We start from the raw sequence: 284,617 nt of genomic DNA, 5'->3' as shown, positions 1-284,617 counted from the left end.
TATGCACTTATCCCTAAATTTGGACACTTCTATGCTTTGCTTTTCTGCTTTGAGTGATTCCTTCTTTACCTTTTCTAGAAGCACATTGGTTTGCTCATCAGATTCCTTCAATTTTTCTTCCTCAGTTGTGAGACTTTCCCTCATTTTCTGAACATCCATGGCTGCCTCGTTTAGTTTCTTCAATCCTATATCTACACTTTCTTTCAAACTTTGAATTTCTTCGTACTTTTTCACGTACATTTGTTTGTACAAATCGATGAAGGATAAATACGACTTGGGAGTCACGTACGTATTTCTCCTCATTCTTTCCTTGTACGTTTCACACGTGTCTGATACCTTCTTATGGACAATAGCAAATAGGTTGAAAAAGTCGTCCCTCAGCTTCTCCTCAATGTCGATGTGGAAATTGTTGAGGTACGCTGTGGACACGTTTACAAGGGCTTCTAAAGGCCACTTCAAAAACCAGTTTATGGTGACACAGTTGTATATGCACGGAAATTGCTGGTACCGTAAAGCAAACTCCTTATGGATAGGAGAGAAGCACAAAAAGATGTGAAGGTTGTTTCTAAAATTGTCTAACAAATAATCAAAAATGACACTAGACGATACGTTAAAATCGTTTATTACTTTTTCGTCTTTTTTTTTCCTAGTTTCTTTCTCATTGCTCATGTAATCGCTGTCATTGTCGACGCTGCTCCTGGACGAAGCGTCACTTCTGAATTGTGAATCTTTCGACTCGTTTTCCATCTCCATGTCATCCATATTGTAGTCATTCTTTTTATTTTTCTTCTTTCCCCCGGCACCTCTCATTTTTGATGACTGGTTCAGTTTGTTCATTTCCTTCAAGTAGGACTCCTTCATTTCAGCGCAAATGGCCTCCTTCTCATCCTTAATGAACAATCCATATACCAGCCCAGTGGAGAGAATCGAATTCACATGCTCCAGTATGAAGTCGTTCTTCTCTATATCACTATCGCTTAACAGAAAGGTTGTCTTCTTGTTCATTTGCCCTGCAGATATGTACAAACTTTTTAAATCCTCAAAAAATAAATTCTTCGTATACGTCTTGGTTATATTTAACTGAAATAGCACTTGTTCGCTAATGAAAACACTAAGCTTGGTTAGTGACCTTTTGCCAGACCCCCCGACGCCTACCAGCATGCTGGACCCCTGCGGCGTTTCCATAACTCGGTTAATGATAAGCAAATGTTTCAGCGAATCATCAAAGAATACCAAATCTAGCTTTTTCACATTGTTCATATTGTACTCCTTCATATATTCGTAGGCAATATATCTTAGCCTTTCAAAATCTGCAACAATTTTGTAATCCTTCTTCATCCAAGAGAAGGAAAAGTTGTTCAGATTTTCTTCTTCATCGTTTTCCGCCCTTACTATTTCTACGTTCGGGTTATTCCTTGTAGATGCGGATGGACTTCCCCTTTGTATCTTATTCGTATCTGCCATGTTTAAGTTGTTACTCTGTCCATCTTTTATATTTTCCTTATTTAAGTACCTACTTGGACTGTTGCTTACTCCCCCTTTGGCAGCACCTCCAAGTGGACTTTCCCCTTTGCCCTTTTTCGTCTGGTCCACAGTTTCTATAAGATCATTCTCAATCATGTATTCAGTTTGCTCCTTTTCCGAAACGTAGAAGTAGCTAAAGTATATGCTCTTCTCCGCTATGTCTTTGTAAGATGGGTAGTACAGCTTAAACACTTGCTTCAGTTGATCTAGAGAGAAATCTTTATCTTCCATTCGGGAGAGCTTATCAATTAGGACCCTCTCACACTCATGCTTCCACAGGGATAGGAAATTGTGCAAGTTGTTATCTACCGTTTCAAAAGGGCACAACAACATGGAGTAAAATATTTTGGCCAAATCTCTCGTTGTATATAAGTAATGAAAACGAGAGGGAACTGGCAGAAGATGCTTTTTCAATCTGCTAAACAAGTTAATGGTACACAGAATTATCTTGTCTATATTGTCTACAATGTCGTCTGAGAAATTTTTCTTCTTATTAAATTTAGTCCTCAACACAGTGCCATAAATTGTGTTTATCGAATTTAAATTGTAAGGAGGTATATTCACGTTGAACCATTTCGACTTTAGCCTCTTTGGGATGTCGTTGTTTCCACATCCTGGGTGGTTAATACACCCTATGTATTCTAGGTCAATTATTTTTTTAAAGTTTCCCCTTTTGTCTTTATCTAAAAAGTAGAATCCTTGAAATTCTATCAGCTGTCTCAGCAGCTCCAAGGTACTTTGATCTCCCCATTCGTTAATCTTAGGCATAGACATATCGTCTATGAAGATAATGGATTTTGTATTTCCTATCGGACCATACGTCTTTCCACTTTTCCTTTCCAGTTCTGATTCGATGAACAGTTGGAATTTCTCCGGAGTCGTGACGCTTGAAAAATTGAACCTCTTAGTATTCTTGTCCTGCTTAGATGTATACAACAATGCTATGGACGTCTTCGCAGAACCGGTAGAACCCAACAGTAAGGTACTTTTGTACGTATGGAAATTGTGGCACTTAATAGGAATACTAGAAATTAATTTTATTATATGCTCCACTTTGTTAGTCTCCATGGTTGGGATTAATATGGACGAAATGGAGTTCATATTCTTTGGCATTCTAAACGGGGCTACGTTCCACTTGGTCAACTTCCTCAGCTTCATGTCAAAGTAGTAGTCATAAATGAGGCATGTTTCTTTTTCGAATTCGTCCTCTGCATCATCTTTGTCGTTTCCTGGAGGGATTTTCTCTCCTCCTCCCATTTTGGAATCCGCGTTTTTACTGCCCTGATTCGAATTGTCTCCTTCCCTCAGAAGAGCTTTAACAAATGGCACGTTTTTTACTAAAAAGTTGTGTACCTTAAGTCTGTCCCTATGCTCCAGCAAACCACACAATCCCCACAATATTGCGTAGAGCATTATTTGTTCGCACTCTTCTGCTTTGACTTGTTCGTATTTGGTTGCAGATGTTATGCTGAAATTGTTCAGGGTGTCCATCTTGTCATCTTCCTCTAACTCCTCTTCCTCCTTCACATCAGCCGTATCCGCTGTTGCCACGGGTGGACCACTTTTGCTGGACTCGTCCCCATTTCCGCCGTCTTCCCCCCTTTTCTTTTCCTTCCCAGGCAGGTCCTGCTTAGCACTTGCACCATTTATGGGTTGCCCCTTGGAGTTCTCTCTTGGCACGCTTCCTCCCCTTGGGTCGCCAACTTTTGTGCCAATTTTACTCCTATCGCTAGTAATAGGTAGCGTTTCTTTTCCTTTCACCGCTTCTGCTTCCTTCCCCTTTTTTCCTTTCACAGCACTACTGTCAGTCTTCTCATGGAGGGTAGTTGTCCCATCCGGTACCTCCACGTGGTCCTTCCTCACAACCTTATCACTATGGTGCAGCAACTTCTTCTCACTGTTGTCACAAAAAAATATCTTGTGCAAATCTTCCTCATTGTACATAAAGTTATTAATGGCATTCACATACTGAATCAGTTGCGTGTTCAACAAATTGATGGTCTGCGAAATTAAAATCGAGTCGGTGACTTCCATCACGAATTTGCAGTTCTCCTTGACGAAATTTAAAATTTGAATTCTATCCAAATAGAAAATAAACAGTTTGTTAAAAATGGGGAATAGTGTACCCCCATATGTGTGCACATCCTTCAATTTTTGCAGCCAGCTGTAAATGAACGGCTTATAACCCAAATCGCTGTCAGAAATGTAGACAATACCAGCCCTACTAACCGTAGCGGGAGAAGCATTATTCAGGTTTTCCACTTCGAAGGCTATCTTCGTATTATCTGTCATAGGAATTCTGTCATTATTAGCTAACGTTAATATTTTATTGTCGTCTAGAACTGTATTTAAGTTTTCGATCCAAATAGCGTCCACGGGTCCATCACACACAATCCAAGTATTGTACTTCAAATTGTTGTTATTATATTTTTCCCATATATTTGCGAAAATACCAGGAGTCCATTCTTCACTCAAATTATCCTTCACTCCATACATATGCTCTGACGTTATAGCCTTCGGATTTAGTGTAATAATTTTTGTCACATTTCCTATATTACTTAGTGCAGAAGTGAGGATGTTTAATATTTCTGTCTTCCCTGTGAGGGTGTTTCCTACTAACATGAACCCGTGACGAACTAGCGAAGTTTCATAAAGCTGTAATATTTTCAGAATCCACTTACTCTTTGCGCAGAGTTTCTTCTTATTAATAATTTGGTGCACATTTTCCTCAATCAATTGGTAGCTCTTCTTTGTGATGTTGTGGAACTTTGGAAAAACGTCATTCAGTAGGGACAAGAATAACAACACGTCATCGTAAATTAGCTTCGACAGATTCATGTCCCGCAACGTTCTCATTAGAAGCATTTCTTCATCGTTTTCATTCGCCCCCGCAGCTCTTTTCGTATCTCCAGCGGTACGCAGGACAGATAAAATATTCCTCAACCCAAAGTCGTAGTGCTTCTGCTTAGAGAGCTGCTCTTCGCACAAACTGTAAAGCGACTTAAATTTGTTGCTCAAATTGTCTATATCTAAGTAACCAACAGATGCCAATTTCACCTTTATGATAATTTGCCTATCTGGCACCATCATCGAAATGAACCGAAAAAATATTTTTAAATTCTCTGGCAGGAGTTGTCTTCCTGCATATCCTGGATTCATTGTAATAAAATAAGCGGAGGATGGATTCAAATTAATCGATTTAGAATCACCTGGAAAGAGAAACGATTTTAGGGACTGCTTCTTCGCCGTTACTATGGACTCGATCTGCATGGCCACCACGGACAAAACGTCCAAGTTAATTCTGTTAAATTCGTCGAAGCATCCCCATAGCCCACTTCTACACAGCCCTTTAAATATCTTTGCCATATCTTTATACTTATGTTGATTAGAGCAGTTCGTCACAATGACGTAGATCCCTAATGTTCTTCCTAAATCTTTGACCGTTTCTGTTTTTCCTGTTCCCGCAGGTCCTGCTGGAGCACCACCATAGCATAGTCCTAGTGCCTGCGCGCAGGTTAAATAACACCTATCCGTTAGTGGAGTTATACACAGCCTTTCCTTAATACCTAGATATTCGTAAGAGTATACAAAATCGACGTCAGAAATGCTAATCAGAATGACATTCTTCTCCACTTTGTAATAAATCCTCGTCTGTTTTAGCCAGTCAAAATCGGTGCATGTTTTGATCTTATACTCCTTTATCTTAGCTGATATTTCGTTGAACAAATCCCTCTGGTGGACATGTATAGTAACCAGAGTTTCATATTTTGTTCTGTTCAGTTTGGTGCCCAAATCGGAAAGACATATGTTCACCAACTCAGACATGATATAATTGATTTTTTTGTTGGTCACTTTTAATATATTTTTCTCCGAATGGTATTTGTGGATACATTTTTCTATATCATTTGTCCACATGACTTGCAAACATATGAGAGCAACCTGTGCAATGTTCTTATCACAGAATTCTTTTAAATTCATTGTCTTGAATAGCTGTGCCGAGCTGGCTACCCCTAATTTGCACTCCTTTTTCACCGCCTTCTGCATCTCCTTCTCGAGCAATATCAGCCAATTTTCTATATTTCCGTCTATCGTCACATGGTTGACTAACTGCACCGTTTCGATATCATCCTTCTCCTTATTATTTATACAAATGATTCTTTTCTTGTTCTGTATGGTCTTTATGGTGAGGTAATTTATAGCATCGAAGAGTTTTATTAACTCGGATTGAATTATGTTAATGTCCGATCCTTGAGAAAGTATTTTCAGTAACACCAAATTGGACACGAAGTAAAAACGGGGAAACTTGCTCCTCTTCCCCTCCAAGTACGATTCTAGAGACTTCTGACAGCTCTCCAACCCCTTCTGCATATTCGGCAATAATTCCTTTAGCATACTACTTTGGCAGCATTCTATAACAATGGAGGATTCATTAGCAATATTGATTATGTTAATCCAGTCTTTGTCAATTTGGTGGAACCTCTTAGACTCGATTGGCATTTGTCTTGCTATGTCCCCACTGGTAAAGACGCTCTCCATTGAACACCACAGCATCTGCACTTTGATCCAACGCTCCACAATATCACTACAGTCAGATAATTTATTCAACAGCAATAGCAGCTTACTCTTAAATGGCTTGCTATACTTTGTAGAATTGATATTGTTTAGTAAAATTTGACTTTCTTCTAAGCTCTCTTGTATTTCTGTTACTTTGCTTCCCACCAGGATACATGCATAGTCCCTGTTTTTCCACTTACTAAACTGGAAGCATGTTTCGTTCCATATTTTATACTGTTCGTTTATCTTTTCCTCAATGCTCGCCTCCTTCTCTGCGCTGTCGCATATGTCCAGAATGTCGTCCTTCTTTTGCAGCAAGTTGTAATTTATTATATCTTTGATGAAAAAGTCCATGTTGTCTAGGTCCAGCTTATTTAAGTTGTCTATGTATTCCTCTTCATCCACGCAGGCGCTTTCGATGAGCATGCCTCCATCGAGGGTTTTCTCCTTCGGGGGGGATTGATCAGCACGTTCATCAACTTGTGCAGTTCCCTCATCGGCATTCGGCACAACTGCAGTAGAAGCCGTATCCACCGCCGCAGAAGACGCCTCCCCCTTCTCCTCACAGGTGGTTTTCTTCCCCTTTTTCTCCTTCGTGGTGCTCTCCTTCTTCTTCTCCTTCAGCACACCGACAATCTCCACCCAGTGGCGCTTCAAAATGGTCTTCTTCTCCAGCTCGTCCACAATGGGCGTGATTTCTTTAAAGTAAAAAATTTCCTTCACCAAGTTCTTGTAAATCACGATCATTTTCAAATTCTTGGGGAGCTGAGAGCACTTCTTCTCGAAAGACAGAATGTCATTTTTCAATTCCTTCATTTTTACAATTCCCTCGTTCCACTTTAAATTTTTCCACTCGTTCAGCTTCTCCTTCAGTTGCACATACAAATCGTACAATGAATAAAAATTATTTATCTCCGTTGTGCTTAGGAAAAGGTCATCATGCTCTTGGTGCTTTAGACCGAATATGGACTCTCCCTTATAGTAGCTATTGTATTTTTTCTTCAGCATGGAGATTTCTTCCTTGTATCGCTTTAGCAGTTCGAATGCGTTCAGCGGATTTATGTGTTCACTTTTGAAATTCATTTTTAGGAAATTCTCTCTAAACATTTTTATGTCTTCCTTAAAGTTACAAATGTTATTCATTAACTCATTTTTCATGATGCTTTTTTTTTCTTGTATTTCTTCTTCTACATTTCTTGTCAAAGATATGAGTTCGTTAAATTTGTTCAAAATGACATTTTTTTTCTCCACCTCAGATTTGTACAAGGAAATAAATTTCCTTTTCATCCCATTTAGTTTGTTAAACGTTTGTAGGAGATTCCTATTATACGACTCATCCATTTCGTACATATCGCTAGAGGATTTCCTCTTATCAAGATTGCTAATAAATTTTTGCTGATAATTTTCTTCCTCATCATAATGACCAGAATTCCTCATAGATTCTACATGCTTTTTCAGAAAATTGTTCATGTAAAATTCCAGCACGTCTACCATTTGGTTTATGGGATTCAGCGCAATATCTATGGTGGACTCGAAGACGTGTATTTTCTTTATAACGTTTATCACGTAGTATAGCGAATCTACATCCACAATGTTCTTCTTCAGCTTTGTCTTATATTCACTCATTTTTTTTATGAGCAGATCGCTCTTCCTCTTGACCGGTTGTATGACTTTATTTGCACACTGTAGAGCTTCATTTTCTATTATATTTATCAAGTACATTTTGAAGCTCTCCAAGTTGAACTTGAACACGTTACGTGAGTAGAAGCTGTCTATATTGTTTATTTCCTTTTTTATGTTTATGAATTTTTTTATCTTCTCCTCCTCTTGGTATATTTTTAATTCGTCTTCCTCTTCTTCTTCTCCTTCCGTGTCGGATCCGCTGGTGAGGCTCTCCTCTTTCATGTCATTCTCATTGTTGATTTGTTCTTCACCCTTTTCGTTCGCATTTGTAAGGTCCGTTTCGTTTTTTCCTTCATTTGCACTGAAATGGAGCACATTGCTCTGCTCCTCTAACGCCACCTGGACGTTGGTGTGATTTCCTCCACCTGGCACAAGGCCAGGATGTTTGTCCTCATTGTGTGTATCCTTTGCGGCCTCCCTCAGTTTTTCCGACTCGAAATCGCGAATTATATATTTGTACTTGTCAAATTTGCTGATGAACTCGTCCACGATGCCCTGGAACACGCCCAGCTTTTCATTCAGCTTGACCAGCTCCTTTTCTATATTTTTGTCTTCCCTGATTTTCTCGTAAAAATCGAAATCGTGCTTCAAGTTGCGAACGCAGTTTTCAGTTTCCATGTTCAGCTCCTCCGTGACATGTTTGGAGGACTCCCTTACGTTCTTCTTATTAAAGTAGGAATAGTCCAGCAGCTCCTCAAATATGCTCTTCTGTCTGGACTCAGTTACATCTTCTTTGTTGCCTCTCTTTGTGGAGGACTTTTCCATCACCCCCGTGTGCTCCTCCTTCCCCGTGGAGGCACCGCATTTTTTACTTCCCCCCCGATCATTAAGGAAAAACTGCTTCACTAAATCATCCCCACTTATCCAGTTGTCTATATAAATTAAATTGTTAATGGAAACGTTTATGATTTTTTTGATATTCTCCTTTATGGTGCTAATGGAAGGGTTAATCACAATGTCATTTTCGTGAACGAGGAGCAAAATCTCAATTTCATTCTTCCGAAGTTGGTTGTTTTGTGTGTTTTCCCCTTCCAAATTAGACCATGTATTAATGAGGCTCCTAATATTCTTTAGGTAAATTTTTTTCAGCACCGACAAAAATATATCATAGTAAAATTTCCTCGTGTTTAGAATTTCCTCCTTCGTAATTTCGGTCTTCAGCTTATTTTCATAAACATACTGTATGTTTGTGAGCAGGTCGAAAATGGCGATTTGTATTTTCTTCGAGATGGAATTACAGAGGATAATTTTGTTGTGGAATTTTTTCTTATGCTTGTTGATAGCGAGTTTTTCATTTTTATGCTTCAGAATTCGGTAGATCACCTTCGTGTTATAGCTAATATGGTCGTCAATAATATCGTACAAGGAGTTAATTGCCTCTTCAAATTGCGTTAACTCTTTGTGCAAATTTGTTATAGAATCTTCCAGGGCATAATTACTCCATGTGTATTTGACCAGAAAGGGGAGAAGCAATTGGTCGATGTAAATAAAAAACCGCTTTAATGTAAACTCGATGTCTTTTTTTTTATTATTTTTCATTTTTTTTATCAATATAAGTATGTTATGGAGCTTGTAGTAAAAGCTATATATTTTCGCTTCCTGCGAAATCATATTTTTTACTTCCTCCGGGATTTGGAATTTGAAAGACAGAAATATTTTAGCCTCCCTAATTATTCTCTTTATTCTGTTGTCAAAGTTTACTATCACGTTCTTCGTCTTCGGGTGCTTCACAAACACGGTAACGTTTAAACTGTTCACACTTTTTATAAAGCATAGCCAATGTTTAAATAGCTTATTCTTATACTCTTCAATAAACTTGGAGATTTTCAAGTATAATTTTAGTACCTCCTTCCCGTTGGCATTTCTAAACAAGACGTTCTTTATTTTTTTCCTTTCTCTTTCGTTTATCCGCGTGGTGGGTTCTACGCTAGTTGAGAACTCCTTTTTTTCTTCTTCCTCACCGTCTTTACCTTCCCCTTTGGCATTTTCCACACTTGTCCCGTTCGATGCTGATGTGTCCTTCTTCTTCTCCTCCTCCGCTGTTTTCTTCCTTTCGTGGTCTTCCAACAATTTCGTAACTTGCTCATTTATACTGCAAAAAGTGTCCCCACTTTCGTCATCCACCCTGCGCAGAGACCCATTGACTGTCTTACCCCCGATGGGATGCGCCTCTCTCCTGTTATCCATGTTGGTCTTCCCCTTCATAGCAGACAAGTCATTATTCAAGTGAGGCAACTCGAAGTACGAAGAGAGGTCATCCTTATCGACGAGGGACGAATTATTTTCGTCCAGAAAAATCTGAACAATATGATTGATCTTGTAGTTAATGCTGAGGATCCAAAAAATATTTTTCAAATAATTTATGCTCTTACTGGAGTTTAAGTTACTCTTATAATTTTCCAGTTCGTTATTTATGCCATTTAAAATTTCTAAAAATTGACACAGCAGTATATCATATTTTGTGTGTAAAAAATGGATCAAGTAATTTCTTATGAAATGCTCCTTAAATTTGAAGAAGATAAAAAAGGAGAACATAATGTTGGAGCTGCTGTTCAACAAGCTCACGATGCTGTCTTGCAAGTCGCTCTCCAGCTCAGATATATACACTCGCAATTCTACAAAATCCCTATCGAAGTAGTTATCCGTATAATTTAGCATATCTTCCGTGTGCTTCATTTTGAAATCCTTTATGTACTTATTGAACGATGCAGTTATGTTTTGTATGCTCTCAAATTTCACCCTTCTGAGTGACTTAAACTGTTTTATGCATAGGAATAAATCCACCAACTTTTTCAGACGCCTACAGAATATTTCTATCTTGCAGAATATCACCTTGGTGTTCAAATCGATGGATTTATTTTGAGAATTCTCTTCGAAAAAAGTTTTTATACTTTCAAATTCTTCCCTGTACTTTTCATGCAATTTAAAGCATAACTCAAATTTGTCGATTAAATCATCTGGATCTAGTAGCCATAGATTCTGTCTCCTCTTCAGTTGTTCTATTTTTCTGCTTTCATTGTCCTTCTCATTTGAATAATCCTGTTCTTCTTCATTTAACTTGTTATCCATGTTTTCTTCCATGTCTTCATTATCTTGTTCGTCTTCAGATTCGTCACTTTGGTCATCCCATGCGCAAACTCCATTTTCATCATCCAGGTAAACGTTTTCGCTCTGTTCATTTTTATCTGCCCCTTCATAGTCTTCCTCCTGGTCATTCCCATCTTCTGAGTGTTTTCTAAAATTTGAATTCCCTCCTTTCTTTTTCCCCGAACCCTGCATTCTATTCTGTTCATCAGTGTGCCCCCCACTCTGATCATCATCATGGCCGTAATTATCCCCCTCATCACCACCCCCGTTTTCCACATTTTTATCCGACTTCGCATCGCCATATTCGCTGCCGATTGGTACACCCTTCCTACCTCGTCTATTATTCGTCCTTCTCCGTTTTCGCGTCTTCTTTTTCGCACTAAATATTTCCTCCTTGCATTTAATCACCAGCTGGTTGGTGATCTTAATGAACAAGTTGTTCAGCTTGTTGGGTGTATTGTAAAAGCGAGCCACCAGATATATCATCTTAATGGAATTCAAAAGAGAAGGAAGGTTATCTATAATATTCTCTACGTTGCATAGATAAAGGGACAGAATAAATTGTTCTATACTTTCCAAGTATTTTATATTGTCCTTACTTTCATTAAATTCATTTTCAATTTTCGTTTCTAATTCTCTCCACTTGTTCAGTATTTCAAATGTGTAGGTATATTTTTGTTCCTCACTATTTGCACTATTTATATTTATGTTATTTATTATTTTTTTTATTTCGTTGCTTCTCAGTTCTTCCATAATGAAGAGTAGATACCTGTGTTTGTACCTCCAGTACTGGATCTCGATAAATGGTCCCACGTCTACATTGGATTTTTTGTACTCTTGAATTTTCTCTTGCATATCATGGAATAGGTTTTCTAAAATGTTTAAATATTTGGTCAAGTGCGCGGTTTCATTCTTCTTTTTCAGCATTTTATTTTCCGTTTCGCTAGCTCCCCCCATCTTATCGCTTGCTGCAAGGACATCGTTTCCCTCCTCGCAAATAATCTCATGCTGATCCTCCTGCTTCATCTTCAATTTCACCTTTTTTATATTTTCTAAAATGAGAATAAATTCGTCCAGCTCCCTTACATACGTGTCAAACTCCATCCTAAACTTTTTCACTTCGTCTCCGCAAATATTTGCATGTATCATTTTGTTATTCAAAAAGAGCGGGTAAATAACTTTGTGCAGCATCACCTTTAGCGTGTCTAAAATATTTGGAGATAAAATTCCATAGAGTATGTTCCTGTCATCCTTCAGATCGCCATTTAAACACTTATAAAAATAAACAATTTTTTTATCAAATTTTATATTTTCCTCTTTTGCTACCACCATTTGGTTCTTTTCCACCCCGAAGAGCAGCAAATCATTTTTCTCCTTGCCTAGGAAATTGTCGACCACTTCCTTCCTTTCATCTGCGTTTCTGTCTAGCAAGGAGTCCACATTGTACTCTTCCTTATAGGCAAACTTGAGCTTGTTCATAACCCACTTGTGCGCCCCGTAGGCCTGTGACTCCTCACTTCGTCGCTCCATCTTGCTCAGCTTCTACGCGTCCCTACATGTATGTGAATACGTGTGATGTGAAAAAATAGGCTGCACATACGTGTGTGTTAACCGTGCGGGGAAGGTGTCTAGATGGGGTTACTCCCCCGTACCAATTCATATCATGCGAAAGGGGGTTCCCTAAACATACTACATGCACGTAAATATCTCCACCCCTCCTGCGGAAGAGTACAACCACCGCGTAAATATTACACTACACACCTTCCCTCTACATGCATGAAACGAGTCCCCTTGCATACCCTTCCTTTTAAGTGTTCATTTGGATTTTTTCTTTTTCTTTATTCCCACAATAAAATGGAATTTATCAGTTTGTGCCTATTTTTTGTGCGTTTTTCTCTTTTTCTGCTAAGCAGGGTCGCATGTGCATCTGCGCGACAAGAGAACACTGCTATTTTCCCCTGTAGGCTGCACCAAATGGTGGGCTGCACTAATTAAATTAGAGTGCATTCGCAGAGAACGAATTACAGCTTTTCAAATTATACCACAGTCAGTGTGTTCCTATTCGCGCAAGCTTCATATGGGCGTTACGTGTACTTATATATGTAAATATAAAAATAGGCACAAAAATATATTTACATATGCATCTGTGTAGGTATATTATTATGTAAACATATTGCACACACGCATGCGTGTACCTCTGCATGCACAGGAAGGCGTACAGGTATTTACGTGCTTTACCTATCTGTGGACACATATGGTACAAACACACCCATGTAGACGCTTCTACATAAACATATTTCATACACACATATTGCAAACACGTACACACACTGCCTACGCGTGTCTTAGGAAAGACAAAGGTTTCGTTAATTCATGCCAAGTGTACACACTACCTTTTTTTTTTTTTTTTTTTTTTTTAATATACTCTCTTTCGATTTTATTATACGAAATGTAAATAATAATTTAAAATGCAATAAACATGCCAAATTTTTACGAGCGAAAAATTGACAATAAGGACACTAACGCATCCACTTGCAAGCAGACAAAAAGGAGAAAAAAAAAAAAAAAAAACTAAATATTACATGTACAATTTTAAAAACAACAAAATTAAAGCTTCATGTCAACTCGATAGGAATCGTCCAAGTGAACATATTCACCAAAAAAAAAAAAAAAAAAAAAATACATATATATGTGTAAACATATATATTATTTGCCAGGGACAGAGAGAAAAAAAAAAAGTGATAGATCCCGCGCATGTGAAATGTTCCCCCCGATTCTTTGCGTCTCCGTTTTTGTGCTGCGTGATTCCTCTGAAGGGGTGCTAAACGCCTTCGCTGGTTCTACGTCTACCTTATAGGTTCCTTTCTAATTGCGCTTTTAAGTTACTATAACACTTCCGATGGTATTACATATAATGGCTAGCGGGGGATACTGAGAAAAAAAAAAAATTCAAACGGGAATACACACATATTTGTATATAAAAATATATATGTATACATATCCGCGCGCATAGCGAGGCACGTCGAAAAAACAGCCGTGCGTTCTTCCTACAAATAACTAATAATATAATTTGTTCCCAACGCTTGGCTCTTTTTTTCATGAACGTCCACGAACGTAAGGAAGCGCTCCGCATGGCGCCCCTATAGATTGGACAAGGCGCCTATATGCATATGTAATAAATCGCATTCATCACACGTGTCACATGCATCACGTTTATACCTTGCGATTCCTTCTGAAAGTGCCCTGACCTTACGGATTAGGAGGTAAAGACTCCTTTGACGACAAATTTGAAGTAGACCCCTTTTCCTCAGAGGCAGATTCACCAGGAGGCGGTTGGTTAAGAGACATCGTTGATTCGTAGAAATCGACTCCTTTTCTAAGTTTCGAAGCCTCCTTTCCTTTCATTCTTTTAAGGTTTTTTCCCATTGGTCCTAATTTTTGATTCATGCCTTTGGCCCCGGGTCTTATACCCTTGCTTCCGCCTGCAGTATGTCCCATCTTAGCAGCAGTGGGGGGGGAATGCGAAGAAACCGTTCCAACTCCTGCATTAGTCTGCTTTGGAGTTCCTATATATTTATATAACTCTAATTCTAGCTCCTTATTTTTATCCAACAGATTCACTTTTTCCTCATCTGGCACCAATTTCAAATACTCAGCTGTCTTCTTCTGCTGGTTTGAATCAACTCCTTCGGCACCTTCCTCCAACTCTTCAGCTATAGACTCCATGGAACCTTGTTCTGTCTCGAAAAAGATATCTTCTTTTCTGAATCCAATTCCATCGTTCGAATTGTCTAACTCGAGTGACTCGTCTGGTATTTCCTCTATTTTCGCCTTCTGCTGAGCGTCTGTACTGTTTAGGAATTCGTCGAAGGCGTACAGCACGTCGAAAACTGCAAATGGGGAGGAAAACGAAAAGTGCGCACGTAGGATTATACGCAGCATTACACGTACGATTATAGGTATGATTATACGTGGGGGGTTATTGTGCCAATGCACAAGCGTACGAAGTTATATATGCACGTATACCCATTGTTGAACTCCCCTCTAACTTACCCTTCCTCTTGTCAAACAAATCCTCATTTTCAAACTTCAAGTAAAAGGAACGCATCTTCATGTACCTGGGGTTCTTCATCAACGTCTTAATATTTTCTAAAATGCGATCTGCGATATTTGGGTGAATCATCTTGGACTTCAGAAGTTCAAACTGCTCCTTATGGTGGCAGAACAACTGCTCATAGTAGTACATGTTAATATACAGAACAGAAACGATAGAAAATAGGTAAAGAAGGAACTTCTCTGGATCTTTATTGTAGTAATAAACTAAAAATTCAATGATCGCATATTCAAAAAAGGGACTACTTGGATTGGAAGAAACTAAATTCGAGAGTCCCAAATATAATGACAAAAATGTCTCCGCTAGGTATATGTTTCGTCTGTACAGAACTGCCGGTACGTGCAAAACGGCTCTACCACATGCACGAGCATGCTTTATTGCATTTGGATTATCATATAAAAAGTTTCCTTTCAGGGTAGTTACACTTTTAAAAAATTTGTGTAAATACAGAGAGGTATATCTTGTTAACGATAGCATACTTTCCATATTTAAAAGTTGTCTTACAATGTTGAATGCCTCTACATGAGTTCCTATTAAAATACATTGTATACGGAATCCTTTATGTACATCCTCAAATTCTTTTTTACCTGATTTTTCCTTCTTCCCTTTCTTCAGGACCAACAATTCAATGATTTTGCAAATTTTCTGTGCAGCCACGCCTTTTACAACTTCGACTTCTAGGTCCAGGTTCAAACTCTTCTTCACCTTTTTACACTCGACTGCGTAATAGGGGGAGGGTGAAGAAAAAGAAGGATGGAACCTTTGAGCTATAAAATTCTCCATGCTATAGGCAAATTTTCCATAACAAACAAATATGCAATCACAAATGGAAGCAGCCCATGCACAATAACATTCAGATAATCACACAAAAAAAGAAGTAAACATTTTGCCCATTTTACTCTACACTTACTGTTACTCGTGTCACGTTTAAAGCTAAAATCGCTGATGTTGTGGCTTAATTCCTTCACTAAAAGGGAGGAGGGAAAGGGTGTGTATGTATGGGGGGGGTTGTCGTGCAAAAGAACAGATAAGATAATAACAATTGTGAATAAACTAGTTCTACTAACATAAAAGCAGCAAAAAAAATAAAATAATAAAATAACATGCAATAGGAAGTGAAAGTTGGAGGAAACCTTTCCCCCTTGCAGTTCTGATCGAACGGAAAGACTCTTAGCTATCTCCTCGCAACATTTTGCAACCTCCCGGTTGACGTATCCGGAAAATGCTCCGACATGGACACACATATTCACATTCACGCGTGTAACTCCCCTCCTGCTTACCCGAAACAGGACTGATTTGATTTCCCTTCTTCTTGAAAGCGTAAAAGAATCTATGAAGCTTGTCTGCGGATGGGAGCGAATAAAAAAAAAGGGGGGAAATACACATGAAAAATTTCTCCTATCCTATACAACTGTGCCCCGAATGAGAAACCCTCCCTTAAGCAAATGCGTAACAACTCCCATGTGTACATTCGCATTATCGTGCTAACCGAAAATACTGGAGGCAAAGTCACTCAGTTTGACGAGCCCCTGAGATTCCTCCATGTAGTGAGGACCCTTGGGTATTTGATCGAAGAAGGATAAAAACAATTTGTTCTTGCTGCTCAACACTTTAAAAACATCCACAGGAATATTACTATTGGGGTTCTTTATATCTCTAGGCTTGTATGTATTAAACAGAGGGAATCCCCACACGGATTTGGGTTTTACTAAATGTACGTCATCCCTGGTTAAAAATTTCTTAAAATTATCAACATACGGGTCTTTTAAAGCATCAAAAAGGAACAGTAAATGATCACAAAAGGTACCCTTTTCCTTACCAGCTATTCTTCTTTCACATAATTTTTTAATATAATTATCAAGACATTTTAAAACATTCGGTTGAGAATCACACTCTTTATGGTAATGTAATTTTAAATCATAAACTGGACAATTTATAAATACATCATTTGATCGTTCATTATCTAGGATATTTTTCAAGGCAACTTTTCTCTCTCCATCTTCCATAGCCTGATATAATTTTTTTAAAGCAGATATTGGGGATCCCACAGAACTTAAATATATTTTATATTCTTCTTGGTTTAACTGAAATGAGAGCATACCATCTTGGTCCTTCTGCTTAATGCTTGTTTCTACCAGAGGTGGCAAGATGCAGTATTTGTGAAATTCCTGTAGAGGAAAGGATGTGTACTTTGGAACGGGTTCTACATTCTCAAACGTGTATGAAAAATACACCTTCTCTTCCTTATCTAAATATTTCATCAATTCCTTCACATCTGGTTCTTCATATTTCCTCAAAAACTCCGATACCCACGATCTGTTCGCGCATGACGAAAGGTTGTGCTCCTTTTTATCTTTCAAATTCTTCGGGATAGTGAATGGTACCGACAGGTAATGCTCTATGAACCAGTAGAATTGCTCCGGCTCCCCGATGAAATCGAGGAAGGACTGGTGTAGGGGAAGGAAGAAGCAATTTCGGACGTGTGTTATTGCAAAGGTGAATATGCATGAGGAGATACTCGCGTATTTGTGTGCACGAACAGATGCATGCATGCGCAAGTGATGAAGGAAGCACTCGAAAAATATTTTCACAAGCGGCAGATACTTTCGTAATATTTCATCAACACGATGAGGACACCATTTTCTACACACTGTATCCACTCGAGCAGATGCTATTGCAGCGTCGTGTTCACGCGAAAAGGCCTACATTATTGTTACTTTTTCAGTTTCACTCATTTCATGCTTTTCACTCATTTCCGTCTCAAACATGTTTTGCTTACATTCGGATCGGGTCCATTGTCTCTGAGGTTGTAATACGCCACGAAGTTGCATTGTAAAAGATTCTTTAATTTTTTGTCCACAAATCCACTGAAATATTCTCGCCCTAACACTTAGGAAAAAAGGAAAAAGGAGCATGTTGTATATGGCAGAATTATCCATTATCCTACCAGAGCATGAGAAACGGTAAACGTAATCGTGCGTGTTTATAAACGCACGCACGCATTGTCTAAAACGTTGCTTTGGTGATCGCTCAAATTCGTGTGCTTTACCCTGAACAGATGATAGCGTTACCAGACAAGTTGTAAAAAGTGTAACAAAGAGCTTGCTTCGCATATTTCTCTCTTTTTTATTGCATCCTTGAAGAAAAAGGAAAAAAATAAATGATGATAATAATAAGGATAATAAATGCATAAATAAAAGGAGGAGTGGAGCGCATAACAGCAGAGTAACAGAGCAATGCGGGCCAAATAAGAAAGGGCGCATATTCATTTACCTATGTTAATTTATTTGGTACTATTTCTATTGCATAACGCACGTTAGCAAATTCTCTAACTTTGCTTTTTCCTCTCCTTATTTTGTTTGCTACTTTTTTCCTATCTGTGTTTCTTTACAACTCTTTGCAGTTACGGTGCTAACTTTTCGAAATATTAAAACTTGCTATGCTATTTCGTTTGGTTGTACTTTTTGTTTTAAAATTTAAAAAATCAATTATTAAAAAATTAAAGCATTCATAGTACTAAAGCAGATTCACATTATAACGAAAAATGTAAAAGATAAAAATGTGTACACGTATAATATGTCCACATGCACATACTATTCAAAAAATTCGCTAAGCGGGCAAATCTTTTGATACTGTTTCTGAGTGGACTTTTTCAAAGCAAAAAGTGCACACGAAAGTGTAGTATGTGTTTTTTAACTTTCGTTTATTGCGTGAAACGAAAAACTCAAATCTTAAAACCTAAAAAAAGTGTAAACGCAAATGTCCATTTTTCCTGCCATTGCGCATTGTGAACTTTATTTTGTGCTACATAATCATTATATTGTCATAATGCCATTTTATGAATATGAATATTTTTTTATTTTATTTTGATTTGATTTTTTTTTTTTTTTAGGAACGTTAAGCTTTTCCTGGATATTTCCAAAAATAAACGATGCGCAAATGTATCGCTAAAACCATATTATTTTTATTTTTTTGTTTAGATTATTTCAGTGAACTTTCTTTTTTTTTTGACCTTTCCTAACATTCATTCGGTATATGCGCATACTTAAGACAACCACATTAAACGTTGCACCTCTTCCGCTTCAACAGGGAAAGTATGCAATATATGTGCACCATGCACATGTGTACAATGTGTGCATATTCATATGGCCATCCTGTAAAGTTTGTTCAAAATGAGAGCTATAAAAAAATTTTCCCTTCTGTTTAATGCGTTAAAAATGCCCACTTGTTTTCGTAATTACCCATATCATCATATTTGCAATTTTTTAAAAAAAAAAAAAAGAAAAAATTAAATAATAATTTATAATGCACCATTATGCACCCTCGTGTAATTTGCAATAACTAAGAGAACGCTTGCCCCCCGAAGAAGAAAAAAAAAAAATTAGCGTAAACGGGTTGTTTTGTACATATGTGTATAATAAACCGATTTACATGCGTAACCGTTTGCGCGCAGAACTGTTTGTGCTTACAACCCATTAAGGGGGAATTAACTAAAGTGCCTCACAGATGGCAGTGACCATTTTCCAGATTGCCTGCCTAACCAAATTGACAGGTCGAACGGTTGAAAAAAAACTGCCTTTATAAAAAAAAAAAAAAAAAAGTGCACGGTCTTTTGCGCAACACGTGTACACCACTTTGTGTGTCACCGAGGAAAGAGTTGCCAAATGTCCATTTTCTGTTTTTCATAGAATGAATTAATTCGAACCAGCAGTAAGAGAAAATTACTTGCGTTCCTATTCATCACTTACGCCGTTTATACTTGTTCATTTTGTCCCTTTGGCCAATTTTGTAGAAAGACACACAACGAACAGACACCGCTTGGCCGCACCCCCAATTTGACTTTATTTGATTTTCCCTTACTTATACCTCATTTTTATCTAATTTTTAACTTATTTCATTTACCTCATTTTATTTTACCTCATTCTGCTTCACCCCATTTTACTTCACACCACTCAATGCTAAACGCCCAGCATTAGAGTCGCAAAAAAAGACAAATTAAAGCAACACGTTTGCAAAAATTGAGCCACGCGGCTACCCCTTTTTATCCCATAATTAACGAAATTCAATTGTGACATTTTCCAATTTCCCTCACTCATCTATTTAATTTAACAAGACGACATAAAAAGTAGTCATCTCAAATTAAAATTGTTCTAATGTGATTCAGCCACCATGTGTATTGTACACACATGCGTTCCTTTTTTACTTTTTCCTTTTTATACGAAAGAGTAAACATGTGCGCGCTGTACACTCTTCATTTGGCAAACTTTAATTAATTTTCATCTCATTTTTTTAACACACCTTTCGTTTGTAATTTTTCATTTCGGCAAGTTTATTCATTTTCGCCTTCCCCTTTTCTGCGCTGCTACGGTGTTGCCTTTATGGTTAGTGCCGCGTGCCCCTCCTGCTTAAGAATAGCAAAAAAAAAAAAAGCGCCCTCCATATGTTCTCTCTCAGGGCTATCAAACTGCGCTTACCCATTTTTGTGTGCTTTTAAAAACTACTCCCATGTTACACATGTTACACATGTTCCGCGCACAGCACTTGTCCTTATCTCCATTTTGCTAATTAACATTCCCCGTGCGGGAGAAAATGCCCTTAATTTTGTTAATGCCGCTATTTGTGTTTATCTTTTATTAGTTCCCTCTTTCTTGTTTCCTTCTCTTACAATTTTATTTGCGCTAATTTTGCGTATTCGCGCATTTGCGCATTTTGCAATAAGGTGGACGCACCTTTTTTTTTTTTTTTTACGCATGCTTTGCACCATTTTTCTCATTAAAAAAAAGAAGCGTTAATCTTGTAATGCATATGCATACGCATGTCCATACATCCGTTTTAATTTTCTTTGAATTCGCTTTAGGCTGAATTAATTAATTAAATAATTAGCCTGCTTCAGATAGTATGAGCATACGTATATGTATACACATACACTTATGCATGTATTTTTTCGTCCATTTTTACGATCATCAGATTGGCAGCACGAATTTTTAACGCATGCTAATTCCCGTTCGCATTATTTTTTTTTTTTTTTACACACCAAGAATGCCTGAGTAGGTCCATGCTGTATGCACGCGCTCGACGAGAGAACAACCCCTTTAGTTAAGCGCAAATCTTTTTGTTTTATATATCTGCTACGTAGTTATCATATAAAATAAGAAGACCCTTATGCCTTTTTGCGAGTAGCCGTTTTGCATTCCATGTGCCTTAGCGTAAAAAAAGGGGAAACTCACCATAGGTGGAAAAAAAATACACTCGTGCACAAGCATACACACATGTGCAACCCAGAATAGTACAGCAGACCATACCACCATACCGCACAGTCCACCCTCGTCAATCCATTTATTCCGCGGTGCCCCTTCCGACGTCCCGTCCCCCTCACAAACCTTTGACTTTTCACAACAGAAAATATTATAATGTATGACCTAGGAAATAAGCACAAATTTGATGTGAAAAAATGCATAAGGAAATATAGAGTATGCATACTTTTACACGTGCTCTTAGCCGGGCTGCAGTTACTTACGCCCCGCCCCTTCCTGTTTATATCCCATTTGTTGGTAGTAGTCATTGGGGTCGACTGCTTCTGCTCCTACTTATCGTTTAAGTACTTCTGCTTCACAGTTGTAAATATGATATGCGGGATTACTGACTCCATATGGCTACTCTTCAAGTGTATAGGCAAGAACCGGTTTAAGTGGTTAGACCCACAGCACTACTGGAAGATAATCAACGTCGATAACATCTTTTTGGAATTCTTCTCCACTGCGTTACACTACATGTTTGAAGAGAAAAAAACGGATGTCTCTACTCAAAATGTGCACAAGAAACATGAGTATATTAAAAACTTCTTTAAATTATTACCAGTCCAGAAAAAAACATATGCATGGAAAATTTACTTAGAACTATTCATTATCCTAGTTGGCATTTTCCTATATTTTATTGGCTCATATATCAGTTGGCAGCTCTACAAGTACACGTTAAATTATAACCAGAATGATTTATTGATAAGCAAATACCATTATGGTACCTTCCATGAAGAGAATAATAAAACCTCGCCTACCACGCAGAGTGAATTCATTCCCTTCATTGGACAGCCCTACCGAATATCAGACTTTTTGGAGAAAAATTAGCGCATCCTCTCGGTAATTTTGGAGCTTCACTTATTTGGGCGTACATGTAGTACTCCTAAGTGGATTCCCCCAATACATGCTAAAATTAACCCCCCTTTTTATGTGTTTATTTCCATCCCTTTTGCTTCTTCACCTGTAAAATGTTTCCAACAAACGTGTGTTAAATGGTGCTCCTTGTACCCTTCGTCCACTCCTTTCCGTTTATCTCTTTGATATAACCACCACACAGGTGTGTAGCCAAGGGCAACCATTAAATGTGCGTCTGTCTACCTTGTATTCTGCACACAATATATGTTAATTGCAAACATGGGAAAACCACGTTTGCATTCACACCTCAGCAGTAACGTCTCTCCTTCTGCACAGTTACCTCATTGTTTCTATGTCGAAACGACGTTTTCCTACTCCTGCACGTCACTAACACGTCTTTAGTTTTCTTTTAATTTTTGTTTAAAATGTGTTCATATTTAAAAGTACAATTTTGAAAAAAACTTTCTCACGCGTAAAAAACGTTTCCAAGTCAACACTTCACTGTGTGGGAGAAGTCTCCCTAATTAAAGGAAAAAAAGCGATATACTTTTTTATTTGAAAGAAAGGGTAATCGTGAAATTGCGCAGCCCAGAGGGGAAGAACCGTTGCAGTGGAACAGAAGGAAGAGACGCGGCCCTTTACACCCCCTTCCCTGTAAGAGTAAAAGTTAAAAGGTTCGTCTACCAATATAAACGCAACGCATTTAGGAAACGTCCCCCTAACAGATAATCACAGCGAAACGGTGCAGCGGTCTGCATCTGCCGGTAATTCAAAATACATACATGTGCAGAAAAATTATTCACGCATAGGTAGGTCTACCATCCGAACTGCTTAGAAGTTTCATGAGCCATTTTCTTCTTTCATTCCCCCTTATATTTGTACTACCTTAATATCGCGCCCTTTCCAAAATGGAGAAAAAAAAAAAAAAAAAAAAAAAACATCAATTGCGCATATTGCGGTGGAGTTATTTTTCGCCATATATATAGACAAAAAAAAAAAAAATTGCAGTTTAGAGAGAGTCTTAAAAGATGCTCCGTTTTTTTCTTCTTTTCTCCATTTCTTAAATGTATGAAAAAGGCTTCTCCAACTTCCCCCCCTAAGAGCGACTATATTTTGCTTGCTTCGATTCGCTACTAAAATGAGGCATACACACGTTTTCAAATGCATAGTTATACGCATATGTAGGCATATGTAGACATACGTGCATTGCTGCACCTCCTGCGCTGTGCCAATTTGTCCTGCTCTCTGGTCAATCTTAATTTGATATTATCGCACTGGATGAAGAGCCTACTACTTATGCACAACTCTGAAGAGACATATTTGTAATCGTAAAAAAAGTGCATTTTGTTTTTTTGGGGAGTCTTCCCTATTCTGTCTTCTGTTACTCTCTCTTTACAAATGTAAAGCCACATATTCGGATTTACGGTGTATGGACCTGCAAACTGAGTGGTAGTCCGACGCAGGCACAACTATGCTCGTCGCGATTTCCACAGGGGTGAATGTGGCAAAAAAACAGTCTAAAAAAAGTGACGCATAAAATCATCAGCAACGTGCCCCCAAACGAACAAAAGAGAGAACCATGCAGAGCGAACACACGTTGGACGAACCAGTAACGTTAAAGTTCTGCTACGGAATTAACGAATCGCTTAGCAGTGTGCACGTGATAAGGAAGCCACAACAGGAAGGAGACACGACCGGTGAATATGGAGATCCCCTCATTGTCTACAGCTCGGATAACAATATCGTCATAGTGGATGAAAAGAAGCAGCTCCTCTTTAGGGGACATGTTAACAAAATTTCAAAATTGATAAAAAGTTGTAACAATGAATTTATCGTTTCTTGCGATAAGGGAAAGGACTCTTTCATCATTTTGTGGAGGCTAAACCAGAACTGCTTAGTTCCTGTGAAGAAGTTTTTTTTTCACAGTTCTCATGAGCCCAAAAAGGGCACCGATGGGGAGGCATTCCAAAGGAAAAATAGTCCAAGTGATGTTAACAGCCCCAATGCGGGAACCCAGGAAGGAGTGAGTAATAGACACGGTGACATCACCCAAGCAGGGAACGTAGGATACGAGTGCGTGGACATAAGTTTTGACAACAGGTACATATGTGCACTGACGGAGAAGCAACTCTACACTAAGGGTAGTGAAAGAAACACACAGGGGGAATCAATCCAGCATAACAACACCCTGAGAAACAATACGAGTGCCGTTTTTTACCAAGAAGTCGTCATTTTCGACACGAATGGAGGGGAAGACAACATTGTGTGTAGAGACAAAATATACGGAAAGCAGAGTCAGGAGAAAATTCGATTCAATAAAAAGTACGAAATAATCTCCAACAGCAAATCCAAGTTATATATTTACAATTTTGTCAAGAAACATAGAACCATTACCCATTATAGTCCTTCCTTATACAAAAGTAACATAATAAATGAGCGCTTCATTTTTACGGAGACGTCATTTGTGGATAATTCCACAATGCTCCTAACAGGCACAACAAATGGTTACCTCATTGTCTGGGACTACAGTTCCATTTTTTTGAGTAAAACAAAACAGACTGTTAAACAGAGGGAATATCAAAAGTACCTAGAAATAAGAAAAGACATTCCAATAAATATTGTACAGAGTTATGGAAATTTTGTTATTTTAGGACTCAGTGATGGAAGCGTCCAGGTGTTTGATAAAGACCTTAAATGTTATGCATGGTTTGAGAATATCCATGTGGGGCAAATTAAATCCATATCCTTTGAGCTGTCTAATTTTGAGGAGGACTTCTTTGCATGGAACTCCTTCATCATATTCACTGAAAAAAACGTTATTAAGCAAATATACCCCTCCAGTTTTAATGACATCCACGGTGCACAACTGGGAACAGGCGAAAAACACACCCAGGGGAAAGTCACCACACCAAATGGTGCTAACAATTCACTGGAGCAGAAATCACAGACAGAGAATAAAGTGCTGCTTCACTTTGACAGCTCCTGCATCACCTGCATATGCACCAACCCAACTAGCCAAAAAAACGTCATATACATTGGGAATGAGAACGGGCTAATCGAAATCTTCGACTTTGACAAAAATGAAAAACTACACTCAATATGCTTGACATCCAAAGAAATCGTATCTATGCTTTTCAGCAACAGTGGAAGTATACTCTGCGTGGGATGCAAGTGCGGATTCATTCAGTTGATCAAAGCCGATAACCTGGAAATATTTTTCTCGAGCAGAGATATGAAATACCAAGTGACGTACCTGTACTTCAGTGAGGATGATAGAATCCTCATTTCTTCCTCCCGAAATGCTAATATGATCATTTATAAAAATGAGAATTGTGCTAATCCCTTCGACTGGAAGTTTGCCTACAGAATTGTTAACAATAATAATATCACATTCACCGATTTGAAAATCGTCAAACAAATTCACAAAAAAAATTATTACATCATTGTAGGCATAACGGACAACAGGTACATTATCTTCTATCATTACAACTTTTCCGAAAATAATGTCACCATATCGTATTTACCTGTAGAACAGATTTACGCCCCAACGTGCCTTTCGCAAAATCTGTACTTTTACGATAGACAAATATTATGCATCTGCAATGAAGCCTCCAAAATACGCTTCTTCGACTTGGAGACCAAAAAAATCGTAAAAACGGTGCACCTCCCGTTTAGGGAGAAAAACGTGAAAAAGTTTCTGCCCCTTACGGATTATGGGGAAGACGCTACTCCCATCCATGACACCCCTCACGGAAAGAACAAATCAACCGAACCAGCTAAACACAACCTGGAAAAAAACAACATCTTCCTCTTTGTGCTGAACGAAAAAATGATCGTGTTCACGCAAACCCCGATAGACGCAAACTGCTTCCGTTACATCGGGGTAATCGTCTCCAGTGGGACCATACAAAATGTCATTTCGAAAAATCAAAACATTTTCATACTGAGTAACAACAAAATCTTCTACTACCATATTAACGCTAACGTGTTAAAAAAAAACATAGAGGTGCAGAGCAACACTCTGCAAAATTTTATCGAACAAATTGGAGGAAAAACCAGCAACATGTACAAACAAATTATGGACTCCTTTTACTACTGTGAAATTCAAAAGAAAAAATTTCAACAAAAGAAGGAAAAGCATGATATCAAGAAATTGCTGAACATTCTGTCTATTGAATACATCTTCGCCTCTATCAATGTGTTCCTATCCAAATTTGAAATACAGAACATAATACAGGAGTATCACTTTTACTATAAGTACGTGCTTCCACTGCTGATGCAGGGCGGGGCTCCCGTCGGCGAATCCCTTTCCATGGCTGACGGTGTCACGCTGGTGAATTATAAGTCTGACGACGACCTCCTCCTGCAAAACGTCTTCTTCGTGCGGCCTCCGGGGGGCACGGGTAAGCACCGTCCCACGGCGCAGCAGTGAATATCGCGTAGCAATGTATATGGTGTGGCAGTCCATATATCGCACGCGTGTACCAAAAACTGCCTGAACGAAAGGTGCACCCCCCGTGTGAACACCTCATCACCGGCCCGACTCCCCCCTCGCAGATACCCAGGCACATTCCGACAAAGAGCTCCTCAGCGAAAGTTGCACAGACATCAATTCCAGTCAACAAAAAAGAAGGAACGAAAATGAGGAAGATAACCTGAGCCAAGCAAATCCAAGTGGTACGGACAACCCCCTCGAGGGGGATATCACAAAGGACTGCGAACATATATACTTCAACATTAATGCGTTTATTTATACCTACTTCAATTTCGCCACGGAGGAAGAAACAAATTTGGACCAAGTAATACAAAACATAGGAAACTATTACAAAGATAGCAATAAAAAGAAAAAAATTTCTTGTAGTGATTTTTTCGAGATGCTAGAAAATCACGGAGAAAGCATGGACCAAAATGAGTTCCAAAGAATTTTTCAAATTTTTACAAAAAGTGAGGAGTTCCTCGACGGTGAAGACATATTCGACTTGGATTTATTGAAGGACTTACTCAAGTAGGTCATCTACTGGCCCTTTAAAAATAGGAAACGATCAAGCACATATTTGGTACATATAAATATATATGTGTGTGTTGTTTCTACCCACCGGCCCGTTTCACATCTCCTGCCTGTCATCCTTCGGGAACTCTACATCCATTGTAAAGTCATACTCAATCGTTGGTATCACGCCAGAGACAAACTTCAAAAGGAAGAGAAGATACAGATCATGCCTTCGAAAAGGAGGAAGAAACACGTGGTGCATTTTTTATAATCTACCACTTCTTCATGTGCGTATATATATACATGCATTTCAATTTTTGCAGTACAGGAATGCACACCTGGGGGAGTACTTACCTCGGTTCCTTTCCCTCGCTCATCCAATTTTTTACAATGTTTAACATAGCTTCGGCGTGTCTGCAAGGGGGGGGTGTAAAAAATATTGTCCAAAGGATAAACACAAAAATAGAGGGTGGGAAAAAAAACAAATCATTCTTTTTTGGACTTCCCAACATACCTGCATGGATGGATAGATGCAGTCATTACGCCTGTGCACGGGTGGGGGTCATACTGCGAACAAAGGGATTAAAAGAATCGACCCAATACACATATATAGCACGTATACCGAGATGAAAACGGTAAAAAAAAAAAGAGGTTTCCCATTTCGCGTAGCACAAATAATTATTTGCAAATATATGTTCAAGTATTGGTATTTTCCCCTCACAGTGACCGTCTCGTAACTGTACTCTGCAGAGATGTCTTCAAAAATTTCCTCCGATTTTAGCGGGTGCCCATTCTGCGATGGAGGGAGGGGAGCGGCAATTTCGGGCAGCATTACCGCAAAAAATGCGTAACAACAGATGCGTTACAACAAATGTGTTACAAAAATGTGGAATGAGAAAAAATGGAACGCGAACTAGCCGCCCTCTCACTTCGTCATATCCAAACAGCCATATCCGGGGAGTTTCGTAATACTTGTCGTAGGTTATGCTCACATCATACGTGCGTATTTTCATAACGTCTGCGTGGTGGAGCAGTGAAGTGAGGGAAACGGGTTGATACACACGGGGGGGCATTTATTTCTTCCCAGCTTTTCCGCGCCATTGTTTAGACACACACATGGATTTATTTCTAAGTGAATCCTTTTCATATTACTTTCATTCTGCCCACCGTACGAATAAAGATCTGCGTGGTCCAGCGCGGCTGGGTCATCTTCCTGTGGAGAGAAAATAATGCATAGCTTCAAAGTTTGGGAAGGCACAAAAGAAGTTTTTCCCATAGGGAGTAAGCACCCAAATGTATATATATATTTGCCCTATGCACTATCTCATATGAGTAACCTTAATGAGGTCATAGTTTGGATCAAAGTGTGCGTCAAAATTATGTATGTCAATGGCTTCATCGTCTTCTTCCACCAAATCATCGTGGTGGTTATGGGTCTGGGCAGGTGGTAGGAAAAGTTTTATCGGGGTATGGGTGTATACATTGGGATACTTTTTTTTGTCCATATTGTCGTGGGTCATTATACACCACGTTTCTAATCTGCTCCTTATTTGTCTCTTTTCCTTTTCTATATTCTTACCTTTTCCTGTGGGGGCACACTTCTAGGGGGCGGCTCCAAGTCACACATGTCTGAAAAATGTGAAGAATTAAATTTGTCCGTCGGGAGAATTCAGGAATGGTGACTAAATTTAGGTGCCGTTCCTCCACTTGAGTAATCACTCGGCAGACATAACATGTGGATACGTGTCCATTTTTTATTTTCCCCCACGCTATCTTCATTCATTACAATCATCTATATCAGTGGCGTTGTTCTCCTCTTCGTAACTTGGAAGCAGCCAATCGTTTTCAACAGTTTTCTTAAAAAAGGCAATTGAAATATAAGCGCATGTAGTTCATTCGCAAAGAAAAGGAAAAATCGCATTAACTGATACACACACGTGTAGGTTTATTTTTTTATAATTCCCAAATTACCACATCGCGCATAATATAACTCAAGTCCTTAATTCTTTGTTTGCACGCCACATTTTTCGTTAAGAGGAATTGCTTCCCCTCCGGTAGATAGGGAACTCTCCGATTTTTATCTGCATCTTGCCTATAAAAAAAAAAGTGTGCACATATGGGATATCGGATTAGTGTACCTCCCCCTTTTGCCGCTCCTGGGAAGTAGTGTTGCCTGTTTCAATCAGTTCAGTCTTTCATTTAAAGTTCTTTTTTTTACCATTCCCATGTTCTAAACTTGTATACCAGAAAATCCCCCGCGTCCACAAACTCCGCTGGGGTTAGTGTCCCTAAAAATGGGTTGCAGGTGGGGATTGAAAAAGTGGCCCCACGTGAAGGAAGTACCTACTGGGCACCTTTTCTTCTCCCACTTTACAGTTCACGCTTTCGATGTCGCCTCAATGACGAAGCGATGGCCCCTCAGTACGACATCACTTTGACTGTTCACGAACCGAACAGACCCAAATCAAGGCATACCATTTTTAACAAATGAAGACGAGTATGTGATTGGCTTAAAATACGAGTACACCTTCCTATATGTATCTCCTATTTTATGCTTTACATTTATTGATTCGCTCATTCCAGGATGGTTGCTTTGGGAAAAATTGTGGTCTGTTTGTGAAGCGCCCCTTCGCACTAAAGCCCCTGTGGGGGGGAACAAGAACAGGAGCAAAATGGCATAAAATGGGCATAAAATGGGCATAAAATGGGCATAAAATGGGCATAAAATGGGCATAAAATGGGCATAAAATGGGCATAAAATGGGCATAAAATGGGTATAAAATTGGCGAGAACTTGAAAAGCAAATTAAAGGGAGACAGCCGAATGGGATTTTTTTTTCATCCTTTTCTTCGCTGTTTTGACCATCCCCCGCCTGGACGCACAATTTCATGTCATGAAAATGAACAATCAGATGAAATGATCGAGCTATGCATGCCAAGTTGTCATACCTGCTGTTTTTACAGCATTCCTTCTCCACCCTTAATTGGTGTTAAAAAGAGAAAAAGGAAAACAGGATCCTGTTGCCAATACGCTTTGAATGTGGTTAAAAATGTATTTACAACGTCGCGTGTTATTTATGACAGTATATGTTAGGTGCTACGTTTTTGTAACGCAATGCAGTGTACCCAACATGAAGGAAGGTTTTTACGAAATTATCTTCCGCAGCATATCTCAGCATAAGCCTATTTCAGGCGAGTTACAGAAAGGGAGTTGTAATTCGTTTAAGAAGGAAAACGGTTTAAAGGGGAAATTACAAATGGGATGGCGACCTAATGGAATGCTCAAAAAGGGTGTACAGTGCCCTAGCACGCTTTTGCCTGATCGCTTTTTCAGTTCCTTTTTTCAGTTCCTTTTTTTAGTTCCTTCTTTGACTCCCTTTATGAACTTCATGAAGAGCGACCCCTCAAGAGAAGCATTCGCAGGGAGTTCACCCCAAATCGACCAGATGTTCAGCACACCCACACATATACGCTAAAATATAAAAGTGTGCGTGTCCTCCAAGAATGTGTATTTTAAGCATTACACCTTGCACGGGAGCTTTGTGACTTCTTACCGATTTGTGTAGCTTACATATGGAGCATAAATGACACGCCCACGTAACTTAATCAGCATGGAAAAAGGCAAGCGCAGTGTTATTACAATTCAGTGTGGCATTATTTTGCTGATTCGTGCGGTGAAGGCAGCGTATCACCATAATAAAAATGGAGGAAGGAAATGATATTCTGTGCTATAGTTACGTATTGAAGAAAAAAAAAAATACAAAAAAAATTAACGCTTTTTCAGCATACATGTGCATTCTTTGAAAGCATGCCATTTGAAATATTTTTTCATGCCCTTTTGCGTGGAACCTTAATCACCCTACTCATTTATGTTTGAAGTTTCCCCACTTTGGTGCCATTACACTGTGTTACGCATGTATCCCTTTACATTCTTTCGGGAAAAACATATCATATATATAAGCAGCGCCCTTTCAGTTGACTTTTCCTAGTCCTACTTCAATTCATTCGCGTAGGTACTTGTCCTTTGTGAATGCATTACCTTTCGCCAAATCAGGGCATCGCAGGGGTGAATTATTTACATATATGCCTATGCGTGTTGCGCTTATTTACTGACGAAGCATTTGTGATTTTTCTTTTTTTTTTTTCCGCGTATAAGCGTCATACCTCTCTTCTTCGCGACGGAAAGGTGAATAAAACGCAGGGGTGTTCCAACATGAAAGCAAAAAAAAAAAAAAAAAAAAAGCTTCAAGGGAATCCCCCTCAAAAAAGCGGACATAAATTTATTTTTTACGAAGCACGTTGCAATATAGCTTCAAGTTCGCAAGTCACTGTGGCGCCGTACGTCACACTCAAACGATGCAATAATGCATATTATTATACATGTATAAATTATTTACCTTATTTGAATATACCCATTTATTTATGTACGCTGAGCAGCTGGCATTATTTGCCAACATATAGTTCGTGATGAAGTCGCTTTTTTTCTTTTACGCACAAAAGTATATTTTTTAAAAAATGATGTGAAAGAAAATAATTCTGCGACTTCGCCCGAGCCTTACAACATTGCCAGTTGAAAGTTTTTTTTTTTAAAATTACGAAATTCCTTCCTTTAAGAGATACGCGGGAAAGGAAAATTAAGCTGAACAGAAATAACGCCCAAATAGTGTGAACTTAAGCTATTTGAGCTGAAATGAACTGAATGCAGAGGAAGAACGTACAGTGTTATGCGGAAGCAAACGAATTCAAGAGGAAACAGAATAAAACTACGCATTGTGAAAATACAAAATTGTGAAGTCAAGGCGAAGGGATGTACCACGTTATGACGAGTGGGATGCATGTGATTAAGAGAATGTACTAAAGGCGCATGTACCAGTACGCACGGGGCATATGCATACATGCCTGCCATACATAATGCTGTGTATGCGTGGCATATATGTATGCACATATATACATATATGCCTGTGCGTATTGACGGGCTTTTTCATTAAGTGCGAAGTAACTTATAAAACGCGAAAGAACGAAAAGGGCAGGAACATAATTTACCAAAAGCACCTGAAGAAGTCGTAACCTTTTTTTTTTTTTTTTTTTTTTTCGTCAGCTCGTATTTTGTCTGTAAAGCGAAACTGCGCTATACAGTCGAATCGAACAGGGGATAAAATGCAGCATATTGCATATATGTGTATAAATTCACATGTACATATGTTTGCTTAGTCATATGCGATGTGACAGAAGATTGGCTAACAGGAAGAAACGATGCACCACACTATATAAACGTGTGTGCTTTTTATCCCACAGACAAATTGTGGGGATTTCTACACCTTCTGTTTGCATGAACCCCTTTGCATAGATAGATACCATCGTGCTGTAGGGTCTCTACACTCGTGTGTATTACATACCCGTGCACCCGAACCAACCCATGTGCATTTTTAAATATAACGAAAATATTCGTATCCCTCAAACCAGTGCCCACGTGGCAAAATGGTAGAATGAGAAAGGGGAAAAAAATGCATCCTCCGATTTTGCTTTTCATGTAGAAGCATTTTTAAGGCACACACACCATTTTTTGAAGCATAATCTGCAAACGTGTGTGTGTATAATGTACCTATATATTTATGGACACACCTACGCAAATGCAATCACGTGTATTCATGTAAGTGTTACTTTGCCCCCACCTATTTAGCATGTATCGACTTTTGCGACGTAAGCCATGTCGAACAATGCCCCCCTTTTTTTAGTTTAATTTTTATGATGAACCTTTTTAATTGTATAAATATAAAAAAAAAGAACAGAATAAGTTTTCTGATAAATGTCCTTTTTTTTCTTTTTCGCAAAATTGTGCCCATTTGGTAAACAGAACAAGACAAAAGCGAACACACCATGAGAATTTACGCGTAAAGGCGAGCGCGTATACATTGAAACGTAAAAAAAAAAAAAATTTAAATAAGTCACACCGTAGGTGAGGAAAAATAAGGCGTGTCAAATGCTCCATTGAGAACACGCTCAAAATGGACCTCGCTTCCGACGCTATCGATGCGAGTGAAGTTGCACTTAAAAAACGGAAAAAAAATATGAGCATAAAAAAGGCTAAGGCAAACTCAACCAATTTGAATTCAGACGAAACGAGTGACATGGCAGTGGAGGCCCCCCCGACTCCTCCAAACGGGAACAACGCACATGAAAGTGTGATCAACGTCAAAAGTAAAGTAAAAAAACATAGACTAAAAAAAGTGGACCAGCTGCAAAATGGGGTTTCAAGAAACAGCGATGGAGAAACTAATGGAGAGTCGAACAATCAACAAAACAGAAAGAACAAGTTGACAGAGAAAAAAAAAAAAAATGACCAAAATGAAAGTCTCGATGGGGAGGGAGAACAGGATGAAGTAACAATTGTCGATACGGCTGCAGAAAAAAAAGCAAAATTGAAGGAAGCACGAAAAATCAAAAAGGACTTGAAGGAAAAAAAAAACAACCCAATAAACGTCAACATCGACACGTTGCAAGAACAAATTGACACAATTAACAAACAGCCAACAAAAGACACCAAGCAAATTATCTTAGAACTGAAAAGTACACTAAACATTGTGGACAGTTCGAACGAAATTAAAAAAATTGATGGGCTAAATACAAATGAAGTAAAAACCCTAGACGCGTGGTATTCTGCGAACAAGTTAAAAATTATCCCGTGCTTGTTTGAAGACAAACCACTGAATGCGAACTTGCTAAATGCGCTGTACCATATCGAACCGTCTTTTAGAAATAAAAAGGGGAAAATTATCATCTACCTAAAATTTGTCAAGGCGAAATATGAAAAGTCCTTGAAGAGAGGAAGCGAGGGAAAGGTGGATAACAGTGATGAGGACAACAACGACAAGAAGAAGGACTCAAACATGGATGAAGCGAAAGACAGACAAGAACAGTGCAAAGATAAAATTATGGACATACTAAACAACGATTTGCAAAATTTAAAGGAAAAGGAATACATGAAAAAGGTACTCGAGTTTATCAAGAACGAAAGCAGTTTTATCAATTTGAAGCATTATTTCGATTTTCTCGAAAATGCCCCCATTGACATGCTTGACGTTTTCCTAGAGGAAGATGGACTATCGTGCATAAAACAGATTTTGCAAAATATAGCCAAAAGGAAGCGCATGAAAAAATGCTCCACTTTGCTAATTCATATACTAAATATTTTAAAAAAATTAAATATCACTCTGGATCATTTAAAGCGCACATTGATAGGAATCCCCATCAATTTTATCGCTAGAAATAAGGTCGATGAGAAGAATGACTTGAACTATACCACGGATAACGAGCAGGTTAGGAACATGGCCAGGGGGCTAATCGACGAGTGGAAGCGTATTCGGGACAAAGCCTTAACTGGCGTGAGTGCCGATCAGGGGGGCCATCCAGCGGGAGAGGCAAACAGCGAAAGCAAACAGGAAAAAGCAGAAGAAAACAAAGCGCAGAACGAAACGCAAAACGAAGCTGAAAATGATGTGGAAAATGCCCCAGAAAATAGGCTAGACAGTGCAACACCGCCCCAGGGCGATGCAAACAGCGGAGCGGGCCTCCCAACAAAAAGTAAAACCATGGACGCACTCCCCAGGGAGAGCCCGAACGAAAGCTCAATCAGGAAGGCGAAATCGATGAACCTTACGAAGGACGAAAAAACAAACCAAGAAGAAACGAACTTAAGTCCCAATGTCGTCCATCTGGAGCCGAAAGGTGTAATCCCCCTTGGGAAAAATAATGATAAAAAAAAAGCAGTCAAGTCCAACGAAAGCAAAAATATTATGCTAGAAATAATAGACACGCTGAATGAAGAGTACCAAAAGAAAAAGAAAAGACATCAAGAATATAAGAAAGCAAAAATAGAAGGAAAAATCAAAAAGTTTAGTTCCTTGAAAAATACGCCTGAAAATGTGAAGAGTGAAATTATCCTCCCCGATATTGCCAGTATTCCTAACCCCCATTTGGACAGTCCCTTAAGTAAAAGACATCTCCTAGGCGATTTTCCTCCACCCACCTCCCTACCCGAGAATCATCACATGAGCAAAAATTTCCCACATAACAGTAGCAGTGTTATGAATAACTACATGCAAAGCTCAACCTATACAATGAATAAAAGTGCGAGGATGATGAGTGAATCTCCCCCACCACATGATAGGTTCAACAGAGGAAACGAAAACTACCCTTTAGAGTTCCCAAGAAAACAGAACGGAAATGCATACCTACAGGAGGAAGAGCACTACAACAGTAGCAACATTGCTAGTAGAAATTCACGCTTCCTGAACAGGACCACTTACCCAAGGGAAAACAAATCTGCATACATGAACGAATACAACGGTTCCCACGATGGTACGAACATTGCGGGTCGACCGTATGAAGAGGATGAAACCTTGTATGGTCATTCTCCGTCCAACATGATGAACAGAGATATGAGCTTTTTAAAAAATAAACGTGGCTATCCACCCGCTCGGTATGGCAGGAACGCTAGTCATGATCATGATGAGAGGTATAGGGAAATATCCCCCTACAGAGCGTATCATAAAGAAGGGCACTTATCAGATAGTAACTTTAACCACATGGAAGATGATCGGTTTGGTAATGTACCACAGAAAAGGAGAAGAAACGCGTCCCCTAGGAATAATCCTGATGATCTCCTCGTGAATGATCACCCCTATAGAGGAAGAAACAGTGGTCATAATAAAACGGTCCAGTTTTCTGATGAAAATCCAACCGTGTATTCCTACGATGCACCCAGATTGGATCGAAGCAGAGGAAAAGAAATGAGAAACAAAATGAGTGATGTCCACTCCGGGGTTCAGGATCCATTTGAACTTTATCCAGGAGGTAACTATCACCCAAGGGATTTGAACGAAGGACCAATGGAACGATCGGCCAAATGGGAAGAAGGAAGAAACGGTAAGATTTTTCATAATAACAATACGATGTGGTTCAAAAATAGGGATGACATTACTACCAACCATGCGGGTAGTCAAGAGGGCGAGGGAGAGGACACCCTTTTGGGTTCCCTCACCAACCCATTCATGAATTTATTAACCTTTAAAAATGTATCCAAAGATGGGAACAAACCTGCCAGTTGTGCTGGAGGTAATATGTTACCATTCCTCCATAGCACCTCAAATGGTAACCAAAATGATGCCTTAATTTTACTTAACTCCGTTTTACTAAAAAATGCAGGGAAGAAATATGGTGATTCTTTCGAAGCCACTTTTGGTAGTGCCTCACATATGAAGGAAATGCTTCACGCATCACTGAAGGAGATTTTCAAGAATTACAAAAGTTTCGAAAATGTAAAAATAAATTACCAAGTTGCCATAAAAGGGAACCACTACCCTCCAAAAATATTTGAAGACAGCGAAGTGCTCAAAAATGACATCATCATTAAATTTAATTATGACTCTTTGGAGAAGGTTCCTATATACTTAACCAGTGGAGATGCCCCAAATATGGCCCCAAGAAAATACGACGCTAAGATGGACAGTAGTAACAACACGGCAAATATCATTCCTGACGAATTTAACTTGTTGCCATTACCAGAGTTGTTTCCCCCGCCGAATTTAAACAACCTCAAACTTCCCCCCATCCCGATTATACCTGGGCTTCCCTCATCGCAAAATATTATCCCTCCGATTATGTTACCTTATAATTCTGGTCCGTTTAATGAACTGCAGCACGAATCGACCCAAAGTGACGTAAGTGGCAACCCAACCGGCGGTGAAAAACTCTACACATCCTTCGACGATTTCTTAAACATTTTTGACGAGGACATTCGGAATATTCTGCTCAAAAATACTGACGTAAGAGAGGCGATAAAAATATCACCCACGTGGTGCTATGTTCGCAAAATGGCTAGCTCACACCACATGTGAACTAATCGTGGTGGAATTACCAAATGGTGTATCCCCCTCTCCACCCAAAAAAAAGAACATCTTTCACAGTGATACATTCAACGGCGCATTTGCCTCCTTCCCTGCAGCTTGCCAAATTGCTCATGAGCAAACCCGACGTCGTCAAGAAGATGCTGAAAGGCCCCCAGTACATTAACGTAGGTTTTCGTATGAAGTGTGTCATGCGATATTTGTAGCTAGGCTATGTCCATTCTTGTAACCACATCAATTTGTCTTGCCTTTTCCCCCCTTTTGTTCTTTCCAGGAGGCCTTGTGTTCGTTGGAAGAGGAGCTTAAAAGTTGGAACCGGTCCTCCAGCTGAGTATCACGGTAGAGCTAAGCAAAGGAGCCTCCTGCCCAGGTGGACTTTTTTTTTTTTTTTTTTTTTTGTTGATCACCTTTCACTGCCCTCACGCCCATGTTTGACGAGAAGGAAACCACAATGTGCTATCACATTCATGTTTCCATGCATATTCTCATGTGAACGCACACCTGTCTAAGTGCAGAACACTTAACACACCTTTTTACTTCCCACCATCTTTAATTATTACTTTTTTTGTAATTAAACAGCATATATATATACATCAACGTATCGCTTTTTTTTCTTGCCCTTCTCGATGTGGCTTTTACCTGCCCAAAGCGCATCCCCCACAATGTTTTCACCCGTATGGCATTTTTCTTTTTAACTTAGCGTGCCTCCCGTTGTGCGCTTTTCCATCTGCTTTCCCCCACTTCTACAACTCAATTTCGTAATTCGTTGCCAAAGGAGCACCATGAATTAAATCTTTATAAAAAGAAATATTTGCAAAAAGGAAGCGTTTATACGGTACCCCTTTCCAAAATTGTGCATGCGTTCTTGGACGTAGTGCTTTTACCGCTTTATTCTGCACCGCTACTGTGCACGCGGAATGGATAAAAACCATGACGAGTTGGTGTAAGCATTTTTAAGAGGACAAAAAAAAAGGAAGGAAAAATTTACAAAAAATTAGCTTTCGATAGGGAAAAAATGGCCATGTAAAGGTAGAAAAAAACACGTCACCCTATCACAGTGCAAACGAACATAACTGCATGCCTACCCTTTGCACACACTCGTATATACATATTTTTGTGCACGTATGGGTCGCCCTTTAGTCCAATGGGGAAACGAAATTCCGCGCCTTAAAAGGGGTAGCTACAAAAATTCGTGCCACGCGAATATTTTTTTTACGCGCCGCTCGTTCATTCTGCATCAATCCCATTTGGCGAACTTTCCGACAGGTTCTGTGTCATCTGTGTTATATTTTTCCCCATACGTTATTGCCCCTTTTCATCAATGGATCCGCTTCCCCATTGGGCAGATTCCGCAATTTGATTGGCCGCCTTGCTGTCACTCGCATTCGAACCCACAGCTGGTACTTCATCCTGGTTATCCAAATCGATAATATCGCTGTTATTTAAAAAATCAGTGTCTTCCATTTTGGAAAAGTCGTTATGACCAGATGCATTTACATGGCTCTCATTCTTTGCAAAATCGTTACCTTCGTTGGGGGCAGTTGCTTCTTCTTTTTTCTTTATGTTGGATTTCTTCCCCGCCTTGTTTTCCCCCTTGGTGTTATTTTCCTTCTCCTGAATCGGTTCTTCTTTTTTCTTAGTACTGCCAAACGAGTTAAGCATGTCAAATTTTTGGACATCCTTTTCCATTTCTTCATTAAATTGCTTTAGGAAAATATTTTCCACTTTTTCGTGTCCGATTTGTTTAATTTCTTCGAGGATATTCAAATCGATTAATTTTTTTAAAGAATTATAATTTTGCGTCCTTCCCACCGTTTTTACATTGTCAAAAATGGATTCACATTTCACGGCTTCTTCATACTCTGGAAAGTATTCCGGATTTTCCTCCGGCGTTAGAATCAAAACGGGTGCATTTGTATACACCTTATTTAGGTGTTCCTTCCATTTTTGTAGAATTGTGGGCAGTAAAGATGGCTTATAAACTCTCGCAAAAAACGCAGCGTAGGCAAAGCTATTGTCACTTAGAAGGATATCTACACATTTGTTCACTTTATGAAGCAGGAAGAAGCATATAAAGGCTATGTTATACTTTTGGTTATTTATGCACATGGTTCCTAACTCCTCCAACCCGAGTTTATCACCCAGTGTGGATAAAATTATTAGCAAAGAGGAAAAGTCATTCGTTTTTTTGTAACAATAAATAGCCATCGGTATGTCATTATACACCAGTGCAGTGTCCCCCAAGGCTTTATACTTATTATGAATAAATGCGTTATTTTCCTTCTGTTCCAATTCTTTTATTATGTCTACACACTGTTGGAGATTTCCAATGGATAGGGACAACTCAAACTTCTTTTCCAAATCTGTGCATATATTTAATGCTTCATTTTTGTGACCCATTTTTTCTAAAAAGAGGCTCAATTTGTTGTACAGCGATTCTGGAATTTTTTTTAATATCAAATCGGCCGACGCTAAATCCTTGTTCATTACATACTTCTGATATTGCAGGTAGGTGATTGGAAGGAAAAAACTGTGGAAGGTGTAATTCTTGTCCAGCAGAAAAATTCGATCGTATTCATACACGTACCCACAGATGTAGAGGTACTTATCTATATACGCGTAAATATCGATAAATTTTCTCGTGTAAATGTATAATCTTAAATTTTTGGAAACGTACAAAAAACTGTCATATATCCAGATGCCGCTTTCAATCGCTTCGTTAATTTCACTCTCCAGTTCGAAGTTATTCTCTTCCCCCTGTGCAGCATGCTTGTTATTCGCCTCGTGGTCACCAGGTGGTGATGCCCCCGATACGATGTTGTCTTCCTTCAAGGCGCCCCTACTTCCCTCCACATTTAGGTAACTTAAAATGTATATGTTCTCCTCCGTGGTGAGAGCTACATACGTCCCGGCCTCATTCCAGTACACATTCTTCACATTAATGTCAATTTTTTGGACCATGGTATAATCATTCCAGTCATAAAAGCAAATAAAATTATTCGACTTTACACCTAGGAGGTATCCCCCAAATAGCTGCAACACCGTGAAGGGGGCTTGAAACGAATGGTACGAAGTGAAATCTTTGTATATGTTAATTTTATTGCCTTCTTCCTTTATCGCATAGTCGCCATTATGTGCCCAAACAAAGAAAGCACTTTTCCCATAGGCCTTATTCCTCAAAACTTGCGATGTGTAAATATTAAATTCGTGGTGTCCACTTACACATATAAATCTTCCACTTGGATGGAAGGAAACATTGGTTGGGTAGAAGTCGCAATTGCCGAGCTCCTTCTTATTCACTTTGTACACATCGCCATCATTATAGTCGTCATTTTCGCTTACATTCTGCAAATTGATAATGTAAATATCTGTATTTTTTATGTAAATTATTTTATTTTTAAACATGGCAAAAATGGGTTTATCCGATCCAATCTGAATAACTACTAACCCTTCATCGTATCCTATGCACAAATCGTTCTTCGTTTTTTTTGCACACAAAGACCAACATCGGTCCATATTATAATTTAATGTACTCTCCAACTTAAAGGTTGAGCTGTTCCATATTTTCACATTACAGTCCTCCGAGGAGGATACTATGATGGGTAAATTACTATGATAAATTAAGCAGGACACATTTTGCGTATGTCCACTTAATACCTGTATACACTGTTTCGTGTGATAATCCCATATGCGTATCGTTTTGTCGTCACTTCCACTTATTATATAGGACGTTTCTCCACTGCATGAGTAGTCAATGCAGTTGACCCCTTTTGTATGACCTGTTAGGGTAAAATGGGGTTTGGTAACAACAGGGGTGTTGTTTTGTACTCCCCATATTTTTATCGTTTTATCTAAAGAGGCTGACGCAAAAATGTACGTATCTTTTGGATTAAATTTACACATCATTACGTAGTGAATATGATTTTCAAAGGAACATAATTTTTCGAAATTATTTTCATAATCGTATAATTTTATTGTCATGTCATCTGAGCTGGTCAGCACATATGGCAGTGTCTGGTGCACTTCGATATATCTTATATAATCCGTATGATCTTCAAACGATTTTATTTTCTCAAAGGTGTTATAGTTGTAAACCCTAAGGGTCATGTCATCCCCCGCACAGAGAATCCATTGTTTCTTTTCAATAAATTTTGCACATCTTAAGGGGAACGCGGACACTTCTATGTTTTTAATTGTGTTCTGATTTGCATAGTCGAAAATGATTAACTTCCCATTGTACAACGCCGCCAGGATCCACGTTTCCGTTTCGTGAACGTCCACGCATTTTACCTTACCGATTCGGGAGTTTAGCTTCTTTTTTATATCTAGGTTGAGAGGCATATTATGGCGTTTACGTGCGGGTCGAAGGGTGCTTCCGTTTGGTCGGTTATTACACGTTTAGGGTTGGTCACAATTTGGTTCTTCTTCAACTGAGTGTTCAGAATGTCACACGAATATCGTTGTACTCGTGGGGGTAAACTGCTACAAAGTTTCTTCTTAATCCGGTCGTATCTTAACGCGCCATACGTGGGTACAGCTAAACAATGTCTCTTTCTATAGTGATTTTTCTTTTTTTCTCCCTTTTTTTTTTTCACTATTTCGATCACAATAGCGAATCGAATAACGCTGCAAGGTGGGCAAACGATTTAGTAAGTATCCCCCTCTTGCACTTGTTTCTTTGCTGAAACAGCGTAACCGTGGCACAGCCAACATACACAAAAAAAGTGTTAACAAATTGCACATACAAGAGTAGTAAAAGAAAGGGGCAGTATATTTACAATTGTATGGCTCAATTTTTCAAACAGGTTGGCTTATCTGTTAACTGAGCAGGTAAGTCAGGCAAACGTTAATCAATAGTGAGAAGAAGCCACGTATCAACATGGGGTAAATCGAATTTTATAAAAATAAAATACCTTTTGGTACTGTTAGCGCTAAGTGGAGAATTCGCGCCGGACTGTGGCTACCACGCCTGCTCACATAATATGCATGCGTTCGTAGTACTTTCATGCGTACGTCACGCAAGTACGTACATACATACATATATATATATTTATATGCATATGCTGTGCTCCACTTTTGGAGTAATATTCCATCCAAACTGCGCAAGTGAAGCAGAAATGGGAATAAGCTACTCATAAAAAGGCATGTCAAACTGGGGGGAGGGGCAACAAATCATTGCGTATGTTTTACAAAATGACCATGTATACGTATCATTTTAAAGGTACTATTCACCTGCTTTCGCTTCGTTCCTTTCTGTTTTATTTTATTTCATTTTCTTCTTTTCATCTTAATTCAGCTTAACATTTTGTGCTTTTTTTTTTTTTTTTTTTTTTTTCTATTTTTAATTAGGGATATATTTTCTCGTATGCGCATGTACTTTGACTTGCCACACAACAGGAGCAGGCGGCGGCATTTCATGCTCGCAGAAGTGCACAAGCACTTTCGTAATTATTCTGCGCCGCTTAAAATAGTTATAGTGGAACCATTTACATACACGCTGATGCCCCATTTACGCAATGCTACATTTTAGGAAAGGCTTTTCCCTCTATGGGGCATCGCATCGCAGCGGAGTAAGAATTGTTCGTTCACCCGATTTGCGTACCGTATGATCCTTTTTGAGGGGCTCATTTTATTCCGTTCTGCAGTTACGCCGACGGTGAACTATCTTCATAGGACTTCTTTCAAAGGGAAATAAAATGAAGGGCTCTGGAACACTGCATATTTTAGAAAAAAAAAAATAATAATGGAGGGGAGAAGAGTCCATGCAAAGGGATTCCCTAAAACTGCTTTGTTAAATGTGAAGAAAAGATAAAACCTATTCACTTGATGCTTTACCACTGGTGTCCCCTTTTGGCTGTTTTTCTTTCCGTTGAGTTTACCACTGGGAAAATTATTTGCGTGGTCCCTGTATCTTTTTTTCACACATGGGTAGGGAGGTAGCTTGGCCGCTTTATGCGCACATGAGGGGGATGGCATACTTGTGTAGGTAAACCCAAATATGCTACAATGTATGCTTATGTTCCTATGGATTTACTGATGAGGAGATCCCTCCCTTTTTTTTTTTTTTTTTTTTTTTTGCGAAGCGTGAACGAGCTTGCACACACACATCCTGCTTGTTCCCCGTAACATAAGGATACTATTTGCCGACTTAGCGGCAAGTCCATCTTCGCATACCCATGCCATTATCTATAACGTAAAATTAAAAAGTGAACATGCTTGAACAGGCAATGTCATAAGGCCAGGTGTGAAATATCACGTTATCCTTCCTTTCCTGTCGTCCTTTTTTTTTTTTTTTTTACCATCATAAGGTGTTAAGAAAAATTGATTCAAGCGTTGGTCCTATTCAAGTGAACCTATTGAACGAAGGAACTAGACCGACCACTAACAATTTATGCTTTTCATTTTGCCGAGCAGTTGTGGTTAGTTCACCCTTAACAACATGGAATGGGCAAAAAAAAAAAAAAAAAAAAAGAACACACAAAAGTGTCATAGTAAATAAATAACCTAGTAACAAGTGTGCATGCAAGTATCACCCCCTTCTTTGCCATTATATAATACCATTTCGCCAATTAGGGGCTACTTAAATGCGGGGATTCCTATTCTGCTTATGTCATTTTCGCCCTTTTCGACGACTTCTTATTAACATCTTTTTCACCAAACAGTATCCTTCTTGAGCACACGAAAAAACTGAAAAGCCTTTTCACCATTGTGCAATTTTTTTCAAATGGTGAAGAAGTATAAGCGCGAGTTGGGAAGTAAAAGTTCGTTCTGAGTTTTTTTTTTTTTTTTTTGTGAAAGGCATTTGGTGAAATATGCTCTAATTTGTATCATATTTTATCCCCTTATATATAAAAAATACGACATGATTTTTTCATAATCCTAGCACATTATTAGGGTCACTATTTTGTTGGGTGATGCGCAATGGAGAGTACAATGGCTGCGTGATGTACATGTTCGCAAAATTGCAACGTATTTTTCAAGCACATCTCATCGCGAAAGTGCTTCCCTTTGGGCACACTCAAAACGGGTTTTTCATTCCGCCCGGAATTCCAGCCAACGAAATGAAGTGAATGAAAAGTTTCCTCACCAAGTATCAGCGTGAACTGGTACGAGGCACACAAGTATGAACGAAAATCCGTACGTATGCCTTTATCATCACTCATATTTATGTGCGTGCGCAATTCCAGTAGCGCTTTCACTTCATTTTACTTTTTTAAAGAAAACGTTCAGATATGTTTAGCAAGATTTACCTGAACAGGTTTTAATTTTTTTTGCCCCCCTCCCCAGCCTGCGAACATTCGTGTGTTATAAATTTCTACATGAGCATGTGTAGATATAAGAACAAGTGGAAAGAGAAGAATAAAAAATGTAAGATAGGAGGATGCCATTCTTTCCCATGCTTCTTTTCAGTTGCAAAAATAGGAACACTTCTCACCATGCGCAAATTATACCCCGTAGCACTTTTGCATTTTCTTCCTTCACATGTATAGATGTACAAAAACGCATAGCGTCTGATGTACATGAAACTGAATGCAAAACGGGGTGAAAGAAATTAGTGTGCTCTCCCCATAATTGTACACATAAGATGGAAGCATAATCCAGTCTTTTTTTTTTTTTTTTTTTTCACATTTTGGTGCAAAGAAGCAAGAAAAAAAAAAAAAAAAAAAAAAAAAAACAATAACAGGGGAGCAATGAGCTAACATTAACTTCCTGCGATGTTCCTCTTTTTTAATTTATTACATTTTTTTCGAGTGCATCTCCCTTTACGAATTCGCTTACACGTGACAATTAAGACCTTTTTGGGTGTTTTTTTTTTTATTTTGTTTTTTTTGGGTATTTACTCCCCCCGTTTTTTCCACTTCATACGTATTTTCCATTATAAAGTACCCCCCCTCCTGTGGTCCATTTTCGGTCCATTTGTTTTTGTGTGTTTACCCAGCCCCTGCATTGTGCCGCTTATCCATCCAGCATAGCATTCACATTACCTTCTACCGCTGGGTAAACCAAAATGATGAAGCGAAGTGTAATAAAATGAAACGAGCCATAGTCGATCCAAACATAGCAACAATACATGCATGCACATGTATGTGTATGCAACGCATTGTAGCACTTGATCCTATGTAGACACAAGAAGGGATGCGGAAAATGAAGAAATCGTCCCGTGAATAATGATGGTCTGTGTTCGGAAGCATTCGCCATGTACGTATGATGACACGCTTAAGGGGAATCCAAAATGGGGTGGGGAAATCACCTCTGCTGTTGCTACCCGGGGGGAAGCCTTCCTTTTTAGCGTGTGCCCAAACAATGGCTTGAAAAAAAAACACTTGTTCAATTCGGCGTTGGAAGATAGTCTTCCTCTTGGGACGCACAATCCACAACACCCGCTACTGGAACAGGCAACTCACCCATCAATGCAGCAGTTACTGCGTCTTGTCCTGCTAGATTGGCTTATAGAACGACTTATAGAACGATTGATTGGTCGACTTATTGGCCAACTGATTGATGGACTCATTGATCGACTCGTCTTGCACGCACTGTCAGAAGTAAAAAATCGCATGAGGAACTTTCTACTCCATTGCATCAAAAAGTATGTACTGTGTCTTTGTAATCTTCTTGACGTTACGGATCCCACAGATATACGCAATTTAAGTTATGACCATGGAGAAGGCAGAATTGATCATCCCACCATGAATGAACCTCCCCGTAGTTGCAAAAGAAAAGCGAACAGTGAAGACCATACCAGTGGTGTATGCAGCCGAGTCAGACCGAATAAAATAACAGGCCGAGAGCAAAAGAAGCATTCACTTCTTCGGCAAAAAAAGCATCATTCTTCGGGACTTATTTTTTCACAACAAGAAAAAATACAAAAACGAGAGAAAATTAACCTCACCCTTCATTTATTCATAGAACGGAACGAGGATGCCAATTTTGAAAATCCTCCAACCGTTTTAAGTGCATTTTTAAAAAATGATGATATATCATCACGTCAGAAAAATGTACAAAATAGCGACCCACGTTTATATATTCATAGGATGGTGCAAAATAAATGTTATTTTATTCATAGAGCAGAAGGGATAGGCTTGTCCCTAAAAGAGTTTCCATCATTAAAGGGGGTGTTACACGTAATAATTACTCATAAAGGGGAATATCTCCTTTTTTATCTAATCGAAGGAGAGATCTTCTTCTTCTGTTGCCTTTTGAATACCTCCCTTGCTGTATTGAATGGTTTGATTAGTTTATTTTTTGAAATTTATCCACGTTTCGCAAATGTGTTTACAATTAAGCAATCACATGTTCTGTGTAGCTACTTAGCACATGCGTGCGAAGCGGGACTGTCCGTTTTTTTCTCTGAGTTGTGTTCCTTGCGGGGGGATCGAGAAAGAAGTAAAGACCCATCCTCAGTAGGAACTGACAAGAAGGAGAAAAAAGGAAAGTTAGGAAAAAATGGCGGTGTGAATAATTCCAACCGAACGAGCGAAAGAGACATACGAGGTCGTACAAAATTGCGATTCACCAAAAGTAGCATTAACTACCGTTGTGATGAACCCCAGGGGGAATATCCAAAACACCCGGATAAAACTCACAAAGTTAACATAAAAGAAACTGTTGGTGGGGAAACGTTTTCCACAAATCGAAGAGAAGACGAAACGCGCATGACCCAAAATGGGAACAAGCGGAATAGCCCCCGTTGCATGTGCGGCAACCACGAAGGGGTTGACCAAAATGAGATAAACGAAAAAGAAAACGACAAGGATAATGAAAAGAAGGAGGACACTAACAGACGGAGAAATGGAAACAGAAATGGTGATAACCGCACCGGGAACAACAACGGGGATAGGCACAACAGCGATGACAACAACAATAACGATCGGGACGATGAGGAGGACGACGATGACGAAGAAATGGACGATAAGGAGAAAGACGAAAATGAAGAGGAAAATGATGAAGATGATAAGAAGAAGAATCAAGATGGTAAGCGAAATTGTCAGGGGGGGAAAGGAGAGGTTGACCGATCTGACGTTATCACTGAACAAAGTGACGAACAAAAGGGCCCATCCAACTGTGCAGATGATGTTAAAAATGGTAGTACAGATATGCAGAGCGATTCAAATAAAGGAGACGGAAACGGTAATGAAGAAGAGGGTGAAGGAGTCAAGGGCGACTCAGTGGACGAAGGCAGCAACACGTTAGATGGTCACAGTAGTCCAGGGGAGGATCGGCCGAATGTCAAACTGGCTGAACCTTCCGATCGAAAAAGCAGTGGTGTAAGTAGCTGTGTACCTATCGACCAACGGAATGACCAAACCGGGAAGGAGCAGAAGGATGAGAAGAACCTCCAAATCATGAACAAGATGCTGAAAAACCTTTCGTTCATGTCCTTCAACACGGGGTTGCTGGAATATAAAATATGCGGTGTGTGCATCTACCAGAACCCACCATTTATTTCCAGCAGATTGATGCATATTCCCTATGCTTTAAAAAAAACCAACGCAGACATCATTGCGTTGCAGGAAGTATATGATGAGAAGCACGTAGAGTATTTAAAAAACCAGCTGATGGCCAACTATCCATTCTGCGCCAGGGACAATTATTGCAGTGATGTTTTTAGGGAAAAATTTGGCGACGCGAATGTCGCAAGGGAAGACGAATTCGATGAGAACAATCAGCAGGATGGCAAAGACGGCCCAACTAACAGAAGAGCTAACAGTTACGAAAGTGGCAAGCGAACTGGAACAACCGTCAACAACCCAAACGGAGGAAACAAAAAGGAACTGCGTGGAACAAAAAAGAAATATTTTGCTCTTCACCACGGATTACTCGTATTTAGTAAGTATCCCATTATCTACTCCTTTTTTCACGGATTCAAACATGTAACTTATCTGGAATATTTATTCGGGACAAAAGGATTCCTAGAAGTCGTCATTGACGTCCCTTGTTTTAGTTACATTACTTTGGTTAATATGCATCTAGCTAGCGGTGCCGCAGATACAGAATCCAAATATATCGAACGGGTTCGAGATTTCGAAATTAAGCAAATTATGGAAATAGCTAGAAATGCCGAAAAAAGAAATACCATCCCAATAATTATTGGAGACCTGAATGCTGCTCCCAATTTATGTCCAAATAATTATACCTCCTTTATTAAAAGAGGTTGGAAAGACGCTTGGCTCTATGCTAGGAATGTCAAAAAGAAGAAAACAAAACAACTCATAGCGAAGGCATTACCACGGCTGCAGAAAAAGAAGGCGCGCACAATTTCTTCCAACAGTTGTCGTTCACTCAGTCATTTATTCCCTAAGGTTGGTAGCTCCCCCAAGGAGTTGGTCAAAGAGGCAGGAACGCAAGAAAGGGAAGAAAATCACCCCATTCTTAATAACCAAGAGGGAGTCAGAAATACACGTAAAGAGGATCCGGTAGATGGCATCACGAATAAGGATTACGTTTATAGTAACCATTCGGTGAATGCAGAAAAAAGTATCTACCTTGAAAGGCCACCCTTGTGTAATAAAATGGACGTATTTAATGATGAACTAGGTAGTAGCAGTTCCTTGCGCGTTTTCCCCACGTTGAACTGCTCCGAAAATAACGACAGTATAGTTTACACCAACTCAATGAAATCTCTCTCTAGGTTTTCCAAAAATTTAGAATCTTATGATAACAGGTATTATAATGAGAGATACACGAAGGAAAGGAAGAAATGGAATGTGGGTGACAAGTCCGTAGAATGCCACCGATCGGTTTGTTTAAACAGTACCAATTTGAAGAATCACGAAAGCGAAATAGACAAAATGAATAGTGCACTAAATGAGCAAATGCATTTTAGGAATGGTCTGCAAAGCAGCTTCTTCGGATGCTTTTCCCATGGGATGACTGTGCATAGTAGGAGATGTGTAGTGACGGGTGCGCCCTCTAAGCGGTTGCACATTGTTAGTGGGAAAGTCGAAAAAACGGTTTCAAAGACGATCTGGAGGGGAAGAGGAAATTTTCTTCCCGCGAGCTACAAAAGAGTGAAGCATCATCACAGAAAAGGATGCACCAGAGGATGTTACCAAATAGAGCATCTTCCCCCTGTAAAGCAGATTCCATCCAGTGGCAAAAAACACTCTCTTAAAGGACATGACAATATGAACGCATCACAAAGGGGCGACATTCCTCTCTGTAGAATTATCCCCAATTCGAGCAATGCCAGTGGGAACGGGAACTCTTCGGATGTAATTCCAGAGCGAAAAGGGAAGGTACACATGCTCACTGACAAAATACATTATAGACAAATGTCCCCCATGCGTAGTTCAGGACATAAAGCGGTAAATCATCAGGAAGGAGATCGTGATATGTTAGAAAGTATCCTCCACGTGAGCGAAACACGAGATGATCTTTTTAACCCCTCCATGGGGCAACAAAATGGCCAAAATTGCTACGCAGATAAGAGAGTCAAAGGGGACAAAAAGGAGAAACAAAGGAATATACAAAGTTGCTCCACCTGTGATGTGTTCAAAAAGGAAAGCAAAATCGATCATACCATTGTAACCCCGAAATGCACTCTACGCAGCAAGAGCGATGGAGAAAAATTGAAGATCCACAGGGAAGACGACGACAGTGAATACCATGCTGCAACGAATATGCATCACCATTATAACAGCGATCAGAATTTATTCTCCAGTGACATATCTAGTGAGAGCAACCATTCGTATACGGATCTGTATGATGATGATGAGGAAGCCAACTGGTTCAGTGATCGAAGTTCGAATGTGTCCAGAAATGACCTACAGGAGAGGACCGAAATGCGTGTTCCAATCGAAGCGCAACCCAGCAATCTGGTCAACTGCATGACAGAAGAGGGATTCACAAATGGAGACACAACGGAAAAAGCACCAGAGACGATAAAAGAACTTCACACTTTGGAAAGTAACCAAATGACTGATAAGAAATACACAAAACGAGAAGACAAAATTATGACACACTGTGTACCTCCTTCCGAAATGGGAGAAAAAAGCAAAGCCGATGAGAGGACTCCCCTGATTCATCCTAAAGACGCTGCCCAGGTAAGTATGTCGAATGAGAAGGGTGATGACACCTCGAACCATGCTCAAATGCCCAGAGAAAAAGACTCCAAGCTGAATGGTTCAATAACCTTCTACAAAAATCAGTTAAATGATCATAAGGAGAAAGTACACAATGTGGATGAGAATTGTGAAGACAAATTAAAGACACAAAAACTTTGTAGCGCTTTTTTGAAAGAGGAATTGGCGAGCAGGGGGGAAACTCACGAGGAAGACTCGCTTCTGAGTGAAGGAGGCACAAGAAGGGACAGCAATGAAAACAGTTGCAACGGTAAGGTGGAGAGCCTACCATGCACAGGTACCTACGCCACTGAAGAAAACGCCAATATCAATACGAACAAAAAAGAGAAGAAGATTAGTAAGCTAGCCAAGAAAATAAAACAAATGAAAAAGAAACTCCTTTATAAAATTCTGAGGAATTATGAGAGGCACCATAATGGCGGGGTTGAAAGGACGCTCTTGAAGGGCAAACAGGGTGAACCGCAAAAGGCAAAGCAGGACAAAGAAAGCAACTCACTTACCATAGGTGACGTCAAGAGAAAGGCCGAAAAGAAGCATCACTTCATTCATTCCCTCAACGAAGGGGAACACACCGAGAAGGAAACCAACTGCAAAGGAGAAGCAACCCCAGCGGAAGATCATTCACCCAAAAGTGATGTAGCCGAGTCGATGAAAAACCAAATGACAAATGAGAAAGGGAAAAATAAGAGCGATAAGTTCCTGCACTTCACCAAAAAATGCTACAACAGTAGAACCCAAGAAGCGCTGAAAAAAGATATCTTCTATTTTATTAAAAAGTTAAAATTTGAAGCGGCAAAAAAAATAAAGCAGAAGTTTCTTACATGTGCAAAGAATGTAAAAGGAAGTCTAAGTGAAGAAAAGAAACTTTTCCTAATGGAGAAGGAACAGAAAGGTGAACTTCAACGGGTTCACCATAAATGCCCCTTCGTTCAGAATAATTCAGATAACCCAAGGTCCTTTAGCAGCATAAAAGTGGCAGAGGATTTTATAAAAATGTGTGATTGTTCACCTATGTCAAAAAAGGAAAAGAACCAAAGGAGTAAAAATTATAATCGGGAAAAGGCATCCACCAGGGAGGGTCCAGAAAATTACCCAAAGAGCAAAAAATATTCCATTTTTAAAAGAAGGCACAAGGACGAAAAGGACAAATGTCACTTTGTGGAAAATATCAATGAAGGCAGAATCCCCTTGGATGACCACACCTGTGTGAATCCGAATCGAAATTCGTCCAAAAATAAAAAATTTACACAAGAATTCAGTGGTGTACGCGGGGGAGAACCCAACCAGGGAAAGCTGCACAATAAAATGAAACTTAATATAAAAAATAAAAGCTTCTTCAAATTGAAAAACGAAGAAAACATTTCTAGTGATGAATTTACGTGGGACCCCCTAAATCCGCTGAATGTTATTGGGCCCCATTCCAGGTGTAACGGACTGAGGTGCGATTATATTTTCTTTCCTCCCATCAGTTACAACAAGGGAAAGGGTGCCAGGGGGGCAAAGAATGGCACGGCTGAAAAAGGAAAAATTGACCAAAAGGGCAAACCACGTGCAGCAGAAAAGACGGATGAGGAATACAAGATGGGTGCAGTTAAATCGAAGTCAAGTGTACACATGACTAAAATGCGTGACGATCAACAACTGGTGGTGAGTCAGGGGAAAGCCCCAAATCGATCGAACGTGTCCTCCGATCCAGTTGGTGCCAGTCGCGAAAGTGAGAAATACTCCAATTCCGTTTTGAATACGCAGAACGATGCCTTCCCCGCGATACGCAACGAAAGGGACAGAAAGGATGACCACCAGGTGAAGGGAAAGCGATACGAGGAAACCCTCAATCTAAAAAAATATAACGACCTAAAAATTTTGAAGAATTACTATATTAAGAGTGCCAAGATACTTTTTAACGAACCCTCCGTCATGGTCCACACGAACAGGAATAGCAAAAACGCCAATTGCTGTTACTCCTTTTGTATGAAAATAAAGAATGTCCATTTTGTGACAATGTCTGACCATTATGCTATTAAGATAGATTTGAGGCTAAAAAAGAATCACAAGTTTGGTCGGAGCAGATAGAGCGTGGTGATATATGTCGTGACATCTTATTTAGCTGCGACTTTTCTTTGTAGAGGCATACACACATGAGCAGTTGCACTGAGGCGCTTGACGTTTACGCCTTTCGCGAGCACCTTTTTTTAAGCTACGCTATGATATGTTATATTTAGTGTTGCTGTTCATGTCGACGTTTATGTTTTTTTTTTTTTTCTATCCCTCTGTCCCTACGCTACGTATCCCCACCCGTGTAACTCAATCGTGTCATATACGGGGGGTGTTTTTTCCCAAATGCGTTTTTTAATTAAATTTAATTTATACCTCATTAATTCGCATCATTTCTCGCTTCTTATTACTCCATCATCTTCACTTTCACTTTCACTTTCACTTTCACTTTCATCTTCATCTTCATTTTTTTTTTTTTTTTTTTTTTTTTTTTTTCATTTTGGCTAGTCCCATTTTCAATACATGCTGTGTAGCTTCATGGACGCTGCACTCCGGGTGAGCATCCCACACATGCCAATTGCTTCAAATTAAATATTATTAAGTTTGCAAATTGTGCTTTTTTTTTTCTTTTTTTTAAGTACTCTTTAATACATTGCTTTTTGTACAGTTGGACAGTTTACAGTGACATATGTACGTGCGTATGTGCACATGTGAGGACCACTCAATCACGTGTCTGTGCCAGTGTTTTTCTGCATGTGCGCCGGCTCTTGTACGTCCTATTTTTTACACATATGCGGATATTTTATTTTAAATTATTTCAGTAAATAGCTTATAAATGGTTCAACACAAACAAAAATGTAAATCTCAAAGTTGACAAAATTGTTAATTAAAGGAAAAAAAAAATAATAAATAAAGGAGAAAACAAAAATGCACAAGCAACTGCGCAGTCGGCGCCTTCAAATTTGTGAATCAAACATTTGGAATACACGGGTGTGCAGAGGGAATTAAAAACTGACGAATGGGGAGGTCACGAATTGTCGCTTTCCCAACCGTGGGGGGATGCACAATCGTAGGCATAAGCACATGTACGGGGAAAAATGTACTCGCGCTGCTTCGCGATGTAGCAATTCTGTGCCCACAATTTACTCCAATTAGTAAACGCCAAAGGGATGCACATATTTCACACTTAAAAAAAAAGGAGGAAAAAAGAAAAAGTGCATTGAACGGATGCTCAAGGAACATGTAAGGGTAATGAACTCGGGTGGGAATGCAAAAAGACACATCGTGTACGGATATTCCTCGACGGATTACCACATGGGGTAATTTTTCCTAACACCACAGGAGCAGCGTTAAAATGAGATGCGTAAAGAGGTAAAGACATGTGGCAAACACGGACCGACCCCAACCTGATGAACACACAACACATTTTCTATATCATGCCAAGCGCAAGGTCCACACCTGGGATCCGGGAACAATCAGAATTTCCTTCTTCTGAAACCTGCTTATCGTTTCATACTCCTCCGTAGGCCCTTCCTCAGCGCACTCCCTTCTTACATCTCCATTCGATGCTTCATTCCTTTCGCTTTTTTCCCCATCGAAACGAGCAGGGTTCCCCATCGGACGAACATCCCCTTTATTATTTTCATCGGTAGAAGAACTCTCATGGTGCAGACCCAGGTTGGGACTCCCTTTCGATTTGGCTTCTTCAACCCGCTTGAAGAAAACGTCATGGATGTACAGAAAGTCGTAAATTTTTTCAAAGGCCTTTTTCTCATCCAGTTTTAGTACCTCGTACTTAACGCTAAATTGGGGGTTGTTTATTTTTTTGAGGATATTGGGGATATGCAGGGTTGCTCTGTTTTGCACTGGGCGCTCCTCTGTCAGCTCTTCCGTTGATTGCTCTTCCGTTATTTGCTCTTCCTCTTTCGAGGCCCCCTCCAGAGCCCCACTGCTGGGCGCCCCATTCATGGAAGTCGCACTTCCGCCCACCCTGTACAGAACCCCTCTCGATAAATCATACACAAAGGTACTTTCCTCATAGGATAGAGAAATAAATTCAAACGTCAGATTCAGCAAACTGTCACTGATTGACTTTTCTGTTTCTAGCAAGGGTACATAAAAGACGACTGCGTTTTTCAATTTGCTATTTTCAATTGGGCTTTTTTTAAATTTGCACTTGGCGTTTTCTTCTCTATTGTGATTGGCGGTGGTCATTTCGTCTGTCGTTTCATTTATGAGCTTCACGCGGTCCGTGATCAAAGTGCTCTTTTCCATGGGGTAGCTACTCATAGGGTTACTTCCCTTGGATGAGCTCAACGTGTAGGATGTGTACGTCTTCCATGTATACTCCTCATCAGGTTCGTCCATTCTATCCACATCAATATAATTCTTAAATAGTATATTCAGGCAAATATTTTCCTTTGCGCTTTTCGTTATCACTATTTCTTGAATGTAGGCTTCTGTTGGGAAGCATATAAGACCATCCCTCCTGTAGAAGTACTTCTTAATAGGTTGACTGGATTCGTCCAGTTCATTTCCTTTATGGGTAGTGTCATCCGTTTCTTTCACCTTCGGCTGGTCAACTGGGTGCATCTTTTTTTCAGCACGAGTGATGCACTGTGTAGTGTTATCATGGGGGGTTGTTGTTCCCTCCTCTGGGTGAAGCTCACAAAGTGATACATCTTTCGAACTCAAATTGTCCCCACCCTTGGCAGCCGCCTTAGGTGCATTAGGCGCATTTCCCACCAGTCGCTTCTCCCTTTTGTAGGCTTCGTTCAAATATACGAGGTACCTATTAAGGAGGACATTCTTCAAATGAATCTGAGCCTCGTCTGTTTTTTTTTTCTGAACATTGCATTGGTCGCAAATTCTCTTCAAGTCCTCGTAGCTGTAATTTAACCCCTGCTCGTCGTTTTCCACAATAGTACCTAAAATTCTGTGTGTAATAATATCAATATATCTCCTTATAGGGGAGGTGAAATGAATATATTTGCTCAGTGCCAAGCCGAAATGATGTGCCTTCTTCTCCCCTTCTGTGTAGGGGATGTATATGGCCTCCTTATAATGCTTCAATATGTTGTATTGCATGCACGTCAGTTGATTATTGTCCAAAATTCTTTCGCAAACGTTTAAAATATCGTTGATGCTGCTCCTTTTTATGTCAATCATGGCATCAATTCGGCTGTACGTGTTATGGTCAATAATGTGAAGGAGATTGTTTTTTATCTCCTCGGAGGTATTTTCATGTATTCTTAAAATTCCCAATTTTCCACTTTGGCTAATTTTATTGGCTACTAAAAAATTTGTTAAAATCATCATTTCTTCTATTAGCATGTGGCTCTTTGCTTTGTATTCCACTTTTTCCACGCAAATATTCTCCACGTCACTTTCCTCCAGCAGGGCTTGCACATTTCTCTTCTTTAGGAAGGTCTCCATCCGTTCGTTAAGTGCATCACCGTTAGAATGGTTACTAAGATTGCCACTATGGTTGTCTCCTCCCTCCGAATAACACTCCTCCAGTTCTTCCACCCCGATAGGCACACCCCTATCTCGCGCACAGGAACTACCAGTCTCTGCTTCATTAAACAAAAATAACAAAGACGGCTTGGAGTTGACGCTCTTCCGTCCACTCTTCTCCTTCAGCATTTTGGATAACAGGAATAGTCGAAAAATGTCGCTTCCCAATTTTGTACTCAGATTATACCTTTCGCATGCTGCTTCAAAATTTGCAACAAAGGGGAAACAGCTTAATGGGAGATCCCCCCTCACTAAAATATCTTGTTCCATTTCTTTTATATTGTTATTGCTCTGCTGCAGTATTCCGTACACTTCGTCCAGGAAATCCTCCACCGTATCATAGTTCAGTTTCTGCTTGCTCCTGATTAGGCTCTTCTTAATTTCGACACCCTTTTCACTCATTGCGATTTTGTCGCATTTGTTGCTTTTTTCTTTTTCGTCACATTGTCTGATCTCCCCCTTCGCGACGTCGTACGGATTCGCCTGACTGCTCAGTCGGAAAAAGACGGAAAAGGACAGCTTCTCCCCCTGGGTGTTCAGGGAACAGATTTCTTCGCTCAAAATGGAGGGGAGCATGTGGATGACCCTGCAAAGTGGCAGAACGAAAATGGGAAAAGAAAATTAGAACAGGTAAACAGAAGGCATTGGGGGTGAAAAACCTTGGGAAGGTATGCACAGATGACAAGTCGTGCACTCCGCTCCGCGCCTTACATTAGGTCCATGTATATCGTGTTGCACATTTTGGAGGCCACCCTATCGTAGTATGAATCGGGGGTGACAAAAAAGGAGACGTCAGAAATGTGCACCCCTATTCGGTACTCAAAATCATTCACAGCATTCGTGTCACTGCCGACAAATTCGATGGACAGAGCGTCATCCAGATCCTTTGCAGTAGGAGGGTCTATGGTAAATATATCCAGGTCGGTAATAATTTCCCTATTTTTAAGGAAGCTTTTTAACATGTACTTTTCGATACACTTATTATTTTCTTGCATATTTTTCAAGTAGGCCATTTTGAGCTGGTGATCCAGGACACGTGGGGTTTCCCTTCCTCGGTCTACTACTTCCCCCTTCCCATCGCTTGCCCCACCCTTCGCTGTCGACGCAGCAGACTGCCGGTTGGCCAAAGCTGTCAGGACTTTGTCGCCCACCTCCATCTTGCTCCTCAAATAAGACATATCACTCCTCTCATAAATGTGAAAATTTATTTTGTAAAAATGGATAAAAAAATAAATGACTCCTAAAAAGTTTTTTTCATTTCCTAAAATGGTAGTAATACTTCCATATGGATTGATCTGGTGTGTGTCCCATTTTTTAAACTTCACCAGGAGGTACAAATTTATTTTTTTCCTCTTCAAATAGTGTAACAATCTGTTTAACATGCTACTGGATCCATCGTATATGAAGCAAGGTAATCTAGGGTCAACGGGTTGTACCTTGGCGCACAAGGGGGTGCTTTCTCTATGCCCTCTTTTCCGTGTCTTCCTGGGGGGAGATTCATCATCTTTAGGATCATACACCATGTTACTTCCTTCCTTGTTGGGCGTTTTTACATTGGGAGGATTGCTTAACAAATTTTCACTCCTCAACTGTGGTGCGTCCTTCCTGCCAAAGGTGTTGTTTATGCTTTTGTTAATATTTAAATAATTCATGGTGCACACAATTGGAGCATTCTTCCGTTCAACGATGTTAACAACTCTGCAAAAATGTTCCGTTTTTTCTTCCTCCTTTTCGCTCATCGAGATGGTACCCTCTTGACTCGTTTCTAGAATCTCCTCCTCATTTTCCAAATCTCCAGATCGTTTGATTTTTCTTCGAGCCGTATAGGCATACACTACATCATCGTTCAGTGCCCTGTTCCGGCTAATATAGCCATAAATGGTAAAAACGTCCTTTTTCAAAGAACCCAAAGGATCATCTTCACTAATCACAACACACTTGCTCGTATCATAAGGGGATACACATAACACTCCTTTGAATAATTTATTTTTAAAATTTTTCTCCCTATTTTTTTGTAGCTCTAAAACTTTTTTTATCCTTTCTCCATCCCAATATTGTTCATATTCCACATCGATGTAATTTTTATCCGCTACTTCGGCATCTGCTTGGGATTCTCCCTTCACATTTTTTGCCTTTTCCAATTTGGGGTCAAAAGGAATGTTCTCCTTATTGTCTTTCCCATTTGGTGAATGTTTCAGTAACTTACTTTTATCATTATAGGGGAGGTAAGGCAGCTGTTTATTTGTATGTTTTCCATTTTCCCCTTCGTTCTTACTAACCCTTTTCGTTTCCATCCCTTCTTCTGTTCTGTTTGACATGCCGTCCAGTGAATCTCCTTCTCGATACTCATGGGCCATTCTCCCTTCTGGTCCTCCTTCCAATTTTTCCTCCTTTGATTTAGATCCCCTGGAACGCAAGGGAGGTTTTACCAAAATTGCATTCCCCTTTCCGGGTGAACCTTCCCCTTGCCGATCCCTACCGCCTTTACTGTACCCACTCACATACCCATCCTTAACCTTCAAATACACATCCTTACTTTTTAAATAGTTATTTTTCACCTTTAGATATTTTTCCCCCATGATGCTTTTACCTTTCCCACTTTGAATGCCCCGTTGGAGGGTTAATCGTGCCGGTACTTTTTCTTTCCAATTTGTGTCTCCCTTTTGGGGCCATTTCTCCGATACGCCTGTTTTGTCTTCACTCGGGGGTTCACTAAACGGGGGGTGGCTTTCCCTGGGGACTTCTTTTCCATTTGCATCCTGCGGATCTTCCTCTAAGGGGGCGCCTTCTCCTGGCTCTCCTCTATCAATGAAGTGATCTGAAGAACCCTCCTCATGATACCCCAACTTAACATTCTTCTGTTTTATTTTTTCATACACATGTTTGTAAAACTGTTTACTTTTTTCCTTCTTGACGTCCTTCCAGGAGGGATTCCACTCTTTCGTCTGTTCCTTCCCCGGGGCACACGACTGTTCTGGATCAGTTGGCCGAAACTTCGAACTTCCCCCTCCATCAGGACGGGAGGCCCTCGCCTCCAACTTCACTCGCTTCACAATTTTTATATTTTCATAGATTTTGGTGTAAAAACAACATCTTGTAGCATTTTTAAAAAATAACATGTTCTACTTTTTGTCTCTTTTTACACTGCTGTTTCGTATATGTAATATCATTTTGTTTCGCATGTAGATACATGTAGAAGCGCACAGGGTGTTGGGTCCAGTTGTTGCCTTCCTTGGGGAGCTTCCTGCTGGGGTGTACGGTGGGAGGAGCGCAATTTCAATTGGTCAACGTGCGAGGATTTCCTTCAAAACGGCAACGGTACAACGCACAGTGATTTCCCCAAGTTATCAAACTGTTCCCTTCTCGTCGTGGTAAAAAGGCGTGTTCTAATTAATACTCCCATACAATTCCACTAATTCCGCGGCGCAATGCCTACAAATGCACATAAAAGGAACCACGCCTAGGAAAAACTAAACAAGAAGTGAAAACTGCAGGGAAATAGAAATGGCACTTTTGCTCTTCCTTCATTAATATGCTGCTTATTCCTTTTCTTGTGTCATTTTCCAGCAAACGACATTATCTGATGACATTTAAAAATGGTTAATTTGTGTTTTTTTGGCTATCTACTAGGGCTACATATATTTTTTGGCAACATATGTATCATATTGGTGAGTTCCTTTGCCTTCTCCGCTTTCCACATCATATTACAACGTTTTATGCATTACTTTGTGAAAAATTTTCCTCTTGCACGAGGGTCATTTGAACACAATTTCCGCAGTGCAGTCAACTCGCATAAACATACAGGTGTACATTTTGGGAAGATTTTTTTTTTTTTTTTTTTTTTTTTTTTTTTCTGCCCATGTGTTGCGTGCATAAAGGCACATATGGTGGTCCTCCCAAGTTAAGCGAGTGTTGTGTATTTTTGTCAATACACAAGGGAAATGCACATAACTGACGTGCGAAATTTTGACATAATCTTTTTCCTAGCACAGACGATTGCATGTAAAAAGAAAGAAAAAAAAAATTCCCTGGGTGATAAATTTTACATGTTTGTTCTGTCACTTGTATTTTTTCCCCCCCCCTCTACTGGACAAACTTTCAGTGGCTTCGCTTTTTTTCTTTTCCTCTTCCGTTTTCCTTTTTTTTTTTTTCGTCCACAGTGTTGCCCTTTTTTTTTATGTATTCCCGAAATTGGGGTACCAGCAAGTGCACATCCCACACGCCCATCTGTACCTTCAGGAAGTAAACGATGGGTAACAAAATTTCAACGGAGGATCACATCTTTCGATTAAAACTAAAGACGAAGGAATTAGTAAACAGAGAAAAAACATACATACGTCTGCATCGTTGTGTACATTTAGGTGTATGATATGTACCCTGGGAGAAAGGACACAGTTAACCTTGCTACATCGCGCTTTTTTTTTTTTTTTTTACACTGCTTTCCCCCCCAAATGCCAACCCTTTTAGGAAAAATTATCAAACAGGTCAGAACTAGAAGAGAAAAAGCTCGTAATCGATGTCAAAAAGGCCATACAGGCAGGGAAGATCGACATAGCAAGGTAGGTCAGATTGTGGAATGTGTGCCGCATGCATTTGCACATGTGACAGACGCATATACCTCTTAATTACACCAAATGGGGAAATCACTAATTGTGATGGCAGTATGGCACCCCTTCTGTTGTATCTTTTTTGTTTTAAAAACTTTTTTTTTTGGTGAATTGCTTGCCCATTCCACCCTGCTATGTTGTAATCCACCATGTTGCCACTTCCCCCCGTTCCGACAGGCTCTATGCAGAAAAATGCATAAGAAAAAAAAACGAAAAAATTAACTACCTCAATTTGAGTAACAAATTGGATGTCCTTGTGTCAAGGCTCGAGGGGGCCCACAGATGCGCGTCGGTTAGTTTGTAGTTAATGTTAGGAGGCGGGCGAGAAGGCAGCCCCCGCAGGATTTATGCCAGCCGTCCGAGCAAGGGCATAGACGGATAAGCCGTCATAAGGACACATATACACATGTCATCATTCACATACATGTGAACATATATATGTATGCGTGTTTGCTCTCGCCCTTCGCCCGAACCCACCCTTTGCAGCTAGTTAAAGACGTAAGCATGATGATCCCGCTAATACAGAAGATAAATACCGAAACCAACGCCGCCAAAATTGGGAATGACGTGATGAAGCTGGAAAACATCTTTGACGAAATTGTACGTTTTGCAGGATTAGGAAAAGGGAGGCACATCACCCCCTCAGTGGGTTTAAAAGTCCACATGCGCGTATCCCCGTGGGCATTGCCCAAAAGCGCATGTGTGTATTTATATATATATATAAACTCTCACTGCTCCTCCCCCGCAGAGCATCAGCTCAGATCTCATAAACGACACTGTTCAAACATCCTCTGCGATCAGCGCCCCCACGGAGGAGGTAAAAAAGGACGATTCAAATATGGGAAGGAAAGCAGATCGTTTCAATGGTTCGTTATGTTAAACATTTTTTTTTTTTTCTTCCCCCCGTTTGTGCACACAGGTTGACGAATTGATCTCCAAAATAGCAGATGAGCATGCCATAAAGCTAGATGGACAGCTGGGCCCCGTAAATTCAATTAATAAGGTAAAACAATATTTTTTGTCATTTGTAAAAGGGAAAGCAAGAGGGATATAATAGGCACAACGCAATGCATGATGTGCGCTCACACACAGAACTGTAGAGCGTTATGTACACATATGTGAAGATATAGCTCTTTAAAAAGAAATTTTGGCATAAAATGGTGCCACGTGTTGTGCATCCCTAATTTATCCAGTGCCTATATGCCATCATTGGTGGGTATGCAAAAAAGGATGTTAAATTTTTCCCCCTTTTTTTTCTTGCAGCATTTGGAAGAAATTTCTAACATGAGCGAACGGATAAAAAATTTAAAATGACGAAAAGGAAAAAAAAAAAAAAAAAAAAAAAAAATTATAATGGAGGTTCGTTTTGGTCATTTCTTAAACTTCCCCTTCACCGTCCCTCATTCACATGGACACATATTTGTGAAAACGTACGGACGTATATGTATTTATATTTGCATGTGCCACTACGCCTCTTACTATAATTTTTATTTTTTAAGAATATTTAGAAGATCCAAACGACGTGATCTTCTTCCACATTTGTTTTTGTTCCGCGAAAGGGAAAAAAGTACCCACGAAAATGCATAGGTACATATGAACGCAGTTGCTCACACCTTATATGTGTCCAACTCCACCTCCATTCGACAACATTTGGTTTAGTGTAAAAAGCACACACAAATTTATATACCCACCATGGGCCTCTTAACATTTTAGCCGTTCATTTTTCTCCAAAATTTGGTTTTATTAATACGTCAAAGGGGGCACCCCTTGAGGGAAAACTGTACAGCCATTTTATTCTGGCTAGTCAAGAGAGGAAAAAAAAAAAAAAAAAAAAACTCGCACACTTTCAAATATGACATTTTGTTTTTGCCTCAAAAGGGGGTAAATCATAAGCACATATTTTGAATGCGCAATTCATATTGTACAGAAAAAAGGGCTTAAAACGGGTGAAATTACAAAAAAAAAAAGAGGGGAAAAATAAAACGTAATTTAAGGCAGTACAGTGTACTTTAATACAGTGCTAGACAAACTCGGGGAAACATAACAATGAAATATTTTTCCAAAAATGGGAAAAAAAAGGTAAGGAAAAGTACAAATTGGGATTAACGCTATCATTGACGATAAGATTAACGCTAAGTGGATGGTAATAAAAGTCACGCCAAGCTTACGTCACGCGTGCGAAACAGGATCAACCAGGCGCATTCGTACACACGACTCCACCTACAAAAAAATGCGTCACACATGTATGCAGGAAACTAAGCTGTCCAGAAAATTCTTTGTCAAGTTGAATAAAAGACCTTCGTCAGCGCTGCTAAATGAGATGTCTTCTCCGCCTTCAAAATAATCGTTTGAGCCGATGTTTATGTAAATACTCCTGTGGGTGTAATTTTCCTCTCCACGGAAATTTTTCTTTTTTTCACTATTAGCCAAATCATTCGCATAACTATCAAATAAAATTTTCGCGTAAACAAAGAAAGGATCTTCCCGTTCTTGTCCTTCCTTCCCCTTTGCATTACAACTATTATATTCATAAATTGTACGCAACTGTTTGCACACCATGTCGAATTTTTTTTTGCTAATTTTGGTGCACCTCAGCACGTAGGATGATTTATCCGTGACGTCATTCTGGACGTAAAACTTGTACCCCTTGTTATCCTTAAAAATAAGTTCGAGCAGATTTTTCTGTTGATCATTTTTAAGAAAAAAATTTTTTAAATATTCCAAGTAGGTTTTATTTTTAAATAAAAAATTGATGTTTCCAAAAATGAACGTAATGTTTGGCTGTTCATATTTTCTGTTCATTCTATTTTCCAAGAGGATGTCTGAGTTATGGCACACGTTGAATAGCCTTTTCAAATACGAATTAAACTTATTTGTGTAATTGTGCACATTTAAAAGTTCCTCAGTGGACATATCATCTGTCGCGCGTTTGGCTGTCCTGTTCTTCTTAATCAAAGAGACCACATCCACCTTTTTTAGGTCCTTTTTGCTTGAGGTGCAATTGTACAGAAAATGGTACAGGTCTTCTTTGTCCATGTTGTCCATTTCGTAAAGGGAGCACTCATCGTTCATGTCCCTTGTGCATATGTAATATTTTTTCTTTTCCTTATCGTACACGTAGAATATGAAGTACGCGTAGGAGCAGAGCATGTAGTTCTGGTTCATGCGGGGATCGGCAATAGATCCTGCGGTGGGACTTTCTCCGGAGCTTCCAGAAATGCTCCTCGAAATGGAGGTGAGAGAGGCTGTTACATCACCTGACCCCCCTATCGGTGTAGACTGCCCATTTTTGTAAAAAATCACACGCTTGTCCACCCTGTACGCGGCGGCCACGGAATAGTTGCCCTTCCGCACGCTATCCCCGGGCAGCAAATTGTCCAAAGGGGGAACCCTATTCAAACGAGTCAGTGTCTTCAAGTCCACCTCTTTTACGTGCTCGAAACCGATAATGTGATAATACGAATTTTCACTGAACAGATTTTTGGCATACCCAGTAACAAACCAAAGACTCTCCTGCTCATTTAAATCTTTTATCTTATCGATCATGGTTTTTTCTCTCCTGAAAAAATTCATTATCCGGTTTGTTAAACCTCCTAACTGCTCCACGTAGGAACCATCATTTTTTAATGTGCAAATATTTGTGGGTGCATTTTTTTTTACATTTTGGGGATCACTACTCTTCTCTTTATTTTTCCCTATAAAGAGGTAGCGTCCGTTTTTTCCCCTTTTCGCTAAGCTGTACACACCCTGGGCGGGGAATAACAACCCCTGTTTCTTACTCAAAAAGAACTTGTCATTTTCTGTCCTTTTTGCTTCATCCCGTGGAAGAAATGGGAATATCAACAGGGGGAGAATTTTCAAATTCATAATTGTATGACTGCGCAAGTGGGATGCAGCGGTTGTGGAGTGGAGGAAACAAAGGGTGAACAAACAAAAAAAGGAAAAAAAAAAAAAAAAAAAAAAAAAAAAAACTACGCCTAAGTACCAATCACGATACAATAACGCAGCGCCAATTTGCAAAAAGGATCACTAAGTTAAGGCCTCTTCGATGGTTGCTCTTAAAATACATGCACAACATACACGCAGGCATGTCACCATAAGGGTGATGACGTACGGAATCATGTTTGGAAGGAATTCCCTGCAGCGACGCCATGTTGTTACACCCGCGTACCGTTGTTCTCGGACGAGTACTTCACACTGTGTAACTTTCACAACGAGTGTAATGTTTGAAATATTTTATAAACGATCTGTTTTGCTTCCTCTTCTGTGTGAAGGCAGCGGAGACCGGGTTGAATCAGGCCACTCCCCGACGTGGCAATGAACGTGTAAATATCTACATGCAACATATTGGAGAGTTCCCTAATCATAAAACACGTCAATCATATGCTAGCAAAGACGTGTATACGTTATATACATAGATTCTCATATGTGCGTTTGAACAAAAGGAGCGCGTTCACCCTAAGTCATTCCTCCCCCATTTGGCAAACACATTAACACTTGGAGATTTCCCGTTCCTTCACCCACAGGAAAAGGTCAAACTGATTAGCACCCTTCACAACTGCGTCTTATGAGAGTAAAAAAAAAAAAAAATCGTTCCCTATAACTATTCCTTTTTCCCTGCCCTTGATTGTTTTTCATATGCAGAAATTAAAGCATCCTTAAAAATCTTGTACGTCCATCTATTCCCTTTTTGCGCGAGCCCCATTTGAATGGCTAAGGGGAACATAAAAATGTTTGCCGCATCGAACATGTATAAACATTCACGGTAAATAACTTTTGGGTATAATTTTTTTTTTTTTTTTTCCTGGCGAACCTTACCATACGCGTGTACATATCACCATGACGATGCTTCTTAAGGAAGAATTGGGAACTTTCGCGAGTACGAATTTTTGGATCACATTGCCGTCCTCCCAAACAAGTTATACCGCTTATTCTCTTCATTGATATCGTTCCTATGAATCGCAAAAGTGAGTCAGACTCAATTTCGAAGGTCCATTATGTACACGTAGGGATGATTACCCACTTTTTGTCCCAACGGAGGTATATCAGTTCACCTCCTTACGGTTCATGGAAAATTTAGAAATATAAGAGCTTACACTGCATGTCTTCATTGTTAGCTTCTTTTTTGTAGGTTTCCCTGTTGAGGTCACCTTAGACTGTCACCAAAATTTTACAAAAAAGGGGAACATGCCCTTCCACTAACTCTACATGGAACGTATTCAAATGACTCACTGAACGGTCCACCTTCGATGCTAGTTCATATGGCCAGCATAAATAATCGCTCCCAAGTATGCGTGCCCCTGCACACGTGAAGGAGTCCCATTTTTTCCAAATTAATTCAGAAAAAAAAATAAATAAAATAAAAATAAAGCGAAACTCAAAATTTTGTAAAATCAAGAAGAGCTATTAAAATTGTGGATGAACAATTTATCCAACAAGGCAATTAAGGTGCCCCTCCTGAATTAGCCTGACGATGAGATAAGTCCATTTGGAATGCCCCAACACACGTGTGCAGAAGTGATCGGCGAAAATCGCACGACTATATACCTGACGAGGGGATCGGCGTAGTATTATTTCATAGACACACCGCACAGATATACCACCCAGACAGACCAATTAGCAGAGGACACCCGAACAAAATGAGCACGACCAACGGCGAGGAGTGCAAACTGATGCATAACTCCCCCAGTAAAAATAATCACCTAAGCAATGGCACCTGTTCAGCAAAGGAGAAAGAACCGAGCAAAAGGAAACAATCATTCAACGACTTCGAATTGGAGATTGACGATGAAATTATCACCTACTTGTCTTCCCGCACATGCAATAACAATGTTACACATAAAATACTGAAGGTGAAGAATTTAATAGATGACCAGATGTATGACTACATCGCAAACGGTCAGACGTCTGAGATAAGTGAGTCTAACGATGAGAGTGACACCCACGAAAGTGTGGAAAAGGTTCACTTAAATTCACGTAATGGTTATGCGGGTTGTCAAAATGGGGATGAATCTTCATGCAACACCCTTTCGCACGATCAGCCAGAAAGGGAGGCCATATCATCTGAACAGGTGTCCACGTATAAGCTTAACAAAGATGCACAAGGGGAGAGCAAAGAGAAAGCAGAGCTGCATTCGAATGGGTGCACTCACTTTAACAAAATAAAAATGATGAACCTGCTAGGTGAAAACACAATTGTATACAACACGAAAGATTATCAGAACAACGTACTCTTCCTATCCTACGATGAAAAGAACGAACAGTGCGATGTGTGTGATAGGTACAGGAAAAATTACATGTCCAATATGTATCCCTCGAGTTGCGCTCACCTGCAGGGGGGAGACGCCATCAACGGGGTTCCCACGAAGAATGGGATTGCAACGATCAACGGCACAGTCGAAACCAACGGTGCTGCCCCTGTGAACGCACTGAGCGACTACTTCTTCGTGCTGGGGTCGACCTCCAACTCGAGGAAATACATTCTGAAGCAGAGCAATTTGGATTTCCTCTCAGTGCGTATACACATCGATGAGAAAAAAATCGGATGCAGGAAAAGCCACGATCCGCTCACCCTAACGTCCAACATAGCAGTGGGAAAGGGTTTGAAGCTACTAAACATGATTAAGACGGATAGTGCACTACACAAACAAATTACAGACCTGAGTAAAGGTAAAAAAGTTGTTCTCCTAGTGGGAGATGAAGTCATATACTGCAACAACAAAATATATGAGAAACCAAAAAATGAAAAGGAAGCTTCTAACTTCCTAAAATCCTACAACAGCAACAAGTGCTACAGTTACAGTAGCATCACGTTGATCGAATTAGAAACAGAAAAAATTATCACCGGAATTGATGAATCCATTGTTAACATACACGACATGGACGATTCAGTGGTCAAGAAAATCCTCGATGATTCTTCTATATACTTTTGCGCAGGGGCATTGAAAATTGAAAACACCCACATGCACAAATATATAAAAGTTATAAAAGGGAATATTGACAGCATCTTCGGGTTGTCATTAAATCTTCTCTTCCACCTTGTGAACTTTCTCTGAAATGTGCGCTATGCATTGTTCTGCGTAAATTGATCGTTGTTTATTTTTTCCTTTTGTTGCCCTGCTTCACCTTTTTCCCACAGTGTGTATTATGTTGTGCCGTTTTGCGTCTCCTAATTTTGGTCGCATCAGCAGATGGATCAGCGGACGAACCAGCGGAAGGTCCTCATCGCCCCGTGCAAATTTCTGCCGCATAAATTTACCATCACCACGTCTATGCGTGCATTCCATTTTGTCCAATGTTGTGTCCTCACAAATGAAGGAGTAACAAAAAAAAAAAAAAAAAAAAAAAAAAAAAAAAAAAAAAATGGCTAATTGGAAGAACGCCCCAATTATGGGACATATAATAAAATGCAATAGCAGAGGCAGGAAAATGAATGAAAAAGCGTAAAACGTGAAAAGCACAGTGCGGTAGATCAGCACGACATGTTTAAGTGGTACGTCTCTCTACCAATTGGACTTCTTCGGATTGGTAAAAAACTTCACTCAGCGAATGTCCTCCGCCCCCCTTTCGTAGTGTCCCTCACACGGGATACCTCACTCCGGGTTCACGTTTTTTTTCTTGTCCAGCGTCTGCGGCGTTATGCTGGGCGCGCTGGGCGACTTGGATCTACCCTTCGCTAAAAGGCTTTGAAAAAAGCTGTGCAAAGATTTATCATTCTGTTCCTTACTAGCGCCGTTCTGGCTGTTACTTCCGTTGTTTATCGTTGCGGTCCCTCCATTCAGGGTGACATCGATTTTTATTTTGTCCCCCCCGACATCAGCGCTATTAACATTATTAGGTCCAGCGTCATGGCGAGTGTCATCACAAGTGTTGTTGACACCGTCGACATTATTTTCATCGCCGTCCTCATCGGCCCCGCTCACCCCGTTGGACTCCACCTGTGGGGATAACTTCGCCAAAAAGTCGTTGAAATAACAATCAGCAACAATATTATGGCTATGCTCCACTATGCTCTTATTTGTTATAGGCTTCACGATAATGGAGTCATAGGGCTTATTAAAATTTTGCACGAAGGTATTCTGTATGGACTGGTTAATTAATCCCTCGTCATCATAGCCTGATGGGATAAACACCCTTTCGTAGTCGTCTAAAATGGCGTTATCACTAAAGGGGAAGTTGTAAATACGGTGCATAATATATCTGTATAGGAGCTTCACATTTTTGGCTTCCTTCTTATTGGCTGTATTGCAGAAAATAATAGCTGCCTGGTAATTCACAGCTAAATTTCTCAGATAAGCAATAATCACATCGATATACCCTTGGTATGTTCTGTTGTTTAAAATTTCGTACCCGTCCGATTTACAGATGACAAACAATATTGGGAATGACATATTAATTTTTATGAGTCCCTCCCGTTCTACGTTGAATGTATTTTCCTCACCGGTTAAGTCTTCCATAACGGGTTGTGAGTCCCCCCCAATGGTGCCATTCCGTGTGTTCACTCCAACTTGGGATTTCTCCTCCCGCTTCTTCCTCTCCAATGCGTCTCTTTTATAGTTGTACACATAATTTTGCAAGTTCTCCTTCAGCTCACGGAGCACCTCTATATTGTAATCAGAATGCAAATGCTCAAAGATCACATACAACACATCGATCCATTGGTTTATGTCAGACATGATGTCGTAAGGCTTGTACAAATCTGTGCATATCAAAATGACTACCTTTTTTATATCCTTAAATTTTTTTAAATTTTTAATTAAGGAATTTACATAGGAAGAGTGCTGCAGGATCCACACGTGGCTACTCCCTTTTACTTCATTTGCCTTTTTATTTTCTTCTAAATTTTTTACACTTAAACATGCGTAATCTAGTGGAAGAACTCCACCCCCATTTTCGTATAGCACTTCTGCACCGTTTTTATCTCCTTGTAGGGAAATTTCTTGTAGCGATTTCACTAAGGAGGACTTCCCCACGTCTTTATTGCCCAAGATTATGATATGGCTATTCTCCAGCTCTTCGTTTTTCTCCAGGTTTAATTTTTTTAGGATGTTTTGGTATATGCCTTCTTTCCCGTGCGCCACATCCTCGTCTTTATGCTTCCCCTTGTCGGCGTGGTCTCCCTCTAGAGCAGCTACCGAAGCAACAGAGGCAACCGAAGAAACCGCATCCGCATCGTATGAGATTTCCCCATTCGTATCGTAGCTGCGACTTTCGTCTGTTTCCACATTTTTAAGTGCATCCTCGTCCTCCCCCCTGCTGTCATTATATTCGTATCGCTCCGTCAGTTCGTCCCCAACGTTATGACTCAACGGACGCGCACCTTCATCTGCGTCTTCATTTTCCGCTGCAGATTCATCCCCACCTTCGATCGCTTCCTTCTCAGATTGTCCATTTTCAACCGTCACGTTGCCCCTTCCCAGGGGTACTCCCTCATTCTCCGCTGCTTGGCTAAATTCCGATAAGCGCCTTGTCACGCTAATTTCTGAACTGTCTTCTTGTTCTCCGTTGTTATGTTCCGCTTTACCCTTTTCCTCCTCTCCACTAAGATCAGCACTGCCCGTCCCTTCTTCACCCTCAATATTTTTTTTCTCATCATATACCTTGCTGTAGCTTTTTTCCTTCCCCGGGTTATACTTCCCATTGACAGAATTTTTTTCCATTTTTTTCTTCTCATCGTCCATTTTCTTTTTTAATCCCACTCCACTTTCTTCTTCATTGATTTTCCCACTTGCTGCAACCTTCATAAGATTGACGCTGCTCTTTCTGGACGTGATGCCATTGTCCTTTGCGCTTTTTGCACTCCATTTCTCCTTATAGGTGTCCTTAAATTTCGCACTGGCCTTTTGCCCCCCCAACTTAGTCGTGTTGCTTTTTTTCAAAATGCTCACTGATGTGTTTGAAGAGTTTTTACTTTCGCGCTTCATCCTGATTGTCTTTAAATTGAATTTTACTTGGAGGCAAAGGGGGGCGAGCTTAACTACAACTGTGCGTAGGCATATGTATATATATCTACGTAGGTGTGCTCTAGCACGACTGCCTAGGGCGAAGTCACGAACCGAACCCCCCGCCGCGTGCTGAATGAAAATAGGGAAAACGAAATGTGTCCCCACGAACAAGCTATCCTAAGACGATTGCATGGAGAAGGCAGACGGACAATCTAACATTCACGCACGTGCTCTAATTAACAACAAAAAAAAAAATTTAATAAATCAAAGCGTGGTATACAAATGTGTAATGCATGTCCCCATTTGTATGTGCACATAATCTCGTACTTATTATGGAAAGCAAGTTCACATTTTTGGAGCAAAATATTTGTCATTTGCGTCTGATTCAAGTGAGCTTATGCGTCAGCAGGATGCTACAACACAGTAGAAAAAAAAAGAAAATTAAAAATTGTGAAGGAGTGAAAAGACGCGAGTTGGATGCTACTACGTGGGAATATAGGCATGAACGTTGCTATGTTGATAAGTCGTTAGTGTATTTTCCTGTTCGCCTATTTGCATGATTGTGCACGCGCATATTTATGCACACTCGCAAGTGCTTTTTTTTTTTTTTTTTTTTTTAAAAACCGTTTTTGCGCTCAACACGGGGGGTATTAAATCAAAATATGCCAAAGTTCCTTTCCCAAGTAGACCACTTAAGACTGTAAAAATTGACCGGAAAAAAACGAAATACAGTAAAAAGGGGGATAACCATACATGTTTGCAAAAGTTGTGCATGTCAGTAAAGCTACACACGAATGCTCCCTTTGGTGTGGCAAAAAAAAAAAAAAAAAAAAAAAAAAACGAGGTTACACGATATAGGAAGAATGTGCGTGCGAATTTGTTTCCAAATTGTTATTTTCCATATGGCGCAGATCTAAGTCACTGTGCTTTACGCAGAAATTAAAAGACGTCCCCAAACCTTACGTACTCACGCAAAAATACCTTTGCGTAGATGAGCTTTCCATAAGCATATCCACAGGAACAAGCTTTGTCAACCGACCAAAGTTATTCCGGCTATATTGCTAACATAGCATTCCATTATTTTTTTAACAAATAGACAAATTGGCACCCTTAAAACGTGAAAAAAAAAGAAAAAACATGCAATTTGCGCTACACACTGTGATGTTAACGGTTAAACATGTGGCACAAAGAAGGGAAGAAAGTCGAAAGATCAATTCTATGCTTTTATAGATCTGCCCCATCCTCTATTTTGTTTTTACTACTTTTCCATTTTATTGCTATGTGTTAAAAAAAGCGTCAAAAACGTAACTGTTGTAAAAACATAACTGCTCCAACGGCGTACACTTGGAAGTTTATTTTTTCCTGACAGCACAATTGCACATTTACTCATTTGGAAATGACTTCCACAGTTTTTCCCTTTCAACTTTTGAACACGCTTAACATTAGCAGAAAAAAATGGAGGGTTAACCACATTTTGCACTGTCCCAGGCCGTCACGTTCAACGCCGCTTTGGTCCTAAATTTCCGCATAGCTAGTACATAATACGTACATATAAGCCCTACACATAATTACGCAGTGTTTACTTGGATATGAGTTCACTATGTGGGCAGTCAGTAAGGTGTCAGGCCTTCTTCATATTTATCATTGTGCCATGACATGCATATCCGAACAATGTTCTCCTACTTCCATTTGTTCACACACAATTATGTTACAGAAAAGTGTTCATACCTTTCTGCGGGAGGTATCACACCCCTGTCAACGCAACGCAGGAACGTGAGTAAAAGATCAACATTTCAGTCGCCAAAAATGGCCATTAAAAAAAAAAAAAAAAACATGCGACATTTATTCCTTTTTCGGAGGAGATCTTTTTAAAGGAGAAATGGAATAATAAAAGTTAACTCATATGCGTGTGCAACATATTATCTACCATTTTGCATTAGAAGGTGTTTCTCATTTCTCGTGCATGTTGTGCAACAGTTTTTTCTCTTTTTAAGAAAAAATATACAGGCATGTAGACCACTCTACAATTGATCACTCTGTAATTTTACCTGCTTTATTACTGCGTATGTTTCGGTCTTGTATTTTTTTTTTTTTTTTTTTTTTTTTTTTTGCGATACTGCAACCGCGATGCTGTTCATTTTGAAGTTTTATTTTTTTATTTAATTTTGCAAATTTTTATTATGGCTTCAATTTGGTTCAGTTTGCCTATTGTGCTAATTTTCTTAGTTTTGCTCATTTTTCCCCATTTCGTTGTTACCTACTATGCCTCTAGCATGTGATAACGCAACCAATGGGTGCGGCAGCACGGATAACTACTAAAAGGGCTTAAAAGGCGCATGCATTTTTACCATTTATATTTAAGTGCAAACAATTTGTAACAAACGGGAAATAAAATATAGAACGCGGGAGGCATTAAGATATGTCAAATCGTATGCCACAAAAGAACTGCGAAATGAAGTGAACAATTAACTTGGAGAATAATCCATCGGCAGAATTTTCTACAAAAAAAAAAAAAAAAAACATAACAATATACATTACTTTGCTAACAATCAGCTGCGATTAAGTAGTTATTAAAGCGCATACATTTTTTTTTTTTTTTTTGTTGTTGTTGTTGCTGTTGAATGGAAAATAAAACAATGTTGTTCTCCTTCTTTAGCTTCGTAAAAATATTTTTTTAAAAGTACAAAATATGTTGAGGTAAAGAGGAAGAAAAAAAAAGTTAACGCGTAGTTATGCAGTTAGCTATAATAACTAATTAAAAACATGAAGTAGCACACACCAACTGGTTGGTGCCTGTGAATTTTTGCTTATACGTGAAAGTCCCCTTTTTTTTTTTTTAGTGTCAATTTGTTTGTCTCTTTATTTTGTTCTCTCAGTTGACGTCCATTTAACGCTCATTTGTTTGACCGTTTTTCCTATTTTCTGTCTGATTATTCCATGGATTACCTGTTAATTCGTCCATTTGTCAACCTAGTGCCCCTTTCCTCTTGGAAAAGAGAGACCACATTTGTTGCTTAACAGCCAGGTGGTTCTATTCTGCACTTCGTCGGAGAGGCTCGACTAAGAAGACTTTCTGCGACCCCCCTCTTCACCAAGTTGACACCTTTCAAGTACCCCCCGGCAAAATGATTGAATGTATCGAGAATTACTTAAAAACCTTTAAGGAGAAGGAAAACATGTATGTGAAGAAAAAAGTGTCCATCATTGGGTCCCCCCTGTCGGCTGGACAACCCTTGGGAGGAGTGAACCTGGCTTGTGACAATTTGAGGATGCTCGGTTTGCACAAGGTGATAGAGTCCTTGGGTTGGAGTTACGAAGACGTTGGAAATGTTAGCACTGGGGGAAGTATTAGCAGCGATGGAAGTATTGCAGGGAATGATATCGACGGGACGATGACAGACGAGCAGACCGAAATGGACGGAACGCAAAGCTCGCACAACAGCAGCTCTGCACACACGGAATACCATCACGGAATGGAAAAAATGAACGGAGACATAAAATTAAACCACTCCTCCAATAGCAAAGATAATGTCAATTGGGAAAATCATAGCGACATTAATCATCACAAGGGGGAAGGATGCATAACCAGAAAGTGCGTACAAAATAACTACTATAATAATATAAAAAATGTTGAAATTATTGGAAAATTTAGTGAAAAATTATTTCGCGCAATGAGTAAAGAATTGAGGAAGAAAAATTTTGTATTAAACATTGGAGGTGACCACAGCGTTGCATTTCCTAGCATTCTGAGCTCTTTGCAATTTTACCCAAATTTAAGAGTCGTATGGATAGACGCCCATGGAGACATTAACATCCCGGAGACCTCTCCCTCAGGAAATTATCATGGCATGGCATTAGCTCACACCATAGGGCTCTTTAAAAACAGAGCGCCATTCTTCGAGTGGTCTGAAAATCTTACATATTTAAAACCAGAAAATGTGGCTATCATCGGAATACGAGATATTGATATATATGAGAAAATTATTTTAAAAAAATGTAACATTAATTATTACACAATCTTTGATATTGAAAAAAATGGCATATACAATACCATCTGTACAGCTCTTAACCTACTAGATCCTGAGGAAAATTGCCCCATACACGTATCCTTCGACATTGATAGTGTCGACAGTTTCTTCGCTCCAGGAACTGGAACCATTGCAAAGGGGGGCCTAAATTACAGAGAAATTAATTTATTAATGAAAGTCCTGGCAGACACAAGGCGCGTCGTTTCAATGGATTTGGTAGAATATAACCCATCTCTCGACGAAAATGATAAAAAGGTTCACGGCGATTCCTTGCCCATTTCGGAGTATGCCACAAAAACGGGCAAGCTTTGTCTGGAGCTTATTGCCAGGGTTCTCGGCAACGACATCGTCTAACTAGCGTGTGCCAAGATAAATATCTATGTGAATATTTTTCTATATACCTTATAGCATATTTTTCGTGTGCGCTGGGCGTGGAGGAAAATTTCCTTGAAACAGCCCCTCTTGCACATTTCGCAAAGCGTAAAAAAGGAAAGGGGGAGAAAGGAGGAGGGGCCCCCGGCGCCGTTACATACATATATCCTTGCCTCGTTACCCACAACCCACGGGATCTGAAGGTCTTATTTACCAATCGAGACCACAGGAGATGCACATGCTGACACGCGCGCTTGTGCGTGTACTTACATTATGGGTCATGCACGTATGTCCATTTATGCATCCGATATGTGCTTCAACTATGCCTCACCCTTTTGCAAATTTGTCAAAAGAAGCTCCACTGCGCCGTGAACTGTGCGGCACCTCGAATTGAGCTCTGCCCCAAACTTGGCCGTGCATCATACCTTTCTGTATCCAACTTTCCATCTGTTCACATGTCCAATTGCGCGTCTTCCCATGTGGGAAAAAAGCTTTCCACTTGTCACCTATGATGACCCCTTTTTACTTTTTTTTATTTCAATAATTCATTTTTAACAATACATAGTAGTATACATTTTTTTTCAATTTTAAGTTAATTAAAAAAAATGTTTGAAAAACATTAAAAATCTAGAAATGAAAAGCCTCAAAAAATTAAATATACATTAATATTACAATTTCATCTCTTATTTTTTTTTTTTTTTTTAAAAAAAAAAAAGCATGAATTGTTATATTATACTAAATTGTACTATATTTTATCATATTGTATCATATTGTATTATACTCTATTAAATAAAAACAAATATTAATTATTAAAAAAAAACTTAAAAAAGATATACATAATTAGCACAGGTATATATATAGGTGTATATGATACAAGTATACACATGTATATATATATGCTACATAGTACACGACGCACACGGTTCGTGGTACTTTTATGTATATATGATTTTAAAAAAAATAAATACAAAAATGAGAATCGTACAATTCTAGGGAAACTACACGCATGAGCACGGGCACGCTTGATGCCCACACAACAAATACGTGGATGTTTTGGCATGTACATATATAGATGTATAGTAGCAGCGTATAAAAGTGCGCGCCGTCCATACAGAAATATACTACTACATATGTGGTCACATACCTGTGCATAATACGCCGATACGTAAGTGCGCGACGCGCGTGAGAGCTATATACGTATTCATGAGGATGCGCATTAAATGCCGATAAGTATAAATTCCTGCACTGCATTTCTCGCACTACAGATATTTATGTCTGCGTAAATTAAAATATACAATAATATACGGTAATGTTCAGACGTATACAGTAAAGTACAGAAGCGTGCAGTAATGTACAGCACTATGGTCTTCTCTGCTAACATCTTGCTTATTGAGGGTAATGCATAAATGCTTTCTCTCGTATATTGTAAAATCTCAAATTGAATTCCTGGTTTTAATTTGTTTAAAAATTTAATTAGTTTTAATTACATTTAATTTTGTTCCCTTTGATGGTTATGCATAGGGTGGGGGGGTTACACTTGTGAAGGTGAAAATCCGTACAGAATGATCTACTTTAAATATACACGTGTGTGTGTGTTTTTTTTCTGCTCAGCTAGCTATTTTAATTTTTCTTCCTTTTTCCACATTTTTTGCTATTTTTGGCTATTTTTTTTTTTTTTTTAAAGACTTGTTCATATTTTTTTTGAAAAAAAAATTATTGTGTCAGTTAAAGAATAAACAAGGATTTATCAACTTTGTCCATTTCCCTCTTGTGCACGTCATGGTTTTCAAACAACTTCTTGTCATAATTGTTGCACATTCCATAATTGAAAATTTTGAAATAGTCCTTCTCTGCACCTAAACTTTTGGCCTTCCCGAATAGAGAGAAATTTTCCCAGCTAACATGGTTGTCGGGGTTCTCCTTTTCCTTCATCATTTTGCTGCCCAAGTTAGCCTGCTGTTCACAGTCTACTCCAACGTCCATCATATTATTGCCGCTCATTATGTTCCTGTTGTTGCCTGATAAATCAGGCCTTGCCATTCCGTTATTCGTTTGTTCTTTTTCAAGCATCAGGTAATTGCACAGCATGTGTTGCGTCCTGCTATTACAATCTCCGCCGTTGTTCACGTGCATGCCGCTAGTGCTCATTTCGCACCCGTTGTTCATGCAGCTCATGTTCATGTTCAAGCTCATGTCGTTCATGTTGTCCATGTTGAGGGGTAGGTCGTTCAGGTTGTTCATGTCGAGCGGCAGGTCATTCAGGTCGTTCACATTCATGTTGCTCATGTTGTTCAGGTTAACCATTCCGTTCATCCCGTTCATGCCGGTCATGTCCATGGCCATGTTATTCATGTTACTCATGTTACTCATGTTACTCATGTTGTTCATACCTAGACCGTTCATGCCGCTGACACAATTCATGTTGCCCCCGCTGTTCCCGTTGTTCATGTTCATGCCACCCAAGGCATTGGCGCTGTTCATGCTATTGAAGCTGCTCATACTTCCCATGCTGCCCATGCTATTCAAGGTGTTCATGGCGTTGACATTGTTGTTCATGGTGTTGGTACTAAAAAAAAGGTCCTCGTAATTCAGCTTGTCCAGGTTCGTTCCCGTGAAATTATAATAATTATCTTCCGCCCCGTTATTGTGCATATTCATACTCATGTCCAAATTTTCAGCATTCGGTGAGGTCATGTTAAAGTTCATTAAGGAGGATGAATTGCTGCTGTTCCTAACGCCTTTATTGTTCCTCGCATATGTCATTAGGGCTCCGCTGTTGTTATCACTACTTCCAATCATGTTGTTGTTCTCAAAATTTCCCAACGAATTATTTCCAACTTCATTTAGCATACTGCTCCCAATGTTGCTTCCCTTTCCAAATTTTTCTACGCCATTGTTGTGTTCTTCTAAAAAGCCCAAAACGTTCAAATTGTCATTCAGAAATTGCTCCTCATTGAAATTTGTAGAATCCTCATTCTTTAGGTAATTTCCTACAGAAGATGGGGTGGCATTCCTGTTCCTTCCTTCACACCTCCTGCTATTGTTGTTGTTCATAATTTCGGCGTTCTTATGCTTGTGGTTCTTGTGGCCCTTCTTGTGGTAGTCGTGCCCATCGTTCTTCCTGCCATTCTTGTTTCCGTTGTGGTTCGAGCTGTGATTTGGCCCGCTAATTGGCCCGTTATTTGACCCATGATTTGAGCCGTGTTTTCCGCCGTGCTGGGAGCCATTTCCGCTTCCATTCGCGCTTCCACTCTTGGCGGCGTTCTCTGCACCTCCCTTCTTGCTGCAGTCGTAGGAATTGTCCGTCGTGCTGCCGTTCTGTGCGTGGGGGTCCATTGCTTCCGTAACTTCGCCAACACCATCATCTTCCGTGAGCGCGCTAACTTTGTTCGGGTGAGTCGTCTCCTTCTTCTTGGGCATAACACAATAAGTTTCATTCCTCTTTCCGTGTTCTCCATTGTGCACATGGTTGCTCATGCCATGTCCGTTCTTCTTTTTCTCATAATCCAATTTGTCATTTTTCATTTTGTTCGTTCCAATGATTATATTCTTGTCTGTTATTTCCATTGGATGTTCCCTTAATTCATTCTGCCCATGAGCATATCTGCAAAATTGCCCTGAGAAACATTTCCCCTTAAGGAAGCTTTCGCACAAGGCCGTTTTGTACAAATTCTCTGTGGCTCTCAATTCGATGTTCGTGTGTGCATACTTGCATTTCTTATCATTGCATGATTCGTTAATTTTCAATTTCGGGCACAAGCTCGTTTTACACAAATTGGGCAACTCTCTCAGTTCATTCTGTGCATGCGCATACAAGCAGGTCTTCCTCCTTTCGCACTTCCCCTTAATATACCATGGGCAAATCTTCGTCTTGTAAAATAGAATCCTCCTCTCGCTAGTGTTTACCACATTGCTCATATTTTCTTCCTTCCTCATGTTCCTAAAATCGTCATTCATCTTTTCCTTTGGTGCCGCGTGAAACATTTTCTTTTCCATATACTTCGCAAAATTCTTCCTGCCGTTCATTTTGTACAAATATGGTGTGATTGTAAAATTTGGGTAAAATTGTTTTGACTTCCCTTCTGGGTTCAGTTATTTTCTCTATCCTTCTTACTAAACGTGGATAGTTATATATACTTATATACGCTTGCACTTCTTTCTCCCTGTGTTGCTGCCTTTTCGCGCGCGTTTCTTCCTCTTTCGCGTTTGTGTGAGCGAAGCTAAGGGTATACGCTCAGTACTGTACAATCACAACTAAATGCTAACAAAGTGCCAATAGTAATTAACACCTTACGGGCACGATAATTCATGCACCGTGGAATCGAAAAAAAAAATATTTCTCCTTGCACGGTAATAAAAATGATGCAAAAACAGCAGGTTATTAGCACGCGTATAATCGTATAAGCATTAACCCAATGGGCGCTCCGCAATTGCGCAATGCTAATTTTGCAAGTGGAAAAGAATGTACACTGCGTTGTATACTATATTCTACAGTAAGGCCGTTAAACAAAGGCATAAACAGGATAAGCAGATTGGATAAAACACAGTGGGCAGGGGGGTAATAATATCGTCTCCCTTTTTTTTTTTTTTTTTTTTTTATTCTCTATTTATCAATCTTTTTATCACTCCTTTTTTATCTCCTTTTATTCTCAAGAAGAAAAAAAAAAAAAGGTGCACTGTGGACGTGTTACACAAATGGCGTAAAACTTGGAGATGTGTTTTTCTCCACGTTCGATCTGTACATACACAGCAGTACTCACATATACATATGCAAATATGGGTGCTGATATATATGTACCAATGCCCGAATGGTATAGTACGTACATAAAAGCAAGACTCGTCAGTTTCTTCCTTTATATTTTTCTCTCGCGCCTATCAGTTATCATTTTCATTTCGTTGCTTAAAAGTGCACCTGTGCCTCCCTGTCCGTGTGTATACGTCACCACAACGCGCAGTGTACCTTATGGTACGATTCCACGAACGCACACTTAATTGGTGTGTATACATGTGCAAATATATATACATACACGCACACTGGTATGCGCGATGAACTGGTGTGGTCACAATATGCTCGCGCTAAAACGTTGCACAGATAGATACTTGTCTAAACAACTGTATAAAAATATCGTACCATGCGATCGTTGGTGCAAAAATGCACTGGGTGTGGATTATCACGCTTTCGTGTCGTATGCTCGTGGTACACACACGCGCACATACATATACATGTATATATATTTATATATATATGTACGCAATGCATAAATGAATACGCGCATATGCCCACGCTCATACGTATACCTGCACACACATACACTCCCGTGGCTGGATATTAATTATATGGGGGCTAAAACAAATATTTAAAAAAAAATAGAGGGGTGACAATTATATAATAAAACTTCACCTAAACAGCTGTATAATTAAAATAATTAAAATAAAAAAAAATTCACATAAAGGATCGTAAAAAATAAAATTTACATGGAATAATATCTGGAAAAAATGGCGCGCTAAAAAAGGGACGCAGTAAAAAAAGCAGCCTACAGATAAAATATTGTATTACATGGGGGCAGAGGAATTACAAAGTAAAGCAGTACAAAATAAAATTTAAAAAAACGATATCTTAAAAAGAAGCAATTTTTAAATACGCAATTTTTAAAAACGCAATTTTAAAAACGCTATCTCAATGCAACGCAAAAAATAGCACTACGTTAAACATTAATAAGTGGCTCACGGATGGGCAGCGTAATGGCGATACCGTCCACATGAACTTGGCTCGTGCATTCGACTCGCATTTACATATCACTACGTGAAATGTTCTACATAAAGGTATTTAAAAAAAATGCAGAAATGCGAAAATTGCAAGAAAAGCCTAAAATTAAAAGAATCCAATTTTAATTACGACTACATGTAAAATAAGTGTCACTATTTTATCATGTGAAAAAATATTTCTCAAAATATTACAGTACACATGTATATATGGGATGCGTTTTAAAGATGCCCAGCTGTGACATATACACTCATGCACGTGTGCATATGGTTTGCATGCACGGGCGAATACGTATGTAACATGTGGCTTCATATATTACAAGACCACACTGCTTTGCCTTTCGCATGTATGTGGGCTATATACGGCGATACATATCAATATACGTTCACGGTATGTGTCCATATATGTCAATGTGCCTCAATAAATATCATTACATATCTCTACACATGCACTTGTATGCGTTCGCGCTCAGGCGCTTTTGTGTGGACACAGACATGCACGTTTCTTTCTTGCACAATATGAATCCTCGCAGTGAGCAATATAGCAAATGCAAGCGCCTCCGCGAAGGACGTGAATAAGCTCATAAAAACTGCGGCACCCACGGCGTGTTAAAAATGAACAGATTGCATGCGCTTATACTTCAAAAAAATTGGGAAAAAATAAAAATAAATAAATGCGTAAAAGAACAATCAAAAGGAAAGCTTAAAAAAAAAAGAAAAAAAAACTTAGTAAAATTAAAAAAATCTTTGCGTAAATTTTAAAAAAATAATATCGCTATAATTAAAGAATAAAGTCTATTCTTCAATGTTAAAAAAAAAAAAAAAGCCATAAACATCGAATGGAAAAAGCAATCTCTCTATATATGTATATTTCCCTGTTCGTACTTACAGAAAACATAGAACATGCCACTTTCATGAAATTTACGAACGGTGATGGGAAGGTCGACCTTAAAAGGTGTGTACGCGGGAAAAGAAACGTCGCGCCTTTCCGGCAATTAGTATATGGCTGTCGCGTTGTTGTAAAAAAAAAAAAGTGTGCACGGAGTCAAAACAATCCTAACAAACACACGTGTTCTTACATAAACATGTGCATATGCTCATTTATATGTACACACACTTCGGATGTACAATGAAATGGCAGCATGTGAGTGGGGACACCAGGTAGTAAAGAACGTATAATACGCGAGTATAACAATTCTGACACGTCAAAAAATAAAAAATGAAAACGTAAAAAGGTGAAAAAGTGAAATGTGAAAAAATGAAAACGAGAAAAAATAAATTATGTGTAAATGAATGAGGCTAAAATTTTTTTCGTAAAAAGTAATGATAAAAAATTAAAAAAAAGGATGGTTTGTAATTGGCTGTAATAAAAGATTGCAAAGGGGGGAGGGCGAAACTTAAAGTTGCCTTATACATAAGCGTACGCTGGAAGAGAATGGAGCCCATACACACTTATGCAAATGTGAAGGTATGCAACATAAGTCTATACTGGTAAGTCAAGCGGTAAAAATGTGTCACACGTACATATATATGTATTTACACATGTGCACGTTTTTCTTCTGAGATTCGACCTGGTAAAGCCGCTAGCACATAGACATGCGTAAACTTTATATACACGATTGACTAAAAACAAGCCGCTTTCATTAAACACACGGGTTGTGAGGGGGAAGCGCAATTGCGGTGAGCGGACTCTTACGTATGTGCATATATTATATATATACACAAACATACATGGCACACACGCGTGCAATAACAATACGGGCTCCAGGGAACTACGTGAAAAGTCCTCTCGTGCCTTCTGTCACTTAACCGATACTACATCCGTTCACACGTGCAGACACATATGCGCGGGGAGAGGAGGTGTAAAATTTATTATACGTAAAAATAAAAACGAGCGTGTTCACACACCGTTGGGGGGGGGAAAAAATAATGAAAAAAAAAAAAAAAGCACCAGAGGTAGGCTTATTTGTATGCACATATATGTAGGAATTATCTATCTACATATATACACACACGTGTGGCACAAGCGCACGTATATTCCTTCCCGCGACAGGCTGTGTATATACAGTGGGATTGATGCGCACAAGTGCTTCCGTACAATTGTATGTTCGTATGAATATATAGAACCCGTACAACACATACGCCTTGCAGAGCACGTGAAATTAATTTGAAAGGAATTATATATCCTTCAGCACAAAAAACTAACTACTAAAAATTACTAAAGAAACATTTAATGCAAGATAAACATTATATATTTCTGTTTGGATTGGTTAATTGCATGTAAGAACATGCATAGGTCAAATTGTACGAAAATGAAAAAGCACACCAAATATATATGTTTGTTTGTATATAAAAATATGCAGGCGTTACGCAATGGGGGGATGTGTGAATAGGCATTCAAAATATAAAAAATTGTCTCAAAAAAAAAAATATGGGGGAATTTCACTATATATAACACGATACTCCTACATATACGTATACGTAAACACCTGATATATTTATATATAAAATATAGAGGCATATATAAGTATATATATTTCCGTACACAGGTATATTAGCATAGGCCCATATGAAAAAGGGGGGGAGGGGCGACAGTGTTTTATATTAATATATACATGTACATATATATGATTAAAAAGAATAAGCAGTTCACGTAAAATTATATATGCATGAGTTTACATGAATAACTTTTTTTTAAAGATTTAAAAAATGTTACAATTAAAAAAAATAATAAAATAAAACGTGCTATTTTGTAATAGCAGGTTCAAGTTTTAAAGTACTTTTTTTTTGGGGCAAAGGAGGCTCCTCTTTTTTTTTTTTTCTTATAAGCAAAAATTCTTTTAATCTTCCTTAATCTTTTGGCCGCTTTATATCATTTTAACTTCTTCTTCTTTTTGTATTAGCTTCTTTGCTTTTTTGGGTTTTTACGTTTTTGCTTTTTTTCTTTTTCTTTTTCTTTATTTTTGTTTTGTTTTTGTTTTAACTTTTGCTTATATTTTTGTTTTTTTATTTTTGCTTTTGCTTCCGCTTTATTTTTTTTCTTCTGCTGGTACTATTTTTTTTTGGCAATATCACTATTTATATGGTTCATAAAAATGTTCACAAAAATTACCGTAAAAAACATGATATATTTGTTTGCTACATATAATATTATACCCGTGAAGGCTCGGCTCGTTCACCCTGTATATATATGTAACATTCACGTAATACGGGGCGGCAAAATATATGCAGTGCAACGAAGTACTATATAAATATACATATAATATTAATAATATATATTTGAACATGCTTATTTTTTTTCTTCATTGAATTTTGGCCTATATTCATTATTTTTCAAAAATTGTCCCAATTAAATTAATGGCGTAAAATGTAGGGGCATTAAAAAAAAAAAAAAATACATCATCTATATCCTATAAAATTAATGGATCGCCCAACACGTGCTCATCACTGCACGAATGGCACAGTCGCTGATATGCAAATATGTACGAATTGTTTTTACTTTCACCTCGCATGTGTTCATATATGCACAATATAATATGCGTAGATAAAGTTCAAATCGATTCTTCTCCTCTTAAAAAAAGGAGCTGCGTTTACCAGATTCTGCATGTATGCATATATGCGAGTTTCAATTTTTAAGTGCCTTTTTTTCTCGCGCCCCTTGTGAATATAAAAATTTATGACATATATATAAATATATATATGCAATGTAATGTTATATATATATAGCTTCCTATGCGCTATAGGGAGAAAAAAATGCCGCGAAAAAACGGAAGAAGCAAAACCCAACACATAGCCTAGGTGAATGTATGCGCTCCCAATTACGTACGTGCAATTTGTAAAAAAGCGTGAGCTTCATAATTATATTATGTGCGCCATTTAGCAGTTGTATGAATATTGCAGGCGCGGCGCCATTCGTTGCACGTATATACTTATATGTAAATTTATATGCGCATGTGCCCGCCTACATGCGTCAATTCGACGTAAAAAAGAAACGCGTCTTTTGTGAATGTTCTTCACCTGCAATATGTGCACTGCTTCACTGCGCATGTGCTTAACACCCCACACCGTGTGAATGGCAAAAATTGCATCACTTGTACAACAGGCGATCTGCCTGTGAAAATTAAGCCACAAAAAAAAAAAAAAAAAAAAAAAAAAAACATGTGTGTACTACATATAAATATATATATAGTACATATATAATGTATATAATATATGTATATATAATTGCGCGAAACGCCACCTCGTAAAATCGAGAAAACGTGCTTCTCATGGCGAACAAACACTTGTTAAGAGTAAATTCCGCAAACAGGCTGCAAAACATTTCCACCCTACATGTTACATTTTTAAGTGCGAAAAAAAAAAAAAATGATATCAACTTCCGCGCAAAATGGCAACGGCCTTAACTACTGCGCTCCTTCATTTTCCAAAATTATGATGTCCCAAATTTTAAGCAGGACGAATTAAACGTTTGTAGTAGTACACTGTTAAAACTGCTGCTGCTGTTGCCACGTAAGCGAAATTGCGCGGATGTTTCACACATCGACCAAATGTAGCTATAGACGGCAATTTCGGATCCAGGCTACCGCGCTCCACCCACATGTACGTTAAAAAAACGAGCCTCTTTCGGCCCCTCCTTCTGAGCGACCAATTAACAATTTTGAGAAAATTCACTCCACGCGGGGTTTCGTTGTCCTAAACACTTCTTCGGATTGGGTGCCAAGTTGCATCACCGAGATCATAAAATAATTACCCCCATTGCCAATGCCAACGCGAACGCTAATCCCAATCTTAGTACAATGATATTTCTCGTGCCCTTACATATAACGTTTGCATGACACGGTTGGTCGTTTAAAAATCCTTTTTTTCCCTTGTGCGAAGCGCGCACCTCCACAATACCATTTGCCGATCGTCTATGTTGTGCACAACGTACAAAACATGCGCTCTGGGCACGTATCGTTCCGCCCTCATGTTCCGATTGGAAAAATAGAAATATAAATAATCTGTCCCCGTTTAATTGACACGTAAAGACAAAACAAACCTGTAACACTTTTCGGCTTCATGCAATTTTTCTATTTTAAGCCCCGCGTGACATGACACAGAGTGTGGCTTTTTTTTGTGTTTGCGTTTAATGGGTCTTTTGCGGGCACGCCACAAATAGGTACACAAATACATACATATAAATATATATATGTATGTATATATATGCACCATGACCATACCCCGTTTGTACACTTGGCCTTTTGCGTTTCATTTCATTTGGGCACATTTTGGCCCCGCTTTTGCATCCCCCTACGGTAATGATTAAATTGCCCTTGTGGTCAACCCATGTGTGAAAAGAGCACCCCCCCTATTTTATCTGCACCGTTTTTAAGCATGAGGAAGGCATCAATTAATAATGCTCTAACTTCATCCTCGACATTGCTGCGCGTGTTTTGGTTAAGGCAAAAGTGCCACACTATACATATGTGTACATTTTGCACAATGAAGTCGTATATTCATGAAGTTCTGCGTAGTGACATTGCGGTGTATAAACCACGTGTGACTGCCCCAAGGGATGCACCACGTTTAGGTACCCATCTTTCAACTCCGGTTAAGTAATTTATCGCGCCAAATAGGGAAGAGATCATTGGGACGAGTTACGTTGCTCAAATGTAAGGTATTCCCACAGAGAATTCACCAAGGGGAGTTTTACATCCCCTTCCCTCCTTAAGAAAAGTACAAGCATATGTGTATCTCACAATTAAGCGAAGGGTATGTACTACATGAACGTGTTAATAAAAATTGTGGACCTTTTCCATCGCCGGGGACAAAATATAGCGTGATTATAGTGGCATATGCCATTGTGTGTGTTTTTTTTTTTCTTCTTGTATTCCCGTTGTGCCGCGTATCCAATTCACTTTTTTTTTTGTTATCATTTTTTATCCCCTTCGTTAAAATAAAAGGGCAGATTGCTACAAACCCCCTTCGACATGTTCATTCGTGCCGTCGTATGAATTGCATTAACACACGACAGAATCGTACCATTTAAGAGGTATATTCAAATTGGTCACGCTTAAACATTGTCACGCAGAAGAATAATGACTGCCCGTTTAGTTTTACGATGCAACGTCCGTTCGGCAACACAAAAAAGTTACCCTTCATGTGACGAAAAAAAAAAAAAAAATTCTTCGTCCTTTTCGAACAGGACTCCTTCGCAGCATCAGGGGGAAAAACTGAGTAGCGAAGCTTGTCTCACAGTGCACACCAATCGAGGTGTTTCAACCATGACTACACATTCGTATACGCAAATGTGCATGCATATATTATATGCGCCGCACAACAGGAATTCACAGTAAGGATAACAAACTCGATCGCATCTTTCTTTTTTGCCTTACACGCGCCGTGCCATTAGGCTGCTAAATGTTAAATAATGGTGTGTGCTTCAAATTAAGGTTTTCCAAATTGGGGAAAAAATGCTTTAACGTAACAAAAATGTTGTGATGCCTCAACTTTTTATCCCCACCTGAGGGCATGTTAAAAAAATAGCTTCCCTCGTGGTCGTTTTGTTCACCTTCCCCTTCGTGATCATACGCACTGAGAAGGTTATCCACCCTTTTGCCCTCAACTTCTTTGCCACCACGGAGGCATGACAATTCCGTGTTAAAGGATAAATCGAACTGCTTCAAATTTGCCAGAAAGGGAAAGTCACTTAACGACTTTATTCTATTAAAACTGATATTTATGTGGGAAATATTTTTGTGCCCATTGAGTAGGTACTTAACAAAATGGAGTGACGTAATTTTGTTGTTTTGTAAATAAAGGTGAGTCAAATTGGGTGCTTGCCAGTTTAGTGCCCCTTCTTCACCAGGGGGTTCTCCCTTCGTTTCGGCTACGAAGAGGGGATCTCTCTCCACATTATTTTCGCATGCTGGAGGTGTCTCCATTTTAGCAGGCGTAGGCGATCCATCCATGGGTTCCAGTTCACAAATCTCATTGTGAGATAAACACAAATGAAGGAGATTCTCCAATTTGTGTTTCCCCCAGTAGGGAAAAACAATTAAAAGATTTTTTCGTATGTTTATTGTTTTTAAATTATGCACCTTTAAAACACTGCCCTTGCTAATTATTTCATTCTGGATAAGGATGAACAAAAGATTGTCAATGGAGAGGTGTACAAAGTAATTGCAGGACAGATCCAATTCCCACACAATTAGATTTTTTGCCTCTTCCTGGTTATCACATTTTCCCAATTCAACGTTATTATCCTTTCGGGAAGGTATCCCCATATTATTAATGGTAGCTGCTGCTATTCCCACCTCTACCTTCTTTAAGGCGTCTAATATGGTTGCACGGTTTTGACGTACCATTTCGGCAAAATTTTTTTCGCTTCTTAACTTTAGTTTTTTAAAATTTAATATGAGCTTTGTGCAGGCACCTGGTGGCTCATCTGTCCGTTCCATGTATACGAAAGTCCTTCCAGGGTGTCCCCATTCTTCTTCACAGTTACCTTCTTCCCCGTGGTTGCCGGCCAGATCAAGGGGCATCACCCTGGTTACACCATCACTGCTTCGTTCATTGCCATGCATCACGGCAGTTCCCCCTTTTTCGCACTCACCATCATGAGGATCTTCCCTCATTCTGGGCGCAGATTTCTAAAAAGGCAGTCGCCGTACTAAGGAACCTCTCACACTAGCACGTCTGCGCAGACATGGCATGCTCTCCTACAAAATGGACCAACGGATCATCAGTAATTGGGGGAACATCATAATAGGGGGAAATATCACTTGGCGTGCGGGAGTGTGAACTGGCGTTGAGATTTTGTTGGTGTGGAGGGAACTAACAGGTAAACGTGATGCTCACATTTGTGCAAAACTGACACGTATTCTCAGGCACATTTACGCGCTAATTTGTGCGCGCACTTCAGAGACTTCTTCCAAATGCTTGGCCGAACCCCCCAACACGAAATTAATGTTCAATTCTTCGGAAAAAAAAAAAAAAAAGGATCAAGTGACGTGTAATGGGTTATGCGCAATGACAACGAGAGAGTGCACAGAGGGTAGGCACGAAATAAGGTGGCTCACTTCCCCATTGTTCTCCTATGCAACGTTGTAGCACACTTCTATCATTTTAAATTTTCACCATAATAAAAAGAAGTAATCAGAATAGGGTTTAAAACACTCGACATGGTTTCTCCCCATCTTCCTGTCCATCGTTAAGGTAGAACAAGCAGGACCTATGCAGCAGGGTCGTCACTGCACATGTATTCCTTCACAAGGTACTACCTGTTAGTTCATTTCTCCATTCAGAGGTAAGCAGTAGCACGAGTTTGTGTGTGTGTGTGTGTGAGAGGGATAGAACACAGGGATGCACATTCATTTTGGAGTGGCATTAAAGAGATTCTTTTTTGTGTGTGTTCTCTTTTGCTTTATCGCACTACTTCCATTTCACGGCCTCCCTTTTTTGCCATTTAGGTCTCCCCTCAAGCAGCAGCTAAGCCCTACGGACGCGCATCGAACGAAAAAAAAACGGCCATTTTATTAACTCAAGGGATTACCTAAAAATAAAGGACAAAATATAGAGGAAGCTGAACGAGCGAATTGTGCCCCGGTGACAGCATACACCCGTGCGGAGTTGCCTTTCATCCCCCCTTCCCAGCACCGAACGATTTAACCGTCACCGCAAAAGGATGTTATGTAAACCTTCGCGACAGACCCAAGGATGGATAACGACGAAGTGAAAATTATCGAAGAAGAATATAAGCAATTTTATGATAAATTTTACTACATAAATGAAAACACATTTTGCATAGATATAAATATGAGTGAAGAAAATGAGGAGAAGTCCAAAAATATGGTCACCAAGGAAACGTTAAAACTGGTCATCCAATTTAATGGGCACCATTTCGAAGTATTGAATGAGCATACACATAGAGGAAGTTGCGCCGAAAAAACAGAGTTTGAAAACATTGAACAAATTTTCAATACCTTTTGCCCCCTGTCCTTTAAAAAGTTCCTCACCCAAGACATCACAAGGAGGTTAAACTCCTCTTTGTAGCATTTCCGCTTAAAGGGGTAGACCCAACTCTATTGTACGCCCTGTCCACGGTCATCATTCCTAAGCGATTTAATTGGCCTCTCCAAAATTTGCGTTAGTGGGGAAGAAGTTGGTGAAAATTTTCCATTTTTTTCAAATTTCCCAATTTTCCAAAATTACCCCTCGTATAGTTCAATTTAAGGGGAATATTATTCATATAATCACCTCCTAAGCGGAGTACCCACCACTAGAACAAGGAAAGCCCATTCACACCACGTTACGCTAGCAATAGAACAACGTGCACCGACGTTCCAACTAACCATCCGTCCACAAATGAGCGACTTCGTGAAGGTCGACCTGGTACACAACCTGTACAAGAACAAAAAATGGAAAGAAATCAAACTGAACAAATTCGAAAGCATAGAAAATGTGAAAAAGAAAATATACACACACACGGGCACCCCCCACAACAGCATGGACCTCTATGCATATGATGAGCTAAACATAGAGAACAGTCAAGTCCACCTAAGTAACGATAACTTCTGCCTTAATGATTACAACGTGAAGGACAACTATATCATCTACATACATGATAAAAGCAATGCCGTCCCCAACGACGTCATTTATCATATGGATGATGCTGAGAAACTGAACCAACTGAAACATTTTAAATACGAAATGAAGGAAGAGGACTATGACAAACGACAGGACACATTTAGGAATTTTATAAAAAAGTTGAGGGCGCGTGGGGGAACTACAAATAGCGGAAGCCACCCCAACGGGGAGATCCACCCCAATGGGGAAGACCCCCTTGAGAACCCCCCCTACGATGAACAAACCTACCAAATTGGAAACCGGTGCAGAATCAAAATAGGAGACCGCAGAGGCGTTTTAAAATTTGTAGGAAAAATAAAAAAGGGGAACGAAATTTCTGTTGGCGTCGATTTAGACGAACCTTTGGGGAACTCCGACGGGACATACCAAAACAAGTTTCTGTTCGAATGTAAGGGAAGCAAATATGGGTACCTTGGAAATATAAACTCCATCGAGGTGGGAGACTTTCCCCCTTTCGACATCATGGATTTGGACGAATTCTAACCCACTACGGAAGACTGTGAATAGGCCTTCCTGTTGGCACCCACAGAGCGTGCAGTCATTTTACATGCTGCCCCAGGGTACGGATCGTGAGACTGCGATGAATTACCAACCTGATACGTAACTGCAAACCCATCTTGGGTGGCTATTCTCCCCCCTTAGTTTTCATGTGTGCGCAGTTTTTATCGCCAACATATGACACGGTTAAGCGCCCTTCTTTTTACATCTCATCCTTTTTGGCCCCACTCCAAAGGGGAAACAAAACGGACTTATTGTTAAAAGCGGACTGGGCAAACTCACCATTGGGCTATTCTGGGTTGACCTTCCAGTCCCCCCACCCAACATTTTAACTGTATATATACGTCCCATCACCGTTCCACTTGGCCATTTTGCTAAAACATCCATTCGTCAGATTAACCCATCTGAGGAAAAAAAAAAACAGAAAGAGTGAATAACTGTTGCGATGTTACTGATAAGAAGGGTAAGCTTCCCATGAAAAAATGATTTCCTTTTTTTTTTTTTTTTTTCTTCCAAATTTGTGCAGTGCAAAATGGGGATGCGCAAATACTTTTATTAGCCCCCTTTTAATTTTAAATTTAAAAACACTGCTCATTGATAAATTCCTACAATGAAAAACGAATTAAAAATTGTGCACAAATCTCGACTTTGAAAATATTCCTACATTTTTCCTTTTTTGGAAAGGTATGATATTTGTCACCCCTCGCCCTTTAATTGCGGCGTACTGTTTGACGAAGCGTTCCATTTTATTTTGCTTCCCCCCTTGGTAGTGGGCAAAAACTTCAGTTGTGTCCCCTCCTCGGCGTCCTACCACATGCATACGAGCTTGTTGCGTATGCGTATGTGCGCTCCCATTATGTATATTCCGCCTAGTGGTATCCTACCAGTTGCAAATTTCCTTCTTAAAAAATGAGTGATGAAAATGAACAACGCAAAGAGGAGCTCATCCAAGAAATGAGTGAGTACAAAATCAGCAACGAGAAGTTCCCCGATATGCTGAAAAGTTACGTAAAGGAGAACATCTCTGACCAGCAGCTCGCAGAAAGGTAAGTATGCCGCACGGTGGAGTCACCCATTTGTGCATGCCATCACGTCTGAACTGCTCAAAAGGCAGAAAAATCTAACCCCCCCCAACACCTATAAACGCACTTTGCAGGTTTTTAAAAGAATTCGATGACTCCTATTTGAAAATTATGAACCTTGATGAACTGGAGCTTCTCTGCTCGTTTATCCTGAAGAAAAGAAACATCCAAGTGAAGTAGCCACGTTGGTCAAGCAGACGAAGTTTCCATTGAAGGGAAGCCTTCCCCATTTGGCAAAACGTCATTTGGGAAGTTCATTTGTTATGTAGATGAATAGACAAAAAAAAAAAAAAAAAAAAAACCAAAAAAATTTGCGAACAGTGTAGTGACAAAAATTGAAGGGGGACTTGTGCAACATTACTCTTGTTGGACAGTTCCATTACGTGTGGCCATTTTTGCTTCCTTGGAGTACCCCCGCAAGCGCTTCGTGAAAACCTAAGATGCACTGCATCAGTTGTACGGATGGACCGTCCTGATCAAAGAGGACATTTTCCGACATGTAATTAATCACGTCCATGTAATTTGCATGCTCCAACAAATAAAACTTTTTTTTTTTTAAAATAAAATTAATCATATGAAATAATAACTTAAAACTTACTCTTCGAACGAGGAAATGTTTGTTTCTTATGTAAAAATTTGCTAATGTAAATCCATCCGTCAAAATATCGTCTATATACAAATTGCAGTTGCATGAGTTGGTGAAAAATACCATGTACGTTGAGATTAAGGATAAGACAAGGGATGCGTCATTTGAATAATATTTTTTCAACTTGTATTCATCATATTCTATGCTGATCGCTTCCTTTTTTATGTTTACGTTTAGCAGTTTTGTGTATGCACTAGCGAAGAAGAAGCTACAAAGGGTGGTCATCGACTTGGTTTTTTTCCCACTATTTTGGAGGCTGATTTTGGAGGCCTCCTTCCTTTCAAGCAGAGCGTTATTACTTTTTTTTTCTCGGAGGTTACAAATTTTGCTTCTTTCATGTCTGTCCTTATTTGGCTTGTGCAACAAGAGGGTGTTTCTTTCCCATCCTGTGCTTCCACTTGGAAGTGGTTCCTCTTCTTCTCCATTCGCTCCGTTAGTAACGAAGACGCGTTTTCCCCCCACCTGTTCGGAAGCGACATGGACAGCGACATCATCACGGTTATGGGTACCATCAGACTTAGCAGCGTTGTCATCACCACTTGGGGAACTTCCTCTTTCTGGAAAATTTTCAATCAGATGGTAAAATTTATCAGACACGTTTCCTAAGTCGGTTTGGTGATCCATGCATCGGTTACCCTTTTCACTCAGCCCCATCTGCGCCGTAACTTCCCGCACGCTCTGAAACACTTCACGCAGAGTAGCTCGCCCCGAAAGGAATAGCACGCACAACTGCAGACACAAGAGCATCACCATCTTCTGTACACTCGAATACATATTCGAGTAAATATTTTTAAAAACAAAATTACATATCTCCATTGGCGCATTGATGGTAAGAAGGATCATGTTGAATAGCTTAATCGTGGCGAAGGAACACTTCCCTTCTGGAAGAAGACAACTCGAATGGTTTAGCGAAAGTAACGCTTCATATAACTCTACACATAAATAGGTTAACACATCTCCCTTCCTAATAAACCTGGGCAAGGAGGCCACTGCCTGACTTATGCGAAAATTTTCCTCATCATACGTCTCCTTCTTATCATTTAATTTCAAAGGGTCGTAATTTATATCTTGCTCATTTCTTTCGATATAATTTGCTCTGTTTTTCATTCTGTGCAGACATTCGAATAGATCTTCCGGTGGGTCTGTATACATATTCTTGTTCCGATCCATGTTGAGGTAGAATTCGTTTTCCAATTCTAGCTCCACTAGGAACTGCTTCTCATCCATATCGTACAGTTCGTTGTCTATTAACGAATCTGCGTTTTTAATAAGCATATCGTCTTCTCTTTTTTTCTTCCCTTCCTCAGGGGGTGGTTCCCGCAGGGTGGCCACTACAGCGTCCACTTCGTCATTCAATTCGTCATTCAATTCGTCATTCAATTCATCACCCAATTTGTCAATTAATTCGTCACCGGATTTTTCATCCATTTTGACACCCCATTTTTCAACCTGCCCGCCCAGCTCCGGGTCGCTGGTGTAGATGAGGTCCTCCAAGTAGACAAACCCACTCTGCTTAATAACCTTGAAACACCTCAGTTCTTCTGGGAAGCTCTCTTCTGGTTGTTGCAAATTAGGGAAGAGACTACCTCCCTTCATGGAATCTTCACAATTTTCCATTTCTACGTCGGTCGGCGAACGCTTCCTTTCCGCCTTGTAGGATACCCCATCAACGTAGAGCCTGAAATGGTCAGCCAGTATTTGCCCGGCGACCAAAGACACTTCATCCTTGCGCTTAAACAACTCACGCACCATTGTAGTGACCCTTTCAAATAGCTTTGCACTGTGGTGGAAATGAAATTTGTATATGTGTAACTCCACCTCGGAAAGTGCGCCAAAATTGTACGAACTGTCAACAAGCTTCTTATTTAATAAATTCATGTGCATGCTAAAGGTGTAGAGTAATTTGCTTAAAATGATAGGGACAAAAGTGGAAGAAGCTTTGTGTTCAGAATCGGGGGAGAACTGTCCCAAGACGAAGAAAAACATTTCTTGCAAAAAATCGAACGCCATTATTCTGACAGTGTTCCGTTCATCCGACGTGCAATTTGTAGCGCACCTATCCGTGCTTTGATTTTCTTCCCCCTTCACTTGCCGAGCAATAATGTGGTAACTTCTTCTCTCGCGAATCACCTCACTGGAATGAATCATTTCCTTCTCACGTGTGAAGTTTGCGAAGGGTAAGCTGGAGGCTGTCCAATTGGGCCCCACCAAATCGGCTATGAGCTCAATGAAGGTGAGGGAAAAACTGAGCGGCAAACAGTTACGTGAGAAAATGCTGAAGAATTTTTCTAAAATGTAGAAATCCCATTTATACAAAAAGGAAACTTTGATAAGTACACACAGAAGGTCCTTCACCCTTCGGTTAAATAAACATAAGGAGAGTTTCTGCTCATTTTGAACGACCTTGATAAAGGGACTCATATTTTCGATTAAGCTGGTGAGTAGCTTTTCTCCGACGGATTCCCCATGGCAGTACAGGTGCAGGTAATAAAAGAGGTTCTGCAGGAGGTGGTTCATTCGGGTTAACGTGGATGCGTCCTCTGAGCTCTCCCGCAAGTCAGCCACCTTGCCGCTCCCACGGACCCGTAGAAGCCCCGCAAGGAGTGTCTGACAAAAGGGATTCACCAAATAGCAGTTCACCACTCGCTTCGTTAACAGAGCCATCTTTTCATAATTCACTGTAGCTTCATCTCCATGCAACCAATAAAAGACACAAGTCTTCACAGCATGTTTAGAAAATCCTTCTTCATTCAATTCGTTTGGAATAATGTGCTGATAAATGTACAGCTTCCTCCTTTCGTCGTCTCCTTTTTTTACCCCTATATCGGTTATACACTTAAATAGGATAAATGGGAGGCTAAAATAGGCCTTAATAATGTTGTGGATATCTTCATGGTACTTTTCCAATGCTGTGTCGATGCTGTTTTCCCTTTGTTTAATTGTCTCTACGTTAGTGTTGTGCTTTTCCATGTGGGTCCCACTGTGAGGCAGTGGTGTATTCTCTGCTTGGCGTACCACCCCTCCGTGTAGATACTTGGATAGGATATCCCCCTCGGCATAGACAAATTTGATCAAATCGAGGACGAATGACCAATTTTCGAGGGACACCTGGTGACCACCGCCACGGCTACCACAAAGCATCATGCTCAACGCTTTGTTAACTCCCGTTATGATCCACTCACTTAGGTAGACCCCTCCCAATGGGAAGAGTCTTTCCACCACGGTAACCATCGTTCCTCCTGAGTCTTTCCCCCCCTCTTCACCTAAGTCTGCCCCAGTTGTACCTTCACAGTAGGTGGTTGCCCCTTTTCTCCTCCTTCCCACTTCACACACAGGAATGAACCACACGTAGATCAAATGGTACCTGTGTGCTTCTTCAATCGTCTCGATCTTTAAAACGCCCCTCAACGCACAGCTGATAATACTGTGCAATACAAAGAAGCATTCGTCTATCAATTTGTTCATATTATTTTTCATCATTTTTAGGGCTCCTTCGTTATTCCCCCTCTTTTGCAGTTCCGCCATTTGGACACTTAGCGGAATGTGTGTCGCGAAAAATTCCTTCAGTACATTCTCTACATCTCCCCCGCGGGCGCCCCTAGGTAGGACGTCCTCAAGGTGAGTTTCCTCCTTGGGGTTCACCATCCGTGCGTCGTTACCTCTTTTGGGTGTTTTCCTTATGGGTGTGTGCCTCGCATTGTTCGAAGTTTGCTCCGTTTGTACTGTTTGTCACACCACCCACATTAGGCCTCTCCCACTGGTGAAGCATCGCTCTGGAGTCCCCTCGAAATGAAGGGAAAACATGCGCACATAACTGTTCCTACAAGTGCGACTTTCTAATTGGAGGATGTTCTTTCCAAACTGAGTCATCTATCAAATGTGGCCACCTCTACTATTGCCGTTTTTTTTTTTTTTTTTTTTTTTTTCTCTCTTTTTTTATCAGAGGAACAGATAGTTCTATTTTTTTTTCTCTGAACAGTTACATCAGGCGAACACAATTTGGTAAGTTCCTCCAAAAAAAAAATATATAAATGTTTGTGTACACTTTGTAGATATTCCCCTTCCCAAGGGAACCTTTCACAGAATTGTCCATTGGTTCGTCTCGTACGAAATGCAGAGTGCTAGTTTTAAAGGGAAAGAAAATTACCTCATCCATGTGGAACCCCATAATGATGTGCCTACACGCCCCAGATTACTGTGACGAACCCATTCCGTGCATGAGCGTATATGCATATCTATACCTATATGTGCATTTGTCCCCCCTTTTTGTGGTTATAGCACATGGGGTAAAAAGGTGCGAATATACCTACGTAGATATGCACATGCGCGTGTACACCTTTTCCTGTGCCGAGTACAAAGCTGTGTAGGAGGTAGGAGGTCACTTTAGGTATGTCACGCCAACGGGACAGGATTATAGAACCGTTTAAACAGAATTTGCTAACCGAATATCACCATGTAAGGGGCTCTTACATCTTGTGCTACTACATGGTGGGGGCATTCCTTTCGTGAAGGAGCAACCATGGGAGGGGGAGCCTAATTCTGCGCATAACTGTTCCTACACGTGGGATTAACTCCTCTCCCCTCACAGTGACCATTCAGAGAGTTGACGCACATCTCGGTGGTTAGTTCGTGCGTGAAGATACCCCCAGTGAAGAGGTAACATTTTGTCCCCCTTTTCATCACTGGCGAGTGTGACGATGGGTATACCTTGTCACTTTTCTAAAAATGTTGGCAAAGGGGAACTCATGCGAGTGCATTATGCCATGTTATGTTATGTGTGGCCACCAGAGCAAGTGGACCATAACCAGCACCCGTGCTAGAACGGTTGAGTCAAAATGGGAGAATATTCTCATGAGCATCCACACTGTGCAATGCACAATAATACAACTCAATTTGGAATATAAGAAGGGGATCGGGAGTGACTAACTGCAGAGTTGTTTTCACACCGTTGTGGTTAAACCGGTACATGCTCATACGTCACTCCGGTTTGGGACTTCCCTACGAATATGCAATTCATTCAATTTAACTGATCACCCCCCCTCCCCGGGCGTATAGACATTTACATCCACACTTCGTATGTGAACTACATGTCACAACTCCCGCCACAAGTTCGTAAAGCCAATGTTCCAAAGTTTTAATTTCTCCCATTGACCAACTTCTTTATACGATATACGGCAGATGGCTATTAAAATGAAAGAGAAAATGATATGATACCTTTTTCCTTTGTGCACTCACAACAGATAAAGGGAAAAAAAAAAAAAGAAAACGGAGGAACAATGTAAAGTTAGACCTAATATCACTCACTTTTGGACGTTTAAAAAAAAAAAAAAAAAAATCTACATAACATTTTTCTTCCTGCAATCCCCTTTGGACATAGCAAAAGGGGGGTGGGGGGAAATAAAGACGAAACCACCATAAAGACAAAAAAGCGAACCAAAAAAAAGGGGGAAACTATGCAATTTACCTCCATCACCATAGGACATTAACCATATGCGTTTTTTCCAGTATACCACGACGTAACAATTTGAGCAAAAGCACAAAAAAAAAAAAAAAAAAAAAAAAAATTTAATGGAATAGACTCATTACAGGGAAAAATGATTAAATGCTTGAGGGATAAATGTAGCGAATCGAAGGACACTGTATTTTTTTACGCAATGAGGAAAAGGATCGAATTTCCTTTCTTTCCCCTTTTTTTTTTCTTTTCCTCAAAAAAAGGACTTCCCCCAGCGCAGGATAGGGCGCTCTTGTCTATGTAAGTGTACTGCCTAACCCACAAAAGGAAAAAAAAGTAAGTTGTACATTGCAAGGTACACAAACTGTAGGTATATAAACCCTCGCGTGGAGCGTTTTGCGAAGAATTACTTTTACGACATTGGTTCATCGTTGCGCTTTGCTTTTCACCTCTTATTTCTTATTTTTCACTTTTTATGTTTATATTTTTCCGTGACTCGCGCACCCTTGGGGTTGCCCATTGCGTTCGATGGTTAGGAGGCCAATCGCTTACATATATACAATATGCCAGCCTCGCCATAACAGATATATATATGCACCAGCCCATACATGCGCGTTAAAATAATTGTTTACGCACAAGTGCTGCGGATGGTAGTCCCTTCCCTCATGAAGGACATATATTCAACTCGTTCCTAATTTTATTTATACGTATGATAAAGGGGAAAATCGAAACCCGTTTTTGCGGGGGCAGGTCAAACGAACTGTAATAATATGCGCGTAACCAGAGAATTTTTTTTTTTTTCCACTCCGGAGGGATGAAACGAGCATATAAAATATAAATATCCAATACATGAAGTCATGACCTCGTCAACCTCGTTAGGAGGACATAATTAGCGAAAGGAAAACTTGCTCCACTGTTAGCAGAAAATCGTAATGTCCATCGCTTTTTCCATATATTTTACGATTTTTGGAGCAATTTCGTCTGTTCCCCTTTTTATGCTTTTTTTCAAAATTGCTATTTGAGGGAAGAACAGAAAAGGCGGAAAAACTTAAGTAGAACATATCTGACATATTTGATGAAGCGCGCAGTAACGGCAAAGATAAAGGAAAAAAGGAAAAGAACAAAACAGAGTAGTTACTCCTGCAGGACTTTTATTTTTGCCGTACCTGCAAGGATCCCCAAAAGTTCCATTTTATGGACGGTACCTGCCACCATTTTTTGTATTCTTAGTGAATAACCGTTTAACCAATTGCTAATTACCGCAGCATGAATTTACATAGCCAACCGAGTCATAGCAGAAATGGCATTACCAACTCGTAGCCATAAAAGGGAAAGTGCTAATTTACCGTAAGCACCAATTACCCATGCGGGGAAGAGCAGGACAGCCATTTGTAGTGCTCGCATGGAGGGGGACATAGCAACTTAGCAGTTGTCCTCTCATCGGTGTCCCTATTTACTGTTGTTCTATTGCAGTAGACTACGTTAGATAGTCCTGCAGGACACATGCAACCTGTGACACTGTTTCTTTTTTTTGTTACTACGTCGTCTTTTCCCTCCTCGCATCAACCTGTTCCACCCACATGCTTATGTAGCGTGTAGTATGTTCATATATTTGTTTCGTGATAAGCGCACGTAATTGCGTCTATGCCACTGCTTTGCGGAAACCAGATTGACGGCTACGCGGTGACCAATTTATTGTGAGTTTTTTTTTTCCTTTTTACGTGCCTAATCAGTGAAGCTAAGATAACGTGATCGCCCCCCGACGTGATAATGGGGGATCCAAACGCTGTGGAGCTGCGCCCTATCGACGAAGACCACAGCGAAGGGGACAAAAATTCGGGAAACGCAGGTGATAGAAGGAAGCACCATCGAAGGAAGGAGAATGCACCTGGTTCGCATAGTGATGACCGACGGGGAAGTCAATCAGGGGGGCACAGCGATGCACACAAAAGGAGGCAAAATAGCCACCACGGTAGGGATTGTTCGGGGAGGGGAAGTGCAGAGCCAATCAGGGGTGAAAACGGCGCATCAGCGAAGGAAGCTGTTAACAAACATGCTAATGAAGCAACCAACGAAGCAGCTGCGGAAACCTCCCGACCAAGGGAACGGCGAAGCCGCGGGCCCAGCGAGGGGCAAGACGACTCCACCTGTGCCGACCTCGATGAAGAAACCAAGTTTATGGAAAACTGGGAGGAAACGCAGAAAAGGCTGTACGATCCAACGATAGGGTTAAGGAGGCACTACACAAACGAACTACTCTCATGTGGGGAAAAGAACAACGTACGTGTATTGGAGAAGTGGTCCTCTATGATTAACAGAGACATCAACTGGTTCATGAAGACACACAAAACGACCTTCCTAAGGAGAGTAAAAAGAGGGATCCCACAAAAATATAGGTGGAAAGTGTGGTTCCAAATAACCAACAGTAAAATTCTGCTGAACAAATTTCAAAAAAAATATTATTTTTTATCAAAAAAAAAGTCCAATTATACAAATTTGATAACAATAGATATATCGAGGACCTTCCCCGAGTTGTTAATATTTGATAAATATGCTCAGGAGCAGCTTTTTCGCATTTTAAATGCGTATTCAAATTATGAACCGTCTGTAGGGTACTGTCAAGGGATGAATTTCCTCGTGGGACTCCTACTCATAGTCAGCAACTTCAACGAAATGGAAACGTTCTGCGTACTAGTTAGTCTCATGAATAATTATCACCTGAAGGAATTTTATAAAGAAAAATTTCCTCTACTTAATAGATACATCTACCTGTTTGAGAAAATATTACAATGTGAAGTTCCCGACTTGGTTGACCATTTCAATCAGGAGGAAGTATTCCCCCCTGTGTACCTACACCAGTGGTTACTAACACTATTCATTGCTAGTCTCCCCATCAAAAGTGTAATAGTCATATGGGATTACCTCTTCAGTACGAGCATAAAAACCATTCTCTTGATTTCCGTTGCTCTGTTGAAAATATTAAAAAGCTACCTAATGAAACATAAATTTGAAAAAATTTTAAAATTATTAAAATCGTTAAAGTACAATGAAAGCAACGATGATATTCTCATAGCAAAGCTGTTGATTAAAAAATCCGAGTCTGTTAATTTAAGTCCTGAACTTAGCTTCCTCTTTGATAATATTGAGAGGGAGGATATTCCCTTCGATGGACAGTTCAAATTTTTCATTGGAGATATCAACAATTGCCATTTTACCCACGTGGAGGAACAGCTCAACCCCAATGGTACAGCACTTACTGATGGTGCAAACAAGGACCAAGCGAGAAGCACCAATTGGGACCAGTCTTGCCCAGCCAACTCCACTCCAGGGAACTTCCCCCCAGGGATCTTTTCCCCTGTGAGCTTCACCCCGGGCAATTTTAGCCCGTCCAATTTGTCTGCCCTTGATGGAGTTCCCCTGCTGAACTTCTTCTCCAACCGAGTGCTTAAAAGGGACAGCAAAGCGGAGCGTCAAGGAGAGAGGAAATATTCCCAGGGGAAAGCGTCTAGGGGGCAGAGCCACACGCCCCAGAGATCGCCAAAACCAAAGCGAACGCATGAAGAAGATGCGAAGGAAATGACCCCGCCAAACAACTGCGATAGGAGAGGTAGAAGGGGAGAGGAAAAGGAAAACCAACAGGATGAATATGATGAGGATATCCAACATGGGGAGGAAAAAGCGAAGAACGTACGAGAGCGAAATAACATGAACACCTTTTACTACAAAATTTTAAGCAGCAATGAAAAGAACTTAAAAAGAAATAAAAATGCAACTGTGACTAGCCAAAATAGCAGCAACGAAACGGGAAATGACATTTTCAGCAATTCGACCAACCAGACCGATCGGACCCACCAACATGTGAAGTCCTCAAGTGTGCCCAGGTCACTCCCCATCGGAGGAAGCAAATCGAAAAGCATCAACATGAACAGGAGCACTGGGGAGTACTACGTTGCAGGGAGGGGAAGGCAACCACCACGCACTAACCATAAGAAGGACTCAAAGGGGATGTTGCCAAATCAGATTGGTTCATGCCCAAGTAGTTACGAAGAGAAGAAGCGTACGCCACTGAATTGTGATCGTAGCGACGCGGCAACCGGGGAGAACCATCAGAAGTCACTCCGTTCTGCGAATGAGGGAAGCCACTCACGCCATGCAGATAGTAACGAACCTAGCCAGGGAATCACCGAAGACAATGCAATGACTAACACGAACGACTATAAGATGTATGACAGTTATGTAAGCGAAGAAGATTTGTCTAGCTTCAACGTAGCGGGACAGCAAATTATTAAAAGTGGGAAGAAAAGTCGCCATAACCGTGGCAGGGGCGAAAAAAGAACTGATGACCAACGTGGCTATAGAGAGGAACATCCCTCCGATGAAGAGGACGATCAAGCAGACCAACACGTGTTGTACAAAAGTGACTCCTTCGTCGAATTCAACCGAAGGAAGAAATGCGATTCAGGGGGGAAGAAGCAGGAACAGGGAGAAAAATACGATTTACTAAAAGGAAAATCCATAACTTATCGTAATGGGAATGGAAAGGAAGAGAAAGAAACGAGGAACAACTGTCGTTACAACTCTCATTGCAACTCCCGTAGCAACTCCGTGGAGGAAAATCAACAAACAAAACAGTTCAGACTTAGTAAGGAAAGGAAAAGTCTCACAGGCAGCTTAAAAAGACACGCATATTACCATAACCCAAATGACGCCAATAATGAGTCTTACTACCCCTTTAGGGAAAACTCTGCCCCGAGGGATGAAGGCGACTGGCTAAGGGATGATGACAACCAAGCAGAAAGTATCATCACAGGAAAGGTGAAACAGTTTGAAAAAAAAATGAATGAAGAGGAGGAACAAGAAATTAGCAATGCGAAGGAACTACGCAGGACCAAAACAGGAGAAACAGCTGAAAGTAAGCAGGAAAAAAAAAAAAAAAAAAAAAAAAAAATCGAATGAAGGTCAAGATAAAAATCAGGATGAAGAAATCGAAGAAGCGGAAGACGACAACGATGAGGAAGAAGAAGGAGAAAGCATTTTCAGCATCAGCCAATATATTAACCCGGAAGACAGCGAAAAGAAACAAAACAATGAGGAAAAAAATAATGGACTAGGTATTTTTAATTTAATACACTCCTACGCCAAAGAGAGTAGCTGGTTTGACGTGTCTTCAATAAATAAATACTACCAGTTTGGCAAAGCCAGCGGAGACATGGAGTTGGGTGACATAAACGCAGATAACGAAGGGGAGAATAAGGGGCCGTATGCACAGGGTCAGAAGCGGGACGATGGGAACTAGTACACCTTCTTTCTTGAAAACCAGCGCGGTTACACTGGAACCACTAGAATGTTCCCCAAATTGGTATATATATGTTTCGCTAGGCAGGAGATCTGCCATGTGTTTGTTTGTGTGGGGGGGCGAAACAATTAACTCGCCCCACCATTCGTTTGTTTATTTGTTTGTTTGTTTGCTCGGGTGGAGTGCACTTCGCTCAGTCGATAACGTAACAACTGCACATTTGGAGTGCCAACCTGAGTTACAAAAAAAATAAAATAATTTAATTCTGATTAATGACTTGAAGTTCATTTTTTTTTTTTTGTGTGTAAAATTTTATTTTCCTTTATCCGTACGGATGTAAGTTTTTTTTTTTTCCGTTTCACGTCTCAATTTTGTGTATAGTAATTAGCCCCATCTAACAATTCCTCTTTCACGACTTAGCGTCTTCCGGGTGAGTATTCCCATCCGCCAATAATGCATTAACCGATGTGCAGACGGATCCTACCCAACCCCTATGCTCCCCTTTCGCAAAATTCATTTGTTTTAAATTTTGTGCATCTGCTACATTAATGTCACCCATTTTTTGTTTTCCCTTCACGTGGAAGGTTATTTTTCCAGTTCCTCAAAAATTAATTTTTATTTTATTTTCAAATTCACCCTCCGGCGGCGTTGCCACAGAGAGGCACAAAAAAAATGATGCTCCATCCGTCCAGTCTTAAAAAATGTGCACTTTGGACTAGACCCGATTTGGGACATACAGGCAAGCGGAAGGAGGAAAAACAGCGCAACGGCAAAATGGTAAAGCGACTAAAGGGACAGGTTGCATTATACAGAGTGGGGAGCTCACCAAACGAAACGCAAACACGAGGTGTTGGTCACTGCTCACAATCGCTACCGCTGCTGCTGTAGTTTTCCTTTATGTTTAAAAGCCCCTGCTTGTTCACATTTAAGGGGTTGCCCTTGGGAAAATTGCGGCCCATATTGGCAGAACCTTCCTGGATTTCCTCCTGCGAAGGTTGCTTCTTTTCAGTTAAATTCCTTGGCGAAATTGTCCGCCCCTCCGCAGCAACACCCTTCACGACAGGACTGTCTCTTCCACTTCGTTGTGTATTTGGGTAGGGTACACCACTGTGATGCCCACCACCACGGTCCTCCCTCTTTTGTATTTCCCCTTCGCTCTTAATTCCACTTTTGAGGTGCTCCTTTTTTTTGCCCACCTGGTGTAAATCTCCCTCCTCATCACTCTCGTGATACTCTTCCCTAATTTCTAGAAAACCGTCAGGACGCACAAACACGTTGTTTTTATCTCCCTCCCCATGTTCCACTTCTTTTTCACAATTTGCATGAAAATTAAGTTCCAAGGAAAGCTCCAATTCTTTTGTCAATTTGTTTAATGACTCATGGACAATGTTATACTTGTCTTGATAAAATTTTAATTTTCTTTCCAAAAATTCTTTGGCTTTTTCTGTTGTCCTTTCGCAATATGTGTTACACCCAATATCCTGGTATATATTATTTGTATATTTTATTTGCCCTTCATAGAAAGCTACCTTGGAATATGGGATAATAATTTTATAGTTAAGTTTTTTCGTTAGCGTGGATATTACTTCTATCGTTTGTTTATATTCGTCAATAGTTTTTTTTATTATTTCTTCATTTTTTTTTTCGTTTTTTATTTTCAGCAGGAGCCTCTTCGTTGCTCCTTGGATTTCTTCGCTTTGGAAGTTTCCCTCATCAGCCATTATTTGTTGGGAGGTTTAAAGGACGTACGGGGGAAGTGAACCAAGAGCCTCTACCAGTCGTTCGTGTAATCCAAACAGATTCGGCTGAACACATGTAAAGAACGACTTACGGTATGATGTGCTACCCAATTTTCTCAATCGCCCTTTTTGAATTATTCTCCTTTGCCGCTGCTTTGACACATTTTGCTTTGCTCAACGTGGTGTCATTTTGAGAACAATTTTTTTTTTTTTTTTTTCCCAATATATATATGTATACAGAGCCTTTTCCCCACAGGGCGTAATGCATCTCTGCAGTGTAATCGGGGAGGAATTTTCAACTTGCTCCGAACCCAGTGCCTCGTTCATATGCTTCCGACGCGTCACGCATGCAAACCCTCCCCAAGCTTGCAGTGTAAACTCCTTGCAAATGCTCCCTTCGTTCAGGGCAAACGTAATAATAATGCGCTCACACATTTGTTAATTGCGCTGGGGGTCCTTAGCAACTCCCCCTTTTTTTTTTTTTTTAAGTTAGCCTAAGTTCGTTTTTAATACATTATCACTGCGGATGCCCTGTTTCGCGCTACCCCTCAGGGAAAAGTAAATAATCGCACACCTAGTTATGAACATACGGGGATGCACATAAGGACGATCCGCGTAGCATCGCACCGTTCGCCGGCGAACCAACTTACCGAACGGCACTTTAACAAATCCAAAATGGAAAAAAAAAAAAAAAAAAAAATGCCTCGAAAAATGATGCCCTTAATGAAGCTCCCCCCATACACACAAATGAGACAATCACCGTCCCCCCGAAAAAAAAAAAAGGGAAGAAACAAACATGGGAGGTAACACTGGGCCAGTATGGATGGAGTGTGCCACCTCGCGGGCCAATTTTTAAATGTCCCCACGGAATATAATACAATGAACGGGTCGTACAATTGTGCACTATGTAAATGCTAGCAACTGTATGTGTAGGAAAAACGGGGCGAAAATGTAAACGCCTATAACGCAGCTCACGCAGCTGAAGCAGCTTGTCCTGACCCCTCAAATGATGTACTTCTTCAAGTCGAACTGCTTAATGAATCCCTCGAGGGACTTCTTCACCTTCTCCTTATCGATGACAATGGTTTTGTTAACATAATTGTAAACGTCGTAATTTATGTCCTCCATGATTTTCTCTATAATAGTATGCAGTCTTCGCACGCCGATATTTTCCACGTAAAAGTTCATGTCATGTGCGGCATTTGCAATGGTTTCAATGGCATCATCCGTAAACTGCAGGTCGATCCCTTCCGTTTTTAGTAGGGCAATATTCTGCTGCAACAAATTATTATGTGTCTTTGTCAAAATTTCGATAAAATCTTTTATAGTTAAACTGGAGAGGTTCACATGGACTGGTAATCTCCCCTGCAGTTCATTTAGCATATCATTCGGCTTGACTCTCTGAAAAGCCCCTGAAGCGATGAACAGAATATAGTTCGTGTTGATATTTCCGTACTTGGTGTTAATTACGCATCCTTCTATAAGGGGTAGTAAATCTCTCTGAACTCCCTCGGCGCTTGCATCTGGTCCGTTGTAAGAGGAGTTCGACTTGGAACAAATTTTGTCAATTTCGTCGATGAAGACTATTCCTTCTTCTTCTACGGAGCTGATGGCTGTTTTTAGGATAACGTCCTGGTTCATGGAGGAGTCTATTTCTAACTGTAGCAGTTTTTGTTTGGCCTCCCGTATAGTCATCGTTTTTTTATCATTCTGTTTGTTAATATTCTGGTGAATAATTTTGACGCTCTTAATATTCTGGTGATTGCTTAGTGCTTCCTTCACTGCATTTTCGACTGAGTCGTTGGAAAACATGTTGTTATTTACATAGTTGGGAATGTCAATACTGACTACCTTGTCGTCTAAGGAGCCATCTTTCAAATATTTTCTCCAAATGTTCTTCTCCTCCTCTTTTATATTTCCCAGTAGGGAATACAGTATAATATTTTCCACCGTTTCTTGTGCCTGTTCCCTGATCTCAATTTCGAATTTTGTTTTTTGTCTCTTCACAGCTATTTCGACTAAGTCCTTAATAATCTGGTCGACGTCTTTTCCGTGAAATCCCACTTCAGTAAACTTTGTTGCTTCCACTTTGATAAATGGTGCATCCACAAACATGGAAATTCTTCTTGCTATTTCTGTTTTCCCAACTCCAGTTGGCCCTATCATTAATATGTTCTTTGGAATAATGTCCTTCCTCATATCGTCATCCACTTGTATCCTTCTCCATCTCTGTCTCAATGCATTTGCCACAACCTTCTTTGCTTCCGTTTGCCCTATAATATATTTGTTTAAATATTCCACAATTTCATGTGGGTACAGACACTTCTTATTTGCCTTGCCATTCTTCATTTGAAAATTTATTTTTTCTTTTTCCTTTCCTTCTTCATTTGGATTATCATCACATACTTTCTTCTGCTTGTCTCCTGCTAGATCATCTTTGTTTCCCCCGTTACAACTACTGCCTGTTTCTTCCCCTCCTTGTGTCTCCTCCACCTTCAGGCATTTTTCCTGCACATCGTTTCTCACGCTACTCCCCATCGTCTCTACATCGTCATCCATATTTTCCTTCTCCTCCGTCATGGTCATTTTCTTCGTTTTTTTTCCCTTCCTCCCTTCCTCCTTCAAATTATCCATAATTATAATATTTTCTTTGGTAATTTTCACCTTGGCAAAATTTTCCTCGCTACTTAACTCTCTTTGTGTTCCCTCCTCTGGTTGCAACGTATTGGCATCTCTGTTCTTCTCACCTCCGTTGTAGCTCCCTTCGTCGCCATTACTAACGGTGTAACGACCCCCTCGGTGGTTAAACCCTAATTGGGTGAGTTTCTCACGGGTGTGTATCTGCCCCCCTTCTATGTCATACCCATCTCGAGGGGATTCCCTCTTTTGGAAAATCTCAAATTTGTTCATTCCGCCATTTCTGTGTACACTGCTTCGCCCCTCGGTCGAATTCACACCTTCATATGACGCTCCGTTACAATGCATTCGCATCACTTGGGAATTGACCTGGTCCTCCTTGTGTGGACACGCTCGGCCCATTCCATCATCGTGTGGTATATCTACCTTTCTCCATCCTGTCTGTTTCAATTTGCAACCTGCTAACGGCGCAGTGACACCGTTAGGCAGGTTCTCTTCCCCATTGCCATAACCTATCTGTATCGTTAAATCGTCCTTCGTTTGGGAATTCCTACCCAGGTTGTTATTCCTCTTCTCTTTGGTGCCATTCGATAGGAAGAGTTTTCTCTCCACCCCTTTGCTTTGCGTGGAGGAAACCACAGACTCATTTCCAAGCTCGGCCACATTGGAAAGTATCATGGACACTGCACTGTCATTTGTGTACCTCAAAGTATCGTTTCGTATTTTCCCTTTGTTGATATTTACATAATTGGCTAGCTGAAGGTCACATCCGTCTTCACCTTTGACATATTTAAAATTAAACTGGGGGTACTTTTTCTTCCTGTTTAGAAAATTCACCAATTTAATGTACTTGTGCGCATCGAGGTTTTTCATGGTCTTCTTTTCGCGGGTTGACTGTCAGGGTGTTTGGGGCTTCCGCTCCGGCGGGGGGGTTGCATACTCCTTGCTTGGCTGCTATTTCGATTGGGGAGGCGTGTAGGTTCCCGTTTTTTCTTTTTTTTTTTTTTTGTAATTTTTCGATTTCTTTTTTATGATTACTTTCGCTATTTCAATTTTTTGCTGCTTTGCTGATTTTTTTTCTGCCGATCCGCCGCTGACACAGCCGATGGCGAATACAGCGGATGTTGCTCCAAATCAAGCAGACGTCCCTCCGGCAGGCACGACTACGCCACAAACAGGGGGGGTTCCCTTCCTTGCGCCGCAGCTAATGATGTTACGCAATGTGCTGATCGTGTGCGAACAGATACGCGCAGATATACATAAGGCAAGCACATTCATGGGTGGGGAGGGGAACTCTCCCTAAAGAGCATTCAACTGAAACTGGGAAAGCATACATTCGTGTATGTACCAATGTGACTCATTTGGTATCCATGTATACACAATACTTTCCTTCGTTTAAGCGGATCTTTTTAAAATAAAAAAATAATACCTCCCCCCTTTATGCAGTTGAGAAAACAAAAATAATCAAAATATAAAATCACCAATTACGTGAACAACGTGGCGAAACAAAAAACGAAACATCAAAATGGGATGCGGATTGTTTTTAAGCACGCGCGGTTGAAGAGGCGAAAAAAAAATTGTGCTACAAACACATGTGAGCGGAAGAGGGTGTTAAAAAAGGAATGAAAAAAAAAAAAAAAATCCCATAAAAAAGTGAGGAAAAATGCTTAATTTTTCGTAATGTTAATTTAGTTTTTTTTTCATTTTTTTTTTCTTCGCATTGGCGTAATTTTAACTTAATTTATTTTAACGGATGACCAGTTTGGGGCTCACTGTTTTATTTTTTTTTTATTTTGTTTTTCTCCCATCCAAATTTATTTAAATAATCATTCCTCCGCATGTGTCGCATGTGTACCATCCGCTAGCGCTTTTTTTCTTTTATGCTTCCTTTTAACATTGCTTGGGGTCGTGCTTACCAAACAGTCGCTCGATTAGCCTATTTTTTTCCTTTTTTCCTGTGAGGGGAAAACCCAAATGTCCTTCGGATGCTGAATGTATCTTTCTTCTGGGGGGATGCCTCGTATGCACACGCGCACCCCCAAAGTCCCGGCCCGTTCATCGATGGTGGGGAAATTCGGGCGTGCACATTGCACATGTTACACGTATGTCCATTTTTACGTTTACACTGCTTTACATGTGCATGCCCCTGTGTGTACGCCGCGCGTACATTTGCCTCCCCCGACTTATCTTTCCTTTTTTTCGCTGCTCACCTGAAAAAGCAGGTGCCATAAAAAACCCTCACATGGCTATATTTGCTTTTAAAAGAAACGGCCAAAAGTGCACACGGTCACGCGTAACTACGAAATAGGGGTGAAGGAATGTATGTAAAAGTACGCACGTGTGTATTCACCTTGTTGTGATTTGACTCAACCGTAACGGCGCTCGACGTGTCTGTTAAACATGGACATACCTCCTCCATCGCAGTTGTTCCCTCGCAAAACCCCTCCCCCTTTAAGACACACAAAAGCAGGCGAACAAACAAGCGCACAACGCGTTGTATGTGCGTGGCAACAGGCGTCCATTGTTCGTGCAGAGGATGCACACCCAATTCGCCATCCTTTAGTCCTAATTCCAACCCATGCGCATTTGCTGTGTGCAAATTTGCTAGACCGTTTCTCTCCCATCGGTGAAAAATAATTCGTACCAATCACCCGAATGTTCGTAAAAAAAAAAAAAAATATAATACGCTAAAGTGTGAGGTGAAAATAAACTTTGCAGACTTTTGCACAATTTTGCAATTTTTCTTTCGGTAAACTTGCGAATGGGAAGTTTCGTTGGAAAGCCCCCCTCCATAGCAGTCATGTTTTTGCTTTGCCAATCCCTTCGCTTTCTTTCCAAAATCGGAAGGCAAAAAAAATCATATTGGGTATTGCCATAGCACGCAATGTGCATTTGAAGGGAGACAATTTTTTCTATTTTTACAAGTTAGGTTTTACATAGTAAACCGTTAAACGCGCGTATCATTCGGCAACTGCAATGCGCTTGTGTATCTTCGCGCATGTATCGCACACAAGTGTGGAAATCGCGCCTCGTGAAAACAGCCAAATAGTACCAAAATGGACAACTAAATGAAAAGCAAAAAAAAAAAAAAAAAAAAACATTCACACACACTGTGTTGAACAATGCGTAATCACCACTGGTGTAGTTGCATTTAAGTATCTTCCCAAACGAGGTGGACTACCCCTTAGGAAGATTCCACGTCCACAATGCTTCACTCCGATTTTGACATTTATTCACAATTTAGAGCTGTTAAAAAGGAGACAGTATCGTGTAGCTTCCTTGTTGCTGCGTGAAGGGGGAGGAAACGACATCACTGTAATGGGTTGTCGGAAAAACTATTTTCTCACGCTTATATGCACACACACAGCTGTAATTGCCCCCGCCAATGTCTGGAAACCCTTACTGTTTTTTTTTTTTTTTTTTTTTTTTCTGCCTCCCCGGTCTTACTCGCAATGCACTATAGTCGAGGCTGCATTTTATGTCGTCCTTGTCATACTCGGCATAGAACGTTTTGATGTTCTCCTGGATATTTGAAAACATTTGCTGAATTGGAGGGGTGCGGAACGGCGAAAGGAGGAATGGTGGAAGGCGGAAAGATGGGGGGAATTATCCCAAAAATGGACACGCAAAGCCCTTCCAACCTTGCATGTGGCGGAAACACCTTTGCAAGGTCCACGTCAGATTCCCCTACCTGCAGTCTTATTTTATGCCCGGGCAGCCAATTCACGTTGTTAAACTTTTCGATGTCGTCCAAAACGTGCGCATTCAAGTATAGCAGAGACTCCATCTGTTTGAATGGAAAAAAGAAAAAAAATTAGCGCAAATGTAGTACACCAAATAAAAGCAACAATTTTGTGCACTTGCCAAGTGCAGATTATTTGGACTCCCTCCCCTCTTACACTGTCAAATCCGACGTTGATGAAATGCTTGGCAATTTCTGTGGTTAATTTCTGGCTCTTAAAAAATTCAATCACAAGTTTTTTTTCCTTCTCCAGTTCCAAATCTGAGAAGCATGTTAAAAAGGAAAAAAAAAAAAAAAAAAACTCATTTTTCTTTTCTCCTATGCTTAAATGTTTGGCTGCCGTTCGACCTTCCCCCTTATTGATCTCTCCCTCTCTGCACAATTTCGAACAAATGCAACCGCGTTCAAAGGACGCATCGCCATTTCGACTTATTACCTACATCCCATACATGGGCAAATCCCCTCAAATGTGAACCATAATTTTTACATAAAAAATCTACCATAAAATGAATAACGTTTTTTGGTTGCTGTTTTTCAATTTCCTGAAATGGGGGAAAAAAAATGTACGAACAAATAAAGTGGCACAAGCAGCTAGACAGGACATAGCCTTCATAGGTCCCTCAACTTGGAGGACAATTCGCACACGTAGGTCCAGTTACGCAAAAGGTATGCAAATATAGTGTGGTAATATCAGAAGTGCAAAACACTTTAAGGGAATTTTACCCTCGATAAGCAGTCGAACAGTTGGGAAACGGATTTCCTAGAGCAATTTTCCGGCATCATTGTTTATCAGATTTGTTCCTTATTCTGTAACAGTTAGAACGCTAGGGGGGGCGAAGTTGGCGCAAGTGTATGTAGGTACGCATTTGTGCACGCTTTTTGTGAGCTCCCACTCACATGAAGAATGTGTAGAAATGTTACCGTTTTTCTCGTGAAATTGGAATTAACCGTTGTTCCCACCTCCCTGTAAATCCCTGAAACGATTATTTATCTTTAATACAGAGGGTTGTACTTCCTTTTAAAAATTATAAAAAAATCATTTTTTGTTTTATGTTAACGGACGAAAATGATGTACACCATCGCACGCAAATACACTTCCTCTTCTGACTTGCTAAGAGAGGATGTGGAAAAAAAGTGTCCCACATTGCCAATACAATTTTTGCTTCAATGTAACAGCGCTCGAGCGACAGACGTGGTGTAGACGCGGTTACTTATTTGAAAAGTTGTTAATTTGCAAAAGGGACAATTGCATGCGCGCAGGTACAAGGGCGTATATATATTTGCACACACGTATGCGTATGCACGTACATATAAGTATGTGTGTGTAAATATACACTTCTTATGCCTGCGTGCACACAACATAACAAACTGGGAAATTGGGGAGACAAAAATGCGTTAAGCGAGGCGATTATTCGTGGTACAATTTTTTATTTTAATTCTCCTTTTTGTAGAAAATGGCCGAGCGATGTTGTCTTTATTTTTTTTCCCCGCAATTTTTTCCATTTTTTTTGCCAAAACTATGACTTCTTTTACAAAAGTGTTTAACATATTTTAAACAAAATTTCGACTTCTTTTTCGTCAAATGTTAACCTCCTTTGCGAACACTGTTTTTCCTCTTTTAAACATTACGCTGCTAGTGTGTCCCCCCCAGTTGCCCATCCAACTTCGCTGCGGAGGACCCCTCCCCGCGCACGCACATGTGCACACGGAAAAAAAAAAAAAAAAAAAAAAAAATCGTGAACAGTGAACAAATGGACAAATAACAAATTAGAAAGGAACAAACTTGGAGAAGTAACTCCACGGAGGTACCCAACTTTGGACATTAAAAAAGGCGACAAGGTTGTGTAGCCAAAGCAGAGCCCCTGATGCATATGTAAACATGGTAGACAGGAAGATGTTCAAAAAAAAAATATTAAAAAGAAGAGCACAACAATTACTACCCCTGCTATGCCCCTTTCTGATGTTCCTTTTTTTTTTCCCCTCCTCAAAATGCTAAATTAAGCGATGTTTGTCTATGCGTCTTACACGAAAGAACGCGCTAACTAATCCAATAGACAATTTTATTATTAACCCCTTCCTCTTAATATCTCAGCAAAATAAACAATGTGTTTATTCTTAAAAGTATAACGTGAAAATAAAACTTTAGCCATTTTAGTATGCTTTTTGGAAAAATGGGAATTAAACGGGAAGGTAAGAAGCCGAAGTAAGGGAACTTTTATTTTTTTTTTTCCATTGATAAGGGGTGATGGCGTGGGGAGTTCTTCTTCTCCCTGTGCATGTGCCTCTACGTTCCTATGGATATTCATTCGTTTAAAGTGCCACACAAAGGAAATGAACCATGGGTACTTGTGTAACTGCACGTGTGCACGCGCCACACATGGTGATATAACCCGAACCATTTACGTCCATGTGTAAAGTGGAATGAACTGGTTATAGTTATTTTAAACGAAAGGGTAATTCTTCAGAAAAAGGAAGTCGATCCTGATAAGTTGTCGTTGTAACTGTCCTTCCTTTTTTTCTTTGCGCACTTCAGCGGTGGGCGGAAATGTTATTATATCCCTTACCATAAATGGTGGTTTCTCGCAGGTCAACACTTGCCATTAGGGATGGGCCCCCATTTCAACCTTCCTCCTTGGCCTCTTCGGGAAGGAACGCACAAAGGTGTGCTATAAAATGTGCAAACAAGTACCTACAAACCAAGACGAATCGTTCCTGCCTTTCCAAGTTTTAAACATGTTAAGCGCAACTTGACGGAACATCTGTAAAACTTCGTGGACGTCCCTTCCTCCCGCCCCTCTTTTCGTTCGCCTTTCTTTTGCCACTCCAGGTCAAATGGAGAAAAATTTAAGCATGCGCGATATTCCCCTGGTTGTTTCCCCCCCAGAGTTTACTTCATGCATAATTATGTATCCCTTGGAGTAACCGAAAAAAAAAAAAAAAAAAAAAAAAAAAAATGGAAAATTGCAATTTCCTTTACCGGAGCATACTGCGCGCAATTTGCCATGCAAGAGTAAAAAACGCCGTCAGAATAATGCAGCGGGAGTGAAAGCAAGGTCTCATTTTTTTACGGTCACTAAATATAGGCGCGATGTTAATTCGGCACCGCCATAGGTTGGAAATTGTGAACGTGAACACTAGTGCGAAGGCCAACGTCAACGGTGAGGGGAGGACACAAAAAGGATGAAAAAAAAAAAAGGGAGAGAATAAAAAGTCCCAATCTGATGTTGCCCCATTCGAGTATCAAATCACTCAGGGATATGCCAATCGCAAAGGCCACCCAAAAAAAAAAAAAAAAAAAGGCAGAGCAGTGCTGCATATTTGCTCCAACACAATAGGTTATTTATCTCTCCTTTATTTCTACATTTTACGCAAGTCACAAATTTGAATATAGAGTTGTCGAAAAAGTAGGGATGGGCAGTGGACTTTTTCTGCCGCTAGTCAGTACATAATTCGATATTGTTATTTTGTCCCGTGTTGCTTTATTCCCTCCTTTTACCTTTTTCTTCCCCTTTGGAAAACATGTTTAAAAGTAAAATAGCCCTTGGGAATAAAAACTACCTCGGAAATAAGGACAGGAAAAAGTAAGTGCATACAGGGAGGTCTACTGGAATGGGAGGCAAATTTTATGTTACGCCTCAAAGGGAAGTTTTCATCATGATACGTAATTCTACCCCCACCCACACAAATACGCAGACTAGCCCTGACGATAAAGAACACCTTTAACCTGAACAGTGACGAACAGGTGGACGAAATTTTGGACAAGGAAAACACATGTATCTGTAAAGTACAAAAAACAAAAATAACTATCTACTTATCGAAGAACATCCCAGTTCTCTTCACCATCAAAAATGATCTCTTCCCAACGGTGTACACATTATGGAAGTTCCCGCACATAATCCCCTGCTTTGTGATATACCCACCTGCTTCTGAATTTTTGATGAAAGGGGCGGATTTGATGATCCCAGGGATATGCAAAGAAGTAGACCATGTAGAAGAACTAAAGGTTGGGAGTGTATGGGGTGTTCGCGTCTTTAATAACCCCCACCTTTTTGCAGTTGGGCAATGTTCAGTGGACTATGATAGTAACAAGAACTTTTATAATTTAAAAGGGAAGTGCTTAAAAGTCGTGCACATTTTTAATGATGAGCTCTGGAAATTGGGTTCCCAAACTATTCCTCACAGCAGCTTCCAGGGGAAAATTATCGACTCGGTGGAAAATGTTGTGGACAATTTTGATGAGTTTAAAGTGTACGATGAGAATAAGGGGAAGAAAAAGGCTCATGCGGGGGGACAGCAAAAAGGTGCGAAGAAAAGTGGGGGCAACGATATAAAGGGTAGAAACGATGATAGTGATGCTCCACATGATGACAACCTCCTCGATGAAAGCCCTAGCGATGATGAACGCTACCGAGCCTTCACGGAGGATGAGAGCGAACAGGAGAAGCCGAATGGGGAGGGAGGCCCCAACGGACGAAACGAAACCAAGCCAAAAGGCACGAGCCAAAAAAGCCTAGACAATTTTTACAAACATTTTGCAGTGATACTGGCACAAAGGAGCCACGCAAAAGGGGACGACGCACATCCGCCCAGCAGCAAAAATGCCAAGGAAGGAAAAAAACAAACCGCGGCCGACATCCAATTTAAGGAACAAGATCTACCAAGTAGAAGGAAAAAAGAATGCACAGTGGGTATCGACTCAATGGAGGAGACTTCCCATCAAGTAAATGCCCCTGAGGAGAAAACGAATGAGCAGAAGAATCAATGCTTCGATCTTAACGCCGTAACTGAGCACGGCAAGATAGACAAAATAAACAAAACGGTGGACAATATCACCAACACAGAGACAGATATAATGAACGAGTGGGATGAATACTCAGCGGAAGAAAATGGGCAATGCATTCAGGATGGCAATAGTAGAGTTTCAATAAAAAAGGCTCAAAGTAGAAACGAATCGAAGGAGGAGAGATATGACGATGAGGAAACGGCAAGCGAAGCCTCCTCTGTAGAGGAATCAAATGCAAATGTGCCCCACGAAGGTGATGAAAATGACAAATTCCAACTGAACAGCGAACAGCAGGATACACTACTAATGTTCCTTTTTCTGGAAGTAGTTCAATCACTCAGTGATGACAACCTCCCGTTGGAAGTTTCTGGAGTTTACAGTAGGATGACGAAGGAGTTTTTGTACATTCACAGAAATGAACCCTTCCTGAAAGAGCTACAAAAGTTGGGCATCCCAACCAACATTATAAGCAAAATAAGAGCAAAAGAAGTGAACCTAGAATTGGATGTTAAAAAATCAACATACAAAAAAATCAGCAAATTTATTCAGCATTTATCCAAGTTAAAGCTTATAAAAATAAAAGAAAACAGAAATGTCATATCCGTGGTGAATATAAGGAAGGGAAGTTCCATCATCTCGTCTTATAAACCCATGTCCTTGCAGGAAAAGAAAATGTGCCAATTGGAGGGCGGTGAAAATGATGGGGCAGCTGCACAAAACGGAGTGGAATGCAATTCAAACAATACTCATCACGACAAAAGTGCAAAAAATGAAGCAACAAATAAAGGTGCACAGGTACTTGAATTCTACATGCCATCCTCCAAAGGGATAAATATTTTCAAATGTGTGGATAGCAAGTCGGAAAGGAGTTCCTATTACAACATTATGCAGTTAAAGGATGTTCTAAAGTCATATGTACAGAAGCAGAAGTTAGTGAGCGGTAAGGATTCACAAATGGTAAAGCTAAACGATGATTTGAGAGCCGTTTTAAATGTCCCATGTGAGTCGTCTACCATGTTATATGAGTCTCTACTCAGCCAGTTCATCTCCACCCAACTTCCCTGCTATGCCATTATCAAGCCGAATGCTAATTTCGATGTAGACCCAATTAAAGTGACAAAGGGGAAGTGCCCTTCCATTCACATCTATGCAGTTGCCAGGATGAAAGGGAAAAAATATGTTACCCACATTACAAATTTGTTCCTATTCCATGTGGATCTCAACAAATTTACTGAACACGTACAGAAACAGCTAGCTTGTTCCTGTTCCATTGTCATTTCAGCTTCCACCAAAAAGGAGGAAGTCCTCGTCCAGGGCAATGTCGTAAATATGATTCACGACATTTTGATTAAAAATTATAACCTCCCTAGGAAGTACATTGCGCTGAATACCAAGTAGGGTTCATTCCAGGGGAGAGGGTAACAAATCAGGCTGGTTAGCGAGTTACACATTTTGTAAACTGTAGGGTCCTCCACAGCGCACATATGATGGGACAAGCATTCGTTTCTTTTTTTTTCCCCTTTTTGTGAAGTCCACCTGAAGTGCATCTACCACACTTTTGGAGGGCCCCAGTGAGCTTTCCCTCCTTGGCATCCTCACCGAATTGCTTCCGTGATAGGTTAGCAGAGGTGTACACATTTCCCACTGCAAAGTGGTGACTACCCGAATGGTAGCTGCCCCTTCGAGAGCGTACTCTTCGTATGGCTTTTTTTTTTTTTTTTTTTTTTTTTTTTTTGCGTTACGCGAAAATTGTGTTTAAAAGAAAAATCAAGACAGTTTATTAAAAAAAAAGGAAAGAATCTATGAGAACAGGCCCCATCATGTAAGTTCACACGCACGTAAATGTACACACGTATGCACAATCGACAAATTGTGGATAACCATGCGCGCGGGGAAGCATGGCTCCAGCAAGCACATCACTGTAAAGCGGGGTGACCCATTTTCTTAAAATTGTATACTCCAAAGATGCCACCCCCAGGAACGACGCTCCATCTTCGTAACTACGCACGAAGATGAAACCCATTACGTTTGCCCTCAAGTTGGAGAACTCGTTGAAAATTGTTGTCCCCTGTGCAGATCTTCCTTGCAGAATATTCACATAACAAGCGAGCTAATTTTCCCTGCTTCTAACCTAGGCAATAGGAATGTAAAAATCGCCGTAGTATGAACTGCGGTGTTATCTCGTGGCCGCCCCAGTAAGGAACATCTAGAAAGTCATCCTATGATGGGCATCCTCATTTTTGGGCTTGACAACCTTCTCCCAATTTTTGCACAACAAATCGTAAAGCATAATATAATTGTTGCGCATATCAATGAGGGTAATTTTTATGTGAATCCATTCCTTCTTGTCTAACTCCTGGACAGCTTCCTGGTAGTCATGCACATTAGGGTACTTAATAACTTTGGTCGATAATTTCGCTCTATCCATATAGTACTTCACAACCGCATCGTAAAGGTTGAAAGCGCTTTCTTCAACCCTAGCCAGCTCCTGTATAGCTTCCTCTTGAATTCCTACACCAAAATTATTCCCATCTTCAATTCTGGGCACATTCAACTGAATCCACAATTTTATATTACCTATTATTTCGATAAGTTCAGACGAATAGGCTTTTATTTTTTCAAGCTCTGCACTTATTTGTTTGTGGGAAGGAACGTAATGAGTATATATAACATTTTCATCTATTACTATTTTTTTTTCCTCAAAATGGATGTCATTTTTGTTCATTTCTATGGAGTCTTTTTTCTTTTCAATCACATCGTGATCCTTTGTCTTATGCTTTTTCCGTGTATTTTCCTCCGTCTGGTTTGTTGTATATTTGTATGTGTTTGTATCTAGGTCGCTTACATCTAGGATGGAACCTGGTTCTGCATTTACATTAACCAGTGTGTTGAAGTAGAGGATCCTTTTGGGGATTCTCTCTCTTAAGGATTCTATTGCTTGCTTCGTTACATCGTACTTGAACTGGTTGTACTCCTCCTTCACCTTTGCGTCGAACGGCTCTATTTTGTCCACTTTGCTTAGGATGTTCTCCATTATGGGGGCAGAGGCGTCTTCTTATTTATGGCGATGCGCCGGGAAGAATTTTGCCGCAGTGACACTAGCCTGGCGTGTCTATCACGTTTATCTTGTCTTGGTTATTTTCTTTTCCTTTTCGCTCCTTTGTTCTACCTCTCCTCCGGTAGCATGATATAACTGCACCAGTCAGAGACTTCTCCACGTCGGTTGGGACGGATGTGAATAGCCTCACCGGTTGGGTTACCCTCGCCGCTTTACGTTTGGACGTGCAGGTTGCAATGGAGACTCACCAACGGATCGCAGCAAATATTTCGGTACAGCCGCGTCAATTATGTGGATTTATCTGCGCACCAATTTTATACGCAAGCATGTAGATGAGCGTGGTTAACAGTGGGCGTGGGAGGACGCTCTTTCCACGACGTGAGGTAATTTACTCAGGGAAAGAAAAGGTAAAAAAAACTATCCTGTAGATTCCTAGCTAATATATACATATATATATGTACATGCAAGGTAACTAAAACAGACGTTAAGATGAACCAACTTCCCAATCGTTCGAAAGAAAAGGAAAACCACTACGATGCATTCGAGAGGAGCAGCATACGCATCACTCACGCGCAGAGGAACATCGAATTGGAACTCTTCCCAGAGGATGATACGTCAAATAAATTCACCTCAGGGCTGCTAATTTTCCTGTACTTTTTGTAAATCCTATGCGTACTAATTTTTTTCTTTTTTCACCTAAATAATGCAATTGTAGTATCCCCCCTTTTGTAGTTATTTTTTTTTAAAAAAGAAGGAACTTTTTAAAGAAAATAAATAGAAATTTTGCCTTTTTTCTATGCAGGGAGAAAAATAAAAAAGGGTGGGTCCGAGGCACAAAATTTTGACCTTTGCGTTCTGCGTCGCGGGGGTTTGTAGGTCCACATTTGGGGGGTGGCCCATGGTCGGAGCAAGAAGGCAGCTTTGGCGCAGCCAATTTGGCAGCTAACTGGTGAAGCAGTCTGCTAAGGCAAGCCGTGGTGGGCCGTTACATAGCGCTCCGTACATTTATCCATTTATCCTTTTATCCATGTATATGAACGCGGCTCCCATAAATGCTGCAGCGGTCGCGCAAACAGCGTGTCCCATGTTTCGAAAATTGCCATGCGCTTGTCCCAATTCGTCCAAACCTCTTTACCAATTATTGCCACTTCAAGCATTTGCTCGGGGATGGGGGAAACCATATATCCTGCTGCCTTTTGCGTTTTCCCCAGGGTTACGCTATTTCGTGGGAGTTCACCCTGGTGCGTGCTTCACCGTGTGCAGAGAAATGCATGATTATGCATGTGGAGGTGAACCGACTGTGTATACTATAGGAGGTTTCACGAGCGACTCTCCAGAACTCTGCCCCCAAGAGTTTGCCACGAGTTATTAAGTCAATGACTGTCCCATTTGGGGCAAAACATACGATAAATACGTCCATATGTACACATTTTTTTTCTTAAAGAACCAAACGGGGAAGTCTTCGCAGGGGATAAATGTTCCCATTTCTCCCCTCCCTTTAGTATTTCCCCTTTTTTTTTTGCAGCACGCGAAGAAGCAATACAAGCGTGGTTGCTAACACACATACATTGGGATGAGGGAAAGGGCGTCAGCGCGAAAGGGCATTCCTGTGTACAACCCATTGTGCAAACGGATGGGTCGAAAAACGACCACCGTTCAATGCGTCCCCCCGTTCAGTGAAGTACGCGCTTAGCCACAACAATTAGCCGAGGTAGTCAACCATTAAAGAAAACACCTCTGCTCTTTTCCGCAAAGAGGTGTGGCACGCTGGGGAGTGATCTCTTTCTGATCGTTCCCCCGACTGAGCCTATTCATTTGTTGCTACCCAAAGTGACAATCTTCAAAAAAAAAAAAAAAAAATCCCCCCAAAACTCACCAAACGCGCCATGTAAACGTGCCTTGTCTAAGAGGATGCCACGCGAAGCGAAGTAAATATATGTAAATGTAAAACTCCGTCGGACGAAGCGAATCAGATTAACTCCCCTTTTCCAAGGTTGCTTATCAAATGCTCCTTTTCTTATACATATTACTAACTGGGCAGAAAAATGTGTGACATGTATTTCTTTTTTTTTTTTCCGTGAAAGAGGTTACCTTTTACAAAATTGTGAATGCAAACCCAGTCACCATGTGGGCGAAGAAAATGTTGCCAACAAATAGTCTGTGCAGCTACATGGGGTACCAACGCGAGTGAGTATTCACCTGCGGAGAGATACACACACGGAAGGAGTGAATGTGGAAATATACCCCCCCACAGAAAAAAAAATATATTCACGGGAACACAAATATATAGGCATACCAATATAAACGCACACACATGACTTCATTGTGAAGAAGCATGACGTGCTGCTTCCTCATTCTTATCGTGTTGCTCCTGGCGCTCCGACTTGGTTACTCAGAAAAGCTTTCCCACGACGGAAGGAATGAAAGACAACTCATATGTAGTGCTATACTGAGAAACAGCTGGAGAAAAAAAAGAGGTGCCTATAAGCACACATTGACAAATGAATACGCACACAAGTGTATAAATAAAAAGCGAACACACATAAAGGCGACGCTATTTCTACACACACAACATGGATTGAAAAAGAGCAACTTCCGTTTCTCCCATCTGTACGTTCGTGGGAATACAAACGTGAAACCCAAAACGAACAAGTCAATTGCGAAGCGCTTTAAAATAACAAAAAATGGAAAGCTGATACGAAAAAAAGCGGGGAGGAATCATATGCTGAGGAAGAAAACATCGTCCAATAAAGCGTCCCTGCGGAAGACGACTACCATCGCTTCTAACCGCATTGCGAAGAAGTACAAGAGCGCCATTCATACGTAGGCCCATCGGGGGGGCACGTTAGGTGGCCAGTAGCTGGGATGAACATGTCAGGGGGATAAATCCCACCCCTTTTTTGACCCATGTTTCCGTGTTGTTTGCCCTTTTTTTTTTTTACTCCTTCTTTTTTGTGTACATTTTATCCCCCAGGAAGTTTATCCCGCGGCTGTACCCGTTCGCACTCCGCCCATCGTTACGCCTTATTTTTTTGGCGCAGTTATGTACTTGTATTTAATTTGTTTATTTTTTTCTCCCGTAAAAGTAGACTTATCGTGTCAGTTGACTTCTAACGGGAGAAGCCCTCCTACGTGTGAATTGCCAAATGAGAGGTGCAGCTTAGACACATAATGGAGAGGTACCCTCTTCGACCCACCTCATATGGCGGGCTCGCCCTCGTAGTTACTCCTATAGGTGCGGATCATTTCGTTCAGCTTGGCTCGAACTTTATGTTTCTCGGACTGACTAAATCGGTCGATAAATAAAACGCCATCTAGGTGGTCATACTCATGTTGGAATATCCTCGCATGGATCCCCTTCAAAATTTTCAAATGTTTATTGCCGTCTAAGTCGTAGTAACTGATGGACACAACACTTGGCCGATCTACCTTCCCTTCAATGCCTGGAAATGACAAGCATCCCTCTACCAATTTGGATCGAATTAGACTTGATTCCACAATGCTCGGGTTAAGGAAGACCCTTTCATTTTCCTTTTTTTTTTTTTCATAGAGTGCATTCCACACGATTATCTTCATGCTGATATTCACTTGGGGAGCTGCTAACCCCATGCCTTTACTTTCATACATCACGTTGAACATGCTCCTTACGAGGGTCTGTGAGGGGGAGGTAAAAAAGGGAAACAAAACGAGGAAGTAAAACGGAGAAGTGATCGGGCTGTGACCGCATGTGCGTCATTTCGATGCGTCTCTTGCACCTCCACTTACCCTCAAATTATCATCAAAGTTCACCACCTCGTTGCACTTCTTCCGAAGAACCGGGTCTGGGTACAGGACGATTTTTAGGTCCTTCTCATTTTGGTTAGTTGACATTCGAAGGGCGGTACTTGGTTCCCGCCCTCTTATGGTGTAGCGACTTAGACGCAAGCTAGGTCGCTGCTTAATTACATATGCAAAACATGTCTCCCAGAAGTGAACGGCAAGTGTTGCTGCTATAGTTAGGGTCAGTGCTATTCGTTTCCCCTTCGACTTAGCCATCGATGAACGCGACTTTTTTTTTCTCTAATATTTGTCCCTTCTTCTCCTCGCGGTCGTGTGTTCAATGGTGTGAGCATCTATGTCACTTTTCTTCCGGAGGGGGGGTTGGTACCTCGTAAAAGCCTCCAACGGAAAAAAGGTAAAACGGAAAAGCGAAAGAAAAAAAAAAAAGTGGAAAAGGACTCCTTTCCTTTGGTATTGTTCCGCTTCCTTCCCCCTTTAAGAAATTTTTCAAAAGTGGGAAGCATGAAGTGCGACTCCTTTTCCTTTTTATTTCTGTAACCCCATTGAGTACCCGACTCACCACTCTGCACAATCAACAAGGTTACCAAAAAGAAAAAGGAAAAATAAAAATATATATATAAATAAAGTAACCGAAAAAAATCATCACCCGTTCGAAAAGTCAAATTGGGGATTATTTCCCCCCCTACAGCAGTTAGCGCGAAATGGATGATATGATGCCTTTCTCCTCAATTACACCAGTTGAACATTTTTTCAGTAGATCCATTTTGTGAGGTTGATGATACGGAGGGTTTCACAATCCGTCTTACAGAGAGGTGTAGAACGGACGTAGTGGCGCCATGCCCATTTTTGTGCGTTGCAATCCATGGGGAAGGGAGGAACACGTGCTCTCCTACACCCTTACTACGACTTGAGGCACATCACAAAAAGCTTGGGAGTGCACATAAAATATATTTTTTTTCCTTTTTTAAAATGTTCCACGTGAGATAAACAATCCCCGGGGATGCATTGAAAATAAAGTTCGACACACGAAACAAATGGAGGGGCGATGTGTGCAGGAAGGGGAAAGGGGAAAATAAGAAAGACAAATGAGAACGACAAAAAAAAATGAATAAATAAAAAAAAAACAAAATGAATGTCGTGGGAATACTTCCACACGCTGACAACTCGGGGTGAACAAATCGGCCTGCATGTAGAAATGGCACATAGTTTTGCACTCAATGAAGAGCGCAACAGATGGACATACAGTTATCACCAAATGGGATTACACAAACGGGGGAATAACCATCCCTACTTCCAAAATATTTACGGTGTAATTCCCCTACCGCCTTTTACCATTTCCTTTTTTCTCTCTTCACGCTTATCGAGGTAAGCACAAAAAAAATGTAATGTCAAAAGGGGTCTCTCCTCACCCTACATAAAATTTGCTCCTTCATTCATGCTCATGAGACAATTGAGTGGGGAACATCTCCCCATGCACGTTTTTCTCTGCCAAAGGGTCAATTGCACTTAGCCTGCAACTCGACTTCTTCTGCCTTGCTTGGGAAGTACATTTTATTTTTTCTGCTAAAAATGAAGTTGTAGTAGAATATCACTGCCTGCACGGGGATATGAAGAAAAAAAAGGGAAAGAAATAAACCCATGAACGTAACATATCTGGTGAGGGCTTCCCCGAATAACATACACATGTGCTCATAAAGAGGGACGGGGCAAGTGCAGGTGTTCCCTGCTCTGTCTTATTTATTCCTTCTCCATACCAACACTAGAAAAATGATCGCCAAATTTATAAATACGGCATTTTTTTTATAAACGGAGGCTGTTTTGTTCCTTTCCAGCTGCTCGTACTCGACTGTGAGGAGAAGGGGGAAAAGTGAACCATGTGAGTGGCAACCGTGGAGGTTAGCGGAGCAGTGTTATCCAATTTAAGGTGGATCCTTCCTCAAATGGGTCCAGGCGTATGTGCGGGGAAGAAGTACGCATCATGGGAACAACATGCTTAGGAAATTAGGCGATTTCCCTCTCATGCCTACCTCTATCAAACTCGGACTTCTTCCTCAGGCTGGAAAACTTCCTATTTGCGAAGAGACTGTTGAGCAGGATGGCTATGCGAGAGCCGGCCCTCAAAATATTAACTTTAAGAAGTCTCTCCAAGTGGAACTCCAAGTCGTACGTTATTTCGATCTCCTTGGATGTATCAAAATGCAACTCATCCTTTTTCCCAACCATAAAATTTGTTACATAGCTGTTCAGGTAAAACTCGGAACAGAACTCATTTACAATTTGCTCTCCCCAGATATCAATCGCATGAATTCCTTTCTCACTAAATAATTTTTCATCCTTTTTATGTTCGTCAAATAGTCTATTTACATGTGTCCACCCTCCATACCATGCTGACTGGTACTTTTTCATCATTTTGTTGATTAGCTCGCTCTCCATATAATCGAACAAAGTGGTTTTCACCGTTTTGTAGTCATCGTGGTGAATGACTTTAATGTCCTTCCCTCCGTTGTCGTATCGGTATGCTATTCTTAATGGCTGGTGCATGTCCGCGATGAGGGAGACCAGGTACTTTAGTGCGTCTGCGTCTGTGAAGGCGATGTTTTTGGGGTACTTGAAGGGGACGTCCTTCACCCCGGGGACGGCAGACTTTGACGCGTGCTCTTCATTTGCCTGATCGGTTGGTTGACCAGTTGTTTGTTCAGTTAATTGTTCACTTGGTTGACCGGTTGGCTCCCCCGAGTGACTGCCAGCCAACCTCCCGTAAAAGTGCTTTATCGAGTTGATCAGGCAGAGGCCATTTTCATCTTCGCACTTGAAGACGGCCCTCTTGCAGTCGCCGTTTTGTAAATTGAAATGCATCGACTCCGCTCCTTTTATTTTCTCATGGACTAGGTGTCCCCATTTTCCAATGTCTACTATGTCCTTTCCGCTCAATAATTTCTTCAGTTCGTACAGCTGCTCGCTCTTTAACCCCGACATGGCAACCATTCCAATCGCCTCATGGCCCTCTCTGCTGAAGCAGCTTACCCAGGACTTCCCATCGCCCCAGGTGAGCAAAATGACAAGAAATGGAAGCAGGTACTTGTGTAGGGCCCATTTTGACGCCTCCATCATTTTACACGCGCCCTCCAATTTGGTTAACGCGTGCGGCGGCCAGGTTATACTATATGCAACGATGTTGTGCAAACTCGCTGTGCTGCCTCGTCCCGCAAAATGACTGAGGGAGCTCCCAACAACCGCCCCGCCATACAAAAGTCCAAGCGAACCTTCCTTTTTATATATCTTCCACACGATGGCGCGATTCAGAACAATAAAACAAGGGAGACATTATTTTGGATCCCATTTCGTGCTAGCCTTCTCTAACCTCGCAGGGAAAATTCACGCACACACCTCTCTTTTACTGTGATATTATCCCCGGCAGGTAAAGGGTGCTTAGGAGATGGCCGTTTTTTTTTTTTTTTTTTTTTACCCCCCAAAGTGTCACTATCACATTAAAACTACTTAATTTATAATCACGGAAAAAAAAAAAAAAAAAAAAAAAAAAATTGCCACTGGGAAAAAAAGGAAGCGGCTCGGAAAAGACTGCTGCTTCACAAAATACCATTCATTACAAACGTTCATATGACTCATGTGTGAAGATGCCCCACACCCACGCAACAGTATTTAACTAAACCTCTGCCCATGCTCAGGTGTGCAAGTGACGTGGATATATTTCCTATACCTTTATGTACCCGTAATGTGTAATTTAAGTGTGTGTGGGGGGGTAACCCTCTGAGGAGGAAATTCCTTTATTTTCCGCGGGGGAGGGGGAGATGAATTAGCACAGCTCCCTCCCCGCAGGTTGGTTAACGTTCCGCCACAAAAAAAGGGGCGTGTGGCCCCTAAAGCACCTCGCACAGTTGCAATTGCCGTTGCGCCTTTGAATACGGAACAGCGGAGGAAGAGAACCAGTCCGTCATTCTACTATATTCTGCCATTTCTGTAGCTCGCCAATGCGCGAACCCGCCACTCCGTGAACTCGCCCATGACCCATGCACAGCTGGGCCACGACAGAATGTTGCACTTCGCGAGATTGAGCACACCTATTCAGAGGGATTCTCCCAGAAAAAAAAATAAATAAAAATAAATAAAAAAGGGAAAAGGGAAAATGTGCAACCATTCAAATGCATCGCGGAAAGGTGAAAAAAAAAAAAAAAAAAAAAAGCCAAAAGTTTTCTACACATGTGCATAAAATCATACGAGTGCAGTGCAATCGCGTGAAAGGAATGGGGGAAGGGGAACCTACCCTATTTTTTTGTAACGTGTGCTTAGCAAACTAACAACCACCCAAGTGGCGTCATTTCACGAAGCTCCTAAACGCAGCTCACCTAAGGCATATAAATAGCATTCCATCAACAGGAGTGGAAAATTTCAAAGCAACCGCGAACAAGGGTTAACGTAAAGAAGTACAACGCGTAAAAGTAAAGAGTAACCACTTTGTGTATACACACGGGTAGTTAAGAAGTATCATTAAGTGCTTTTCTTTTGACCGCACCCCATTCCCATTCTCTCACATCCACCCGCTCGCAACCATTATTGCACTGTCGAATTGGAAAAAAAAGGGAGATGTGCACACACGCGTTTCCGTAGGTTTAATGGCATCCTCTCTATCATTTGTGTTCATCTCAGATGAGGGATACTCCATTTTGTTCTAAGCCAACTTGTCTGCTATCTTTTTTTTTTTTTTTTTTTTTTTTTTCTTTTTCTTTTTTTTATTTATTTTCTTTCTTTTTTTTTTACGGACTAATATGTGTTACATATATCGTTCTACTGTTTAATGATATAAGACAAAAAAAAAAAAAAAAAAAAAGGAAAACGAAAAAGTGGAACAGGAAGAATTCAGCTACTCCACAGCTGAGCCCCGTAGTGCAAATATTATTTATAAGGTTTGAATATTTACTAAGCATTTTGCAATTGAGAAAACAATTATTATGAATAAAAAAAAATTTTCATACCATATACGGACTCCTCTTTTTTTTTTTTTTTTCATTAAATAATAATATTATATATTAGATTTTTTCATTTTCTTTTCATTCTTAATTATAGAAGCACCAAAAAAAAAAAAATAGGTAGACAAAAATAAACATATCCAAACATAAAATTAGTGCTCTTTCGGTATACTTGCTTAAATTTTCTGTTGAGCAGCATTTCTTCCAATTCTGCGTACTATATAACTTCGCATGTACTGTTCACGTGAAGAAATTATAGGATGAAATAAAATAAAAGGGTACGTACCATTTTTTTTTGCATATATATACGTAAGATGCTTCTTTAGAGATTACAGCAGAAGCATTAGTTCCTATTAGTTTACTATTAGTTTAAATATCGAAATATACCCAAATATTATTGTAAGGGCGCGCGTAGTACACGTACATTTGTATCATGTATATTTTATGGTACAAAAAAGTAAGTCCAAATATGCTCATGTGTTTATCCCAGAAGAGTTTCTTGTCCTTCTGTTCATTGGCTTTTTCCTTTTTGCCTAGTGCACCCCTTAACTTTTTGTCCTCTTTTTCTTTTGCTCTCTGTCGAAAGTGTTCCTTCCTTCATGCAGAGTCATTCATACATACAAAAAAAGAAAATGAATAAAAAAAATGAGGAGAGTACTTCCGAAGGTGGACCCACTTCGATATGCAAAGATAAAAATGACTTTACCAACTCTGCTCTGTCGCTGCACCTAAGTAAAGCGAAGTGTTTCCCCTACGTGAACGTCCGAGTGAATTTCCTGATGAATCACTTGGCCAAAATTGCAAACGTGGAGGAAACGTTTTGGCATGTCCAGAACGGCAGGCGCGTCATTCTGATCAAGCTCTATCCGAGGTGATCCCTCAGATTGGTGACCCCACGATGAACCGCGTCCCGAATCGCATGGAAAGTTTCCAGCAGGCACTTGCATGACTGTAGACACGTCCCCCGTACAAGACCAGTCAGGTATTGTTTCGCGCGAAGGTGTACAGAGAACAGAGGGGGGTGCATACTGCCTTCTTATCCAACGGAGCAGATAAACGAGTGAAAAACAAACGAGTGGAGGACAAACGAACGGAAGACCCTTCATAATAATAATGAATGAATGAATAAATGCATGGAATGAATGAACGGAAGGAACCTTCCATAATAATGAACGTATGACCCCTTCTATAATAACATTAATGAATGTACAAATGGAATAATTATGGGGGGCCACAAGGAATAATGGTAGAAGGGGCGTAAGAAGGAAGGAGGTGGTGGAAGGGGAACATTCCCCTTCCTTCCCTTTCCCCTTCCCCTTATAGGTGTTCCACATTACAATGTGTTGTACATTACGATGTGTGATGCTACATGTTCTGATAACCTATATTTGTTCTTTGTCTGTTGCCATTATGTGCCCTTCCCCTTCTGGGTTGTGGTTGCCCGTTCCTTCTTCCATTATTACTTGTTCTTTTAGGGTTCGAATTATAAAGAGAATAATATTCTGTAGAATCTTCTACTGTTGAAACGTCCGTGGATTCGTATGTGGAATTTACTATTGAATTCTCTGTAGAGTAATCGGTAGAGTAATTGGTAAAATTTTCAGTTTCTGTGTCTGAGTTATGTGAGACAAACCTTCCCCTTCTTCTGCTGCTACCTTTAGAGGAATTTCTTCTTCGGAAAGGGAATAATGATATGTACTAATAAAAGGGAAGAGAAGTGGTAGAGTGGGAAGGAAGGAGTGTGGAATATATATATGTGTTATGTATATATGAGATGCCCCTTTTTTATTAATATAACATTTTTTAATATTTAACATTCATAGGAAGAATAATGCTTTGTTCTTTCCTTCTTTCCCTTCATATATTTATATATATTTTGCACGCACACATATAAATGTGTGGATGCGCAATATACTATATATGTATCAAATATAGCTTCCGTTACCTTATAAAAGAAAAAAGTGATTAAGGGTGTTGCTATTCCAAGGAAGGTGTAGGAGGTGTTATTGATGGTGATCTGTTCTTGGATATTTGCACCTTCAGATTGTAGTGAACCAGTTTGGGATTCAGATCTGCCATCAAGTTCAGATGTGGTCCGCGGTTCAGGAATTATGCTATATATCAACTGGGACACATACTCAGGGCTACCTTGATCATTTCCCTTTGAAACTTTGTCACAGTCGTCACTGTTCGGCGAATGTCTACATTGCGCCTCTGCCTTCTTGCATGCTTCGGCAAGCTTCCCTAAATAATTAGTACACCTGCCACAACTTATTCTTCCAGAATTCTCCTGTTGCTTCCATATTTCTTTAGGGCTTAAATTATAAAAAGACTGCTCCCCCATCAATTTGAATAATTCTTTCCCTTTAGTACTTGGCACATCTTTACATTTACCTGCACTTAGCATGGACCCTAAGTATGTATACACTGCACTCATGATTCCATCAAATGAGTCCTCTTTGCCTAATTTCTTATATATTATGCTCCCTACTACATAATATAGAAGATCGCAGCGTCCATGCTTATCTGTATTCCATTCATATGTATCAGATAAGCAACACCACAAAGATAAAATATCATCCACTAAATTCGCATCCTCTCGCAGTTCACCCAATTTACTCTTCAGATCGTTCTTGTACATATCCAAATTCAGCTTCGTCCTACTGCAACGGAGTCTATGGGGAATATTATTGGTGATATTTCCATGGAAGGGTATAGTACTTGATTTGGGCTGACGTGCTCCCGGTTCATGTTCCATGGGTGCTTCACAATTCTGTTTACCTTCTGCAAGACACAGTAATTCGGACAGTTTCGTTTCACCATATTCCATATACTCTTCCCTAAATTTTTTACAATATGAATCCTCTGCACCTTTACTCATGCAATCTTCATTCACTTCATAGTAAGCTAAAATAATATTCTGAACGTGTTCCCTATATTTCCCGTTCGAGAGGAGCCTCCCACTCAGGAGTTCTTCCTTCAGGGTTTTGTAGTCATGGGAGTAGTCAAATATGGCTTTTCTGTGATGGAACAGTTTCTTACTTATTTTGTAATATACCTCTGCGCACAAATGTCCCACCTCCTGCTCTTTCAATAGTTCGTACATGACTCCTACGCATTCTGAGAACTTTGCAAAATGTTTTTGCGTACTGAAGAATGTGTTCCCTATCCAGTAATATAATGCATGGCAGTAGTCATCAACGGATAAACTACTTCCTTTTTCCCCCTTCGCGCAGCATAAGGTTTTCATAATTTGCTCAGCATTATCCTTAGTTATCCCTAACTTATTTTCAATGTGCCTGTCCTGCTTCATTATTTCGGTTGCTTGGGAATGGTACCCACAGTACTCATTGGATTTACCGAATTTTTTATATATTTGTTTGGAAGGTAAATCACCTAGAGGACCGTCCTATAAATATAGAACTTATAAAGTGTATGTACTACTATACATCCATAATATTGTACATAAAATAGTATATGTATACCCGTCTATCTTTATTTTACGAAGGGGAATGCACTGCATTACCTGCACCATGGTTCATGTGTACATGCTCCTCTGAATATAATCTACTTTTTAAAATTGTTCCTATATTCATAAAATATGGAATATATATATACATATGCTGCTCATTTTACAATAGTCACGAGTACATATGTGTGTATATAAATTTCTATTTCCCCCCTCCAAGAATACCTATTCCCTTACTCCTGAAAAAAAAAAGATAAGGCATACGCATACACATTAAATCATCAGATACATATTAAATCATCAGATACACATTAAATCATTATATACACATAGTTAAGAGTAGAACCATGAGCAAGCATATAAAAACAACAGAATTGTGGGTGAAAAATGAAAAATCAAACTTTTTATATACACTTAGTATCTATACACTCTGTATCTATAAAATCCATAATTGAGTCATAGGTAATTACCCCGAATTTTATATATTAATATTCAATCCCCTTCATTATGGTATACATAATAATGACACTTCCTTCTTTAGGCACAAAATTCCTGTATTTATTACTGTTTCCTTTTCTACTGTTTATTTAAGGAATAATTAAAAATTCATGATTTACATACTATAATTCTCATATACACACTATTCTCTCTTCCATTCCGTAATGTGCATTTATATATAAATATAAAATGAGAAACATATATTTATAATGCGTGCACGAGAATAATTCAATACGGGAAATCATGTGAATTATATAGGAAGCAAGAAAAAGTATGTATACATCCTTCATAATAAAGTTGCATTCATTACATATGCTTCATAACAAAGTTTTTCGCATTATACATCCTTCATAATAAAGTACATAGCATTATACAGCCTTCTATTCTTCTTTCATTTAACACCCTTTAGTAATAGTAATCTTTCATATCATTCCGTTCTTCCATTTGCATTAGTTACATTCTAACTTACCTACACACAAAATATGTATATTCCTCCATCTGAGCTCATAATTTTCTATTAATTCATATCGGATTCTACATATTATATTACGCCTGCACTTCCTTCTTTCCTCCCTCCTGAGTACACTCAGGGTTTAGTGTTTTAGGATTTAGGGTTCATGCGTTTAGGGTTTAGGGTTTAGGGTTCATGCGTTTAGGATTCAGGGTTTAGGGTTTAGGATTTAGGGTTAGGGTTCTGGATTCATTGTTCATTGTTCAGTGTTTAGGGTTCAGCGTTTTGGGTACAGGGGTTAGGATTTATTTTTTAGGCTTTCAGGGTTTTGGACATAGGGTTTCAAGGTCTAAGGCTCCAGGTTTCTGGATTCACGGTTAATTGTTCTGGTTTAGGGTTTAGGGTTCAGGGTTTAGTGTTAATCTTTCAAGGTTTACGGTTCAGGGTTTAGGGTTTCAGGGGTTAGGATTTATGTCTTAGCCTTTCAGGGTTTGGAACATAGGGTTTGAAGGTCGGAGGCTCCAGGTTTCTGGATTCACGGTTCATTATTCAGGGTTCAGTGTTTAGGGGTTTATGGTTCAGTCTTTAAGGTTTAAGGGTTCATGCGTTTAGGGTTTAAGGTTTAGGCTTTAGGGTTTAGGTTTTAGGGTTCATTGTTCAGGGTTTGAGGTTCATCTTTTGTGGTTTATTGTTCAGGGTTGAGGGTTTATGGGTCAGGGTTTAGGGTTCAGTGTTTAGGGTGCATGATTCAGGGTATCAGGGCTTAGGGTTTAGTTTTTAGCTTTGAGATTTTATTGTTCAGGTTTTAGTGTTCGAGGTTTAATTTTTAGTGTTCAGGGTTTAAGTTTTAGAAATGAGGATTTAGATTTTAGTTTTCCGTGTTTAGGTTTCAGGGAGGATGACTGTGTTCCCAAGGAATATGTTCCTAAGGAACAGGTTCTTAGTGGAGATTTCGGGTTTACTATTGAAGCTTTAGGGTTTAGGTTTCAGGTTGTAGGCTTTGGGGCTTGGGGTTCAGGTTTTAGGTTTTAGGGTTTACGATTAATGTATATTGTAATCTACTTCATAGGGGAATATTCCTTAGACCAGTGAAATTAGAATCTAAACCCTGAACCCTAAAACCTGAAGCGTAAAAGCTGAACCATAAACCCTGAAACCTAAAGTTTACAACCGGAAACCTTAATCCTAAAGCTTGAATACTAAACCCGCAACATTAATCCTAAAGCCGGAATCTCTACTAAGAACCTGTTCCATAGGAACATATTCATTAGGAACACAGTCATACTCCCTGAAACCTAAACGCTTAAAACTAAAATCTAAATCCTGATCTCTAAAACCTAAACCCTGAACACTAAAAATCGAAACCTTGAACCCTAAACCTAAACCCTAAACCCTAAAACCCTGAACCCTAAACCCTGATACCCCGAATCTTGCACCCTAAACCCTGAACCATAAACCCTCAACCCTAAACAATATACCATAAAAGATGAACCATAAACCCTGAACAATGAACCCTAAAACCTAAACCCTAAAGCCTAAACCTTAAACCCTAAACGCATGAACCCTTAAACCCTAAAGACTGAACCATAAACCCCTAAACCCTGAACCCTATAGGCTGAACCCTAAACCGTAAGCTAGAATATATAGAAGTGAAATGAAAATAATTGTTCGCTCAAAACCTTGATTTAAGTTAAAGGAACAAAATGAGGCACATTAATACATGGAATGTATAGTACACACTAAGAAATGGGGGGAGAAAAAAGAGCTCCAGTAACATAATACATATTCTTGGTATAGGGGTGTTATTTACGTAATAGGCTTATCATAAAGAAAAAAAAGAGAGTACACTAATATGTAAAGTGTAATGTGTATTAAGAAAAGAGTGGGTGATGTAGCTCAAGTAGCGTAAAGTATAGTTTTGTAATAGGTAAGCTTGTAGCGTACGCATAGGAGTAGAATGGAAACAGGTGATATTATTATTACTGAACGGTTATGAACGGAGGACGGTTGTGTTGCACAATGTTAGTATACGAAAATGTGCATATACGGTAAAAGGAAAGGGTGAACAGGGTGCTCCATATATATAAATTGTATAATATGTATGTTAATAATTTTTAATTATCCCTTTAAGTGGCCAGAGAAAGATGAATTAAAAATGTTTGAGTAAAAATTTCTGTTATAAAGAATTGAATTCTTGCATACACCTAATAATGGGAACATGTAAGTAGTAATATAGTGTTATAAATGACAAAATTTTATGGAATAGTATAATGAATGTATAGAGGAATGTGCATAAATGTTTCACACACACCCGAATTCTACCCCTCTGACCTTATTTTCATATTTCAGTACATCTTCTCACATTTGTTATCTAACGATGTTCATATGATAATTTCATCCGAGCATAGAATATACGATCGTTGCTTTGGAAAACTTGAAGCAATATGTATTACTGAGAGGAAGTGAATAAGAATTTGATATATGCACGCTCCTAATCCCTAGTCAAACAGAATTGTTACACATACAATTCCATTCATAATCATGAAACAAGGAATATTTTTATACACTTTCCTTTTAAATGATTGAACATTTTTAGATTACTTTTTATATATATACATCAAAAAATGTGTATGCAGAATGCCGGAATCGCCAGTAGGAACGAAAACATTAACGGTCAGTTTTTCCCTACTTGAATTATGTACACGCACACGCATATATCTATATATATGTGTGAAATGTGCGTACATAGGTATTCCATAAGGGAATGTACACATCACATTAGATGGGGAGTATGAGGAATAATACATAGGAATATACATGAAGGTATATATATATACATTTATATATTCCGTCGTTTACATTTATAGGTGGATGATTTGGACCAATTACCTTCAAGGACGAAATATAAAGAATTAAATGGAGCCTGGAATAATTGTGTCCTCCATAATATTCAAGTGAGAGATGCAGATTCTCGACTGAGTAACACATTAAATTCTCATCAAAGCATTAAAAATGAAGCCGAAAAAATTGTAAAAGCATGGTGCTATGCACTTACGGGGGTGACAAGAAAGGGTCCATCCTATGATGGACTTTGTCCTTTTTTTTATTTTTGGTTAGGAGATTTATTAATTAACAAATTAAGTGACGTTGATGATGCATCCCCTTTGAACATTATGAAAACAATCTATGATAAACTCGGGGAAGTTACTACTCCTGCTGGAGAGAAGAAGGGGTGTGCCCTTATATACGAGGATATGAAAGATGATATTTTCGGCGACATGAAGAAAGTATATGACTACTCTCATGACGACGAAACACTACTGGACCAATTGGATAGGGCCAAAAGTAATGAGCCCAAGTGTGATTCAACATATCACCAACACCTTCAAGAAATTACTACAGCATGTAATGCTATGAATACATACTGTGAAGATGGAAGGGAACATAGTGAGCATAAATATTGTAACTGGTTTAATGCGGGAAAGGGAGCAGGTGGAAATTATTGCAGCACAGAGAAGCTGCAAAAATTGAAATGCACCGTACCTCCCAAACCAAATCCCAATCCAAATCAAGCTGGTAGTAGTGGTTCTTTTAGTGATGCTGATAATAGTTCTGCTAGCAATGTAGCACCAGCTGTGTCTGGTGGACTTGCTGCAATAGGATTACCAACAATTGTTGCTTTCCTCCTTTACAAGGTAAGCACGCACACCACAGCATTACCACCATCTGACCACCTCTAACACAACCTTCCTTCCACCTACCACCCTAACAACCTCCCTTCCTTCCACCACCTCTAACAACCCACCTGCCACCCAACCACCCCTAACAACCCACCTACCACCTTCTCTTTCCTCGGTAGTATGATCTTTTACCCTCTTGGTTTAGTAACCAACTTAAAGGAAAAAAAAAAAGATCCACTATCCAACGCAAGTTTGGTTCTCGAACAGAGAACAATTCAACAATAGGTGATACTACCACAGTGTATTCAACAGAACCTTCCACAATAGGAGACTTGTCCACAACAGACCATTCTACCATATATAATGAACGAAGACTATCACGATCACCACCATCACATACCACCAACAGAGGAGGAGGAGCAAATACTAATAGAAGGCAACCAACGCAGCAGAGGCAAGCACAACAGGGACCGAGTCACCGAAATATTGGCTATGGTCGCATGTAACGTAACACCTGGATGGTAACATGCAATGTAACACACATTGTGTGTGTACACTGTGTGTTGTGTTCGTTATCAACATCAATAATTATGCAAATGAAGGAAACAAATATAAAAAATTTTAAACATCCGCAATTTTCACAAATTTGTACTTTCATTCTTTTACTTCTGTATAAGTGCTCCCCCCCACCCCCTTTAAAGTGTGTTTGTGCGAACTCCACTTTTATTCTGTCTAAAAGTGACATACTATATGGAGTGAGCACTTTCTTTTATTTAAAATAACACATATATATATATTATTTAAAGTAAAAGTTTTTCTTGTTAAGGAAAAAAAAGAAGGAAAAAAAAAAAAATAAATATATAATCCGTCTACCCCTCTAAAATGTTAAAAAATAAAAAAGAATGGCAAGCACAAATATGGAAAGAGTATACACACAATAATAAAAGGGGGGGAACCAAAACAACCAAATAGGGAACAACCCAAATAAGGAACAACCACCAAAAAAAAGGGGTTTATTGCCAAAAAAAAAAAGGAGGGGCTTGGTTTTTACTGCTTTTTTTTGCGCACAATGTTGTCCATTTCTAACGCCCCCACCAGCATATCACTTTACATGCGCTGCGCTTCTCCTGCTCCTCCGCAAAAAAAAAAAAAGAGTGTTTTAAAAAAAAAGTGTTCTTAAAAAAAAGAGTGCGTTCTTACAAAAAAAAAAAAACAAATAAGGAACTGTGTACACAATTACACAAATTTTTTACCATGTCACACATCTGTGTGTGTATACGAAAAAGAATCAATATTTTAGGGACCAACACTGGCACATTTAAACAAAAAAAAAAAAGAAAAATGGGGAAAAGAAATGTCATTCTGTTTCTTACATTGTATAAACTTTGCGTGGTCATTTATGTCCCTCTGGGAAGAAACATTATATTTCAAGTATAATTTCTGGTAGGGCACACTACATATTACTTATAATTTGGAATTATATTATATACTACTTATAATTAATGAGAAGGGAACATTACATACGCTGATAAGCTATAATTCTTGACCTTTCCCTTTGCCTTTGCTGTTGTTGCCTCTGTTGTTGTCGTTGTTGTTGTTGCTGCTGTTCCCTTCCATTATTATTATTATTTGCCCTTCCTCTTCCTACTCTTCTAGGTGACTCATTATATATGGTAGATGTTCCATTTGTTGTTGTTGTGGAGAAGTCTCCTATTGTGGAAGTGTCTGTTGAATATTCTGTTAAGGTGTCTTCCGTGACCGCATCAAATTCATTCCTTTTGGACCTTTTTTTTGTTCTAATGTTTCTTCTTCCTCCAGAATGGTTACCAAACCAGGAGGTTAGTGGAGTGTACTAATAAAGGGGAGTGGTCAAAGTATGTGAACATTTATATATATAATGGACCCCCAGTTTTTTCATATATATATATATACTGAAAAAAAAAATAATAATAGTCATGAACCTTTACAATCTTCATACTTTTACTCTATAATTGTAATTATTCGTTTACCTTATATAAAAGGAAGACAAGTAATGGGAAGCTTATTGCAGGAAGTACAGAAGAAACAATGGTTCCTGCAGATGTTTGGGGAGTTTCCTCAAATTTCTGATCATGACCGTAATCTTGTCTACGTTGAGTTTCCACAGCTTTTATTGTAGTTTGTAGTTCAGACACTCCACTACACTTCAGGTCCTGTATGTTCCTATTACAGTACTGTTCATAGTCCTAACTATACTTGGTACAATATTGATCAGTAGCACCATTTCCGCTGCAATATTGCTTCACTTTAGTACAAGCATCATCTAAGTCGATTTTGTACTCTACTTTTTCCTTTTCACAATCGAACTTACCTTCCAGTAATCTTTGTTCTATAGATTCATAATCGTAGAAATGATTGAATACTGTTTTTCTGTGTTTGGCTGTTTCGTCGCCAGCATCATCGTATATAATTTTACATTTATTTTGGCCAGTAATACTTGTCAGTATATTATAAATTTCCCCTAAGACCTGTGATAATTTAGATTCCTTGCCATCACAGGGGAAATTTTCCCTTATCCAGTAATAAAAGAAATGACAAGGTGCATCCTTCAAGGTTTCCCTACCTTCTTCCTTCTTACATGCATGACAATATGCGTTTATGAACATTCTTGCCATAGAGGAGGGTCCCTTATATTCAACTAACTTCTCTCTCAACTGCTTCTCCTGCTCTGGTTCTATGTTTCCCCTGGAACCACATGTGTACTCAGTACTCTCAAACTTCTTATAGTACTCGGTCCAGGAAGGTAATGTCTTCCGTAGCTGAATTCATAAGTACAATTGGTAAGGAAAAGTGGAATATATATACATATATATGTGTGAGTTCATACATATATATATAATGGGTCATATTCACATCTAATAATGTGGTAGTGCATGGAATAATTATATGTGGGCACATGGATTTGTTCCATGGCGAAACACAGCAGAACAAAAAGAGCAACCTGCTCAGTGCTTCTTTCCTCCTCACATTCACACCACATTAAGAACACCATTGGCTGTACCTACCTCACTAACAGAACCGGCAGCGACGTGTCCTGTACTACCGGAAGCAGAAGAACCTGGGTTCCAGGTTCCCGTAGAACCGGTACCAGAAGAACCTGGGTTCGTAACTTTTTTGCATGTTAATTGCGTTAGTTCTTGCAGTTCCTGATTGCTGAGCTCTACATGTTTCCTCTTGAACTCAGTACAATATGGATCTGTAGCACCATTTTCTCCTATACACTCACCAAACACTTTTTTATAAGCTGAAAAGGTTTCCTTCAGGTACTCGTCACATTGCGTATCGCAAGATTCCTTACCTTCCATATGTGTTTGTATAGTACCGTAGTTCCAAAGGTACTCATATGCTTCTTTCTTCTTAGTGAACTCTTCTTCCCTAATAGCCTGGTATATAATGCCACAAGTCTCTTTTCCAGGGGGACCCTTGAGTTCATTATAAATGGCCTTTACGGTGTCTGCCCATGGATTCTTTCCCCGTTTGGCAAGTACCTTCTCTCCTAACCAGTAATAAAAGAAATGACAAGGTGCATCATTGTCGGACGACTTATTTTGTTCCTTCTTCCTCGATGCGCAGCACCATGCTTGCACAATTTTACTGTCATATGGTCCATTCTTAAAGTTCTCATGTAACTTCTGATCTATTTTGTCCTCAAAATTATCATTGCTCAAATACTGGCAGACATCTAGTTGCCCATTAAATTCATTGTAATAATCCTTCCTCGAAGGTAGCACGCTATCCAAATATGTTCTCTATAAAAATAATTAGCGAAATATATGTGTACTCCCATTTCTTATTATGCTATACATATATAGTATTGTACAAATAGTATGTAAGTATATGGGTGTTCACTCTGAAAAGAGGATAACGAACCGTCAATATATTCTGTGCCATTGCTTATGTATATGCTCGTGCATATGTAATAAATTCCTCCCAAGACGGTTGCTTATATATGTTCATCGAGAGTGCATATATGTGAAATTTTTACTAGTTCTATGTTAATTATGAGCGAATATTGTACTCTCGCTTCCCTAAAGAAGGAATATTCCTTAATTTTTGAGTAATAGTTATATGCCACATACACATACATGTACATCAAAATCATCACATGTATATATAATTAAGGTAAAAATAATGAGGGGGACACACGGACGAACAACCAAAGAATAAAAAAAATAATGGAAGAAGGTAAAACTCCCCGTACAACCTCCATCTATGTATTACTGCTTTCACATTGTGTATATATATTCGTTTTGGAATATTATATTATTATTATTTACATATTCTTCCTGTTGTGCACATAAGCATACTTCTCTATTGACGAAAATTTTAGTATGTAATATTAATTTACGTTCTATTGTTATTTAAAGGAAGGATTATTGCAAACTGTTAACAGATACTGCATAATTCAAACAGAAGCAGCACACCCTTCCCTCTGGAATATGTGCACATTCACCTATATTCAGTGATGAAATATGTGTATTAACAATCCAAGTAGAAAAAAGAGTAAAATACAGAGATATGTGCTCCACTATGTTCAAAAGAGAGTGAAATTTCTGTTTCTGTGTGTACGCACCATTCCTTATAGCAGCACATTACTCTTGTAGTAGTAGTAGTTTGTTGGAAAGCAGTCTTTTCCACCTTCCTCTTTTCCTCCTTATTATAAGTTTGTTATAATCATTTTATTCACCCTTTTCCCTTTCCAATGGGTATACTACACATAGTTTATTTGTATATGTGGAATGTGTGCACTATACTAATTGAGAATTCCTTCCTCCTTTGCTCCTCCACCTTAGACCTCCTTTCCTTCCTTCCCTCCTTAGACCTCCTTTCCTTTCCTTCCTTAGACCCATCACTTTCCTTCTTCCTTAGACCCATCACTTTCCTTCTTCCTTAGACTCTCCTTTCCGCCCTTCTCCTTAGACTCTCCTTTCCTTTCCTTCCTTAGACCTCCTTTCCTTTCCTTCCTTAGACCTCACTTTCTTCCCTCCTCCTTAGACCCCTTCGCATTCCTTCCTTCTCCTTAGACCCCTTCCTTCCTTTCCTTCCCCTTCCTTAGACCATCCTTTCCTTCTTCCTCCTTAGGCCTCCTTTCCTTCCTTCTGCTTAGACCTCTTTCGTTCCTTAGACCCTCTTCCAAAAGTGGAATGTGCTGGGCTTGCTATACAACCAAAAAATGTAGCAAACTCCTTCCCCCATTTGCATTACCATTCCCGTCTCTCAGGTTGGCATTCCACTCTCCCTGATTAGTTCTATGGACGTTTCATATTTTAACTTCTTCCCTTTTTTTTTTTTTTTTTCTACTTTTGGGTAGGGTTGTATGATAAGATTAAGGGGGGGATGACCCCAATGGGGGAGACCCCAAAGAGGCAGGATCCCAAATAGAGGGACCCCACCGTCAGGGTGTGTCGCCCCAGGCGTGGCTGTCGCACACCTGAGTAGTATAGACAAACCTTCAATACTATGGTTGCCATAAACACGTATTATATGTGCAGATAGCTGATATAAATACTGTGGTTGTTGCAGTTATGTACTACCTACATAGGGTATATATAAGCCACTTAGCTAATACGGAACAGAACTGTCCAATTGCAGACTACGAATTTGTGTACAGTTGCGACGTTGCTCAAGCTAAATGTACATATATAATTTTACGATTCATGCGTATTAGGTGGATCATGTGGATCATTCGGTTAGCTTAGTTCCAAAATTTTAATGTTCCCGACATTTTCTTATTAGCGCAACATTATTATAAGGAGAACGATAAAAGAAGGGTTGCGTGGTCTCGTACCACGTGGTTCCGCTTCCCCATGTTCCTAATGGGACCCATAGTAAGTAGCCTATGTATGAACAAGTTAAAGTCCATATTTTAGTACACAATATAAGGGAAGCGGCAGAGTATTAATGGAACATAACTGTGTATTGGTTAGCATGGATATATATGGAGCGCCCATAATTCTTAGTACGTGCTATGGAGAGTGTGGATGCTCCTTCTGGCCGCTATTTTATATTTTCATTGGGCTCATGTGTACAGTGTGTTCAATAGAGTGTGTATGGTTGAGCGCAGGCCTATTACAGATTTACGTAAACAGTGGTAATGGGAAAATAGCAGGGTAAGGAGCATTGCGGGTACAAAAATTTGCGAATTCCTTTCGGGGAATTTTTTCCACTGTTCCTTGTTACACAATAACAAAAAATTGTACAGAACTCCCTACTCATATGAGCACAATACTCCGGACTACATGCCTCCGTAATCATTCCGTACTTATATTTTAGTAGACTAAATATAATGTTCGTGAATAAAACTGTTTGCACATTTCGCAACACCTTTTTAACCTTAAAAAAAAAGAAAAATGAAAAAAGGAAAAAGAAGAAATAAGAAAATTACCTACACAGCTTGGTCTGAATGGTGGACACTATACTTTTTTCCTGTTACGTTGTAAATTCTTCTTTTTTTCTTTTTTTCTTTTTTTCTTTTTTTCTTTTTTTCTTTTTTTCTTTTTTTCTTTTTTTCTTTTTTTCTTTTTTCTTTTTTTTTTTTTTTTTTTTTTTTTCCTGGGTTCCCTGTTGGTGCCCCTTAAATTTCTTTGAAATGTTTTTTAACGAATTAGCAGCACGCCGAGGGGGATTTAACCTCCATCGCCATTGTGTCCGGCGTATACTTCTGTGGTACTAGGGCACAAAAGTGGGAAAAGAAAAAAAAAAAATTTCCCATCCATGATCATACATGTGTACATCAATATATTCAATGTTGAACGACACAGAGGAAAAAAAAAAAAAAAAAAAAACAGTGTATCAATCGATAGACCGTATAATTTCGCCAATCACATTCTCTAAATATTTGCGCCAAACCAATGCCCCAAAGGGGAGATTGCGAAGCGGATGTGCCAACCGGAACTGCCAACATGAATGTGCCGACCAGCGGGTGAACGTGGGCTGAAATAATCGCCCCTTCCCTGTATTATATGCATAAAGGGAAATGGGCAAATGTGCGCGGCAGTGGAGCACACCTCGAAACGGGATAAAGGGAATTTATTCGACACGGGAAGAAGCCCCCTAACCCAGTGTAAGTGTAGTCACGCAGAACTGGCAGCGTCCTCATTTGTCTGTTCCTTTTGATAAAACAGATGCGTAGGTATATACCTGCTTATCTATCTGTCCTTAAATACATGCACACAGTAGAACGTCCCAACATGAGAATAATCACATGCATAGTTTGGGTAATCAAACTGCCACTTTTCTTGTCACCCCTTTTGGCGTTAACGTCTTCACTGATTAATCAACACCTTCGAAAATGCCATGAGGGTGTTTCCCGTCCACATGCGAAGGGGCAAAACAGATTTTTCCTTCCCCCCCCTTAAGAGGGAATCATGGGCGGGGAGACAATATGCTACCATAGCAACACTGTAGAACACACAAAAAATTCAAACATAAAAATCAATTAAGTTTTTTTGTAGTAGGTCCCCTTCAGTCCCTTTTTTTCCGGCGCACTCAGTTACGTGCAAAAATGAGAAACAGAATGGTTTTCACAAAAAAAGAAAAGAAAAAAAAAAAAATTATATTTTATATTTTTCTGGTGTTACCGCTCCCATGTGTGTTTCATTATGACAAGGCGGATCGCCGTGAGACGTGCTTCCTCTACAGCATCTTACTAAACACAGGGGGGGGACATTCTAGTGTTCGCGCTAGCTCGCATATCCACATAAACGGGTAGGTTAGAAGCCACTGGGAAAAAAGGGGAACAAAAATGGACTATTCGCATGATAACGCAAGGTACGGCTTTCTCAATCGCTGATTACCCTCTTCAATTCCTAAAATAACTAATTAAGCCTAAGGCATAAAAATATAAGGCTACGAAATAAAGGGGGTAAGACACGCTGAGGATCTTCCTAATGCTATTTGGTTCTCCACAATTTTTCTAAAAAGGTGGGATAATTTTAAAAAAAATATAAAAAAAAAAAAAATCATAAAAAAATGTCATTTCATTCCTACGCTATATGAATTGTGCAGTTATTTATTGTTCGTTCCATAGAAGAGGGCAACCTTTCATTCAATGTTACACTCCATTGTGTTACATTCCAAATGTGTTCCATGTGGTGTGTTACATGTTTTGATAACTAATATTCGCTTTTCGTCGTTGCTGTTGTTGTTGATGTCCTTTTCTATTATTTGTTCTTCTTCTATTGGATGGTGTTGAAGTAGTATATCGAGCAGAAGAAAATACTGTGGTGGAATCTTCTGCTATTGAATTTTCTGTGGAATATTCAGTAGAGGAATCACCTCCTGTTGTGGAACCTATTGTTGTTGAGGTGTCTTCCGTCAAATTATCCAAGTCTCGCTGAATTGTTGTTCTTTTCTTTCTTGTGTTTCTTCCTACAATGTTTCTAACATGATTATGGAGCCAGGAAGGTAAAAGAATATACTGAAATAAGGGAGAAAGTAAAAAAGGGTGGAAAGGGAAATGAAGACATATATATATACCTCATATATATATAGAAATATATAGTATATATGTATGTATTTATACATTCCAAATACATAGTGGTGATAATAATTATATACTTTATATAAAAAGAAGAATGTGATTGTAGGAAGTCCTACTGTAGCAATGGTGCCGAATATAGCAGCTGGAATGTTGTTGGATGGACAATCTGGTGTATGATTCAAGGAACACATCAAATTTGACAATACTGAGCCACCATATTTCTCATATTTCTGTTCAAAATTTTGGCAGTACTTTTCATTAGGTTTCCTCCTACACCACTCACGTACAGTTGTGTAGGCTGCTGGCACACCTCGCAAGTGCGTGTAGTATGCCTCATTGCACGATTTGTCACTAGTGTTTAAGCGCTGTTCTATAGTACTATAGTCCTGGTAATAAGTGTGCACTGCCCTCATTTGTTTTAGAAGTTTTTTGTCAATATTCTCCGTTCTTATATGTTCACACTGATTTTGAACACGGAAGTTCTGTAGTGTATTGTAAATTGTATTCATACGGTTTGAGAACTCATCCTCGGACAGGTTGTCAAGTAATAGATATCCTATCAAATAATATAGGAGATTACAGCGAGCACCATATAGTGGGTTCGTCCTTTCCATTCCGTTGTGTACATAACACCAGGGTCCTACGATGTAATCTGCATAGCCGCTAAGATCAGAGTAACTTGTTAGTGCGCTTTCCATTATTCCCTTAAAGGATGTGTCATTACAAGGGTACGCGGTTTTTCCGAATTTACTGTAAAAATGTTCAACTGATGGTAATTGATCCAAACATCCTTGCTGCTGCGAATATAATGAGGAGAAGGTGGAATATGTAGATGGATGTTGTTATGTATTCCTGTATTCACACATTTCCTTATTACACAACGCATAAATAGTTACATCTATACTGGTGCATTGGTTCAATTACGTAAGAACAAAGGGAAGAAATAAACTTATCAGTACCTGCAACACTGGTTGTACTCTTCCTGCTTCTGCCATTGCTGTTGCTTGCGGTTTTGAAATTATGGGTTCTATCAACTGTAATAAATACTCAGGGCTGCCTTGATTATCTTTGTCCGTAATTCCTCCACACCCCTCACTACTTGGCGATTTCCTACATTGTTTTATTACCTCTTTACATGCTTCGGCAACCTTTTCTAAATAATTAGCACATTTCTTACAGCTAACTTTCCTGGAATTCCCCCTGTCCTCCCACAGTTCTGTGGGGTCCAAATTATAACTGGACCATTTCTCCATTAAGTCGAACAACTTCTTCCCACTTTCCTTGTTCCGTAGGTTGCATTGACTTGTCTTTAGTTGCAGTTTCAATATTTCGTATATTTTTTCCATAATTCTATCAAATAAAGTCTTATCAACCAACTTCTTGTGCACTATGCTCCCCACTACATAATATAAGAGATCACAGGGTCCGTGTTTATCGGTATTTGAATTATATATGTTAGATAAGCAGCACCAGACAGATGAAATATCATCCTCCAAACTCTTTTCTTGTGTGACTTCCTCTAATTTCTGTTTTATTTGATTTCCGTAACTGCCCAGAAGTGTTAGCCAATTATTGCAGCGGAGTTCTTTGTTCCCTTTACTTCCATCCATTTTTTCTGAAAATGGACTACCCTAAATAGAAACTTATGAGTGTAACTCAGGAAATGTACATACATGCACCCTTACTTTCACTGTAATATGAATAAAATGTTATGTGAACAATATTTATAAATCCACCTTAAATACGAAATAACCATTTACCGTTTCCTTTGTTATTGTTATTTTTCTATATGTGTATAATGTGTATATGTATAACAAAGTCCATGGATGATTACATTATTGAAGTGTGTACATCATGGTTTTGAGGTATTATATTATTATTCGCACCTTCCCAAACTGCTGTAATCAGAGGAATGTAATTCCTTCCTCTAAGCTGAAATTTTTGTATACACACTTAATTCATGTTTTATGGTTTTTTTAAAGGAGGATGATAAAACATTATTAAAAGATTGTTCATATAGGAACAACCTATATATATGAAGTGCTTTAATGCTTTTCTCCTCACCATACGTGCACATGCATATATATACAACAAAAAGAATACATTTATGAAGCAAAGAAAGAGAAGAAGGATATATGATAAGGAATCACATTACTTCATCTTCCAAGAAAATATAGTTTCCATTTTTATAATAACAATATAAAATACACCTCCTTCCGCCTACCATAACTCAGTAAACATAATGTCCCTCTTATCTCTAACGTATATCCTGTGAAGAGAACAATCTCAGGAACTTAAACACAATCGGAAGGAACATCGTACTATTTGAGAACTCCCTTCACTTTTTTCTTAAATCATATTACACTTTTACACATTAGTTCATACTCCTCTCTCCGCCTTTCTTCCCCCTTCATGTTCTACAGTTTTTCACAGTTCAGGGTTCAGGGTTCAGGGTTCAGTGTTTGGCGTTCAGTGTTTCGCGTTCAGTGTTTGGCGTTCAGGGTTCAGGGTTTGGGGTTCAGTGTTTGGCGTTCAGGGTTCAGGGTTTGGGGTTCAGTGTTTGGCGTTCAGGGATCAGGGTTTAGCATTCAGGCCTCAGGGTTTAGCATTAAGACCTCAGGGTTTAGCATTAAGGCCTCAGGACTTAGGCTCCAGGCTTTAGGATTTAGTGTGTAGGGTACATTCTTATAGCTGAGGCTTCTAGGATTCAGGGTTTTGGGTTTAGGTTTTTGGGTTCAAAGTTTAGGGTTTAGGGTTCAGGGTTCAGGGTTCAGGGTTCAGGACATAGTTCTTAGTATTCAGTGTCTAGAATTCAGGGTTTAAGTTTCAGGGTTACAGGTTTAGTGTCCAGGCTTTTAGCTTAGCTATCAGGGTTTAGTGTTTGGAGTTTGGGTCCTAGAATTCAGTGTCTAGGCTTCAGCGTCTAGGATTGAGAGTTAAGGGTTTAGGGTCCAACCTTTAGGTCTTAGGATTCATGGTTTCGCCTTACGGCTCAGGCTTTCAGTTTAGCCTTCAGGGTTTAGTGTTTAGCGTTTACGACTTAGGGTTCATGGTTCAGGATTTAGGTTTTCCTGTTCAGGGGTTAGGGTCCATGGTTCAGGTTTTAGGGCTTAAGGTTCTGGGTTCAGATTTCACGCTTTAAGGTTCTATTTCCTAAATATGTTTTCCTTAAGGAGAATTCGCGTGCAGTTCGTGTTCAGGGGGAGCTTCACATGTAAGTTGCATATCTATTGGACACTAACCATAAACTCTAAAACCTAAACACCAAACCCTGAACCCTAAACACTGAACCCTGAAACCTAAACCCTGAACCCTGAACCATAAACCCTGAACCATAAACCCTGAACCCTAAACCCTGAACCCTAAACATCAAACCCTGAACCCTAAACACTGAACCTTGAAACCCAAACACTGAACCCTGAAATCTGAACCCTGAACCCTAACCACTGAACCCTGAAACCTAAACCCTAAAACCTGAACCCTGAAACCTAAACCCTAAACCCTCAACCCTCAACCCTGGAACCTAAGCCCTAAACCATAAAAGCCTGAACCCTAAGCCCTGAAACCCTAAATCATAAACCCTAAACAGTAAACCCTGAACCCTAGATGAATTTTAGGAATATACTTTTAGGAATGTGGAAATAAGGGAAGAAAGGAGCTTTCATTAAAATGTGGACTGTAATAGGAGGCAAGTAGCATGGGTAGCTTAGGTATTATAATATGTACTAAAAATGAGTTATTTATAACGTATATATATGAAGAGGGGGAAGTAAATGATAGAAGAATTATACGGGCCCATGATGAAAGAACGGAGAACTAGCTTAGAGCGTATTGGTATAGGGGATATATTCCCCTTCAATATAATAAATTTTATTTACTGCATTATATTATTTTTTTTTCGTTCTGCAAATTCACATTGCATGGTACACATGGGTAAATGTACACATAGATGAGAAGATAGAGAAGCGCTTTATATGTAAGAACCATACGGTGTGTTTTAATAATTTTATATAACCCGCGTTTAAGTAGCAATAAAGGATCAATGTGTAGTACATGCTTAAAATTCCAACTGGGAAGGAAGGTATTTCACGCTTATATAAATAATGATGGATGTGTGGGAGGAATAATTGTGTACTACTACGGGTCACAATCTACATTCAAATAATAGGATCATTTGTGTACACATAAATATATAATATGTTACTGCTGTTTGAAAAATTAAGTAGAGCACACACATAAGGAAAAGTATAAATCCCATGGTTATAATTGCCTTGTAGTCAATTTTTCTATAGTTCCTGGCTGAATATATGAACACCTTCAATATAAATATATTTACGGGAATGTACATAAACAATGACGGAAGCACCAGTAGGAAGAGTGGCAAGAATATTAAAGGTACTTTATCGTGAAGAATGAATAGATCAGTAGACGTATAATATTTTGTGCATAGTATAATGAAAATACATGGAAGTGAATGCTTTCTATGGGTTTCACTTATAGGAGGATGAATCTGATCCCCTACCCTCCGAGGAGGTGTATGAGGAGTTCAGGACGAAATTCTATAATTCTACTTGTAAATATTCGCAGAGCATAGAAGGAACACTACGCCTTCATTCTCATTATATGAACACATATAAGATGAGAATTGTTGGTTCCTGCTGTTACGCTTTAAACATGAGGGTAAGCGACGATATAATGTACAAGGAGCGCTGTAATTTGTTGTACTATTGGTTAGGTGAAAAAATGAGAGAACAACTTCAAGATTCTCAATTCAAACAGGCTATCTCCGTATTATACAATATACTGCAGAACCCGGAGCATGGATGGAATTGCACCGACATATACCGTGATATTAGTTGGGATGTTTTCGAACGGAAGAAGAAAATATTTGACTATGAATATAACAAAAAAGTTCTGACGGAGAAATCTAACTGTAGTGCATACTTAAGTAATTCAAAATATGACCAGTGCCGGGAGGATGCTGAGGAAGCATATGATTGGTTCTGCAAGCATTGTGGGGATATGACTAATGATTCATATTGTAAAAAATTTATACAGAACTATGGGAAAGGTATGCCGTGTAAGCAGGAGAAACTGAAGAAACTACCACAATTAACGTGCGTTTCAGCACCGGCAGCAGCGAAACCTCGAACATTGGCAGAGGTAGGACAACAACAGCAACTACTGCACATTATTCCTTCTTCTCACTTAAATAAAGCATCGTACGAATATATACACGTGGCACTTACGTGACACTTTGTACATAGTGTAATATGGTGAAAATGTGTAAGGAACATATATAGGAACACTTGTTTATCTATTCCACTCTTTCCTAATTATATTTGTAGAAGGATCCCTTGGATGAATTAGATTCGAGGAAAATTTATAACAGACTAGACCAATATCAGCAGAAGCAATGTGCACAAACGGATTTCGCACAAGAAATAAGGAATATATTAAACGGTGCTAATTTATTAGGTGAAACAATTGTTAAGGAGATAATAAACACACTTTGTTATATAAGTAGGGACGTGGAGGATGATGATTCAGAGAACGACCAGGATAATACTTTCTTCTACTATTGGATGGGTGAAAAATTGTCCACAATCCTTGGTGATGCCAAATTCAAAGAAGTTATGAATAAATGTAAGAGCGAAGTTGAGAGTAATATGAACAAGTATAACTGTGATTTTGTGGACACGCCTAATAGTATTAATGTGTTCGAAGCATTCAAGACAGTGTACGATTACTATTATGACCGGAATTGCATGGAGAGAACTTTAGGGACTGGGCACGAGGATTGTGCTGACCCATATTATAAATACTTACTGAGAGCGCAGGATGCGTATAGGATTATGGAGGCAGAGTGCACAGGGAGCAATAGTAGTAAATGGTGTGAGAAATTTGGCAGCTCGTATGGAGAATGTAAGAGTGGGAAGAAGGTAAATGAGGAGTGCAGGGTGAAAAGTATATCCGGAAAATCATGTATAGACGATTCTGAAGCAGAAACAAGTACATTCCTTGCACCAAAAGAAACATCCTCAGGAACCTCCTCCGAAGGTAGCAACATCACTCCTGCCATATCTGCTGCTGGACTCGCATTAGTAGGATTACCGATGGCCACTTTTTTCTTATATAAGGTACACTTTGCTCACTCATATGCACATTTACACAAATATGCAAAATATAACTCATTTGCACATATACATATATACATATATTTTTATGCCTTTTTTCCCCCCCTCTTTCCACTCCTTTTTTTTCATTAGTATAATCTTTTACCTGATTGGTTCCATAACACATTTAAGGGGGAAAGAAGGAACATCATAAGCAGAAGATCCATTGAACGCAACACTGATGTGCTAACGGACGATACTTCTACAGAGTATTCAGCTGATTCTGCAACAGCAGGTTCGACGGTGGATTCGATACTGGACGACTCAACATTATATTCTGCTCCAATCACTATAACGCCGAAAAGAAGAAGTAATAGAAAAGAACTGAGAAATATTCGTTACGGTAGCATGTAACATCACATCGTACATGTAACACCTGGAAGGGTGTGTCCCTTGGGAGGACATAAGTGGAAACAATGTTTATACAGTGTGGAAGAGACAAAATAGCATTTTATTCCCTTTGTTCCTTTTCACATTTTTCCTTCTTTTTTTTCACTGTACTCATGTATTCATTCTAATGTGTAATCAATTTATGTCAGAAAATTTTTTTCCCCACTTCATTTTGATTTGTTTGGTAAAATTGTTTTTTATTGAAGAATTAAAAGAAATGCTTATTTATTTTGTTACAAAAATTTTTAACTTCATAATATTTTTTTTTTGTTTTTTTAAAATACATGAATACCTTTTCGAAAAGAGGTCAGCACCTTTTTGCTTTTTGCGCGCCCCGTTCGCAGGGTACCTCCTTCTCTTCATGCAGTTATTTAAACATACAAATGAAGCGGAAAAAAAGCAGAAGAAAATAAAGGGAAAAAGAGAAAAAAAAGGAGAAAAAAATGAGGTAAAAAAGAGAAGGGTGAAAAAAATGGAAATTCCATTCCGCCCTTTACACAGTATAAATTTCACGGTCATTTATGTTCTTCCGGCGGGGATATATTTAATATTACATCCGACCATAACCTATATTTTGTCCATGACCTAATCCATTACTTATTGTCGCTCTGCCCTTGCGTTGTCTTGTGTTGTACGCAGCAGAGGAACGTACTGTGTTGGAATCTTCTATTGTGGAATCTTCGCTTGCATCCATTATGGAATCCGTTGTGGAAGCATTGTGCGTTAATGTGTCGAATTCATTCCTGCTGACAGATCTCCTTCTTCTTGTGCTTCTTCCATTGAAATTGTTACCAAACCAGGAAGACCATGGTTTATACTGAAGGGAAGGAAGGTTGTTAGGGTGGTGGTATGATGGAAGGAAGTTTGTTAGGGATTGTAGGTGGTAGGTGGGTTGTTAGGGTGGAAGGACAGTTGTTAGGGTGGAAGGACAGTTGTTAGTGGTGGAAGGACAGTTGTTAGTGGTGGAAGGACAGTTGTTAGTGGTGGAAGGAAGGTTGTTAGTGGTGGAAGGAAGGTTGTTAGGGTGGAAGGACAGTTGTTAGTGGTGGAAGGAAGGTTGTTAGGGTGGAAGGAAGGTTGTTAGGGTGGAAGGACAGTTGTTAGTGGTGGAAGGAAGGTTGTTAGGGTGGAAGGACGGTTGTTAGTGGTGGAAGGACAGTTGTTAGTGGTGGAAGGACGCTTGTTAGCGGTGGAAGGACGGTTGCTAGTGTGGTGGTTGGAAGGAAGGAAAAGTCAACTATTATTTATATTTCGCAACTATTGTTTTAGTTCTTACCTTATATAGAAAATATGCCAATGCTGGGAATTCTATTGCTGCTATGGTACCAAAAGCAGATGATAGAGAAGAAGCTTTATTTGCTTGACGAACAACTTCGTTTAATTGGGATTGTGTGGATTGTTGTGCAAGCTGGTGCTGTGTTGTTAGTTGTTGCAATTTATCTTGAAATTGTGATATTTTATTATTAATGTCTGTCTTATGTGCGCTCCAAAATTTTGTGCAGTACTCATCTGTTGAATTCGTTTTACAATGTGTTTCCATTGCATCTTTTGCTGCTTTGACTTCGTCAAAGTAACTTTGACATATCTCAAGACCTTGGGACCCACTAAATTCTAACACAGCTCTCACCACAGTGTGATCATACCAATAATCGAATAAGATTTTTCTATTACTGAAAATATCTGGTTCAGGACGATCATTGCAGGGGAGTCCACATACTCCGCCCCCTCCCTCTGTACAATAATTATTTATAGTTCCGCAACGAAGACTTATGTCACTTCCGAAAAGTTCCTTCTGTACCGTTTTACTTTTAGATAATTTTTCACCTATCCAATAATATAAGAAGTGGTAGGCATCTTTTTGGGGATTCTTCTTGTCTGTATACATGTTGCACGCATGGCACTTTGCTTTTGATAATTTACCATAATAATCTCCTATTTTCCCATTTAATGTTTCGAGACCGTTTATATTCTCCGTGCATCCATTTCCACTTCTACACTCTACAATCCCGCTTTCGAATTCATGATAAAAATCGATACTCGAAGGCATCATACTCCTAATTTTAACCTACAAATGAAATTTGAAGGGAATATACATATATATATATGTGCATATTCTTATATATTTGTATTATTTCACTTTACACAACATCACATCAAACATATATGAAATGTTATATGTGCTGCTTCCCTTTAAAAATTGTTCCTTACCGCTGGTGCTGTTTCTGACATGGTTTATTTGTATATTTCCTCTATATATGTAATTTGAATTTATTCTAATGGTTGTTTATATATTAAGTAGCGTAAGGGTGTGAACATTCTATGCTTTATTTCTGTTGTTGTTGTTGTGTGATTGTTGATGAATATGGAACTTTTTATTTTTTCTTAAGAGTATATAATGGTGTTTAAATTTTCGAACGGCACCGGGAATATACATATATATAGGTATGTGTGTGTCATAGAGGAAAAATTATACAAAATTATTTATGAGAGGAAGAGAAGAAAACACATATATAAGTACATATATACATACATCCGTATATGTGTGCGTGTACCCCTTACCATAATAATGTGCTCAGCAATGTACATGTCTCCCCCCCTTCCTTTTCATTTATAACACTTTAGTAATAATAATCCTCTTCATTTTTTCTTCCACCCCTTAATAAGTGTATTATGAGGGAGTTACTCATACAGCAGGTGTATGGTGCTAACTGAGGTATCCACTCGCCCCTTTTTAAGTGCACATTACATTTGTTTTTTTTTTATGTGTACTACTTCTCTCTGTTTTTTTCCCTTCCTTTGCAATGAGTACATTACAAACGAACTCATTTGAATATATATGTGTGTGGAATGTGCACATACTCGCTTTGCTATTGGAACTACCCTATCCTCTTACTCCCCCCCTAATGTACACATCGTTCACAACGTTGTTGTGTATATGAATGAAATACTTGCAATATACCTATCGGAGGGAGTGAAAAGGAATTGAATGTGTGAAATGAATTCTGTAATGTGCACATAGATTAAAAAAAAGGAATGTGGAAGAAAACTCAGGTAATATAATATATTTTTTTTATGTTTAAACTGTTTATAGTGTAATTATTCGAAAAAGGTATAAGGAACAAAAGAGGGGGAAGAATGAGTGCAAAATTATTATAACAACAATCCGATCATACAGGGAAGGGGGCTGCTTCACACCCCGCTACTACAGAGGTGTGCATACACAAACTTTTCACTTTTAAATATTCATTGAGCATATATATCTTTGTTTTACACTCCTTTTCTCTATTTTAATTTTGAATATATATACTTCTTTTCACTGAATATGGAGGAATGTGTACATTCCGAAAAGGTAGAAGGGGAAGGAAGAGTGTGCGATCCTTTTTTCTTGTTTGAATTATGCAATACGTGCATGTATTAACAATTTTCAATTAACTCTCCCCTTTAAACATAACAATAAAACATAAAAGTATGTAGTACATGTATGTTAAATGTTTCGTCAAATAGAAAAAAAGGTGTGCTTATATATATAATAAGAGAGAAGTGTACATAATAAGGTAATATTTCGAGCAGGCGTACACAGTTTAGAATTATAATGCATAGATACACAGATTGAACATGAGGAGGAGTTTGACTCCTTCGATCCATTATTTTTTTATTCTTTGTTTATTCGTTCATTCGTACGCCCGTTCATACCTCTTCTTACCTTAATTAAATGTCCCTAATGATTTAACACATGTATATAGAATACGGTGCTTACTTGACAATTGAGTAATGTGTACTGTTGGATGGAGAAATAGAAATTTAACACTGTTCCATGATCATTATAGAATGAAAAGGGGGCGTTCGCACATATTTATGTTCTGTATAAATGAGCATACTTCAGAATAAATTCATTATATACGACGCAGTCTATATTAACAATGGTAGCAACACCAGGGAAGACGCTAACGGTTACTTATCTGTTCAAATGAGATTCATACAGATTATGCCTTTTATACTTTATCAATAATATAACGCATAAGTGGAAAATACAAAAAAAAAATATATATATATATTTTGTTAATTGCACTTACAGGTAAGGGATTTAGATCAACTACCTTCCCGAACAGCGTATCATGATCTGAATGGGCACACAAATGAGTGCAGTTCCATTTTGATTGATGATTCTGCCGGAAGAGTATAAGAAGAGTTAAGGGATAAGTTAGGGAAACGTCAGGGCATAGAGAACATTGTCAATGAAATTGTAGAATCCTACTGTTACATATATAAAGAAAAACATGTCAATGCACCTGATCATGATTGGTGTTTTTGGTTCTATTACTGGGTAGGGAGTACCATCTTTAAGGAATCCAAAGAAAGTGGATTCGTCGACTTCATGGAGAAAGTTTATAATGCATTGGAAAAGGTAAGTGTTGCGCGTAAGTGTAAAAAGATAGATGAATATATTGCCGAAAGCACTTTCAAACAAATGAGAAAAATGTACGAGTACTACCAGGACTATGGTACTATAAAACAACAGTTACAGAGAAGTGGTAACCAATGTGATGAAAAGTATGATCAGCACCTCCAAGATATTCTTAACGATTATGATAAAGTGAAGAGTATATGTGGGGCAGCAGCAACTTATAAAGAACACTGTAGTGCCTTCCAGGACATGTTCAATAACCAAGATTACAAGAACCTACTAACACAACCACGTGAAGTTATGACTGTCTCAGAGTCCATGGAAGAACTTTCTGTACCCAGTACAGAAAATACATCACTTTCTACTGTCATCTCCTCCACAATTGTCACATTGATAGGATTACCAGCAGCTGTCGCTTTCTTCCTCTACAAGGTAAGTACATACAATTACCACTATGTATATATATGTGGTATATATGTATACATGCATGCATTATATATCTTTGCACATAATACATATTCCTTTCCCCATTCCTTTCCTCTTCTTTTTTTTAGTATAACCTCCTACCTTCATGGATAAATGGCATCTTCATTAAGGGAAGCAATAAAAATAGCAACAATAAGAACAGAAGAAAAAGAACAACAGCAATGGGACGACATAACTTTAACGATTTAACAGAAAATGGTTCAACAATAGGTTCGCCAACAGATTACTCCACATCAAATCTGTCAACAGACAATTCTACCATATATGATTGTGGTAGGTCATCACCACCACCTAGAAGAAGGGGAAGAGGAACAAATAATAGACAACCCCAAGGAAGAAGTAGTTCACGGCAAAAAACCAATATAAAATATCAACCCACGTAATGATGTGCTAACCTTCCTGGAGGAAGGAACAATAAGTATAATCTACTGCTGTTGCTGCCCTACATTATAAGTAGCATGTGGAGAATTGAATGAATGTGTCCCACTTCATATAAGTGGTTGTGCATTTTATATAGTGTACCGGAACTGAAGGACATTTTCCTTTTTTTTTCCCCGGTCTGTTCCTTCCTTTTCATTGTACTAAGGTGTTCTTGTTAATGTGCAATAAACATAAGTCAGAAAAAATATTTTTCCATTCTATTCTCACGTGTTTGCAATTTTTTTTTTCACTTAATATTTAAAGTGTTCATTTATATTTTATCCAATCCTTTATTTACATAAATTTTTCCTTCCTTTTTTTTTTAAATACTGAAATATTTTTTTGATGAGGTTAGCACTTTTTTCTTTCCCTCTTCTTTCGGCTCTGTTTGGAGTATTACTTTCCTTTGCATGCAGAGTTATTTATATATAGAAATGTAAGAAAGAAAAAATAAGAAAAAAAGAAAGTACAAATAATGCAACACTTTTGGCAAGAAAAAAAAGTAAAGCATTACCCCCCTTTTTTTTTTTTTTTTTTTTGTATGCACCCCTTATAAGTGTGCACATTGAAGGATGACCCTTGTCCCATTAGAACGGGGTTGTCCTGTTCCTTTCCCCCTTGTTCAGTCTCCCCCTTGTCCAGTCTCCCCCTTGTTCAGTCTCCCCCTTGTTCAGTCTCCCCCTTGTCCAGTCTCCCCCTTGTTCAGTCTCCCCCTTGTTCAGTCTCCCCCTTGTCCAGTCTCCCCCTTGTTCAGTCTCCCCCTTGTTCAGTCTCCGCCATGTCCAGATTCCCCTGATCCTGTCTCCCCCTTGTCCTGTCTCCCCTTTGTCCTGTCTCCCCTTGTCCTGTCACCCCCTTGTCCAGTTTGCCTAACTGCGAGGAGTTTTTCCCTACAGCCAGGAACCTCTTTTAATTTATCGGAAGTAACCATCTATCTGTTAGAAGCTTTTCCCATTCAAACACAACCCTTATTCTTTTAAACACCAGGCCACAAACCCTGAATCCTAAACCCGAAATCCAATTCCTATACACTCAATATTAAACCCAAAATCCTGAATATGTGAAGCATAAACCATAAACCCTAAAACCGAAGTCCGACTTCTTATACCCTAAACCCTGAACTCTAAACCTGAAATCCGACTCCCTATACAATCAGCCCGAAATCTGATTCCAATACCCTGAAACCTAAACGCGAGATCCGAATTTCTATACCCTAAACCCTAACACCCTAACAACTCACCTACCACGCTACAACCTAACAATCTTCCTTCCACCAACCACCCCTAACGGGCTTACTTCAACCCTCCTTTCCTTCTTTCCTTAGAACCATTCCTTTCCTTTCCACCCACCTACCACCTAACATAACCTTCCTTCCATCCACCCCTTACTTACATGTGTACTTGATAAATATAAATGTGCGTTCCTCACGACCTAATATATTGAACAATATATATGTATTCACATTTTCGTGAAAAAAGGAGAGTAAGAAGGAAGTACCTTTTATACGTTCCTTATACTACATATATATGTGAACAATATTATTTAATAATCCCAGCTTTAGGAAAAATTGAGCATAAATGAATAACACACGCTCACATTTTTTTTATCTTAGGGAGCAAAAACTTCCCTGTGCACGCATCATGAATAAATGAAGCAAAGAATAAAGTAAATAATAAAAATATAATGTTTTCGAATATTCCAAACGAACACAATCACATATACAGTGACAGTCACAATCATAAGCAGTCAATATATCCATAATAAATAACGGCATGTATATGGGAAGAAATTCGACACTCTGCCCCTCTCCTCTTATTTTGCTGTTCTTATTTTTGTTATTCCAGTACATCTATTACTTTTCTTGCATTAAGTACGTACATATGGTACGGCATGATTTTGATGCATACATGTGTATGTGTATATAGGGTATATTACTATTACGTAAGAAAAGTTCAGCACTACATATTATAAAGGAAAAAAAAAAGAAAAAGTAAATTATTATTATTACACAGCGGTCATAAACGCAGGGAGCGTCTGAATAATGAGCCCTGATGTAAGAATAAATGGGATTATTCTTATTGTGTAATTCTTTTTTATTCTATATATCTATTTGCATTTCTGAATAGAAATGCAGGTACACAATCCATAATAGGGGGGAATATGTCATATATGGAGTGTACTATATATAGGCAATTTTTAAGTAGCACTTTTAAGTGACAAGTGAACAAAAATTAAAAGTGTGAGCAAAGATTTCTGTTATGGGAAGGTACATCTTTATATACACAATACATAGGAGAAATGCATAATAATGTAATGCACTATTTTGAATAATTCCACAGAACCTTGCAAAGGTACAATAAAAATACATAAGGAATGTGAACGAATAATTTGACCCATCCACTCTTATTCTGTTATACTAGTACATTTATTCCTACTTTTTGGTTTTAACTATATATATGCATATAATGATGTTAATGTATGTGTGCACATAATGTGTTATGGATACCTAAAAAATTAGGAATATGTATTAATAAAAAAAAAAAAAAAGGAAAAAAATTTTGGAGTATCCCAATTATGGAGGAAGCAAAGTTCTCATATATTTTTGTTCTGTATCAACACACATAGGAAGAACACAATTTATAACATAAATTTACGGTATATATGCAGATGAATATATCCACACATACATACATATGAACCATGACACCCGATGACAATGTTATGGAAGAATTACCTTCACAAAAAATTTACAATGAATTCGAAGAAAGAGGGAAGAGTTGTAGAAGTAGTCGTACAGGAACGGAATGCAACCCACAAGTAATAGGAAAAGTAAAGGGCGCATTAGAAGTGTGGAACAGTAGTGCGTGGGGGAAGGATGAGAAAGTGGCCTCTGCCATTGTAAGGAATTACTATTATGTATGTATGATGAACGGGAACAACCCATCCGATAATACTCCCTGTCAATTATTTTATTATTGGTTAGGTGAAAAAGTTAGGGGAGGAAAGAAGCCTGCTCAGAGTTTTGGGGTGGTCATGAATTCAATTTACACTGCACTGAAGGAATTTCCACCTATGATTAAATACAAAGGGAAGTGCAAAAACTTATACCCAAAAATAAGCGATGCCCTCTTCGAATATAGAAAAACACTATTCGATTACCATTATGATTGTAAAGATGAACAAGGACGCCCCAGGAGTAAGGAACCTTCCAGTTGTCAAAAATGTAAAGGACTCCTGCAGGCAGCTAAGGATGCATATGATGAATTGGAGGAATGGTGTAGGACTGGCGGGGAGGAATATTGTACCGGATTTAGGGCAAACTATAAGGGGGGAACGACACAATATCCAAAACCAGAGAAATTGGAATGTACTCCCGAAGCACTACCGAAACCTACACGTCCGGTAAAAAAAAGAGAGGGGGGGAGTCGCTTACATTAGCTCCTGTTCCTTATTCCATATGGATACACATACACATACTATTCATGTAATGCACTCTCTACAGTGTAATAGGAACATACAGCGTATGTATATTCCTCCTTCTTATTTATATTTTATAGGAAAAATGTAAGAAAGATGTACCCTCACAGGAAGTATATTGCCAATTCGATGATGCTGATGAACATTCCTGTGATGCTAATAGCGGGGCCGCAGGAGTAATAAGTACGCTAAAGCATAAATTAGAACAGTATAATATTAGTGGCAGCTATGAGAATAACATTGTGGGAGCCTATTGTAAAGCATCTAAAATGGAAAAAGGAAGTGGTTCCAATAGTGATGGCTGTAATTTTTTTTATTATTGGCTGGAGAATGTGATGCGCACAGTAAATGAACTTGATAAAAAATTTGGGACCTACATGGAAGGCATATACGAAAAATTGGAACAACTGCGAGTTGATAAGCGATGTACTAATTTATATGAACGGAAGAACAACATCAGCTGGAAAATTTTCAAACAAATGAAAAGACTATTCGATTATCAAAAGGATAAAAGTACTATACTGAGTGGAGTGGGAGAAGGGGATCCCTGTCCTGTACAATATCAAACATACCTAAAGAACGTAAAGTGTGCCTATCAAACTATACAGAAGAAATGTACAGGAGGGGAAAACAGTGGACGTGAATGGTGTACTCAATTTGGGAAGTGGCATGCAAATTATAAAAATGAGACTGAATTAAAATTTGGGTGTGTACTGAACAATCCAGCGCAGTGCACACAGGAAGAAAGTAGTTCTGAATCCCATGAGAGTGTGGTGCAGCCAAATAGTGCAACCTACCCTGTCGGAACCAGCACCCCTACCGCTCCAATCATCTCTTCTGCAGTGGCCGGAGTAGGCTTACCAACAATTGTTGCATTCCTTTTATATAAAGTAAGTAAAATCACAACAATTATAATTACAAGGTGAAATTATATATAATAGTAACATTTATTAATATTTCTGCCTATTTAGAATAAGTGTTAAAATAAATGTAAAAAATGGACGTTAATATATACCATGTACATGTTTCTACCCTTCCTTAAACCTTGAATTTCCATATCCAAAATCTTACTTTTGTACCTTAAATCTTTCTTTTGTTCTTTTCTTCCTTAGTATACCAATTTATTCTCTGGAATACGTAAGAATCTTTCTAAAGGAAAAAGGAAAAAAAGAACAAATAGACACAACTTTGACACATTAACAGAAACTTCTTCCACCGAATATGGAACAGTATATTCTACGGAAGGAAATTCAACACTTGGTTCAATAGAGTATGACGTACAATCTGTAAGAACAGGGAATTCGCAAGGGCAACGGAGGCAGAGGTCAAGAAATATAAGTTATCAGAACATGTAACATGAAACGTGTAACATGGTATATAATATTCTTTCCCTGCAGGAAGCATAAATGACAGTACACAGTTTCTATATACAGTGCATGGGAAGAAGCAAAATGGTATGACCTTTTTCTTTTTTCCTTTCTTTGCACTTCTTTCTTTTATTTTTCACTCTCCTCTTTTTATATTTTCCTTTTCCTTTTTAGTATTGTACTAAAGTATTCATTATAATGTGTAATCAATATGAGCGGAAAAGAAAAGAAATTTTTTCCACTTTATTTTGATTCTTTTCGTAAAATTTTTTTTTATTGAAGATACAAAATATGTTCATTAAATTTTTTTTTTTGTTACAACTTTGTACCTTCATAATTTTTTTTTTTTTAAATATTTTTTTGAGAAGGGTAAGCGCCTTTTTTCTTTTTCAGCGCCCCTTTTTTGGGAGTAACTTATCTCAAGTTGTTATTTAAACATGCAAATATGTAGGAAGGAAAAAAATGAAAGAAATATGAAGAAAAGGAATAAAAAAAAAATACAGGAAGGGGTGAAAGAAAGAATGGACATTTTTGCTTCTTACATTATATGAACTATGCGTACTTATTTATGTGCGTCCTCTTCCTTTCATCCGATGGGGGGTAGGAAGGAAGGAACATTTCCCTTCCATCCCCTTCCCTCTTCAGGTTTTACATTCTAATGTGTGTTACATGTTTTGATAACCTACCATCCCGCGACCCCCCGCATTATTATTTCTTCTTCCATTGAGTTGTCCTATGTAGGCGGCAGGACGAACGGTAGAACCGTCTATTGTGGAACTTGTTTCCGAACTTTCTGTGAAATCCACTGTTGAAGTTTCTGTTAATTCGTCAATGTTCCGCTCGGTGGACCTTCTCTTTCTTGTGCTACTTCTTCCTCCATTTCCAGAATGGTTACGGAACCAGGAAGACCATGGTTTATACTAAAGAGAAGGAAACGGATTAAAAAGGGAAAAGGTTAAAAGCCAGGGGTTAGCAGGAAGGGAGGTCTAAGGAGGGAATTGGATGTTGGATTTCACATTTAGGGTTAGAAGGAAGGGGTCTAAGGAAGAAAGTAAAGGAAGGAAGTGTCTAAGGAGGGAAGGAAGGGATGCCTAAGGAAAGGAGGAAGGAAAAAGATGGTCAAAGAAGGAAAGGAAAGAAAAGGTCTGAGGAAGGAAGGGAGGGTCTGAGGAAGGAAAGAAAGGGCGTCTAAGGAGGGAAGGAAAGAGGGTTTAAGGAGGAGGAAGGAAAGAAAGGGGTCTAAGGAGGAAGGAAGGAAAGGGATGGTCCAAGGAAGGAAGGAGTGTTTAAGGAAAGAAGGAAATAAGTGTCAAAGGAGGAAGAAAAGGAAGGAAAGGAGGGGCTAAGGAAGGAGGAAGAATATTAATAATATTGTTAAATATTTCTATTTTTTTATTTTTTTAAATTTTGAAAATTTTGGATGCTTACTTTGTATAATAAGAAAGGAACGGCTGTTGTTGCTAGGGTGCCAATTATAGAAGAGATGGAAGAAGTGGTGGTGGCACCACGTACAGCTTCTTCTCTTTTGGAGGCGGCTAACTGTGCTTCGCTCTCTATACTTTGCTTTGCAGCTGCTAATGTAGATTTCAATTTTGATAGTTTGTCCTTAATGTCTTCCTTACGTCGTTCCCAAAAGTTTTGGCAGTATTCATCACTTCCGTCGGACATACAGTGTGCTTCCATTTCACTCTTTGCTCCTTCGACATTTTGGTAGTAATTTTCACATGTCTCAACATTCGGGAACTTACTACTCTCTAGAAGTGTTAGCAAAGCACCATAGTCATACCAGAAGTCGAATAATGTTTTTCTATTATTGAAAATATCTTGTTTAGGATGATTATTGAACGGAAGTCCACATACTCCATTCTTCCCACAATAATTATTTATAGTTCCGCTAACAGTTCCCACTTTAGTGGGGAGGACCAAAGTACTATGAGTACTCCCAAATAATTCTTTCCCTATCCAATAGTAAAAGAAATGATAAGGTTCACTATTGTACGGTTCCTTATTTTTTCCGTATACTTTGAGTAAATAGGCCAATGCTCTCTTAATTCGGTCTCTACAGTTATTAAAATCACCGCTTCCTAAATTATACTTCGTTATTTCTCCTTCACACTCACTTTCACAGGCCTCCCCGCTGCTTTCGAATTTATTATAAAAATTGGCCTTTGAAGGTAAGTTATCAAAATCAGACCCCTACAAATATGATTAGCAGAAGATATATATATACACTCCTTATATTTATTATATTATGTACATAAGAAATATTATATGTGTATATGTGCATGTACCCTCACATGGAAGGACACATATAATAATCCGTATTACCTTTGTCATGGTTATTGTTTATGTGTGTATATTTTTCTGTTGTGTATATGTCCTTTCTATATGGAAGAAATTTATTCTAATGGTTGTTCATATATTAAGTTGTATAATGTTGTAAGCATTCTATGCTTTACTTCTGCTGTTATTGTTGTGTGATTATTCATGAATATGAACATCTAATATTTTATTTTTTCCTTAAGAGTATATATATGTTGTTTAAATTTTCGGACGGCAACAGTAACATATTATATATATGTACGTGTGACATAAAGGAAAAAATTATATACGAAATTATTTATGAAAGGAAGGAAGAACACTCATACATATATGTGTGTTCACATAATAATACTTTATTTAATACACCCCTTCCCCTCCCCTCCTTTTTTCATTTGTGACCCTTTAGTAATAATAATCCTCATAATTTTTTCTTCCATCCTTGAGAAAGTGTATTATGAGGGAACTACTCACACAGCAGGTGTATAGTATTAACGGAACTATCCACTCCCCCCTTTTTAAGTGCACATTACATTTGTTCTTTATCTGTGTGTTCTACTTCTACCTATGCCTTTCCCTTCCTTTTCCTTTGATTACTTTACAAATGAATTCATTTTATGTGTATGAAATGTGTACACTCCCTGTGCTGTTGGAACTACCTTATCCTCTTACTCCCCCCCTCCCTTAATGTACACACAGTTCACAACGTTGTTGTGTAAATAAATAAACTATGTGTAGTGCACTCAGATCGAGGAGGGAGGCAGAAGGAGGTGTGAACTGAATTTTGGAATATAATATAGATTAAAGGGAGTGTAAAAATGGAACTCAAATAGTATAATATATATTTTTTCTGTTTAAATTGTTTATAGTGTAATTATAGCAGGAAAGAGGGTGAAAATTGTTATAATAGTTCGATCATAAGGAGGGAGAGGTAGGGGCTACTGCATAACAAATTTCAGTAGGCGTGCACACACAAAAATTTTACTTATGAACAAAAAATGTGAGCATACATATCTTTGCATTGCATATTCTTTTCTCCATTTGGTATCGTGAACACATATTTATTATTGAACATATATGTATGTACACATTTAAGAAGAAAGGAAGTATTCTGTATATGAACTGTGCATCATGTGTACTAACAATTTATAATTAACTTCTTCAGGAACAGGGAAGGCATAAATTAATAATACATATGCTGAATTTTCCTACCTAAAGGAAGGAATATTATGTTCTTATATACATGATGATTTCGATGCACATATATAATGGATTAGTGTTGCTTTAAAAATTGAATAGTGTGTACACTTGAAGTGAATAAAAATTTCATATTTACAATTATAAAACCACAGGAAAACTCACATATTCCTTCTGTATGAGTATATATGGAGGAACATATTTTAAGAGAAATTCCATTCCACATGTACAAGGAAAATATAAACATGAACAATGTCAGGAGGAAAAGGAACACCACTAACGGTTACTTCCATATTCGAATATTGAACATACATATTATTCGCGTGACACTTTATCCATAATATAATGAATAAGTGGAAAATACCTAAGAATATATATATATATATTTCCTTCTTCACATTTATAGGGGCAGGATTGGAATAAATTACCTTCACAGTCAAGGTATAATGATCTGAGTGGGTGTACAAATTGTTGCGAGTCCTCTGTTGATGGAGATTCTGTTAGGATCGTAGAAGATAGTTTAGGAAGTGAATTAAAACAGTATCAGGGCATAGAGGGTGTTGCCCATGAGATTGTAGGAGCCTATTGCTATGCCTGCAAAATGAAGGAGGGCACGAAACTAAATAACGAATGGTGTTATTGGTTTTATTATTGGTTAGGGAGTATGGCGCTTCAAGAATCGGGCGAAATTTTCCTTTCAAAATTCCTGAGTGAAGTTTACGAAGCATTGGAGAAGTTGGAAGTTGAACACAAGTGTGAAAAGATAGGTGAACTTATTGACCAAGGCACTTTTAACCAAATGAGGACATTATATGAGTACTATAAGGATTATGACGCTATACAAGTGCAGTTATCCGGCAGTAGAAACCGTTGTAATGAAGAATATGAACAACACCTGAAGGCTATTCTTAAAGCTTATGAGGGTGCGAAGGCAAAATGTGCCGCAGGAATTTATGGTAAATACTGTAATGGCTTTCCAGACATGTTTACTAACGGCCAATATAAGAATCTATTAGATAGACCATGTGAGGTAGTGACTGTTCCAGAGTCCATGGAACAACTTTCTGCACCCAGTACAGCAAGTATAGCACTTTCTACTGCTGTCTCTTCTGTATTTGGCACATTAGGAATAGGATTACCAACAATGGCCTTCCTTCTCTACAAAGTAATGATCCCCATGACAATATATACGTACACACACACATTTAAAAATATGAATAATAATAGCATTTTATTAATATTTTTCCTCCCCAACTCTTTTTTTTTTTTTTAAAAAACAATGAATATAAAAAGTTGTTTCATATGTATGGTGCATACTTCTAAACCTTCCTTACACATCCCTTCCTTTTTATCTTCCTTCCCTTTGAATAATTTTCTTAGTATAATCTTTTACCTGATTGGATAAATAACTACTTTCCAAACAGTAATAGAAGTAGAAGAAAAAGGAGGTCAATAGGACGGAACTCCGGCACAAGAATTGAAAATTTTACTGAATACTCCACGGAGAACAATTCAACAATAGGTCCAACAGAATATTCCACACAGGGTTCAACGGCAGATTCTAGTGATGCATATACCATATATGACGAGCCACTCAGAAGGACAAATAATACAACCGACCGTCGGAAGAATATAGGTTACCAGAATATGTAACATTAAATACAGTGTTTCCCTCACGCGAGGAATATAAATAATCATAGGGTTCATACAGTGTAAAAGAGGGCAAAATGGCATTCCCCCTTTCATTTTATTTTCTCTTATATTTTCTTTTTTTTTTCTTTCTTTTAACGATTGTGTTTAACTCTGCACCCCATATTCTTTCTGCTTTGCGTCGCTCTGCGGTCCGCCACGGTGCGGAAGGGCCACCCGCGCAACTGGGAACCCTTCCCAAGCATACATAATTTAAATTTTAAGAAAAAAAAGAACGGGAAAGAAAAAAAAAAAAAAAAAAAAAAAAAAAAAAAGGAAAGGAACTGTGTACACAATTACACAAATTTTTTACCATCTCGCACATGATTGTGTATATACGAAAAAGAATCCATATTTTAAGGGCAAAAACTGGCACAACAAAAAAAAAAAAAAAGAAAAAATTAAATTGAATTAATTCATAATATTTAAAAAAATAAAAAAAAAGGTAAGGAAAAATAGGGAATAAATGCAACTTTGCTCATTCCCTACACTGTATAAAATACACATAGCCATTTATATCAAGTGGGAAGGACGTCACATTTAATGGAACGCATCACATACGTCCATAACTTATATTATTTCTATTCAGTCTTTGTTGTTGACCTTTCCTTCCATTATTATTTGCTCCTACTCTTCTTCTTCCTCTTGTGGGTGTTGACCTACCACGATCATATATGGTAGATTCGTCTTCTGCTGTAGAACCTACAGTGGAAGCTACTGTTGAACTTTTTGTGGAATATGTTGTTGAGGTGTCGTCTTCTGTTATTGTATCAAAGTCACTTTCAATTTTTGTTGTTCTTCTTCTATTGCTTTTACTGTTGATGCTGCTGCTTCCAAAGGAGCTTTTTATCCCAGAGAATAATGAAGTGTACTGAAGGGAAGGAAGGAAAAAAAGTACATACAGCACATGTATAAATAGCACATATTAACATTTATTTTCCAAAGAAAGAAAATATTAATACATTACATTATTTATATATTTTAAATGTTGAGGCACAATTACTTTATATAAGAGAAACATGATTGTTGGTAATCCTACTGCAGCAACTCCAGCAGACACAGCAGGTGCGACACTCCCAGCAGCAGAATCAGCAATCGCTTCCGTGCTTGCAGCTGAAAAATAAATAAGTACATGAAATAATCTTAACGTATTCTTCTTCTTTCTTTCCTTCAGGAAAGTACCTTCCTTCTCTTAAGGAAAGGTTGTTCCATTTCCCTTCCCTTCAAGAGGGATGTTGTTCCTTTCCTCTGGAAAGTTATTCCTTTTCCCTCCATGGAAGGTACTTTCCCCCAAGGGAGGGAACATTACCTTCCCTTCCTCAAGGATGGAATTTTATTCCTTCCTCCCACTTAGGGAAGTTGTTCGTTTCCTCAAGGAGCAATGTTGTTCCTTTCCTTCCTTTCCCTTCCTTCTTCAGGGAAGTTAATGTTCCTTTCCCTTGGGGGAAAGGTATTGTTCCTTCCCTTCCCTTGGGAAAGTTGTTCCTCCTTTGGGGAAGGTAATGTTCCTGTTCCCTTAGGAAAGTTGTTCGTTTCCTTCCCTTCTGAGGGGGTAGTTGTTCCTTCCTTTCCTTCTCATTAGGAAGGGAATGTTCCTGTCCCCTTAGAGACGGTAATGTTCCATTCCTTCTTCCAGGAAGATATGTTCCTTTTCCTTCCTTTCCTCAAGAAAGGGAATTTTTGTTCCTTTCCCCTTCCTGAAGAAGGAATATAGTTCCTTTTCCTTCTGTCTGTCTGAATACACGTACCTACTACACCAGTGGTGGCTCCAGATGTTCCTTCTGCAGGAGGAGTTTCTTGTTGGGGCTGCTCGTCACCTAAAAAGTAAGGGAGGGGGAGAAAATAATTTTTACGTAGTCACAAATCATTGGATCCTGGAATTTCTGTGCGGTGCACCCCTACCCCAGGTGCAACCACTTTACCTTCTGGAGCAACACCTACTCCTGGAACTATTGGAATACCCACTCCAGGAACGGAACCCAGTAAATGCTGTTGCCCCTGGGATACGGAGTTACTTTCGTGTGTTCGTGTTGTCGTGTCTATTAGCTTACAATTCAATCCTAGCTCCGTTTTATTCTTGTAACCTCCATATTTTTTGTTGAATGCTTTATACCATTCTCCCATAGTGCTGCTCTTACATTCGCTCTTTAATATTTCATAGGCTCCCTCTATATCTTCTAGATGTTTCCGATATCCTGGAGTGCACTTTTTCGTTACTCCTGTTCCTAATTGTTTCCTTATAGTGTTTTCGTCCTTCGTGAAATCAAACACTTTTTTTAAGGCTAGGAATATTCTCTTATTCATATAGGAGTATATAAAATTACACCTGTGTTTCCCTCTATTGTACGTCATTCCATTGTAGAATTTATTCATAGTATCCCTAAACCAAAAATCTTCCAATTTATTGGACAATATTTCACCTGCCCAGTAATAGAAGGCATCGCACCATTTCTTCTTCTCACATCCACTACTATCCATTTCATATATGGAGCAGAATACTTCCATAATATTCTTTACAGTACCGGGATCTTCAACATATCTATTTATTTCTGCCATTAGTGAACTGTTGCAATTATCCTTATCGTGACTTTTCGCCTTGCTCTTTAATTCCTCATACATCTTTACTGAGGGTAATATTTTCAAATGTTGGTCCTATAAATATAATGAGTATGATACATATGCTTCCACGTACTCTTACTTTTATAGTAACTATACATAGAATACTACATGCACTTTACTACATTTTCTATTCTTGTAAAAAAAATAGAAAGACGAACCCCAAGTACTATTGCCATTGATTCAGATTCCGCTTCACGCACTCCTGGTTCACATTTTGATGTTAACTCGGACAGTCCATACTTATTGTAGTCTTTATACTTTGTATTTAAAATCATGACAATACCTATTTCTCGGGTGACAGTCGCAATCCCTTTGCACAAACTCATGTGCTAAAATGACTTGCTGTATTCGATCACAATATGGATGCATCTTAGAATCAGTGTGTTGCATTAATTTGGGCTTTATAATTTTTTTCGTCATGGTGAAAATCGTGTAGTACTTTCAAAGCATTAAAAAGTTCTTCCTTAATACTATCACGGTATGTAATTTGACACTTATCCTTCCCGGAACCTTGCGTTAATACATCGTAAACCGTATTCATGTGGTCTGAGAATTCTTCGTCACTTGAACTTCCACAGAACAAACTTCCTATATAAAAATATAGCGAATAACAACGGTCCCCCCAGTATGAGTCCATGTTGAACTGGTCTTGCCTAAATGTGTAGCACCATGCCTCTATAATATCATTCGCGTAGTCTTTAACGTAATTCTCCTGCTTTAATTCACGCTCCGTCCCTGTATAAATTCCATTATAGTTCCGGCAGCAACTTTTCTCTTTAAATTTATTATATACCTTCTGTGAAGGTAATATATCATCTTCCATCTGGTCCTATATAGGTAATTTCAGTGGAATGTATATGCATGTTCTTATATATTTTATCATTTATATTATACTGTAGATAAAATATTACATACACATGGAGTCATCGATAGGAAATATGGAATAATCCCTCATACTTCTCCTACCGGTGCCATTGTTCAAATGTGTATATTCTTAAGTGTACATTAGATTTATGTTAAAATGTGTGTTCTTCTTTCTATATATTCATATAGAATAAACATATGTATGAATTTTGGTACACCCCCTCCGGATGATTATGAAGCCTATATTACAAAATTCCTTTCCTCCCCATCAGGTAATACATTACTTAACACCTGAATTCGATCAAATACATATATATGTATTACATACCTCCTTGCACATATTTAACGCAACAGTAAGAGAAAATAAGCCAAAAATAATGAGGGAAGAAGAAGAAAATCAGGAATTCCCGCATGTTCTTGATGCACTTATTTGTAACATTGGAGTGTATGCATAATTATTCCCGAAACATTATATTACTAATCAATTTTCTTAATTATTTTGTACATACGAGAGCACACTTTTCATAAATACACACTCAAGCACATATAATTAATACATGCTTTACTGTTCTTATGGAAAATTTTTTGAAGATTTTTTACGTATATGTAGCATATAGATCATATGGAGAGATATCACCTTCTCCACACCCTTAATATGCACACTGCTTCAATAATATTCTGCAATTTACCCTCCCCCGTTCATAAGTGTTCAGTAATAATAATTTCACAACTTATATTCCTTTCTTCCCTGATCCGGATACTACAGAGTATTTATTTATTTTAAAAAATAGGCACTACATTGTTTGAGCTCCCCACAATTTTTTATCCTTATTAAATTTCATACATTAATGTGTTCCTCTTATTCTTTCCTTCCCTTCCCTTTCGGTAAGTACACTATGAATAACTTATTTATATGTGGAATGTGTACATTATACTAATTGAGCATTCTTCCCCTTCCTATTTCCATTCTTCCTCCTCCTTCTAACTCCTCCCTTCTACATTCCATTTATTTGGATTCTTGTGATTTTTGTGAATATATATATATATATATATCGTGTGTATTATAATAATAATAAAGTAGCTGCTTGGGATAATGATTATGATGGTTATATATACATTATTATTATCCCAATAGGTGCACTTTATTATTAGAATACAGATGATATATATGGTCACAAAAATCTAAATAAATGTAGAAGTGTGGAGGAGGAGGAAGAATGTTCAATTAGTATAATGTACACTGTGCTGTGTACGTAGATACCTTTTCCTCCTTTTTTTGTGTGAATTGTATGTGTAATATAGGAAATAACGCATGAGAAATGTGTGGTGCATATAAAAATAAATTATTAATTGGATGGTTTTGTATATATATTATGAACCCCAGTTCCTATGGAGTGTGTACACCCTTAAACTGCTCAAATTATCCTTCCACTTTTATGCGTATATAATAATTATAGATGCTCTATATTTATTATATATGTAGAAATATATATACAGGAAGGAATTCATTAGAAAGGAGTAGTTCATTAGAACGCGTACCTTTTAATAAGGATAGCAAATTGAGCACACATTAATCGTGTAACCCCCATCCCACATATGTTCAAAGAACAGCGTTCCTTCCTTCTATATTTTTCCCCATTAACATACTTCATGCTGTGCTAGTAAATATTCATTTATTACACATCTTTCTACACTTCTCTCTATACATTTCTTATATATATAAAATTTCGAGTTTGTTCCTTAGTAGGGCGACCATAGAACCTTTCACATTATGGTACCCTATATCTCAATTATGTCGAACATAAACATAATGATGTCGATTTTGCACGTGTTACCGTAGTATGTTGTCCCATGTGGCGTGTGAACACAGAGTTGAATGTATGCATAGTGAAAAACCGCTTTTTTTAACTGAACTAAAATAAAAACGACATCGCACATATGTAGACTTCCCCCCCTTCTTCTGTATGAAGTACTGAATAGAAAATGGATTCAACCCGGCGAGGTGTCCCCCAGCAGGGGCTGTTGCCCACCGTCGGGGTGTGTCACCCCAGGCCTGGCTGTCGCCCACCTGAGTAGTATAGACAAACCTCCACACTGTGGTGGCCACAGTTACATACTATCCATATGGCATATATATAAGCCACTTAGCTTATGTAGTATAAAACTGCCTCATTGCAGACAATGAATTTTTGTAGCTGCGACGTCGCCGCAGATGCGCATATATATAATTCTACAAATAATGCGGACCGTACGGCTAGCATATTCCTAAGAACGCCAAGTGTGCGGTACATTTGCGCACTAGGATGCTATACTGTACAAAAGGGACGAGGATTTCTCACTTATGGTGTATGATTTCGCATTTTAGGGTGTGTGTGTAAGACGATTTAGCATTTTAGGGATGTATGTGTAGGATTTCGCGTTTTAGGGGTGTGTTTGTGTTGGATTTCGGATTTTAGGGTGTGTTTGTGTTGGATTTCGCATTTAAGGGGTGTGTTTGTAGGATTTCGCATTTAGGGGTGTGTTTGTAGGATTTCGCATTTTGTGGGTGTGTGGTTGTAGGATTTCGCATTTTGTGGGTGTGTGGTTGTAGGATTTCGCACATAAGGTTAAGGTTTCAGGGTGTAAGAACAAAAATGTGGTCTGGTACTTTAGGTGTTTCAGGGTATAAGAACATGAATGTGGCCTGGTATTTTAGCTGTTTAGGGTGTAAGGACAACCTTGTATCCTGTTATTTAGCTGTTTTATGGTTGTAAGAACAACAATGTGGCCTGCTATTTAGCTGCTTTAGGGTGTAAGGACAACAAATGTGACTTGGTATCTGGGTGTTTTAGGATGTAAGGACAACAATGTGGCTTGCTACTTAATTGTTGAGGGTGTTGGAAGGTAAAAAGAAAGAAGAAAAAAAATTAATATTAGAACAAAAGAAAAGAAATATATAGAGAAAAAAAAAAAAAAAAAAAAAAAGGAAAGAAAGAAAAGAAAAAAGAGAAAAAAGAGAAAAAAAAGAATGGACGAAAGTTTAAAGAATAAAAGGAATAAGGAAAAAAAGAAAAAAGAAAAAAGAAAAAAAAAAAAAAAAAAAAAAAGAAAAGAAGAAAGGAAAGAAAATAAAGAAAGATAAAAAAATTTACTACTATGAAATCACCATAAATGGAGGAAGATTATACTGCAGGAAAGTGTTATTATTATTAAGGGAGGCATACATTTCTTTTTTTTTTTTCATACGTGCGTATGAACAATTTGTGTAAGAAGATCTTATATAATAGAAGATTGCACGTACACAATGAAATTACCTGCCGCAGTATTATCGGTAATTTTATCATTTAAAAGTACATACATGAGTGTATGTATACCATACTCCATGCGTAATATAGAGAGAGGCCGTGTATATGAATATAAGGGTGCAGGCGCACACACACATATATATGTACACCCTGCTAATGACCTCTGCAGGAGGGAGATCGGCAGAAATTAACGTCATATATAAATTTTTACAGTAAATTCGAAAATAGCGATAAATCCTGCACCTGCGGTGATGATGCGGCCAAAGGGCGATTAAAGAACGGTTTAGAGGAGGAAACGGAAGTTCAAGGGTGTGCTGATATAATTGCGAATGCCGCCTGCTGCCTGTCCCCACAGAATAGTTATTCATGGCCCACTGATGGGAAGTGCCACTTCTTGTATTTCTGGGTGGGGGACATACTATTGAATACATGTAAGGTTACATCATCATTAGGAACTATTATTGGGAAGGTATTACATGAATTAAAGAAGTGGTCGGAATTAGGGTGCACGGACTATAAGTACAACAGTAATATGGACAAAACAATCTTCCTTAATCGGAAAGCCGTATTCGATTATTTCGTAGACTGCGGTGACATAAAATCATTCATATTCTCTAATAAGCCTAAATGTGCTGCTAAATATGGCCCTTATTTAGAAGCCATTATTCCAATATATGAAGATGTAAAGAGAGATTGTGAGGGAGTTTCTGCCACTGATCCATATTGTGAGTACATTAAGGCAGTATTCGAGGATAATTATGATCCTGTGGTGTTAAAATTGCAGTGTGGTACGGTGTTGAGAGCGGAGGGTGCAGCATCATCACAGCTGGTACTTCAAAGCAGATTTGTTCCTGCACCTAGAACTGAAGATCATGGAAGGGGTGATCCTCTGTCTTCCCATAGTAGTACCACTTCCAATGGTGGTAATGGTAATGGTGCAACCACTACTGCTGTAACGGGTACACTGGGCACAATAAGCCTAACAACACTTACCTACCTTCTTTATAAAGTAACTACCACGATACACTTAGAATTATAAATAATAATGTTTTATTCATATTTATTCTTTTCATTCAAAAGAACAAATATAGAATAAAGCTTGTGTATTGTACATGTGGTACACACATTCTTTTTTTTTTTTTTTTTGCAGTACACTTCCTTACCTTCTTGGATAAGGAGGAACACTTCCTTCTTTGGAAGGAACGCAGGAAGGAACAACAACAGCAGCAGTAATAGAAGCAGAAGGAAAAAAAGAAGAACAAGCAATCAAGACTTTGACGATTTAACAGAAACTTCAACAATAGGAGGTTCAACAATGGGTTCAACAACTGATGATTCTAACACATTATATTCTGTTCCATATACTACTACACGGCCATCTACCAGAAGGGCGAGGAGTACAGAACAACGGGGAAGGAAGAATGTAGCTTATCACCCTACATAATGTTACCCCCGTGGAAATTTTAATTATTTGTAATTCTAAGTACATTACTGTAACAGTTATAAAATGTTCAAAGCGCAAGAATAAGCATTAGTAGAAAAAAAAAAAAAAAAAAATTTCCCATCCATGATCATCCATGTGTATATCAATATATTTAATGTTGAACGACACAGAGGAAAAAAAAAAAAAAAAAAACAGTGTATCAATCGATAGACCGTATAATTTCGCCAATCACATTCTCTAAATATTTGCGCCAAACCAACGCCCCAAAGGGATGATTGCTAACCGCAATTGCGAACACGACTGTGCCTCCCAGCGGGCGGACGTGGGCTGAAATAATCGCCCCTCTCCTGTACTATACGCATAAAGGGAACTGTGCAAATGTACGCGTCCGTAGAGCGCACCTCGAAACGGGATAAAGGGAATTTATTCGACACGGGAAGAAGCCCCCTAACCCAGTGTAAGGGTAGTCACGCAGAATTGGCAGCGTCCTCATTTGTCTGTTCCTTTTGATAAAACAGATGCGTAGGTATATACCTTCCTGTCCACCTCTCCTCAAATGCATGCACACAGTAGAACGTCTCAACATGAGAACAATCGCATGCATAGTTTAGGAAATCAAAACGCCACTTTTCCTTTCACACCCCTTGAGTTAACCTCTTCATCGATTAATCAACACCTTCGAAAATGGCATGAAGGTGTTCTCCTTCCCCACGCGAAAGGGCAAAACAGATTTTCCCCTCCTGCGTTAACACGGAAACTAGGGGGAGGATATATGTTACCATAGGAACATTGTAAAACACTCAAAAAAATTCAAACATAAAAATCAATTAAGTTTTTTTGTAGTAGGTCCCCTTCAGTCCCTTTTTTTCCGGCGCACCCAGTTATGTGCAAAAATGAGTAATGCAATGGTCTTCACAAAAAAGGAAAAAAAAACAAATTATTCTTTATATATTTTTTTGGTGTTTCGGTTCGCATGTGTGCTTCATTATGACAAGGCATATCCCCGTGAGATGTGCCTCTTCTACTGCATCTTAATGAACACAGGGGGGGGAAGATCTCCAGTGTTTGCGGTAACTGGCATGTCCATATAAAAGAGTGGGCTAAAAGTCACTGGAAAAAAAAGGGGATCAAAAATGCACACTTCGCATGATAACGCAGGGTACGGTTCGCTCAATCGCTGATTACCCTTTTCAATTCCTAAAATAACTAAACAGGCCTAAGGCATAAAAGTATAAGGCTACGAGATAAAGGGGGTAAGACACGCTGAGGATCTTCCTAATGCTATTTGGTTCTCCATAATTTTTCTAAAAAGGTGGGATAATATAAAAAAAAAAAAAAAAATCATATAAAATGTGCAGGGCTATATACACATACGTCCATATACATACTTCAGCACGTTGCTTTGGCTGAAGTGTCGCAAAATGGTTTTCTTCCTTATTCTTTCTTTGTGTTCTTACCGCCAAAAGGAAGAGGTTGTAGCTTGGGGGGGTCATGGCTTGGATTAAGAAATAGAGCTGTAAGTTTTTGTCAAACTGGGAAAAAGGGGGAAATCAAATAAAACGTTTTGTGACGTTGTATTTAAATGGTTTCGCCCTGAATGTGAACGATTGGAACAGGCGCATGAGTGGATGCACCATAGGACATACCTTAAAAACTCCGTAGCGACTGCTCACGTGCAGCATGGCCCAAATGAGGGAAGGAAACAAAAGATACTTATTTTGCAACACGAATAGAAGATCTTTGAAAGATACAGGAGAAGGAAATTTAATTCCTTCATACAAAATATTCGACAGGATTACATACACAGATGGAGTCAACATGGTGTTGAACATAGTCGTTGCCTGTTTGATAGACTGCTCATAAAATGCATTAGCTTTGGCAAAAATTTTGAAAAAAATCGAAGTGCAAAGGAAGTAAAAATAGGAATTCCTCAAAATGGAACTGAACATGGACGATAGACAAATGCTCTTCATCTCATCACTTGATATTTCTTCTTTTTTTTTTTTCTTTACAAAAAATTTTACATAAAGTTTCGTTAGAATGCCGCTAATTAGCACATAACAGTTAACAAACAGGGAGATGTTTTTCTCTTCCCAGTGGAGCATTTTCAAAAGGTTGTTGTAAACAAACATTGGTATCAGTCCGGACTGGTTTAGCACGCACATGTGTTGTAGCATGTTTATTTTTTGTTCCCTTCCTGCTTCTTCCTCATTGTTGGTTATTTTTCGGCAATTCAGATCAGTTGTTATTGTGGGGTTCCTTGTTTCCTGCTCTTCTTCGGCGGTTACCCCTGCGGTTGACGCAACGCGGTCCCCTTCCCCATCCAAGTGGTGTTCCCCCTGACCATCTTTTTCCACCTGCACTCGTTCTTTATCTCCCCGGCCCGTTATGACACCCCTCCCCCACTTTGCATAAAACAAATACGCAGTTACGCGGGAAAAAAAAATCTGCGTAAAAAATTGGGCGACGCAAAAAAGGGAAATTTTACCTAACTGAGGGGCCTCCTCAGGTATTTTCCTAACTACGTCATTTATCGCATTTAGCAAAAATATCTTCGAGCATATGTTATCAGTTATTTCAGTTAGAGCAGTCCTATGTTCACTCCTTATCAACTTAAGGGCGTTCAGAGTTAACATGAATGAGAAGACGTTACTCAGACGAAGTAGTACTCCCAATGGGGAAGACAGAAGGGGATAATTTATCTGTGGAATTTTTCTCAGCACATTTTGGACATCCTTTCTGCTAAAACTTGTCTTGAATTTTTTTACAACTCTGCTGTTTTTTCCAAATCGGTAACGCTTATTGGGGGTGGAGACACGAATGAAGCATTTTTCCCCCACGTGGTACTGCCTGATGTGTATGCCTCCCCTTCCTCCGTCTTTGCTAAATTGACTCTTCGCGAGATGCAGCAGGGCCAGCAACAGAAGTATTAACCGCGCGAAGGTTTTCATGCCGTGTGTTCTTGGGAAAGTGGCGGGCAAGTCTTCTTCGTCCACGGTACCACGTTTGTCACCACGACTTCTGATGTGACCCCCTCTTTACGCCAACAAATTGGTGCTATATGGCTAATTGGAGAAAATCCGCCAGATAAAGCACTAGCCCATTTTAACTCTACCTTTTTGTCACTGCGAATGCGGGTTACACCTTAAAAAAAATTCGACTGGAAAATTGGGAAAAACGCGACCCCCAATTCGGTACGTTTAGCTACCACGTGCGTGTGTTTGGCTATTTTTTTTTTTTTTTTTTCCCCTCTCTTGCGTGATATTCCGCATGCACGCAAAATTCTTGTAACACACATGTTACCAGGAACGATCCACCAAGTCGTGGTGGTGAGGTACCGCGCTGCTGCCGTGCCAGACCATAACAAGGCAAAATTGCGCTGCCTTTTCTACACAATCGATGTGCGACGCGCTTATAATGCGTTCGCACCGTGCTCCTTCAGTCATGCTACAGAAAAAATGGAAAAAATTGATAAAAAAAAAAAAAAAAAAAAAAATAGCAGGGAAAACTCAAACAAGTTCGGCACATTTCCCAACGTAGCAAAATTGACAAATTTTGCAAAGGAAAATTTAACGAGGCGACGGGGCGAAAAGTCTCTCGGCGCGGTAGCGCATCGTGTAGAAAAATATGATGTGCACAAAAAAAATAGGGGCAACTAAGCATGGAACAAGCAGATGGGAGAATGTGCCATGCCGCCATACCTCAATCTGCCATATGTAAGAATACACACCTAAAAATATACCATTTCAAGTGCAAATATTTTCCTCCCAGGGCGATCCAAGTGGTAGCACACCCCGTTTTCCCTCCCCCCCAAAGGTGTGAGATTGATTACTTGTTCTGGCATATTTAACGAGTGTACATATTGCAGTGCCCTTGAATAAGCCTTTCATTTTTTGTGTAAATTTTGAAGTAATTTTGGGGGTCATTTTTGCAGTATTTATTATTTTTTTTTTTTATTTTTTCCATGTGCTGCCCTTTGTCGAATAGCTTAATTTTTCACTCTTTATTCGAATATGAGTTTGTATTCAGATGTTCCTCCTTTTAGACTATTCTTTCCCCACTAAGCGAAATGACTCCTTTTTCGGCGGAGGTGCAGCATCCCTTTACCTGTTGGCGCACACATTTTTTGAGGTAACTTGGGGATGAAGCCCGTCTCATCACACCATCCCCCAAGCACTGCAAGTGAAGCCGAAGAGGAACCCCTCCAAAGGGAATAAAGCACAAGAGTTCACCTCCCCCGCTTTTATCTGTACACAGGCACGTGTGTACATGTGTGCCCATTTCCCCATTTGCCACCACAGCAATGTTCAGAATTTGACTTACCCGTGTGCATCAATGAGTTAGTGCATCATGTAAAGGGGGCTCATAGTTTAATGGCCCCATCGTTTAGTTGCCTCATCGCTTAATAGCTTAATGGGGTAGTCCTCCCTCGAGCCATTACGGCACTGCATAGTTCCCCGCGCAAGGTACCTCGAAAAATGAAAACCGCTTTGGCGAAGCATTTATGGATACACACACATATACATCCTTATATGGTACTGTCATATTTATTCTCCACCCAGACCCCACAAAATTGTGCTGGCTATTTTGTGCTTCACCTTTCTGCGTACACTTCTTTTTTTAAAGTTTCACGGAAAAGGTGTCATGATGGAGTGTGTGTGATTATCCCTGCGAGTTTCCTGCGTATTCTCCGTGTTAGTTGGTCCCCCTGGCGCTTTTCACGTGCTGCCCCTTTTATACGTATAGAACAAATCCCTTCCTCGTCGTCTTTCATAAAATAAAACTTATGTGCACGAAGTTACGCAACAGGGGGGGGTGCAATCATTTCGTCATTTTTACTTCGGCTCTACCGACTCCCATGTCGACTTTGATATTACATTTTTTTTTTTTTTTTTTTAGTTGTATCCTATTTTGTGAGTTGTCCTTCTGTGAGCGACTATTATGTGTGACAACTTTATGGAGTCACGTGTTCACCGTTGGACGTTTCACATAGGGCCAATATGCGACGGCGCATGTAGGATGTAGCCCAAATGGCACATGCTCGAAGAATCCTGTGTACTCCTAAAAAAGTGAACAAATTTAATTACATATAAAAAAAAAAAAAAGAAAAATGGTGTACACTACATATCGCATACTGCACATGTGTACAGTTGTAGATGGATATTTTCCTTGCGCAATGAAAAGTGTTACATTCGCTCAGTTATTTTAGTCTCCCCCTCTCCTTCCCCTTTTTTTCTTTTTTCTTTTTTTTTTTTTTTTTTTATAAATGCGTATAAACCGCCCAGTACACATGACCAATTTGTGAATTCATTCTACCCCTTGTCTTTATTTCCAGCAATTTTGAATTCATCACTGTTGTCTATTCATATGATGATTTTAATCGTATCATAAAAAATGCTCTATAGCAGTATACATGTGTGGTATGTTGTACGTGAGTGTGCATGCGCGTGGCTCTTAGAAGACAGCGCTCGAAACGCAGTCTAAAAATTGCGAATGAAGGGTTTGCTCACGTTCGTTCTGCGCGCTCCCTGCTCCTTTTGCGTGTTTTCTCCAGAGGGACTATGCAACTGCACGTGGTAGGCTTTTCTTATTTTTGCTCTATTTTATTTTTTTTGCGTGCACCAGATTCAATTCGGTACCTCTTGCCTTTTTTTTGTTTCTTCGTCGGTAAAGCGCACTGAGCAATTTTACCAGTTCGTATGAGTGAAACAACACACAACGCTTAAACTTCTCTACACCCTTCGAATGAGCCAAATTCGTATTCGTGGTTATGTTTAGCCAAACGAGTGTGGGAGCGGACAACATGTCATATTTTCCTTGTGACAATTCATAAGAACGCAATTTTTTTTTTTTTTTTTTTTTTTGTCACCTCCTGACCGTCCATGTTGATCTTCCCAGGGAGGTGTTGTTTCTGTCATTCGTCTGCTTAAGATTCGTGTCAAATTTTTTTTTTTTTTTTTTTGTGCTTCTCTTCCTTTTTTATGAATTTAAAAAGTAGCAACGCAACAGATGGATGCACAGCATGTACGTATGTTTGTTACCTACGTGAAGGAGAACATAAAAATTGCAAAAAGTCGTAACACTCTGCTACCTTTGTGCGTTTATTCGTTTGTTCAATTTGTGCACTAGCAGGTTGGTCACCTTTTTTTTTTTTGCATCGTTTTTTGTTGACTCCTTCCTTATCTGTTCTCTCTTCTTTCCACTTTAACCTCACCCCATCGAAACCAAAATGACCAGAGGAAAGAAGAATTCAATCAATTGCAGGCGTGTGCACAGAGCCAACATGATTTTTGCCACCATAAGCAACGACAACAATTACATATGCATCATCACGTATAACGGAAATGATTACAACTTAGAGCTGTTCAGCGGGAACAACCTAATGAAGAAAATATTTCGAAAGACCGTTCCAGACAGCATTAACAAAGTTTATATAAATCATTGCAACAGGTACATTTGCGTGACGAGTCAAAATGGCAGCATATACATCCTCGACATGAAGGGGAACCTTGTGTACAAGAATGAGGGGATGCATTGCTTGTACTGGAAAAAGAGAGATACCCGGACGGGGGTTGTCCCCGCAAAAAATGGTGAGACGGGAGAAAGGGGGGGAAAAAACATGGGAGCACACACACACATAGGTGTTGTGTAGCTAGCTAATTTTGTAAAAATTAAAATTTTTTTTTTTTTTTTTTTTTTTTTTCCCGTTTAGGTTACTCCAAACGAAAACGCAAAAAGGAGACCAACTGGACCACCGCCGATAAGGAAGATCAAGTGAAAGAGAACACCCCGAGTGAAAACACCACAAAGAGATTTAAATGTGACAAAACGGCGGAGAAGGAAAATTCAGTTGTACCCCTTCTTAGCAATAATGTGAAAAAAACGAATGGCGGAAAATTAACGGGTGCAAAAAATCACCTGACCTGGTCAGGCAAAAATGGAGACATAAAAAGTAGAAAGCAACCGCTCAACAGCAACATTATTATGAAAAGCGAAAAAAATAAAAAGGGTCCTGTACTCAGTGGGAACGTACTAAAGAGCGGGACAACAGCGAGGAGGTACAAATCTGTGGGGAACAAAAAAGAGGGGGAAAAAAAGCCCAACGGGAGGCTCCCCACGAGGCAAGCCAGTCATTGCAACGTGAATGAACCCTCCAAGGAGATAACCGGATGTGGAATAAATAGGCCCAAAAAGCAGACACGGAAAAGCGGCACACACGCAGAAAATGATGACAAGACAAACAATAACCAAACAAATGATAACCAGATGGAGGAAAAATATTCCGACGTGAGTGTTGAATCCAATTCGACCACCTTCAGAAATTACGATTTTTGCTTAAACAAAGAGGTGTGTGATTACTTCTTCTCCACCCCATCGACGAATCGGATTGCAAAATATGGACAAGGGAACGAATTGAATTCCAAGGCGCAATACGAAAAAATCCCACTCGAAATTGTGGACATATTCTGGATTAACGTAGAAAAAGATAACAGAAATAAATATCCACAAAATTATGGCTATTATTACCTCTTCAATTATTTTGACAACGTGCATATTATCCATAGCCTGGACGTAGGGTTTAACATTATATGCTCCATGAATTTAAAAATTATACTTTACAAGTGCAACGTTTTAAACCATTTTTATAAAAATATTAATTCGTACGTTAAGCTGAAAAATAATATTGTTCAGGCATTTAAAAAGAAATTTATAAGAAAATGTAAAGCCCAAAATAAGTACGCATGTGTCAAGTCGGCAAAACATAATTACCGCCGAAGCAAAATGAACAACTTTAACACGTCATTTAACAGGGTTAACAGTTTCCGTCCTGGTCTCAATGCACACAATTGGGGTGCGACTGAGTCTTTTTCCTTTCTTCACCATTTAGACGTAAAAGAAAGTATCCTTAAAAGGATCTTCAACGACCTCGTTATTGACATCAACCAATCGTACATTTCGAATGAGCAGCACTACATTTTAGTAAACTACTACGTGCGTGTGAAGCGGAAGTACTTGCACTTCTCCAGCTTGGAGCCCCGCCGGTGGAAGTGGACAAGCGAACCGGCAAGCCAACCGGGCAGTCTCTCCAAAAAGGACAGCACCCCCAAAAAAAGACACAACAAATTCAACCTAAAAAGAATGATCATGAACAGAGAAAAGGCAAACCAACGTACATTGCCATCGCACAAGTACAATATGTGTCTTCTGGGGATGCAAAAACCTGCCGACGTGGAGAGAGAATTCAAATCCGTGCAAAAAATAGTCCTCTACCTCCTACACGCTTCCAATATTCTCCATAGCGTCTTTCACATATACAAGCAAATGTCAACCATGTACTCAAAATTTAATGAGTACAAAAAAATGCACCAAATTTATCGAAGCATTGTTGAATTAAATGACCACTTTAAGAGATTCTACTACAAAGATCGGACCATAGTTTATTTCTCCAAATTTATTAAAAATCGGAGAGAGAATTTTGACGAAAATTTGTACAATTTATTTTTTAGGGAAAACGAAAAAAGAGACTTCGTTCGCTACTACGATGTGGTAAAAAAGATGATAAACGAGAACACCATCTGCTGCTCATGCTCCAAGGAGAAGTTCCTAAGTGGGGAGGTGACCCATGATGAGCAGGGAAAGATGCTTAATCAGGAGAAGAATCCCGATCGGGGGGTAGACCCTCCTCTACCAGAAGGCGTGGCAAATGGAGCAATCCCACGGTCAAACAGTGGGGGGGAGGCGGCTATGGAAAATAAATTCGATGAGGCAAGTAGGGAATTATCAGAGGACTGTTTGAAGTCCCATTTGGGGGGCACACAGCACGGCGTCAAGAAGGAAGACCCGTTTGAGGAGAACATAAAGAGGGGAGTTCTGAACAGCTACGAAGGGGGTCCCTCGATCGGGTGCGTTAGCGGTGCGACTCAATGTGTTAACAACATGAATGGGCGCTTGAGCAGGGCAAGTAAGACGCTCCCCCCCACGGGGCATCAAAGCAAGGTAATGAAAAAACAACCCAGAAATATAGCGGTAGAGTCGAACAGCACAACCAGTTGTCTGCAAAAAATGGACACAAAAAAAGGAACAACCGCAAGAGGTCGGATAAATAGTATGAAGGACAGCCTGGGCGCCGATAGTGTGGACCTTGGGGGGAAGGGAAAAACCATCAGTCATAGAAGCCAGTGTGGCACGTCCCTCAGCCGAAGTAGCAGCGTGAAATGTTGCTACAACCGTGTGGATGGGAAGCATGAAAAGGATGGTAGTCATGGAATAGCCGCCTCCATTGGAAGGGAAGCGGTAAGGAACAGGGGTAGCAATGGCTTCCTTAAGAAAGGTAGCGGAATTGCGAACAGACTGGGGACAGTCATCTCTGCAGGGGGGAAACGCAGTTGTGGCGGTGAGCGTCCCGCTAGAAGCGCACAACGAGGGGCATGCACACACCGGCCCGCAAAGGGGAAAGAGGCCAAACGTCCGCAAAGGGGCGCCATGACCAACCGGGGGAAGGAAGAAACGGAGCAGAAGAACGGTAACCGTGACGATGACAGCGACGGTGAAGAGGGCACTGATGATGATAGTGACGGCCTGCCCCTGTCGGAAGGCGAACTGGAGGAGCAGTTCCGCACGAGCCGGAAGTTTATTGTCCCCCCAGGGCAGAACATATGTACCAGCTGCGAACTCCTGATACAAAAAAAGACAATACACAATTTTGAAAAGTTCGAACTGAACTATGTCATCCCCAAAAAAAAAAAAAAAAAATTCAGTGACGAAGAAATTTACACCTCCCTGATCAATGATATCTACCACATGTACAGCGAACAAAAATGCCCAGTCAATCTGCTGCTCCTGCTACAGGAGTTTAACGAAAAGGAAGTACAAAAATGTATGGCCAATTTTCAGGTGATCCTAAATTACTACGAAAAAATCTTCCTCGAAAATATAAACGAACATTTAATAAATTTGCACAGAATAATATGCCTTTGTAAAACCTTAACTGATAATACGCACGTTATGTTAAAGATATACCGTCTGGATCTAATTAAAAAGATACAGGAGCTCACCATTTTTTGTGTCCGGAAGTTTCAAAAGTACTATAATTTGCAAACGCATCTGAATATCTTCCTTTTTTTAATCGAATTGTTATTGTTCATTTCGAAAAATATTTATTTCGAAAAATTTCCGCATTATAAGGAAGCCTTTTCCAACTACAGAAATTTCGATGTGGAAATTTTAAAAAATTACAACTCCCTCAGAGGGAACAAAAAAATCCACTTCAATCATTTCGACAGATACTTACACAACAGTCAGTTGAAGAGGCAAAAATTCTTTTTAGCACTTTGTACAATTCAGCATAACTTTGACCAGATTTTTCAGCCCTTCTTGAACAGAAGGGAAGACAATAAATTTATTTCCTTTTACAACATTTCCATCCTGCATCTTCAAAGTAGCCATCATCAATATCATTATTTTACTCTTCCAGGGAATTTCATAAAATATGACCTTCCCCGTAATTTCTCCTACTTTGGCGATGACTATATAGACCATATGGATCATGTGGAACATGTTCATCATGTTGGGCAAGTGCAATCCCAGGTTTACCCTTTCTACGTCTGCACTTGTGATCAGTTTTCTTTCCTTCGCATTGAAAAATATTACCAGTGCGGCTTGCGCTTCAAGTTGATCCAGAGGCATGCCATAGGAATAAGTTTACACCCCCTCACCGTTAACAGCGTCGTGGTAGGCCCCAGCAGGAACGAATGCACCTTAAGAAATACACATAATGCCGCCGCATCACTTCACCGCCTTACCACTTTACTGACTCATCCCCCAGGTCATGTCCAAGAACTTCTTCTACATCTTCGCCAGGAACGAGAGGAAGCTCAACGTCACCTCGCTCAAAGTGAAGTACGGCAACTCCAATCGGAACGCCCTCAAGTGCAAAGGGAAGACGGACTGCCCCAACAATTTAACCGGTGAGTACCCCAACGAAACCAGAACGGTACCATGTGCTAGCTAACCTGCGGGGCGAACTACACCGCACGGCATTTCAGCACACCACCTCGTTTCTTCGGAGGTCCCTTTGTATCACATCACCGCCTGCCACCACCGCAGTTGTCAAGTGCTCCAACATGCAATCCTACTACCCCGGTGCCAACAATTTCCATCTCAGGCTCCAAACACTATATGTAAGTAAAACCGGCGCATGCGTGAAAAGTGTGCGTGCACAGTATGCACATATATATACGCGTCCATATTTTCGCCCTTTACTTATTCTTTTCTTTCCCCTTTGAAGAACTCCATTATTGCGAACTCCGAACCGCACACCTGCCTGATACTGCAAGGACAATGATTACCGAAGAGAGAAAAAAAAAAAAAAAAAAAAGTTGGGCGCTAGTATAACCAGAAAACACAAAAAGGAACAACCATTTGTCTATGCAGTGCGACACAGTTTTGGAACACACCTGCACACCTTAGTTTTTTATTTAACCCTTTTTATGGAGCAAACGTTTTTAGTGCTACATGTCCCGCTCCTTATAATTTTTTTTTTTTTCCAACTCCTTTTTTTAATATGATTTCGAATTATTCCGTCAGCCTTTTCGCAACTTCTGAAAAGAGATGGTGTCATCTACTGGGATGGCAAATTGGCGACTGCGCAGGATGACCTACTAGGTAAGGAAGTAACCGCACCACCAGGAAGAAAAGAAGCAAAAAAAAAAAAAAAAAAAAAATTAAGCTAACATGTTGCTGTTCATTTAAACAAATAATTTTACTTTCATTCTGTCGCACTCACTAATGGGTGAATAAGACGGATCGGTTTTTTCAAATAGGACAGTGGCAATGGAAAAGGTGCCACTGGACGTGGTGATCAGCGCGATGATCAACGTGGTGATACGAGCAGGTACCGCGGAAATGTTTTATAAAGCACTTCACTATTTTTCATAAATTAAATGGGCCACAAAACCGTATGCACGTAGCTGCCTCTCAATGCATGATTGCAGAGGGGGGTCTTCACTCATTACCTTGGCTCTCTTCTCTTCTTCGCCTTCTACATTCACCGCGTATACCTTATTAATAATAGCACCTATGGGGAGAGGCCTTCCCACGTACACACACGCATGCCAGCGATTCCAAACGGTAAGCGGAGGCACAAATTGATCTTGCTCATTTTCTATACATTCGTTTTCTTCTTTGTCTTTTTCTTTTGGGATTTTAAATCATATGGATCGGATGTGTCTGCACACAGAGGAGTGGTGTACTCAAAGTTCATCGACTGCAACAGGGGGGAAGCAAAAAAAGGAAAAAAAAAAAATACAAAAATGTATACATGTGTACGTACTCCCATATGTATAAAAAAATTGCCTTGCCGAGGAAATCACCGCCTCGTTTATCTTTTTTCAAACGGCTTGGAAACGCCAGTTATTTTCCTTCCGTACGTTTTTCCCCTTATTAGATTGGAACGTGTAAATGATGAGGAGCGACGGGATGCATTCTGAGATGAAATAAGACTGTTATCGGAGGGGGTAAAAGAAAAGGAAAATTATGGGATGTTCACATGCACGTGTAACGCGCATATAAGGCATACATATAAACATGAGAAGCGATGCAAAGATGTTTTTTCTCCCTTTTGACATTACTATCGCGTCGCAAGTGGGTAAATCGAAGTAGGAGTTGTAAAAATTCTCATCCTTCACGAAACACCAAAAGGAGTATAATCCTTTCAGGGCCAAAATAATAAACATAATAATAGCCAAAGACAGTATCTGAATTGTTCAAAAAAAAAAAAAAAAAAATTATACGTTATTTCTCCTGACTGTTCATATTTCTTTTTTTTTTGATAACACATTGGTACACGTAGGCATATGAAAAATTTGAAGAATGCCACTGAGATGTTGGATGTCTCTCTTTCCCTCAGCTTAGTTACCCTTTTTATGATACTGTTGTTTTTTGAAATTCCTTTGCTTTTTTCTTCCAGTTTCTTGGTCACCTGCAAATGTAAAACACACACAAAAAAATAGTTGTAACTGTGGCGAAGGATACACACTCACGCACTGCTAATTGCAAACTGCAGAATGAGCAAAAACACGTACGCACCTTAACCCCATAGTACAGGAATGCTATGGCTATTATGTAATCTATTATGGACTCCAAGATGTAGTTGTAATAAATATAGTTGTAGAACGCCTGGGTGAAATAGCTCAAGCTAGCCAAAACGATATTTACTGCGTACACCAGGCCATTTAGGAAAATGTACAGCGATCTGACAGGTAAAAAAAAAAAAATAAATAAAATAAAAAAGAACAAATTAACAACTGCTATTACTATGCGATTACTCTCCTGCACACGAGCTAGCCAAATTTCTGGAAAAAATAATTCACACACAAATGCACACAAAATAGCTAGCTTTTTTTTTCTGTGTGGGGAAAAACATTACTGTAAGTGCGGAGCGGACACTAATATAGACGCATAGTAAACTTGGGACCAAAAAAGTATTATAATCGTGAAAGATGACAAAAAAAAGTACGTGGGAATGGCTTTCAATATGATTAAGTAGAAATAAAAATTGGGAAATAACAGCAGCGTGTTGTAGTCAATCACGTAATAGCGTATGTCCAGGTAGGTCAAAATTGTAAGGGATATTATTCTGCCTGCGGGAGGGGGGAAGTGAGCATATATAGACATATACATAGGCGATGGGACGGGGCGAAACGGTAAAGCGGTAAAACCGCTAATCAGATAATCCATTCCTCGTGCTCTCCCATTTTCCACTTACTTATATGACAGAAAAACAAAAAAACGAACAAAAAATTCCTAGTCTTCTCCCCCGTCAAATTGGCGGAGGCTACTGGCGAAACTTTTCTGTTTCTTATTAACAGTTGGTATAGCAGGTAACTCAGGTAGGCATAGAAAAAAATTAACAGGATTAGGAAATAAATGCCTACATGGGGGGCGGGCGTAACGTGGTGTTGTGTGTGCATATGGGCAGAGAGACACGTGGGTGTGCGTCTAAACGGTGTATGACAAGGAGGCGCCCACTTTCCTCCCACCACGGCGCTTCACTCGATTTTCGTGGCAGTACCCGTAGTCATTAGGAAAACAGGGGAAATAACTACGTTTAAGATGGTAGATGTGGAAAGGGGATGTTACTCAGTTTTTGCAAAAGTGAAGTGAACCTTGTTGCAGCAACTTCGCATGATTCACTTTTTGTTCGCTTCCCTACTTATGTTAACCGTATTCTTGCACAAAAAAAAGTAAAAAAAAGGAGAAGGGGGAGAAACAGCAACACAGTATAGTAGCGCAGTATGGCAACGCAATGTAGTAACGTAAAGGAGTAACCCAAGGCAGTAACATAAACCCGTAAGGCGGAATGGGCATGGCAAAACAATAGCTTAAACTAACATGGTAAAACGAAATAATGTGCTTCGGTGGAATAGCAGGATAACCGACTAACAGAATGGCACAATAATAGAATGTCAAAACGGAATGGTAAAGTATGTACGCGAATAAAAAGCTCTTACGAATGATTGGATACAAGCGAAAAAATAAAAATAAAAAAATTATTTTTGTGCTAAAGGATAGGGTCCCCTTTTTCTGTAATTCCCCAATAAAACGCTTCCTCTGCGTGTACCACTTTTGTAGCAATATGTACATGTAATTTATGTGTACTTTTTTGAATCTTTTTTTTTTTTTTTTTTTTCCTATTTTTTTTTTTTTCCCCTATTATTTCGCCCACTGGGGTGTAAATTGCCAGGAAAAAAAGGGAAAAAAAAGAAAAACATATTTTTTTAATTCCTAAGCACATGCTTCCACTCGTTTCGGCTTCTACATTTTAAAGTTTCATCTCAGGGGTGTAAATCAAAATGCACCCAAGAAAGAAGCAAAAATGAGCTTCTCTTTTTTCTGCTTGGTGGAAAAGATAAAAAATTGCCTTTATATTTTTTTTTTTTTTTTTTCTGTCCTCCATGTGTGCAAGTATTCACAGAGAACAAAGTGGAGGAAAAAAGAAAAAGCGGTCTTACAGAATCCTTGCACACTGGCAATAATTGACAAATGGCTAACAAAACAGACGGCAGCGCGACATTACCTTTTCGACCCTTTGGGAACAGCTCCACCTACTTGGCTTATTGCACCCTTTGGTATCTTCCTTTTGGGGGGCCTCCTTTCTCGGGGGATAACTTCTCTGTGCGCCTTTTTCTGTTTTTCCCATCATAGTAAATATGGACAAGTCCGAAACGGACTGCCGCCTGTTTCGCATTACATGGTGTATTACCCCCTGTCTGTTCCCTGAGCGGTATGTTCGCTGTTGCACTGTTCCATGCCACTTGGTTCGTTTCCCCTTTTGCCGTTCATGCTTACTTTGAACGTGTTCGTTCTGGGGGTGCATCGGCTTACAGAACAAATGGTAAACGAAATCAACGCAGTGGTCGCCCTGTCTATCCCAGGTTAGCAACGGGTCAGAAGAAAATATGCATAACCGTGACGGGAGAAGTGCACAACATTTAAATGAAAAAATCTACCTCTTCATCACCAATAAAAATTGTTGTTTTGTCGTATTACTTGTTACGCCGTTTACTTTTTTGCGGTAGTTTTGATATGTCCCTTCGGGCGCCGCGCGTATCGCCATTATCGCCAGTAGCACTTTCGCTTCCACCGTTTGGCATGTTTTGGTCAGCTCTTTACTATTTTTTTGGTCGCCTTTTCGCCATTTTTTTGTCACCCCTTGGCAGCTTTTTCTTCCTTCTCCCTGCACGTTTTCCCAATTACACGTATCCTTTTTTTTCTGTGTCTAAAATGTTCGCGCGCATGCATCCCCAGTTTAGCAAAATTGCAAATAAAAATATTCTTCGCTTTTTTTTTCCGCTAAGTGGAAATACGTGCGTGTACATATACACCATTGGTGATCTAAAAATCCGATTTGTTCTGCTCATTTTATGCTTCGCACTGTTTCGCGTTTTCGGCTATTTTTCCCCATTTCTAGCCATTTTCCCGACATTTTTTCGCCTTTTTTTTTTTGCGTTATTCTTTTTTTTTTTAATTAAACTATCATCTGTGTAACTCCCCCAGCGAGCAGTGGCTACACAATTCGTAACGGCATAACCAGTTATCTTCTTTTTTCTTTTTTTTTTTTTTTGCAATTTCGTTTTGCCAAGTTGCTCTTTTTCGCACTTTCCTTTATGAGCAAAATTAACTACAAAGTGTAATTTGAAATTAACTCGTTCGGAAAAATTACGTGCCTCCATTTGTATGTTGCCGTTTGTTTCGCATTGGGAGTGCCCCCCCCGTTTTGTTTGCTCCATCTGCTGTTCCTCCTTCTGCCGAGTTGCATTGCCCACCCCTTTTTTTTCCGTTGCAACTGTGAGTACTGTGTGCAGATCTACTCTGCGGCACTCCTCATCGCGATTGTCCGCTGGTGCACATCCTCTTGTGAGCGCCCTCCGCTTGTATGCCCACTCATCTCCACGTACCCGCCCAACACCTCCACTTCCCGCAAGTACACAAGGGTCCTGTAGCAGAACGCGCTGGAGTAGAACGAAAAGAGACCACAAGGGGAACCCCAAGAACGACCCCACAAGGGACACCAAAGCAACCCCACCAAAACGAACCAACAAAACGAATGAACGAAACGCCCACTGGCAAAATGAAAAAGGAAAAAACAAAAGAGGAGCTAAAGGAAAGCTACGAAAATTACCTCAACTTCAATGAAGATGCGAAGAAATGGTTTTACAGTAAAATCGAAAAAAATAAAATGATGCACATACAAGAAAAATACGACTCCTTCCTCAAGTCTTACGAAAACAAAAAAAAGCATGTCGCAGAAAAATATAACTTAAAAAAATACTTAAACCTAATTCAGAATTTGCTGCTATTATGCTTTATCACATTTGACATTTTTTTCCTTTTCCTAAAAGTGTGTGTAAAAAATGTGATGCTCTTTTTAAACAACCCTTTCATGTACATATACAACGCTAAGATGGTCATAGGAAAAAATATTTCACACGGACTTAACTTGGTGAAGACATACAAGAACCTGCTCTGTGCCGCTGTATTATTTATGTTTCGAGAGAAGAAGAAAATCGCCAAGGAAATCCAAAACGTCTTTTTCTTCCTCTTCCAGCTTTTGAACTTTTACTTTTTTAAGTCTCTGGAGGCTATGTACCAGTATTTTTACTTTAGGTACTGCGACATTTTCAGGGCCACCAAGTTTTTTAAGGTTTTCACGTGACGTCAGGTTAACTCGTCCAGCCGTGGCACTGTCAAGGAGTGGCACGGTCAAGAAGTGCCAACGATGGGAAGACACGCTCGCCAAGTTGAGAAGACATATCGACAAATTACGAAGATACAACTTTTCGGACCCCGCCCCCCGATTAAATACCGTTGTTGCTTTCTTTTTTTTTTTCATTTATTCTTTTGTCTTGTGAAACCCATTTCGATTTTTTCTTCATTTTTTTTTTTTTTTTTTCCCCGATGAGATGGAACCTTCTTTTTTGACCAGCAAAAAAGGGACCATTTCTAAATGAACCCTCGCAAGGAAAATCCGCCGGTGAAGCTGCATTATGCTAAACCGCGGATATGAAAAAAAAAAGTGCACAATTGTCACGCTCTACAGCACCCCGGCATTGGCGACCACCTAACGTCGGAGCGCAAGGGGGGAAAGTTAAGTGCCACGCGTTCGACCATAAGTCTGAACGCTAAACCTTAAGAACAACGGAAGAAAGGCATAACAACGAAATGGGAAAAAAAAAAATAATAAAATGAAAGCAATAAAATATACGTAAGAACGCATCGGTGAACCCTAAACCTGAGTAAAAGGCAGCAACACACACACAATTATACCGCACGGAAAATCACTCCCCGTCCGCCGCCCGCGAATAGAACTGGTGAAACTTCCCCACGTTGAAAAAGTGGTACAGCAAACTCATTAGGACGTGCACATCATTCCTCACCAGGGAAGCATCACTTACCTTCCCCACTTGTGTAGCTTCCACATGTTCTGTTCTACGTCTGTCCCCTTTATCGCCACTTGGATGGTTCCTCTTCTGACTGGAGGAATTCTCCCCACAGGCAGTCGAAGAGACATCCGAATAATCACCGCAGTTGTTTGAACTTAAAAAAGAAACGGTATCGACTTCGCTGCTATCTGAGGTTGCCCTTCCGTTCCAAATAAGGGAAGAACCCCTTGTATCGTTATTCCTTACTCCTGTCTTTACCTTCTTCATCCGTGAAGCCAAACTTGCACACGGTTTATTTGCCCGATTGGATAAATGTAGCTTCGTGTCGTGTTTGTATTTCTCCTCCTTGTAAAGCAACTCTACTTGCTGTTCTACCTTCCTTATTAACTTTTTCAAGTAATAATCTGTGACGCTCTGTCTCTTCTTTATAGTATCTTCTTGGGTTTCCCTCTTGAGATAATTTTCCACAGCCTCGTCATTCCGAAAATCAGGATGGTGCACATAATTGGCAAAATCCGTTTTGTGCTTCATAGCACTTTTTACAAAACCATCGGAAAAGGCCCCAATCCTGTTGTCCTGCTCTACGTCGACTCTGCTTAGAAGTAAAGGTAATAATCGAATGTCATCCCCATTATGGGAAACCTCCTCTGTGGCTACCCCCCTTCTGTCTTCACATTGGTCCATCCTACTTGTTGTTACCACCACCACGTTCCTATTACATTTGAGCAGGTCATTATATTCTTCCATTTGGCTAAACAACCCTTGGAGGGGGAAAATGTGTTTGTAGCCACGTATGCAGGAGACCAGTTGCTCATAGGAGAATATGTGTTCCCCGTCGACATTCTTTGAACAGTCCCAGAGGACATTTCCACGAAGGAGGTCATCACATCGTTTAACCCATCCGTCTTGAAAGGGAGACCCTCCTTCGGTTGAGCCGCTTTTCCTCCTACACCGCTCCACAGAAAAAAGCAGAAATAAAATTCTTCGGATTTTCCGCAAATACTTAATAGGCATGCAAATGCTAAACCAGGAGTGTAAGAGATACCACTTTATTCTACACCGGTTGGGGATTCTCCCCGTTGAGTCAAGCTCTTCGTCCGTTAAGACCAAATCTGGGACATAACAGTAGACCCTATTCAATACGTTTTTCCCCCCATACGAGTATTTATAATTGAGCAGGTGGTAAATTATTTCTTCGAAGGTATGAAGACACTTTTCACTGTCCAGGTACATGTACACGAGGCTGAGGATATAGTGGCTGTGTAGCGTGTCGGGGTGGTTTATTCCGAGGTTTCGCCGGAAGGTCTGCGGTGGGAAGGGTATATGTGGTGAGAAGTGGTTAACAGTGGGGTAAGGTGACGTGAAACAGATTCATGGCACGTCCAATATAGCATATGCAAAATGAACACACGACATAGAACTCACGCATGGTGCAGCCCTCCTACCTCCGCAGCGCGCCGCGCGTTCCCCAGCGCGTATGCCATAACGCAATTCCAACCAAACTCGGGCATTTCGCTTAAGTATGTCTTCAAAGCCATGAGTGCCAGGTCGAGGGACGCTTCACCCACATAGACGTTGTCCACCCCACACGACAGATATACGTCACGCACATGCTCCAAAACGGAGATACAACAAAGAGACCCATTCAGGATGAAGTCCTCATTCCGGTATTTCCTAATAACCCTATTCGTGTAGTAGTAATAAAATAAGGAGTTCGCAAAATGGTGGACAGTGCACCCCAGACGGATGCTATAAACTGAGGAAAACTTCATCGTTGTCTCCAAGTTAGTATGTATAAATAAATCCTCATGCGGGTAGCATATACTGTTCAGAAAAAAGCTAGACACATTTCGGATCCGGTCCAAAAGAACGTACTCCTTCTCCCTCAATCCGCTACCCCTATTAGAAGAAACCTCCATTTTAAAGTAGACGAGATTTTCAAAGTTGTCTTTGAGGTTAACCACATCTTCGATCCTTTCTCCGGGGTGGCTCTTCAACCTCATTTTCAGCTGCAGCAGAATGACCGTTCGGAGGAGCAGCAGGAACTCCCGGTAGTTGTTCACGCTGCGGTTGTACCTGCAAGGAGGGGGGGAGAAAGGAGGATACACAAGGGCACATGTGTAACAGGTGAAGAAACGTGCAAAAATGCATCACTTGTGAACCACCCTCCCGAATGTGGTATCGCCGCGTATGCCACCCCTACCACGCCAGAGAGAGGTAGAAATCCAAATGCATCGGGTGGAAGAAGACAAAGTAGTTATTCAAAATAACGGAGCAACATTTTTCGGTCCCCTTGTACAGATCCAGTTCGTCCCCATGGTGGAAGGAAATTTCCTGGTCCTCCTCCGTCCAATGCGAATTCTCATCGTGGTTGATTTGTCTCATTTCACTTTCCAACGCATCACTCCAAAGGTTACTGCAAGCAGAGCAATCCGCGCAGTGAGAAACCGTCTCGTCGTCATGAAGGAACACCCCCCTGCCGGACACGGAGCTGAAGCTCCCCTGTCTGGATTCTTCATCTACGGAATTCTTCCCAAACGGGTGAGGTACCCATTTTCTGTTACCCGTTTTATAGGGCTTCTCTACTCTGTTCTCAATAACCTTGTTGTCCCCCAGGATATGTCCCCCCTGAGCGTATTTCCCCCTCAACGCATGCACGTACAACCACATAATCCGGACGTGCACCGAGATAACACTATTTTCTGGGATATATCGCAAAATGGCAATGAGCCTTTTTAAGGCACTTTCGAAGAAGCCAAGCTGTACACCCACAGAAACCATATTTAGGAAGCCATAAAGAGGTAGATAATTGGAGTCACTATGGAAAGTTATACTATCTTCTGATGGAATGAGAGAGTTTGATCTGACTGTGCATGTCCTATTATGTCGACTGGTTGGGTCTTCCTCGTTATAGCTTCCCCCTCTGGGGAGTTTCCCATCCTGGGGGAACAACTCCCTTGTGTACACCTCGTTACCAGCACTGTGGTGATAAAACATTATTGTAAAAAAAATAGCGCTAGACAATATTTTTTTATTTTCGTTGGTTACGTCGAGAGGTATCCTTTCATGTCGATGTGTGTACTTATAGGCTGGCAAATCCATGTACGTAACATTTATGGACCTCTTAATTTTTGTTCTATATTTTTTCAAGTGGTGCATGGAAAATTTCCCACCACGTAGGTTCCTTTTCCCGATTTGCTGATCCAGACCTGCGCGGTAGAAGGAGATCCCTAAACAAGGCTGCAAGTTTGCGTAGAGGTAATTCTTCTGAGCTGCCTCTACCAAGTTGCCTACACTTGTGTTAAAAAACTTTGCTGCTATACTTTGCAAAGCTGCTAGGAGATCGCCGTCTATTCCACTCTCCTGTGCGAATATCACATTGAACAGATTAACAACAAACACATCTATCAGGGTTACATTTCCTTTGCATTTTTTTCTCACAATTTTTACGCTTCCTTGCACCTTCTTCCTTTTTAATATATACATGTCCCCATTCCTACTATACTTTTTGAAGGAGTCAAAATTTAGGAGCTTGCTCAAAAGGGAAGCCCCCCTATTGGCGTTGCTTCTCCCCCCCAGGGCGCTTTCCAAGTGAGTCCTCAGTAGAACCTTCCTACTAAGAATCTTCCTCATGCCTATAAATGACTTTAGTGCCTTATTCCTTGAGCAAAGCTCCCGTTTTGTTCCTCTCTTCCTGAGCTCGTAATGGTAATCCCTGTAACCCCCTTCGGAGGTACCCTCCGTCGTATCGCCACTACGCAGAGAAGACGTCTCAGAGGAAGTCGATCTGTAACCACCTGAATCGTAACAACCTGGCATGGATGTCTCCCCTTTTAGTTGGCTCACCTCATCACTCAAAAAATCTGACTCCACGGAGAAGTCTATCTCTGAACGTAACTCAGATGCGGAATTTTCTCCACCATCTAGCCGACCGTATTGAGTTATTCTCCTTTTGCAAAACATGCAGATCTCCCGCATGCACAAATAGACATACTTTTTTATACAACGAATTAGAACCTCATTTAGAAGCATATCGTATAGCCACCTATGCGACACGCAACTGAGCATCTTCCCAAGGTGCTTCATTTTTAACCCCCTCTCATGCAAGTACATTTTTAAGGAGGTACTATCAAATGGGACACTAGAGGATAGACTTTCCATCTCCCTTAAGACACGCTCAATGTATTTTTCTGAGTTCTTCGCATGGGTACCTCTACCCCATACATCTGTCTCTGCGTCTTCACAGTACAGGTCAAGATCTCTTCTCACCTTCATATCATTTGAGTAGAATGATTTTTCCTTGTAACTTCCCTGGTTGTTCTGTTCCTAAGTGTTGGAAAAATAAAAGGTTGTCCGTATGGGGAGAGTGTTCACACAAGTAGTGGCATATGCATGTGCACAAAACGGACGACTGGCCAATCATACCTTAATGTGGGAAGCATTCCCCTGTGGTTCTTCAAAAATGGGAAAATGCCTCTTATTCATCCCAACGAACATTGTGTTAATATTGTAGAAGACGTAATTGTCCTCCGAGGGGAACTTCGCCAAGAAAGCTTCCTTCCCCTTCACTTGTCTGAGTAGTGCATAAGTGGGAATGGCCTTTTCCAGAATTCTCAATTCCTGCGCAGGGGGAGTTACCATTTGTATTTATGCGGGGGGGGGGGGACATATGCTAGATGCAGGGAAAAAATGACAGCAAAATAGCTAGCCAATTTGTGACACACTTACGTGCTTGAGATCACCACTGACTGCGTCCAGTCTCCTAACCTCCAGCGGAAAGGCGGGGGACGGAATGACATACATTTTGAACCCCTTGTAGGATACAACTGCGCGGGGAAGGGCGTGAACAGATGGGGTAATGTGGTGGCAAAATTCCAATGGCGAATCTATCTCCATCCGGAAATGGGTCAGATCGGCCAGAAGGACATGCTTCCATTATGTCACGCCTTAAATTGGAGCACTTTTCTTCGCCGATCTGGCCCCCTTTTTGACAACTTATTTTTTTTATTCCTTCCTTACGTGCGCTTAGGTTGAAAGACAACAAGGATAAAGAAACTTGCATCCCGTCCATCCTACCTTTTCTGCATTCTTTGGCCAACCCCTTTAAATTTTGGCTCTTAACCTTGGCTATGCCTTTGTTTATCCACTGCTGCGCTTTTATCTCTCGGTTGTACTTCCTGCACGGTGATAAAAAAAGAACACACGCTCAGTCACGCATTCCCAACCATACATGCGTAATGACACGCTCCTCCTCTCCCATTTTTGAACACTCCTAAGGGATCATTACTTGCACGCCAAGTCCGTGTCCGTTCGGTCGTCCCCAAAAATGAGAATCCCTATGAGCCCCTCCCCCACCATATAGGAGTCCTGTGTTACGTACACCTGAAATGTTGCACAGAAAAAAAAAAAAAAAAAAAAAAAAAAAACGGTGTGATGAGGTGCACTGAGTGTGTCTACTTGTTCACATTCAGTAATTAGAAGTTGGACAACGGGGTGGATGCGTCTCCAAATGTAGACCCCCAATAAGGTGAACAACCGTAGCTACAGTCCAATGGACCATTTTTCGGACTAACCTCATCTCCGTCGAATAACTTGAAAACATCCAAGGGGCCCTCCCCGGATATCTTTACGTATTTAAAGTCGTCGTCCAACTGGATCCTATGGTTTGGCTTCCCTTAAGAGGTCAGACGGCGGGGTGGACATAAGGGTTATCACCAGTGGTGCGTCATTTTCCTCGTTCGTAACATTTGTCTTTTTTTACAGTTTTGTTCTACTCATCATTAGTACCGTATGTTTGGCTTTTTATTTTTCCGTTGGCTCACCTGCAAGGAGCTTGTCAAAGTACCTCGGGGAGGTGTACTTCCTGCAAGGGGAGGCAAAATACGCACCACGTGCAGATCACACAAACGGATGAGGTGACGGTTCGTAGATGAAGGACACTCCACATAGCCATATAGGTATTCCCTTGGTCTTATGCAGCCGAACAGTTCAGCGTAGTGACACCCCCTTCTTACGTATACTCCTGGATAATAACACATTTTGCAAAACTTGCGGCCACCTTAACAAACACACTCTCCAGGTAGAAGAACAGCGCACAAGCTCGGATCTCTTCGTACATGTCCTTTTTCTGAGAACAAGTAATTACGTTTTTAATGGGTGCAAGTTTTTCCAATGGACAACATGCTAAAATAGGGGCACAAATGAGCAACCTTTTTTTGTTGTAATGCCTGTATGTGTTATCCACGTGGCTTACTTGGAAGTGCCTATACAGGTACCTGTCATATGCATCGTTAACAACTCTAATCCATGATGGGTTACCTGAAAGAAGGGAGAAAGATTCGTTCAGATGTGATCTTTACCCAGCTAGCCATAATATACAGGGACATACAACAGTTCAAACAGGTCTATACACACACATATACATACATGTGTATGCACAGCCTTGCGTTCCATGTAGGGTTCCCCTTACTCTTCTTATACAGAGGTAACACCTCCATGTAGAAATAATCAAATAAGCCAACGGGGGATATTAATGGAAGTGGAACTTCCTCGTAAGCATGTTTGGCAGAGCCACTGAACAGGCTCAGGGGGGGTTTCCTCCCTAAGTGGTTACAGAACAAAGGAGGGGATAGAAAATATATGGCACAAAAGTGTGCAGGAGCTTCATCACATAGGCTCACTTCACCATTTTTACTTTACCGGTTAGCGGAATTCCTCTCAAGCCATCTTTCCGCATTATTCTCTACAGCATAGGAAAAAGGAGGAGGGAAATTTCAATGAGGAAAACGCTGTAAACTTAAAAAGGGAGAGAAGGGAGGGAAAGGAGGGGGGTGGAATTTTCCCTTTTTCGCTTGTTCATTTGATGTTCCTGTTTTATCAACTTACAAAAGACTCCACGTAAGTGTCGACATCCCTGTTCGTCCTGTGCCCCACCATCTCCTTCCACAATTTGCTGACCGAAACTTCAGTTGCCAAAATATAGTGGTCGTCCTTCCCCTATGTGAAAAATGAAAAGTTCCATGAATGCCCATCCTATATATATGACACTGTGTAGTGTTTGCGCGTGAGCATACCAGTGCATTTGCACGAAAAGGCTTACCATGTTGGAAAGCTCGTTCCCGAAGTAGGGGACGGACCGGTTGCAGTTAACTATGTCCATTGCCAATTCCAGGTGGCCTATCAAGTGGTAGTGGTGTTAATGAAAAGACAGGTGAAGAGACAGATGCACAGACAAATATAAAACCAGATATATAGATCACGCGTCAACCAAGTAGTGGCCATCTCAGGTCCTACCTCGCACACTGCCATTGTTGCAGTCGTATATGCTGTACAATTTGTTCGTGCCATAATACTTTAAGAAGGCATAATTTTTATTAAGGTAGAGCTTTAGGCCTAGCTCTCTCCCTTTTCCAATGCTGCAAATAATGTTAATGAACTGAGGACACGTCCCCCTTAGGCACACGATGGGTAGGTAGATGGACTTGTTTATGATCGACTTAAGCTGCGGTTAGTGGGGGGAGGAAGAAGATGGCCAATTGGAGTACTGACGAATGGAAATACTTTCGCTGTGTTTATGGCAGGCGCACGACATACGCCTTAGGTGGCGCCTGCCTACCATAGTCTTGTAGTCCCTGTTGAACACGTTGATCACTCCAACCCTCTCCGGGGAGAGGCGGACACTCCTCTCGTCTTCGCCATCATAATAAATCCTGAATTTTAGCTATAATTAGTGAACAGGTATGGAAGAACAATGGCGAGAATTGCAAAAGGGGAAGGAAAAAAAAATATATCATTTGGAGACATCATTTCTATCACTCCCCCTGTTTTGTTAATACCCTTAACGCGTCTTTTAAGTCCTCTCCAAAAAGGTGCAACGCTTTTAACTTTACTTTCAGTGCAAAATGACTTTTAAATTCGGGGTCATCGGTATGCATTATTTCTGTCATTAAGGAAGAACAAATACACACTCTACATGGTTGTTAGCTAGTCTGATGCACAGCTACATGTAAATTTGAAGGACGAAATACCAGGGCAGACAATTCACTCTGTGACTACGCCGCTTCGTATAGCTGTCTGTGTGTATTCGTTTTGCTACCACTATGGTTGTCTCATTAACGATGTTATTTTATTTTATTTTTTTTAATTTTTAAGGCCATTTAAAAAAACAACTTCTTTCTATATCCATTGCGCTTCATTTTGCGGTGTCATCCTTAGCCCCCCTTTTTTCCGCCCCATCTCCGTCGCTGAAATGTTGTCAAAATTGGTTAAATGTGCCTCTCTGCACTTGTATGCACCTTTACGCTTGTTAAAATGTGGACGTGTGTAGTGCGCATTCTGTTTTTGGAACGCTTAAATGCGTTATAGACACGCGGAAAGTGAAGTGAAAAAAATAATACAGTTGTGTGTGCAACGTTGATTGGGCATACACAAAGTTGCCTGAACAGCCAATAACTTTTTTCACTTTTAAAAAAAAAAAAAAAAAAAAAAAAAAAAAAAAAAAAAATTCTTCCCTTTTTGGCTAGTCGTGAAAATTTCCCTTCTCTGTCAAAACGATAGACGAGTTGCCAACGTGACAGTGACACACATTATCAGAATGACAGATTAGCAAACACCTTTTGCAAAGTTGCGGTTTAGAATTTACCGACTCGAGTGAGACGATAAACGTAAAAATGGTTTGAACAAAAAAAAAAAAAAAAAGTAAAAGGGGGGGAAACAATCCCGTAGGACCAAACTTGATGATAACAAAAACTATGAGGGTTAATGCAACCCTTTTTTTAGGAAGACAAATGTGGAAGAGGTACATCCCTTCAGTGCTAATCCCATTTAGGGGATACCCTACTGAATGGGACATTACTTGCGTAGCTCTCCCTCCGCCACATAAGACAATTGAAAAAAAAAAAGTATAACATTCATATGTTCATGCTAAAGCGGAAGCAACTTAAGGCAGAACAGCGGGGATTACTAATTTCTCCCCATAATACACACATTTTCACCTTCGAAAGGGTGAAAACGCACCCGGGTTAACTTCACAATTGAGTCATTACAAAATATACATGTAGACAAATGCTTCTCCTTAAGAAGAAGGTCTATGATCACCATTATTCGCTTTGTTTCCCCATTTGACGGGGAAAAACGCTTCTCCACATTATACATTACGTGTCCTGTTCATACACACACGTGTGTGATACATATCATTGTGGCTTCTTCCCCTCTTGCCTTTTCTTCTGTAAAGACAACAAATAGGGGGGCTGCAGCGGCATAAGTTGGGGCTCATGCCGAACGTAATTCTGCGGAAGCAAGTAGGACTTATCCGAGTCGTAATAATTCTGCGTAGCGACAAAGGAAAACAGTTTGTCATTCATAAAAACTTCCGACGCAATGTACTCATTTACAATTTCTTCATCGTCTGAATTGAAATACTTTATCTCTTCGTCGCTATCGGAGCAGTAAAAATTGAATATGTCCACATTTTTGTGGGCAAAGTTTTTACTTCGAGATTTTTCCCCCATCAGTGTATCACCGCGTTCAAGGTTGTAGTCCTTCCGTCCATCTCCCTTTAATATGTTTCCCCCTTCAGCATCATCACTGGTGCATTCACTTATGTGTGCAAACTCGTTTTCATCTTTTCCGTCATCTTCTTTGTTCCCCTCCGATTCAACTTGGCTATCCTCACCACTCGTATCGGCGGATAATTCCTCCCCACTTGTTGTATCATCTCTTTTTTCCTCCCTGCTGAAGGATTTGCCTCTTTTGCGAATTTCTCCCTCATTGTCCTTCTCAGTAATTAACTTTGCATGCATTTTTCGAAGTTCTTCTTCAGGCATATTTTGAAGATTAAACTTCTTCCCCCCTGTATGATGACTCAGCGCTGTAATCTTGCACAGCGGCAAAGAGAAGTTCAAACAAACGAGGAAGGATTCCAAACTTTTATTCCGACTGCTCTGCGGTTTACACACATAAACTCTTTCGAAGAATTTATTCAAATGTAGAATGAGCAGACCAGTATGTTCACCTCTAAATATTTTACTTATAAAATTTCCTCCGATTTTTAAAACGGAGCAGCATACTTTTAAACTGGATAAAATGAGTTGGGACTGAATAAATTCGTCTATGTCATTCATGCCCGTTATGTCTGGCGCCCCGTCATTCACAACAGCGTGTGCGTAAGTTGGGAAGTTTTTCCTTTCTGCGTTTTGCCCATTTAGTTGATCAATCCCCTGGACGGTACCATCACCCATGCCGTTTCCTACTTCCCCCTCCTTCATGCATCGTAAAATCTCATGCACAGTGGACGCCTTGGTTATATCCCCTTGTATAATCTGCACATATTTCATATTTCCTATTTCTTGTAAATCTACAGCTATAATTTTTGGCTTCTTCACAAACTCCTTTTTGGGCAGGTTTTCTATCCTCTTCTCTAGCTCATCGTTAAAATTGACGTAAAGAGAAAAGTTGTTTAAAAACTTTTCGTGTTCATCACAATTGGGTGGATTACCCTCGTTTGTGTTTACCCAGTGGAGCATCTGGTAGTAGTTGTACAGGCAAATATTTTTCAGCACCTGCGACCAGCTGCCAGGGGCTGCGCACAAGTCGACTATATTGTAGCAGAAGTGTTCATTGTATATGTTCCTTATTTTATCCATGTCCTTTTCCCAATAATTTTTGGGGTCAAATAATTTGAAAATTCCAAACTTTTCGTTTATCTGGATTAGCTTGAAGGAGCTCCTCGCTCGGTACCCATTTTCCTTGGCCTTCCGGTAGTAGATGTCTCTCCTATCTTTGCTCAGCTTCCCCATCGTTACGTCACATCCTACGGCTCTTGGCTACCCCTGCGATTGGCTAGCTTAATGTCTCTTTCGGTGAAATTCTTCTCCGCGTTGGGAGAACTATTCCGAATGTGCTCCTATGGATAATAATAAAAACTGCAGAGGTAAGTCGTTTTTTCACATAGCCCACACTTTTTCAAAGGAACACTTGTAAATATATGTAGCTTATATTCCCCTCCTAAATGGGATGCCTCCTAAAAGTTGTTACATCCGTGTAGGTTGTGCGACTAACTGTTTAGTGGTGCCTCTTTTTCCACTGCCTCACTGCCGTGGCGAGATTAAAAAGAAGCGACGTTCCGCTTGACCCCTCCGCATCGCTACTTACGATAATAAAAATTAGAAAAAAACTATTTTTAAAAAAATAGCTACAGTTATTTTTCCCGCATGAGAAAAAACCTGACGAAATTAATTTTTAGCTCTTCCGTGCAACTGCCCATTTGTTTTTGGTACACGAAGAACATTTCTCGGGGAAATCGCACCACGGAGTTTGGAGTAGTGGTAGCCACGTCGTTTTGAAGGTGCAAAAAAAAAAAAAGGTTAAAAAGAGGAGGGAGCGCCCCGCAGTTCAAATCACAATAATAAAGGTGAGTCAGCTTTTTTTATTTTTTTTCAAAAGAGTATGACCTCACCCGATTGGGGGGAGAGGGACCCACGGGAAAAACCTCTCCACAATTTTGGCTGGGTCGATCAAATATGCATCTTATAAAAACGAACTTAAAAATGGAAAGGCAGGGGATGGGAAGGGTAACCCACGCACAGACGCAGCGCTGCTGATCGCTGGAACGAATTAAGGAAGGCAGTTCTCATCACCCTCACCATGGTTACCTTCATCGGCGATGTCTTCAAAAAGGTTGCCATTTGGTTGCTTAACCTTTCGAGGGTAGCAGAGAGAAACCAAAAGTACCGCACTCTGCATGTATTTTTCCATCAGGTGTGAAAACACGCTGTTGTCAACGTTGAGGTGAAAGTTAAGGTCGCTAAATTTGAAGGAGTATAACAGCAGCCCATCTTCATTGGCTATTTTGAAGCTGCAAAGAAAGCGAGGTGGTATACATGTATATGGATGCTTCATGAATATGCAAAAGGGAGAATTCAGGAAAATAACACAAGGTTAACCATATTGTTACAGTAACTTTTTTTTTTTTTACTTCTTATTCCTACAGGGGAGGTTGTTGAGCATGCTGGCTAGCTCTCCCAGTTCCAGGTTCCCTGTGCCCACTTGGAACAGGGCGGCGACCATGTGTCTAATCTGGTGCAGTGGGAAAATATTTTAACCCAATGGGGGAGGGAACAATTAATCATGTGCACACATACGGAGTTGTTTATATTTCTATATGCACATAATACATGCGTGCCCCTCTTTGTGGCAGGCCGAACCAATTGGGATCGCTCCGCAACGGCATACCTGGTTGTACAAGAATGACGTTCCCTTTATTTTGAAGTAGTGGAAGTTTTTGTCCATGCGTCTGACCTCAAACTTGAGGATGGTCCTTCTGCGGGGCAGGCGGAGAGTACGAACGGGAGTCACAACTGAAGAACAACGGCACAGGGGCGGAAAAGAACACGCCGACCCGTCGAATTCTCTCACCTGAAGCATGTGCTGTTTTTCCTCTTCTTGCAAAAATTAGAAAAATCGTGTTCCCCCAGCTGAAAAAAATGGAAGAAATGAAAGGCACACATGGCACGGGCACGTATAAAGCATAAAAAATGGATTGCAAATATTTCACCGGAACTTTTTTTTTTTTTTTTTCCATCCCGTACAAATAACTTGCAGCCCTCCTTCATTCGCTCAAAATTGTAATTTTTGTCAATGAAGAAATATAAGTAGGTCCTATGTATGCAATTTAGTCTACAGGGGAAGGGGCATGGGCGAATTGTTCGTGGGAGCAGATTATATGTGGTGCGAAGCGTTGTGAGGGGTAGGGGCCTCTTCAGAGCAGGAAAGACACTTCCGCATGCAACTGCTCTGCTATTTTATTTTATTTATTTATTTTTTCTTTTTTTCCTACCGCGCGTCAAAAAAATTGGGAACACTGCGGATGTCTATGACCTGCATGTTTTTCAACTTTTTGTTGATCTCTTTAACGTAAACTCTTTGTATGTCTTGTAGGGTCATATGGGGGTGTCGAATTTTCAGCCGCATGGTCAGGGCGTTCATGCGTGCGGATACGCCTTTGTCCGTTCTGGACACTCTGGAAAATGGCCTACACAGTGGGGCGAAAAGGGGGGCAAATATATACCTACCATAAAAATGTATCGCATTTATAAATACGCATGTATGTATGTGTATACACCCAGCAGGGGACGACGCTGATCGTACTGGTCCACCCCGGGGATCAAGTTCATGTCGTGCAAGCAGTCCATTAGTCTGTTCTCCACAGTGTTGGGGTTGTCCTTCTGGTACGCGGATCCCTGCATTGTTCGGACGAGTGTGGGAAAAATATCTACGGAGAAGGTTGTTACTTTAACTCTTTCCTGTCCACCCCGTCACTGAACGAGTTAGTAGAGTGGACAGGCAATCGAATGGGTGGACCGACTGACACAACGGATGCGTCACCACCCCAGCTACATAACGGGACGAACAAACTACATCCGTGCATGTGCGCGCCGTTCACACGTTTGCACGAACAAAGCGAAGCTTCATACGTTGAATCCCATCCCGACATACGAAAAAAAAACTATAAATTTGTGCGTTTCCTCCATGGTGACAGCATTGTAGTGAAGCCTCCGTATTTTATCTAAGCAATCTGTGTAGCCATGTGTGGCAAAGTGGTGATCCTTCTGAGATGCCACAACAAATAATGCCAGGGCGGCTTCCGCCTAAGTGGGGAGAGAGTTCCCCGTGCGAATCAAAATGGCTGTGTTGCCAACCGTTGGGGGGAATTTCCCTTTTTCCCCACTCGTATTACAGGGGAGGCGCGATTGACTGATGTGAAGCGGTTGTGTGATGAACGCGTCCCTTCAATGTACTAAATGGATGTTCCACTTTGATGAGGCACTCCACCCACCCGCACCAAACTAATAAGTAAGGCCAGGCCACCACCCATTCCCCCATTTTTATTTCCCCCTAATCCTGCTCGCGCACCCGCACAAACGGCGCTACATTAAGCACCTACCCTTTACATATTTCCACCTTTTGAAAAAAAAAAAAAAAAAAAAAACAAAACGACTACCAACCTAACGAATAACCAAGTCAGCAACAACGCGAGGACCCCCGAAAGGAAAAATAAAGCATACGTCAATTTGGGAAAAAAAGAAAAAAAAAAATTAACAAACGCGTGAATAAATGCAGAACACAACGCGCAGCGCAACATAGCATAGCACAACGTGGCATATTGTAGCACTACGCAGCGTAGCATATGCCTTATGCGCGTTTGCCCGATATTCCCACCACAGAATGCAGTTGTATATATATATGCGTGTATGCATACAACTGCCCGTCTGCGCTTGCCCATGTAGGCACTAGGTCTCTCTCTCCGTACTTCACCTGCGCGACGCCCATGAATCGAAGCGGTTTGCTCCCCCCGAGCAGTTAAGAAAGTGAAAAAGAAAAAGTAACAAAAAAAGAGAATAACCAAACGGCAACGCAACAGAATCACAAAGTAAGAGCCATAAACCGAACGAACCAAATGATCGCAACAATTGCCAACACGTTTCGAACATGAATCCCGTGAAGGAAGAAGCTTGATAGAACAGTTAAACAGAACAGCTTGCACTCCATGGGGAAGAAGGAAAAGACCATCCGTGAAAAGGCAGACCAAATGAGTGACAGCAAAAATGATGAAGAGGTGCCAAATGACCCCTCCGCACGGAGTGGGGTGATGAGGGAAAAGGGCCCACACAGCACAAACCCCGTGCGGAACACCTGCAAAGGCGAAGATGCAGCGCGCATCAATATGGAAGACACGCACATTAGTAACGCCAACGCCAGTAGAAACGATGCCACCCCAAAGTACAACATTTTTATAGATAAGAAAAGCGCCATAAACAGCATTTTGAGCTCCACGTTCGCTGGAATTATGTCCAGGACAGTGACAGCCCCGCTGGATAGGGTAAAATACATAATGCAGGTAACGAACAATTTACCAATTTCTGAAATTTTTAAAATAATAAAAAAGGATGGAATGGTGTGTGGGTTCTTCAGGGGGAACTGCGTGAATATCGTGAAGATCATTCCGGAGCTGTCCATAAAAATGTACTCCTATGAGTTTTTAAAAGTTAACGTGTATAACTACTACAGAGGTGATCATAGTAGCAGTGGTGGGGAGAGTCCAGTCAACCTTGCGAAGGATCAGGAGAATCTCGACATCCCCTTCTTCATTCGGTTCATCATAGGAAGCTCCAGCGGGGTCATAGCGGCGTTGTTCATTTACCCCCTCGAAATAGTAAAAACGAGATTAATCGTATCGAACAAAAATGACCACAATGGAATTATCAAATGTTTTTACAACATTTATAAGAACGAACAGTGGAGGAATTTCTACAACGGACTCTCCATGCACATCTACGGAGTCATTCTATTTTCGGGATGCAACATGAGCATATACGATTATTTGAAGTACCTTTTTTTTACACTCTACAAGGATTATATTCACTCCACACACTGCATCCCAAGTGGGCATCACTCTGGTGAACACAACGCACCGGAGGGGCGAGACGCGAAAAAGAATGCGTCTCAAACGGTAGACATCAGCAGCAGTAATAGTAGTAACAGTAGTAATAGCAGCAGTAGTAACATCGCAGGGGGAGAAACTTTCCTCAAATACAACCTACTAAACGGGTTGTCCTATTTGAGGAAAAAATCCACCCACTGGAATAATCCAATTTATACGCACCAAAAGGAAAGTCCCCTGAACAAGTCAGAATGCGCCTACTGTAACTATAGGGTAAAAAACGTCAATTGTCTGTCCTTCCTTTTTTTTGGTATCACAAGCTCCTTCATCGCGCAAATTGTTAGCTACCCCTTTCTCGTTTTGCGAACCCGCATGCAAACGCTCAACAATGAGATAACTACAAATTATTTGAATAACGAGAGGAAGCACATAAAGTCGTGCAGCTTTATTCTGTACAACGTCAGGGTCTATGGGTTCAAGTCCCTCTATCGAGGTAGGGCCAGCATCACCACATGATACAATGCATCGTGGCGTCATCATGGCGTCATTATGGCGTAATCTTAGCGTCGTCTTTGCGTTACTTCCACTTCATTATGTCCCCTTCCAACCCGCAGGCATCTACGTGAACCTCCTCAGGACCATACCTGCCACGTCGATCACGTGGTTCGCATACGAGTACGCCATGAGGAAGTTGCAGGCGGGAGTTAAGCTGTAATGACAAGCGGTGGGTTAGGGTGTCCCGTTTGGTCTGTTACACGCCCTGCCCGTGGCACACCGCAATCTGAGGGGTCACGGATGGGGGAAGGTACTTCGCGCCGTAGCCCACATACACGTGGGAGCACGCCTTATAGACGGAAAAAAAATTCAAAAAATTCAGGCACGCACTTCCACTCTGCCGATAGCATATCTCAACATAATTCAAAATCCTTTGTGTGTGTACCTTTTCAAGGTAAAAATAAAATCTGTTAATTTTTTTTTTTTTTTTTGTCCCTGTTTTCTTTAATTTGAAGGAATTTTTTTTCGTTATTTTTTCAAATTCGTGAATAAATTCATAGATCTTTTTTAATTCTTTTAATTTAAAATATTTTAAAAAATTCTCCCCATGTGTATGTGCATTAGTGTCTCTCCACAGTATGTTGTAACTTAAGGCAAAGTATAGCAGCTCATCAGTTAACCTATACATTTGTGTTTTTTCCTTTCTTCTTAAATACCATTTGACGCTCTTTATAAACAGAGAGAGGTACATTCTGCGTATTTCTTCCTTCACCAAAAAGGGGGGAAAAAATAAAACTCCAAAGTTATTTGGTAAGATGGCATTATCGAAGCTGATCAACGAATGGAGGGTTCTCCCCATGTGTGTATAAATTTCCCTGTATGGATCATCCCCCCCGTGGGAGTGGCAAAATTGCAGCATCAGGAGACTTGTCTTAAGGGAGTAACTCTTCCCATTTAGCTTAAAATTTCTCATTAGTAGATCGAATGTTGCCTCATTTTGCACATTCATTTGGTTTAAAACGCTCAACAGTAGGTAAATATGATCGTCCTTTATTCGTGTTGTTCCTTTCGTTGTGTTCCTTCCAATGCAATCATCCTTGGAAACCTCCTCTTGAAGCAAATTTAGTATGTACTTATCTAGAAACGCCCTGCACGCGTCGAAGTAACGTCCGTAGTAGCGCACTCCACCTTGGTATACATAAATCAACAGTTTTATGTTATCCTCGCAAAATATGTTGCTGTACAATTTTACCTCCTTCATTTTAACAGCACCGTCCTCATCAGTGTATCCCTTCCTTAGGATGCGCCCCACGTCGTCTACGTTTATTTGGCGATTCACCCCTGTGTTCATATAATACTCAAGTGTGTAGTAAAAAACATGCATCAGTCTGCAGTTTTTCCAAATGTTGTCTATAAAGTTGCATCGGTCTAGCAATTTTCCTATCCGCCTTTTTAAAAAAAGGCTGTTATAATGATTTATGAATCCATGCAGGAAGATGCTGCAGCTGTACATGTTGAATATATTTCCGTACGTTACATAATGGGTGGGTTCTTCTCGCGAAAAATGGGTGTGTCCCACCGTACGTCCTAACATGGCACATTTATGAACGGGGTTCGAATGATGTGCAACCTCATCACTGTGGAAAGTGCCACCTCCGGAATGTTCCTCCTGAGGGGATAAGTCTTCACCCCATTTTTTCGTCAACGGTTTGATCTCACTCCTGCACGTCTCAGTTCTGCTATCGTTCAGACTTTCTATTTCGCTGGCACAAAGCGAACCATTCTCAGTATGACCTACTTCCCCTATTTTGTTTAAAAAATTTTTAAAAAAAACGCTGTTAATGTAGTAAAAGTTAAATACAATGTTGGTCAAATCAGTGTCCCCGCAGCGATCTACATCGCTAAAAATTCGTCCCAAAATGTTATTGTGTAATTTGACGCTTATGTTTTCTCTGCACAAATAACTGTACAGTATGCAGAGATTTTTTGTCTGCCTGAAATTGTGCAAATAATTATCGCTTCGCTGAATAATCTGTCTGGTAATTCTGGCGCTTACGTCATTTTTTACCATACCCCGGGGTGAGTACAACTTGTTATTCGCTGTGCAGTTTAAGAAGGTCAAAACGGTGGAGAGATCATCTTCATCGAAGTGGTCTAAATTTTCCTCGATTGCAAAACTTATGTGTTTAATTATGTCCTTCCCTAGTATAAACGATTTACTCCTTTTTCTGCATTTCATATACAACAGCATTAGCAAGCACAGGTCTTTCTTGTTCCTGTGTGTGAAAATTTCCCCATGAATGTCTCTGAACAATTGTTTCGAAAAATGTATGAACAGGTCATCTAAAAAATGGAAAAAAAAAAAAAAAAAAAAAAAAAATTTTAATTTTTACAAATTTAGCTAGCTACACAACAACACCTATGTGTGTGTGTGCTCCCATGTTTTTTCCCCCCCCTCTTCCGTCTCACCATTTTTGTGGCAATTCCTGCACAAGAAGAGATACAGGCCCTTGGCAAAATTAAGCAAATCGGAGTACCCCTTTGTCTTTATTTGGTTGTAAAATTTGAAGAAGTTGCTTCCATTTGAGCATTTGTAAATGTATGGGACGTACGGGGCCACCTTAAACATGTTCTCCCGTGGGGGGGGCGACAATCCTCAGAAGGGGTGACCCCCAAATGTTGTATCGCCAATAAAGTAAAGCTCCTTCCGATCAAAGCACGTCATTCTGCACAAGCATGCGCTAAAACATTTTCCCTTATATGAGGTAGGGGGGAAAAACGCTCATAAATCTGTAGCGACATATGTCTGCATACGTTCTGTGTCCAATGTTGCAAATGCTGACGTGTTTAATCATCGTATGCACCTCTTAAATGGGGAACAAATTTTGTGTGTAGTCCGCTGCATTCTTAACGACATAAGGGGGGTTAATGTACACAGATTAATTTCTTCAATTTTTTCACCCTTTTTCCTTTTCACATGAATAAGTTTTCCCCAACACGGTACGCTCAACGTCATGTAGGGATTATTTCTCCTCGACGTTGCAACGTCCGATCAGCTTAATTTTTCATTTCTAAAACTGACTTGTCGGCGGTGCATGCGCATTCGATGCTACATAACGAGTTCTTGTTACGGGCACGCGTGGGTACAAAATATAAAGCGTTGGAATGAGAACACTTCATCCTTTTTATGCAAAAATTCCTATTACACGAATTTATCCGCGCAATCGCGCTACGTGAAGGAGAAACCGTGAATTAACAAATGGATGCGGCAGTGCACTGTATGAACATACATACATGAATACATGTGAACATTTACGTAAAAAAAACGTGGGCATAAAACGGCTAGGACTTCACGCCATCCTTATTTGTAGCACACTGCTGCGGAGATAAATTATCTACACGAAGCTGGAATGCATGCAACGGGGTACTACTCTTAAGAAGGCACCTTTAAAAGGGTCCTTTTTTTTTTTTTTTTTTTTGCAAAACGTGGAGGGGTCAAAAAATTCCACCATGCAATAGCACAGGCAAACATACATTGGCATCCCCCTTAGCAAATCGATAAGCATGAATCCTAACCAGAATGTTGGTTCAGACCTTCCACGAGCAGGAATATTCATCATTTGAAAAGTGAACAAAGAGTTCTTCCCTCCTTCATGTGTGATATATTTTACACTCCTCTGCTGCCTTCCGCAATCGATCGTAAAATAAGCTGCTCTTGCGCAGCTCACTGTTGTACACTTGGTTGAACTGGAAATTTTTACACGCGTTGACGAAGTGGGATATGCAACTCTTGATGAAAACCCTGCAGTGTGTGGTGAAAAGGGACATAGTGTGGAGCGGGGGGGAGCAGCAGTAAAGCGGTGTGATATGCCCTGGCTCGGGGGGGCTGCGCCCACACAGGCAATAAGTTCACCGTGCTTACTTTGTCAAGAACGAAATAAAAAACTCGTTCACATTCATGTTGGGTGATATTTCGACGTAGCACTTGACGACGGTCTCGTCGGAAGTCCTGGGGGAGATAAACGCGTGGATCGCCATATCAATTTCCGTGCAGCTGTCCGTGTCCAAAACGAGGTTAGTCTGAAAATGGGGAGGCGTAAAAAGGGGGGAGGAAGGTGTACATACTTTTGCGTAATTTTTTTTTTTTTTTCTGCCGTTACATTTTGCACACATTTCGAAATACCATATTTTCAGAATTCTTCGGAATATTGGAGGCATATAAAAAGATGCCTTTCGAAAATTTGAGATCTTCGCATATCCATACGTCCATCAGTAAGCATCTGCGTGGGCCAACAAGAAGAGTTCGCCATTTTTTAAAAGGAAAAATATAAAGGGAGAGGAATAGCTTCTTACAGCGTAGCATAGCAAAACGTAACGTGTTTGGCCACTCTGCAAAAGCTGTCAGCCGATCGTAGAGGGGGGCATTTCCTACCTGTCCTTGATCATCCACGGCATGGCAATTTTTGTGTAAACAATTTTGTCCAGCATTCCTCTCTGCTTCAACGTTTTGCATTCGCTGATTCCAAATCTACACATGGGGGAGGCAAATAAACAGGAAGTGCAGCATATGGAAGAAAAAAGAGCACACTTCTACGCGATGGCAAAATGGCCACACCGAGGGAGGGGGGTTTCTTCCACGGGGAAGTGAATTACCCTCGAAATAAACTACCCCCAATAAATGCGTGACCTACTTAAAGGGGAAGGAGTAGAAGGGAATCCACGACTTGAACAGGTTACTCTCAATCATGGCGGCAATGACGTACACAAAATTGGAAGGGATCAGTAAATTCACGTAAAAATATATGAACGTGTTCAGGTCACTTTTTTCTCTTTCTTCAATCTTGCTATGGGTGGACTCCGCGTTAGCGTCCTCACGTTTCCACATACTTTGGTTCGCAGATTTTTTTGCTTTCTCTTTGCGTGTAGACTGCTGCTTTGCTCTGCGCCCCGCTTCGCTCTTTGGTTCGCTCGTTGGTTCGCTTTTCGGTTCGCTCTTCGGTTCACTGTTTGAATCGCTCGTCTTTCCACTATCCTCTTCGCTCTCTTCAGCCGTCTGGAACTGGTCCGAGCTTGGTTCCTCCCCAGAGGGAGTCTCCCCCTTGTCGTCCTCCTCTTCCTGCCCCTCTGCTCTGAGAAGACCCTCACCAAGTTTCCTGGAATATATCCTCTTGAACGAGTTAAACTCCTTTTTCGTCACGAAATAGAATACTTCATTATCTTCCTCATCATAGACCAGATGAAAGTGTCTATAATCGATGTATTTGTTTTCTATGCATCTGGACGCTGCGTTTTTTCTCTTGCTCTCCCGCTTCCGAGCTCGCCTACCACGGCGGTTATCTCGGGTGTTCGAGAAGCGTTTTTCGCAGTTCTTGTATTCTTCACCTCCGTCACTTCCATCGGATAGGCTTCTCTCAGGGCACTTCTCCAGGGACTTGCCCGCCCGTGCCGCGCTTTCCACTCCTTCCGCGTCGCTCACAAACTCCTCAGACGACTGCACCGTGAGGGAGGCTGAAATGTCGTCACTGCTTCCACTTGGCCAGTTCGTGTACCTGGAAAAACAGAGCATCCCATTCACATCCACCAGATCAATGAGATAGTCAAAAAGAAAATTCTTGTAAACCCTTTTCGAAATAACAGAAAAATTCAAAAAATCATCCCCTGTGTCTTTAACGTACATATTAAATATGAGTTCAATTTTATTCATCATTTTGTATCTATATAATATTTCGCTAACAAAACGATTTTCGAAGAATTGTTTTTTCTTCACCTCCCTCCCTGTGGCGTACTTTTTCAAATACACATCCCTCAGATGATGATACGCCTCTCTTACATTTAGCTTGTTAAAATGGTTAATGCTTTGCAGGATATCGTTGTACAGCTCAGACACATGTGGATGCTGTTGTAGAGGCTCAATATAGGAGAACAGTCTACATTTTCCATATAATATATCATACTTTTCTTTTTTTTTTTCGTTTTTTTTTTTCTTCTTTTTTTCCATTTGTTTTACTTTATTTTCGTACAAAGTGAAATTTTTGTACGTGTTCTTCAGGGGGTTCCTCACTTTGTTATTTTGTTTTGGGCATTCCTCTCCGGGGGGGCCCTTACCATCTATGTCTTTGATCCCTTCGTTCTGTTGGAACTTGGCGTTGCTTTTATCCTTCTCGCTAATGTTTGCGCCCCCATTTTCACCACCTTTTCCTTCCCCCTTGGGGTATAATATTTTGAGGCTGTGGAATATGTGTGCCCTTTTGGACAGCACAATGTTATCCAAATTTCCCTCCCCCGAGATGGTAGTTACTTCTCCGTTCGACGTGTCATCCTTTCCACTTTTACACCCCTCCTTTGAGTTGCCGTCCGGACTATGTGGTAATTTCTTGGCACTACTTCCATTGGTTTCACTGGAGTTACTCCCCTGTCGGTTTTTATTTTTTTTGTTATCCTCCAGGATGGCATCGGCCCACTCCTCATCGATGTGACTATCTATGTCCACCCCATCCGATGAATAGGAGCTATCTTCGTTTAGGATGCTAAACACGTCCACTTCTTCGTGTTCGCTTATTTTATCTCCATCCTTTCCTTTGCATTTTCGTATCAAATAGGATAGCTTGGGCATGTTACTCAGTAGGGAAGTGGTAACCCCTTTGGAAGGTGCTCCGTTGGAATGTAATGACCTGACGACCTACCTGGCTAGCTATTTTGCCCACCGCGCCTGGCCCAACTTACACATGTATGTAAGCCTGCGCGAAGTACTCACACGAGAAAAGGCGAAACTGAAAATTTACACTCTCGCCAAGTAGCTGATTCGTTTTGTCGGGTTTTGTCCCTTCGAATGAACGTTCATATGTGTATTATGGTATGCAAAAATTTTTGTGCAAAAAAAAAGAAAAATTGGCTACCTCTTAACGAAAATACAGGACAGTAAAAAAAAAAAAAAATTGCATATTCAAAACGTATTGTAATTTTATTTTATCCCCTCTTAATGGGAAATCACAGTAAACATTACTTTGATACAATTTCTTTATTTTGCTGTAATCCTTTGAATATGCAAGCAGGGCCATATTTAATCTTTTTTTTTTTTTTTTTCGGGTTCCTATGGCTGTGCGGGTATCCCTCATTTGTTCTCATATGCTTCCCGTTAAAGCGTATCCCAGCGTGGCGCACCACGTTTTAAGCGCTGCGGTAGTTGCATGACGGAGCTAGCAGTACAGGTGCGAAAAAAAGGAGGCTCTTTACATGTACATACAGCAATGTGAAAGCAACTGTAGAGGGGTAAACGTATGCCAGGTGAACCGCGAAAGGGCACAAAATAATGTTAGTGGCCTATCCAACGTATATAATTGCACATATATATATTATATGGACATTTTCCACGTACAACCCGGTTGGCCGCCATACCGAAGGGTCACACTTATGGCCATTCAGTGCTCCCCTATTTTCTTACGTATTACTCCCGCCCTTTTTTTTTTTTTTGTGCATTTTCAAATTAAAAGGGGTAATAGAAAAGGCCGTCAGAGTAACTTGTAATGTGCCCGGCTACATTTCAGGTTAACCCCCGTAATGGGGTATTTACCCCCCTCCCTGTCCGTCGTAGTTCCCCAAGGAAGAAGAAAATGAACAAATGCGTGTGCACCATCGGGGGGGAAAATAAACGAGTGAAAAAATGCAACCTTGTTGGTGTTCTCTCTCCTCAATTGTTCGATCTTATGGGGAAGGTGCAACTGCCGAAAATGCGTCACGGCTATTTTCCCAGGTGAAGTTGTACAGAATTCCATGAACGAGGTCTTTTCCTGCCATCCTTTTGTACGTCCTCATCATGTTGCAAAAAAAAAAAAAAAAAAAAAAAAAAAAAGAACATACGGCCCATTTTTAGCTGCACACATTGTCTTTAGGGTTTCTCCAAATGGTTTGACTTTTTGTTCACACGGACGATTGTCTAATTTTGTTCGTTCGTTCGTTTGTTTTTTCTTTTTTTTTCGTTTCATCGTTGCTGCGCTGTGGGGGGCATAAAGCAACTTCCGCATTTCCTGCGCGGTTGCTGTGCTTGGCTTGGTTTTATTTTATTCTATTTTTTTTGGCACGCTTGTAATTCCCCCTTGTTGCTTATTATTGATTTGCTTCCTCCAACCGCGTTAGCCAACCATGGAGGCGCAGAAGCGGCAGAGCAGCGTGGAGCTAATCTGCACGGAGAGGCCCGGGTGGGACCCCCTGGACGGTGCAGAGCACAGGGACAGCCACAAGGACAGGAAAGAGCTCCTGCTCAGGGAGCTGCACAACATGAAAATGAACCTATTCGACAATTCGCCCTTCTCAAATTATATCCACTTTTACGAAATATATAAAAACTTGAAATGTATAGTGAAGTATGAGAAGGAAGTGCCAAAGGGGTCTTGGCTTCTACACCCGATGGGGAATAAAAAAACGTACCTTCTCTATCTTGTGTATATTCTTTTTTTACTGTTAAGTATATGCCTCTTATTTCGCCTGCAGACAGTGCTTAGATTTCCCTGGGGGGTAAACACACATTATCATCCGTGTGAAATTCACTTCCACGTGTTCTCTACCTTTTCCGTTTTGGCCTATTGCCTGCTAAATTTGTATATCATTTTTTTTACATACAAAACGTTCCTCCACCATGTGGATGTCATGTGTCTGATAATCCTCCAAATGTTGTATAATGTCTACATACGAGAGAAAAACAAAGAAATTTACCGAAACACGGAAACTCTCATTGAGGGGTGTAAAAAGATGTTTAGCCACTTGGACAAAAAATTTGACCACATGGTGCTACTCCACGCTGATGAAGTTTTCAACAAATTTACAAACATTTTCAAGTATATAAGTAGGGACAGCTACACGAAGGGGGGGAAAATCGGCACACCAACGAAATGCGGTGAGCTGTTCATGGGAATTGGGCACCGGAGGGAGAAAATGGGGAATGCCGAAAAGGCAGAAAAGGTGAAGAGGACCAGAGCAACGCCGAAGAAACCCACCTCTGATAACCAACCATGGGAAAGCAACCTCCTCTGCAGCAACGGCCTATGGAGCAATTCGCACACAGATAAAGACGCTACGATGGCCCCCACAAAGCGTGCAGTCTCCGTAATTATAAACAACGATGATTTATACGAAGAGTTGAATATCCCCCCAGGGGGAGACATCCCCAATTATAATTATCACTGTATCCACATGGACAGAAAAAATATTTTCAACATTTTTGGAAACTCCATTTATTCAAACATTTACAACATAAGCAATTACATGAAGTGTAATCACAACTACATCCACTCGTTAATGATCCAGAAGTGTAGCGATAAAATAAATTACATAAAATACTTTTTTTTCTTCATTCCTTATGTAATTAATTTGTGTGTAAATTTACTTATAAATTTTTACATCCTTTTTTCCGTGTATTACTACAACAATGCCGTTCCTTTAGTCCCGCCTTACGAGCTAGCCAAAATGCACATTTTAAATTTGCGAAATTATAAAGGCATATATTACATTCTGTTCATATTTTTTTTTAATTTTTTTTTTTTTTTATATGCTCTTTTCCTTTCCAAATTAAATATCATTCACGTCTTCCTCAATCAGATTTACAAGAATTGCAAATATGAGTCCATTTACTATTGTGAGCATGTCATGAATGAGATTTACGAAAATTGCATTTTTTCCCACATTGTACAGATAGTACTGAACAGAAAGGGCGTCAACAGGCTGCATCATGGAGGGACCAAGGGAGACGCCCTGTTGGAGAAAGCGCCTGACCAGACAAAGTGGAAAGGCCTATCCCCAGACGCCTCTCAAGATTACCACGTCCAGGTGAATAACCCAGGCGGAACTTCTCACGATGTTGGTAACACCCTCCAGAGGAAGAACCCGAATGTTAACAGGAACAAATCCCACGACATTAACTTTCGAACGTGTCAGGAGGTAGATTCCTTCTTCGGTAACAAGGATTCCCACCCGGAGTATGACGTCTTCGAGTGCACTAAATATTTCAGCATGAGTTAATTGGAACCAATGGTTGGACGACGGGAAGGCACTCACCATTGCGTTTCTGCGATGTCACGCTAAAGGATGAGCTAACCCCCGGGTGAAGCATCCCCTGGGGGAGACCGCAACTTGATTAGACATCCCTTGGGGTGGATCACCTGTTCGTCTGCTCACCAAAACAGTCGTGCTGCGGCACGCGCACATGGGCATCCCCCTTTTTGCCCGCAACTATTTTAAGCGCTCCTTTTCACTCTGCTTCCCAACCCCCCACACCTCGGGGGGCACGTACCCCCTCCGGTAGATGCTCACATTCTGGGGGTAGTGACTGACATAGTCGTAGCAAATGGTCCTGAGGAAGTTCCTATCTGCTTCCGATAGGCGCATGTACAAGGGGTGCAGCTTCTGCAAGGCCTCCTCATCGAGGTGGGCATCCTGAATATAGGAATACTTTTTTCGCAACCCCTGATCAGTGCTAATGCTGTAACCGCAAAGATCCAAATTGTGATCCGGTCCACCCTTACCAATTAAAGATCGCTCCCATTTTATGTGCATGCTAAATCTCGAAAAAATGTTCCCCACAAATGTCCCTGAACGTGTGCAAATCCACTGGTCAACAATAGCAACCTGTCCTGTGTGCAACTTTTCATTTTCGTAAAAAAAAAAAAATTTTTTATATTGAGGAAATTGGCTAGCAATCACTTTTTTAACTTGCTTCTTCTCATCAGTTGACACAAAAATGAATTCACTTTTTCGCAGAAACATGATGTAAAGCAATTTTAAAAGGGAAATTCCTATAGGCGGCACATCGTATGTGGAGATTTTCCTAAAGTCCGTGTACCTAAGATGGCAACTTATGTAGTTATTACTCGAGTTCAGTTTTTTCTGAACAAACTGGTTTCCCTCATTTATTAAATCTTCACTGTATGGGAGAACATCCTCCAAATTGGCTTCCACCAATTCGTTCACGAAGGATACGAGGATGTTGCTGCCGTGTTTGATAAGGACAGAATCCATGTCGTAGTGAAATATGTCTGAAAGAGTGGAACTTACAAAATAGCTAGTTATAAAAAAAAATTCTAAACACTCCGTTTTTTTTCCCTTGACATTTGTGCAATTTCCTGAATATACAACTGAATATTTATGGGCACAATTTTTACATAAATTTTTTTTGAATTTATAATTTTTCGCGTCACATTTCTCCATGTCCATAAATTGGAAGCTTTTTTTTTCCTCCATTTTGGACCAATCCCCAATGACATGTCGATACGAAAGGATGTAATCCACATGTGGCCCAAACTGTTCCTCATATTCAGTGTACTCCATAACGGGGATCACATTTTGGAGGGCCTTCAGATTGAAGAAAACGTCCCACTTAATTCTGTTGTGTTTTTTCTCCTTTCCCCAGTGGGTGACATAGCACCAGGGAGGTAACACAAGATAATGCACTTGTGTCCTCTCCTCCTGGTTGAGGTAGTACACGGCCAGCGCTACTCGGTATAGCACTTCCTTCTGCAGCTGTGTCGATGTGTAGATGTGTGTTTGTATGTGTGGGGGGGAAGAGGCGTAAACGTGAGCAGAAGTGGACTACTCATTGCACAGCATTAACACGAAATGCTGCCAAGACGCTGGGCAGGGAACAACCCCCCTGGGGAATCCCTCACCCATGGTCAACACATACATTGAAGCCTTCTCCGATATTCACATCATAGAGGACGTATTTTTTTTTCTTGAAAGGGTAGAAGGCATCACCCGTATACACTTCATCAGTTCTGCATACTGGGGAAGAAACGTCCTTGTCTAAATTTTTAAAACGCGGGGTTAGGCAAACCAACAGGAGGGCAACCCAAATGGAAGCTTTTCCCTTCATTGGAGGTGGGGAAGAAAATGGGAAGCAAATCTACTACTTAAAGTGAGAGTGTTGCAAACTGAGATGGTGGCACACTTTTTTTGTGCATCCACAAATGGGGTAATATTTTTTCCCCCTCCAAAATGATCCTATTTAGGCGTCTCCAGGGGGGTGGGGGAAAAGGGGGACAAGGGCAGAAAAAGGAAAGCCTCGATGTGTATTTCCCTTGCGCTACTCCAGTTTGGCTACATTGCGCAACGAGGGGATGTCTACCCAGGCAGACTGCTAACAAGGGGGGCAGGCAATCCCCTCTACACAGATAATCCTTATAATGCGAGGTAGAACAGGGGCCACATATTAATTAAAATGGTTGGTGTTAATTTTGGGGGGGGATAAAAACGTTGGGCGTAAAAAGTGGGAATGCGTCTAGGGACAACATAAAACGCAGAAAGCCCGAAATCGAAAAAAAAAAAAAAGGAAAATAAGGGAATAACATGAAATATAGTATAATGGAAAGAATAATATGCTTCAGATGAACTAGATTTATACTGACAAAAATTAACAAAATTAGGGGGAAAAAAAAAACACTTGATAAAAGTCATTTTCAGCGTTTGGCCTTTTCCCCTTCTTTTTGTGTACAACCAAGCCACGGGCAGCAACGAAGCTTGATTTTATTCTGCACATCATTTTAAAAAAAAAAAAAAAAAAATTATCCACGTCGCAACTTTGTGCGTTCACGTGTAGTCCTCTTCGTTGAAGTCATCGTCGTCATCGAACTGTTTCCTTCGTCTTATCTGCAGAGGAAGAATTATGTATGTCACTTTTTTTTGAGCAACAAAATACGCACGCAAAGGTGGGTGGAACCCTCACCATGGGGGCCAACAGCAAACATGGAAAACGACTTAACATGGAGGGGTGCTTTTTTTTTTTTTTTTTTTTTTTTTTTTTTTTTTTTTTTTTAAATGATGTGCGCACACATATATGCACTCATTCGAACTGTCTGCGATGACTTACTTCTATCACTGGTTCCTTTTTGTAAATCTTTTCGCTCACTTGCTGCACGGGGAGGAGTGAAGTCGGGGATAAAATGAAACAAATAAATAGTGGAAGAAACAAAAAATGAGGAAAAACAAATGAGGCGCTACAACGGTGTGCATGTGCACACAGCGACAGAGGTGGACGCGTGAACAAACCTCGATAATTTTAATTAGCTGCTCATCGTCAATTTTTCTGTGAAGCATACCCATTTGGCTATTCTGAAAGGAAGGGGAAAACAAATAGTAGGAACAGGTAGAGCATGTGCACACGTGATTACTTCACTATCTCATTGAAACGTTAGTCGGCATATTTTTTTTCAAATTAAAGCGGTACGACAGAAAGGAAAGGGTGGAAAGGACCCCATTTTTTACAACATTGGCGAAAGAATCATTATGGACATGCTCTTAAATTAACTCCTTTCATGTCCCCCGTTTTTTGTGCATCACTTTTTTTTTTTTTTTTTTTCCCTAATATTTTACCCTTATAATTATGTCCTCGATTCGCCTGGCCTTCTCTTCCTTCACAATGGCTATCCTCGACACTGAAAAGTAAAAGTGGCAAGCGGTTCGGGTGAGTCAAAATTGCACTATACTTTTGCTCACTTGTTACACTCATCAGCGGGGCTAGTCCTTCCGATATTGCCTCTCTTTCCAGCCCAGCACTCTTAAAAGGACGCTTCTTTCCTTACATCGTGCGTGCGCATCCGGGGTCAACAGGGACTTCATGATGATCCTCCTCTGCTCCTGCTGTTCCCTATCACGACGAATGAAAAATGCAATGTATGCAAGTCGTTACGGGTGTAGTGCGCCCATTTGGGAATACATGGGCGAACATGATTCCGCACAGTTGTTGAGCTGCACGAGACAGCTAGAAAAAGCATGTCCAAGTGGACAACCATGTATAGGTGTAATCGTTATGTGTATTTTATTAAGGGGAAGGGGGCTAACAAGCTCAGGCCACGTATGCTTACTCCTGCTTCTGTTTCTGTTCCAGTTCCTTCTTCGTTTTCTACCAAAGGGGGGAAAGACAGACAAGCACCCATGTAATGTGTGCGCACGGGGAATGAACGCATACGGATGGGAACATATGTCTGCGTGTGCACTTGCGAAAGGGAAGACACACAACGGAGGGCCTACATTTTCCAGGTTCCTCTTCGAAAGCTCCAGAAGCCTCGAGTTGGCTTCAGCCTTTTCAGCGTTCATTTTTTGGAAAAGTCAGTGATGAAGGCGTTTGGGCGTCAGTTAGCTTTTCTTTTTTTTTTGCACAATAGCAAAGGGGGGGATCAGTTTGTTTGACAAAAAAAAAGAATAACATAAAATATGCAGCAGATTGTGTAGCCAATTTTACAACGAAATAAATGGGTGCGATGTTACAAAGATTTACCCTCCCGTTTTACCCCTTGCATGTATGTAGGTTAAGAAAAAAAGGAAAAGCTAGCGACAAACTGTTCCGTTTTTTTTTTTTTTTTTTCAGAACAAATGCTTAAAAGGGACCTGCAGTTATACATGATGTCATGCAAAAAGTCCCAAAGGTGTTTATTTTCCTCGAGATGAATTCTATTGGGGAGAGGCAATACATAGTACTTAGTTTTTACTGTACTAGCCCCTCTTATTACAGTTTTTCCACTTTCCCCATACTATGGCTCTTTTATGGGAACGGATAGATAACCACAAATGTCATCAGGCGCATCAGAGAGGCATTTAATTCGCACTGACTTAAACAAATTGCAGGTTGGCCTTCCGAATAAGCTAATTGTACTTGCCTCCGTCAGGTTAAACGTAAGATTGGTTTCCGCCCTTGCACTGGTCCATGATGTGCTACGCATGCCACATATACGCGAAATGTGCGCTCTATATACGTATACTGTATTTTTTTTTTTTTTTTTTTTTTTTTTTTTTTCAAAAAAGCTAGTTGCATATACGAAAAATAGCCGCACGTTTTTAAGCCCTCGTTCATTCGGCCTGGCGCTTTTTAAAAAAAAGGCACTTCAAGAAAAGCAATATATGCATATATATACGCATATTATTTATGTAAATATTTGTATGTATATATTTTTATATATATGTTTATATCTATGTTTCCCCACGTGGAGATTAATTTTTCCCGCTTATCAAAGTGAGGAGATATTTGACGCGATAAAAGCGGAAAACAGCCCATTGAGGCGAACGTAAAAAACTGAACAAGCTTACATTACTTATCCATCATTTCGCAAGTGTGCCTATGCGCATGTTTGAAGCTTCCCACTTGAGTAGTAAATTCCCCCTTCGCGCATGCTATGCGACGAACCTCCTATTCCAAACCATTCTTGGAGGAAGGCGACAAAGCCAAGCATTTCCAATTGGGATGTAATTAAAATTCATTCAGGGAGATAAAAAGAAAAAAAAAAAAAACTTCGAAGAAACGAAGCCAAACGAAGTCGAGTTTGTTTCATATTGGAGATTAGATTGTTTTTTAAAATCCTTCAAAAAAAAATTCGTGAAGAATCAGCAGCGAAGGTTAAGAGAGGATGAGCGAGAGGACACCTCCCCCCAATGTTACATGTACTTCGTCCAGTCCGTATATTGGAAGACGTACCGCACCAGCTGTCCTTTTGCCTTCTACCAACTGACGTGCCACTTGTAAAGCGGCCAACGGGAGACGACACCCCAGACTGTACAGATAGAAAGGCAATGAGGAAGTGACGCAACGATGCATCACCCGACATGCAACCATATTAAGCGCCTAAGTGATAACTAAGGAGGTCACCAAAGCTGATCACACAGATCTACACAAAGCGGTGCCCAAGGAAGCACAAATAAATGCACATACAACTGCATATTACAAGCGTATGCGTGGAACAGCAACTGTTTAGTCAATTTGACGGAGCTTATATGCCACCTGGGCACAAAACTTGTAACCTGCGAGTGTCCACGTTTTTTAGTCACCCACACGTCGAAACGTAGATAATACTACACGGGTATATAACCCCCCGAGGGATGCACAGAATTACACAAGAGGGTTAAGCACGTCCAGGCTGAACCAACGTGTGACGTGGAAAGGACCTCCCCACCTCCGTGCAAAGGAATCCCACGCGCACATGTGCACAAACGGTAGCACGTTTATGCGTTTCACAAAAATTAACGAAAGTATTTTCCAACCCCTCATTTTGGGAGGTCAGACCAGTTATTCCCCCAATAAGTGCATGTTTATACGCACACATATGATGCGTGTGAAAGTCAACTCGCCCATGTACTCCTACCCATATATGTACGAGAGGAACACTGACCCGTGTGAAAAATGGAACAGTAAAAAGGTATGCAGAGCATATGTTTTCACCATTCAGATCATCACGTAGTGACAGAATAGACCACTCTCCATATAGAAAAAAAAAAATTATTCATTGTGGAAAGGACGTATCCGTATATGACCACACAACTTTAGTAAGTAAATAGGGCAGCACATATTTTTTTCCTTTTGAGCAGCAACAGCTGCAAACATATCTGCCATAAAGCGGGGGTAAAGAAGTTCCCACGAGGAGGAAGCTAACCCGGAGGTATAGTGACCCAAAAAAAAATTTCCACCAGAGCAGGTGAAGAATAGACCGGAAGAGACGCACAAAGCATGGGAGTACCCACCTTCTACCGATGGCTGGTTACGAGGTACCCAAAAATAGCCAAAGCCACCTACGAAACCAGAGACAGCGATGTATACGCAAGGAGAACGAAGATTCAGGATGGACACCGTGATGGGGAAGGGAAGGCCACCTATAGAGTACCAGACCTGAGCGACTATGTAAACAACACAGATGAAACGCACTGCTCAGATAACATAAATGGCTACTTCGATAATTTGTATCTTGACATGAACGGAATAATCCACCTCTGCTCCCACAGTGACAATAGCAAGAGGGCCAAAAGTAATGAAGAAATATTTTTAAATATTTTTCTATACATAGAACGTTTATTCGATATAATTGAACCAAAGAAACTTCTCTACATGGCTATTGATGGAGTAGCTCCAAAGGCTAAAATGAACCAACAGAGGAGTCGAAGGTTTAAGTCTATTCTCTGTTCAGAAATTGAAAGAAAAGCATACATAGAATTGAGGGAAAAATTTTTGTCAGAAAATCGGGAAGTTCCAGAGGAGTTCACCTTCTGGGACAGTAACATTATAACACCGGGGACTCAGTTCATGTATGAATTGTCAGTTGCTTTGAAATATTTCGTGGAGCATAAAATTACAAATGATGAAAAGTGGAAAAACATTGTGGTCATTTTTTCAGATGCTAATGTTTGTGGAGAAGGGGAACATAAAATTTATAATTTTATAAAATCGCAGAGAGGTCAACCTGGCTACGATCCGAACACCAGACATGTAATCCACGGGATGGATGCAGACTTAATCATGTTATCGCTAGCTAGCCATGAACCCTATTTTTATATTCTAAGAGAAATAATTATCCTAGATTCTAAAGGGGAGGAAAAGGTTCAAAATAAGGACTTCGTGGGGATGCTGAAGAGTAAGCAGGATTTACCTCTCTGTACCACCCATATGAGGAAAACGAAAAAAATGTATAGCAAATATAACGACCCACATTATGCTAACATAAACAGAAGTCACAACTGCCAGATCAATGATGAAAATTGGAACGAATTGCAAATTTTAGACTTAACCATTCTGAGGGAGTATCTATCGAAGGACTTCTTCTTCGATTCTACCTACAACTTGGAAAGGTGCATTGACGATTTTATTTTTATCTGCTTTCTCTGTGGAAATGACTTCCTTCCGCATTTGCCTTCCATTTCGATTGCCTCGGGGAGCATAGACCAGCTAGTCCTACTATACCAGAAGGTGCTGCCCGTACTGGGGGACTACCTAATTAATGAGGGCAAGATTAATTTGAAGCCCTTTTCCAAATATGTGTCCTTCATCGCGGAGGTCGAAAGGGAAACGTTCATTTCGCAGTACGATTTTAAGAAAAAGAGGGAAAAGAGGGACCAGCAGAAGGACTCCCTAAAGAGGGTTAAGTGCACCGATGAGCAAAATGACGGTTCGGGCAACATCGCTGCGATGCTGACGGGTGGTCCAACAAACAATCGCGATTGTGATGGTGCCGGAGGGGAAGCCGTTAATTCAAATAGAGGAAGTGTACAGTTTAAGGATGCCACGGTAATGGGCACCGAAACGGGGACAGCATCGGCAAGTTCACTAGCCGCCTCCACAACATCGCCCCCCGCACCCGTGAATAAGAAAATGCTCTACGAGTCCAAAATACAGAGCATGCAGCCGATTAGGAATTTCAAGTTTAAGGAAAAGAAAGGTGAGAAGAGCATCAACTTCCTCGTCCGCCCAGCGTCGTCTTCCATTTCGGAGCAGGCACCCAACAACGAACCGTCGACTTTGCAGAATGTGGTTGAGGAGGAAGCCCCTGCATCGTCGGAGGAGGTACAAATTGAGGATCAGCCCAATGGGCAAGCAGAACCATGCAAAGAACAACCCAATGGGGAGGTAGAAAAATGCAAAGAGCAAACCAATGGGGAGGAAGCACAATCTAAGGAACAACCCAACGGGGAGGTACCCCAACCGGAGGACCCTCCCCCCAAAGGAGACCTTCAGTTCGACATAGAAGACGAGGAAACCAAACGGATGAACGATATTAACGAATTTAACATGCTCCTTAAGGAGGCCGTCAAAAAGGCAAGTCAGTGTGAAAACCCCAAAGAGGACGTAGAACTTGGGGGGGATGAAAACCCAGAGTTGATTAGAATAAAGTACTACAAGTCCAAGTTCCATTTGGATGAAACCGACTATGTAGACGACTTCGTCAAAGAAGTGGTATACAAGTATATTGAAGGATTAGCCTGGGTGCTTTCCTACTATTTTCAATCCTGTCCCATGTGGCATTGGTATTATCCCTATTATTATGCACCCCTGTCATCAGACCTAATTATAGATAATGTGAATTTTACCTTCCAAAAGGACGAACCGATTCTTCCCCTAGAGCAACTACTTTGTGTGTTGCCATCGAATTCTAGTCACTGCCTACCCAAGGGGTATCGAGAATTAATGGTTCGACATGATTCCCCCATTATTGATTTTTACCCGAAAACGTTTAAGGAGGAAGAGAATGGGAAGAAGTACAAATACCAGTGGGTTATTCTCCTCCCTTTTGTAGACAAGGAGAGGATTATCAAACATGCTAGAGAGCTAAATGATACCTTAACTGAGGAGGAGAGGAAGAGGAATCGAAGAGGGATGAACAAAATTTATATGAACTGTTCACACCCTCTTTCGAAGCAAATTACCAAGTCGATAAAGGCATACGTGAAGAAAATGAAGGAGGAGGGGGAAAAGAAGAACGATGCTGATGTGAGTAGCACAGGGAATGAGAATGCTAATCCTCCCGCTGGAAATACCACCGAGGGGGAGTCCCTTTCCCTGACCGATGGACCAACCAACGTGGAAGAAGCAGGCGATTACAACAGCGAAAACACATACGACCAATTTTTTAAAAACATGAATTTAACCATCCCGATAAGTAACAACCGAGACATGAACCTGTTTGGCTTTCTCAATTGCAAACACGAAGACAGTGACGTTAACATTTTAAAGAAAATTTTTAAATTTTCGTCCAATTTTTCCACCACGTGTAATAGCGCTTTCTTTGTCCAACCCGAACTTATAAAGCACCGTTCATCTCTTTTGCCAAACCATAAGAGACCAAGGAAGGTGCTCACCGTGGTTGACATCAACAACGAGGAGAGAAAACTCAGGTTCAACGCACCCGCAGCGAAGAGGATGATCCTGAACAGCCTAAGTACTAACCATCCGCATATTTATTCCTACGCGAGGGGTAATCAGCCCAGAAGTCATGTCATAAATTATGGCAGCGGTGGTGGTTATGGAGGGGGTGGATACGGAGGAGGCGGTTACGGAAACGGTGGTTACGGAAACGGAGGCTATGGAAGTGGTAACTACGGAGGAGGTGGTTATGGGGGCCACGCTGGCCGGGACCATAGAAACAACTACGCCAATGGGAATTACAACTCGCATATGAGTGCCCCCAAGAACCACGCGTCCTACCACCACGGCCCAAATTATCAAAACCACCAAAATCATCAAGCCTATCAAAATCAAAACCCGCATTACGGCAACAATTACCCGCCACCAACCTACAAAAATGCGGTCATGCAGAAGGTCCCAAGAAGTGCAGCCGCGGCGCACACTTACGACAGCAAGAAGGAGAGCAGCTATAACAACGCCTACGACAGTAGCTATGCATCCCATAGAAACCAATCCAGCAGGGATAATCCAAACTATGACGCACCCTACAACACTTCCCAAAGTGCGAGGTACAAGAACGACAACCGCGGTGGGCACGGGAGTCACGGAGGGCACACCACCCATGGCAGTTACAAACACCACACTGGGTATGGAAACTATGGCAACCATAACAGCAACCATAACAGCAGCCATAACAGCAGCCATAACAACGAAGTCAACCAGCACAAACGAGACACCTTCAAAAGCGGTGCACAAAATGGCGCGCCAGGGATTAACAAGAAGGCCAACTACAACGGCAGATCTGTTCCGTACAAGGATAGGGAATATTGATGCAAGTCGGATCGAATGTGAGTCTTCAAGCATATAACCTCTCAGCGCATAATTTTCCATGAGGAAGCGCAAAGCGTGGTATGCTAGCCTTTCCTCTTTTTATTCAATTAATGCAAAAATGAAGTGCAAATTAACATCCTTATTAGTGTTTTTTTTTTTTTTTTCATTTTACACAATTGGGTGTGTAATGGAAAGCGCATCCATTTACACACACTATTGCTTAACAGTTACGTCGAAGTACGCATTTATGAGTAAAAGTTATTTGTGTGAATAATTTCCCACCATTTAGACATTCCCCTTATAACACATTTTTATGTAATGCCAAATGGTTTTCAAGTCATCTTCATCTTCCATTTTTTTTTTTTTTTTTTTTTTTTTTTTGTGTTAATTTTTGTTTTGCAGTAATAAGCGCTGTACGTGTAGATATATCTACATGTGCGTGTTTGTGGGCACTTGCACCATTGGTATGGGTGTACTAACATTCATCCTTCCATATGCACACACGTGAACTACGTACATAGCCACATTTTCACAAAAAAAAAAAAAAACATTATGAAAACATTTTAACCATTTTTTAAATAGAAATATGCATAAATTTTGTTGTTATTCCCCATTTTGTGAGATTGACTGGGTTCCCACGAATGCAAATCTTTTTTGCGAGTTTAAAAGGGAAAAACGGACGGGCCTCATTCGGTGGCCTTCGCGAGAACGATTTGAACAGCAACAAAGGAAGATGCATTTTTTTCCTGAAAATGGACAGGCAAATACATACCCCTTAAGACGTTCCCCCCACATATATTTACAATTATCACAATTTGGAAGTCGACTAAGTGGTCCAAATAGCATTAATTTGAAGCTTAAATGGCCTCAGTTTTGCCCCCTTGTGTGCTTGTCCTTTTGTTCATTGATTACACCTGTTACACTTCGAACAGGCAACCCTGTAGGTGTACAGCATGGAGCACACCGCCATTTCCCTTATTTTTCTCAAAAATGAAAAGCCTCGCTTCACCCAAATGTACTCCCGAAGGGATGATTAAAATTTTTCCTTGGGGAAGACTAGTTCTGATTGTTCTGTTCAAAATAGTGCAAACAAAAACCCAAGTGTGCAAATGTGCCTTTGTTGCATTAGTAGCGTACTTTTATGAACGGGTCAGGTTAAATTTTCCTTTTGTGCTGTCTTTATCAGGAAAAAAAAAAAAAAAAAAAAAAAAAAACTACATTTAGCTGTTATACCTGAACGGGCCAGGAAAAAAAAAAAAAAAAAAGTGTATTTATTTAGCTATACAATGTTTAGGTTAATAAAAAAATTCTGACTTCATTTTGCACCTGCACTGAGCGTCCTGAAAAACAACAATAATTCTACTATTTTGCCTGACCATTGTAACAAATGTATTAAAAAAAAAAAAAAAAAACTTCCAATGTTGCTGTATCTACACATTTTGGCTAATTTTTCATAGATTTCTGCAGAAAAAAATGCTGTGTTTTTCACACAAGACAGAAGAAAAGAAAAGCAACATTCATATTTCCTTAAACGTGCTTTTCCTTTATTTTTTAATTGTTAAGAATTCTCAATTTTGGCCATTCTTTTTTTTGACGTTTTTTCATTTTTGTCACATGTTATGTGTGTGAAAAAAAAGAGCTCACAACAGTTTGCGCATAAGTGTGTACTGCACGTGTTGTATGAGCACACGGTTGTGTTCGCACGGTTGTAACATCGATGTCGCAATCGAAGTTGCAACGACACGATATGTGAAGGTGCCACACGCCTTGTCCCTTCTCAAAACTGCAATTGTCCAAATACAACAGTTCCCGCCCTTTTGTAGATACATGTGTTTGTTTACCTCCCACCCCCCCAAGGGCATGCACTTGGCCCACTTTGTAGAAATAGCACAACCCCTCAATGATTTGACACCTCTCCCTCCCCGTTCATAGATATATCATATCCTCATGTTTAATTTAACCATCTTAACTAAGTCCTTCTTTAGTCTTTTTTTTTTTACTAGAATGTGCATAATTTTTTTGTTTTAATAGTGATAAACAGAGGACAAATATATTTTTTGTCCCCATTTTCCTGTTACACGTAAACCTCCGCTTTACATTTTGTAAAAAAAAAAAAAAACGCTGCAGTGAACTTTGCGCCCATTTTGGCGTACCCCTTTTAAACCGTGTTTCACAATAAGTATACTCAATATGGAAATAATTGCAGAGAAACCCAAGGTGAAATTTAATTTCGTGCCTGAGGACTACAAAAACTGTGACAGTTCTGATTACTCAGAGTGTGCGGAAGACTATAGCAGTGGCAGACCAAATGGGGAGGACTATTTTTATGCTAATAGAATTTTGTCTTTGGACAGAAATAGTGAACAGAGAAGGAAGGAATCCCCCAGTAAGCGACCAGGGTTATGTGTAGATGAAATGTGCACGTGCGGCTTTCACAAATGTCCAAAAATAATAAAACCATTACCATTCGAAGGGGAAAGCAATTATCGAAGTGAGTTTGGTCCAAAGCCGCTGCCGGAACTGCCTCCTAGGCAAGAAGCTAAGTTGACGAGGTCACTGCCATTTGAAGGGGAGAGCAATTACCGAAGCGAGTTTGGGCCCAAAGCGCTGCCGGAACTACCTCCAAGAGTTGAACAGAAACCTCCCAAATCGTTGCCATTCGAGGGAGAAAGTAACTACCGAAGCGAATTTGGACCGAAACCGCTACCCCCCTTGCCACCCAGGGTAGTAACAAAATTGGTGAAGTCGCTTCCATTCGAGGGGGAGAGCAACTACCGAAGTGAGTTTGGACCTAAGCCTCTACCTGAGCTTCCCCCACGCGTAGAACAGAAGCCACCAAAGTCCCTTCCTTTCGAAGGGGAGAGCAATTACCGAAGCGAGTTTGGACCTAAACCTTTGCCTGAGCTTCCCCCACGAGTAGTAACAAAATTGGTTAAGTCACTCCCATTCGAGGGAGAAAGTAACTATAGGAGTGAGTTTGGACCTAAGCCTCTACCTGAGCTTCCCCCACGCGTAGAACAGAAGCCACCAAAGTCCCTTCCTTTCGAAGGGGAGAGCAATTACCGAAGCGAGTTTGGACCGAAAAAGCTTCCGGAATTACCGCCTAGGCAAGAAGCGAAATTAACAAGGTCGTTACCATTCGAAGGGGAAAGTAGCTACAGAAGTGAGTACGTACGGAAGGCTATTCCTATCTGCCCAGTTAATCTGTTGCCCAAATATCCAGCCCCGACCTATCCGTCTGAGCATGTGTTTTGGGACTCCACGTGCAAAAGGTGGTATTAGTGGTCCACCTACAAGTGAGCGCCTGACATGTTATGGAAAAGGAAGCAATTATTTGAATCTAGAAGGTGCACAGAGCGTCCTATAAATCGGATTCCAGTGGATAGGGCGAGCTAGCCAATTTGTCAAATGGGTTATAGTGATCTTTACATCAGGTTATGTAAATTGTTTTTCCTTAACTGGAAGAAGGAGGTGTTTTTTTTTTTTTTTTTTTTTTTGATTTTTTTTTCTTATAAGCCCCAACTGGCGTTACTTCCCCTTCAGGAGTAGCACCTGGAAGAGTGCATCATACTTTGTGCCTAATCTGTGTGTGTGGACTGCTCGTGGTGGACCAATTGGTAGCCCCTTCCCCATTTGTGCATTAGCATTTTCCATGAACGAGAATTTGAGCACGCCTAACTTTATGCCACGTGTGGAGGCAAATTGTTTAGCTTCTTTGTGAATAAATTGGGAAAAGAGACAAGGGACAACATCACAGTGCATGGGTGGACGAAGGAACCACTCATATGTCAGATGAGCAGTTTCTCCGTTTTTCCCTTTCATCTGATTTTTTAAATTTCTTTCTTTTGGAACAGCCTAGTGGTATGTGCGCCATCTACTTATGTGGAAATGTATGTGAGTACACCACTGATAGTTTGAACACTTGCAGGTGTAAATAGCGTCACTTGGTAAGACCGTATGGAAGAAGGGCAGATGTAGTCCCCCTTTTTCGATAACTATATGAACAGATAAAGGTGGGTGCTATGGTGAACACATTTAAGGTTTTTCGTGTGAAGGGTTCTACATGTGAACACACAAAAGGGGGTGAGAAGAGCCAATCGGTGCGTAATTCGCAGATCGCAACAAAACAATGTGCAGTGGAAAATGCAGGGGTGACCGTGCAAGAGCGGAAGCACAAATTGGCACGGTCCCAAATGAAACAAAAAAAGAAAAGAAAAAAAAAAGGAAACAGAGGGGTTGCTTAAGTGTAAACAAAGGTGTGGCCACGTCGAGAGTAAGACCACGCGAGGCAGGCACACAATATGGATGTACTATTTTTTCCACACCTCCATTTGTCACTACAACTCGTTGTTAATGTAGTCGAGATTGAAGTCCCGTTTAACGTACTCCTTAACGTGAGTGATGTCTTCCCTGGACCTGAGTTTCTTCAGTAGAATGTTCAGCCTGGTAACTACTTGGATGACTTCCGCAATGGAAAGTTTATTCACCGTTTTGGAAACATCTCTTAGAACATCAAGGAAGAGAAGTTCCTTCAGCTCATAGGAGGCAACCTGGCTAGAATTCTTAATCAGTCCATAGAGAAGAAATTCATACGTAATATAATTTGCGTCATTTTTATTTAAGTACAATTTGAAAAAATCTATAAGAGGAGTAAAAAGTAGCTTAAATTTTGAGTTATTATAAACATTGAAAAGCATTAATTGGAAAATATTTCCCAAATTCTCCAAAGCGTAGTTGTAATTATTTTTATTTATATCTCCTGTGGTGGCAAAGGAATTCAGAATAGACGTCAGCATATCCGTCACGTGCTTCTTCACATGCCCATCATTATCATTATCTTTATCATTATCAATTTCAAATTCGAATTCATTTATTACGGAGAAATAATTCTGAACTAAGGCTTTATTCTTTTCGTAGAAGGTACCATTGAGCTTTAATATTTTTTCAATGTCCTTTATCATTTTAGTAATTTCTGTCTCGTAGGAGGACGTGTACTCCTTGGATATAAAAAATTTGTACCGATTTTGTGGCGGGTTCATCATTATTTTAGGATTTAATGTTATTACGTAAAATGGAGATTGCTTCATTTTGCTATAGATGTAGGCATTTTCGTTAAGTTCATATTTCGGGGGAGCATTTTCCCTGGGGTTACTATCATTATGTTCGTCCTCCTTGTAGGAGTTGAAGAAGTGTTTTTCGAAACTTTTGGAAAAATCTGCCTCGCCTATAAAATTGTAGTACTCAAAAATGGCCTCCTTCATTTGGTGGTTTAAGTTATCCATTAGGATTACCAACGTGGAGGAATCCATGTAGGGGTACATATAATATAGCAAGGCCACTGGATACTTGTGACTTACAATCAGAACATCTATCACTTGGTTGTTTCTATTTTGGTAAATTTTTGAGATTAAATCGAGCGTATCATGTATGTACTTTTCTTCTTCACCCTCATCATCCTTCTTGCAGTAGAACTCCACTCCCTTCAACAGTAACAGACACCTATTCTCCTTGTGGATGAAATAATTCTTACACACTTGTACATTTTCCTCTACAAAAATTACATTCTCCGGTTTATCGATAATTGCTGACGCGATGCTGTTGAGTCCTATTTGCAGAATGAACAAGTCGTTCTCTGTGTACTGCTCGATTAGCTTTTTTGTCGTTTCTAGGAACTCCTTATTTTCCCTGTCCCACGTCCTTTCCACGACTCCTTCGAGGGCCTCTACATTTTCGGGGTTCACCTGATCCGACCGGAGTGCATCCAGCAGGTCTGCGGGGCGGTTATACGGGCAGCAACGGTATATGTAACCAGCGTGCGTGCAAATGTGCGGCGTGGCCACGCTAACCATGCGCGGGGCAAATATTTCCGAATCCCGTGAGACACCTACCCAGCGAGGAAGACACCTTACGTAGAACGTAATTCTTCACGCCGCTCAAAAATTTGGACGTCCCGCAGGTAACGCTGAACAGAAAATTGTTTTCCTTCACCTTGATGAAGTCGTTTATGTTGTTTTTGTCCAAGGAGATGTATCTATTCTCTGTGGAAAGGAGTGAGAAATTATCGACATAAGCGCAGAAAGCTGGGCAGAAAACATAGCAGTTACACGAGGTGTTGCCTTATCCATCGCCGCTCTCCTGTGCATAGAAATGTACCGTCCAGTTCGGGGGACACGTTTAAATTCCCTTCGATATTTTTCGACTCATTAGGCAAAAAAAAAACCGTCGTCAGGGCATAGCAAGCGGCCACAAATTTATACATCTTTTCCAATTTAGTGCCAAATTATTTTTTTTCGAGGACCTCTCTGGCATGTTCTTTTTTGCATTCGTTGCTGGGTAAAAAAGGCGTGGTGAAGCGAAGGCTTGCATGGGACTATTTCCCCAAAAAGGAGAGTTCTCTTTTCATGGGTTGGGTCAAATTGGTGAGACGGCCATCCGCAAATTGGAGTAACCTTTCTCCAGGCACATGTTCCTCACGCGAGGAATTCTCGCACACACGGATATATATATACTTACATACATGTATATACGTATATATGTGTGTATATATATATTTATATGTACAGGCGCCTACCTTCCTCAGCCCTGCATGGGTGGCTTTTTTTTTTTTTTTTACACACAGATATGATGACTCCCCGCATGTGCGGTCATTTTGGCCAACAGTGAACTTCCAAAGAGAGTCACAGCGTAAAATTATTTGAAGCAAACGGGAAATGGTGTAAAGGCATGTCCTCTCTCCTGTTGTGCCTTAATTTTCCGATGTTTTTTTTTTTTTTTTCCCTATAATGGTTATATATAATGGTTATATATTTCTCTTCTTTCGGAGGAGATAAACCAATTAGTAGCTACACCTTCGCGGGGCCCAAATGGTGCATGCGTAAAGTCGGAAAAAACATACACATGTGAATGTTTGCGCTTGAGCGTTATTCATAATGGGCACTCTTTTTCATAATGATTGACTCTCACCGTGTTGGCTTTTCAAATAAGGGGAAAATGTCTTTACCGTTTGCAATCATCGGGGAATGTTCCACTAATTTTTACAAAAGAGTGCGCCCTATTTGCGAAGCGCTCTCTTCCCTTTTGGATACAAACCCCACCACCGCGAAAGAACAAGCAGGGAATATATAGCCCCTATGTTGATGAGCTACATAACTACATGTACTTGTCTGTTCAGAGTACATTTGTCCCATGCACGGTTTCATTTTCAGGTGTATCTACGTAAGGATCATTTTGCGCTTACTTTCACCGTTGTCTCTTTTTTTTCCCCCTTTGTACCTTAAAAATGCTCTCCTAGTTGGTGCGCCAAACGTCCCCTTCACATACACACCGCCTACTCCTACATGTGTGCATGTTCCAGTGCATGCCAGTTGGAGTGCATTGAGGAAGGGGGGAAGAGATACGCTACCGACGAAGCCACATGACCACTTGTTGTGCGAAAAAAATTGGGGGACAAATAAGTGCGTTTAAAATGGAAGGCAAATTAAGAGTGCGTACGGAAAAATATGCGAGCGGGTTGATTAGCATATTCTTACATGCACGCATGATCACCACCACTATTCACAACAAACGAACAGGTTAAAAACAGTTTTTTTTTTTTTTTTTTTTCTATATTTGCGCATTGCCATGCTGTGCTTTCCGGGCAACCCGTGCTTGTCCAGCTTCTCCATATGGACAGTACATAAGTTCGTTTTTCCCCTTTTTCGCGTTCACACTTTATGCTCACAGTGGATTGCCTTGCACAGCGGTGAAACAAAGTAAAAAATAAAGAAGAGAAGTATGGGAAATAAAAAGGTGTGTTCCCCTTTTGCACCTCCATTTCGAGTACCAATATGTTTCTTGTTCTCGTTGCCCCCCGCGCAAGGGCCTATCCACGCATCGCTAAATTACTTTTCCACGGAAAATGGGGATGAGGACTGTGCATAGAAGGATTATCCTTTTAAAATAATGAAAAAAATAAGAACATTATAACTGAATGAACAAGTCAGCATATACCATACATTGTTAAAGGGTCACCTTTTAACGAATCAGCACCCTCTTTAATGCTCACAAGGTGAAAGTACATTTCCAGTTCCCCCATTCTTTCCACTGAATCCGAGTTGCGCTGTATTAGCATATTCTCCCATTTGGAAAAGTCTAAATCACCTTCTTGCGTGGCGGCATTTTTTTTTTTTTTTTTTTTTTTTTTCCAATTAGTGTTAAAAAATTAATCCATATTGACATCGCTACAAAGTTTGAAATGAAAAAAATTCAGCTAACCCCCTCGTAGGAGCTATTTTTATCCGATTTTAACGAATTTGCCTTTTTATCATCATTTTAAGAAATTCTTAAAGCGTAAAAAAAAAGGAGAAACAAATATATGTACGCATTTTTGTTAGCCTTTTTTTTTTTTTTTTACTGCGATTATTTGCTTTACTTCCGCTGCCAATTGCGTATTGTTTGGTATTCGCCGATTGTGCTTACCGAGTAGGCATACATATTTACGTATAGGTACGAGTTACAAAGCTGCAAAACGACTGTATGCCGTTTCGTTCCCGTACATATACCCAAACGTGTGACTAACATATAATGTATAGTTGCACATGTGCAGTGCCGCTCCAAGCAAATCACCCCAAAGAATTAAAACCCATTCCTGATATGTTGTTAGGAAATTTCCGCACCTCCTAGTGAAATATAACCAAAACAACATTTTGAATTGATCATTTGTAGTTTGACCTACTTTTTTTTAAATTTCCCACAAAGGGTAAGCGTGTGTAAATGTATATGTGTTTATATTCTCCGTTTGCCTTTTCAAACCCCTTTTTCAACACCCATCGTGCTGCACATGTAGATACTTTTAAGTGAAGTTCTCGTGTCACGCTACCGACCTTCGTTCGCAGTGCACGTGCAAGTGTATACTATCATATACATGTGCTGTGTATGCAATTATTCGTGCCGCCAAAACAGCTCTTTTTTTTTTTTTTTTTTTTTTTTTTTCTGTATGGCAGTGCATCGCATATGTGTACACTCCCCGTGACTGAATTTTTGCTCATAGTTTGTGCGGAAAAGAAAAAGAATTCGTAAAGCTCTGGTTTCGTGACATCATTTTTTAGCAAACCAGACTTGTTTCGACATACACGTGTAGTTATATTTACACATACCTAGCAGCCGAAGCTGTATTTTTGTGTGTACAGAAGATTAAGTCTTTTTTTTACTCCGCAAAGCGCGTCCTCTTTCACATGCATACGATTTGATTGGTACAGTATCAGTTCATTTATAGTAGACTGTTCCGATACTCTACATTGACCGTTTTGCAACGTCGTCCTGCAAACCGCTCCAGACATAAATTTAGCTATTTGCATATATATGTTTTGAGGAAAAAAAAAAAAAAATTTCTTCATTTTTTTTGGGTAACTCGCCGTCTTTTTTTAATTCCCCATCTTTAAATTTATTCATGTGATTATATCTGCCAACCTACCCCCATATGTGACGGTTAATAAGCACACGGCGTGCATACTTACCAGCACATACATGTGTGGTATACTACATTTATGTTAACTCCGTTCCCTTCCCACGTTGTTAAGCGTACTGCATAGGATAACTTAATTGAACTGTATAATTGCTTATTATAAGGGAGGACTTTTTTTTTTTTTTTTTTTTTTTAATTAAAAGTAATTTCCATTTTTAATGCTGAACAATTAAGTAGCCATCTCGGCACCCACTACGTGTTACATATCATTACTCATTACACCCATCGCGCAAAATTTTGCCTTTATCTCATTTGTGTATAATACCTGTGTTAGCCTTTCCTCCCCGTGCCGCCCAACTTGCTCTTCCGCCCCCGGTTCATATTTACCCTTTTGCTACTTTTATGTGCGCTCCAGCACCATGCAGTGCGGTCCGTGGTACCATTTTGCATGACGTCATAAAGTGGACCACTACGCAAAATTGTGTTACAGTCTACCTTTACACATTTTGTTTCCCCCTCCCCGCTGCATGGTTCGTTCGCCATAGCGAAATTTGCCTTCACTTCACCCCATTTTGTTTATTAATTTTTTTTTTTTTTTTATTTTTTTTTATTTTTACTTTTCCGACTTTTCTATTTGGTGTACTTGCCACGCTTATGCTGCCTATCACGTCAATCACGCTAATCGCATTTATCACGTGTGCCATTTTTTATTATTTTCCCGTCCCCTCATAAAAGAGACATTTTTACAGAGTTTTCTACTAAGAAGCGAAAATTTTAAATATCGCACATTGTGATTTAAAAAAAAAAAAAAAAAAAAAAAAAATTAAACGTACGTTTATATGCACAGTCGCCAGTGTGTTTGTGTTCATTCCAGTTCATTCGTGCACCGTGCACACACATGCGGGCGCGTTAGAATTTGTATAAGCAAGCGAGCATCGAGCGCGTGACAAACGACAATCACTTAAATAACCAAATTAGTCACAAACTAGGAAGCGGTAGGAGTCAAGTGTTACTTACGGACTCCCCCTGCAGCAGCGAGCTAAACGATATAGCGAATGCACGTGCAGACATGCGTAAGGGTCATTTGTTTACCCTTGCACATAGTTTGAATTGCCCCCCCAATTGCCCCATGACCAGCCGTCAGGCTAGACAGATGAACAGTGTGTGCCCCTATTGAATTGTAACGTTTGCTCGGTTTGGATAACTTGCTCGCAGCTCTGTGTATGCAGAACGCTGTGTATGTTGTGTGTATGCAGCACACGTGCGTCTAGACGTATTTACCTTTGCAGCCCTCGGAGAGGTTCCTAAAACCGCACCATTTGAAGCATCCTCGAAAGGGATTACCACGAACGCGCATTGGGAAAAAAGCACGGAAAATTAGACATAACGGGATAAGTTAACAATCCAGATAGACTCGAGTTAACGGCGTGTCATATAAATGTACTCCTTGCCAACACACAGGAAGTGCAAAAGTTCCTCGCGTGTTTGCTTACCACAACGAGCAAGCGAATATACATATTAACTAGCTATTTTTTTTTTTTTTTTTTTTTTTTTTTTTTTGCAATAATCCCCGTCGAATTAATCATTTTAAAAATTTGATGTGTGTTGAAAGGGCCTCCCCATTTTTTAAGTCTATCTCCTCTGTGGATAATTACGTACCCTGTAGTTACTGCACAAGTTTACGCATTCTGTCTGCACGTGTATCCATACAGCGCACATTAAAGGCAGGCACGAGCAGGTTGACACCCTCCCGGCTAGCCAAACATACAACACACAAACATACAGACAAACAAACACGCCGAAAGAAAGAGAGCCCACCTGAACAAACTGGACAAAAAAAAAGAAGAATCATCCTGATAACTAAAGAAGAATGATAAATGGTAGAAAAAACAGAAGTGTGAAAACAAAAAATTACATTATAAATGTCAACTGCTACACGTGGATTAACAACAGCCATGGGCTGTTCGACTACGAGAGCGAAAATTTTTACAAAAAATGTTTTAAGATAAAATGCCTCTACAATTACTACTACATATTGAAGGACGACATTAACGTAGAAATAAAAAATGAAGAGGAAATAAATAAAATAATGTTAAGTAATACGAATATGAAGCTGATATGTAAAATAAAGTACATAAATAATAATTACCAGTTGATACCTTGTATTGATAGTAAGAATGACGGGTCGAGCACTGCGGGGGGGACAACAGTCGGCCAGCTGGAGGGAAGCAACAATGTGATCAACAGGGACCATAACGATAGTGGTGATAATGCAGATAACAATAGCGGTAACAACGCAGGTAACAATGACCGTAACGACAGTCACGAACACGGGGAGCGCGACGACAGCGGAGGGAACGACGCAGACAATTTTTGGGTCATCGTAAAATACCTAAAGAATAAAAGTTCCATATTGCACGAAGATGATATTATAAAGCTGGGCAGAGTTAAGTTGAAAATAAAAAAAATTATTACCAATTTGCAGCAAGAGAGGGAGTACAACAAATCGTTGTCTCCTTTCGCCGATGATGAGTGCGAAACGGACGCCCCGGAAATGGTTCGCCCAGGAGTGGTTCCCCATGGGATGAAACATCCCACGGGAGGCAACGCCCTAATTGATAAAAACACCACCTCGAATAACTACGTCAGCGGAAGAATCAACCCGCATGTCACCATACGCAGTAACCAACTGCAGGAAGAAGAAAATGCCGACATGAATTGTGGCGCAGTCAATAACAGTGTGGAGGATAGCTACAATTTGTATGACGATGTGGAGGAGCTTAGCGATCCCGTGGACGGGGGCGAGCTGCCCAGAGAGGGGGAAAGCTTCCTTGGGAGAAATACCAACGGTAATAGTGGTGAACCAAACAGACCACAAGAAAGTGAAATAAATTTAGCCACGAACAATTCCTACGTGGACGATTTTTATCTTTTTAAGGGGAACGTGCTTAATGGGGGGGGGAGAAGCGCACAAAGTAAGAACGAGCAGAATGAAGACGACGTAGGAGTGTTCAGTGAATCCCCATTTGGTGGCGTGTTAAATCAGCCCTCAGGTGCCAGAAAAGATGACAACGGCACAACGAACCGGTTGTTAGGAGAGAAGAATAATTGTAGTGGTGCGATGAACCAAATAGAAAACGATCATGGTGGGACGAATCGTAGGAGGGACAAACCGGAGGGAGAAGTAAACCAGACAGAGAACATCGCGCCAAATGAACACGCAGCTTCGTCTAACTTAGAACAACCTCACTATGTTTCTCATGGGGGGCACTCAAACGGTTTAGTGAGTAGCCCCAATTTGAGGAACCTAACAGGGGAAATCAGTTCAATACGTAGTAATGCAAGTGGGAATAATGACCCTCCTTTAAATGCACCGAGAGGAGGGGTCACACTGAATAGCAGCAACAATGTTGTAAGTTTTGCCGGCTGTAGTGATGAATTGGGGAACATAAACGAAAATCAGGACGGAACAGGTAGCAGTAACAATGAGGATTCATTCAGATTTATGCGAAAGAGAACCACATGTATGAGCATGTCGTGCGGGAGTAGAGGGAAGATCTCGTCGACGACAGAATATCAAACCATGCAATCGAAGGATCTGACGCAGCAAAATAAAAGTGAAGTGGGGACACCCAGCATGTACAACTGTAGAATATGTCTGTGTGAATACGAGAATGAAAACAACCCATTGATATCCCCGTGTAAATGTAAAGGCTCTATGAAGTATGTGCATTTGAATTGTATAAGAACGTGGATGAAGGGAAGATTAAACGTTAGAAGTGAGTGCTCCTCCTACTCCTTCTTCTGGAAGCAACTAAATTGTGAACTGTGTAAATTTCCCTACCCAACTTATATTTATGCACAAAACAAATATTTGGAGTTATATGAAATTCCAAAACCAGAACTTCCCTACATTGTTATCGAATTAATGAATGACAGAAACAAGGGGTTCTACATAGTCAGTTTGGCTAACACGAAATGTGTTAGGATGGGTAGAGGCCATGACACAGATGTACGTGTGAATGATATCTCCGTGTCAAGGTTCCATGCCATGATAAAATTCTGCAATGGAAATTTCTACATAGAAGATTGTAAGAGCAAATTTGGAACCCTCATTCAGATAAGGAAGCCAGTCTTTTTCAACATAAGACGGAATAAATTCATTGCTTTGCAAGTAGGTAGAACAGTTATGTATGTTTATATGAAAAGGAAGAATTGGATTTTTTTACCCATCTGTTTGAAACTTTCCAAAACGAAGGATGAGGATGTTAGCACGTTGGATAATTTTTCCTCAAAACTGATTATCGATAATAATATGCAGTTGGAAAATAGCAACTTTGAGTACAACGGGGGGGAGGATGCTGAGGGGGAAGCTCCAAATTACGAAGGAGCGAATGAGCTGGACAATAATCCCATGGTGGATAATTCAGTGGTGAACAATCCAATGGTGCACAATCCCATGGTGGATAATTCAGTGATCAATGCAGGAGAGTCTCCTCCCGTGGGGGACGTCGGGACGCAGGACTTGAACGAAGCCAACACCCACAACAACAGCAGCGCCCAGGATATAAACCTGGACAGCACGGGCAGCATCGGAAACGCCACGCCAAGTGTGCCAAGTGTGCCAAGTGTGCCAAGTGTGCCAAGTGTGCCAAGTGTGCCCACTGGTGTGACGTGCAACCCCGATGACGCTGCCAAGAGCACTAACCCTTACGAAAGCGGCGGCGTAGGAAACAATGCAGGCAACGGTCGGGGTAACAGCGGGGACAGCAGTGTCTCCCGGAACGTTATGAATGGAGGCACCCCCCCTGGTTATTATTAAATCAAGACGGCATTCCTCATGTCGCCCGCCTTTCCGTGTTGCAGCACTTTCCCGCCCCGCTGCATTTTGCAAAACTCCATTTGGTTTTCTTTTTTTTGTTTTTTTTTTGTTTTAACGTTACCGATATGTTTCCGCGCTCTGCGTTTGTGTTCACCTTTACCCCCGTGAACGCACCGCGCATGTTTGCATTTTTCTGCCGAAACTTACCACACAAACTTATACATATACCTACACGCATAAACGCTCATACGAGTGCGCCCCAACAGCATCCCACTAACGAATCACATCATGTGTTTCCGGCACTTGTAGTATATCCCCATGCATAAGAAGGAAACAAAGCAGGTCAGTTACGCGTGCATGGCTGTCCATACGTTGGGCTTATTCGTGCGTCGAAGCAAAAAATAAATAAACCTAAATGACCACTAACACCGCATAGATACGTATCGTGCGTGTTGCCACTACGCGACGATATCACCAAAGGTAGATGCTTCCTTCTCAGTTTTGTCGAATGTAATTTTGCGCCATTATCACATTGGCATATCAAATGTGTACATTTTTGTGCGCATATTTTACCTTAAAAGGGTTACTTAAAAAGGAGATTTTTCTTTGTAAAGCCCATTTTATTCTTTTTCCCCCTTTTTCATTCAGCGAAGGAGTATAAGTATGCTTAACATGCACCACAAAAATAAAATATGCGAAATGTTACGCGGTGAAGTGCGCCTTCGAAGTGATATATTAAGCGTGTTCAGGTGCTACGCCCCCCTTTTAACTGTATTGTCCTTGTACTGTGTTGTGCTGCTTTTTTTTTTTTTTTTTTTTTTTTTCTCATTTAGAGATAAACATGAAGGTGCTGCTTTACCTTTTTAAGAACTAACTTTGGCAAGAAAAAATGGAACGTTGCACGTGAGGTTTTGATGGGGCATGAACAAAAAATAACACGTTTTTTTTTTCTCTTTTTCCTATTTAATGCTTTCCCTTTTCTGCTTTTTATTTGTTATTCTGGTAGTCATCCCAACCCGTTACGACGTAAAGGGGACAAAATTAAAGAAGCAAAGTTGCCAGTTTTAATTTGATTTTTCCTCTCACTAGCAGAAAAAGAAAAAGAGGGATCCCTTTTGATGGCATTATAGATATATGTAACAAATCTACCAGAGAAGTAGCAATAACAAGAAGGGGGAACTGCACAGGGCTTACATTTCCTGTTACCCCGACGCCACTACACGAGAACGTGTACCTATATATACATATATACGTGCAGCGATCAGGATGTCAGTAGGGATACCCATAAAATTGCTGCACGAAGGGATAGGGCATACAATTTCGGTGGAGACCAAGGCGGGAGTCCTCTACAGGGGCACATTGGTAAGCGCGTCTCTCATCAGTAACGGACGCTACGCATTTTGCGCCGCAGGAACGTTGAATATGAGTGTACCATTTGTGTATATACCGTGTATAACAACATTCATCTGCGGGCATGGTTTTCATCGCTGTATATTGCACGCCTCCCCCTCTTTCCTTTAGCTTTTCGCAGAGGATAACATGAACTGCCTTCTAGAGAACGTCTCTGTGGTTAAAAAGGACGGGAAGCAGGTTCTCCTGGAGGTAAGAAAGAGTAGCATGCGAGATGCAAAACGTGCCCTCTTTGGAGTGAATATGTGAACCTTTAAACGTCTTAACGGAAGGACACTTAAGCATCTCCGATCTGTCCGTTGTGTTGGACTACCTATATGCGTCCACTATCACCCCTTCTTTGCAGCAAGTGTACATACGAGGAGGAAGTGTGTCCTTCATGATTTTCCCAGACATGCTGAGATACGCCCCTATATTTAAAGTGAACAAGACTAAAACAAAAACGAACTTTGCCACCATTAGGCGGGCCATGGAAGTTCACGCAAGAATGGCAACGAAGAACAGGGAGGCCAGAGCGTGAATCAGTGCATCTACTGTTGTAGCACCCCCTATTTTTATCGTATCTCCAAGGTTTTTTTAACCCTCTAGTGTAACACATCGATGTGACTTCATTTTTGCAATTTTTTGTTGTTTTTGAGAAGGCCTTCATAAGCCGCTTTGTCATTTTATACATTCATGTCCCCCCAAAAATCAATTAAACCTTCATACATATAACGAATTAGTAAAAGACTACTATTTATTTATGCGCACATTAGTGTCACCATTTCGGTTAAGTTAACTGAGCTAAAAGGTTGGTCCCCCGCAGGGTTAGCAGTCACCATGGCGAGTGAAATTCCAGGTCTACCTGTCTTTAAGCGTTAACCACTACATGTACACGGATATACTTACTCCGAGTGGGAGAGCAACAGGTGTATCCACATGACTACCACTGTTCGGCATATATACAATCCTTTTTGCTGATCCGCATGTAGCTCTCCCGCAATTTTGTTCTTTTAGAAGGGCACTCATCACGGGATGCAGCATGACTGGTCCTGCGGGGGAGGCGCATATTTCGCTACTCTCTTCGCTGCGTTGACAATTGGAAAAAAGGAATATAGCCCCACGGTTAATAGCGCCGCAGATGTGCAGCAAATCTATATCAGCGTACGGATTAAAGGAAAAGCGAAGTGACGTAGGTATATGGGTGCGCGTGCTTACGTACGACTATTTTGTGTGCTACATGTGGGGCCTGCCCTCATATAGGAATTTCCCTGAATGTGACTTTGTTAACACCCAAGTGGTTATTCTTCCCACGTGAAGCAGGACTTTTTTTTATTTCATTATGTACCACACTTATTTTATTTATTTTTTTTTTTTCTATACAATACATGTTCTAGAAAGCACCATGTTACCATTTTAGCGTTGCCCACCGGGAAGGAGCGCTGCAAAATGCGGGTACGAACGTTCATATCGCTACGTAGGATCCATTCGCGTGCATCCTTGGAACGTTTATTATTATTTTTTTTTTTTCCCTGCAATGATTTTTTTATATCCAGTTGCCGCTTCCCCGTGCTAGGTTCTTTTAAATATTTCCCAGCATATGGAACACGTGAGATTACTCACCTGTATAGGTAGGTACATCGATAGGGGAGGTTCACGCGCTGGTATTACTTTACAACGGTAAACGGCCTACCTATGTAGGAAGCCTGGGGTACAAAAAAAAAAAAATAGGAATAAAGTAAATGAACCCCAATTGAGCGCTACCCCCCGAGTGTGAAATCAGGTCGAAGGAAATACACCATAGAGACCGCTTCTACAGGGATCAGGAAGAAGGGGGGGCACTTTTTTCCATTTGGCTAAGATGGCGTATATATACTCCAACCTGTCGGACTTCTGGACCAGCGATGATGAGGATGACGAGGAGGTAGATGGAACGGAGGAGGATGCGCCAAGTGCGAACAATACGGTGAACGCAGCAAACGCAGCAAACGCTGCAAACGCTGCAAACGCTGCAGGAGGGGTAGGGAACTACGCCCAAATGGCAGACGAAGCGGTGAAGAGATTGAGTGACCCTCCATTAGACCCGAACCACGAATTGTACAATTACGCCCTGGACGACTACGATGAAGCACTGCTGGAAAAGCGGGAAGATGTAGGACCCAACGATACATATTACACAGGCAACAGCCCCTTTGCAAATGTCATGGATAGTGGACTCAACTTTAACATAAACGAAGTCATGAGCGGACTCACCAACAACGTAGTAGACAATTTTTCCATAAAAAGCATGATAGAAAAGTATGATATTAGTAGCTTTATGTATAATGATACTTTGTTAAAATATTGCGAAGCGGGAGTAGCCATAAATGACGATTCGGTAAGCAGGGAGAAACTTTCCTTGAATGAGAACTTCCACTTCAGCTGCTTTGGCCCTGTGGAATATATCACTCCGCCGAAAAGTAACGTCAAGGGGGGTACACAGGAGGATTCCACGAAAGATGTTACCACGAAAGATGTTACCACAAATGAGATTCTCACGAAGGATGTCCCCACTGAAAGCGCAGTGGAGAACATGATTGACGAGCGTGTTAAGCCAGACATTGCGGAAGATGTAACAGAAGAGGCCAAGTTACACAAAGGTGATGACGCCGCACCAACCCAGCCGGAGGAAGCCCCCACCGGTGACGATAAACACAACGTGAAGTACATACGGAAAAAGTGGGTGATAGAGGACAACCACTCGGATGTGTCCAACTTCAGCCAAAACGATCTGCTCTTATCCTACAACTTCGAATTAGACGATTTTCAAAAAAGGTCGATAAAACACCTGAACAATTTTAAGCATGTCTTTGTAGCAGCACACACCTCAGCAGGAAAAACGCTCATAGCAGAGCACGCCATAGCTATGTCTATTAAGTTAAACAAAAAGGCAATATACACTAGCCCGATAAAAGCATTAAGTAACCAAAAATATCATGAATTTAAAAATATTTTCAAAAGTGTAGGAATAATAACAGGGGATATAAAAATGAATGTAAATGCAAACTGCCTAATCATGACAACAGAAATTTTAAGAAATCTCCTCTACATAAATGATAATATAATTAATAATATACACTGCGTGATTTTTGATGAGGTACACTACGTGAATGATAATGAGAGGGGATTCATTTGGGAGGAATCCATCATTATGTTACCTCCTCATGTGCAGATATTACTCCTCAGCGCTACGGTGCCAAACTATTTGGAGTTTGCCGATTGGGTAGGATTTACGAAGAAGAAGGAAATTGTTTCCATCTCGACGAAGAAGAGACCCGTGCCGCTGCTGCACTATATTTATGCCTACGATTCGATTTTTCAAATTATGGACGAAAATAACAAAATTTACTCCTCCGCGTTTAAGGAGATTTACACCAAGGTGAGGGAGAAGGAGCAGGCCAGTGCCGGTCACGCCGGTGCCGGTTATGGAGGGCAAACCAAACAAGCGTCAAGCGGGAAGAAGTACCCCCAGGATGGGAAGAATAAGCAACAATCACCAGGGGGACCAGCTATTACAAATAGTAACCCACCACTTGCGTACAACGAGTACTGCAAACAGAAAAGAAGGCAGAAGCTCTTCGCAAATGAAGCGAATATGAAAACGGAAATACAAAAGCTGCAGGCACTTATAAAAAAATTAGAACAAGACAACAAACTCCCAGTAGTTCTTTTCTGCTTCTCCAGAATAAAATGCGAAACATACGCCAAGAGTATGCCCCATTTAAATTTCCTAGACAATAAACACAAGTCTAAGGTGCATTTGTTCATTAAAGAATCCATAGCAAAGTTATGCACACAAGATAGGGAACTCAATCAGATAAAAATTTTAACAAAGTTGTTGGAAAAAGGGATAGGAATACATCACAGTGGGTTACTCCCCATATTGAAGGAAATTGTGGAGATCCTTTTTTCCAAAGGGTTAATTAAAATATTGTTTGCCACTGAAACGTTTGCCATGGGTATTAACATGCCAGCTAAATCTGTCGTTTTTACGTCTATCTATAAGCATGACCAATTGAAGAAGCGAATACTTACCTCATCGGAGTACACACAAATGTCCGGTAGAGCGGGCAGGAGATCCTCCGATAAGTACGGCTATGTGTACATCTACTGTCCAGATAAAATCCCAGACCAGGTGCAGCTAACCGAAATGCTCATGCAAAAGGCAGTTAGTCTCAAGAGCAAATTTAAAGTCACCTACAATATGATCCTAAAATTGCTCATCAATAAACAAATCAATATAGAGAAAATGCTCTTCAGCTCCTTTTTGGAAAGTTGTAGAGCTGTTCAAATTCCTCTCTTTAAGAAGGACTTGAAGAGAAAAAAAAAATTATTGCAAAGTATAAAACAAGTGCAGTGCATCTATGCGAATGATGTAAAGTACGTCTCGCCAATTGAGAGCTACGTACAGATTGACTGTAAACTGAAACACATCGGATTGAGTTTACACAGAAAGCTGTTCACCACGAAAAGCAGCAACTGTTTCGTCATCGGGAGAGTCATGCTGCTCAACAATATTGCCACGATACACAGCTCCATCTACGGCGTCTACCTCGGATGTGACAAAAGTAGCAGCAAGAAAAATGAAAAGGTGGACTTTGCTCCGAATAGCATTTTTTTTCAGAACTCCGGAACGGGGGAAGAGTCCAATGAGAGGTTCTTCTTCCTGTTCATCTTGCCCGACTTTATGACCTACGAGGAGTTGCTCCAAAAAATGGGGGGAGAAGCACCAGGGGGAACCACCCCAAATGGAGTCAAGCGGCCCTCACAAATGAACCGCTCTTCAGTTACACAACCCAACAGATTAACCAACGAAAATGTGAACATATTCGAAAATTACAAAAACCTCTTTTCCAAGCAGAGCACCCCCACTGGAGTTCAAATCTTTCACCACAATTCCTTCGACACAGATATGCAGAAAAAGCACTTCGTGGTCTGCTCCAATGTACCGCTGGAGCACATTTCCATCATAACGAACACAGTTATCGTTCTGCCAAATGTAAAAACGACAGCCATTTTGAATAATCCCAAGAATATGCTTCTATACAGTCTAGAATTAGATAGGTTAATAGAGAAGGGAAATTTCGAGCCGTTCGTTTTGACCAAAATGCTCAAATCCCTAAAGAGTGAGTTCTACTCAGTACTGATAAAACAGGCAGATTATTTAGAGGCCTTAAAAAAATCCCAGTGCTACTCATGTAATATGAGAGAAAAGCACTACGAACTTGTGTGTGAAAGAAATAACTGCATTAACGATATTGAAAATATTGAACGGAATATTAATGCCAAGTCACTCAATTTGTATGAAGATTTAGAAGGAAGATTGGATGTGCTCAGGCATTTCTCCTTTATTGACGAGGAGCACAATTTAACGGTTAAGGGGAAAATAGCTAGCTATATTACCATGACAGATGAAATTACCCTCACGCAGGTTATCTTCGAAAATATTTTGAATAATTTGAACCCACCGGAAATAGCAGCTGTCCTGTCCTGCTTTGTTGCACCAGAAAAAAAAATAGAAGAATCACCAGACCTTACTGTTAATCTGCAGGATGTTAAAATGGCCTTGACAAATATTCATAGCCAATTTGAGGAATTTTACAAAATTATTCGCTTGAAAATCAGCTCGGAAGAACACTGGAAATTATGCAGCTTCAAAATTATGTTCATTGCTTATAAGTGGGCTCTCGGTGTCTCTTTTGCTGAATTGTTGGAACAGTCCGAACTGGAGGAAGGACTCATAGTGAGGTCAATATTACGTTTGGATGACCTTTGCAGGAAGGTCAAAATTGCCTTTCTCTACCTTGGGAATGTCGATTTGGCGGAACGACTGGAGACCACCTGCACGCTGCTCCGCCGAGACATCATTTTCATGACGTCGCTTTATTTGCAATGAGGGGTGTCACAGCGGTGGTAGTACAGCAGTAGTGCCACACTGGTCGTTGTCCCCTTTTAATTAACCCCCCTATGACGCACATCCCTGTGGTGTGCCCCGCCAACTCCACCGCTTTTACAAATTTTTGAATTGCCAACATTTTTCGTGTTAAATAACTGTCATGTTATTTTTTAAAAAGGTTAAAAAATAACCCCATGGGGGGAAAATGTGGGCGTGCGTGTCGGCCTTCACATGGACGTAATATGTTGGTGCGCCATGCTATCAGCGGGGGAGCTCCCCGAAGAGCCGCACCCGAATCATGTTGGCCATAACGAGGAGGATCTCCCTGCATATGGGCAAGTTTCGATTGATGTGCTCATAGCACATTTCAAAGGAAAGATGGAGACACATGAAGGGAATGTTCCAGGGGCCATATTTCTGTCTGATCAATTCCAAAAAACCTGACCTCGCAAATTCATAAAGGGTTTTATAATTGCATGTATAAATACAGACAAGAAAAAATTTCAACACGAGGGGTACCAAATCAGTGTGAATGGAGTGTGGAGACCTCGTCTGAATAAACCACAAGAAATTTTGAAACGAATTAAATCCTTTTAGGAGGTACCTATCCCAGTTTGCCTCATCCGAACTATAGCAGCAGACGGAGAAGCATAAATCCGCCATGAGGTAATTAAACGATGCATATAGCCAGTGCTTCTCTCCCAAAATGCCAATAATATAAACAAGCGACCTCTCAATGGTACTTAAAATATATCCAACACTGTACTCACTATCGAATTGGTACCTACATATGATGTCCCTTAAAAGTTTATATTCCTTTGTAAAATTTTTTTCACTTTCTACTGGGAGGGCACACGAAGAAACTTCTTCACCACAGGTATCACAAATCCATAGGTCTTCATTATTGTGAAATCTACAGCAGCCAATTTCCTTCCTTTCATTTTGTGTGTTCCAAATGAGCATCAGAATGTTCGCTATGTTTAGGCCTCGTTCAAATTTGAGTATATTAAATTTTCCCACTGGGGGTTCACTTATATTGTGTGTATCATCCGGGAAGGTCATTCTCGCATTTTGCATTCCCTTTTGACTATACATGGATAATTCGGCTTCATCGTTTTTGCTGGCACTACGCATGGAGGGTTCCTCAGAATATCTTCCCGTTTTTCTCATGTTCTTTTTGGTAATGCCCCCCATTTGGTTATGCCTGCCAGAGTAGCATGTTGTGCCAACTTCGTCACCCTCGGAGGAGAGGTATAACCTTTTCGTTACTTCCCTTTGGAGGTGAACTTTTTCCCTTGTGGAGGGGGTATATCCCCACTGGATGGTATTGCTACCTTTATTGTGATATGCACTTTTTAAACATTTGGGATCTATCTCCTTCCTAACGTAGGAATATTTACAGAGAGGACAGAGGATGTGTCTTTCCTCGTCAATTATTTGTGAACATCGGTTGCAGAAGCAAGTTCCATTTTTCACTTCATCTAATTTGCTTCTTCTATGTTCGATGGAAGCATACAGCTCATCTATCAGCGATATGGTAATTTCTTCATACCTATTTATGGTCCTCATGGAGATGAAGCAGATCTTGTTAAGGTCTATATAGGAGTAGCTAGCGTTCGGGAAGCAGCTGTGGTTTAAAAGGGACGCATACTGAAACAACATTATTTTTGTTTTATCCTTTGGCGAAATGAAGGAGTTCTTTAGTACATCTGTGAATGTCTCGAATTTAATTAAGTCGTTTACAAATTTTCCATTCGTTGATTTTTTTCTTTTTACTTCCCGAATTTCCTGGATGTGACTTCCTGTGGGTACTCCATGTGCTATGCGTCTTCTGCATTTTTCGTCCATTTTTTCTCCACTCTGGCAGTAGGAAATGACACGGGGTGTGTTTCCACCCTCTGTCATTGTGCTCCCCAGTTTGGGTAGTTCTTCTTCCGCTACCGCTGCGGGTACCCCTGCCGATAACGCTGTCTGCGTGTGTGCCCCGCTCCTATTTTCCCTCCCCAGATTCATATACTCGCAAATTTTATCCAACTTCCTTCTTTGCTCATTGTCCAACGAATTGAACGTGTCCCATAAATTCTCCAGCAGGATAGATGTCTCCAGGACGCATTCCTCTATAAAAATGACCTGACCTATTTCTATCCTTTTGTTGGCCACGATTTTCGCCCTCCCCGTTTTCTTATCCTGGACCATCAGGATGTTCTCTCCATGATTATTTCTCATCGTGTCGTTCTTGAGGGCCTGTGATTTTTCCAAGATCATGGTTTTCAGGTTCTCTCCGATTTGATGCGCCACATCGGACGTGGGCTCGTTGGGGTGGGTAACCACTGCAGCGTTGTAGTTTGAACTTGTGTGAGTGCTGGACTGAGCGTTGTGGTACCCTCTTTGGTAAGCAGCGAGAAAGGCACTAGGGTCAGCAATAGGGTCACCTCTATGGTGTGCACCGTAGTTATCACCATGTTGTTCGTTTGGGAAAGCATTTGTATAAGAATTGGGACCAGCACTATAGTATGCGCTCTGCTGAACACTTAGATCAGCCCCGTGTCTTTCGTTTGGGTGATCATTTGGGTGCTGCGCGATTGCTACGGGTTCATTCCCCCTCTGGAATGTTGCTAACCCCCGTGCACCGCTTAAACTAGTGTATTTCTTTTGGGATGTTCCACTTGTTTGGTGATTGATGGCTCCTACGCGGTTGTCCAATCCGATGCAGGAGTTGTTTCTCCCACAGTTGGCACCTTGCCTAGGCGTTCCGCTCTGCTTGCCATTCTTCCTATGTTGTCCCCCGTCTACCCGTTCCAACTTGACATATCTCCTCAACTCGTTATTCCAAACAAAATCTTCGAAAAAAAAATTTTTCTTCCGTTCTGTGTCCACATTGGAGTGTCCACCTCTCACATCCGAATGGCCCTTGCCTTCATTTCCGTGATGAGTTTTTTTCAAATTAAAGTCGAAAGGATTATGTAGCAATAGAGCGGAATTCTTACTCTTGGGATATACCTTTTTCGTAAGCATGTCTCTTTTCACGTTAAATAGTGTATTGGCTTTTATGTCCTTGAGCTCATCTCTCACTATGTCATTGTAATAGTCGAGCCAGACTTTGGGGCTCTTTTCATTCCGTTGGTTGTTTTTGCATTCATCCTTTTTTCCTCGCCATTTGATTACGCGGGAGCAAAATTCTACTTCGTTTGGGTTGTCTGCCATTTGGGGGGATTCGTTTGGTTGTCTGAAGGGGGCTGCTTTTTCTTTACTCGCGTTAATCCTCCTGTTGTTCGTTCAGTTGGGGCATTTTGTGGCACCCTCTCTATACGCGGGGAAAATAATACATAGAAAAATGTACCCCCGGGGGAAATAGCAACGTGCAAATTTTCGTATTAGCATTTGCACCAGCAACGTGTCCACTGTGCATCGCTTCATTTCTTTTCTGTTCTGTATTATGCATGCAGAGTGCTCAACCAAGGGGGGGTCGTCCATTTTTTTTTTTTCTTTTTCACAAACAGGAGTAACCCCAATTTTGGGGAAAGGGACACAGATTGCCTCATTTTCAGTGTCAGAAGTTTAAGATATATTCAGGAAAAAGGGAAAGCCATGACAAACCTACGGAGGAATTGCACCAATTGGTGAGGACAACCCCCCTTTTCCCCTGTCTTTATTTTTTTCCCCTTGTCCTCATTTTAGAATTATTCTACATGAAAACAAAGGCAAATCCATTTTAGCAGTTTTCCCAAAAAAATTCACAGCGCACCCTCCGAACATGCTTCACTAAAAATGTTCCTTCCGAAAAATTCGTATCAAAGGTGTGGAAAAAAAAAAAATTGTTCACTGTATTGGGAACATATAGAATTTACAAGTGGCGTTATTTAAGTTATTCTACTTTAAAAGAAAAAAAAAAAAAAAAAAAAAAAATTTTCTCATTTTTTTTTTTCTGCACTTAATACATTTTAATGAACAATGAATACATGCATAAATGCATTTGTCAAAAAAATAATAATGATAACACGCATGGGTGAATGAGTGGCTCCACGCGCGGGCGAATAAAGAGGGGGAGTAAAACAAAAATAAACTTTTCGCGTGAGTTATAAGCTTATTACGATAAAAAGGGTGTGAATGAAAGGAGTGTAGAAATATCATATTCAAAATGGCTAATGCGAAGGATGAACCGGTGGTGGAGGGTCCTCCTAAATTAATATGTTCCTAATTTCTTGGGCAAAGGTATACAGGTTTCTCGTAAAGTTTTCCTAAAAAGGTAGGCGGGTGGAGAGGGTCATGTGCAGCGTGTATTTAGAGGCGACATTTGGCCCCCCCACAGAGTGGTCACATTTTCAATCGAAGGGGCTGTTGGTATGCATGCGCAGCGGTGGTGTGTCCTTCTTACCCGGTTGTTGGGGGCCAAATTCGACTCAATGTGGTCCATTAATTTGCAAAAGCTGTGCCTCAGCCTGAAGGGGGGGAAAAACGCAAAAAATGTTGATACAACAAAATGAATGATTGAACAGATGGGGGGTTTACCACCGTCAAGAGTGATCATGGGGGAGAAGGGGTTGACATTCCTTCCACGGGGTTTATTTCTCACGTGTACACCCTTCTTTATTTCCCCTTTTGTGGGGGTCACTTACTTTTGCTTCTTCTCCTCGCTCTGCTGCGAAATGAGTTGCTCCTGTATTTTGAAGTACCCCTGCGCGTCTAGCAGTATTAGACCCAACAGCGGTTGCGACATGCTCCAGGTGCTGCCAAAATCGCCTGCGGGGGTGAGAAGTGGGTAAAAGGTGATAAGGGCGTCATACGGGCCTGATACGGAAAGACGCACTCGTGGGGATGAAATGGTGAACATTCCCTTTAGGAGCTATTAGCGTGTTGCCTACCTCCCAGGATCAAGTGGAACATCAGGTTGAGCACTTCCTTGAGGGCTTGCGGCTGGCTTTCCAAGAAGTTCTTTATTATCTGTGGGGGGGTAGGAATGAAGGTTAAGTAATGACGAACAAATCAACGTGGAATGGCGCTTGCACACCCGGTTTGCACGCCACACCCCCCTGTCATCATACCTGTCCCTGCTCGTTGGAGCTCTTCCGGTTAGTAAAAATGTAAGTAACAATGTTGTCCAGAATAGAGCAACACGTCATAGACACGGTGTAGTCAAAGGAACAGAGGCCCTCCTTAACGTTGTGAATAATATCAGCAATGAGCTGAAATTCAAGGTTCAAAATTCGCTGGAAGAAATTCTTCGTAACTAAATCCAGGAAGGAAAAGTAAGGCTTCAAGTGCTTGATGTAGGAGAGTAGGTCATTTGTAGGGATAACCAGACATAAATTCAGGGCCAAGTTTAGGGCGTTGTTCAGAATATCATCATTGTACAGGTCAAAAATGGCAAAATTGACAAAATCCCCATTTAGGCAATTATTAAACATGTTTAGAAGAAGGGAGATAATTTTGTACTTCTCTTTATATATGTCCATAAACTTCTCCTTCTGCAGCAAATTATTTGAAATGATAATTAGTATGTTGGATACCACTTTGAAAAGGAGTATACCGTTGGGGGATGACTTGGGGAAGGTAATCCTCTGAGATTTGTTGTATACAAACTCGCACATGAATTTGAGGAAAGGAATACATATATTGTAGTTATCCCATATGACATCTACCAAGGAGGTTAGAATATTCATTTGGTTATCCTCCAACGGGTAGCTATTGATGAAAAAATTGAAAAACATATTATACGTCTCTACATTGTTGCACGCCATGCAGATTCCTCTTAAATCTCTGAGTACCCCAATGAAGGACAACTTTATTTCGTTATTCTTCAAAATGATGTCTTTCCCATTTAGGCTTATTTCTCTCTTAATGCATTCGAGAAGGTTATTTATCGGTAGGATATATTTTTCGAAGGAAGACGAAACGAGGTTCTGTTCCATGAACAGCAGTTTTGTCAATATTAAGTAGTAATTCGTTCTGTACTTATAATATTTCGCTACCTTTAAGAATTTACTGTCCCTATTGTGTAGTAAGTTTAGCACCTTTTCATTTTTCAGTAGCATCCTCGCGAAGACGATAAGTTTGGGCGTTTTATCCTCCAAGCATACGATATTCATGCCGGACACCAGATCATGAAACAGGTCCAGACTCCTCTTCACAATTTGCTCGCATTCAGTTCGGTTGTTCAAATTGAATAGAATCTTACTAACAATTAAATCTATAAGCGGGTCGTTATTATCTTCATCATCGTTATTTGTAATTAACGAAGGGGTGGAAAAGTTATTCATGTTATTATTCATCATGGGTGAGGTGACATTATTTCCTGCACTTCCAGAGGTAAAGGACAACCCGTTGCTTCCTACCCCGTCCGGTGTTATCATGCTTGACATTTGTAGCTGATGATCTCCCCCAGGGGGATTGGCCGTGTTCCCCCCTGTGCCCCCACTGGACGGACTTCCAATTCTCATCGCAACGGATTTCATCTCCTTGAGGAAGTTATTATTTTTCTTTCCACTGATGTAGATTTTTTTAAAAAGTTCTAGACAGTTTAGGTAGGCAAATTCGAGGTACTCAAAAACTTCAGGCGATTTGTTCGTCTGTTCCATGAGGGAGAAAACGAGAAAACAGAGTTCCGAGTTTATCTTAAAATTGTCATACGAAGCGCTTTTCATGTTTGATACAGCGCTACTCGAAATGATAGAGGCGATTATAAAAACCAACCACGTGGTTTGTTCAATGAACACCGTTTTGCTGATCAAATTATTTTCGTGGTTATGTTTCAGTTCATAAAATATGGACAGCAATTTAGCTCCAATAAAATGGTACTGCAATTTGGACAGGTTTGAAATAAGCTCCAGTTGTTCACTCCGCAACACATCATTGTATAGGGGGTTTTCCATTTCGCAGTTGTCTCCCTCCTCGCAAATGTATTTGGCTAGCTCCAATCGGGTGTTAATAAAAATCATGCTAATGTCGTAAATATAATCACAAATTATTAAAAACTTATTATCTATATCATGAGAACTGAAGCTGTTAGAAATTGGATTCTTTTTTAGGAAAATATTTTTATTACTGAGGACATCCTTCAACAGTTCATTCTCATCCGTACGGCTATTTATTTCTTTTATCACTTTGGCTGGAATTATATTTAGCATATTACTCCAAATACCCAGCAGGTAATGCTTACTATTGCAGAGGTACTTCCAGTTCTTCATTCCATCGATGGTAAATAAATATATGTTGTGACACCAGGAGAGGAAGTTTGGATAGGTGCTCAATTCTTGTAACCGAATGCTTGTGTCAATTTTACCTATCAGTCTACACAACTCATGGAAACAATCCTCATCATGGAGTCCAATTTTCTTCTCGATAATGTTATTAAGTCCTCCCAAAAATTCATTCATATAATTTGTCTTCTGTTTTTCACTCGAAAAAAATGTTTTCCTTAACCCTCCTAGTAGTATTAACGATCGCAAGCAGTACTTACCACAACAGTTGCGTAAGTCATCCTCATCAGACATACAAATTTCATACATATCGAAAAATAACTTGGGAATATTCTTCTCGTTAAATATGTCCCATGATTGGGGTATCATGAGGGATACATTTTCATCCAAACTTTCATCATTTATCATTGTACCCATAAAATCAAAGGATAAACTGTTGTATATTAATTCTAATATTTTAATTAGCAACCGATTTTCGTCTATTCTTAATTCTATCCGTATACTTCCCTTTACAAACTCTTCGAGCGTTTCTATGCCGACTTTGAATATGTCCTTCAGTACGTAGTCCCTAAAGGAAATTGCGCACCTCCTATTCTTCGCGGAATTTACTCCACATTGGGGGTGCATATCCTCTATGAGCGCTGCGTAGATATACAACCCAATTATCCAATGACTCGTTACTGAATTTAGGAAATAATCCACTTGCTTTATTATCAGTGAATAATTCGTATTTTCCAACCAGGATAGTTTTACTATACGTACATACAACCTCACTAAATTTCCTAACACGTTGGAGGATAAATTTAAAAGGTCCACTCCTTTGTTGTACAAGTAGGACAACACGAATTCTTTTAACTCCTCCTTCTCATTCTGCTCGATCTTGTTCCACTCGTTTGTGATTAACTGAAGCAACCCTGATGTTGTGAAAATTAGCGTGTGCACATGGCTCGTGTTCCCCAGGATGTTTTTCAATTTGCTTACGTTCCCTACATTGTTCACTAGGGGTAACAGTATCGTGTGCGCTTGATTCTGTTCTTCCTTATTTCCGCTGCGTGAGGGGGGGTGGGAAAAAAAAATAAAAAAAAGTGAGATAAAAATTTATCAGGGGGGGTTGTTCGAGGTGGCACAAACAAAACCATTAGCGACTTCCCCCTCTCTGCCGCCATGACACATCCACCGGTTATTCACTGGTGTTTATGCGCAATTTTCCTAGCACATGTTCTCCTTGCTTACCAGTACATAGCCTCGCAAAGGACCTGCAGCTGCTGCAACTCTGATTCACTCATTTTGGGAAGGACTAATAAACGCACGGTTGTGACTTTGACGGGATGGAGGAAAAATGTACAAATGTGCAGCTGACCCACGTCGCGGTACACTAACTGGACGTCACCTTTGTGTCTAATCAGCCTAGACACAACGTTCGGAAGAAACACACAAATGTAGTCGAAAAAAAAAAGTGTACGACAAACCAAACAAGGTCACACCCAGTTGATATTGGACAGGAAAATAAAATAACGTGGCGGCCGATAAACTTTTAAAGGTGACATGAAAAAGGCATCACTTGTTCATCTGTGTGCATGAATTTCAAAATATGCGAATTCTTTTCGACTCGTACACATTTTGAGATAGCAATGTGGTCCTTGATATGCACAAGGAGAACGGTGTAAGGGTGAGTGTAGAGGTGCGTTTCTTCTCTTTTATTTATTTATTTTTTTTTGGGGATATTTTTCCCGTTGATACAACCCGTTCGGACTTGCTCCTACAGGTGCATATGCAATACGTGCGCGTAATGCTAAACACCTTGGGTCAGGAGGCAAACGAGGGTGCTTCTCTCTTCTTTCTGTTCACTCATTCAAACATTACTACATAAACGTGTGCATGCATTGCTGCTCGTGTAGCTGCACGAGTGTCAGTCCCTCTGTGTTTCGTGCCCCCCTGCTTTTCATTTCAGCTCCATATGCATATTCGAACGAATGCCTATTTCCAATTAAAAAGTTTTTAATTAAAAACCATTTAAAAAAAAAAAAAGTAAAACTTGGTGATTATTCTAATTTAAAAAAAAAAAAAAGAAAGCACGTCCCTCTGCTTTACATCTTAGCAATGTAACAGGGGTATATGTGTGTGTATGTATGAATATACTGGCACATGTTGGCTCATGCTCATACAAATTTCTGCATATAACACGCACAACTCGTATAATACACGGATATGCGTATGATACACAGTTGCGTGCCAAGGGGAACACAATTCAGTTTCCGTTAATTCGATGAAGCTACGAGCGAATTAAGTCATTAAAAAAAAAAAAAAAAGGAGAAAAACAAATCACATAATCGTGAATAAGGAAAGGAATTAACAAGGGCGAATGTCGATGTATGAGGCCAAAAGTGGGATAACGCGCGAGGAACGCATATGTACAAGTGGACCCAGTAGGGGAGGGGAAAAAAAAAAAAAAAAAAAAGAAGAATAAAGGGTGATGGGTGAAGGCGAATTAATGCAGGGCAGAAAATAAAATAAAACAGGAAATAGCAAAGGGGGGTAACATTTACGATGATACTCGTGGGGGTGCTCGGCACATTTGCTTCGTCATGCGTGGAATACTGGGAATTGTGAAAACATACGCAATATGTAATTACATATATACATATGTAATATGTACGTACATACATATGTATGCCTGGAGTGGGGGAATGTCGCAAACAAATGTATATTATAAAAGGACGCATAGAAGAAAGGCAAAAAAAAAAAAAAGGAAAAAAAACACTAATACATAAAAAGGTACTTCTGTAAGGAAGGTTTGCGAAAGAAAAGGTGATTAAACGAGGAACAAAATGATATCTCCTTCGTGTGCGTTTTTTTTTTTTTTTTTTTTCCTTTTCACATTTTGGGGAAAAGCAAAAAGGAACATTTTTTTTTAATCATTAGGAACCTTTCAAATTGGTAATAATTAATTTTTCGCCCCAAACGGGTAGTGGACGGCAAAAGAAGCCCATAAGAATATTTTTATATGCGTATTTTGTATACACGTGTATAAATAGCCTATTTCACGCCGATCGGGGCGGCGGGCACCTCCACTCCCCCAATAATATATTGCATACTTTCCAGCATAAAAAAGATACGCCTCACCAGAATACGCTATACTCTTCCTCCCCCCAAAAAAACGCGCCGCATCAAAATGACATAAGAAGTCGGTTACATTTAACCGGTTTAAGGGTAACACTTGGTCGGTACTGTAAAAAAAGAAAAAAAATAAAGAACCTATTGGAAGAAAAATTTGCAAAAATAAAAATGCTCTGCAGTAAGGATGAAAACCAGACTTGTGCAATACGCAGTCCTAATCGCCGTAGCTAAGGCAAAGCCTCGCGAAGTGCGCGCCCAACGAGCATACGTAAATATGGCGATGCTCAAAGCGCATAATATGTGAACTCGCGCAAAAGTAGGCACAAATTGTACAATAATACATATATACTTATTTTATATATATATAATATATTTACGTACATATATGTATTTTTGCCCTTCTTACATATACGCATGGCGTACCACGTGTCACGGGTATAGTGCCACACTTTATAGCGTTCACGTGAACCTATTCTTTTCTTTTCTTTTTTTTTTGATATATACAATACGTTGTATTTTCTTACCAAAAAAAAAAAAAAAACTTTTTTCTGTACATTTTTTGGTCAATTTAAAAAGTAATTTTTTTTCCTTAAAATATTACTTACTCCTGGTTAGTAATTATTCATTATATTTTTTTTTTAAGGCAAAGGTCCATCTCTGTTTTTTATGTTAAGAAAGATGATGAACTTATAGAGGATTTATTCCATTTTTTTTAGATTATTTTTATTATGTTTCGTTATCACTTTCCTTTTATTACATTCATTCCATGTAATTTCACATGTACATGTTTATAACCCTATATATGTGGCTTTGCATATGCTAATTTGCTCTTATGTATGCCTGCCATAAGGAAAAATTCGTATGTATTTACAACGCATGGATATGTGAAGCTCGTGTACGCAACTCCTGGACGAATATCCCGCACGTTCGCACTTTCAGTTTGGTAACATATGCCATATATGTACATACGCATTTGCCACCCCTTGGGAAAATTTTCTGAGTGCATGTTTTTACGGTGTTTATGCTTGTGCGTGAAAATATTATGTACGTGTAAACATAACCATTACAATTTTATTAGAGTGTACGTATTACGCATGCGATCTTCAGAAGTAACCGAACACCCAGGTGGAACACATTTCCACTAAGCTTTGTTCTTATTTTGGACAATTTTTTGCGTTTTTAGCTTTTTTTGTGTTTTTTGCGTTCTTTGCATTTTTTTGCTTCATTTTTGGTTACCTTCAAAAGCCAAAAATGAACGTGTGCATTTCGCGTTAACCTTGAACGTAAGCCAAAATAGTGGAGGAAGAATGTGAGATTCGCAAACCCATTTAAGTCTTATACATTTGTTTACGTGAAAGCATCTGCGTAATAGCTCTTCTGTACACCTTTGTGCGAACGAACGTATGTGAATTTGCCTTTTTGCACCTTTGCCATGCATATTTTTATAATGTATCCCTCATCAAAACCGAAGGATGCAACATAAGAGGAAAAACGCCGGAGCTTCAGGAATGTGAGCAGTGCTCGCAAATTTTCTCTCCTCCCCTTATGCGGATAACAACATATGGTGCACGTATTTATGCGCAGAAGCAGACAGTTACAAACAGTTTTTGTAAATTTTTTTTTAGAGAAGCTTGATCTCCTAACACACAACCCATGACATATATCCAGCAACATTTTGTTCACTTTGTTTATTCTGCTTGTTTTATTCTATTTTTTTTTGAACCCTTGTCTATTTGCACATGATGAGCGGTCCACGTCGGCAAATTTAAGGGTAGTAGCAAAGTGAATTTTTTTTATAATTTTTTTTTTTTTTTTTTTTGTAAAAAAGATTAAAATAAAAGTGCCTGTATGCCCACACATATATACATTATATGTGTCTGTATTTCCTGCGCCGTCCACACGTGTTGCATGCAAATCGTGTAGGAATAACCGGGTGCATGTGACAGAAATACACGAAGGCATATGAGTATAGTTTCTAATTTGTGAACCGCCCGCTCCTTTGTTTTAACGAGGAAGAAGAAAGCGGGAAGAAGCCGGAACGATAAATCAGGTTATCGACGATCCTAACCACAATAACCATCGCAAGCGAGCACACCAAAGTTAAGTAAACAACCTTTCAGAAGCATGCATAACGCATCCGAAACGGAAATACCCAAAAGCAATTTGAACATTTTCGGATCATGTTACCCCAAATATGAAAAAGAAAACAGCAACGATGAGGTAACTACAAGTGAGCAACCGGTGAAAGAGGAAAATTTCACCAACGAGAAAAATAACTCGAACCATAATGCCAGTAATAGTATGAGCGCCAGCACTAACATCCCTAGCAGCAACATTCTGAGCACCAACGTCCTTAATAGCAGCATCCTTAGTAGCAACAGCAATAAAATCGAAGGAGAACATGATCCGTTGATGGAGAGTGAACAAAACTACGACTCAAATAAGAGTCCATACAAATCGGCCAAATTGTTTTACGACAATAGTATTCCGTTTGAAACGGGTACAATAAGCAACAAAAGTTTATTGGACAAAAATTATTTCTCTATCGCACAAGCGTCCATCTTCCCCAAGGAAGGTTTTCTAGGCGCCTCCCGAAAAAATAGCTCCATGAATGCCAGGAGTGCCAAAAGTCGGAAGAGCAGTAAAAATAAACATAACTCGTATGACAAGAATTACTGCTCCGAGAATAACAGTTACATGAATTGCCAGGGTAAAATTTCGAAATTCCTGGAACCTTTTCGAAGCGTGGATGGTAGTAATGATTATGACACCTTTGACATATTTGGCATTAACAAACCCAGGTCCAGTCAGCGTCACACTTCTGTTGGCGCCGCTCGGAAAACGGAGAAAGGTACCCCCACCAAGGAGAAGGATAAGAAAACATCAGGAGTGGCACCAGCAACCACGGAAGATGCACAGCACCATCAGGAAAAGGAAGATGATTCACTGTCTAATGGTTTAAAAGGGGAGGGGGAAGTTCAACACGAAAGTAAAGCGGGTAGTGGACATCGTAAGGTTGAGTGTGATCCGGTATCCGACCCCTGTGCAGGCAGTAGAGGTGAGCACATGGTTGATCACGCTAGCAATCACGCTAGTAATCACGTTGGTGACTCCGTAGCAGATGAAACGGGGGATCACAGTGGCCAGTTAGACGAGGTAAACCAAAAGAACCCCACAGAAACACACACCGGGGAGAAAGACCCATATGACGAGAAAAAATTTAGTTACGATAAATTTCGGCTGAAGAATTTTTTCTCCAAAATATCAAAGTTCATAACAAATAGCAACGAAGAAGGAGGGGAAGGAGAAAAGTATGAATCAAAAGAAATGGGAAAGGAAGATGATCACCTCAGTGTACCCTTTAGCAGAAGATGTGGAGGTCTCCATTCGTACAGTTCTTCATACGAATTGAATGAATATTTCGAAAATAAAGAAAGGAAAAGCGAAACAGAGAATCTGAGGAATTCTCTGGAAAGATTTGACACGTGGGGACCTATCCCACCCAGTGAGGAAAAAAACAAGTATGAAATGAACAACGAGATTAGTAACAGGTGCAACCGAGGGGAGTCACACAAGAATGATGACGTGGGAACGTCCGAACTGGCAGACAGATCAGAGACAAACGAACACGCAAATGTACAGACGGAAAATAGTGAAAATCGCGCGGAAGAGAACAAAAGCGATTATAATCCGGTCAAATGTTATCACCATGTGAGGAACACCGACCAACAGAACGACGATTCGCTTAGTGATTTAGGCGGAAGGGAAATAACGGAGGGGAAATGCCAAGCTTGCGCAAACGGGGAGGAACAATCCTACGTCATGCACGTGGATAATCAACAAATGGGCAGGGGTGAGGTCAAGGAAGGAGTGAACAATGCCGCAAGCAGAATGGGATACCACAGGAGTGAATATCAAAATATTGGGCACATGTCGCTTAGCGATTTGAAACACTTCCGAAGTATGAGTTGTTCAGGTGAACAGGATGGATTTGAGTTTTTTCGCAACAAAGATAATTTGCATGAATACTACTCCATTCTTCAGAAACTTCCAAAGAGGGAGACCAAAAAGTCTGCCGCGCTGAGCAGTGCCCGTCTGAGTGATGAAAACAACGACGGTGTAAACAGTCAGGGGAACGACCAGGGCAGTATTGATGCAATTAATTCTGACGATGGTAGTGCAAACGATGCCCATGAGAAGGACGAAAATGGAGAGGGCGATGCTGATCGGGGTGGCCGCTGTAGAACTAGCAAGAGAGCCCAGAACAGTGCGGAACGAACTAAAAGCAACTCCGACGTGGAAAGCTATTTCGCTCATAATCCTGACGGGGTGAAGGATGACACCTGGTTGAACAACAATTGCTATCCACAATACTCAAATAGTAAGTACGCATACAGTAAATCGAAACACAAAAGTAGTGCCTACAGTAGAGTGCGAAGCCAGAAGAGGAATCTCTTCAACTATTCCTTTACGAATAGCAGTATTTTCAACAAGGATTCTACCAACGTTCAGAGGAGCGATCAAGAAGACGAGGGTAATGGTGCGAATGTTGACGCAAACGTCGAAGCGGACGCTGATGTGGATGCCAATGTTGACTCCTATGCGGACTGTAGCGAGGAATGTGGTGGGGAAGATGCCCGAGGTGGGGACGTAACCACGTGCATTAAACCGTTCGGGCGTGTGCAGGACAGCGACTCCGACCACAACAATGTTAGCTCCAGCCCCACTGAAGACATGAGAACGACATTCAATCCCTACGTTTTGGAACATTCCTTTAAAAAAGAAGTGTACAAAAAGCAGTGTAGCGGTGTGTGCAATGTTAATAGCAACTATGAAACTTTTGACATTGGCATTTTCGATGGAGACAAAAAAATGCTTATTTACAGCAAGGATAAAGTAATACAGGACAATATGCCCGATGAGGAATGTGCGTTCTGTGCTTCTGATGCACACAAGGGGGGGAAGGACAAAAGTGCACAGAGCTCGTGGACGAAGCGTGAGAGCGGGAGTGACGTGGATGGTGGGCAAGTGGAGGAGCATATGCATGAAGGGTACGACGAGGACAGACACCACGATCACGACCAGGAAGACAGTCGTGATGACAGGCATGATGACATGCTGTTCACCGCGGACCCGTACGGCTGGACCAGGGGTGGAAATAACGAAGCGCCCCCCGGGAATAAATATAACCTTTTCAACAACTCGAACGCGTTTGAGTGCAACCAGGGGATTTGTGAGGAGAGTTGCTTCCAGGAAAATTGCTGCCTTGGTGATACCTGTCAGAGGGGTAACTGCCAGAATGACGGCTGTCGGGACGACTGCTGCAGAGGCAATTGTGCCCCGGATAAATACCACATGTGGTACAACGAGCATGCGGTGACACGTAACTTCTCTGACGGAGGGAAGAAAAACGTCGAAAGGTATGTGACAAATGTACGCAGCGATAAAAGAGCTACCTACAGTAATCCATTCAACTTGAATAACACCATTGCTTACAACCTGTACCACAGGGGCAGTAAAAATTACTTCCCAAAAAATCACTATGATGTTATTGGAAAGGAGAACTGTGCAAAGCATGTGGTGAAAAATTATTTCGACATAAGAATTAAGGAAGGCAGGAGTGATGAGAACAAACCAGCAATGTTAGCCGAACAGAAAAAAAGTCATTCTAGGGGAACGTATGTTTCCCTGCCCAACAGTAATCTTATGAATGGACAAAAATGCTCCTCCCCAAATGACGTATATTATTATAGCAATAAAAAAAAACCGGAAGGAAATTTGTTTATTACAGATATGTACGAAGAGGTTGATTATTGCAGCAGGGGAATGGGAGATGGTGGAGCAGTTAATCACGTCGGGGGTGGGATGGTTGGCCGCTTAGCCATAGATTCTGGGCCTGCAGGAGGAATAACGTCAACAATTATGAGAGCAGCCTCATCTTCCGCAGGAAATGGAACGACGGGTGTAACACCAGGTGCCGCCATGACGTTCTATTCGTCCCCCGTGAATGTAGAAGATTGTTGGATGAAGGGGCAAAAAATGAGTGTAAGTAGTAGCAAAATTGAATTTGTTAGGAAGGTCGATATGAATTATAAAAGAAAATTTATCGACACCCCACCAACTAATGAATCAAATAAATATACACAGTATCATGACAGCAACGGTTTAGGGCTGCCCAGTAGCAGTTATTACCACGATTCATTTGCCAAGTGTAATGGCTTGTATGATCATTCCGCTGATGGGAGAAGTTTGAAAATGCCTTCCCAAACGAATAACCTAATGCCAGTTGATCAGAATGATTTTTCAAATATACGCACAAAAATACCCGCAGAAAAAACACACGCAAATGTGTCCAGTTACGTTATAGATGTAGAAGAATTGCAAGAAAATAAATATCGAATGTATGAGCAATTAAATATGAGCAATGAAGACAGAACAAATGTGAATAATTTTGTCGACCTGGACAACGTGCAGAGGAACAACTACGATGTGTACAGACAAAGTGATGCCAGTGGCGCCAACGTTGTTGATTACGATTGGAAGAAGGAAAATTTTTTAAAAAAAAAAAGTGCACTGCTGAATTTGTACAATGACATGGAGGAGGACACAACAGTGAATCCGTTCTTCCCCTGTGAGAAAAAACGGGATCAAATGGTCGACCACATCATTGACGTGGATAAGGTATACGAAGATGATAAGTACATGACGTTGCCTTACGAAAGTGCGAAGAGGAGGCATATGGGTACGACGATGGAGGGGGCGAACGCATTTAGGAGTGGTTCCATGAATGTGGCCCAAATGGAAAGGAGGAGGGACGAGAGAAAGCTAATTCCCATGCGGGAATGCAAAAGAGAACTCCTCCAACAACGTCATCAACATCAGGAGGAAAAACTGCTTCACAGCGGCAACTACAAATTGACGATGGGGAAATATAATAAGAACCTTTTACTGAATTCTCCCATGGACATGTCATCTGTTAACAATTACCCAAGTTCCAGGGAATACATCATGAATGCCAAGGGGGGAGGAGGATATCCTGTCGGGAATTATCCCCCGAACGGACAAATGCTAAATGGCAGTGGAACAAGCAAAATGGGAAGAGACGGTGGAAGGAGAAGCCTTTTTTATAACAAGTATCCATTCGGTAGAGGCTCACACGGTGACGAGTATGAGAACGAAGTGGTGGGTACATCTGGAGGGGGTGTAGTAAGTCGAAGAGGTGGTGACCACAGATACGACAACGAGACTCACGAATATTACCTGGATGATCATCATGGGCGAAATCAGTATCGCTCATATTACAACGATAACAGCAGGAAGACAAAGTTGAGTAAGCTTTGCCGAGACCAACGTCTCCTCTTCAGTAGACACAACAGTGCAGCTATGTCGAGAAAGATTCCACACGCAGGGATGTTCCACAGAGGGGGAAAAAAATCATACCAATTGGGAGAGGATGAAGAAAGCGATTATTACATGTACAAAAAATACGGGTTTAAGAAGAAAAAAAAAAAAAAAAAAAAACACCACCTGCATGGTCGAAGACGAGGCCGAGATTATTACAGTCACCACCGCAGCACGCTCAATGAAGACACACTCTGCAACGAAAACGAGTTGCAAAAAATAACGCAAATTGAAAGTATCATTTCCAGAAAAATGAAGTTAAGCAAAATAAAAAGAGAAGCAGGAAACAATAACCTGGCCAACCCCGACGAAGAGGATGAAGATAGTGACCTGTACAGTAACATTGATTTCGACCGGATAAAAATAGAGAATATTCTCGACGGAACGATTAAGCTAGACAATAAGGATGAAAATATTATAAATAATATACTTGAATTGGAGAGAAGAAAATACACCATTAATTGTATTATGGATAAACTGAGGAAGAGGGAGAATGAGTACAATTATATACCTGACATGGACAGGGATTTTAAACGCAGGATTAATTCTAACGTGTATGACCTATACTCGGACAAAACCACCTATAACATTTACAACACTAAAATGTGCGTGAACTATTTCCTTGAGGAAAAAATGCACTCCCCAGAGAATAAAGAATTTATAAAAAATTTCTTCGTCGAAAAATCCACGAAGAATGTGTACTTCGTGCAGGTGTTTAAGAAGAAGAAAAGGAAAAAGGAAGGGGTCCCCGTGGGGAAGAACTGCCCAGGGGAGGAGAAGACTGGTGAATTGGGCGAACAAGTTGGAAATGCCGGAAGCATGGCGGAAGAGGCGTCCAGTAGTATTGTTCCCCCTGTACAGCTCTTGACACCTTATACTGTTGCAGTAGGTGAGGAGTCCGCGGCGGCAAACGAGAAAAAATACGTGGAGGAGGACACAGAGGGAAAGCTGGCACAGGTTGACAAGCTTGGCGGAACCGATGGGGAAGTCCCTGGCGAAGCGTCTGCCCAAACCACGGACTTGGCCGAACCGGGAGAAGAGAATGGAGGAGTAAGAGACCCCCCGAAAAGTGAACGCAAGATGAATTACTTTAACTACCAGCTGAGTTTCATCAAGTGGAAGTTTTACGGGGCTGATAAGGAAGAGAGCAAAAAGGAGGACGCGCAACAACAACTGGAAGAACAAGCTGAATTGCTAACCCCAATGCCAGCTCACCCCCCCATGGAAAGTCGCGAAAACGAAAAGATGGAAATGGCCGATGAGAGTTTCGAGTTTTCGATGGGTAAATTCGTCGGCAGGAATGAACAAACTGAGGCAGATAAAATCGAATCGGAGGAGAAGGAAGCCAACGTGGTGGCCAAAGAAGGGGCACGCCAAGAATCCCTACATGGGAAACTTCAGCAACACATCTTCCATACAGGAAGCGAAGAACCCTCCGCGGAAGAAATACACCCCATTTCTAGAGCACAAGTCCCAAAAAATACACACCCCAACGAAGACGAAACGGAGGATGACTTCGAGGAAGGAGACAACCTAATCGACCAAATGATAGGAATTAGCAAACACGACAGAGATGAAGAGGAGGAAGAAAAAAAAAGGGAGACCGAAAATAGCTTCGACAGCGTAATAAATGAAGAAATGGTTGAAAATGAGGAAAGCAAATTTGAAAACTTCCCGTTGCAGCAACAGTTGTTTAGTGCAATGAAAATGAGCGAAGCGCAGATCATCATGGGGGACGACGACGAGGAAGATTTGGACGAGTATGATGACGATGACAGTGATGAGGAGGACGAAGAGGAAGAAGAAGAGTCGGAAGATGAGGCGGATGTGGAGGAGGAAGAGGAAGAAACGATAGGGGACACCGCAGTGAGCGAAAACGGCACCGATAAGGAGGAGAATAACGAGGCAAATGAAGTCAATAACGTGAATGACGTGAATGACGTGAATGACATGAATGACGTGAAGGATGAGAACACCCCCGAGGGGGACAAAGTCGAACCGGTGAAGCAAGAAGCCCCAAGTGCGGAGGAAACAGAGATAAGCGAAGCTGATGCTGCCCATGCGGGAAAACCCCCCTGCGAGGGAGGTGAAGTAAAGGTTATGAATGAATGCAACGGAGAGAAGGAAGAAGAAGAAACTACCTCCCAAAAGAAGGAAGTATTAAATTTGCAGAATGGCGAAACGACGACTCCCCATTGCTCAGATGATGGTAATGACACGAAAGCAGTCAGGGTGAGGAACGAATCGAATGAAAATATTAAAGAAGAAAGGATTGGAATAATTGAAAAGGAACCTAACGAGGACAAGTCCTACTCCGACGTTAAATTGATGGAAAAGGATAAAAATGAGGAGGAAGAGGAATTCGAAGAGGTCATCGAGAAAAGAAGCTGCACCGAGTACAGAAGCAAACACAACAACAGCAGCAACAACAACAACGGTGAAAATTACTCCCCCTGTGACCAGCGCGATAACGCGAAAAAGGAAGACGAAAATTATGCACAGCATAGCAATCATGGAATGATAAATGAAATTACCCTCAAGGAGGAAGAACGCGCAACTGGTGAACTCTACAGCTATTTGGAGAATGGCGAAAAGAAGGAAGTAGAGGAAGAATCACCCGAGTATGGACAATTTAAAAAACAAATCGCAATGATGGACGGTAGCATGAACAATAAAGAAAAGGAGGATGAAAAAGAGGTCAAAGAAAAGAACGAACAGGAAGAACAACAAAAAGATGATAACAATTTACCCGCGCAGAAAGAACAATTAACGAACGGTACAATCAGCGCAGAAAACTCAAACAACTCATTTAGCAACATGACTGGGAAAAACCTTTTCACTAAAGATATGGTACATGAGAATAATCAGTACGTACACGAGTACTGCGATATTGAAGACAGTGTAAAATATGAAATGATGGATGAAGCTAAAAAAAACCGAATTGACAAAATAAAAAAAAAAATAAAAAAAAATAAAAAACTAACCAAGGAAGATTATAAATTATTATCCGAGTTGCTACATCATAAATTTGTACTCAACGAAATTAGAACGGTAGGTAATTACGAAGTGAATTACAAAAACTGTTTTGACATACTCGAGTTGGAGGAATATAAGCTCAGGAAGGACATGCTAAAGATGCACTGCGAATGCCTGTCCATAGGGCTAACGACCCATGAAAGGGAATTTCTTAACGAGTTCAAGCTGTTCATGCCTGATATTAACATTATGGACGACATGAACATTCTGTATATTTTGCGACATTCCAAGAATGAGAAGAATTGCGTGTTCAAGTGTTTACTGGGCGAGAAGGAGAGCTCGTAATTTTTAGCACCGCTCCATCGTTCAAACAATGTGGGTTAGGAGAGCAAGCCGCGCTGTTTGTTAGAAGCCTGGTCTGACCACTTCCCCCCAAAGAGGAAGCTTAAGTAATACAATATGTAGCCATATGTATTATATATGCGCCCACCATTTTGCTCTATACACCTACACGCACTTTGCACATACAAGCCATATAACCTGGACCAGGAAAAAAAAAAAAAAAAAAAAAAAGCACCTATCATATTAAATATAAATAACTTCCGAATTAACGGAAGGAGGGAAAGGTGTAGGAGAAAATTCTCCCTATTTAAGACCCCCCCTCACAGTGCAATGTTTCACTGTGCAGATAAATAAGAGCCATCATAATAGCATGTGCTATATTTATGCACGTACACATAAGTAGATATATCCATATATATATGTACACGTGTACCGTCATATATGTATGCTGCGCGCGGCAACGCGTACATATGTATTCCCGTGAAACATGGTTTCTCTTAAAATGTATCACTCTTTTTTTTTGTGCCGCATTATTTCTGCCCATATACAATCTGCAGCGAAGTTACGCCATGTATAGTCCCATTATGTACACAATATATATTTATATATAGATATATATATTTATTTATTTATTAATTTTTATATATATAGTTGCGCCTACATTTGCGCGTATACATATGTACATATAAAAACATACGTACCTGGCCACACGCAGACGTATTGGCCCAGAAAAAACTTCAAACATCGCACATGTATATAAAAGAATATACATATATATACACATATAATATGTAAAAATGTATAATTCTCCTACGGATGAATAATTGGCGAACGGAATATGCTTATTCTTATCGTTCTTTTGTGCATGACTCTGTTGCAGCGTCCTCGATGGGCAAGGAAAAGTGCGCCTCTTGCGCAGATTCGTTGTAAATAATAATGCCTTGGTGACGCCGACCAGCCATACGAACACGCAGTTTTCCAAACTTGTTGAAAAATATACCAATGCGACATTACAATTTGGAGGTTTCCTTTTTTTTTTTTTTTTTTTAAAATATATCGACCAAGTTGCGCAAAAAAGGCTTCATTATTTTAAGGGGAAAAAAATTTTATAAAAATTAAGTTACCATTTTTGCACTCATCGTAAGGTTTCCATTCCGAAGGGGATAAATACAGTAGTTCTGTAGAGTTCTCTATTTCCCTCCCCCTTCATTCTATGTTTTATTTTTTTTTTTTCTTCATTGAAACAATTTTAATGCCTTTTTCGTGAAGAAGCGTCAAATCGCGATGCCACTTGGCTGATCATTTTCCACTGAAATTATGCTTCCCTCTTTAGAGAGCAAACGGAGTAAATAAGATTAGCAGAGGGAGAGAGGCAAAAAAAAAAAAATATGCCCATGGCCAGCTGCTGCGCTCAAATGAACGAAACTGCACGACTGTAGGATGAAATGAAGCATTATGTAGGTAGGTATTTGACCCAGTCAAACAGGAGGCATACCTCTCTCACGATCGGACTGTAGGGCGATACATATTAGGCACGTCACGTGTTTATACATGCACGCCCCATTTGTCCATGCCCCTATCTGTACGTACCTGCGTATCCTTCCCCACGCTGATCGTAAGTCGGAAGCCCTCCGTTTACGCCATGTCCAGTTCACCGTCACTACGCGTGATAACCGCAGAGACATATTCGTTACTGGCATGGTCGGCACAGATTATTGGCAAGATTATTTCGTCTCCTTGTTACGGCCCACTCTAATGACAACCCCCACTGAGCATGTGTGTCCCGCTCCCCATGCTTCGCGCATTTGTCCCGCTACTCGTTTACGCTAAGACCTTTCTGCTCGTTCTAGTCATTTTGGGCGTGTTTTTCCCTAGTGTGGCACATTGCTCACGTGAGGAGTTCGAAAAAATAGAATACCCCCAGAAATTAACCAAAATAAAATACTATGACTCTAACAGCCATATTGATAAGACGCACTTGTACAAATACGTGGCGAAGCCGTCCTTGCAGGATCTCGTAGTGACAGTTGTGATACAAAAAAATGTAGAACCAGGCAATATGTTATATTTCCCCAAGGGGAAAAGCTACCTTAAAATAACAGGAGATTGGTCACAGTACCCAAAGGAGAAAAACGAAACGATCTGTTTAGCATTCTTATTGAAGAAGGATTTAGTAAAAAAGGAAAAGGAAAAGTGTCCCAGTAATATCTTTTCCTCAGATAATGTATACAAGGTATGTTACAAGGAAAATAATTACTCTATCCGAAATTTATTTTTATACCTAGAAATATCGCAGGCGTATTTGGAAAGGCTTTTTGAATCCTTCAACATTCCAGTGGTAGTCAACACAGAAAATACAGTAGTATATTTTACTAATAATAATAAGAAGTCAAAAGATGAAAAGCCCCCGTTAGATTTGCACATATGCTACAAATCCACTGAAGAAAAGCCATACTATTTAGGGAAAGTTATATTCAATTCATATCCAGTGAACATAGAGAGAAATATTAATAAATACGACGTTATTTACACAAAATCTTTTTTAACGTCCAATTGGGAATACCAATTGGTTATCAAAGGGGAATATATAACCTTTTACAATCGAGTCATTTTTGTGAGATTTGCTCGAGATGTAGATGATAAGGAGAAGAAGTGTCCCCCCTTTTGGAACTATGCCATTCTTGGTGCTGGTGCATTGAAGAAAATAAAAAAAACGGATAAATCTAACCTTACGAAGAATGTTGTACAGTACTTTTTTTCCAGTAATGATGCTGCTTCAACCACTTATTATATTCCTTTTATAAAAAGCGATAATTTACAAACGAATGAAAATTATCTTATTTGTTTATACTCTGATGAAAATGATTTTCACGGTATGGAACTTACCAATGTTCATTTTTATATTAACACGACTGATTCGATTATTCTGATTTTTCTCATCATTTTTGTCATTGTTTTTTTGCCTCTCCTCTTTTCGCTTACCTACCTGTGTGTCCTATTCAAGATGAATGCCCTCAAGGTGAAGATGCAGAAGCTGCAGCTGCTAAACAGGAAGGACGAAATTGAGGACCGCCTAAAGCAGGAGCTAAACCTCGACCAGTACGAGTGTATTTAGTTTGACCCCACCACGGTACGGGTACATGTACATACACATATATATAATATACGCATGTACACCTGTACACCTGGACACTTGTACACCTGGACACTTGTACACCTGGACACTTGTACACCTGGACACTTGTACACCTGGACACTTGTACACCTGGACACTTGTACACCTTTTTAATTTGCCCCCATAATGAACCTCACCGTGGCAGTCAACCCATGCCTGTCCCTTGCCTATTCCCCCGTTCTACAACACTTTACCTAATTCAGTAAAAACGTAATTCCTATTACTACCCCAGCGCATGTACATTTTAGTGCCACCCGGAAGGAGATGCCTCTTTTGGCTTCCCTTTCCTTCACACGTGGGGCGCTATATATACATGTGGTATTTTTTTTTTTTTTTTTTTTTGTAAAAAAATTATTTTTTTTTTTATAAAATAAATATCCCCTAAAAAGTTGCACAAAGTGAAAGTTATACAGTTTACATCAAAAGCTGCAAGAGGTTTTCCCCCCCGGGGGTAAACGAGTATGTGCATTTTGCGCACACGCGGCTGGACGGAGCGAATATGAAGGGGTGCCAAAAAGAGGGCCCCTGTAAAAATCGGTCGTCCCAGAAGGGATGGCTCCACTGCTAAGGGGTGAACCCCTAACGGAACGGGTCATATACCCAGGTAGTACATTAAATTAACCATTCCCCTCCACACACACACACACACACATTCTTACCATTCGACGTAAACCGAATTTGTCGTGTCCAAATAATCGTCCAACGAAACCTGACTGATGGGCACCCCCTTAAACTTATAATCTTGCACATTTATAATTTCCCCTACTGCAGAACAGTTGGGGTACCCCATGTTTTTTAAGTCTGCTAAAATTTGGTCCGCCCTGTCCCTTTCCACAATGGCCATGAGACCCCCACTTGTCTGCGGGTCAAACAAAAGTCCATACCTTTCACTCAGTGAAGCTTCCTCCAAATTTATAATGTTATTGCAGAGGTAGTGATTTTTCTTATACATGGAGGAGAAGATATTATTTTCGATGCACTGTTCAACCCCTTCTGCGACTATGAAATTCTTGAGGTTTATCTTTGCTCCGATGAGATTCATGGGAGGTTCCTTCGAATTGTCGGTCTGCCCATCATCCACTTTGCTGTTCCTCCTTTCCAGTGTTTCCTTGCGTGACGTAGTTTGAAGGGACTTCTTTCCCATTTGTGCAGCAAAGTAAATTTCCCTCCTAGAGCACTTGATCATTTCGTTAAGGTGGCCTAGGACTCCAAACCCAGTTACATCCGTGCAAGCTTTGGCATTATTATTCTGCAAAAGGTATAACCCACTCTTCCTATTTGAGAGGAGCATCTCATCAAGGCAGTTGTAAATCCATCTAGCTTTGGCCTTTTTACATATATGTGCAGCCATGATGAAGCCAAAACCGAACATTTTCGTGGTAATGATTATGTCCCCTGCTTTTATGTTTCCGCTTCCCTTGGGTAGGAACAGATAGTTCTCCTTCATCATTTGGTGTCGTTCGAATGCGTCCCTGTGTTCTTTGCTAACAAGGGGTAGGTCTTCCACAGGGGCACCTCCCTGTTGTTGGTTAAGTGCACCACTTGTAGCTGTTGTCACTTCCCGCTGGTTCACCTCTCCCTTTCGTCGTTTCTCCTTATATAGTTTATCTTTGCAATCCCCCGTGGTGGTGTCGTCCACGTTGGAGATGCGCCTCTTTTTCACCTTCCCCGTGACTGCCAAACCGACGTAATTCTCATTTCCCGCACAGGTATGGCCTCCACTCAAGACACATTTCTCCTCTTTCAACTTCTGGCAGCACCCAGTTAAAATATTCTGTAACCTTTGCTGTAGTTTCTTCTCAATGTTATCCTTTACAATCAGTACGCACAGGGCACAGATGCCAGTCCCCCCCATGCTGTACACATCGGATAAACAATGAATAGCAATTATTTCCCCTAATATGTATTCATCGTCGATAAATGATTTAAAGAAGTCTATCGTTTGGACAAGTGCAGGACTTTCTTCTCCCTTTTTAGATTTACTATGCACAAATATGCAACAGTCATCACATGCTTCAATTCCTAGGTACACATTTGGTGAGCTGTACACCGATAAACCTTTCAACGAATTGGACAGAACATTTGAAGGAACCTTCGACCCGCATCCTCCACATGTATTTCGGTTAATTATTTTCTCGATACTTTCCTTAATGTATGAATCTATCTTTTCTCTCTTCGTGTCGCAATTGGATGTGGTTTCCTTGTTAACACTACCATCCTGCACAATTATCGTTATGGTTGTTCCATTTTCCCCTTCTTCCTGATCCACTCGGTAGGCGGTTTCTTTACTAACAAGTAATCTCCTTTCATATTCCTCTTGATATGCACTGTACATATATTCTGGAAGAGGGGAACTTGTTTTCCATTCCGTTTGGAACCTTCCACTGGATGCACATTTCTTCCGGGTGGGTAGTTCCTCGTTCCTGTTGTTACTTCCGCTTCTGCTCGCCGCAGTGCTACCACTGTCACTGCAGTTTACACCAGATGAATCATCCTTATTGTGTGATTCTTTCTGCCCATAAGTGGGAATGCTCGTCCTACCTTCCGTAGAAAGTCTTCCTCTGAGGAGGTCAACATAGCGAGCAGCCCTTTTAAAAATAGGCAAAGAAAAGGTCCTTATCGAAGGAGAGGAAAACACTTCCCTGCCACCGTTAACCATGCACCCGTTTATATACTTTTCGATTTCCCTTTTTCTGTACATTATGGAGACTACCCCATTTTGTAGGAAGCGGTTCCTTGATATGTATGAGTAGCTCCTTCTTAATATGTACGATACGATCCGGTAGGAATAATTTACAGTGTGATTAAATAGGTTGGGTGTTGGGGGTAGCAAGTAGGACACACCCAACTCATCTGCATCGCCGGTCAGTATGTAAGCCTTAACATGTTCTATGCTAATGTACTCATTCCCATGCACCTTGTTGTATATGTTTAGGTAGATCGTCTCGCAAACCGCATAATCATCGTAGTTCTTCACTTGGTTAAGGAGATAAAGATAGTCATCTCTTACACACTGGCAAAAGGCATTCACCGACAGGGACTTCGTAGCATCCTCCCCAAATGATGATACATAAGAAGGGTATCTCATCCCTGTGACGTTTATGCATTCGTCATATCGTATTATAATTTCCTGATCATACATGTCCAAAAATTTTATTTCTTTAATTTCTCCTTCCTGTTTTACTCCCCTTATTTGCTTAACCAGTAGGTAATCTCCGCAAGGGAGGTCTAGCTTTTCGTCCTTCGAAGAAGCCACATAAACGTACAATAAATGAACCTTCGCGTTTATTCTGTGTAGCTGCTTTTGCATCTTCGAATGTAGGCATTTCCCAAACTGGTTGTTATCACTGATTAGGAGGATTCGGGGGGTGGCATCTTCGTCTGCTTGGTTGCCTTGCAGAGGGGCATTTAGCAAGACGCTCCCCCCACTAACTGCGTCCCCACCGCTAACCACAGGGAATAGCCTGGCCTCCCCATAAGCGCTGAAGATCTCCTCCACGTACCTATCATTGTACGAATGGAAGTTAAGGAACCTCTTCATAGGGATGGCCTCCAGAAGCGCCCTTTTGCACTGACGATAGAGATGAACATCCGTCCTGTCCTCTTCCTTGTTTGTCGACTGCAGCAGAGCAAGGTACATCACATGCACGTGATAAAAAAACAAATTCTTATTTCGATAAGCGTATATATTCATGTGAGACATATCGGTGCTAAACAGATCCGAGCTCTTAAAGTCAAAGTCGCACAGGAGGAAATCATAATTCAGGGGGTTCCTGTCAGACGCAAAAAAGATGTTCCGACTTTCTGTGTGTACATATTGCACCTTTTCATTTATAAAAAGTATGTTTCTGTTTTTGCAAAAATTATACACATCCGTGTAGCTCTCTCTGCAGGCCTCCTCACATTGTACGTAGGGATCTAAAAACACAAAGTTGTCTTTGCAGATGATTATTATGTTTACTCCTTTGAGCTCATTTTTCCGAAGGAACTTATCGACGAACAGCTGGCTCCGCACGCCAAAACCGATGATCACGATGTCGATCACGGGATCAATCTGCTTGCAAATTCGCATTGTGGGTGAGGTTTGCACGGTACGTGTTGCGGGTGCAGGCGTTTTGGGGGGGACGCCTTTCCCTACACTGGTTGCGTTGTTAGTTAAAGCTACGCCCGTATACTCGCCAAACACACAGCGCAGTGAACACACAAATGTATTTCTCCTTTAAAGCGCCCTGCAGCTACGCCAAACGGGAAACGGGGGGGGAAATAACTTTGGCGTAAAAATGGAAAAGGCTGAGCACACAGTCAGGGGGGGGGTATTCCTCATCAACGTTGAAACGGAAAAAGCGACAAATGGTCAAAGTGGCCAACCGTCAACGTGAGAAAAAAAAAAAAAAAAAAAAAACGAGCAAGCAAGCAAATAAGCCGACGAACAAGCAATACAAATCGCCGAACACGCGAATAGGCAAACAAGCCGAGGAGCAGTTCTCGAAGAAGCAATCAGCAGCATGCGCATCTTCAATTCGCTAAGCATTGTGTACAGGTACGTATGCACTTCCACCCCGCTCCGTGCGACCACATAGAAAAGTACTCCCCGTTTAAGCATTTCTTTAAATGAACTTCCAGATGGGTTCACCCAGCACGTGCACCTCTTTTGCAAAAAGATGCTAACCCAGGGCGCATGCATATCGAGCAAAGCTCCGTTTCAGTTCTTTCTCCCCTACAATAATTCGATTGAGCGATTGAACGATCGACGGATCAACCGATCGAGCAATCTTTGCCGTTGCGTGTAATCACTCATCCTTATGTGCGACGACACATTCGAAAAAAAAAAAAAAATTGACACCCCATGGGTGAGAGAAAACTGAAGCTCAACAAAATCGTTGCTTTTTTAAAAAATGCTAATCAAATTGGTAATTCCCAATATTTCAGTTGGAAAAAAAAAAGGGACTCCTTTTGGCAAATCAAAAATAGCATGCAGGAATATAATGTGTACAGCATACACTATACCCATGTGCACACACGGGGGGTACTAAAAAATTGGAGGTTTTTCCCCCACCAGATATGGGAAAACACACCGTTTCACACTGTTCACAGTGTTCTCACTGATGCAGCTGCTGGGGTGCGCCTCTCAACACATCGAACTAACACACGCCGTATTTCGCCATAATTCGGTGAAATAGCGTTGGGAAGGATCCCTTCTCTCTTCCATCTTGGCTACAGCTCAAGCACCAAACATGTTTAAAGTTTTTCAAAAATTTGTGAAGCACGTCGAGAAGCCTCCTACGGTGCAACTCCTCACATAAGGTGTCCACAACGGCAGCAACGAATTTCAGGAGGTAATACCTATCGGTTACATCATTTCTGCAGTTGTGATTTTGGAATAAATTGTTAAAATGGGAAATGTAGGAAAAAATTATTTCCTTGGTATAGCTGTAAAGGATACCTTTTTCGCTTTCTCTATTCATTGCATAGAGGGAGAGAATAATGTTGGAGTGGCAAAAAATGGTATCATTCACGGATTCGTTTGCACACACATACTGACTGTCACACATGGTGGATAGACCTTTCTGTTTTTCTATCACTGCCTGAAGGATGTTCCTATAACTAACGTAACAGCAATTGGATTCCTCCTTAACATGGACCTCCTTCTTCACCCTTTTGTTAATTATACTATCGAATATGTTCTTGTCGTTTGTTAGCGCATTTCGGTCTATCCATTTGGTCATATGATCATTGTGTCCAGTAGTGGTACTGCTTTGTCTTCCTCGCTTTAAGAAAATACTCGGGAAGAAGTCGAGTATTTTATAATTTTTTGTTGTTTTTATTTTCCTGATCATTTTGCAGCTACTGGGTGGTAAAGGTTTCGTCGTCCTTCTCACACTGCCATTATTCTTAATCCTTTTATTAATTTTTTTTATTTTTTTTGCTCCACTTTTAAATGAAAAAGGGACACATTTTTCGCTCGATATGTCGACCTTCTTCTCCACCTCTGCCTCCTTTTTCGTGTTGAAAAAGTAGCAAAGGATGCTTTTCGCGCGGATTTTATTCATCAGGGGGAGGGGGTTCCTGGGTTTTGATTTTCCACCACGGCCACAGCGATGCTGACGCAGGACATGCGTTGCCCTCTTCTCCCGGGCGGGATGAACTTGTTCGTCCCGCATGTTGGGTTCGACGGCTTTGACCCCTTCAGCTGGTTCTAGCTTGGCCTCTTGCACTTTCTTCATGTTTTCCTTCCCCCCCACGGGGAAGTAGAACAAAATGCTCCTACTGCCAAATGCGTGCATCGCGTCGGCGCTAACAACGTCGGAGCAAACAATTTGGACGCCCCTGAGGTCTCTCAAGCTGCTAGCCAAGGCATCAAAAGTGTAAATAACTTTGAAAAAATATACAAAAAAACTGTCCGTGTAATGGCTCAAATTAATTCTGCTGCTCACCCTGCCGACCCTTCCCCTTCCCAAATATTTCAGCGGATCCACATTTTCTTCTTCCTCCGTGAGAAAATAATGCACATGTAAACTCTTCGCTTTGAGCTTATTAATCCGTAGTCTTATATACAACTGTTTTGTCATAAAATAAATGAGAAAATAAAAATCGTTAATGTTTTGGAAGCGTACTCCATAGTTCACGCTTATATTTATGCTCTTTTTTCCTTCCATTCGGTCATTGTCTTTTTTTTTTAATTTTTTTAAAAGGTCTTCCGAGAGGTCATCACATGGTAGGACAGGTAAGACAGGTAAGACAGGCAAGAAAGGCGCTTTCTCATCCACAGGCAAATGATAAATGTTGAAATGAATAAACTGACCACTTAAATAATTTAACTGTCTTAATACGTCCAAGTAGTGTTCCTTCTTTTTGTAGAAAAAAAAAAATTTACTTATCGGGTGGATGACCCGGTCGAAGAAGGTGTTCGTTATGTGTTCCAAGTTGGCTCGATTCGCTTGGACGAATTTGTTAAAAATGGAGTCCACCCGTGGATCCCTTTTCTCCTTCATGGCGTTGAGGAAGTACGCATCGGAAAGGTTGCAGGTGGCCGCATCAGAAGTTGCATTAACCTGGTTGCCTGCCGAGGCGATATACTCATCGAACAGATTTTCCAAATTTTCCCACTTGAATGGGGCATTCTGGGCTTGGTGTCCCTCAGTGGTGTAATTCTCTTCCTTCACTAGATCATCCCCCCGTCCGGTATGTGCCCCTCCATTATTAAAATTACGTTCCGAAGTGACACTGTGTAGATTTTCCTCACGGTTTATGTCGCCCTTTGTTCCCCCCCCGAGGAAATACTTCCCCATAATGAATATACAAAAATGATGGTAATAATCAAAAAATAAAAACCGTTTTTTGCAAAACTTTAGAGCTTTCCTAGACATTGGCAAGTTGGAAGAAATTCCTATAGACACACTAAGGTTGGTTAAGTTGTAAATATCTTCCGCTATCTGTTTAGCCGTTAGAAACATGTCTTCCTCCTTTTCGTAAAATAATTGGACGATGGATTCATCGACTGATAGTACCCTTACATTTTTTGAGTAGTTAATCAGGACGAGTAGGAACAAATAACTGCACCTTAAAATGTTGGAAAAATCATACTTCACAAAATGTATGTTTTCTTTATGCATATTTGTGACTTCCCATTTGACCATCCCCTTGAGGATTTTATTTTTCTTCCCCCAATAGTTGGTAGCACTTATAATACTATAACTTTCTTCCTTCTTCAAGCTGTGACATACACATAATATTTCGTTGTTTCCTATTTTTTTGTTCTTACCATACTGCTCACATGCGCTCTTGACACTTGCACTTAGGAAATAGTTGTCGAAGTCAATGTAGAGGTAGACGCACTTGCGCTTGTCCTTCTCATTTATGTCTTCAAATTTAAAAAACTCACGACTTATGTATTTCCAGTTTCCCAGGATGTAAAGTCTGGACTTGTGTAGGTAGGCGTTCACGCTATCGATTAGTTTTTCCGAGGGGCATCCTCCACCGACGGGGTTGTTATGGCCATTTGCACTTCCTCCTGCACTGCTAACATCCTCACTTTTACAGGGCAACCGCTCGGTTTGCTCCTCCCCACGTGCTCTACACCCTACCGGAGCACCCACTTCCTCATTATCCTTCCCCCTCAACACAATGTCGAAAAAAAGATGAATCATGTCATTTTCCCATACGTTCTTTATATTTATATTCAGCTGGCTCTTTTTTTTTATCCAGTTAATTTCCTCTTCACTTAGGTGACTCCATATTCTATGCTTCCTCGAGAAGTCTTCAAACGTGTTCCTGTTAATGTACAAATTGGGACCCACATTGGGGAAGGCGTTTTCCTCTAACTCCTTCTTCTGGTAAATTACGCGCAGCCTTTTGAAGTACTCAGAGGAATTACACACGAGATACTTCTTTAAATTTTCATAACTCATTTGCATGTTTAGCATTAGCAGGTGTTTATCGATGGGTATGCGGTCCCTCAGTGTCTTCCCTGAAATGGAGTCATCACCCATTAGACCCTTCTCCGGAGAATCTGCCAGTGTAGAGTCGTTTCGCTCCTGGTGGTTATCCGAAAGGGGGGTACAATTTTGTGTACGCATATTGGAAGCATCTAACGAAGGCACCTCCCCAATGGTGCATTTCCTCCTCTTCTTGAAGGGAAAAAATTCAGTTATTTGTCTACTGTTATAACGTAGCAGTGAAGGTAAGTAGGACTGTTCGGGAAATCTGCACTGAAATTTGACGCAATCGAAAATGTACTTATCTACCACTATAAAAATTTTCGACTTTTTAACTGCCTTTTTATAATCCATGTATTTCTTTGATCCTAATGCCATATTGTTGCTAATTATGTGAGTCACTTTGCTTGTTAAGGCATTATGTAAAACGCCCCCATTTTGTACAATCATTATTTCTATCTGTTCTTTTTTGTTAATGTAGGAAGCTTGGACATTTCGCTTGCTCGTCTGCACTGTTTCGTACCTTTTCACGAAGGTATCAAATTTGTTTATTTCCCTACTTGTAGGATTATTTTCCGAAGTTTGTGCCAAATCGTAGTGGGTGCTTTTTGTTGGGGTCCTGTCTAAACTCACGTCTGCTTCATCCATGGGGCGATCCTGCAGCTTGGTCAATTTTGTCCCTTCAAAGTCACTACCCCAAAAATTAGCATAATTATTCTCACCATTCAAGTCGCCCTTGTTATAGGGCGTACTACAATTCACCTGACTGTTCAGGTTGCTGTAGTACCTATCTACTGTTTTGTCCTCCACATGGTTCGTGAAATTATTCCATTCGTTGTGGGGGTCCACTTTGTGTTCCTCCTCGCCCTTGTGCAGAGTTGTCCTCTGGGAAGGGCTCTCCCTGTCCGTTTCCCTTTCCCCCTCCCCCTCTTCATCCTTGTTATGGTCCTTATCACACGTGTTGTAAATTGAGTAGAGACTTACAAAATCGTCAATGTAGAAATTACAGTTGGTAAACAGCGGGCGGATGCTCCTCGAATCTTCCCGGTTATCCTTCTTATATTTTTCTTCCGCTTGCTCTATCTCTGCGCTATATTTTTTGTTGTAACTCAGTGGTGTTTGTTCCTCCTTTCGCTGCATGTATGCGCTGAAGCTCCTCGAACCTCCATACTCCACGTCCATTTTGCAGGGGCATTTTGTGTTTGCGCTGACGACCGTGAAAAGGGACGTCTGACACGGTAAAAACGTCCGTGCGGCAAAACAGATCCACGAGTGACAACGAAGACGAGAAAAGTTCCCCCGTTCTGTCAAGCCATGCGCTCGCAATGGCGTCAATCAAGTGCGAAAAAAACGAAGTTGTCAGAGAGTTGTATCCGACCACGTTGGGAGCGCCAAAAGGAGAAATTCTTCGGTCTCATGTGGGCGTGGCTCCCCCACAGCTTGGGATCTACTGCGAGCAGCGGTTGCGATAATATACAAACCGCTTCGTCAATATGCAGATTGCGTTGTCAATGTACAGGGCTGCAAAAAGGGACGCCAAAGCCGACGCATGATTTCGCCCCCAAGTGACATGCCCAACATGTCAAAAAGCTTTCTTCTCCTTGCGCGGGGCATTTGCCAAGCTGGTTTTCCCCACACTTATTTAA

General features: G+C 40.3%; 59 protein-coding genes across 59 annotated transcripts in view; 29 read left to right on the top strand and 30 right to left on the bottom strand.

Annotated features, from left to right (window-relative positions):
* The window catches only part of PCOAH_00018730 (Uncharacterized protein), a gene marked incomplete at both ends in the record, with an annotated part of 17,259 nt that extends 4,881 nt beyond the window's left edge, over nt 1–12,378 (bottom strand). The window contains one exon of the mRNA XM_020058682.1: nt 1–12,378. This exon is cut by the window's left edge and continues 4,881 nt beyond it. Within this exon, the coding sequence (XP_019914199.1) occupies nt 1–12,378 (12,378 nt within the window).
* A 1,719-nt stretch (nt 12,379–14,097) lies between these two features.
* Nucleotides 14,098–18,075, bottom strand: PCOAH_00018720 (Rhoptry protein; the record flags this gene model as incomplete). The annotated part of the gene is made up of 7 exons (XM_020058681.1): nt 14,098–14,738; nt 14,902–15,681; nt 15,873–15,929; nt 16,243–16,305; nt 16,452–17,409; nt 17,742–17,845; nt 18,012–18,075. The coding sequence occupies 7 exons, from the start codon at nt 18,073–18,075 to the stop codon at nt 14,098–14,100; spliced, it is 2,667 nt and encodes an 888-aa protein (XP_019914092.1).
* Nucleotides 18,076–21,372: 3,297 nt separating this feature from the next.
* On the top strand, nt 21,373–22,086 carry PCOAH_00018710 (Uncharacterized protein; the record flags this gene model as incomplete). Its single annotated transcript, XM_020058680.1, has 1 exon — nt 21,373–22,086. One exon carries the CDS (start codon nt 21,373–21,375, stop codon nt 22,084–22,086), a length of 714 nt encoding a protein of 237 aa, XP_019914030.1.
* A 1,606-nt stretch (nt 22,087–23,692) lies between these two features.
* On the top strand, nt 23,693–27,122 carry PCOAH_00018700 (Uncharacterized protein; the record flags this gene model as incomplete). Its single annotated transcript, XM_020058679.1, has 2 exons — nt 23,693–26,516; nt 26,671–27,122. 2 exons carry the CDS (start codon nt 23,693–23,695, stop codon nt 27,120–27,122), a joined length of 3,276 nt encoding a protein of 1,091 aa, XP_019913918.1.
* Nucleotides 27,123–27,218: 96 nt separating this feature from the next.
* Nucleotides 27,219–29,681, bottom strand: PCOAH_00018690 (Autophagy-related protein 3; the record flags this gene model as incomplete). Its single annotated transcript, XM_020058678.1, has 12 exons — nt 27,219–27,333; nt 27,458–27,517; nt 27,618–27,670; nt 27,825–27,896; nt 28,033–28,121; nt 28,256–28,340; nt 28,441–28,539; nt 28,683–28,732; nt 28,890–28,959; nt 29,075–29,195; nt 29,322–29,391; nt 29,579–29,681. 12 exons carry the CDS (start codon nt 29,679–29,681, stop codon nt 27,219–27,221), a joined length of 987 nt encoding a protein of 328 aa, XP_019914166.1.
* A 3,426-nt stretch (nt 29,682–33,107) lies between these two features.
* PCOAH_00018680 (Uncharacterized protein) lies at nt 33,108–37,338 on the top strand (the record flags this gene model as incomplete). The annotated part of the gene is made up of 3 exons (XM_020058677.1): nt 33,108–36,926; nt 37,106–37,174; nt 37,282–37,338. The coding sequence occupies 3 exons, from the start codon at nt 33,108–33,110 to the stop codon at nt 37,336–37,338; spliced, it is 3,945 nt and encodes a 1,314-aa protein (XP_019914269.1).
* A 971-nt stretch (nt 37,339–38,309) lies between these two features.
* On the bottom strand, nt 38,310–41,348 carry PCOAH_00018670 (Uncharacterized protein; the record flags this gene model as incomplete). Its single annotated transcript, XM_020058676.1, has 1 exon — nt 38,310–41,348. The coding sequence occupies one exon, from the start codon at nt 41,346–41,348 to the stop codon at nt 38,310–38,312; it is 3,039 nt and encodes a 1,012-aa protein (XP_019913943.1).
* A 4,070-nt stretch (nt 41,349–45,418) lies between these two features.
* PCOAH_00018660 (Endonuclease/exonuclease/phosphatase domain containing protein) lies at nt 45,419–52,162 on the top strand (the record flags this gene model as incomplete). Its single annotated transcript, XM_020058675.1, has 1 exon — nt 45,419–52,162. The coding sequence occupies one exon, from the start codon at nt 45,419–45,421 to the stop codon at nt 52,160–52,162; it is 6,744 nt and encodes a 2,247-aa protein (XP_019914057.1).
* Nucleotides 52,163–53,518: 1,356 nt separating this feature from the next.
* PCOAH_00018650 (Uncharacterized protein) lies at nt 53,519–58,719 on the bottom strand (the record flags this gene model as incomplete). The annotated part of the gene is made up of 2 exons (XM_020058674.1): nt 53,519–56,186; nt 56,312–58,719. The coding sequence occupies 2 exons, from the start codon at nt 58,717–58,719 to the stop codon at nt 53,519–53,521; spliced, it is 5,076 nt and encodes a 1,691-aa protein (XP_019914123.1).
* A 734-nt stretch (nt 58,720–59,453) lies between these two features.
* Nucleotides 59,454–61,521, top strand: PCOAH_00018640 (Uncharacterized protein; the record flags this gene model as incomplete). Its single annotated transcript, XM_020058673.1, has 7 exons — nt 59,454–59,912; nt 60,068–60,159; nt 60,385–60,499; nt 60,694–60,807; nt 60,956–61,024; nt 61,127–61,210; nt 61,471–61,521. The coding sequence occupies 7 exons, from the start codon at nt 59,850–59,852 to the stop codon at nt 61,519–61,521; spliced, it is 588 nt and encodes a 195-aa protein (XP_019914227.1).
* A 921-nt stretch (nt 61,522–62,442) lies between these two features.
* PCOAH_00018630 (Uncharacterized protein) lies at nt 62,443–64,074 on the bottom strand (the record flags this gene model as incomplete). The annotated part of the gene is made up of 1 exon (XM_020058672.1): nt 62,443–64,074. The coding sequence occupies one exon, from the start codon at nt 64,072–64,074 to the stop codon at nt 62,443–62,445; it is 1,632 nt and encodes a 543-aa protein (XP_019914289.1).
* A 1,772-nt stretch (nt 64,075–65,846) lies between these two features.
* PCOAH_00018620 (Uncharacterized protein) lies at nt 65,847–67,262 on the top strand (the record flags this gene model as incomplete). The annotated part of the gene is made up of 1 exon (XM_020058671.1): nt 65,847–67,262. The coding sequence occupies one exon, from the start codon at nt 65,847–65,849 to the stop codon at nt 67,260–67,262; it is 1,416 nt and encodes a 471-aa protein (XP_019914009.1).
* Nucleotides 67,263–67,799: 537 nt separating this feature from the next.
* Nucleotides 67,800–70,130, bottom strand: PCOAH_00018610 (Uncharacterized protein; the record flags this gene model as incomplete). The annotated part of the gene is made up of 1 exon (XM_020058670.1): nt 67,800–70,130. One exon carries the CDS (start codon nt 70,128–70,130, stop codon nt 67,800–67,802), a length of 2,331 nt encoding a protein of 776 aa, XP_019914073.1.
* Nucleotides 70,131–73,276: 3,146 nt separating this feature from the next.
* On the top strand, nt 73,277–74,533 carry PCOAH_00018600 (Arginase; the record flags this gene model as incomplete). The annotated part of the gene is made up of 1 exon (XM_020058669.1): nt 73,277–74,533. One exon carries the CDS (start codon nt 73,277–73,279, stop codon nt 74,531–74,533), a length of 1,257 nt encoding a protein of 418 aa, XP_019914183.1.
* A 1,743-nt stretch (nt 74,534–76,276) lies between these two features.
* On the bottom strand, nt 76,277–78,577 carry PCOAH_00018590 (Uncharacterized protein; the record flags this gene model as incomplete). The annotated part of the gene is made up of 1 exon (XM_020058668.1): nt 76,277–78,577. One exon carries the CDS (start codon nt 78,575–78,577, stop codon nt 76,277–76,279), a length of 2,301 nt encoding a protein of 766 aa, XP_019914161.1.
* An 8,132-nt stretch (nt 78,578–86,709) lies between these two features.
* Nucleotides 86,710–87,930, bottom strand: PCOAH_00018580 (Uncharacterized protein; the record flags this gene model as incomplete). The annotated part of the gene is made up of 1 exon (XM_020058667.1): nt 86,710–87,930. One exon carries the CDS (start codon nt 87,928–87,930, stop codon nt 86,710–86,712), a length of 1,221 nt encoding a protein of 406 aa, XP_019914051.1.
* Nucleotides 87,931–89,011: 1,081 nt separating this feature from the next.
* Nucleotides 89,012–89,347, top strand: PCOAH_00018570 (Uncharacterized protein; the record flags this gene model as incomplete). Its single annotated transcript, XM_020058666.1, has 1 exon — nt 89,012–89,347. The coding sequence occupies one exon, from the start codon at nt 89,012–89,014 to the stop codon at nt 89,345–89,347; it is 336 nt and encodes a 111-aa protein (XP_019914153.1).
* Nucleotides 89,348–89,659: 312 nt separating this feature from the next.
* Nucleotides 89,660–90,424, top strand: PCOAH_00018560 (Tubulin-specific chaperone; the record flags this gene model as incomplete). The annotated part of the gene is made up of 1 exon (XM_020058665.1): nt 89,660–90,424. The coding sequence occupies one exon, from the start codon at nt 89,660–89,662 to the stop codon at nt 90,422–90,424; it is 765 nt and encodes a 254-aa protein (XP_019914042.1).
* A 924-nt stretch (nt 90,425–91,348) lies between these two features.
* PCOAH_00018550 (Uncharacterized protein) lies at nt 91,349–91,701 on the top strand (the record flags this gene model as incomplete). Its single annotated transcript, XM_020058664.1, has 2 exons — nt 91,349–91,485; nt 91,596–91,701. 2 exons carry the CDS (start codon nt 91,349–91,351, stop codon nt 91,699–91,701), a joined length of 243 nt encoding a protein of 80 aa, XP_019913929.1.
* A 199-nt stretch (nt 91,702–91,900) lies between these two features.
* On the bottom strand, nt 91,901–95,812 carry PCOAH_00018540 (Uncharacterized protein; the record flags this gene model as incomplete). The annotated part of the gene is made up of 1 exon (XM_020058663.1): nt 91,901–95,812. One exon carries the CDS (start codon nt 95,810–95,812, stop codon nt 91,901–91,903), a length of 3,912 nt encoding a protein of 1,303 aa, XP_019914208.1.
* Nucleotides 95,813–99,389: 3,577 nt separating this feature from the next.
* PCOAH_00018530 (GTPase activator protein) lies at nt 99,390–102,915 on the top strand (the record flags this gene model as incomplete). Its single annotated transcript, XM_020058662.1, has 2 exons — nt 99,390–102,531; nt 102,578–102,915. 2 exons carry the CDS (start codon nt 99,390–99,392, stop codon nt 102,913–102,915), a joined length of 3,480 nt encoding a protein of 1,159 aa, XP_019914103.1.
* An 854-nt stretch (nt 102,916–103,769) lies between these two features.
* On the bottom strand, nt 103,770–104,636 carry PCOAH_00018520 (Uncharacterized protein; the record flags this gene model as incomplete). The annotated part of the gene is made up of 1 exon (XM_020058661.1): nt 103,770–104,636. The coding sequence occupies one exon, from the start codon at nt 104,634–104,636 to the stop codon at nt 103,770–103,772; it is 867 nt and encodes a 288-aa protein (XP_019913996.1).
* Nucleotides 104,637–105,656: 1,020 nt separating this feature from the next.
* On the bottom strand, nt 105,657–108,164 carry PCOAH_00018510 (ATP-dependent HslUV protease ATP-binding subunit HslU; the record flags this gene model as incomplete). Its single annotated transcript, XM_020058660.1, has 1 exon — nt 105,657–108,164. The coding sequence occupies one exon, from the start codon at nt 108,162–108,164 to the stop codon at nt 105,657–105,659; it is 2,508 nt and encodes an 835-aa protein (XP_019914276.1).
* Nucleotides 108,165–110,540: 2,376 nt separating this feature from the next.
* PCOAH_00018500 (Uncharacterized protein) lies at nt 110,541–111,816 on the bottom strand (the record flags this gene model as incomplete). The annotated part of the gene is made up of 6 exons (XM_020058659.1): nt 110,541–110,576; nt 110,739–110,834; nt 110,983–111,078; nt 111,191–111,294; nt 111,470–111,575; nt 111,757–111,816. 6 exons carry the CDS (start codon nt 111,814–111,816, stop codon nt 110,541–110,543), a joined length of 498 nt encoding a protein of 165 aa, XP_019914173.1.
* Nucleotides 111,817–114,552: 2,736 nt separating this feature from the next.
* Nucleotides 114,553–117,214, top strand: PCOAH_00018490 (Uncharacterized protein; the record flags this gene model as incomplete). The annotated part of the gene is made up of 2 exons (XM_020058658.1): nt 114,553–114,614; nt 114,727–117,214. The coding sequence occupies 2 exons, from the start codon at nt 114,553–114,555 to the stop codon at nt 117,212–117,214; spliced, it is 2,550 nt and encodes an 849-aa protein (XP_019914204.1).
* An 808-nt stretch (nt 117,215–118,022) lies between these two features.
* PCOAH_00018480 (Proteasome activator complex subunit 3) lies at nt 118,023–118,850 on the bottom strand (the record flags this gene model as incomplete). The annotated part of the gene is made up of 1 exon (XM_020058657.1): nt 118,023–118,850. The coding sequence occupies one exon, from the start codon at nt 118,848–118,850 to the stop codon at nt 118,023–118,025; it is 828 nt and encodes a 275-aa protein (XP_019913925.1).
* Nucleotides 118,851–121,209: 2,359 nt separating this feature from the next.
* On the top strand, nt 121,210–121,988 carry PCOAH_00018470 (50S ribosomal protein L35; the record flags this gene model as incomplete). The annotated part of the gene is made up of 2 exons (XM_020058656.1): nt 121,210–121,697; nt 121,961–121,988. The coding sequence occupies 2 exons, from the start codon at nt 121,210–121,212 to the stop codon at nt 121,986–121,988; spliced, it is 516 nt and encodes a 171-aa protein (XP_019914155.1).
* Nucleotides 121,989–122,072: 84 nt separating this feature from the next.
* On the bottom strand, nt 122,073–122,909 carry PCOAH_00018460 (Peptide deformylase; the record flags this gene model as incomplete). The annotated part of the gene is made up of 2 exons (XM_020058655.1): nt 122,073–122,528; nt 122,640–122,909. 2 exons carry the CDS (start codon nt 122,907–122,909, stop codon nt 122,073–122,075), a joined length of 726 nt encoding a protein of 241 aa, XP_019914259.1.
* Nucleotides 122,910–124,150: 1,241 nt separating this feature from the next.
* PCOAH_00018450 (S1/p1nuclease) lies at nt 124,151–125,765 on the bottom strand (the record flags this gene model as incomplete). The annotated part of the gene is made up of 3 exons (XM_020058654.1): nt 124,151–124,249; nt 124,409–124,500; nt 124,682–125,765. 3 exons carry the CDS (start codon nt 125,763–125,765, stop codon nt 124,151–124,153), a joined length of 1,275 nt encoding a protein of 424 aa, XP_019913978.1.
* Nucleotides 125,766–129,004: 3,239 nt separating this feature from the next.
* On the bottom strand, nt 129,005–145,868 carry PCOAH_00018440 (KIR protein; the record flags this gene model as incomplete). Its single annotated transcript, XM_020058653.1, has 7 exons — nt 129,005–129,337; nt 129,585–131,048; nt 138,941–139,489; nt 143,892–143,996; nt 144,151–144,195; nt 144,336–145,055; nt 145,218–145,868. 7 exons carry the CDS (start codon nt 145,866–145,868, stop codon nt 129,005–129,007), a joined length of 3,867 nt encoding a protein of 1,288 aa, XP_019914089.1.
* Nucleotides 145,869–148,896: 3,028 nt separating this feature from the next.
* On the top strand, nt 148,897–150,788 carry PCOAH_00018430 (KIR protein; the record flags this gene model as incomplete). The annotated part of the gene is made up of 3 exons (XM_020058652.1): nt 148,897–149,421; nt 149,607–150,398; nt 150,528–150,788. The coding sequence occupies 3 exons, from the start codon at nt 148,897–148,899 to the stop codon at nt 150,786–150,788; spliced, it is 1,578 nt and encodes a 525-aa protein (XP_019914108.1).
* A 3,904-nt stretch (nt 150,789–154,692) lies between these two features.
* On the top strand, nt 154,693–156,191 carry PCOAH_00018420 (KIR protein; the record flags this gene model as incomplete). Its single annotated transcript, XM_020058651.1, has 4 exons — nt 154,693–154,774; nt 155,012–155,661; nt 155,784–155,988; nt 156,121–156,191. 4 exons carry the CDS (start codon nt 154,693–154,695, stop codon nt 156,189–156,191), a joined length of 1,008 nt encoding a protein of 335 aa, XP_019914213.1.
* A 2,644-nt stretch (nt 156,192–158,835) lies between these two features.
* On the top strand, nt 158,836–160,538 carry PCOAH_00018410 (Uncharacterized protein; the record flags this gene model as incomplete). The annotated part of the gene is made up of 2 exons (XM_020058650.1): nt 158,836–159,537; nt 159,693–160,538. The coding sequence occupies 2 exons, from the start codon at nt 158,836–158,838 to the stop codon at nt 160,536–160,538; spliced, it is 1,548 nt and encodes a 515-aa protein (XP_019913933.1).
* A 4,181-nt stretch (nt 160,539–164,719) lies between these two features.
* Nucleotides 164,720–166,148, top strand: PCOAH_00018400 (KIR protein; the record flags this gene model as incomplete). The annotated part of the gene is made up of 3 exons (XM_020058649.1): nt 164,720–164,749; nt 164,902–165,660; nt 165,876–166,148. 3 exons carry the CDS (start codon nt 164,720–164,722, stop codon nt 166,146–166,148), a joined length of 1,062 nt encoding a protein of 353 aa, XP_019914045.1.
* Nucleotides 166,149–172,950: 6,802 nt separating this feature from the next.
* PCOAH_00018390 (Variable surface protein Vir7-like protein) lies at nt 172,951–174,395 on the top strand (the record flags this gene model as incomplete). Its single annotated transcript, XM_020058648.1, has 3 exons — nt 172,951–172,977; nt 173,121–173,960; nt 174,102–174,395. 3 exons carry the CDS (start codon nt 172,951–172,953, stop codon nt 174,393–174,395), a joined length of 1,161 nt encoding a protein of 386 aa, XP_019914214.1.
* A 1,190-nt stretch (nt 174,396–175,585) lies between these two features.
* PCOAH_00018380 (Uncharacterized protein) lies at nt 175,586–177,346 on the bottom strand (the record flags this gene model as incomplete). The annotated part of the gene is made up of 3 exons (XM_020058647.1): nt 175,586–175,699; nt 175,853–175,927; nt 176,042–177,346. 3 exons carry the CDS (start codon nt 177,344–177,346, stop codon nt 175,586–175,588), a joined length of 1,494 nt encoding a protein of 497 aa, XP_019914109.1.
* Nucleotides 177,347–180,624: 3,278 nt separating this feature from the next.
* On the top strand, nt 180,625–185,739 carry PCOAH_00018370 (Uncharacterized protein; the record flags this gene model as incomplete). Its single annotated transcript, XM_020058646.1, has 5 exons — nt 180,625–180,985; nt 181,108–185,126; nt 185,221–185,362; nt 185,502–185,575; nt 185,683–185,739. 5 exons carry the CDS (start codon nt 180,625–180,627, stop codon nt 185,737–185,739), a joined length of 4,653 nt encoding a protein of 1,550 aa, XP_019914138.1.
* Nucleotides 185,740–186,558: 819 nt separating this feature from the next.
* PCOAH_00018360 (Uncharacterized protein) lies at nt 186,559–188,938 on the bottom strand (the record flags this gene model as incomplete). Its single annotated transcript, XM_020058645.1, has 8 exons — nt 186,559–186,660; nt 186,824–186,895; nt 187,025–187,150; nt 187,312–187,374; nt 187,482–187,647; nt 187,912–188,035; nt 188,161–188,325; nt 188,467–188,938. The coding sequence occupies 8 exons, from the start codon at nt 188,474–188,476 to the stop codon at nt 186,559–186,561; spliced, it is 828 nt and encodes a 275-aa protein (XP_019914028.1).
* Nucleotides 188,939–191,025: 2,087 nt separating this feature from the next.
* On the top strand, nt 191,026–191,610 carry PCOAH_00018350 (Uncharacterized protein; the record flags this gene model as incomplete). Its single annotated transcript, XM_020058644.1, has 1 exon — nt 191,026–191,610. One exon carries the CDS (start codon nt 191,026–191,028, stop codon nt 191,608–191,610), a length of 585 nt encoding a protein of 194 aa, XP_019913964.1.
* Nucleotides 191,611–192,232: 622 nt separating this feature from the next.
* Nucleotides 192,233–200,271, bottom strand: PCOAH_00018340 (Uncharacterized protein; the record flags this gene model as incomplete). Its single annotated transcript, XM_020058643.1, has 17 exons — nt 192,233–193,642; nt 193,783–194,413; nt 194,541–196,663; nt 196,763–196,957; nt 197,066–197,163; nt 197,357–197,514; nt 197,625–197,719; nt 197,911–198,011; nt 198,160–198,200; nt 198,352–198,655; nt 198,807–198,938; nt 199,037–199,079; nt 199,223–199,333; nt 199,437–199,513; nt 199,631–199,838; nt 199,953–200,057; nt 200,173–200,271. 17 exons carry the CDS (start codon nt 200,269–200,271, stop codon nt 192,233–192,235), a joined length of 5,931 nt encoding a protein of 1,976 aa, XP_019914243.1.
* A 1,257-nt stretch (nt 200,272–201,528) lies between these two features.
* On the bottom strand, nt 201,529–203,133 carry PCOAH_00018330 (Putative tRNA (cytidine(32)/guanosine(34)-2'-O)-methyltransferase; the record flags this gene model as incomplete). Its single annotated transcript, XM_020058642.1, has 1 exon — nt 201,529–203,133. The coding sequence occupies one exon, from the start codon at nt 203,131–203,133 to the stop codon at nt 201,529–201,531; it is 1,605 nt and encodes a 534-aa protein (XP_019914090.1).
* An 817-nt stretch (nt 203,134–203,950) lies between these two features.
* Nucleotides 203,951–205,866, bottom strand: PCOAH_00018320 (tRNA pseudouridine synthase; the record flags this gene model as incomplete). The annotated part of the gene is made up of 8 exons (XM_020058641.1): nt 203,951–204,191; nt 204,312–204,412; nt 204,569–204,656; nt 204,752–204,810; nt 204,925–205,012; nt 205,173–205,367; nt 205,484–205,575; nt 205,810–205,866. The coding sequence occupies 8 exons, from the start codon at nt 205,864–205,866 to the stop codon at nt 203,951–203,953; spliced, it is 921 nt and encodes a 306-aa protein (XP_019913979.1).
* Nucleotides 205,867–206,882: 1,016 nt separating this feature from the next.
* On the top strand, nt 206,883–208,491 carry PCOAH_00018310 (Transporter; the record flags this gene model as incomplete). The annotated part of the gene is made up of 2 exons (XM_020058640.1): nt 206,883–208,269; nt 208,391–208,491. 2 exons carry the CDS (start codon nt 206,883–206,885, stop codon nt 208,489–208,491), a joined length of 1,488 nt encoding a protein of 495 aa, XP_019913916.1.
* Nucleotides 208,492–208,527: 36 nt separating this feature from the next.
* On the bottom strand, nt 208,528–211,418 carry PCOAH_00018300 (Uncharacterized protein; the record flags this gene model as incomplete). The annotated part of the gene is made up of 2 exons (XM_020058639.1): nt 208,528–210,614; nt 210,741–211,418. 2 exons carry the CDS (start codon nt 210,898–210,900, stop codon nt 208,528–208,530), a joined length of 2,247 nt encoding a protein of 748 aa, XP_019914197.1.
* Nucleotides 211,419–211,922: 504 nt separating this feature from the next.
* On the bottom strand, nt 211,923–214,884 carry PCOAH_00018290 (Uncharacterized protein; the record flags this gene model as incomplete). The annotated part of the gene is made up of 5 exons (XM_020058638.1): nt 211,923–212,073; nt 212,194–212,351; nt 212,455–212,551; nt 212,704–212,799; nt 212,963–214,884. 5 exons carry the CDS (start codon nt 214,882–214,884, stop codon nt 211,923–211,925), a joined length of 2,424 nt encoding a protein of 807 aa, XP_019914262.1.
* A 1,526-nt stretch (nt 214,885–216,410) lies between these two features.
* PCOAH_00018280 (Uncharacterized protein) lies at nt 216,411–218,282 on the top strand (the record flags this gene model as incomplete). Its single annotated transcript, XM_020058637.1, has 1 exon — nt 216,411–218,282. The coding sequence occupies one exon, from the start codon at nt 216,411–216,413 to the stop codon at nt 218,280–218,282; it is 1,872 nt and encodes a 623-aa protein (XP_019913982.1).
* A 210-nt stretch (nt 218,283–218,492) lies between these two features.
* Nucleotides 218,493–222,350, bottom strand: PCOAH_00018270 (Uncharacterized protein; the record flags this gene model as incomplete). Its single annotated transcript, XM_020058636.1, has 8 exons — nt 218,493–219,779; nt 219,943–220,161; nt 221,125–221,166; nt 221,304–221,366; nt 221,628–221,689; nt 221,837–221,901; nt 222,119–222,156; nt 222,285–222,350. 8 exons carry the CDS (start codon nt 222,348–222,350, stop codon nt 218,493–218,495), a joined length of 1,842 nt encoding a protein of 613 aa, XP_019914140.1.
* Nucleotides 222,351–224,748: 2,398 nt separating this feature from the next.
* On the top strand, nt 224,749–228,741 carry PCOAH_00018260 (Exoribonuclease; the record flags this gene model as incomplete). Its single annotated transcript, XM_020058635.1, has 1 exon — nt 224,749–228,741. One exon carries the CDS (start codon nt 224,749–224,751, stop codon nt 228,739–228,741), a length of 3,993 nt encoding a protein of 1,330 aa, XP_019914245.1.
* Nucleotides 228,742–230,931: 2,190 nt separating this feature from the next.
* Nucleotides 230,932–232,023, top strand: PCOAH_00018250 (Uncharacterized protein; the record flags this gene model as incomplete). Its single annotated transcript, XM_020058634.1, has 1 exon — nt 230,932–232,023. The coding sequence occupies one exon, from the start codon at nt 230,932–230,934 to the stop codon at nt 232,021–232,023; it is 1,092 nt and encodes a 363-aa protein (XP_019913919.1).
* A 1,055-nt stretch (nt 232,024–233,078) lies between these two features.
* Nucleotides 233,079–235,040, bottom strand: PCOAH_00018240 (Uncharacterized protein; the record flags this gene model as incomplete). The annotated part of the gene is made up of 3 exons (XM_020058633.1): nt 233,079–234,511; nt 234,651–234,779; nt 234,895–235,040. 3 exons carry the CDS (start codon nt 234,998–235,000, stop codon nt 233,079–233,081), a joined length of 1,668 nt encoding a protein of 555 aa, XP_019914031.1.
* A 5,013-nt stretch (nt 235,041–240,053) lies between these two features.
* PCOAH_00018230 (FHA domain protein) lies at nt 240,054–243,005 on the top strand (the record flags this gene model as incomplete). Its single annotated transcript, XM_020058632.1, has 1 exon — nt 240,054–243,005. One exon carries the CDS (start codon nt 240,054–240,056, stop codon nt 243,003–243,005), a length of 2,952 nt encoding a protein of 983 aa, XP_019914185.1.
* A 1,266-nt stretch (nt 243,006–244,271) lies between these two features.
* PCOAH_00018220 (Small nuclear ribonucleoprotein (SnRNP)) lies at nt 244,272–244,935 on the top strand (the record flags this gene model as incomplete). Its single annotated transcript, XM_020058631.1, has 3 exons — nt 244,272–244,367; nt 244,527–244,607; nt 244,762–244,935. 3 exons carry the CDS (start codon nt 244,272–244,274, stop codon nt 244,933–244,935), a joined length of 351 nt encoding a protein of 116 aa, XP_019914292.1.
* A 1,320-nt stretch (nt 244,936–246,255) lies between these two features.
* On the top strand, nt 246,256–250,329 carry PCOAH_00018210 (Helicase with zn-finger motif; the record flags this gene model as incomplete). The annotated part of the gene is made up of 1 exon (XM_020058630.1): nt 246,256–250,329. One exon carries the CDS (start codon nt 246,256–246,258, stop codon nt 250,327–250,329), a length of 4,074 nt encoding a protein of 1,357 aa, XP_019913966.1.
* A 261-nt stretch (nt 250,330–250,590) lies between these two features.
* Nucleotides 250,591–253,533, bottom strand: PCOAH_00018200 (Uncharacterized protein; the record flags this gene model as incomplete). Its single annotated transcript, XM_020058629.1, has 1 exon — nt 250,591–253,533. The coding sequence occupies one exon, from the start codon at nt 253,531–253,533 to the stop codon at nt 250,591–250,593; it is 2,943 nt and encodes a 980-aa protein (XP_019914076.1).
* Nucleotides 253,534–254,507: 974 nt separating this feature from the next.
* Nucleotides 254,508–258,811, bottom strand: PCOAH_00018190 (Uncharacterized protein; the record flags this gene model as incomplete). Its single annotated transcript, XM_020058628.1, has 6 exons — nt 254,508–254,567; nt 254,705–254,768; nt 254,946–255,069; nt 255,192–255,270; nt 255,372–258,573; nt 258,759–258,811. The coding sequence occupies 6 exons, from the start codon at nt 258,809–258,811 to the stop codon at nt 254,508–254,510; spliced, it is 3,582 nt and encodes a 1,193-aa protein (XP_019914255.1).
* A 3,955-nt stretch (nt 258,812–262,766) lies between these two features.
* Nucleotides 262,767–271,364, top strand: PCOAH_00018180 (Uncharacterized protein; the record flags this gene model as incomplete). The annotated part of the gene is made up of 1 exon (XM_020058627.1): nt 262,767–271,364. The coding sequence occupies one exon, from the start codon at nt 262,767–262,769 to the stop codon at nt 271,362–271,364; it is 8,598 nt and encodes a 2,865-aa protein (XP_019914148.1).
* A 1,789-nt stretch (nt 271,365–273,153) lies between these two features.
* On the top strand, nt 273,154–274,476 carry PCOAH_00018170 (Uncharacterized protein; the record flags this gene model as incomplete). The annotated part of the gene is made up of 1 exon (XM_020058626.1): nt 273,154–274,476. The coding sequence occupies one exon, from the start codon at nt 273,154–273,156 to the stop codon at nt 274,474–274,476; it is 1,323 nt and encodes a 440-aa protein (XP_019913948.1).
* Nucleotides 274,477–275,191: 715 nt separating this feature from the next.
* Nucleotides 275,192–278,608, bottom strand: PCOAH_00018160 (Selenophosphate synthase; the record flags this gene model as incomplete). The annotated part of the gene is made up of 1 exon (XM_020058625.1): nt 275,192–278,608. The coding sequence occupies one exon, from the start codon at nt 278,606–278,608 to the stop codon at nt 275,192–275,194; it is 3,417 nt and encodes a 1,138-aa protein (XP_019914231.1).
* A 1,069-nt stretch (nt 278,609–279,677) lies between these two features.
* On the bottom strand, nt 279,678–284,153 carry PCOAH_00018150 (Uncharacterized protein; the record flags this gene model as incomplete). The annotated part of the gene is made up of 1 exon (XM_020058624.1): nt 279,678–284,153. One exon carries the CDS (start codon nt 284,151–284,153, stop codon nt 279,678–279,680), a length of 4,476 nt encoding a protein of 1,491 aa, XP_019914126.1.
* Between the last annotated feature and the right edge of the window lie 464 nt (nt 284,154–284,617).

The sequence above is a fragment of the Plasmodium coatneyi genome, chromosome 7 (assembly GCF_001680005.1).
Source record: "Plasmodium coatneyi strain Hackeri chromosome 7, complete sequence".
Lineage (NCBI taxonomy): Eukaryota > Apicomplexa > Aconoidasida > Haemosporida > Plasmodiidae > Plasmodium > Plasmodium coatneyi.
The sequence above is the reverse complement of the archived record's forward strand: the minus strand, read 5'-3'. Positions and strand labels throughout refer to the sequence as shown.